The sequence below is a fragment of the Periplaneta americana genome, chromosome 7 (genome assembly GCF_040183065.1).
Source record: "Periplaneta americana isolate PAMFEO1 chromosome 7, P.americana_PAMFEO1_priV1, whole genome shotgun sequence".
Taxonomy (NCBI): Eukaryota; Metazoa; Arthropoda; class Insecta; order Blattodea; family Blattidae; genus Periplaneta; species Periplaneta americana.
The window spans coordinates 34,436,936-34,725,293 of NC_091123.1; the positions used below are offsets into that span (position 1 = coordinate 34,436,936).

General features: G+C 34.2%; 2 protein-coding genes and 2 long non-coding RNA genes across 11 annotated transcripts in view; all 4 read right to left on the minus strand.

Annotated features, from left to right (window-relative positions):
• Positions 1 to 16,627: 16,627 nt before the first annotated feature.
• Positions 16,628 to 91,059, minus strand: LOC138703052 (uncharacterized). Of its 4 annotated transcripts, none has more exons than XR_011332953.1 (14): positions 90,819 to 91,059; positions 89,779 to 90,017; positions 84,726 to 84,823; positions 80,826 to 80,972; positions 77,086 to 77,248; positions 40,104 to 40,245; positions 34,208 to 34,303; positions 33,888 to 33,983; positions 33,568 to 33,663; positions 33,248 to 33,343; positions 32,928 to 33,023; positions 32,666 to 32,761; positions 25,967 to 30,025; positions 16,628 to 25,936 (listed from the first exon to the last, which is right to left on the minus strand). It is a non-coding gene; the product is annotated as an uncharacterized lncRNA (long non-coding RNA). The 4 variants fall into 4 exon arrangements; XR_011332955.1 differs by having other exon boundaries at positions 16,628 to 24,128; positions 24,187 to 30,025; XR_011332952.1 differs by having other exon boundaries at positions 16,628 to 30,025.
• A 20,053-nt stretch (positions 91,060 to 111,112) lies between these two features.
• On the minus strand, positions 111,113 to 147,326 carry LOC138703053 (sphingomyelin synthase-related protein 1-like). Of its 5 annotated transcripts, none has more exons than XM_069830590.1 (6): positions 146,573 to 147,326; positions 146,314 to 146,491; positions 143,215 to 143,388; positions 135,364 to 135,689; positions 120,936 to 121,231; positions 111,113 to 117,929 (listed from the first exon to the last, which is right to left on the minus strand). In XM_069830590.1, exons 1-6 carry the CDS (start codon positions 146,620 to 146,622, stop codon positions 117,541 to 117,543), a joined length of 1,413 nt encoding a protein of 470 aa, XP_069686691.1. In that variant the 5' UTR covers positions 146,623 to 147,326; the 3' UTR covers positions 111,113 to 117,540. The 5 variants fall into 5 exon arrangements, with proteins under 5 accessions (XP_069686691.1, XP_069686690.1, XP_069686693.1 ...); XM_069830589.1 differs by having other exon boundaries at positions 146,314 to 146,524; positions 146,817 to 147,024; XM_069830592.1 differs by having other exon boundaries at positions 146,821 to 147,021.
• Positions 147,327 to 151,636: 4,310 nt separating this feature from the next.
• me31B (ATP-dependent RNA helicase me31b) lies at positions 151,637 to 187,097 on the minus strand. Its single transcript, XM_069830595.1, has 11 exons — positions 186,929 to 187,097; positions 172,941 to 173,192; positions 168,903 to 168,981; positions 166,457 to 166,691; positions 163,822 to 163,965; positions 161,666 to 161,760; positions 161,465 to 161,587; positions 160,935 to 161,063; positions 158,776 to 158,956; positions 155,590 to 155,801; positions 151,637 to 153,701 (listed from the first exon to the last, which is right to left on the minus strand). Exons 2-11 carry the CDS (start codon positions 173,015 to 173,017, stop codon positions 153,627 to 153,629), a joined length of 1,350 nt encoding a protein of 449 aa, XP_069686696.1. The 5' UTR covers positions 173,018 to 173,192; positions 186,929 to 187,097; the 3' UTR covers positions 151,637 to 153,626.
• Positions 187,098 to 196,988: 9,891 nt separating this feature from the next.
• Positions 196,989 to 288,358, minus strand: part of LOC138702691 (uncharacterized) — a 268,287-nt gene continuing 176,917 nt past the window's right edge. The window contains exons 3-5 of the long non-coding RNA XR_011332860.1: positions 273,927 to 274,019; positions 217,835 to 218,025; positions 196,989 to 198,968 (exon numbers count right to left, since the gene is read on the minus strand). This is a non-coding gene — a long non-coding RNA (uncharacterized lncRNA). The remainder of the gene's footprint in view (positions 198,969 to 217,834; positions 218,026 to 273,926; positions 274,020 to 288,358) is intronic.

Sequence of the window (288,358 nt, forward strand, 5' to 3'; positions counted from 1 at the left end):
CAGCAATGGGACGCCATTGCATGCAGTAAGTGATGTGACAGTTGTAGGATGCATATGGGTGGCATAGAAAAGCAGTTACGACATTTTGCAGTTTGCCAAACACATTGAGCAGGTTCCTTATAGGATTTTTTTTAATATTATTGGACATTGGACGTTGGACGTTTTGACTTTGTTGACGTGTAGTGACTTTGCATTTGCATGATGTATCTACTAACATAGTTGGATTGTAGTTGTTGCATGTGTTTGTAGATTAGTGAAGGCACAAGTGCAATATTTTGTATGAGAGAAGATTTTGAGGCTTGGAATTTTGTGTTGTACAACAGATTGTAGTTGTTCCATTGTGTTTATTGGTCTTTCCTATGTTACCTGCCTTGTCCAGATGTAAGTCCTCCTGGTATAGGTGGCAGCGGAGAGCTTTGGTGGATTCTGCATGGACTAAGTGGAAGTCTATGTGGAAGTCATCAAAGTTCTGTGCTGTTATTCTCAATCATATGATTTATCATTTGTTGCACATTAATATTTGCTAATAAATCTTACAGAAGAAAATGTTATAACGATATATTATATGTATATATGTGTGTATGTATGTATGTATGCATGCATGCATTATATTATATGTATGTATTATATTATATTATATGTGTGTGTATGTATGCATGCATTATATTATATGTATGTGTGTGTATTTATGTATGTATGTATGTATGTATTATATATATATGTGTGTATATATGTATGTATGTGTGCGTTGAAGCTTGTGTGGCTGTTCTGTGTACTCATTACACATTTAACTCATGAATTTAATGATTGTAATTTGTTGTAATGTTTATCACAGTGAACTATATTGGACATAGGTTTTAGATATTGTTATAACATTTGAATATCTGATGATCCCATATAGGCGAAAGCATTGATATATTTTATTTAGTAAGGTATATTAGCAAATATTAATGTGTAACAAATGGTAGGAAATCATATACCAGTGGGACTTTGATTGTATTCCTTGTGTTTGGCGATGGAGAGCTGTGGTGGAATCTTCATGGACTATTCGGAAGTCGATGTGGGTTCCATCACAGTTCTCTACTGTGGTCTACATCTGTGAGACCTAAAAATGTAGAAAGTTGTGCAGGTATAGGCTGCAGCGGAGAGGTCTGGTGGGTTGTACTTGGACTATGTGACAGTCCCTGTGCAATCCACTAGAGTTCTCCGCTGTTGTTTATACCGGTGGGACTTTGAAAATTTATCATGCCTTCCTATGGTGTAGGCGGCAGTGGAGACCTCTGGTGGGTTGTATATGGACCTATCCGAGAGTTGATATGCAATCCAGTAGAGTTGTTGCTGTTGTGTACATCTTCCCATGTTTTGTTCCTGATGTAGGCGGTAGTGGAGACCTCTGGTGGGTTGTGTACGAACTATCCGGAAGTTCGTATACAATCCATCAGAGTTGTCTGCTGTTGTCTACATCTTTCCTTGTGTTCTGCTGGCATAGGCGGCAGGGGAAACCCCTGGTGGAGGTTGCATGGACTATCCGGGATCCATGCAATCTCCACCAGGGTTTTCCTCTGTTGTGTATATCGGTGGATGTATGTAGAGAGTGTTTGAGGAGAAGTAGTGAATATTTTAGGGGTGATAGTATGGACTGTAGTGAGTAGAAAAGTAGATGTAAACATGTGTGTAATTTTGACTGGGTAGAAGGATAGAGCTCTATTTATCGATTGTCATGTTTGTTTTGAAGGTGAAGTTATGCTTTAGTTAACATAATTAATTTTTGAACTGTGATTGTGATTTGTTGGCCAAGTGTAGTGCACTGTTTAGACATGGCGCACGTATTTAAGAATTGTGATATGGTATATTTTGTGTAGGGGTATTGTAATGGAAATGGTGTTCTGTGTTAGCAGTTTATTGCTGTTTGTATGTCTATTTTGATTGTAAAAGTTGATTTGAGATAGGTCATGATTCGTGATTATTGAATCTGTAGGTTTGGTCTTTGGTGTGAATAATATATTTTTGATTTGAGTCTTATATTGACAATAATCTGTTTTATTTCTCGGGTATTGATGGGTTTGACCATTTTTCAAAATTGATTGGTGTTCTTGTTGTCTTATGCGGTATTTGTCTGTTCATAAGCATTTGTTAGAAGGCGATTGTTTTTGGTGCCAGGATTTTAATTTGTTACATTGGTAGTTGGCTTGTACATGAAAGTAATGTTGTTTTATCTAATTTGAAGAATTTATTGCTTTAAGTGATAGGTCAAATTTTGTGTATTACTTGTCATTGTTTTGGTAGTTGTACTTTATCTTTGAATTTTGCTGTTTTATTGAAGTTGTCAGTATTTATTGGTCTTGCTGGATGGATTTTAATTGCATTATTGCTGTTAGGAGTACAGGTTTGACAATTGACTGTATTGTCTTGTATTGATTTGAATTGTTTGGTGGCATATTGATGTAATATTAATCATTTACTTGTAAATGGTAGAAAATTGGAATTGTCTTGTTGATAGTAGTCTGTTATACAGTTTATAGCTACGTCTATTTTGACTTAGTACAGTATTTTACAGTATTGTATGTAGGAATTATTGAGTGTGTAGGTTTGGTCCTTGATGTGAATTGTTTATTTTTCAGTCTTGTATTGACAGTTAAGTAATCTGTTTTATTTCTTTGGTGTTGCTGGTTTAGAGCATATTTCTGCATTTATTGGTATTTGTTCATAAAGCTTTTGTTAGAAGGTGAATGACGGTTTTCAATATGTTTTTGGATGCAGTGATGGACCTGAGATATTGGCTTTTGGTGCCAGGATTGTAATTTATTATGTTGATACTTGGTTGGGGTAGAGAGTTTTCAAGAATTTGATAATGTTTATTGTTTGATTTTATTTGCTTGCTGTGTAATGCAAGTATTAGCCCCTTGTACATGGTTTTCTGTTGTTGGAATGTTATTTTCTATAATTGTTTTTCAATCATCTGAAAGTATTGTTAATTTTTGTAATTGCAATAAGTAATTGCTTAAAGTGATACATTTTGTGTATTACTTGTGATTACTTTGCTTGTTGCTGTATGTCTTTGAATTTTGGTCTTTTATTGAAGTAATGAAGCTTTTAGTTCCATTATTGCTGTTAGCAGTATAGGTTTCTCCCAATTGATTTGAATTGTTAGGTGACATAGGGTCATTTATTGACGTGATATTTATCATTTACTTGTTGTAAATGATATAAATTTGGAATTGTTTTCTCGACATTGTTCTGTTATGGAGTTTATTGGTGTTTGTAGTTTTGAGTTGTTATTTAATTGAGTAGTTTTTTTTGTCTGTATCTTGGTCTTGAGTGTGCATTCGTTTATTTTGTCTATTTGAATCTTCCAGTGACAGTAATAAGTTTTAGTCCTTCGGTATTGGTGGTTTTTGATCATATTTGTTGTCATGAGCGGTATTTGTCTGTTTATAAGCATTCCTTTTAATATGTTTTGGATGCAATGGTGGAAGTGAGCTATTAGTTTTTGGTGCCAGGATTATAATTTGTTACGTTGATAGTTGGTTGGATTAGGCAGTTTGTAATTATTTGATTGTTTCATCCTTATTGTCCATGTATTTGGTTGCTGTGTTAGTGCATGCGATGTGCAGTTTTGAGTTGTTGTTGTTGTTGAATTGTTTTGGAATGGATGAAATGATTGTTAATTTTTCCAAATGAAGGAATTTATTGGTTTAAGTAATAGATTTTGTGTATCAATTGTAATTGTTTTGCTAGTATTTAGGTATTGATTACTTGATAGTTGGGTTTTAGTTTGAGTATTGGTGTTTAGGGTACTGGTACAGGTTGCACAATTGAGTTTATTATCTTGTGTTGATTTGAATTGTTTGATGGCATAGGATCGTTTGTTGACGTAATATTGATTATTAACTTGTTGTAAATTGTATTAATTTGGAACTGTCTTGATGTCGGTCTGACTCTGTAATGGAGTTTGACTACATATTGCTTGTAGAGGTTGATTTCAGGTATACTGTTGTCATGAAGGCTGTGTTAAACATTTGGTCTTGTGTGTGAATTCTTTTATTTTTGACTTGAATACCAAGTGTGTTTATCTTTTTGAGTCTTCTATTGACAATGAGATGTTGTATTCCTCTGGTATTGATGGTTTTGACCATATTTGTGCAGTTATTGGGTATTGTTGTCCTCTGTTACAAGGTGCTTGATGATTTGAATACGTTTTTAGTGCACTGGTGCACTTGAAATATTGGTTTTTGGTGTTTGGATTGTAATTTGTTACTCTGATAGTTTTCTATTGATAATAATCTGTTTAATTGCTATGATTCTTTATCATATTTGTTCATTTATTGGTATTGTCGTCATGTGTGGTATTGGCTTCTTCATAAGCATTTCCTAGAAAGCGATTGATGATTTTAATACCTTTTGGATGTCGTTGGTTTTTGGTGTGAGGATTGTAATTTGTTACATTGATAGCTGGCTTGTGCATGTGAATTGCAATTTTGATAATAGTTTTTGTAGTCTTAATTTGTCTGATTTGAATAATTAATTGCTTTAAGTGATACATGATTTGGCTAGTTGGACTTTTTTTCTTTGAATTTTATAATTATATTGATATTCATTACTTGATGGATGGATTTTAGTTGCATTATAGCTATTAGGAGTATAGGTTGAACAGTTTACTTTATGGTCTTTGAATGGTTTGGTGACATAGGATGGTTTAAGAGGCTTGGAATACCTACATCTATTATTCTGATTGTAACTTTAGCTGCATTGAAAGGATGAATTGCTCCCCTATATTCAAAATGAAACAAAGTTGATTAGCATTGTTTACTTTTTTGTAACACTTGGCTCTCTAAAACTAGGTACTGTATGGTATATTTCCACCAATGACAAAATGTATTTGCAGCTATGTAGTTGTAGGAGTTTGATTGTCAAAACAAAATGAATGCTTGTAAACATGAATATGGTTAAGTACCGTACTCTTTGTCCCTTGTGGCAGCTCACGAATAGTGAGAAGATTTGTAAATTGGAAATTATTTAGTTGTTGTAAATGGTATAAATTTGTAATTGTCTTGTCGACAGTCCTGTGTTATGCAGTTTATACGTCTATTTTCCCTCAGTATTGTTTGCAGAGGTTGATATAGGCCCTAATTGGTGATTATGGAGTCTGAAGGATTGCTGATATTTTTCAGTCGTCTATTGTATTCCTTTGGTGTTGCATTTATTGGTATTGTTATTGCATATTCATTCCGTTATAGGGTTTTTTTGGTTCATTTTAGGTTTGGGATCGTGCGTCGTTGAAGTGTAGGGACTTTGCATGCGCATGAAGTACCATATAAGAAAATAACAGCACGATTGTAGTTGCATGTGTTTGTAGATTAGTGTAGGCCTGCTCTTCCCCACCTTACCTGTCTTATCCAGAGTCTGAGTCCTGCGGATATAGGTGGCAGCGGAGAGCTTTGGTGGATTCTGCATGGACTAAGCGGAAGTCGGTGTGGAAGTCATCAGAGTTGTCCGCTGTTTTCTATATCGGTGGGACTTTTGATTCTATTCCTCGTGTTCTGCCGATGTGAGCTACAGTGGAGAGCTGTGCTGGATTGTGCATGGACTACCCGGAGGTCCATGTGGGATCCATCAGAGTTCTGTGCTGTAGTGCACATCTGTGGAACTGAAGGGCCTAGGTGCAGCTTACAGGATAAAAATGTTTGAAATGTTGAACACGTGTTTCCTTGATTACTGTGTCTTGTACAATAATGGAAATGAGTATGTGTAAACACTGTTGTTCTGCTATGTGAAAGAAATATTTTGACAATAAAAAAAAAAAAACTTATTCATTGATCACAAATGAAATAAACAACATTCAAAATTTAAAGAATGAATGAATAAATAAATAAATGAATGAAGGAAGATATATTAAAGTAATGGGGAAAAAAAAAAAAATATTGAAATAATTGGAGAAATGTCAAAATAACTGAAGAAATACTGAAATAATTGAAGAGATATTGGAATAATTGAAAAATAATTGCAGAAATACTAAAATAATTTAGAGAAATAATTACGTAATTGAAGAAATACTGAAATAATAGAAGAAATACTTGAATAATAGAAGAAATACTTAAGTAATTGAAGAAATATGGAAACAATTGCAGAAATATTGAAATAATGGTAGAAATATAAAAATAATTTAAGAAATATTGAAATAATTGAAGAAATATTTATATAATTGGAGAAATATTAAAAGAATTGCAGAAATATTGAAATAATAGAAGAAATATTGAAAATAAGTGCAGAAGTTATTAAATAATGAAAGAAGTTTTGAAATAATTTGTAGAAATTTTAAATAATTTGTTGAATGTTAAAATAGTTTCTTGAATTTTTAAATGATTTCTAAAGTTCTTAAATTGATTTGTCAAGTTTCAAAATATTTTCTAAAGTTTAAAAATAAGTTTTGAAATAATTTGTGAAGCATTGAAATAATTTGTCAGGGTTTGAAATGATTTCTGAAGCTTTTATATAATATCTGAGCGTTGTAAATAATTTGTCAAGGTTTTAAATAATTTCTGAAGGTTTTAAATAATTTCTCAAGGTTTGAAATAATTTCTCAAGCTTTTAAACAATTTCTGAAACTTTTAAATAATTTCTGAAGCTTTTTAAAATAATTTCTCAAACTTTTATATAATTTCTCAAGGTTTAAAATAATTTCTCAAGCTTTTAAATAGTTTGTCAAGTTTTGAAATATTTTCTCAAGCTTTTAAATGATTTCTCAAGGTTTTAATTAATTTCTGAAGCTTTAAAATAATTATTCAAGCTTTTATATAACTTCTCAAGGTGTTAATTAATTTCTCATGGTTTTAAATAATTTGTCAAGGTTTTAATTAATTTCTGAAGCTTTTAAATAATTTCTCAAGGTTTAAAATAATTTCTCAAGCTTTTAAATAATTTCTGAAGGTTTTTAAGTAATTTCTCAAGGTTTTAATTAATTTCTCAAGGTTTTGAAATAGTTTCTCAAGTTTTAAAATAATTTCTCAAGCTTTGAAATAATTTCTCAAGCTTTTAAATAATTTGTCAAGGTTTTAATTAATTTCTCAAGGTTTTAAATAATTTCTGAAGCTTTTAAATATTTTCTCAAGGTTTTAATTAATTTCTCAAGCCTTTATATCATTTCTGAAGCTTTAAAATAATTGCTCAAGGTTTTAATTAATTTGTCAAGCTTTTAAATAATTTCTCAAGCTTTTAAATAATTTCTGAAGGTTTTTAATTAATTTGTCAAGGTTTTAATTAATTTGTCAAGGTTTTAAATAATTTCTCAAGTTTTTAAATAATTTGTCAAGTTTTAAAATATTTTCTCAAGGTTTTAATTAATTTCTCAAGGTTTTAATGAAATTGTCAAGGTTTTAAATAATTTCTCAAGCTTTGAAATAATTTCTCAAGGTTTTAAAATAATTTCTCAAGCTTTTAAATAATTTCTCAAGGTTTTGAAATAATTTCTCAAGTTTTGAAATAATTTCTCAAGGTTTGAAATAATTTTCAAGGTTTTAAATAATTTCTCAAGGATTTAAATAATTTGTCAAGGTTTTAATTAATTTCTGAAGGTTTTAAAATAATTTCTAAAGTTTTGAAATAATTTCTCAAGGTTTTTAAATAATTTCTCAAGCTTTTAAAAGATTTGTCAAGGTTTTAAATAATTTCTCAAGGTTTGAAATAGTTTCTGAAGCTTTTAAATATTTTCTCAGGGTTTTAATTAATTTCTCAAGCCTTTATATCATTTCTGAAGCTTTGAAATAATTGCTCCAGGTTTTAATTAATTTGTCAAGCTTCTAAATAATTTCTCAAGCTTTGAAATAATTTGTCAAGGTTTTTAAATAGTTTCTCAAGTTTAAAAATAATTTCTCAAAGTTTTAATTGATTTCTGAAAGTTGTAAATAATTTCTCAATGTTTAAAATAATTTGTCAAAGTTTTTAATTGATTTCTGAAGGTTTTAATTAATTTGTAAAGCTTTTAAATAATTTCTCAAGCTTTTAAATAATTTCTCAAGGTTTTAATAAATTTCTCAAGCTTTTAAATAATTTCTCAAGGTTTTAATAAATTTCTCAAGCTTTTAAATAATTTCTCGAGCCTTTAAGTAATTTCTCAAGCCTTTAAATAATTTCTCAAGGTTTTTAAATAATTTCTCAAGGTTTTAATTAATTTCTGAAGCTTGTAAATAATTTCCCAAGCTCTGAAATAATTTCTGAAGATTTTTAATTAATTTGTCAAGGTTTTAAATAATTTCTGAAGCTTTTAAATAATTTGTCAAGGTTTTTAAATAATTTCTCAAGTTTTTAAATATTTTCTCAAGGTTATAATGAAATTGTCAAGGTTTTAAATAATTTCTCAAGGTTTTAAAATAATTTCTCAAGTTTAAATATAATTTGTCAAGGTTTTAATTAATTGCTCAAGGATTTAAATAATTTCTGAAGCTTTTAAATAATTTGTCAAGGTATTAAATAATTTATCAAGTTTTAAAATAATTAGTCAAGTTTTAAAATAATGTGTCAAGGTTTTAATTAATTTGTGAACGTTTTAAATAATTTCTCAAGTTTTAATATAATTTGTCAAGGTTTTAAATAATTTCTCAAGGTTTTTAAATAATTTCTCAATTTTAAAATAAATTTGTCAAGTTTTTAATTAATTTCTCAAGGTTGTAAATAATTTCTCAAGCTTTTAAATAATTTCTCAAGGTTTTAATAAATTTGTCAAGGTGTTAATTAATTTGTCTAGGTTTTAATTAATTAATTTGTCAAGGTTTGAAATAATTTCTCAAGGTTTTAATTAATGTCTCAAGGTTTGAAATAATTTGTGAAGGTTTGAAATAATTACTCAAGGTTTGAAATAACTTGTCAAAGTTTTAAATAATTTCTCAAGCTTATATATAATTTTTCAAGGTTTGAAATAATTTCTGAGGTTTTGAAATAATTTGTCAAGTTTTAAAAAAATGTCTCAAGGTTTTTAAATAATTTCTCAGGGTTTTACATAATTTCTCAAGTTTTTAAAGAAGTTTTAAAATAACTTATGAGGTTTTTAAATAATTTGTCAAGTTTTTAAACAATTTCTAAAGTTTTTAAACAAATTGTCAAGTTTTTAAAGAAGTTTTTAAATAATTAGTAAGGTTTTTTAAACAATTTGTCAAGTTTTGAAACAATTTATAAAGTTTTTAAATAATTTCTGAAGTTTGCAAATAATTTCTCAAGCTTTTAAATAATTTCTCAAGGTTTTGAAATAATTTCTCAAGTTAAGAAATAATTTGTCAAGGTTTTAATTATTTTCACAAGGTTGTAAATAATTTGTCAAGGATTTAATGAATTTCTGAAGGTTTTAATTAATTTGTCAAGCTTTTAAATAATTTCTGAGGCCTTTAAAAAATTTCTGAAGGTTTTTAAATAATTTCTCAAGTTTGAAAATACTTTCTCAAGGTTTTAATTAATTTCTGGAGCTTGTAAATAATTTCCCAAGCTTTTAAATAATTTCTGAAGGTTTTTAATTAATTTGTCAAAGTTTTAATTAATTCCTCAAGGTTTTAATTAATTTCTCAAGGTTTTGAAATAATTTCTCAAGTTTTAAAATATTTTCTCAAGGATTTAATTAATTTATCAAGGTTTTAATGAAATTGTCAAGGTTTAGAATAATTTTTCAAGCTTGTAAATAATTTCTCAAGGTTTTTAAATAATTTCTAAAGCTTTGAAATAATTTCTCAAGATTTTAATTAATTTCTCAAGCTTTTAAATAATTTCTCAAGGTTTTTTAAATAATTTATCAAGCTTTAAAATAATTTCTCAAGGTTTTAATTAATTCCTCAAGGGTTTTAAATAATTTCTCAAGCTTTTAAATAAATTCTAAAGCTTTTAAATAATTTCTCAAGGTTTTTAAATAATTTGTCAAGTTTTAAAATAATTTGTCAAGCTTTTAAATAATATCTGAAGGTTTTTAAATAATTTGTCAAGTTTTAAAATAATGTCTGAAGATTTTAAATAATTTCTCTAGGTTTTTAAATAATTTGTCAAGTTTTAAAATAATTTCTCATGGTTTTAAATAATTTGTCAAGGTTTTAATTAATTTCTCAAGGTTTAAAATAATTGCTGAAGCTTGGAAATAATTTCTCAAGGTTTTTAAATAATTTCTCAAGTTTTTAAATAGTTTGTCAAGTTTTAAAATAATTTCTCAAGCTTTTAAATAATTTCTCAAGGTTTTTAAATAATTTATCAAGCTTTTAAATAATTTCTCAAGGTTATAATTAATTCCTCAAGGGTTTTAAATAATTTCTCAAGCTTTTAAATAATTTCTCAAGGTTTTTAAATAATTTGTCAAGTTTTAAAATAATTTGTCAAGCTTTTAAATAATTTCTTAATGTTTAAAATAATTTCTCATTTTTGTAAATAATTTCTCAAGTTTTTAAATTATTTGTCAAGCTTTAAAATAATTTCTGAAGGTTTTAATGAATTTGTCAAGGTTTTAAATAATTTCTGAAGCTTTGAAATAATTTCTCAATGTTTGAAATAATTTCTGAAGCTTTAAAAAAATTTCTCAAGGTTTTAAATAATTTCTGAAGGTTTTAAATAATTTCTCAAGGTTTTTAAATATTTTGTCAAGTTTTAAAATAATTTCTCAAGCTTTTAAATAATTTCTCAAGTTTTTAAATAATTTGTGAAGGTTTAAAATAATATCTGAAGGTTTTAAATAATTTCTCAAGCTTTAAAATTATTTCTCAAAGTTTTAATTAATTTCTCAAGCTTTTAAATAATTTCTCATGCTTTTAAATAATCTCTGAAGGTTTTAATTAATTTCTCAAGGTTTTAAATAATTTCTCAAGGTTTTAAATAATTTCTCAAGGTTTTAAATAATTTCTTAATGTTTTAAATAATGTCTCAAGGTTTGTAAATAATTTTTCAAGTTTTAAATAATTTCTGAAGCTTTTAAATAATTTCTCAATGTTTTTAAATAATTTCTCAAGGTTTTAATTAATTTCTCATGGTTTTAAATGGTTTGTCAAGGTTTTAATTAATTTCTCAAGCTTTTAAATAATTTCTCAAGGTTAAAAATAATTTCTGAAGCTTTGAAATAATTTCTCAAGGTTTTTAAATAATTTCTCAAGTTCTGAAATAATTTCTCAAGGTTTTTAAATAATTTCTCAAGTTCTGAAATAATTTCTCAAGGTTTTAAATAATTCCTCAAGGTTTAAATTAATTTCTCAAGGTTTTTAATAATTTCTAAAGTTTTAAAATGATTTCTCAAGCTTTTAAATAATTTCTCAAGGTTTTTAAATAATTTCTCAAGGTTGTTAAATAATTTCTCAAGGTTTTAAATAATTTCTCAAGCTTTTAAATAATTTCTCAAGGTTAAAAATAATTTCTCAAGCTTTCAAATAATTTCTCAAGGTTTTTAAATAATTTGTCAAGTTTTAAAATAATTTGTGAAGGTTTTAATTAATTTCTCATGGTTTGAAATAATTTCTCAAGCTTTGAAATAATTTGTCAAGCTTTTAAATAATTTCTCAAGCTTTGAAATAATTTGTCAAGCTTTTAAATAATTTGTCAAGCTTTTAAATAATTTCTCAAGGTTTAAAATAATTTCTCAAGCTTTTAAATAATTTCTGAAGTTTTAAAATAATTTCTCAAGGTTTTAATTAATTTGTCAAGCTTTTGAATAATTTCTCAAGCTTTGAAATAATTTCTCAATGTTTGTAATTAATTTCTCAAGGTTTTTAAATAATTTCTCAAGGTTTGAATTAATTTCTCATGGTTTTAAATAATTTCTCAGGCTTGTAGATAACTTCTCAACGTTTAAAATAATTTCTCAAGCTTTTAAATAATTTCTCAAAGTTTTTAAATAATTTCTAAAGTTTTAAAATAATTTCTCAAGGTTTTAATTAATTTATGAAGGTTTTAATTAATTTCTCAAGTTTTTAAATAATTTCTGAAGCTTTTAAAGAAGTTTTTAAATAATTTGTCAGGTTTTTGAATAATTTGTCAAGTTTTGAAACAAATTCTCAAGTTTTTAATAAAAAATGACGATTTAAAAAAGAAATTTTTTTTTTCATGAAGCAGAATGACAGTGTTTTACATTGAACAATTTTCATTATCGTGCAGGATGGAGGAATGGAGGAAATAGTGTTGAATATTTCGAAAATTTTACTGCTGTAATCTGTACCTGAGCCCTTAAAAAATTTTTGGAAGTCCTGCAGGTATAGGCGGCAGCTGAGAGCTCTGGTGGATTGTACTTGGACTAAGCAACAGTCCCCGTGCAATCCATCGGGGTTCTCAGCTGTGTTCTATACCTGTTGGACTTGAAAAAATTTTTTTTTTCCTATTTTCCTGGTGTAGGCAACAGTGGAGAACCCTGGTGGGCTGTATGTGGACTATCCGGAAGTCCACGTACAGTCCACCAGGGTTTTCTGCTGTTGTCTACATCTTCCTTCCCATGTTTGCAGGATGTAGGCAACAGCGGAGAGCTATGGTGGGTTGTATGCGGACTATCCGGAAGTTCGTGTACAGTCTATCAGTGTTCTCTGCTGTTGTCTACGTCTGTGCATGTATATACAGAGTGTTTGAGGAGGAATAGTAAATATTTTAGGGGGTGATAGTATGGGCTGCTCTGAGTAAAAAAGTTGATATAAACATGTGTTGAATTTAGATTGTGTACAGAGGTACAGCTGTTCGAATGTAATCCAAGGAGGTGTTAAGCAAAGGAAAATGATGACGTTCAATGCACTTTCTTTTCGTGTGTTGCTACTCTAGCTGCTATGGAATTATTTATCAATTATCATTTTTGTTTCGAAGCTCAAGTTACGAAGTAATGCTTTAATTTGCATAATTGAACATTTTCAACTGTGATTGTGATTTATTGGTCAATTCTACTGTATCGTTTAGGCATACCACATGTATTTACAAATGCTGTTTATGCCTGTATGGTATATTTTGTGTATGGGTTTCCATTACACAATATATTCCATATCGGCATACTCATCATTTGTAAATACGTGTGGCATGCTTGAACGATACTTTAGAATTGTCCAAACAATCACAATCACAGTTGAAAATATTCAATTATGTAAATTAAAGCATTACTTCATAGCTTGGCCTTCGAAACAAAAATGATAATTGATAAATAAGTTCATAGCAGTTGGAGTAGCAACACACGAAACGAAAGTGCATTGAACGTGATTATTTTCCTTTGCTTAACACCTTCTTGGGTTACATTCGAACAGCTGTATCTCTGTATCCAATCAAAATTGAACACATGTTTATATCAACTTTTTTACTCAGAGCAGTCCATACTATCACCTTCTAAAATATTTACTCTTTCTACTCAAATATTCTGTATATACAGAAAATTTCCCTTGCCAAATTATTAGGCGCACGTTTATTTTGCAACATAACACACATATTATTGAAATAACACAAGTGAAAACATTTTGAAAGCAAGATAAAGCTAATATTATTTAAAAAATAATTATTTTGAAAGGTTGTTTTGAAAACAACATAAATATTTTTGAAATAACATGCTTAAAAAGTTGTTTTTAAAATAATAGTTATGAGAAAATCGTTTTAAAGGTTGGAAATATTTTAAAATTAATATTTTTTGAAAAGAGTTTTTAAAATAATCGTTTAGAATTGATAGTTTTTGAAAAAACATACGTATTTTTGAAATGATATAAAAAAAAATATTTTTTAAATAATTTTTAGTCACATAATATTTTGAAAGTGTAGAAAAATATTGTTGAAAATAATTTGTATGAAAAAATATTTTTAAACTTTGAAAAATATTTTTCAAAGTTTAAAAGTATTTTTTTTTCATACAAATTATTTTAAAAAATATTTTTCTACACTTTCAAAATATAATTTGATAAAAATTATTAGAAAAAATATTTTTTTGAATATCATTTCAAAAATACGTATGTTTTTTCAAAAACTATCAATTCTAAACAATTATTTTAAAAACTCTTTTCAAAAAATATTAATTTTAAAATATTTCCAAGCTTTAAAACGATTTTCTCATAACTATTATTTTAAAAACAACTTTTTAAGCATGTTATTTCAAAAATATTTATGTTGTTTTCAAAACAACCTTTCAAAATAATTATTTTTTAAATAATATTAGCTTTATCTTGCTTTCAAAATGTTTTCACTTGTGTTATTTCAATAATATGTGTGTTATGTTGCAAAATAAACGTGCGTCTAGTAATTTGGCGAGGGAAATTTTTTTTTCACAAGTTTCTGGCGCTTGTGCTGTGCTGATGACGTCAGATGTCTAGGTCTCGTTTGTATGGGCAGAGGTGGCTCGCTCAAGTGGAGAGAAAAGGAACTAGAATAGTTCCTTTTCTCTCCATTTGGGCGAGCCACCTCTGCCTATATAAGCGGGACCTAGATATCTGACGTCATCAGTACAGCACAAGCGCTAGGACTTAATATATAAGAGAGTAGTCCAGGAGCTCCTGGACTACTCTCTTATATATTAAGTATTTTGGCGGGAAAAAGTTTTGAACGAAACCAGGTAACAGGATATGGACAAATTCAAATTTTTTAGTAGAAAAAACAAGACATAGAGGGTGCAACATATATATTTTATTCAAGGAAAAAACCAAAGAAATAAAGATACAAAAATATACACAATACAAAGAACTTATACAAAAATAAATACTAACAATATATACATAAAAAAAATATGTACAACAAATAACACATCAAACAACTTAGAAAAAAATATACACGCAAAATAAAGATACTTACACTCTACACATAGAAAAAAACAGGGAAACAATAAAGAAAACATACACACAATTAAACATTTTTATTACACCAACAATTTACATGATTTGTACATAAAACTAAGCTGAAAAAGAAAACATATACCTTTATTTATTTTGCGTGTATTTTGACTCACTCACGTAATAGACGCAATTTACGCCATTATTTCTCGATACAATGGTTACAAGCCCAGAATCTATTTTGCACAACACAAATGACATCCTACGCCATTATTACGACAAGTACTATTGAAAATCTATTTCTATTGCCCATTTACGCATCTAACATTGACAAAACTAGCAATTCACGAGCATTTCTACAATTAATCCTCGTCATAGCACGTTAAAACTGTTCAAACTAACGAAAAGAACCAATTAACCGTTTGTTTTAAACAATGAAACAGCTCTGTCTATTACGTGAGTAAACTAAAATTCTCGTAATAACTGCTATTGCAGCTCTCTCATTTCACACACAACAATAAATGATAACAATGTACGCTTTCCTCCTAAACAATGAATGTCACTAACATTTCAAAGCATTATTCAAAGCTACAGAAATGAACTCATTTTCTACTAAAGACAGCTCAATAAAACGGAACGAATTAATCTCACAAAGTATACACCCTAAGCTCAACAACACAAACGACGTCGATTTCAAAACATAACCCATGAAGAAAAGCAAACAAGATATCCGCCCTAATCACAACAGAAAAGACGCTTAATGAAAAATATAAACTCATCACAACAGAAACGACGCTGATTGAAAAATATAAACCCATCAACAAAACTGAGTGAAATCTAACAAAGTAAAACCAATTAATCTTAAAAAGTACACAACAGGTAAAACATTCACTGAAAAATAAATCCTCGTCAACAAAAACAATCAAAGGAAATGACGATAACAAGACTACAAATGCCTTAAAAAAGAATTTATCTCGAAAAGTACAACTAAATATACAAAGCAAACAGAAACTTGAGTAAAAGGAACTAAAATAAACGAAATACACAACAGAACCGACATCAAATGAAAAATATCAACCCATGGACAAAAGCAAACGCAAAACTAATTCACCTAACAAGGTAGGGACTCCAATACTCTAGGTATACACAACACACACAACGTCAAAGCAAAGAAAGAACAAAAATGAAGAGTAGACAGAGTAAAACGAATTAATGTCACAAAGTAGGCCCAGAAATACACTACATAACAGAAACGACGTCCATTGAAAAATATAAACCCAACAAAACCGACTAAAACCAATTAATCTGACCATAACTGCAAACATGTCTATTCAAACCTAATAACCCATGGACAAAAGCAAAAACAAAATGTAGCATCACAAATACACCAAATTATACACCCTGACCACATCTCTAAACATATTGATTCTAAAATATCGATCCACCAAAAAAAAAAAAAAGCCAACAGAAAACTGAGTAACACCAATTAATCTCTCAAACACAATATTATACACCCCAATAACAGAAACATCAATTCGAAAACATAGCCTCATCAAAAAAAAAAAAAAAAAAAAAACCAGAGCCACAAATAGAAACCCAGACCTAACCTCAACATAAACAACGTCAATTGGAAAATATAACCTAAAATAAATGATACTCAAAAAGTAGAGGTACAATAATCTCACAAAGTAGTGGCACAAGTACACTAATCTCAACACAAACGGCATCAATTTCAAAACATAACAAAGCAAAGAGAAAACTGACTAAACCGAATTTATCTAGAAAAGTACGCATAGAAATAAAGACACTCAATGAAAAATATAAACTCAAGAAATGGCAATAAAACGAATTCATCCCATAAAGTAGGACCACATAATACATACATACATACATACATACATACATACATACATACATAGACAAAAGCACAAAGAAAACTAAGTAAAACAAATTCATCACAAAACTGAGTGAAATCTAACAAAGTAGGCACAAAAGCCAACAGAAACCTAAGTAAAACGAATTAATCTCAACAACTACAAGCAGATACAAACCAATGGACAAAAGCAACAAGAAAACTGAGTACAACGAATTAATCTCAAACATCAACCCATCAACGAAAACAGACAGTAAACTCGGTACAGGCTGGTTCACAATAAACAGTGAAAGGAAATGCCTTAAAACAAATTAATCTCGAAAAGTCCCATTACCCCATATATCAATTTACGTTAGTCTCTTTCTGTATGAGATCATATCAACTAAACAATGGCTCATAAGTCTTATTGCAAGTAAGACTATACACACTGACTTTCTGCAGCATTTTCAACAGAATCCTCCTCCGAACTAAACACCTTTCAGATGGGAACACAAACTCTTCTCCACAGATAATGTAAAGGATAAGAAAACAAGTGGCAGACTGCTATCGACAATTGCCTGTGGTCTCACTGTAGTTATACACCCTGATCACAACGTCGATTGAAAAATATAAACTCATCAACAAAAGCCAACAAGAAACTGACTGAACTGAATTAATCTTAAAAAGTAGTGCCGCAAACACACAACATATACACCGTGACATCAACAGAACACAAGCTCAATGAAAAATATTAACAAAGTAGGGGCATAAATACACAAACCCGTGCACAAAAGCAAAAACAGAACTAAGTAAAACGAATTCATCTAAACAAGTAGCACAACTTAAAAGACATTGATTCAAAAATATCAACCCATCTAAAAAAAAGCCAACAGAAAACTGAGCAAAACTAATTAATCCAACAAATTAGGGACTCAAATACTCTAGCGGTCTTACTAATAAACCGTGTATAGTTTTTATACTAGACTTAAGTAGCGTTGAGACAGAAAAACCATGCATAAGCGATGGATGTATAAACAGTCTGTAACTATACAATGGGAATTGCTTTGCAGTAGTTATATACAGCACATGAAACCCCTTGTTTAAGTGTTGTATATAGAGAAAAAATGATCGCCTCTCTAACAGCTGTTCGTATCAACTGTCATTTTATGATGACCACAGAATAAATAGAATAATATTGCTTTAGCTTGTACTCTTTGACCAAAATATAGTGTTGTAATCGATCAGAGCCAGTTGTACTATCAATACTTTAACACAGCACACTAGAGAACCTCAGATATTCTATTATCTTTCATAACGATGTAATGACGAAACTATGACGTAGCTGTGTTAACAGTTAAACTGTTATATACAAGGTATGTAGTGGTTATTAGTAGGGAATTTACACACGACTTATAAACGAGCTACCCTTTGTATAAGACAGTTAAACGTCTGTATCTAGAGCTTTTATTAGTAAGACCGTAGGTATACACAACGTCAATTGAAAATATAAATCCATCAACAAAAGCATACAGAAAACTGACCACAACAAGTAGGAACCCCAATAACAACAGAAATATAAACTCATCAACAAAAGCAAAAATAAACTAAGTAAAACGAATTCATCTCAAAAAGTTGCGCCAGAAATGACACTCGTTGAAAAATATTAACCCTTCAACAAAACTCTGTAAAATCAAATAATCTAACAAAGTAGACAGAAATACCACCACAACACAAACGACATCAATTGTAAAATATAACTTCATCAACAAAAGCAAAAAGAAAAAATTTATTCAGTAAAACCAATTAACGTAACAATGCAGCACCAGAAATACACAACACAAAAGATGTTCATTCAAACATATAAACTCACCAACAAAAGCCTACAGGAGCCTCTACAAAACAATCTCATCTCAAAAAGTAGAACCACAACACACATGACATCAATTGAAAAAGCAAAGAGAAAAGCTACTAAAACGAATTCATCTAACAAAATACAGACAGAATTACACTACACTGTGGCCACAAAGTCCCATTAACCCATATGTAAACTTATTTCACTTTGTTTCTGTTTCAGACTGTATCAATTCAACAACGGCTGATATGTCTCAGCAACGTTATGAAACAACTCAAAGAGGAAACACTATTGCAGAGATGCGGACCGACTTTCTACAACATCTTCCTCTTTTCAGATGGCAACACAAACTCTTCTCCACAGGTGACGTAAAGCACACTTCTATGATAAATTCCCACTCACTTTCCTTGTTTATAATAGGGGTACTGGAACATTGTGACCTCTCTGTAGACATACATTCTCATCACACCACAAAAGACACTAAATGAAAACTATAAACTCATCGACAAAAGCCAACACTAAATGCAGTAGAACCACAAACACACAAGATATACACCCTCACCACAACACAAAACAAGTCGATTCAAAACTATTAACTCACCAACAAAAGCCAACACTAAATGCAGTAGAACCACAAACACACAAGATATACACCCTCACCACAACACAAAACAAGTCGATTCAAAAATATAAACACATCGACAACAGCCAACAGAACCCAATAAAACGAATTAATCTAACAAACTAAGACTAAAATGCACTAGATCACAACAGAAAAGACATTGGATCATCAACAAAAGCAGAAACAAAACTAAGTCATACCAATTACTCTCAAAAAGTATAAGCAGATATACACCCAGATCCCAACAGAAAGACTTGGATTCAGAAATACAAACCCATGGACAAAAGCAACAATAAAATGCAGTAAAACAAATTAATCTCTAAAAGCAGGGGCAGAAACAAACAATATGTTGTGTACATCAATTTCCGATGCCCGTGCGTCCTGCTTTAAATGGTTCAAACCTACCCGCGCGAACAACAGTCTCTGTTTTCTCTCTCTAAGAAAGCAGGCTGGCTCGCTTTTCCCTCTTATGAGGGAGAAAGCAAAGATCGCGCGGCGATGAGTCACATTGGCAGTAGACATGCCCCCAGGCACTGTGACGGCAACCCACGCTAACACCCCAAACAAAGAAGAGCTTAGTGACGTCAGCTCCGAGAGGGGTATATAAGAAGGCCCAGCGAGTCCCAGATGGAATGATACGCCTCATTTCTAACTACCTCCAAGGCCATACATTCAAAACCCGTGTAGGCACTAGTTTCTCCACCCCCCGTGAAATTCACGCAGGAGTCCCACAGGGTTCCATTATCGGGCCCATACTTTTCAATATATTCATTAATGACCTCCCGTTTTGCTATATCCACGGCAGAAGTAGTCATCTGTATATCTATGCAGACAACACTGCCCTCTTGGCGATGGGCAAAACCTATAGATTAGCGTCCCATAGATTGCAATCGATCTTAGATCACCTCCAGCCGTGGTTCCACGACTGGAGAATCAAGGTCAATGTAGACAAATGTCAGGCCACACTCTTTTCACTAAGAGCGAGGCTCAAAGACATACCACCACCACCACCACCCACACTTTTCGGACGAGAAATGCCGTGGATGAAACCAAATTAAATATTTTGGGATCATTATGGACTCTCATCTCACCTTCCGAGATCACATCCAATCCCTTCTTCGTAAGGCCAACGGGCTGATAGTTAGACACTATCCCATTCTGGCGGCCTTAACTCCTGACAACCTGAGGGTAGGACTTACCATGTATAAGACCCTCATTCGCTCTGTCATTACCTATGCCGCACCCGCATGGGGGTTTGCGGCAGTGTCCCATCTCCGTAAACTCCAAGTTATCCAAAACCAGGTGATTCGACTCATTACCCATCTCCCCCGAGTCGCCTCGAGAAGAAAGTTCCATGATGAACTAGAGTTGCCAACCATAGACGAGTTCATTGCTCGACTGGCTAGGAACCTGTATGCGGAAGCTCGTGCTAACCCCAACCCGCTCATATCTGGCCTCGGCCAGTATGATCCTAGGTTACGGCGTAGACACCAGACAGGTCCATTAGCTATACTATTGAGACAGGAGGACAGGGAGGTTGGCGTTACTCCCAGGTTTTGGTAGCCACAACTCAACTCCATGAGACTCTTTGGATAGTGCAACCACTTTAAAATGACCTTGTCTTAACTGGGCTAAACAAAATCCCTCCCCAACAATATCTACTTTTGTTGATCAATGGAACTATCATAGAGTCAATTGGCTAGTATAGATCCATCGATTCATAGAGTCATTCAAACTAAGAGCCAACTGGCTAGTCTCCGATATTGAGACAACTCATCCTGCCTAAGGGTTTTCCGTGGTTTTCCTCAAGGCGCTAAGACAAATGTTGGGATGAGTCCTAAAAGAAATGGGCCATGGACCTGCAATCATATCCCCATGAATCTCCCTAATTAACTCTAAATTAATTAACAATTACATCTCTCCCCCCTCTTCGCAATTGAGCCATCATATAGCCAAATGGCTGGTCTTGGAACTGACACAAATCAACAAGGCTCATGACAACAATCACCTCCTGCATAATAGCCAATTTGGCTCGTCTCTTATATGAGACAACTCATCCTGCCTAAGGTATTCCGTGGTTTTCCTCAGGCGTAAGACAAATGTCGGGATGAGCCCTATAAGAAATGGGCCACGGACCTATATGTCCTTCCCCATATATATTCCCTTTATTATAAACGAAGTATGCCCTAGTTCAGAACTTATATAAATTGTCTATTAAATATAGCAAGTCACTCAATTATTCGCAATTGAAAGGACAGGGACCTCTCAAATTGCAGATTTAGATTTCACGGCGCTTCTTCCGACAGCCTTCACATGCTTTGTCATCGAACAACAGATGACAGCATCTTGCCATCCTAACAGCAAACACCAGCCAGCTCTTCCTCTTCCCATTCCATGATCACTTGATCAATCTCAGTCTCCCTCCCGTATGTGGTACCTAAGAGGTTACATCCAATTTCGGCTTCCCCTTCAAATTTTTCTAGAGCTCCCTCAGGGGAGCAGCATAACCCGGAGTGAGACTAGTGGCCAACAGGCTTGGAGCTCACATATTTAAATTTTGTACAGCCCCCAATCCCTTGCAAGGACGCGTTTTGCGTAACTTTTAAATTTGTCCTCCCAATTCTCTTTCGATTTTCGACTATAGCGTCAGACTGGTCAGACGGGGGTTAGCTAGCAGCTACCCTCGTCCAGTGCTCATTCTTCTCGCTTAGGCCCAGAGGCTTGCTTTTTGTTCGGACGTGTCTACACACGGCCGGCACCCCAGGAACAGGGAGCCAGCCGCACCCCTGTCTCCTGTATTCTTTCCTACACCAGCCGAATCTTCCTCACTTCTTACGTACTTATTTTATTCTCGTCTCATCACCACCTCCAACCCACACACTTCTCTCCCCTGATCACCCTTATCTCTCACCATCCTGACTTCGACTCCCAGCTCTTATCCCGGCTTGTTCGATTAAACACAACCATCTCCTCAGCCCCCCCCCCCTCTAGAGTCGGTAAGTCGCGAGTGCGCTCTGTTGATCCGTCGATGATAGAGGTCACCCTTCCCCGCTCCTGAAGTCGGTAAGTCGCACAGTACACTGTGTTGATCCTCCGATGCCAGGAGCTTGTTCTCGAAGTCGGTAAGTCGCACAGCACACTGTGTTGATCCTTCAAACTAGACAACTAACCTTCTACCTCATTCCATCTCTCTCGTTATCCTGCCCCCCCCCCCCGCAACACACCTGAGAGCAAGCCGATTTTCCCCCAGGCACTCCCGTTACCCCTACCGTCCTCTCACTTAAGTCGCACTTTACTATCACCCATCATAACTCTCCCCGCATCGAAGCCTCAGGACGAATTTCTAAACTATCAATTTCTATCACGACTCCCCCATTACCCCTACCACAGAACTAGGAGGGAACCATAGTTACATTTTCACTGTTATTTCTGTAATAAACAATGTTACTTTAAAAACAGTCTTTCCTTTAACCTTCACGACAGTTTCGTATCATCACCCTACCCACCAGATACAGCCATCTTGTCACGTCACTCCCGTTTCCTCTCCCCACCTCGACAACACGTCAGAGAGTGAAACGACAAGGAGTCCAGCAAATATTATATACCCTGACCACAACACAAAAGACACTGCTTCACAAATATGAATCCATCGACAAAATCAAACAGAAAACTAATTAAAACGAGTTAATCTATAAAGTACAAACAGATATACACCCCAATCACAATAGAAAAGACACTGATTCACAAATAGAAACCCATCGACAAAAGCCAACAGAAAACTCAGTTACACAACTTAATCCCCAATCACAACACAAAAGATGTTCATTCAAAAATATATACTCGTCAACAAAAGCAAACACAAAACTGACCAAGTCCAATTAACTTGGGGAATTAACACACAATACATACACCCCAATCACAACAGAAACGATGCTCATTCAAAAATATTAACCCATCCACAAACATCAACAGAAAACTGAGTAAAATCAATTCATATATATATATATATATATATATATATATATAAAACTAGGCAGATAAACACACAAAATATACACCCCAATCGCAACAGATAAGACAATCATGGAAAAAGAACTCGTCTACAAAATCCAACAGAAAACAAATTCATCTTAAAAGGACCAGCAACACATACACCCCAATCAGAACAGAAACCTTGACAAAAACTAATTAATCACCAGCAGCAGAGTACAAGATATAAAAATCCACGTTGTGCCACTTTCATCTACATTTCTAGAATGAACATGACAACCCAAGCAGATGTACAACCAATTACACCTATAACTCCTATCTTCATCAATGTCAACAACGAGGAAAGACCATCAAAAATAGACATGCCATACAGAGAGTAAGCGTACATTACATATAATTTTAGGTACCTAATTGTTACAATTTATTGTTTTGTGTGTGTGTATCTAGCTTAACACAATAACAAATTACCACATTTACTCACATTATAGACGCACTTTACCCCATAATCTTTGGATAAAAAAATCCACAATGATATTATGCACAACCTAAATATATACAACATATCCCAGGCAATAATCACAGCTCATTTCCACATCAGGCATTCAAGTAATATTCAAAATCATTGATTCTGCAACTTCTCCAAATGTAACTACTTTCACCTTGCAATCTGCCAAGTAACTTGTATATTTACACCTAACGAGGATCATTATAAAGCAATTCTTTCTTTCTTTCTTCTTTTCATTTCAATGTGTAATTACAGTTAACGCTTTAACCACAGTTCTCATTATTATTATTATTTATTTTTCTATCCACTCCCATTATTCATCAGCCAGTTATATTTATTTATAATACATATTTCAATGTGAGATCCGAAAGCAATTTTCAAGCGTAACTATGTTCATATACAACTATTACAATAGTATTGTAGAAATCTTTCTTCATGTATATAATTTGTGCTTGCAACAAATAAAAATAAATAAACTTTCCAAACCAACCTAACATAAAAAATAAACTTTTCCTTTCACAATTTTCACAAATGCATCCAACAATACCACATGTAGCCACTGAAAATGTAGTGCATACATTATGCACCTACTTCCCTCCCCCCTTACATACTGCTGTCAAAAATTGGGCTGCATACATTATGCACTGGCGTCTATTACATGAGTATATATGGTAATATATGAATTCAGATACAGTGTATACAATAATATGAAAAATAATTATTAGCAGTGTCATTTTATTATAATCATCTCACAATCATCAACATTTCCCTAATTAACATTTCTTTCAATAATTATTCAATGTAACGGTACATTCTTCCCATTATCAAATAAACTCATAATCCCATTTCATTTAACTGCAAGGGGCAGACTATATTGCTTCTACATCAGTAGGAAAGGCAAATTCTCATTCTCTGCTTTCACTACTCCCGCAAATTATCCTCAACAGTGAAATATGTCAAAATGTACATGTAAACTTTATAAAAACAAACATTTCCACTTTTCATTTGGAACAAAGTCATTTTTAGTCACAAGTAACTATCAAACCAATGTTTCGTCCAAAATATCTGCATCTCGCCCTCCCCAAAAGTCTTTTTCCCTCCGGCCTCCCAAATAACACTCCATATGCACCCTTAATCAGGTGAAGAACACATGCGTGCAGTTCTGCGTTGTTTAACTTTCTCCATTCTCCTGTAACTTAATCCCTCTTAGCCCCAAATATTTTCCTAAGCACCTTATTCTCCAATACCCTTAACCTCTGCCCCCCCTCTCAAAGTGACAGCCCACATTTCACAACCATACAGAACTAGATGACAAAAACTTCTTACAGGCATTCCCATTATTGATTCTGCATTTAATGTCATCCCAAATTATCAAGTAATACTGTCAAACTAAAACAATTACGCCAAAATTCATACATATTTTCCACTCAATTTTAGCATTTATTAACTTTTCTACACATTTCGCGTATATCATTAATACCAACAAATCACACTGCTAATAATCATTTACAATCACAAAGACATACCAAGATTATACAAATGTATCACAAAATTCACTGTTTCTGCAACATACACACTCCATTGCATCAAACTCCTCACATTTCTTATGCAGATAATAAAATTCATTCCATGTCTCTCACAAACCATTTCATTTTCTACACTATGCCAGCTGATATTTTTAACTACACGCACAGTTACATTCTCGACAAAATCTGTAAAAAAGCAGCTGTGATACAAGCTTCCTACAAATGTCCCAACTATGAAATCCGTACCCCAGAATAGAACAGCCTCCACTAATGCACATTCCCACTTCCGGAGCACCTCAACATTAAAGCACAATCCTATGTACAGAGTAACTACACTGCATCTTCAGCACACCTTAACTCATTAAAACTCACAATGGAGCTTCATGCAATGTGCAATATCTGTCATTCTGCAATGCCGCATGGCCATGTACGTGAAATCAAGAAACCACTCAGGGATCGACTTCTTCATTATTAACTTTTTCTAACACCTCATTACAAAAATTAAGCCTGTCATTCTAATCTTGGGGCTGTAATTCTTCCTCATCTTTTTCTGTCATTCACAGAATCTGTTTCATTCAATCTATTAAAAAATAACCTTCATATTACTTTTTTCCTTTTATCTATAAGGTACCGGTACTACTGGCCTGTCACGAAATTTACGTCTGAATTTTCGCCTCATCCAAGCACACAACTTTCTGTTCTTTACATACATAACAATCCCTTCATGAATACCATATCATCTAAACAACTACAAGTTACAGATAATATGTTTCAATTATAGATGTCGTAGTCTTGATAGACACATAGTCCATTAATCACAAGCATGATGGCAAAGACACACTGTACGTGAAAACCTATTTACTACGCACCTATAACCCACTAACTAACAATTTCCACACCTATCATTACAAAACCCAATCAACATGCCACTGCTGAAAACTCATCTCAGGCAAGTATTCCCTTTCGTGTTATCTCTCATCACGTCATTTACACAAGTACAGTAGGACCTCTATTATCCGTGGTAATGAAATGGTTGGATGGTTAATTCAACATGGTAATCAATTGGTTGGACTGGACAGTTAATCGAAAAAATCGCATAATCCATACCATTTCATATTTTCATAAATGAAGTGCATATTACCCAATTTTGTAATTTCCTTCATGGGATTGTGTTTAACATGCTAGGTGGTGGATCACAATTCCTTGACATGTTTGTTTGCAGAAAACAAGAATAATAGAGAAGTCTCCTGCTATAAAAAGGTAAAGGTAAAGTACCCCCGTAACATGCCATGAAGGCACTTGGGGGGCATGGAGGTAGAGCCCCATGCTTTCCATGACCTCGGCACTAGAATGAGGTGGTGTGGTCGGCACCACGCTCTGACCACCTTTTACCCCTGGGAAAGACCCGGTACTCAATTTTATAGGAGGCTGAGTGAACCTCGGGGCCGTTCTGAAAGTTTGGCTACGAGAAAAAATCCTGTCACCAACTGGGATCGAACCCCGGACCTTCCAGTCCGTAGCCAGCTGCTCTACCAACTGAGCTACAAATGTTATCACACACAATTTCAATGCCAATCTCCTATTTTCATGCAAAATGAGCCCCCAATTTCTCCAACAGTAGAACAGGAACTGAATGGTGCACAGGTTTCCTATAAATTGTGCACAAGTTCTAGGGACCACTTCCTTCAAAGCTAATGTTATGTTTTATTTAACGATGCTCGCAACTGCAGAGGTTATATCAGTGTCACCGGATGTGCCGGAATTTTGTCCTGCAAGAGTTGTTTTACATGTCAGTAAATCTACTGTCATGAGCCTGTCGCATTTAAGCACACTTAAATGCCATCGACCTGGCCTGGGATCAAACCCGCAACCTTGGGCATAGAAGGCCAGTTCCTTGAAAGCAGATAGTCACTATTTTACAAGTAACTGTTCTTATAGCCAGCAGTAGTACTATGTAAGGGTAAAAAAAAACTTGTAATAATACAAGGTATAGTACTACATTCTTTTCCACAGCAAAGAAATAAAGAAAAGCAAGAGAAAGACAAAACCATTCATGGGGTCAGGATAATCAAACTTCTATTCTATTTCCTTTCATGTTCTCTCTCATCAAGTCACCAAAACGATACTTTCTCCAACATAATATCACAGTGCCAGTCTAACAAATTCGAAACACATCATATTCTCCCAATTGCTATGGATCAAACACCTTTTCCACCACGCCCTTATTGTGAACACTGCTACATTCACCAACACTTCATGACTCATTCTCTATATTTCAACTAATTCTCCCACTTTTTTATAAATCAAATCTACAGATACAGCAAACCTCACCGCAATCAGCTGGCATAAGTAGAAAATGCACCTATCTCAATATGTATCTATACTGTTTTTGCTGTAAGAAAAATCCTAAGCACAGTCGAAACAATCACACGACGCAGGAAAATATTGGAAACTATCACCTTGTATTATTTTTACATAAAACATTGAATTCTAGTTGTTAAATACAATGAAACATATAACTTCATCATATGTAAAAGAAAAGCTACTTTTATATTTTGTTATGTACTATGAAAGCAGATGAGGTAGTCTGTTCTTGTAACAAGCTGACGTCACTTGAGCTCGTAGTTCTTCACGTAAGCACATGGCACTCAAGTATAGCTTCTGCATCCTCGATGTGTGTGGTTATTTAACAGAAGAGTCGAAACCCTCTCAGAAGCACAAAAAAACAAATAGTCTTAAATGTATATAATAAGTTATGTGAGTTTTAATTACAGTAATTATTAAGTAAATGTTTCCTAAGCAAATGAATGCACAGTAGTGAGGTTAGGCCTACTTGACGAGTAACAGGAAATGTTTAACGTGAGTAGGCGGGAACATGTACTGAGAATCTATGGTGCCAAACAGCGACCAATGAAGCCTCACTTCAGTCACGTGCTATTCTTTGTATTAGGATTTTTCTTACAGCAAAAAGTTTATACTTTGTCTTTCCTATTCAACCTATAAGGTAAGAACACCAGTAGTCAACATGTACTGTTTTTTTTTTTTTTTTCAATCCTCCAACTCTAGTACTTTACTGTAAGAAAGAATTTTAAATTCCTATTCAATTTACGTATGTGTTATTCATATTCAAAAATAAAATTAACAATATCCTCTTGATATGCACCTATAGTTGACACATTCTTTATACCCTCAAAAAATTTTGTCACTGGGAGACACAATAAAACACCTTACATAAGTTATTAAGCTTTAATAGTATTATTATTATTTCACAACAACTTTAATTTTATACAAACATTTTAAAACATCAGTCTAATATACAGAAAGATCCATTCCCCCCCTTACAGTCTCCACATACCCAATTATTTGATTGAAATATATAGCTTCAAATTCTGTTTCACTTGCATTAACACGTCTCTTCAAACCCAGTCCTTTTATTACAAAAATACAGAGGTAACCAAATCTGGACGTATTTCTCTTCCCCCCCCCCCCACAACAAATTCACAAATTCCTCAATACTTTTCGTATTATCTTCCTTTTTTTCTACATATTCTAATGCTTATGGTGAGATAATTACAGCAGGAATTCTTTCTCTCTTTCTTCTTTGGGGCTTCTCTTTCAACACAGCAACACCAAAATAAAGTCCTTTTCAATAATGAAGACACAAAACCCTTGCTTGTGGGCACCATTTCAAGTGCTTTGTCTTTTGACAGTGAAGGAGGTTCTAACAGTTGAACTGGGTGTGGTGTTGTGAGCATAGGTGGTCGTGGGAATAGGTGGTTATGGTTAAAATGGCTGTAGTGTCGTGGGAATACGTGGTTCTGGTTCAACTGGCTGTGGTGTCATCAGTCTAGGTGCTTCTCTTTGAGATTGCAGCTCTAATACATTCATATCTATTGCTATGTTTTCTTGAAGCTTGAAGCTGTAGGGTCTTTACTTTCTTCCAGAGAATCCTCTATGGAACAGGCTGGAAAGTTTTCAATTTGTCCATCAAACCACACGTCATTTACCTCTTTATTGCTGGAAATATTGTTGAATTTTTTTAGGAGCCATGCTTCTTCAATATTGTCTTACTGGGTACTTGAGGTTCACAGCCCCTGTCAACTATAGGTTCTAAGATTTGTAGACAAAAAAAAATTACGATATTCATGCACACTCTGTGAAGCATGTTTAAACTAGCTGTTTCAAGTTCACATAGCTGTCAACCTTAGGGAAAAAAACAAATTCATTTCAAAAATTCGTGTCAACTACAGGTGTCCTGTCGACTATAGGTGCTCTTACATCTACAGGGTGAACCATAGGTAATGTCATTAAATTCAAGAGATTATTCTTTCAGTTGTTTAAAACAAAAAAATTCATATGAAACATCTCACAGCATATTTTGGAAAAGCTATTCAATCAATTCCCAATATGCTTAGTCAGTTTAACACAAGAGTGTATTATGACACTAAATGAAATGTGCAGAAATTTCATCCAAACCAATGGAACCTTTTATTCCGCAAAGCAATTTCAAACCCTGCTGCACTGTGACAACACTGTAAAGCTGCTTGCACAGATGAAGCTCGCGTATGCAATGAAAAAAGAAACATAAATATGGCTCGGATAATTTCATTTCTCATATGTCACTTTACCGAATACTACTTTAAAACTTTTGGTTCACCCTGTATATCTGTTCTAATGAACTGTGCATTATAATTATTTTTATTTCCAACCTTAAGCTGGGGACATTCCTCTTGAAATCCTTCACTCTTTCTGATGTCATCTTCAAATCCTTCACTCCTTCTGATGTCCTCTCCAAATCCTTCACTTCTTCTGATGTCCTCTTCAAATCCTTCACTCCTTTCCATGTCCTCTTGAACTCCTTCACTCCTGATGTCCTCTTCAAATCCTGCACTTCTTCTTAATCTTCCTCATGGGTCTCAGGAAAAGCTGCATCTTCCTCTGGCCGGCAGACAAAACATCTGGAGGACAAATTCACAACGATGTCAGCTCAATATTATCCAAAATTTCATTTCTTACCAATGTTTATTATTGTCACACTATTATTACTTATCCAACTTTCATTATTTAGTTTCATGTTGTTTTATGGTCTAGATATTAATGTAATAACTATGGAACCAATTGTATCCAATTAGAATTAGAGTCTGGCTGGGCGGAAGAGAAGGCCTACTGGCCTTAGCTCTGCCAGATTAAATAAATAAATTATTATTATCATTTCTTACTTTACAATTCCTGTATTTCCTCATTACTTGTACTAATACGTTAGGCTACACAGACAACCCACTCTTTCTCGAACATTCCCAGTTTTCACACAATTGCCCCAGTGTCCCAACAAAACTTCGGGACACTTGCATTTCCTGGATTTTAGTACAGACGCGAAATACAATATTTCCTCAATTATTTAATTTTATCATCACCGGCAGCACAAGAATTCAACACCATTGCAAAAATGTAATAAGACATCAACAGAGTATTTCACTAAACAGCAGTGCAATCAGGTCAAAATCACATTTCTACCTGCGCGACCACAGCATTCCTTATTGTTATTTCACCTAACAGGACTGCACTCATGTGGAAACAATTTTCAGAATATCTGGAAACTTCATTTGTTACCCCTCCCCCCTCTCTAATCTTAAAACGCTCTAGCAATAGGCGTATGTACACTTCAAAACAGGTTTCCGTTACAATTGTATGCAGGCACATAGATTTCAACTGTACCATAACACTATTCAAGTCAGCAGACACATTCTAAAATCTCACAATATCCATGACTGGTGAGGTGTCAACTTTCCTTTTATGATTTTAAATGAACTGTACCGTTTCTAACATTTCTTAAATACAATCCACAAGAAAATACTTATTTATTAACATAACCGTATCTCACTTGCCAAACAACCCTAAAATGCAGCGATGCAAAATATCTCTCAAAGTTCCACCACACTCTAAATGCGTTTTTAAACAGTTCTTTTAGTACGATAAATGACATTCAAACTTTACTAATTATTTCTTTCGCCTAAGCCAGGCATGTCAAAACCCTGCACATTGTGCACTGGTCTCTGTGCAATGTGCAGTTCCTAATCCCCTACCTGGAGGGAGTGAATCGGCTTGGAGTGGAACACGACAGGGCTGTACATTACCTCCAGTAGCAGAACAGCTTTGGTTTCAGTAACGCAGATCAGTACGGGTGTGCTCATTGAGCTGTGACTGTGAATGCGTTATGAATATAAAGTAAGGAGTCCACAGATACAACGAAGAAAAAAAATCACGAATCATATAATGTAACTGTTATGATGTTTTCCTCAGCCAACAGTAATTCTTTTAAAATGAAAGGCTTTTATCATATCATGTGGACCTAATAGTGATGTGAGAATTTAAATCAGATTAGTAAAGTTCTCAAAATATGATATTCGCCAGCTCTTATTTCTTAATTAGTACTCTCACGGCAAGACAAACATGACAATGATGATGTTTTGGAGTCTGTACTAACACAGTCATGAATGGTTAGACAACTTACAACTTTTATTTGATAAGCTGATAAGTGATGACAATATTCAGTGAAGAATACATATGAGGGTCTTGAGGTTGTAATTGAAGAAAGAAATCAACTATTTGTAAAGCGAAAAATTTTTCTCGAAAAATAATACATAATGGCGAATTTTCCATCTCACATTACTATATTATCTTAATATACTTACGTTAATAAATCTTTAAACCTGACATAAAAAATGTCCCCGCTTCACAGCTTGTGAAGTACTCTTTTAACTCGATTCAGTAATGCTCCCAACTTGCTGTCAACGTTTTCCAAATAAACTATATATAAATTTAAATTCAAGCTTAATTTATCCAATTTATTAATAATAATATGAATTTATATTAATATGCAGCAAGGAAAAATGATTCCAGTGTAAAAGCCTCACAATGTCCTATTGCATGTAATTCGGAGTAAAATATTTTCTTTAACATTTGTGCACCAATGGCCCCAATAATGCTTGAGGAACAATGAAACAGCATTACTTTGAAATAATCAGTACCTACTATGTAAAATGAAATACTGTGTTCGTTTTTTGTTTCGAAATTACTGCAATATTTATATTTTCTTCAAATAATGTATACAAATCGTGTAAATAAATGATTCTTTACAAACGACTGCTTTGTGAATTGTAACTGAGTAAGTATATTGTTTCTTGTGTTACAATTATTGTCAAATATAGACACTAACAATAATTGTGTTTTTTCCTTCTGCTAAGTATGTTTATAATGTCCAAATGTTAATTTAATTGAACACTAGAAGTGCAGAATAGATTCTTGTACATCCCTCCTGCTAAAAACTGGAAGGAGCAACACGTTAATGACGCAATCTGCACAGACCGGCGTTCGGCACACATACACTGCACTTTCAGTGTCTGATTTCTGACATGCCTGGCCTAAGCCATTTATTCAAATACCAAAATGACATTTCACCATTTCTTTACGTACAACCTAAAGATTCTGTTCTTTAAATTAATATTGTCTATAATCCACGAAACAATAATCCAGATCCAAGTTCTACTCAAAACTTTCAGAGCACGACATTTTAACACTATTTAGTAATTCATATTTACCAGTTCATGCATATTTCCTGACTGGTATTTGATCCACAGCTATCTCGCATCTCTTGTCCCAGATCCACCTCCAGTCCACAACTGCCTCAAAATATCCTGCAACACAACACATGACAATCACATTTCCTTACAAGTGCCTTACATTTTCCGCAACCTATAAAACAACAAGTGATAATACAACATGCAAATCTTCAAAAACCTAAATCCACAAAATTTAATTCTTAATTATATTCCGTGTCTGTATGAGTAATTCCATGTTTACCAGTTTATGCATGTTTTCTGACTGGTATTTGATCCACAGCTGTCTCCCATCTCCTGTCCCAGAGCTGCCTCCAACCCCCAACTGCCCCAAAATACCCTGCAACAGTACACATCACCATCAAATTTGTTTACAAGTACCTTACATTTTGCCCAACCTATTAAACAGCAAGATATGCAAACTGCACTGATTATACAACATGCAAATCTTCCGAAATCTCAATCCACAAAATTTATATTCTTAACTATATTCTGTGTCTCTATTATTACTACTCTAAATTTACTATATTTCAATATCGACACTAGTTAGTAATTCAGGTTTACCAGTTTATTCACCATTCCTGACTGCTATTTCATCCACAGTTGTCTCCCATCTCCTGTCCCAGAGCCGCCTCCAGTCCCCAACTGCCCCAAAATACCCTGCAACAGTACACATCACCATCAAATTTGTTTACAAGTACCTTACATTTTGCCCAACCTATAAAACAGCAAGATATGCAAACTACACTCATTATACAACATGCAAATCTTCCGAAATCTCAATCCACAAAATTTATATTCTTAACTATATTCTGTGTCTCTATTATTACTACTCTAAATTTACTATATTTCAATATCGACACTAGTTAGTAATTCAGGTTTACCAGTTTATTCACCATTCCTGACTGCTATTTCATCCACAGTTGTCTCCCATCTCCTGTCCCAGAGCCGCCTCCAGTCCCCAACTGCCCCAAAATACCCTGCAACAGTACACATCACCATCAAATTTGTTTACAAGTACCTTACATTTTGCCCAACCTATAAAACAGCAAGATATGCAAACTACACTCATTATACAACATGCAAATCTTCCGAAATCTCAATCCACAAAATTTATATTCTTAACTATATTCTGTGTCTCTATTATTACTACTCTAAATTTACTATATTTCAATATCGACACTAGTTAGTAATTCAGGTTTACCAGTTTATTCACCATTCCTGACTGCTATTTCATCCACAGTTGTCTCCCATCTCCTGTCCCAGAGCCGCCTCCAGTCCCCAACTGCCCCAAAATACCCTGCAACAGTACACATCACCATCAAATTTGTTTACAAGTACCTTACATTTTGCCCAACCTATAAAACAGCAAGATATGCAAACTACACTCATTATACAACATGCAAATCTTCCGAAATCTCAATCCACAAAATTTATATTCTTAACTATATTCTGTGTCTCTATTATTACTACTCTAAATTTACTATATTTCAATATCGACACTAGTTAGTAATTCAGGTTTACCAGTTTATTCACCATTCCTGACTGCTATTTCATCCACAGTTGTCTCCAATCTCCTGTCCCAGAGCCGCCTCCAATCCACAACTGCCCCAAAATACTCTGCAACAAGACACATGACAATCACATATGAATCATTCCACATCAGACCGGACACATTTTCGACCTCATAGTTTTAGAATTGTTTCAAAAATTTTTTTTTTATGCTTTCTCAGGGTAAAAATAAGAGACCCATATTTTTTTGTTGGCCCCAGTTCTGATTATTTTGAGATATATACAGCATCAAAATTATTGAAAAATTGCACGCATTGACATATATAAATATTCGTTTCTCCCATTACATCAGCAGTGACCAAAACTCGAACTGCAGTGATTACATGCAACAGACAGCCTATGAAGTAAGGAGACGGAAGTAAGGTACTTGGCATGAAAACTACAACCAGTGGTGGTTCCTGTACCAACAACTTGATCAATTCCGAGGATAAAAATCTCAAGCTTTGCTGTATCACTAATGTTATTGCTGTCACCAAGAGCTAGTGAATAATATGCGATTTTTCTTGTTTCTCTTTTTAACCTTCCTCTTGAATATAATGATGAATTCTCTAAATTTTTCTCTCGATACTTGGTTCACAAATTCACAGTTTTTCAAAATTAAAAACTTCTTATGGATAAGTTATTTAAGCTATTTTAATCATTACTCACTTGAAAAATTCTGTTCTATTAAAAGGCTTTAGAGCAACAGATATTTCAAACCTCATTAGGTAGCTGACTACCTCACATTTATTTATCTCATCTTTCTCTTCCTCGCTATGATTTAAGACATGTCAATTCCTGGCGTTTAACAGCTCATTGGCACATATCATTGAATCAGTTTTTCTACAATATTATTATTAAATGAATAACTAATAAATAGTTGCCCTCATCTAAATATTAAGAAGATTAAAGCTGAGATAAAACCTAATAATTTTAAGTTATCCTTCTAGGGAGAAGATCTAAAAATATCAATATTCATGCACGTACAGAAGAATTATAGAAACACATACTTAGTGGTCAGTAATAACAATAATAATAGTAATACATTATTCAGCATGGCAATTAATGTTTCTATATACTCCTAATTGAATCGTTGAGCAAAGTAAACATATTACATTTTGTCCGACAGAACACCAAAGAAGTTCTCCTTCTCACTCTTTACGAACCACCTCTTAGAGTAGAGCTTGTACAGCGACATGATACCGCCACTGCTTGCCTCCAGTACGTGAATGAAACACACAGCAATGTATAGGAAACTCCTCGTAACCGCTTTGGTCACCGCTGCATTACGTGTATCGTATGAAATCGAGGTTAGTCTCATTTGGAAGGTTAAATATATGGCTTTTAGCCTGTGTATATTCACTTTTCATTTTTATGTCTTCACTCTACTTTATGCCATAATTATTATATAAATCTTGATATTCGTAACGTTCGGATAATTAAAATACCATTTTTAAGTTATCACCATGTTTTCCATTTAATTATCCGTAAGTATGCCAAATTTCGTAGTGGGAACACAATAAATGACAGAGTAAAAAAATACTAAACAAATACGCAAGCAGAGCTCTGTTGCGCTAATCTTAATCCTTTGTAGCACCACGCTACCACACCGTTAAACTGCTGAAGCCTATAAACTGTCAATTGCTGCCTTTGTTATCACCACACTGGCGACTGCCAGTCATCTTTCTTTACGTCTGCAGAAGCTAAGCTGGGATATATAATACTTAAACTAGGTCCAAGGCAGAATGAATTCTCTTCAATTTGTTCCGAGATTTTCAAACATTCGGGCATTAATAACAAAGTACTATAGTATTACTGTGAGTGTATATGCCGTAGTTTCTCTTATTGTTTTTAGATGGTGCAATTACTGTGTAACCTAATCACAATGAGTAATGTAACACAATCTAGACATTATCAGTGTTTTATTCTTTCAAAATAAGCAACCACAGTCGTGGGTCTAAAAAAGGGAAATTAAGGTGCGTGACTTTGAACATAATTAAAAAATTGAACATGCAACCCATTAAGTTGTCACACAATCTTAGGATTTGTGAAAATTGTCGTAAGAAAATTTCGTAAATGTCAGATGTTGGTGAATCAAGTGCCATTCAAATCAGCAGTGTTGATATCTTAGCCGGTTCTAGTGTCCATAGCATTGAACAAGAAACAACAGGCAATTCGGAAACTGATAAAGTAGTGCGTCAAGTAATTCAGAGTTGTCAGTGACAGACATTGATAAGTTGAATGGAAGTTTGCTGTCAATGGGGGGAAACACCAATTCAGAAGAAGAAATTATCACAGAACAAGTATCCCCAACAGAAATATCAGAAAATAAAACAAACACTTAAGGAAAAGATTTTTCGCATTGACAAATAGTAGAAACAACACCAGATGAGAAGAGTAGCAGTGACATATTTAATAAGCTAGCAGAGTGTTTCAGGAACACTATTCACAGAAAACTTAAAATTCAGATTTTAACTATATTTGAGGACTGGCCATACAGTAAAATTAGGCAACACTTTGTGTGTGTGTGTGTGCGCGCGCTCATCATGAGAATGTAAAGTTATTAACTGATGGTGGAAACATTGCGAAATTGACAGCCAATCTAGAACTGCCACTGAGAAATTACAAAGATCTGATTTCACAAATTGTATGTAACCCTGCATCTACTGATTGTTATTTCAGAAAGTGTAAAAATTGTCCAACATCACACTTAATTCAATATTTACAGGAAGCATTTCAAACAGAAATGATAGATGTAGTCAATTACAAACAATGGGTAACTATTGACCAAACTAATTTAGAAATGTTGCACTCTTTAGTAGAAGAATTTTTAGATAAACTTTCCACCAAGTTAGAAGGGCTAGCTCTCACGCATTTATTGTTCAGCAGCAAGTTGCGTTTCTGGCAGAAAAGAAAGAAGCTCTCCAGGATGGTGAATGCCTTGTAATTTGTGACTTTTCCCAAAATTATGCCTGCATGATTCAAGACTCAGTGTTCATTGGAATAAAAATCAGGGGCCTGTTTCACAATGTTTACAATCTTTGTAAATTGTAAACTTCTGTTTCACAATCTTTGTTTGTAATGTTAAACTTTACAAAGGAAATCAAATCTTTACAAATTAAATTTTGATCACTTTACAAGTATTCTGTTTCACAATGAAGAGTAATTTTACAAACGTGTAAATTTTACAACAAATTATGAATAAATACAATAAAGAAATATTTAATAAATTAATTTTTGAGTAACTGGATAATATTAAGAATTAAACTAAAGCAGTTTTGATATTATTAAGGAGTTCTAATGACAGACGAAGATATTGAATTTAGGCCTAATCAAATGAAGACATATACGTAAAATTCTCCGGGCAAGACGTTCATATCATTGTATAAATTTAATAAAAGGTTTCGAATGAGTCCCGCGCTATACTTCAGAATACCGCGTAAGTATTTATATACGAAGATTGTATTTAATAAATACTCGCACTTAATAAACAAGTTCCCTGCACCAAAAATAAATAATTCAATAATGCAATAGCGACACTACTTACGCGGTATTCTGAAGTCGTTTCGCTGGAATCTCTCCTACAAGATATGGGACATCATATCCAACATCCAAAAGAGAAAAGTGATGCCCTAACCTCAAAGCGAGAACTGTATTGTTTTGCATTGGATGCATACTAGCTGTCAGTTCCGTGGGTTAGCAGATAAGCACAGAATTTCTAAGATATCAGTGTGCAAAAGTGCCCATAGGGTAATTGATGTTGTTAAAAGAGTTAAATTCGGGGCTGGTTTTTGATCACCAAAATGTTATTTACTATAGCACAGAATTTTTATGCTGCTGAGGATCACTAATGTTTGTGAGGTTATGGATGCAACATTAATAAATACTGATGGATCAACACAAAAAATTAACCTGATTTTGTCTTTAGACATCGTAATTATTTTATCAATTGCATATTTGTACGTGGACCAAATCTGTTATTTACTTATTTGACTGAATTTTGTGTTAACTTTGGTCATTTCAGTAATAGACGTATTGGTATACTCGATCAATCACATTACATGAAACTCCATTGTCGCCAATATATAAAAATCTAAATACTTTTAATTTTTTTTTTACGATACTTTATATTTTCTGTTGGTGAAATATGAATCAGCAAGCTTAGAACAATATATTTTAGAACAAAATATAAAATATATATCGATAGTAGTAAAAAATACAGCGACTTTAGCTCTGCTCCTTAGTGATTTTGTAAACTGTCGTTGGCGATATTGTGTAACTAATAATGCGTATTTGTAAATTTCTTTAGCTGATTTTGTAAAGTTCGTCAGACTTTACAAACTAATAAAATAGCATTGTGAAATACAATTTACAAGCATTTGTAATCTTTTACTTGTTATTTGTAAATTGTTAATTTGTAATTTGTAAGGATTGTGAAACGGGCCCCACGTCACACTCCATCCCTTTGTAGGTAATTTATTTTAAAGACAGAAGTGAATTAAAACTTAAAAATTTCGTACCAATTTCAGAGTGTCTTAAACACGAAACAAATGCTGTTCACTTTTTCGAATGACAATTAATACACTTTCTGAAAAACGAAATAGGAAATATAAAAAGAGTTATTTATTTTTGTGATGGGGCTAGTGCCCAATACAAAAACGAAAAAAAAATTGTAAATCTGTGTTTTCATGAAGAAGATTTTGGCGTAAGTTCTGAATGGCATTTTTTTGGAACTTGCCCTTGTGATGGGATTGGCAGCACCACTAAGAGACTAGCAGCAACAGCAAGTCTTCACCCACATCAGGACCCCATTACGACACCAAGAAAATTATTTTAGTGGGCTAAAAAGAATATTAGTGGAATTGATTTTATATTTTTCACCAATGATGAACATAAAAATGAATGTGACTTAGTGCAGTCTCGATATGAGAGGGCAAAAGCAGTAAGTGGCACAAGAACATTACATGCTTTCATACCAGTCTCAAAATGTGAAGCACTAGTTAAAGACTATTCTTTGTCCTGCGAAAGTAAACGTGTATTTATCTGAGTTGCTGAAAAGTATGTTTCAGTAATCCAACACGGTTGACTTGTTTTTGTGTGTTTTAACTTAGTTTTGCGGAATTTTAAGTTAATGTGCTTCAAAAGTGTTTACATATTTCGTAAGTCGACTTTATGGTGTATAACATACTGACACTGTGTGTACACACGTATCTATACATAGCGACGCGGTCTTGCAGTGGTACTCCTACTCAACAGCGTGCAACCAGCTGGGTAAGTTAATTTATTGCAAATTCATTTATGTATATCCCATTCTGAAATTTTGTACGCATATAGTTGAGAAACTAAGGAATACAGTGATATTTTTTTATATTTCGAAAAAAATTTCCGAACTTTAAAAAAAAGGCATTTTAAAAATATAATTTTCGAGAAAAAAAATACAACATAAATTTTTATGTAATCAAAGACCAGATGTGCTAAAAGTATATGTTAAGAGCTTTAATATGAGCCGAATTTGAATAAATTGCGTTAATTAGTAACAGAGAGATTACTGTTTATATATAACAGTGCGCGCACTCTTACATAAATTTTGAATTTAAATACTTTTCGAAAGAATCAAGTTTTATGAAAATAAAACTATACATATACTTTATTTTTGTTCTTTCAATCGAATAAAAAAGTTTGATAGAAATAAAAAACTTCAGTGTTAAATTTCCTTTCAATTTGTCCGGTTTGACGTGGAATGACTCGTATCTTTACAAGTGCCTTACATTTCCACAACCTATCAAACAGCAAAATATGCACTAATAATAGAACATGCACATCTTCTTACTGTGTTTAAATATCGACATTAGTTAGTAACCAAGTTTACCAGTTTATGCATGTATCCTGGCTGCAATTTGCTCCACAGTTGCCTCCCATCTCCTCTTACAGTGCCGCTTCAATACCATCTCCTCATCTTCTCTGTCACTCCACAGAATCAAACACCTACTCCCAAACTGCTCCAAAATGTCCTGAAACAAGACACAAGCAAAAGTCGTTTAAATCTTCGCTAACCTATGAAACACCAAGATACGGAAACTGCTTTGCTACTACTAAATCTTCATTCTTTTAAATATTGTCATTGCAATTTTTCATACATTGTCATTCATTATGTTCACCTACCACAATTATTACACAGCTATCATCTAGTCAAGTCCAAAGAAAAACCGTGCAAAACTCCCCAAACTCATTTTCTTCCCATAATCTAGCAAAGTGGAAAGAAAAACCCCCACACTGTTTCAGATCATATGAACTAATAATAATAATAATAATAATAATAAGAAATGCGCACAAGTGTGCAAGAGTTGATTTGTTATTATTCTTTGCTGTATTCGCTAATTGACTTGATTCTGTTCTTGCATTTTATTATGTGATATCTTTCGCAGAGCTGATCACAGAGTTCGCACACGCATTCCAGACTAGGTGAGTGGTAGTGTTGGGTCTTGCAGAGTTTGTGGTGGTAGCCGTGGGTTGCCAGACTTGTTATTGTATGTCATAGTTCTTGGTTGGGTCCTGCCCAAGTTCTGTCGATCATCGCATTCGTGCTATAGAAGTCAAGCCAAATCTCATCTCTTTTCCTCTAGCAGTCTGGTCAAATTCTCGGTAGATGGCAGTTTGTACCATAGGTCTTCTATTAAGAAATTTTCCCTCACCAACTCGTAGGCTATTCTCGATGGCGCGTGTTTTGAGATCCCGAGAGCTGCTTTTAAGAACCGCGCTTTGACGTTTTCCATAGTTCTGAGATCTCTTAGGCTTAGGTTGGTCAATATGATGTCAATGCCGTAGGTTATTATCGGGACAATTTTTGCCTCGAAGAGCCTAATAGCAGTGTCCAGGCTGAGCTGCCTTACATTCTTAATATCAAATATTGCCTTGATTGCTGAAGTTGCCCTTTCTTTCACATGGATCCAGAAGGACTTTGTCGTTGTTTGCAGTGTTACTCCCAAGTATTTAAACACGTTGGTGACTTTTAGTGGCTCATTTTTGTAGTAGAGCGTGTCGTTGTCCATCTTTCTACCTCCCCTCCTGAACGTCATTTGTACTGTTTTGTCTTTGTTGATCTGGAGCTGGTTTTCGTCTGCCCAGTTTACAATCCAGTTAAAGGTTTCTTGCACGTCTTCTTTCTTTGTCGAGCCTAGGGCCATGTCATCGGCGTATATCATATGAACTAGTAATACATCTTGTTATTGCAAGTTGTTGGGAGGCACGGAAAAAAAAAAAAAATCAAACAGGAGAGATTTAAGACAAGTGGCGGCAGACCTTCCAGCAGAGAACAATGCAGACTCATTGAGATCGCCAGACAAGTCGACGGCTGAACAAGCTGCGGAATTCGGTGTACCCCGGTCGACTTTGCAGAAGCGTATGTTTGAATCTTTCTTTTTGGACGGTGTTGTTAATCAACATCAGTACCTGGACATATTCAAGACCTGTTTTGTTCCCCTTTTATCCTAAATCATCTAATAAAAAAGGACAACATACAAAACTATACCAAATTTCTACGACTTTTTATAGACGATACATATGCACAAAGTTATCAACAGTTATATATTTATTAAAGAAATCTGTAACTTGCGTTTCTCAAAATTATTTCACATGTGCCTACTTTTCGTTCTTTCAGTTGGTAATCCAGTATACCTTAATCTTCTGGGGAAATGGTAGCAAAATTGGGAGTGTCTTCATTTTGCAAAACAAAGCCATTACAATTGTATGTCACACTGTCGACTACTTTTCTAACAATCACAGATATTAACAGTAATACGACCTAGTCCTTTACACTCGACATAATATAGACAATCATCGTACTCATTGGTAGCCAATATATATTATCATGAAATTATATAATAAGCTTCCCAGTCAATATTGCAAGTTTCAATAGTTCCAAAACTACATTTTATAACTGGCTTTTAATTAATCCTTTCTGCTTTCACATGAAATTGCCTATTGATATTTAATGGTCAGTACCACACAAAATATCTTAAATTCATTCCAATTAATTCCTGTTTTTACTTCCTCCTCATATTAACCCTACACTACTCATTATGACAATCATGCCAAAATTGAAATGATTCCAAGATTGACCCTCTTTCGTCACTCAAAACGGACAACATGGTGCACTATACACCTACATCATATCATTATATTATATTCATACAAAGGTTAAAAAAAAAAAAGGTAAAGATATCCCCGTAACATGCCATGAAGACACTTTGGGGGGGGGGGGGCATGGACGTCGAGCCCCATGCTTTCCATGACCTCGGCACTAGAATGAGGTAGTGTGGTCGGCACCACGCTCTGACCGCCTTTTACCCCCGGGAAAGACCCTGTACTCAATTTTATAGGAGGCTGAGTGAACCTCGGGGCCGTTCTGAAAGTTTGGCAACGAGAAAAAATTCTGTCACCATTTGGGATTGAACCCCGGACCTTCCAGTCCGTAGCCAGCTGCTCTAATATTATATTCATACGTACAGCATAAAACTATTCTCACCTGATTTCGTTAATTCCATAAGGAGTACTTATATCCATTTTCTATTCCTAAAAACACGGCACAATAAAATTACACATATCCGTAAGTCAGCCATATTCACTTTTATTATTCACCAGGATCGCCAACACAGATATCGGCAAAAAACACTACTTCAAAAGTTGCCAAATTCCTTATTAGTTATTAGCAATACAGAAACCTTCATTTTTTGCTTGACGATGTGTAAAAAGTTTCTAAATCCCTATTTCAGCAATATAAAAGAGAAAACAAGATCTCGGCCAAAGTCACTTTCAAATCATTACATTTAACGACAAAATAGCTCTATTGGCAACACTGCTAATCATCTCGGACTCTTCGAGACGCCGTCTCGCGAAGAAACGAACTATCATGGCGCCCAATATAAATTTAATACAATTTAAATTTAAAAACATTATCGGTATCATTACTCCATTACTATTATATTTTTTCCTGTATATTCTCCTCTATCTTCTCCTATATTGACTCTACTTTCTCCTACATTTCCTGATCTCTTCCAATCGAGTAGAAAATAGTGTAGAAAATGGGAGATAAAATAGAGCATACATTATTTTAGAGGATAAAATACAGACGACATAAAACAGAAAATAAAGACAAAGTAGGGGAGAAAATACATACAAAACAAAGGACAAAATAGGGCAAAAAATGAGAGACAATAGAGAAGAAAATACAATTGGAGCACAATATTGAGGAGAAAAGAGAGAAAATAGCAGAAATTACACCAGAAAATAGACAGTAAACAGGCAATAGAGTACAAAATAAAGACAATATAGAGCAGAAACTAGAAGGAAAATAGGACAGAAAATACAATAGAAAATAGAGGAGGCAACAGGAGACAAAAATAGGTTACAAAACACAGAAAATACAATAGAAAAAGAGAACAAAATACAGTTTACAAATAAGAGAAAATAGAGACAAATTAGACAAGAATATAGAGGAGAAAATACAGAGAAAATAGAACATAGAGCAGCAAATAGAGCACAATATAGAATGCAGAATACAGACAACAATACAGAGTACAAAATGGAGACAAATATCGGCAGAGAATAGACGACAGAACTGAGTACAAAATATAAGAGGAAACAGGGAGAAAATAGAGGACAAAGTACAGAAAAAAAAACAGTACACATTACACAAGTAAATACACATAATAGAGTAGAAAATAGAGCGAAAATTGAGCACAAAAATACACAAGCAAATACACACAAAATACATTAGCAATTAGGGAAGTAAATGAAGAGAAAACAGTGGAGAAAATTGAGTATTAAATACAGAATAAATAGAGAGAAAATTGGACTACAAAATAGACAACACAATACACAGAATATGGAACAGAAAATAGATTTCATTTTATTTTCTTGGGTTATTTTACGACACTGTATCAACATCTAGGTTATTTAGCATCTGAATGAAATGGTGATAATGCCGGTGAAATGAGTCCGGGGTCCAGAACCGAAAGTTATCCAGCATTTGCTCATATTGGGTTGAGGGAAAAACTGTCAATCATTACTATACACTACAACACTATTAGGACTATGGTACTCGTCTTTAAACATTAATGCAATCTCAATTATCACGCACAACTATTAAACAACACTATGTGTCCTATGATGAAATGAACAAGTTCTAAGCAACAGTACAACCCTATTGCACTTCTCCAAGTGTCTGTATCAAGTTAATTATTACTCAACAATATAACACCAGAGAACGCATGGCAATGCACAAAATTTTGTTATCAATTTCAAAAATATTTCACCAAGAGTTCAGTCCCTATTACTGTTCTATAAGTATTAGTGAAAAATAAATTCTTATGCAAAAGCACAAAACAAAAACTCTATCAGACGTCTATAACTCCTGCCATTAATTTAGCAATCATTACGGAACATTACTGTCCAAGTATCAGGACGAAAATAACACCCCAAAAGGGCAAGGAAGTGCTATGCTTCTAACTTTTCCCAATTTGTAAACAATTCTTCCAAAATTCAGTTGATAATGCAGTTCTACGAGTACTAGATTAAGTCAATTATTAACTAAAAGCGCTTGCACACGTAAAAGTCTTCATAAGGATTTGGGAATAATAGAGTTCCAATTGCAGCTGTCCAAGTGTCAGTATGAAATCATCAATTATAATTGAACAATATACACCACCAGAAGCATGGCAATGTAATACACAATTACCCAACATTTCAGTTGCTATTAGTCATCTATAACTGTCATTGTAAAGTCAAAAGTACAATCAATATAACAAGTTTTAAGGAGCAGTGCATCTAAATGTCAATTACTATTGAATATAACAACACTACAAGAAGCATGGGACTATATTACCGGTAAATCTAACTGTCACTTAAAAAATATTTAGCCAAGAGTTCGCTCGCTATTAGTGCTCTGTAAGTATTAGTGTAAAACCAATTATTATATAAAAGCACAAAACAAAAGCAAATGGGTAGACTCTCTATCACTTCACCAAGTATCAGTATCAAGTCGCAATTACCATATAAAAAAACGGTAATGCAGTTCTATGTCTAGCAGATTTATTTACTTATTATGTAAAAGCACAAAACAAAATTACTCTGACACTTGTACAAGTCCTAGTATGGATTTGAGAATAATTATACATCAGTAGAATCTCTATATCAGCTGTCCAAGTGCAAATATGAATCGTGAATTATTATTCAACGCTACTACACTACAAAAACAATGAAAATATAACTAATCTGATCTATAAGTAGTCAATTATTATTCAACACCACAACAAGCATGGCAATGTATCAAGTCTTAAAACAAAAACCACTTTCATACATATGTAAGACTTGTTATGAATTCAGAAATCATAATGCAGCTGTAAATTACCATTCATAACAACAACACCACAAGAAGCATGGGAGTACTATAATTCCAATTTTCAATTTCTAAATATTTATGCAACAGCTCTATGAGTTGAAGATTACGTCAATTATTATGTAAAAGCACAAAAAGACATTATGCAACAGTACAATCATCAGAGTCTTACAATCCCAATTATCAATCTGTAAATATTTATGCAAGAGCTCAGTTATTATGTAAAAGCACAAAACCAAACTACTCTGAAACTTCTACAAGTCCTCGCACAAATTTGGCAATAATTATGCAACAGTAGAGTTTCTACAGCAGCTGTACAAGTCCCAGTATCAAGTCAAAAATTATTATTCAACACTACAACATGAAAAAGAATGGAACAATAACAAATCTTGCTATGAATTTGGAAAATGTTTCGTTATTACTGCTCTAAAAGTAGTATACCACTAAACACAACTACCGGTACTATCAATATTATATTGTCAACAAGACCACAAGAAGCATGGAAATGTTATAAAACTAGTTATGAATTTCAAAAATATGTATGAAAAATTTCAGTCCCACACAAAGGAAAAGTTCTGTCAAATTTGTACAAGTCCTCACAATAATTTATACAACACTACATTCCCTACTGCAGCTCTCCATCTAACAGTATCAATTCGACAATTCCCATTAAAAACAACAAGACCTCAAGAACAACGGAAATGTTCAAGTGGTGAATTAATATTGAAAACAACAAGATCACAGGAAGCAAAGAAAGTGCTACAATTATAATTTTCAATTTCTAAGTATTTATGCAACAGCTCTATAAGTAGAATATTAAGTCATTTATTATGTAGACACAAACAAAAGTTCTAAAACACTTATATATTGGCAATTTTATGCCACTTATTATTGAAGACTACAACACCACACGAAGCTTGGTAGTTCAAATATTCTAATTTTCAGTTTATGCAATAGCTCTGTCGGTAATTCAACTCTAGTCCATTATTATGTAAAACCACTAAACAAAAGTACTCTGAGACTTGCAAATTCCTACAACGACTTTACAAGTTTTAAGAACAAGTAAAACCCTATTCGACAATATCAAGATAATAGATAAAGAAGACAACTTATACAGGAGACTGGTCAAAGAAGCCTTCCACATCAAACTACATCCCGACAACATTAACAAGGACGAGGGATTACAACTCAGCAACTCACGGGGAAGTCTATTCCAAGATCATACTTAGGAACGAGAAATCAGGTCTCCACATGTACACAGCGCGTCCCCCCCCCCCTTCATCCGGACATAGGGCACGGTATCAACGTCACTCTTTCGGACCTTATGAGGGCCAGTATTTAGGGCACGGTTTCAAGGTCACTCGGACCTTATGAGGGCCAGTATTTAATATGAATACTCCCCTTCATACAGACCTCAACCGGATTGGACAACGAAGGACCAATCAGATGCCAAAAGAACCTACGACCAATCAGTGAAAGTACTCCCCCCCATCGAGCCTACTATATGATATATATATATATATATATACACGAGCTCACAGACTATTTCCATCATATCCCCATGACCCCAGTAATTATTCTAAATTTAATTAATGATTACATTTATCCCTGCCTATACTCTCTTCGTAATTGAGTCAACATAAAGCCAAATGGCTGGTCTCTACTTTGAGACGATTCAACAAGGCTCAAGACATAATCAATCACCTCCCACCTAATAACCAAATTGGCTAATCTCTTATATGAGACAACTCATCCTGCCTAAGGTATTCCGTGGTTTTCCTCAGGCGTAAGAGACAAATGTCGGGATGAGTCCTAAAAGAAATGGGCCACGGACCTATATGCCCTTCCCCCTTTTCTAACAAACGACGTAATGCCCTAGTTCAGAACCTATAATTTGCAAATTAAATGTACGAGGTCACTCATTTAGTCGCAATGCAAAACGACAGGGAACCTTTCATTTTGCAGATTCAGAATTCACGGCGTTTCTTCTGACGGCCTTCACCTGCCATGGCATCGAACAACAGATGACAGAGTCTTCTCGACTCCACTTGCACTGCGAAATGGCAAAGCCCCTTTCAATGTGCAAGACAACACCTGCCATCCTAACGGCAAACAAGTCTTCTCGACTCTACCTGCACTGCGATATGACAGAGTTCATTTCAATGTGCAGATTTACACCAGCCATTTCCTCCTCGTCCTGTCCTGTGATCACTTTGATCACATTTCCGTCCCCTCGCATATGTGGTACCTAAGAGGTTACGTCCATTTTCGGTCTTTTCCCCTTCAAAATTTTCTAGACCTCCTTCAGTGGAGTAATGTAACCCAAAGTGAGACAAGTGGCCAACAGGCTTGGAGCTCACATATTTAGTTTCTTTCAGCCCCAAATCCCTTGCAAGGACGCGTTTTGCGTACCTTTTAAATTCTGTCCTCCCAATTCTCCTCTTTCAATTCAATTTAATATTTCCTTATCCAACTGCTCTGAAGATGATCACAACACAGCGGTCAAACACCAAGACAACGCAGTAGAAGCCCCAAAGCTTATCCACAGACCATGTACACCAGCCGCGGAAGCCTACGCGAACACAAAACCCTACTGTATTTGCCAAAATACCAGTACCAAGTTGACAATATTAGTAATTTGTTAAATTGTTCCACCGAAAATAATTTATAATATTAGTAAACTAATGGGAATTATGCAACATAAAATAATATTAAATTCTAACTCTTAATTTGTAAATGTTTTCCAGCAAAAATAACTAATAATTTTAGTAAACTGATCAGTATTATGCAACATATCAGATTAGGAAATTGTAACATGTAATGTGTAAAATTTTTCTAGTGAAAATCACTAATAATTAGTAAACTGATGGGTATTATGCAATAGAAAATATTAGTAATTTCTAACTTGTAATTTGTAAAACTTTTGCGGCGAAAATAACCAATAATATTAGTAAATTGTAAGTCGTAATTTGTCAAATTTGTCTATCGAAAATCACTATTAATATTACTAAACTGATGTGGGTATTATGCAACAGAAAATACTAGTAATTTGCAATATTCTTCCAGCTCAAATAACTCATAATATTAGTAAACTGATGGGTATTATGTAGGGGCGGCTTTTGGGGTAGTGCCAGTGTGCCATGGCACAGCCAATGAAATAAACAAAAAATTATATCCTAAAAAGCAGTTGTAATAGTTTATTTCTACACTTTTATTCGTATTTCATCTGAACAAGCGCGCACACAGATCGGGACGCACTCTTGCAGCATTTTTCCGAACTTTGGAGCCACTTCTGTGTGGCACTGCCTACGTCCGTATAACACTGTACAAAAGGCTACTGATTCTAGTTTATATACGTTTCTTATGGCAGACTTTGAGCCGAATTCAGTTTGACTCAGTAGTTAATATTCCGCCCACTAGAACACAGTAATGCAGAAATTTCGCTAGATGGCAGGGTTGTTGGAGAAGTTAGGAAGGGAACCATCAACTGCAGATTTGCACGAAAACACAAGTTAAAGTTCCGTCCCAAATGTTAATGTAATGTTGCCAATTCAAAACTAATGCACATAACTTGGATTTGAATGTGTAAAGTATTATCCGTTTAACTATATTGAATGCAGAGATAGTCATGGTTCTTTTTAGAAAGATAAATATTTTTTTCATATTGTGTAACACTGTTTGTTAATGTTGTGTAAGATTTGTTTTATTTTGCAGCAACTAAATATCGCTACACTGTTGCTATAGTATTGATGCTTTTGTTAACGATACATGAGATCTATGCAGGACATGAACAAGTGTTATTCAGGCCGCTGCCTTGAATTCATCGACCTGTTAAATAAAATGCAAACGTGTTCGTTTATTATCTATATCACTGTTTATCTCGTGTGTTTTTGCCAGTAATTTTATTACTTATAAAATTTATTTTATTTGACTAACAATACTGTGAAAGTTTTGCATTATCTGTATCTGTAAATTTCGTCATTAGTTTCGGAAATGTTATTGTAACTGTTACTAGATGCATTATTAACTATACACCTGGTAAAATAGCTGGTTTAATTAATGTGTTTTATTTAACATAATGTAAACATGAGCTGCGATTATCAGTTTCATTAGGATAATTTGCGTAAAACCATTTTTAATTTTTGGTACCACCACCACCACCAGAATGCCTTACCGGCCACCACTGGTATTATGCAACATAAGCATTTGTAAATTGTAACTCGTTAGTTACAAAAAGACCACAAGAGAAAAACGAGGTGTCATCCTTTTTTTTTTTTTGCAAAATTGCGATGTTGCGTTCCCCGAGGCCTAATTTATCGTTCAATAGAAAGTACATGTTGAAAATGAGGTTAGTCACGTGTAAAATTTACATTAAGGAAACAGTGTACAGGAAAAGAATGAGGTAATTCAATGCAATGGTTTCTGTATTGACATGTTATTAGTTATTGTGTACCTGCAACAATCAACTACTAGCATTGTTGGGACATTTCTGTTAACAGAATATCATTGTTGATAATGCTAAAATTATGTGGGACCCGTCAGGCTAATTTAGTTTTAAATATTAGTTCATCAGATTCAGAAGGCTAAATACCGACATACCTAACAAGAAAGAGTAAATCATACGGAAGAATTGAGAATGTAGACAAGAGTACAGTCACGAACCATCTAGAGATTGCAGGTGTAAATCAACCTTTGTAATCATAGGATGAACGAAGATCTTATCTTACAGGATTAATAATTATGGTCCCCATTAAAAAGAGGTGTCAAGATGAAACTAAATTACGTGACTTCTTTCCAATATAAAATTCACACAAAAAGGGATGATGTAACTGAAGAAATTCCAGTGTAATCAGCATAAGAAGTAATCACAGCAGATGATTAAATTAAAGTAATAAGATTACAAACACTATTATTACTTTTATAAACGAATCTCATTTTTATGTCTTCTTTCAATCTCAGATCTCCAACCTACTGTATTTACCCGAATATAAGCCGGACCAATGAAATAGTATATCTGCGGCTTAAAATCAGATACAAGAGGAGTTCATAAGCCGGATTAAGTGTAATCTGTCAAGAAGCTTTTCGTACTTACCAGAGCACCACAAGCAAGCAAAAAATTGCGGGAAAATAAAGATTTCTCTTCACTTCCCCTCTGTAGTAGTAGTAGTATCTTTATTTACAATTTCAAGACTTCCGCCGATAATTACTTACACCTCCACGTGAATTATTTACAAATTCTCTCCGTTATATTACTACACTGCTCAAAATAATTAGAGGAACACTTGTAATAAATTGAATAAGTAAGTGTTTTTTGAAGCTGTGATGTTGAAAATTGGACAATACAGTAGAACCTCTATTATCCGTGGTAATGAAGGGGGTGGGCTGAACGACTAATCGAAAAAATCGGATAATCCGTACCATAAAAGACTTTCATAAATTAAGTGTTGCATAATGCAGTTTCGTAATTTTCTCCGTGGTCATATGTTTTAACATATTAAGTAGTGGATCAGAAATTTTAAGTATAATAGCTCTGTTAGAAAGAGTGCGTGAAGAAAGAATAATGCTGAAGGTGATCAAGAAAAGAAAAAGGAATTGGCTGGTTCACTGACTGAGAAGAAACTGTCTACTGAAGGATTCACTGGAAGGAATGGTGAATGAGAGAAGATTTCGGGACAAAAGAAGATATCAAATAATAGACGGCATTAAGGTAATATATGAATCTTATGCGGAGACTAAGAGGAAGGCAGAAAATAGGAAAGACTGGAGAATGTTGGGTTTGCAGTGACAGAAAATTATGAATGAATGAATTGGTTTATAAGGGTCAAGAAAAACGTCCTATGATGGATTTATGTGCAAAGATAGGAAAAGTATAGGTCTCATATTATAGATTTCAGTAATTTTTACACTTTATCCGTGTTTTTTATTAAATCTCGCACAGTTGTAACTCCAATCTCGTATTCCGATGTGAGATGAACCACAGTTCTTCTTTTCCAAAACCACTCAATCATATACACTTCTCTTCGATACTTAGCATAACATGTATTCTTTTGGTACTTCTGGAAGACGTTTTGCAGAGAAATTAAACAGGTCACTCGAACAGTAGATCATGATGCGTAAGGACAAAGGCTTGCTCTATACAAAATATACGTACTAATGTATTGTGCAGTACTCAATATTTTTAGCAACAAAAACAGGAAAGAGTGACTGACGGATAATCGGGGTTCTACTGTATGTAAATTGGAACATTAATTTAATGTATGGATACAAATTTTAAAGATCCATGGCCTAAATACAGTAATGACCTGAAATAAGAAATATGGAGAAATCTTTGTTTACAGAAGGCACTGACAACTCCTAATTGGTAAATTTTCTGACGTTCCTATAGTGACCAATGCTGATTACTGCCTTGTTGATTAAAGTCTCTGACAAAATGAGGCATTTAAATGAGTTTGAAGTGTATCATACTCTACTTCTTTTACGACAAGGTCAATCACTGAGACAAGTGGCTAGAGAGCTTGTGGTTTCTGCTTCCGTGGTGTCTAGGTTACACAACAGGCACAGAAAGACAGGTCGGTATTGTACAAGACCTGGCCAGAGTCGTAAATGTAAAACAAGCCCCCACTACGACAGAGACATTGTCCTATCTGCTTTTCGACAGCGTACAAAAACTGTAAGAGACCTGCAGAATGACCTCTAAATGGCTTCCGGAATCCGGGTTTCAGACCAAAAGGTAAGGAATAGATTAAGGAAAGAGAATATTCGTCCAAAAATGCCTGTTAAAAACAGCGTTTGATAAATGAGCATGAGGCACAAAGACTTACGTTTGCTGAAAACCTTGAGGATTGGAACCTGAACCAGTGGCAATCTGTGCTCTTCTCGGACAAATCCAGGTATCATCTTACACGTTGTGATGGTCGTTTAAAGGTGTGGGGACGGCCAGGTGAAAGATTTTCTGCAAAAGCTGTACAGGAAATTGATAGAATCGGTGGAGGTTCCATAATGGCTTGGGCCGGAATTATGCACAACACTCGTACGGACCTGGTAATTGTTACCCAGTGACTAAATGCTGACGTTCTTGAAGAGCATCTAGTACGTGTTGCCATTGGAGTAGGTCCTGGATTTCTGTTTGTTCAGAATAATGCCAAGGCACATTCTGCAGCTGTCATCAGGGATTTCTTAAGGGAGAATGAAATGAAGGTAATGGAGTGTCCTGCAATCAGCCCAGATTTCAACCCTATTGAACACTTGTAAGATCTTCTGCATACGAAAGTCAGGAACCGACATCAAGCTCCACAAACCCAGCAGGAACTTTGAGATGCTCTAAAGGAGGAATGGGAGAGTGTTCCCCAAGAGGAAATACAGAATCTCATAGGAACCATGCCATGAAGGTGCCAAGCTGTCATCGAATGTTGTGGAGGCCATACACAATACTAGACCTTTACAACGGGTGTTTGATAAGTAAGGACAAGATTCAATTTCTTATATAGTGCAATGTTTTAAAAAGTTGTGTGTTGACATTATTCACTTGTTTTTATTGACATGGAGATAAATGTGGTCATAAATAACCATAAATAATGTACTTTATTAATTTCATGTCTGTACCTTTATCCAATGAAAAAATATTTGAATAATTCATAGTGTTCCTCTAATTGTTTTGAGCAGTGTATTTATATCAATGTTTGAAATGTAATCATCCCTATTAAAATTATTTCTTTCTTTTTTTGGAATAAAGATCTTGAGTCAATATAATCAGGATTTTCAGAACATGATGTGCCAGGAAGTGAAGGTAGGAAAAGGGGTGTAACATATGAAATGAAATAGACATGACCAACCAAATTTGTTGCGGTTAGAATGCATAAAATTTATTATTTTTTTTTCATAAACATACAAGACATTTTGTTACAATTAACTTCTACTATTTTATTGCAATACAGAAAAGATTTCATCATCCTAAGTTCACTATTAGCACAATAATATAATTAATATAATATAATATAATTAACATCACAGGAAAGTGTATAAAAAAAAAAAAAAACATATGTATACTTCAGTCTGTTGGAAATCAGAGATTATTTCATGAAAAAATATTTAAAGTCAGTTTATTTCATTTTCTTAAATGTCTACATTTATCATTAGTTATTATTCTGTTATGAACAAAATAATTTCAAATCATCCTCAGTAGAAATCGGAATCTGCAATGCTGTATCCTTATTGTCTTGTACAAATAAATGAGGCATTCAGAGCTAAAGTGAATCAAGTCCATGAGCCGTAGTTTTGAGATAACAGGACTCAAAGTTAACCTGCTCTAGTGGATTATCTAATTTCACTAGCAATAATTTTATTGCTCCATTCTCAAATTCTAGATTTATAAAATATAAACAATTGTGATCTTAATTGATGCAACGCTTTGATGACTTGATCCACTATGGCTCAGAACATCATAAACAAATAATCTGAGCCAAAAGTGACTAGTGTCACCTACTGGCGAATGCTTGGAAATTAAGACCTGATCTATTACTGCTCAAAGCCAGATCAACCATTTTATCAGTGGCGTAGTGTCAATGTAAGCTAAAAAGCGTAGCTTCCCCAGTTAATAATAATTTCATAATAAACCTGCAGTTTATGGAGAAAATTATTTATTAATTTTAATAGAATTTATATTTACGCATTACATATTGTGATGCGGTAGCTCAGGATGATTTGTGATGCAGCAGTAAACAAGAAGCCTGCACACACCAGCTTCCAAGCAGACTGGTTTCTTCTGTGTAATCCACCCCGCAGATTTTCCATCCCTTTCTAGCTAAACTACCCTAGTCGCAAGGCTCGCAAGAAGCTAGCTTTAACATTTAAAATAAGTAGTTTCCGAGTTATCCCTTTTCGTCAGTTGTCTTCAGTTGAAGTGTTAGTGTGCATTGTGGCTGATATAATAAATAATGAGCGAAATAACAGTACCTGACACTAATTTACTTGAATTTTTTTTAGGACAATTGTATTATCAAGACTGACTTACGAACAAAAGTGTGATTTAAAAAACAAATGACCGACTCCCTTGATGTCAATGAAGAACACAGCCAAAAGACAGACGCATACTTGCGTAATGATACTAATATTGTGATTTCTCTAAGTATGACAAGGAGTGAGCTAATGTTATACGTATACGTATCTATTTGTTAAGAGATATGTGAAATCATATTTTACTACGTATCATTTGAGGTCATGCCTTATTGGTGTTACGATGTTCCAATCAATCTTCGACTGCTGACTTGAAATTGACTACTATTTATTTTAAGACTGTATTTTTGTAATATGTCTTCTTATATTGCATGAAACACAACTTGAGTTAGCTTCCCCTGCTCAAAATTTCATGCTACGCCACTGCATTTTATTCAGCAAATGGTCAGATAATTGTTGAATTTTTTTACACAAACCATCTCTTAAAATGTACTCGAAATATGTTGAAAAAGTATAATGTAATATTTCAAGACTTAAATAGCAAAATCGAAACATATAGGTCTATAGTATACAGTTTCAGCTAACAAGAATTAATGATAAACATTTATATGCAAGTGGATTGAGACTGATGAGAGTAAGAACTGCAGGACGGACATTAAGTCATTCAGTAGCTGCAGAACATTTCTTGCTTGCCAACATTGGCAGTACATGCAGGAGATACAGCGCAACATGGACAAGACATTTGATTCACTGAATGGAAGTACAGTTTTCCAGAATAGGAAGACAGTATGTGTGGCTGTGAAAGATAAATGAATGTATGTATGTATGTATGTATGTATCTGATACCGTAAATGTACAAAGACTGGTAAATCTTAGAATTTACAACCCCAAAATATCTTATTAGATTCATACATTTTCAACTTTTACCAAGAAATGTTGGTAAATCTCAGAATATACTGATGCAAGCTGGTAAAAGCTAGATCGAAGAATCCTGCTCTGTTGTGCAGGTTCAGACATATTTGCAGGATCGATAAAGTGAAGGGGTTCCAAGAGGCTGCAAAAGAAGTTCTTGAAATGCAAGCGAAGAAAATGAAATTAGCCACTTGTAACAGAATTCCAAAACTTTCAGTCGGACAGAATTTGAGAATCAAAGTACCGGATGTAGACCGGGCAAAGATTGACGCAAAATCAATAATAGCAGTGGTCATAAATATTCAAGATGACGAGTTTTATCAACTTTGTACCAAAGCTGGCAAACTGAAGTCATTGCACACTAGGATCAATTTACATTGTACAAAGAAAATTTTATCAGCATCGAAGTAGGAAAAGAAGAAATTAGTGTACGGGAAGTGGTTGGCAAACTATCTTTCGTTGGAGAACAAGGGTTCAAAAAGTGTAATTGTTAAAAAAGATTCAACAAAAAAATGTTTGTGTAAATCATCTTCCATGTTGTGTAGGCTAATTCTAAATGTTATAACAGCCATCTTGTTGTAACAAGAATTAACATTTTTAATGTTTGTTTTACTTTATTTGTGGATCTGGACCGTTTGAGGGGATGTAAAGGCTTTGTTAATTTTTGTATGGAATACAATAACAGACAGTGGTTAAAAGTATAATATTTTTCACTATTTTTAATATGAAATATTGTTTATTATACTTACATTGGAATGTAAGAATATTTAAATAATTTCAATTTAAAATAAATACAAATTATTTCAGTCATTGCTGAGGCGATTTTTATTTGTGTTTTAAAATAATCATAAAACAACAATAAAAAGATGAATCGGAGATAGATATGTAAAAGTGCGAAGAACGGCAAATCTTAGTAAAAGTTTTTTATTAAATTAATACTATTTTACCACAACTGATAAGGTAAATCCTGAGATTTACCAACATCTCTTGGTAAAAATTCAAAATGTATATATATATATATATATATATATATATATATATATATATCTAATAAGATATTTCGAGGTTTTATCGCACTATAACAGTAAATGTTAGGTCATATCGGTAAATTCTAAGATTTACCAGTCTTCGTACATTTACAGTAACATATCCACCTGGAATGAAATGTTGAATTTTTAGTACTGTGAAATTTATAAATAGTGACAAACTATGCATGTACCATCCACATCTGGTTGGATTTAGGACTTAAATGGAGCAAAATTACTGTAGGAAGTCGTTAAAAATGTACACTGATATGCATAATTACAAATAAGGATGGTAGAACTAGCCAGATAACTCTTCCTGCAATGATATTCAGTACAGTAATCGGCCATTGCTGCTCAAAATAATGTTATGTTCTAGTAACAAATGAAATTGTGAAAGAGGTTAATAGCTGATGAGGGAATCTTTTAATTTCTCTGATGTTGACAATGAGCTCGTGAATGCAAATGCATTATAATAATATATTGCTGGTTATATTGCTAAGAAGACATGTGATGCTAAACAGTGTGTTAATTGTTGTGCAGCTCTTGCAGACAATGAAAAATACAAGAGGGCATAACGAAAGGGAGAAGTTCTATGTGGTGTTCATAGACTTCACAAAAGCGTTCGACTACATTGGCAGGGAACTCGTAAAGAAGAAACTGGACGAAACCCTAGGAAAAGACAACGTCTGGACCAAGTCCATAAAATCAATATTAAGATGGAATGAAATAAAAATTTCAGACAATCGCTCGATGTCAGAACCGATATTGCAAACGAAAGGGATTCTGCAAGGGGACCCACTAAGCCCTCTACTGTTCATCCTGGCAACAGAAGAACTATAAGAATAACGCAGAGAGAGGAAATAAGCTCATACACATATGCGGACGACATAGTAGTGGGGTCAAAAGATCTTACGAAATTAAGGAAACTATGAACGCCATGGTGGAATGGTGCACTAAGCACAAATTTGAGATAAATGTGGAAAAAACTGAAATGATGATATTCAGAAATGGCGGAAGAACACCGGAAGCAGCAGAAATATCCATTCAAAACAGGAAACTAAAGAGTGTCAGACTATAGATATCTAGGCATGACATTACAAACCAGTGCGAAATGCTACATAAAGCACATAACAGAAAGAGCCACACAAGCAATAAGAGCGATGCATGACGTAAAAAATATCAAATCTCTGAGCCTAGAAACAGCAATGGCACTGTTTAAAACCAAAATATTGCCAATACTAACATACGGCATTGAAATAATTGGAGAGCATCTAACAATGGCTAACCTAGAAACACTAGAAGGAGTAAAGGCAACCTACTTAAAGAAGGCGATGGGAGTCTCCAAGTACACACGCTCGAGTTTTGTATATTTACTCGCAAGGGAGACCTTCCTTACTGAAGATCTAAGGACAAACATGATGCTGCCCAAGACGAACGCTTCGGAACGACTATTGTCAACACTAAGAGAGAAAAGAGAAGCCACCCCAATAGAATTCTATGCCACAGGAGCCATGATAGACCGAGAATGGACGAAGGAAAACTTTGAACTCAGGCATGTAATAACAAGACTGGCAGTCCACGGATTCCATCACCTTATCTGCAAGACAAGAACATACCACAACCCGAGTGACTCGTGTGTGTACATTGTGCAGCAAGAAATGTGAATGCTATCATATTGAACTATGCGCCAAAAGAACAAAAATCAATAAGCGAGTACGTAAAAACAAAAGTAAATTAAATGCAATCTAAATGGCCATTTGGCTGCAATAAATATATTATTATAACATTTATGTTCAAGGAATATGAAAAAGTAACCAAAGATCATCAGTTGCCATTTATTTATACATCCGCCTGTCACAACAGGTGACCGTATAGGTCCGGAAAACAATTAAAAAATGCATTTATTAGAATGTGTAACATTGATGACCAAAATGTTTCATAATGGCTTACAAAATCTGCTGTCACAGAATGATGTAAGAAAGCAATTTAATGAGCTTCATTCATAATAGTGTTAATTTTGATTTTCTTTCATACTGTAAGTATGACTGCAAAAATTATTTTTTTTCTCACTATAATGTTAAATCAATGCAAGACTTAGAAAACTGAATGAACATTTATGTCTTCTAATGTACAAAAAAACATCTGCACCAATAACCTGGTAACAGAAAATAGCATAAATATAATATGAAATTATATTATATAAGACTCCAGTTTATTGATGCAGAACTTCTTTCATTTTCTTTTCTTCCTTTTTGTTGTCACCACTTGACAGTTTTTCATTCATTCTCCATAATCTTGCATGAAACAGCACTCTTGTGAACAATGAAACCAAATATCTTTTACAATCAGAATTACAAGTAACGTTAAGTTTTTAAAAGGAATTCTTGTTCAGTAGTATTTGTTGCTTATTAATAATTGTTAATTGTGAACTTACTGATGTGTTATGACATTTAATTCTACTGAAAAGTTTTATTTTATTATTAATTAATAGTGTTTAACATTATCAGTGAATCTTGCCATAACTTAAGACAATAGTGACAAGTGACTATCTCATATTGCAAACAATCACTTCTATTACATTGATTTGTCTAAATTAATTTAATATGTCTCAAAATAACATGTCCAACTCTGCAACTGATACAAATTCAACAAAATGTTAAATCATGAAACCACTATACCGACATCAAATGCATTTGCACCTTTAGCTGACTTGAACGAAAGAGACCAACAAGAGTCATCATATCACATTCAGATGGAAACATCTACACCAAAGAAACCACCACCAATTTATATTAGCAATATTCTGAATATTAATTCCATAATTAATGAGCTCAAAACGCTGGACTGTGGCGGTTTTCAACACATAACTGTTGAAAATAACAAAGTGAAGCTAAATATGGATCTCATAGATGGATACAGAAAGGTAATTGATTATTTAAAATCACATCAAGCTGAATTCCATACATATCAGATAAAATCTGAGAAAGCTTTTCGTGTAGTCATCAGGGGACTACATCACAGTTGTAATATAGAATTCATGATGTCAGAAGTTAAAGAATTGGGTTATGAACCTATACAGATGCTACTGGTTAGACATCCAATCACCAAATTACCGTTACCTTTATTTTTCCTAGATCTAAAACACAATCCTAAAAATCCTGAAATATACAGCTTAACCCGACTTTATAACGGAATAATAAAAGTGGAGCCGCCTAAACCAAGAAAAACTGTTCTACAATGTATGCGATGCCAACAATTTGGACACACAAGAAATTTCTGTAATCAGACTGCAAGATGTGTGAAATGTGAAGGTCTTCACACTACAGAGACATGTAATAAACCGAAAGACACTCCTCCCATTTGTACAAACTGTAAAGGGAATCATGCAGCCAACTACAGAGGTTGTCTTGAACATACAAGACTTCAAAGAGGAGCAACTAGGCATCAGACAATTCCATACAGATCTCAACCAGCACCAGGAACATCATCTTTAGATAAAACTTCAGCTTCCCCTCCAGAGCTGAAAAAGGTTCCTGGACAAGATGCTCCATTTTCAGATATACACAGGGAATTTTCCAACCGGCCGTTATATTAAAGTATTGCAGCATCTTCAGTTAACAAGCACGGTACTGTAAATAATACTGTAATTGCAAATAATGCATTATTCTCTGATACGAAGAAGTACGATATCTTGGACTCAATCCTAGACAGTCGCTTGACCTGGAATAAACATCTCACTTACACCCTACAGAGATTAAGATACAGACTTCATCGATTGAAAGCAATACTTTCCAGCTCTTGTCTTTCCCTTTCCAACAAAAGGTTAATGCTTCTCAAACCTATTTGACTCTATGGATGTTCATTATGGGGATCGGCTTCTATAAGTCAAATCAAGTGTATTCAAACATTCCAAAATCAGGCACTAAGGATAATCACTGGAGCACCATGGTACATGAGAAATGAAACACTTCATTCAGATCTAGATCTAGCCAAAATAGAGACTGTAATTCATTCTTCCTACACACGGTTATATGCAACATTGTCAACACATTCTAACAGCTTAATCAACCCGATTCCTCGGAACTTGCCCCCTGCATGGACTGATTGTTGCCTCAAGAGGAAAAGACACACTGATTTGTTGATGCTTTGAGGAACGTTAATGGACGTCACCCTCTCCACAAGTCTCATATTGTTGAAATGCAAAGTATTTAAGCATAATTGATAGTACCAATGTAAAAAAAAAAAAAAAAAAAAAAAAAAAAAAAAAAAAAAAAAATTACAAGTAGGTGCAAGGAAATCAAAACAAACTTCATCTTGAATGAGGCTAGTAAATCTCTGTACTACATCAAAGTTATTATCAAACTTATGTGTCATATCTTCAACACATTTAAGTAAATTCACAGAATACTTTCTGAACATATTTCGTGTACTTTTAATCAAGTGTGGAATGTCAAAAAATGCCACAATTTCCCTGTCATTTACTGTAAAGGAGGGCTGATCTGTAGTAACTCCCAATAAATCATACGCTTTTTGATTTTTAGAGCCCTGATCAAAAACAGTAGCTACTACTTTTAAACCAATGCCACTCAGCTTCTCTATTGCTTTGCCAATGAGTTCAACTAATGTATTGCAAGGGGTGCTTGAATGTGCTAAGAAATAGCCCAGAACTTGTTTGTAATTACTGCAAATACCTCAAGCCATCTACGATGTCTTCATTACTACTGTAGCACAAGTTTGCTTTTAAAGACATTTCATCCCACACAAGGCAACACAGTTTGTCAGTCTCAGTCATCTTACTGCAGGCATTCCTCAGTATGTCAAATAGTTTATCACTAAAACCAACATCAGTGATATACTTTTGCAATACTCTCAGCAATGTAGACATTGAAGGGAAATTTAATAACTTCCTAATCATCCCATAGGAACTTGGGCTCTGTAAATAAATGTTAAGAGCCTTTGTTTTCATTTCCGGTGAACGCTGATTTCCTCTGTACACACCGTGCATCTGAAGAGATGCAATTTCTTACCAGTTCACATAATGGCCCAGGAACCTTACTCTTTATACATGCAAGGGCAGTGTGTATCTTCGGTTCTTTCTGGAAAGTCTTGAGAACTCTTCCTCTCAGACGCAATTGTACTCAAAGACTGCGAATCTTTCTCCTCTTCAGTATTACTATCAATCTCCTCATGGTCTCCAGAGCTCGCAGTGGGTTTAGCAGCCTCTTCCCACTCCATGTGACTTGGCCCTGCAGAATCTGTATAAAACAAAACAACAGGAAATATATAATTATAAACTAACAGTAAGAGTACGCAGGCCTATAACACCACGAATAAAGGTCGCAGCTATGGGGTCTACTAAGTCCAATATGGGACTACATATCTTTTCCTATAAATAACAATTACAGAATCTCCAATTATGACAGAATTTATGAGTATAGTTCTGAAGCATTGAAACTGCGTATCGTTGGCTTACTTTAAAAATCTTGTAACTGCATTTCAGGAAATTGCACAAAAGAATTTGTTATTTTTATACCCCAGCTAACAATTGTTATGCATTTGTTATATACAAAATGTAGAAGCATGTTCATACTAACGAGATGTTATCAGCAGAACAGGGGTGAGAGTCCACACCTGTGGAGTAACGGTCAGCGCGTCTGCCCACGAAACCAGGTGGCCCAGGTTCGAATCCCGGTCAGGACAAGTTACCTGGTTGAGGTTTTTTCCGGGGTTTTCCCTCAACCCAATACGAGCAAATGCTGGGTAACTTTCGGTGCTGGACCCCGGACTCATTTCACCGGCATTATCACCTTCATTTCATTCAGACGCTAAATAACCTAGATGTTGATACAGCGTCGTAAAATAACCCAATAAAAAAAAAAACAGGGGCGGATGCAAGGGGGGGACTAAGGGGATATATCCCCTCCCGAAATTTTGAGAAAAATAAAAAACAAAAATAATATTAATTTTAATTCGTGAATGTACATAGAAATTAGAGAATTTTCCACGTAAATTCTCTTTGCTAAAGTGTTAAATTCCAAGAACTGCAGGAAGACAAACACAGCGTTCTTACTTCAAGACAGAGTCATGAAGAGTATTTTAGGCTTTTAATTTTCCTTCTCTTCTTGGACTATTTCATTAGTCAGCTCAAGGACAGGTTTTTAAATCATAAGGGAATACTAAAGTCCATACAAACTTTTCTGCCTACAAACATAGTGCTAGCATCAGATGAAGATTTAGAAACTGCTGTTGAGGCTTAGTAAATCAGTGGCCCAATGATGTTGATGCATCACCAGAGTCTTCCTTCAATGAATTGAAGATGTGGAGAAGAAATTTCCTCGATCAGAAAAATCTTCACCTAATATCTACTGACTTTATATCATCTTTGAACAGGTGCAATGAAATTATTTTTCCCTGCACTCACAAGGCGCTGAAACTTTTCTGCACGTTGCCTGTAACTACAGCAACACCAGAACGGTCGTTCTCAACATTGCGGTATTTGAAGACTTACTTGAGGAGCACGATGGGAGCAGACAGATTAAATGGACTGGCCTTGATGTATATACATAAAAATGTAGAAGTAAAAGCTCATGAAGTACTGGATGAAATGTCTAAGAAGCCTCGTCGCCTTCTTCTGCAAATGTCATTCTGTCATCATTTTTGTATTGCAGTCATTATAAATGTTAAAATTAAAAAAAAATATGATTTATTTAACAACGCTCGCAATTGCCGAGGTTACATCAGCGTCGCCGGTGTGCCGGAATTTTTTCCCTCAGGACTTCTTTTACATGTCAGTAAATCGACTAATATGAGGCCTGTCGCATTTTAACACACTTAAATGCCATCGAGCTGGGTTGGGATAGAATCCGCAATTTCGAGCACAGAAGGCTATACCAACTACGCTACTCAGGCCAACTTGTAAATGTTTGTGACTCGGAAACAAATTGTGAGTATATAAACTTAATTCTCATTACTCCATTTTTACTATCTCCTCAAATCCCTCCCCGAAAAAAAAAATCCTGCGTCCGCCCCTGCAGCAGAAGCATTTTAAAAATAGTTATACAAAGATTTCAACATTCCGGAAAATTTGGACTTGGTTTTAGAAGTAAGCCAATGATACCTAAAAAGTATACAATTAAATAAGTTATCTTGACTTGATGGAGATAACCTGAACTTTGCAAGGTATGACTTCTCTATTCAGATGTGTCTGGAGGGTACTTGTGAAATACTTATCTTCAAAGTGGTCCACACACATCCAAAAGTTGTTGTACAATTTCTTGGGCACGTTCACCATTAGGTCTTCTCTGCCAATTGCTTCTAGCCATGCCTTGCATCTGAAATCAAAAAACAGAATAAAATACCAATATAAATGATGAGCACAGGGACATCATTTCGTGGTACTTTGTAAAATCACTCAGATAAGCTCCAATGACCTTAAAGGTAAAATGCTAATTATTACTACATTTGTAACGCATTTTTGGACAAAAACACTCATAATTTACGATAATATTTTAATAGCAAAGCAGAAATACTTGCAAGCTCCAAATTATTATTTAGAGGAACAGAAATAATGTCATTTGCAATGTTTTCCCGCTTCGCTATTCATTTGTAAAAATACGATGTGAATTAAACAAATTTAAATGTAGGCCTAATAAAAAATTAATATTGTTAGCCCTTTCATATGCCGAAAATTTGCAGTAAAACGGTGTACTACCGTGGCTTACTGCATCTGTTCATCGGGTAAGTTATTGTTAATTTAGACGAATACATATTACATAAATTAAATATATATAATACATTTAAGTAATAAATTGGGGAGTGTAATGCTAGTATCCGGCAATTCGTGCATTCATCATGATGCCCGTTGCTAGGAAAATCTACAATACATTATATTAGTTTAAATGATAATATTAATACATTGTAAATGAAAACTCACATTTCATTATCTCATGTCTTCCTTCTTCCCTTTTGTGTCTTCCTCCACCTTCCTTGTCAGGACTCATAACTTAAACCAAAAGCACGCATGCTCATTTTCCATTTCTTGGAGTCTGAATTCACTGATGGAATGTTGGTAAGAAACGATGGTAGCACTCACAGTGTTCGGTAAAAGAGTTTAGCAGCGGTTAACAGAGAAAAGGATAGGGATGAACCCCTCTGTTATATTTTAAGTCCTCTTGATCAGATACCAGTAATATACAAGATTTCAACAAGTGTTCTATAGCAAACAATCTTCATGATATGAAGATGATATTCTTTGGGACAATGACAATTTTATTTTATTTTTTAATTCATTTTAGTAGATTTTTTTTATGACACTTCATCAACATCTCTCTGAATGAGATGAAGGTGATAATGCCGGTGGAATGAATCCAGAGTCCAGCACCAAGAGTTACCCAGCATTTGCCCATATTGCCTTGAGAGAAAACCCTGGAAAAAACCGTTACTCCAAAGATTTCGACGACAATGGCAATATTTCAAACTCACGAGAACAGGAAAATGCAAGTGAATGAGTCAATATGTGTGTACACATTTTGTTTCTCTGTTCTTTACTCAACTTTTAGTGACTTATAAAAATCCATTTAATACCAATTTCACTATCATATCAGTACATCATTGAAGGGTAAGTAGGGGGCTCAAATTTCCCTTTTTCCTAAAAATTAACCTAAAAATGTACGTACAGCTTATATTAGGGTAAATACAGTATTTCGAAACAGAAATACAATGATCTTCAACAACTCAAGAAATTTGTAGAACCTGAGGCTCAACGGTATTACTCTTCCCTTCCAAGGAAGACATACTGCAAGTACATCAGGTTGAAAAATAATATTTCCTTATCCAAATTTTGTATATGCGAAGACACAAACTAATATCTTCGAAATGTAATAACAATTTCTTAAATTCATTTTGTGTTTAGGCCTACTAGTAACTTTAGAAAATTTCATTAATGTTGCATTTATAGAACAGGGAACCAACATAAAAATGAAAGAATCAAGGATACTGACTTGTAGTACTAAGATATAACACAAAGTGAGGCACAAATATGTCCCCACTTTCAACTGCACATAAAATGGAAAATATTCAAGTCAAATATCAAACAGTAAAATAGATTTATTCCTTATGGTATGCTATTTTATTTTTCAGTTCAGTTCCACACACACTTTCAAATTCCACGTCAAGGATGTGTTCCCAGCTGCAAGACCATAACATTGTGGATTGCGTAATTTTGCAATACGGCCTCAATCGTTAATTATTATTAAACACTAGAACATTGCAAGTTCCCGTGTGGTGACCGGGATCAAAGAATTGTCCCACTGTATCCCTTGCATGTCGTAAAAGGCGACTAAATGGGAACCAAGTGCCTGGGGGTATAGCTGGGCCACCCAGTCCCTGGGGTTATAAATGAGGGACCTGGTCCTCCAGGTTGGGGGTTGGGCGTGGGGTTGACGGCCCCACACCGTAAAAAACATATTGTTACGGAATCTGAAGAAGTAATTGCCGGACGGACTTATTCAAGACGACATAGCAAACGACTAAAGGTAAATGATGTATAAAACTCTTATAAGGTCTGTACTATCTTATGCATCTGAGACTTGGCCATTGTCCAAGTCAGATGCAACATTATTATGTACATTTGAAAGAAAGATTCTTAGGCAAATCTTTCGACCAGTTAGAGAAAACGGAACATGGAGAAGATATAATTTCGAACTGTACAGATTATATAATGAGCCGGACATTGTTAAATTCATAAAAATAAGAAGATTGGATTGGGCCGGGCATGTTGTGAGAATGCAAGATGATAGAGTTGCAAAGAGAGTTTTTAAATTTATTCCGATGGAAAGAAGGAAGGTTGGGAGAGTGAGATTGAGATGGGAAGACTGTATGATGGATGACATCAAGACTTTGGGTGTTAGAAATTGGAGAAGTTTGGCATTGGATAGGGAGGAATGGCGAGAAGGCCAGGGCCCATGAAGGGCTGTCGTGCCATTGATGATGATGAGAACATTGCAAGAAGCATGTGAATGTAATAAATTTTACTTCACATTTGGAAAGTATTTATCAGTCACTATTACTACTCCAAGTCCTCGCATGAATTTAATAATCATTATGCAATTATTATTCAACACTACTAGACAACAAAAAACATGGAAATATAACAAATCTTAGTATGAATATGGAACATATTAATGCAACAGTTCAGTTGCTATTACTGCTCTGTAAGTATTTGTGTAAATTTAATTCTTATGCAGACGCAACAAAACAAACATACTGTGACAGTTGTTCAAGTCCTGGCAAGAATTTAGCAACTTCTATGCAACAGTACACTCCCTATTGCACCTGTATAAGTATTTGTACCAAATCATCATTCACTATACAAGATCACAAGAAATATGGGAGTGTTATAAATCTTTGTATGAAACTGCAGATGTATAATTATCAGTGTCAACTCAACTATTATGTAAAAGCACTAAACAAAAGTAGTGTGGGAGTTATATAAGTGTTGGAATGAACTTGACAATTTCTATGCAACAATATAATCCCAATTTCAGCTGTCTAAATATTACAATCAAAACATAATTTATATACAACAGCACAAGAGCAGGAGAATCTTACTATCAATTTGTATATATTTATGCAACACTTCAGTCGGTATTGCAGCTCTATAGGTATTACCATGGATAAATATATAATAGGATGCGAAACTGCGGTCAGCACCATCTGGCGGCGGAGGGCTGAAATAAGATGATCAGCGCCCAACGTCGTAGGTGGTGAACATTAGAACCATGTGTTGGGTACATTACCCAGAGTTCTCTATTTATCCCGTTGCTTACGAGATTATAATCTCGTAAGCAATGATTCACCATTCGAGATATTGTTCGAGGAGACAAGATGGCAGACAGAAACTTGCTAATAAGTGAACGTAAAGTGATACTACATGTGTGTATAAGCAGTGTATGTTAAACAGTGATGTTTATGAACGTTGTAAAAATAGTGTTGTTGAATGTATTCTAAAGTAATATAATAAATAACTGAACTATCTAAGTAGTTCTTGCAGACTTTTCCATTGCGCTGTACAATAAATACCTAAAGAATACAATCCCAATTATCTAACCTTTTGCTTTATTTTCTGTCTGGTTATATTTTAATTGGGTAATGTAAAATAGAGCGTCTCTTTTATCTTCCTGTTGGCTCCGGAAGTTGCTGTGAGGAATAAAAATGTAAATGTTTTATTTTAAATTGGGTTAGTTTTGAATATCGATGAGGGTAGGAGGAAATACTTTCTGCACAGTTTAACATTTTCGTCACCAGGTGCGCTGCTAAATGCATGGTGTAATTAGTTACTCTTTTTGCTACTTGGTGCGGTGTTAGATGTAATAACGCCCCTCCCCCCAACAGGTAGCAGCAACATCAATTTCTACAACAGCGCCTCTAATATGTGTTACGGGAAACTCTGTAAGTTTCGCATCCTATTATATATTGATCCATGGTATTACTGTTAAGTCAGTTACTGTGTACAAGCATAAATCAAAATTAGTATGGGAGCTATGTAAGTGCTGACATGAATTTAGCAATTTTTATGCATCGGTACAGTTTGTACTCCAGCTGTCTAAGTACAAGTAAGGAGTTATTACTTATTATACAAGAGCACAAAAGCATTGGAGTGTATTAAATTTCAGTATGCAGTCAATTATTATGTGAATACACAAAATAAATGTGGTATGAATGTTTTATAAGTCCTGGCATGAGCTTAGCAACTTATTAGCGACAGTACAGTTCCTATTCCACCTATCTCAAGTCGTCAATTATTATTCAACACCATAACACAAGAATTGTGGTAGTGGTATAAGTCTCATTATGAATTTGAAATACAATAAAAGTCCACAGCTCTAATAAAAAAACTTATTTCATTGGAATTGTTAACATTTTCTAATGCCTAAAGAGCTGCAATTTCAAACACTTCAACACGACTACCATTTATAGCATAGCACATGTCGAGCCTCTTTTCCATCTCTCTCCAGCTATTCTTCAGCTTATCAAGGCGGATTCTGAGCTTCAAATCATCGAGGTCAGCCACTGGTATTCTGTATACTTGATCCTTGACGAATCCTCACAGAAAAATGTCTCAGACCCTCTGCCAATCCAATGTTTGGAAAAATTGTCATTAAGAAACTTGCGTACCTCCAATGCAAAGTTAGGAGGAGCACCATCTTGTTGATAAATGGTTTCTCTAGCAAGCTGTGACACGACATACAACTCCAACATATCTAAATAGGTTGAACCAGTCACTGTAGGTTCAACAAAAAAGAAGGGACAATCTTTCGTTCAAAACACTCACAGCAAATTTTAGTCTCTTATCTTTATCACCGGGCTTCATATGCTGTAATTTTGTATGTTCAAAGACTGAGTCTTTTGTGTAGAACATTATGAACAGTATTGCGAGGAATCTGGAGTTGCAAACTTGTTTCTCGGATTGATTTTCTTGGGCTTATTGTAAAGGAGGTTCATAGAAGTTCAATACTCTTTTCTTAGTATGCTTACCACTGCTTGACAACAATGTACTTCAATTGTTTTTATTTCACGACAGAATTAAGTTGAAAATTGTAATGACAAAATTTTGTTATGATTCTATTGTAAAAGGACTGACCAAGTGAACAAAGCCCGTTATAAGACAAGTTCAAACAAGTCTCCATACTTGAGCTTAAGGGGAGTGGTGCTATATTTTGTTGTTCCAACACATTCGAACCCCTGACAGAAGTCGGCCAGATCTCCCTCTTCTTACAAGTCTTGGAGTCCAAGTTTGCTACAAGTCCCAACATTAGCTGTGACAGTTATGTAACTTCGTGAGTAGGGGAGACTGTTTTACCTTGAATCACTTTTCACATTTTTTTTTTCTTTCATTTTGAGAAATGAAAGTTTTTAAATGAATAAATGCTTGAAATAATTATTCAACATTCCTTTACAACTTCCTACATGTATTCTCCTGTTTTACAGATCTATTAAGGATAAAAATAAATAAAATGAAGGGATATTGTACCTTGCAACATTGGAACACAGTATGCCAAAATCAGGCCCTGCGACTAATAACTGGTGCAGCAAAATCAACCCCCAATCACGGCAATGCAAGCCCTAACCCAGAACCCTCCAATATATCTCACTCTAGAGGAGCAGGCACTAACAAATCATGAAAAAATGCTACGGTTAACAACAACAAAATGGGAAAAAAAGACTGTTACAACCAACCAAGTTGAAAACAAACAAGTTTCCTGTCCAAAGTCACGGAAATAAAAACAGAATTGAATCTCCCTAAATCTAAAGAAAACATTTTAAGCAGAGAAAACCCTCTAACCTTCCAACCAATTAACATTCAACTAGATTTAGAAGAACCAGTTACAAAATCTGAAACTTCCAAACCTGTACTAAAAGCGCTGGCATTAGAAGCTGTGAACAATAGATACCCACCAGAAGAATGGTTACATCTACACAGATGGGTCTACTATCGATAACAACTCAGGATCAGGAATTACATGTGCGTTATTCTCATTTTATCAACCAGCAGGATATCATACAACAAATTTTGATGCGGAAATAATGGCTATTCATATCTCACTCCAACACCTACTATACAGAATAGATAAATTTCAAAATGCTGTCATTCTCTCTGATTCTAAAGCAGCATTATATGCAATAAATTCATATAAAATGATGTCAATCCAAATTAAAGAATGCCACAAAATGATCCAACAACTTCAAAAACTACAGAAACGAATTCAATTGCAATGGATACCTGCACATTGTGGAATTGCTGGAAATGAAACTGCTGACTTTCTTGCCAAAAAAGGATCCAATTTAATTCAGAATACAAATACAAGCCTACCTTTTACATCCATCAAAAGACTAATTAAAAATAAATATAAAATCAAGCAAAACCAAGCACTATGTACCAAAGCCAAAGATAAAAAATGGTGCATTTTAATAAAAAAACCAGAAATTATTCCAGAAATGCCATGTAAATCTGCAGCAGCAAAATTCAGACTGCTTACAGAACACGATTATTTGGCCAAACACTTGAATAAAATAGGAATTTACACAAATCCAAATTGCCCTCTATGCAACAAAGAAGAAGAAATGACTGAAGATCATCTACAAACCTGATGGATCCACCACAGAGAAATATTGGAGAGCAAGAACGCTAATGGCTTCGTTGCCAAAGCCCGGCATTAGATAAAAACAACAACAACAACAACAACATTGGAACACTGGGAATATAGGTGGAAATATAGCTGTAAAAACTCACAATCATCATTTGCAGGCTTCTCTCATTGAGATTTTACTTCCTGGAGGAGCCATAACTGCTTCAACAGCTTTCTTCAAGGTATCAGGATCAATTGGGGTCCTCTTAACTCCGGACTTACTTCGTGGCATGATTTTAAAATAAAAGAACAACAAAAACCAATAGCATCATGTACTTCAGAACATGTTCCTTGGTACAAGATGTTTTGTGTTTCAAGGTACAAGAGGGTAAACAAATATGGCTGCCTAAACTACAGATGACAATAAATGATGGAAATTAATATAATATGTATTTACCCACCAGATGATAGGGAACACACCGTACTTCATTGATAGTTACAAATACAATTTGCTTTCATGTTAGAAAACATATAACAATGAACGAAATATTTACTTATGGTACCAAAAAATTGTTTCGTCCACAGAACTCACACTTTGTAATAAATCAAACCAGAACTACGACTAGAGCTACCTAGTGGCTTTCTCTACAATTCACTTCGGTTTGAGTCGGCTAGGTACCAGAGTAGCAGCAAAGTCAGAAACAAAAAAATGTTTCAAGATACACTATGCTTGTGATACAAAAGTCTCCCCTATGCCACTAACGAGGGTACCTAATCAAGTTATGTTCCCTCCAGCTGCCCAGCAACAGACCATTAATTTCATTTCACATATTTATGTGGGTGGAAAGCAAGTTCCAGCTCGATTCTCATGCGACACCCAGAGGCAGGTGTCCCGTAGGCAGATGTTACAGGTTCAAATAGGCATTAATTTTAATTCCCAAGAATGAGAACCACATTTCCATTAAGACTTGCTTACAGTAAAATTATTTAATGCTAGAAGGACCAACTGGTCATTTTTCATCCATTTTGCTACTTATTTATTTGTATCTCATCAGATTCGTTCTTGGGGACATTAATTGAATTTACTCCCTTCAGGTCCCCTGAAAATTTCAAGTCCCAAACATTATTTATGGGCATAACAAGTGCAGCTACCTAAAAGGACCAACGCAGGTCATTTTAACCAGTCTGCATTCTCTTATTTTCATGCAGCAGCAAATTACAAATATTGACGTTTTATGATCATCTTTCCCCCTCTAACATTCAACTCAATATATTGTCACCATGTGGCAAGTTTTCATTACTCTATCTCAAGAATCTTATTCGCCTTTACTGCAGTTTTTTTGCAAACATGGCAAAAAACTGTTTCAGTGATGAACAACTTCTGACGGTTGCAGAAACACCAATCAAAATATGATTGGCAATCAAGGAGGATTTGATTGGCCATCAGTTCTATTTCTGTTGCAGAAAGAACAATCAGTATTTGATCGGAGATCAGTCTTCCATCAGATTTGATCAACAGATTTTTGCTGGTTAAGTATTTATGTTATTCTCTTTATAGTGCAGTTACTCTAATTTATATAGTAAATAGTTATAGCGTAACAATATTGTTTTCGACATAATGGATTCTTCTGATGAAGAAATTTTAGAATGAAAAAAATATTATTAAGAAGAAGGCATTTCCATCATGAATTGTTTTTATGTATAATGACAGAGAATTTGAGCAAAGATTTAGGTTAAGTAAGGATTCGTGTGTTTTGTTGCTTTCAAAAATTGAAACAAATATATGCAGACAGACAGACAGACAGACAAATCGAAACCTTCCACTTTCTCCTATGAACTAAGTTCTAATAACGCTGATATTTTATGCTGCTGGAATTTTTCAGGCAGTTTTGGGTGATCTTGTTGGGGTCCACAAATCAACTATTTGCCAAGTAGTCAGGAATGTTATGTATGAAATTGCTTTATTTTCGCAGGATCTCATAAAACCTCCAATCTCAGACAGGGAATGATTTGAAATCCAGAGAGAATTTTCAGCCATGTCAGGATTTCCAAGAGTAATTGGTTGTATAGACTGCTCACATCCCCATCCAATCACATGGGTGAAATGATGCCAAACTTATCGAAATAGAAAAGGTTTATTTTCTGTGAATGTACAGGCAATATGTATCCCACACCATCATTGAAATTCTGGAATGTTGTAGCCCGTTGGCAGGGTTCTACACATAACATAATATTTTTAATGAGTAGGTTACGAGCTCAATTTGTAAACAGAGAGATGGGAAATGGAATTCTTTTGGGCTATGAAGACTATGCATATTCCAATTTCTTATCGACTCCCCTACAAATCCCACAACAGAAGCTCCCCTCACGTTTTTTTTTTTTGTGTTTGTTTGCTTCATTTTTTTCACTATATTGTAGTCTATATACAAATATAATTCGCCTGTTTCCTTTCTACAAGAGCAACAAAACAGCAAAGCATTCACTTGTTTTCCTAGTCACCGCCCACTTGATGCATTCGTTTCGTGACTTTTAAAGAGAATCAAATTGGCTGTGGTTGCTAAATAGCACTGTTGTCAAATGCATTTCTTTCTAAAATCAGCAATTAATAAATTGAAACAAGTTGATTGGAGATTCACGTTTGTGCAACGCAATGAACAATCCAATGAATCAGACATCAACTGATTGGCGATCAGAGACTGATTTGATTTGCGTTTCTGCAACCGGGCCTAAGAGTGATAAACAATTCTGCATTATTTACAAACATTGTCAGAAATAGATTTGGAGAGAGAATACCCAGTTACAGTGACCCAGTTTGTGACAAAGATGAGAACGAGACTGGTGACCCATTTCATTTCATTTCTTATATTCCATAGATCTTACATTAGCAATGAAGCTTTAAGATGTGCAACAAGAAAAAATTTAACAAGATTACAATTACAATTTTGCAATTTTCTACAAGTCTTTACAATTTTTTGGCGAGATATAATGAGATTAGGTGAGGCCCAAGGATTCGCCAAAAGATTACCGGTACTTGGCATTTGCCTTATGGTTGGGGAAAACATCAGAAAAAACCCAACCAGGTAATCAGACCAAACGAGGGTGAAATGAAGTGAGGCCGAGGACTTGTTATAGACAATCCGGCATCAGTCCTGCGGCTGGGGAAAACATTGGAAGAAACCAATCAGCAGGCCAGTGAGTCTGCCGACTAAGCTACATAGCCAATCAGATTATTTAATTTACAAACCTAAATGATTATTCATCAGTTGAGCTATAAAATACAATACATAGCAAGCAATATCTATCACTTCAAGCAATGGAGTAAAGAAATACTAGGCATTCGTCTAAATAATACAACCATCATATAAGGAACCAGGCAGAAGACGAGAGTCACACTATTTTCGGGCCTTACTATTGGTTTACCGCTCTTAGGCCCGGTTGCAGAAACGCAAATCAAATCAGTCCCTGATTGCCAATCAGTTGATGTCTGATTTATTTGCACAAACGTGAATCTCCAATCAACTTGTCTCAATTTAGTAATTGCTGATTTGAGAAAGAAATACATTTGACAACAGTGCTATTTAGCAACCATAGCCAATTTGATGCTCTTTAAAAGTCGCGAAACGAATGCATCAAGTAGGCGGTGACTAGGAAAACAAGTGAATGTTCAAGTGAATGTTTTGCTGTTTTGTTCCTTTTTGTAGAAAGGAAACAGGCGGATTCAATTTGTATATAGACTATAATATAGTGAAACAAAAATAAACGTGAGGGGGCTTCTGTTGTGGGATTTGCTAGGGGAGTCGACAAGAAATTGGAACATGCATAGCCTCCATAACCCAAAATAATTCCATTTCCCATCTCTCTGTTTACAAATGGAGCTTGTAACCTACTCATTAAAAATATTGTGTTGTCATGTGTAGAACCCTGCCAACTGGCTACAACATTCCAGAGTTTCAATGATGGTGTAGACTACATATTGCCTGTATATTCATAGAAAAGAAATCTTTTCTATTTCGATAAAGTTCGGCATCATTTCAACCAAGTGATTGGATGGGGATGTGAGCAGTCTATACAACCAATATTAGGCTACTCTTGGAAATCCTGACATGGCTGAAAATTCTCTCTGGATTTCAAATCGTTTCCTGTTTGAAGTTTGAGGATTTATGAGACCCTGCCATAACAAAGCAATTTCACACGTAACATTCCTAACTACTCGGCAAATAGTTGATTTGTGGACCCTAACAAGATAACCCAAGACCGCCTGAAAAATTCCAACAGCATAGAATCTCAGCATTATTAGAACTTGATTCATAGGAGAAAATGGAAGGTTTCGATTTGTCTGTCTGCATATATTTGTTTCAATTTTTGAAAGTAACAAAACACATGAATCCTTACTTAACCTAAATCTTTGCTCAAATTTTTTGTCATTATACACAAAAACAATTCATGTCTATCACGGAAATGCCTTCTTCTTAATAACATATTTTTCATTCTAAAATTTCTTCATCAGAAGAATCCATTATGTCGAAAACAATATTGTTACGCTGTAACTATTTACTATATAATTACAGTAATTGCATTATGAACAGAACAACATAAATAGCCTATTTGATCGATGATCAGTGACTTAACCAGCAAAAATCTGTTGATCAAATCTGATGGAAGACTGATCTCCGATCAAACACTGATTGTTCTTTCTGCAACAGAAATAGAACTGATGGCCAATCAAACCTTCCTTGATCGCCAATCATATTTTGATCGGTGTTTCTGCAACGGGGCCTTAGAGGCAGAATTCATTTCAACAGCTGTCTCTGTCTGTTTTCAGTATTCTTGGTCAATTTCTTACATATATTGCACTCAATCTATGGTAATAATAAATCTGTAGCCGAAATTTTTCTGGTAATTTTCGATTTTCCAAAAATAATTGGTCCTAACATATATAATTAACCACCCTGAAACCGAAAATCGCTTTTTTTAAATTTTTGTTTGTATGTCTGTCCGTCTATCTGGATGTTTGTTACCTTTTCACCCGATAATAGTTGAACCGATTTATATGAAAATTGGAATATAAATTAAGTTCGTTGTAACTTAGAATTTAGGCTATATGGCATTCAAAATATTTTTTTAAAGGGGGGGGGGTTATAAGGGGGCTTAAATTAAATAAATTGAAATATCTCCCTTATTATTAATTATCATGAAAAATATTACATAACAAAAGTTTCTTTAAAAATCATTTCCGATAAGTTTTATTCTATGCAAAATTTTGATAGGACTGATATTTAATGAGATAAATGAGTTTCAAAATTACAATAACAACGCCATCTAAGGCGGTGTAATGAAATAAAAAACAAATAACTTCGTCTATAAGGGGCCTTGGACAACAACAATTGAAAGCTATGAAACATAGCCTACAGAGAATGTTTCTGTGTTTGTATGAAGTAATATCGGAAGCTAAATTAACCGATTTGTATAATTAATTATTAATTCACCATTGGAAAGTGTAGTTTCTCTAGATGGACATAATGCTATAATGTTATTACAGTAAATTCTGATTGAATCGAGGACAGGTAAGATTAAAATAGTTTCTTATGCACAGAAAACTTGATAGGCTTTTCTGTACACTCGTTTCCTGTATTTCCTAAAATAATTTTTATGACCAAATAAATGGCCTCTGGATCAAAATGATCGCATTTTAATTTTTTTAATACAATTTAAATTAAGTAACATAATACACGATTTATCCTTCTATCAAACACGAATGTTCCCTGGATCAAATGTCCTATTTTAATTATGCAATTACTTTATATTTATTTCTAACGGGTGCAGCGGAGCACACGGGTACGGCTAGTTATAAATAAACCTTTGTTTGGTTTTCTCTACAAAGCAAACTGAAGGATTTCCAGCAAACTCAATACATCTTTTAACGGTGAAGTCTGAGGACATGCGACACTATGTTTACATTCAAAAGCCTGCGTGTGAGAAATATTGGAAAGCAAGAGACTTGATGGCTTTATTGCCAAGAACTCAGCATTGGTTAACAACAACATTCAAAAGCTTCAACAGAAGGAGATGGTGCTGCAGTCTTCAAACGTTGAAGAGTTCATTGTTCTGCTCAATTATACAATTACTGTATAAATCTGTAATTTACGTCTGTGGTACAACAATAAAATTACCTACTCATAATCAGGTTGGCAACACTGATCTAGAAATCGCGTATCTGTACATTACTATGGCAACTACTCAGCTACTGTCTCTCCTTGCTTGTTTGACAGTTGTTATAGTTACGTCTTCCATCATAGTACAAAGCACAGAGAAAGTTAACAAAAGGTAGAAAATATGAAAGCCGGAAAAATAAGTTGCAGTGTATCTAGGCCTGGATTGCAGGCAGGTCCTCGACAACTAAAATGATAGTCATACATTTAAAACTCAACATTTTACACTTACCTTGGCAGGAGACAGAATCTTGGCGAAGCTGAAACTGCTAACTCTGGGTGTCTCTGATCACCACCTATTCCCTTCCAAGGAGCTACTCCTCTTGCGACTTGGCCAGCTGATATATCATTTCTTGTCTCCAATTCCACTTCTTCTTCTAGAGTCAGTGAGACACCTGCAACAACATTGTCAAAGTAAGCCATACTTGTTAAATACAACAGTCGCAAATGTCAAACATAAACAAATGGATCGTTACTCAATGGCATCATGCATTAACTAAATTGCATAATTTTCTCTCTCGTCTTCTGCACAGTCCCAGTTTATTAACTTCAACTGCCCCCTGTATTACATTACAGCCAATACTTTACTTTTATATTACAAGTATATAAAAGAAAATATCAACCCCTTCCAGTAATTGACAACTGTCCTCCATTGGAATGCTTTACCTGCAGACTTACTAAAGGCTTTACCAACAACCAAAAATGTATTTAAAAATAGGCTTAAGGACTTTACTAATAGACGGTAATTATACATAGTATTTAAAGGGTGTAAATGATATTTTGTTATTGAAGTGTTGTATCAGTGAAGAATTATGTTGTGTAAGTGAAACGTGTTCCTGTCAGTGAAGCTTTATAGTTTATAGTGGCAGTGCAAAGTATTTGAACAGTGAAATGTTGTTGAAGTGTTAGTGAAATCAGAATAGAATCAGTGAAATGTGTCGTAGTTCCAGTGCAGTGAGTGAGTTGAAAGCGAAATGAGTGTAATGTTGAAAGGTACTTGTGCAGATATGAACATATCATACTCGTGGGTTTTAGTTTAGGTTTAAGATACAAATTAGATTTATTTAAATGTTATTTTAAGTAATCGTGCTTCATTTAATTTAGGATATTCCCTGTTGTTGTTATTATTATTATTATTATTATTATGATAAATTATTGTTAGTATTAATTATTAGTATTATGATTAATTGTATTTTTAATTAATAAGTTTATTTATAAGTGTAATTAGTTACCACTGCCTCCGGGTATATACCCATTGCAGTGTGAATAAATACATACATACATACATACATACATTTTCCAAAGACACTTCAAAATCTGTGCTTCATTGGCTGGTCATGATAATATCTTTGAAAAATATTGGAGTGCAAGAGGTCAAATGACTTTATTGTCAAACGGCTGGCATTAGAAAACAACAACAACATTTTCCAAAAACTGTTATTTGCCAGTTTGTAAACTCATAATTCAAAGCTATCATGCAAATGATAGGATAGGAAATTATATTTATTCAAGCCAATGCCAGTTCCGAAATCAGTAGAGCAATACTTTGTTACTTATCCACTTATTACCCATACCTGAACGCATAAATAATATGTAATTTATGTCACACAGTCTGAAATTAATAGGGTAATGGTCAGTCTGTGCAATGCAGATAACAAGTCAATAATTTTAAACTATACATCATTAATACACAATACCTACTACTCGATTGCATTGCATATTTTAATGCCACATGCATAGTAGAGCCAGTTGTGGGTTAAGGAAGATAATATTGTATTTATAACCTATTAATATAATGTGGCGCTTCCTAGATAACTCAAAATTATCTTCAAATTTACAAGTGAATTTCTACTAGAAAACCAGGAGATCACATACAGTGAAATGCCATCATCAAGGAATGCTCAAGTAACAAAATTAATTACTGCTTCTCGTCAATTTACTTTCATTCATATCCTGAAAAAGTCTTCACTTGTATAACAAACAAATTTCTATACCCTGTAAATTTTAATGCTAAATTTGTTGCTAATATGGCAACATTGACTTTGGCATTTGATTGATTGTGACTGACTTATTTGCACAGTGTTAGCACTGCTGCATTGTAACAGCAGCCACATGCATTGTTTGGAAAGCAGTTAGTGTTCCAGCTACATAGGTGTTTATTATGGATGAATACTGGGCCCAATAATTCCGTAACTTGCATATAAATCTAATCAATGCTAATTTAACGAAAATAATAATGGTGCCCCTACGAGTACTACTAGCATCAGGAACAATTCTTCTCAGCTTCTCAGCCACGTAAGTTGAATAGTTGCTTGTCAAGCTTTTGATGACTAGCTCTCCCATGTTCTTCAGGTTCAATTCTTCAAGACGATCGCAGAGCTAGTCATCAAAACTTGGAAGAAACTATCCAACTTAGCTAGCCGAGAACCAGAGAAAAATTATTTTATATCCAATGCCGGGAAAGCCTCCAATCCTACTAGTATCAGGTTTGCAAATTAAAAATTTGATATCAAATAAGCTGAAATCAGTCAAGAAATACCAGTCACTTACTACTGGGAATTAATTACGAGGCGCATCCAGAAAGTAAGTTTCCCTATTTAAAAAAAAAAAAAAAAAGAACACACACTTTCAGGAAAACATTTATTGGCAACAGGTACAGCAATGTTTCAGCTATTTTTCAACATAGCCACCATCAGAATTGAGACACACTTGTCGTATCGTGGGAACAACTTTTGTATCCCTCTGTCATAGAACTCTGCTGCCTGTGAATGAAACCAGCGTGTGGCAGACATCTTCAGCTCTTCGTCGTTGCCAATGACGCTCACCAGAGGACAGGAATTTCTTGAGGAGCAAGAAAACGTGAAAATCGCTGGGAGCAAGATCAGGACTGTAGGGTGGATGATCAAACAACTCCCACCCAAATTCCGTCAAAACAGCTGCTGTGCGCCAAGCCATATGTGGACGAGCATTGTCATGGAGGAGCACAACACCTGCAGTAAGCATTCCAAGCCTCTTGTTTTGAATGGCACGTCGCAATTTTCGCAGTGTTTCGCAGTAACAGTCAGCGTTCACTGTTTCACCTCTTGGAAGTCAATGAGCAGAATGCCCTTCCTGTCCCAGAACACCGTGCACATCACTTTCCGTACCGACAGCGTTTGTTTGAATTTCGTCCTGACCGGAGATCCAATACGCCGCCAATGCATTGACTGCTGCTTGGTTTCCGGGGTGAAGTGCGAAATCCAAGTCTCATTGCCCGTGACGATCCTGTCGAGGAACTCGTCGCCGTCCTCGTGATACCGTTGCAGAAATGTCAGTGCTGCTCCTAAACATTGCATTTTGTGTTCAGGTGTCAGGTTCTTCGGCACCCACCTGGCACACACTTTTTTGAACAGCAGGTGCTTAGTGACAATCTCAGGCAACAAGGATCGCGATATCTGCGGAAAATGGCTGCTCAGCTCCATAATCGTGAAGCAACGGTTCTCCATGATGCACTGCCTCACCAGGTCAACACGATCATCATTGATGAGGGAAGGTCGCCCACTGTACTCTTCATCATGGACACTTTGACGACCTTCGGAAAACTGCCTACACCAGCGACGCACCATCTGCTTACTCATGATGTTCAGCCCATAGACCTGACAGAGCTGCTGATGAATTTCAATTGGCACAATGCTTTGTGCATTAAAGAACTTTATCACCGACTGAACCTCGCAGGCGGCGGGAGAAGGAATAGGAGCTTCCATTTCAGACCACTGCTGCCATGCTACTGGCACCAGGCGGGACCTGTCCAGCTGGCATATGATTGATACGTCATAGATCTGTTATGCATGCGCAATTGACACAGCTAATTACGTTTACTTTCAAGGGGAAAAAATCGGGAAACTTACTTTCTGGATGCGCCTCGTATCTATGTCATAACAAATGACATAACTCAAAAGTATAAATTAGGCAAGTACTATATACAAAATTAACCTTTTACTATCAGGTATACACATCAAGTAGTTTCGGTTTCTGTATTCCCAGGTCTCCACCATGAGCAGCCTCTCCTCAATGCTTGTCTGTTCTTCTACATATCTTCTGTTTTTCTTTGGAATCATCAGCTTTGTTCACCCATCCAAACTGGAAGGAATATAACATCTCATTAAACAAAATGCACTGTGATTATGATGATACATAATTATGGCAGATGCAAAACAGACATGAATGGTTAATATGACTGCCTTCCAGTTACGCAAAAAACATCAAGTTTTAAAACCCATGTACAAAACTAATACTTATTATGATGTATTATATTTTTCAGTTTATTTTCTCTCGTATTCTGCCTGGTTCTTTAAATAACGGTTGTATTATTTAGACGAATGCCTAGTATTTCTTTCAGTCCTTTGCTTCAAGTGGTAGGTATTGCATCTTTAAGTGTCATTCTATCTTTGGGCTAGTGGTTATAGCTTTTCTCTATAATTATGCATTAAATTAGCAGTATGTAAATTGCACTTCTCCTTAATGATGATAATGATAATATTTATTGCCATCAATACACCACGGAAATTCACGCAATTGCGTATCTTTTTCATTTGGCATATGGAAAAAGTAATAATGGATCTTTGCCGATCACGGTTTTTACATTCAAATGAAGCTAACTTTATTTTTGCATAAATGCATGTTCCAAGAGTTTTCATTTTAAATGCACATTTATTTTTATTTTGCATTTTTTAAGTGCATATATTAACATATTTCCTTGTTTTATTTCATTTATTGTCTAATTTCAAAATTTCTCTCTGATAGAAATTAGAATAATTTCCAAGAAATATTAAAATTATGTGGGAAATAAAACGACAATTCGTTCATTACTGTTAAGGACATGAAATTGCTGTGACGGCAATGCTACTAGTGCTCTGATATCATAGAAAAAAATACTGCGACGATCAAATCTCTGGGAACAAACTGACCAGGAACTTGGAAAAGTGTGCCAATAACTGAACATTTCTTTGTACTGTACATAAATCATGCACTGTTAGTAAAGAGAAGAACCAGGGTCTTACTCCTAACTTGTTTTCAGGCTCTGGCTAAAAAAAGAATCAATTTCATAAAGATTTTTCCGAGGCTATTGTTGCATGATGACAATACTTTAAATTATTTTAATTCATATCATATTATTAAACCAAATAAACCTATAAAGTGTATTTTTACTGTTTATATATATATATATATATATATATATATATATATATATATATATTTCAATTTTTTGCGTGTATTTCAATACTTTTTACTACATACTTGCATGCATATTTTCAGGTTGTTTTGGTGCATGAAATCATCACTATACCAGTTATGGTCTACCTCCATACTTCTGTGCATGGGTTTGACCATAACTTTCTACAGTATTACCTTCGCCTACAATTAATTTGAAATCCCAACAATCCATTTGACTAAAAACACTACTAATTCTACTGTCCACACTTCACGAGATGATATCTGTGAGGGGGAATGGTCCTTGTGGGGTAAGAAATGAGGGTAAGGAAATGTACAATAACTTAGAGCGTCTGAAAGAGCGGGTAGATGAGGGTGGTGCCATTGACTGGCTGGGACAAAGTTCAGTGACACTCGACCTGAAAACGTTGGTTTTGCAAACTGTGCAAGCATTTTAGTTACTGTTGAGATTTTATTGTATGATATTGATGTTGTGAATACTGTGAATAACAAGTGTAGTTTATATTAAAACATTCTTAAGTCAGATTTTAATTTAAGTTAACTTCAAGATCGTGCCAGATTGGCGTTAATTAGGCAATTATCTTAAATTAGTAATTTAGTTAGACAATGAGTTACGAAGTTGTTTAGTCAGTGAAATATTTAGTTAAGTAGTTTTAAAGCGAAGTAGAGTTCTGTTTGATTTCAATATTGTCACATATCAGCTATCATAATGTTTACAAAGTATAAAAATGGAAAAACTGTACATAGCGAAGCACGACAAAGTATAGCGAATGTAATAAAGATATGTGATAAAGAAGCAAGGCAGAAGAGATTATTGTGTCCTTTGATGAATGCTACAGAAAGGGCTGCTAAATACGCAGGTATTTATTTATTTTTTGTAATTTAATACTAATACTAATTTCATTTACACTAACTGACTTAATAATATTCTCATAATGTCAACATTAAATTATTGAAAATTACAATAACTTCAGTTAACCACGGGCGTGACTTCGAGAAGGGAACAAATTTAAAACTTTAGTTATCTCAAAAGTATACATGAAGCTTTAATATTTCATTTAAATAACATGCAGCATTATACTCGTAAAAATTTTAATTTCCTTATATTAAAAAAATCTTAATAAATTAAATAATTAAATTAATAAATTAAATTGTTATTATTATTATTATTATTATTATTATTATTAATTACTATATTGTAAACCAAAAATATAATATTTACATTGACTGGTGTAGTATAACACTGTCACTGAATAATTGCTTTCCATATTAACTTAATTAAAGATATTAAATGTATAATATGTAGCCTGTATGAATTAATAATCCGGATACAAAGTTAATGTTTTACTGAGGGACAATGTTTTCACTGTAGTTGATAGCGAAAGTTTAGAGCACACAAACCGGTTCTGTCTCGATGTTTGGTTTGAGAGTGGGGGGAAAACCTTGCATTCCTTGCTCGGATCATCTCGTGAAATGTGGACAGTAATATTAACTTAACTCTAGTCCATTTCTCCTCCCAGATCACTCTCCACTCACGTTCCTTCTAGCATTATATTCTTACTAACATAATTTTATATATGATTAAGATCTTTCTACATCCCATCTCACTCTCCCTACTTAGTCTTTTGCATTTTATGTAATGAATCTGTACAATCCCCGCACCCACCAGGTCAAACGTAATAGACTCCCATTCAATGATGGAGATTCCTATCCCCGCCTCTTTAAATCACTCTAGTTCGTTCATATGTGCATTGCAAGATGTTCATTTTTTTTTGTAAGTTAAAAATTCACAACATATGTACCTTTTCCTCAGAAACTATGATAGCTAGAAAAATGAATTTCTTTACAGCTTATCTACAGTACTACATTGACTGCTATGCTATTGTTTCAGGTCATTTGGGTACCGGTAAACACTTTTTTGAGCATGAATATTAATGTAATTCCATTTTTCTTTAAACTAGTTGTTACAAACAAAATAATATAATACACGATCGAGGTACGGGATGCGATGCTGCATTCACCCGTGACCCACAACGGACGAGGTAACATCAAAATCGAAATCCAAACACAAGTTGGTTTTCGAAAAGAAAAATATCGACCACCCCTCTGCAAACGTTCTTCTCGCCGTAACTTCGTCGAATGTGCAGTGGGAAGAAAGCTGATTTCTGTAGCGAATAGAGCTCCTCGAACTCTAGCTGTAGTGCAAAGGGCAAAACCCCCTACCCCAGGCATACGAATGACAGAGCCTGGGGGGGGGGGGGGCAAAGAGTCAAAATCGACTGTTCTAATGAGACTTCTTTTTACATAAGGAGAACGAAGGTGCTGAGAACCCCGCCCTCTTTACTGTAAGAGGCCACTAGGGTCACTAGTAACCAAACCAATGCGTCGCCCACCTGGATTGCAATGAAAATTACAACGTCTCAGAAAAATGATTCCCTACATAAAAAGGGGCAAAAACGGCAAACTGAGATTTCAAATTTATACTCTGTAAAATATGACAGATAGCTCAAAGAAGAAATTGGCGTGAAGAAACGTGAAGGAGATTTTAAAAGTCTAAACATATCCTTATAAATTAAATTAGTGTCTGCTAAACTTACCACAATATATGTTATTATTAACGAACTTATTTTATAACAGGTTAATATGCAAATTGAAACTCACAGTCTGAACTATTTATAGCTGCCATCATATACACTGCCACACGTGCTGATGCAGCCACTGTTGCCAACACATTAATTGTATCCCCGTCAGTCCAACACCTGGAAATCCGTCAGAAACCGTCAAAATGAAAAAAAATAAATAAATAATAAGAACCATTCAATATATCTATTTACAAATAAAAAGCAAATTTTAAAACAACTTAATTACCAATCTTGATTAAAATATTAATTCGTTAACCTCTGACTTGATTACTATGAGAAAATCTGAAACAGAGGATTCTTTAACACGGTACGGCACAGTTCAATCCCCCCAAAATTAAACAAATAAAATGACAGCAGCTAAAAAAAAGTCAAAAGACTATATAAATCATAATTTCCGCCAGAAAATCTGTCACCCGTCAAAGCAATTCTTTTCCCGTCCGCTATGTTCAAATTCCGTCCTGTTGGCAACACTGGATGCAGCGCTCACGTATCATGTGTCGCTGGTCGCTACAAATGTAACATTCAGAGCAGCCAACAATAGACAAATAAAGTCCATATGATGGTTTCAAGGTCATTTCTGTATTCTTTAACATCTCTACTTTCATCCAACCAACAACCAAAATATTCCTAACAATCTTATCATCAGGTGTCTGAATACAGAACACAGCGGCCGATTGCATGTGGAGCAGAAACAAAACTTATTAGGGCGAAAAAGTGCCACTGACTGACTGCTGCAACTCAAACTCCATTGGACATTCCATACACAATCTGAATGTTGTTGGCAAGCCTTTCCTTGCTCGTGCGAGTCAAGTGCGGGAATTCTTAAAAATATGATACCAAAAATTAATGAGATAATTAATAAACATTGCAAAAATTACATCACACGTACAGGAAATAGCTATCCTATAACCGAACCTACCGTAACAGCCTTGCAGTGTTGTTTTGTAGTTAACCTGTTAACAGTGCGTCTTGTATTACTCTTTTGATGACTGCGAAACCAGATGGCCTGGGTTCGAATCCCGGTTGGGGCAAGTTACCTGGTTCAGGTTTTTTTCCGGAGTTTTCTCTCAACCCAATATGAGCAAATGCTAGGTAACTATTGGCGCTGGACTACAGACTCATTTTACATGCTTTATCACCTTAATTTAATTCAGACGCAAAATAACCTGAGATGTTAATACAGCGACGTAAAATAACCCATTAAAAACAAAACAAAAAAATTACTCCTTTCAAATAAGACTGCAGACGCTAAATAATCAGGCGTGTTGATACAGCGTCATAAAATAACCTATAAAAACTTACGACTGCATTCTGTTAGAAAGTAAAACATTTCAACATTAGAAATGTCGTAATACGATTCTCCCCGCGTTTTCCGAATGATTTATTTAAGCCTATTAGACATTCCTAAGAATATTCTATGTTTTAAATCGAACCTATCGTAACAGCCTTGCAGTGCTGTTTTGTAGTTAACCTGTTAACATTGCGTCTTATATTACTTTTCCGATGGCCGCGAAACCAGGTGGCTCAGGTTCGAATCCCGGTAGGGGCTAGTTACCTGGTTCAAGTTTTTTTTTTCCCGGATTTTTCCCTCAACCCAATATGAACAAATCCTGCGTAACTATTAGTGCTGGACTCCAGATTCATTCCACCGACATTATCACCTTCATTTCATTCAGACGGTAAATAACCTGAGATGTTGATACACCGTCGTAAAATATTTCGACATTACAAATGTCGTAATAGATTAATTTAGGCATATTAATTAAAATCTATTAGACATTCCATTTGAGCTTAGCTGCAGTGATCGACGGTAGTCGCGTAAGTTTTTTTGCGTGATGATGCGTAAACGGCAAAAACAATTCTCAACTACGTCACATTCGTATCTTTTTTTTTTTTTTTTAGTTTTACCGGCCGGAGGCCATTTTCCTAAAGATTACTGTTTTCTTTTCTTTTTTTCCTAAACTAACACAAACACTACACCCACGGCCGAGGCGGGACTCGAACCCACAACCCTTCGGACCAAGCCGTAGAGTCATTGCCACCCAGGGTCGGCATATCCAAGCCGATATTTGTGCTAAAACGGTCTAAGTTCATACCGTGGATAACTGGACCTGTTCCGAAATTTGTAATTATGAACCTATTTAAGTATCATTTGATAGATATAATAATAAGAAATCATAATTATTCAGTGAAAATATTATATAGAGTTATGATAATTTCTTATGATAATGTATTCATAACTACTCGCAAGCGCACCCGTGACGCAATACTGCCGTATATATACGGCCGCAGAACCCCCACCCCTCGTGAAATACAGATATTGTATGCAAGTGGTTGGCCTGTTCCACGTATCGATATTTGGTCCGCGGCATATTTCACCCCCTTCGTCCTTCTAACCCTAGTACACAATGAAAGACAGCAGGAGCAATGTTGCACCAGCAGTCCGAAGGCAGCAGGCGCTGACAAAGCACCAGCAGCCTGAAGACAGCTGCAGCAATCAAGCCTCAGCAGTCCGGAGTGTACAGGAAGTGGAAGGAATAACACGACGGGGTCCATTTTGCACTTTTCAAATTTCAGAATGATCAATCCTTTACAATCTACATATTACCTTTTCCAACAATTCTCACATGTTTATAAGGGGGGGGGGGAAGGGGAAAAGAAGAAGAAAAAAAAACCTGACTTGGGAACCTTCTGTTCCCTATTACCCATTGAATAGCATTTCGTATCTATTAACTGCAGTAGCCTACCCTTTACTGAACTCATTTTATAAGTACACAATAAGGTGAATCGACGAATTCTTAGTTCATTACTCTTGACGTAACAATTATTGAAATTACCATTTTTCAATCGACAAAATTTTTTACTTGTAAAAAAGAGGGGGGGGGGGGAATGAAGGAGATTTAGTATCTTCTATATATATAATTTGAACTGGTAATGGAAATTACGGGAAAATGGCTGAACGGATTTTAATAAATGGCCCCTCATTTTGAAGCTTGGAACCCAAAGTTTTTCGGAAAAATAGTAGTTTTCAGTGAAATGTCAATTTTCCTATATAATTTTCCTATTTTCCAAAATCCATCTGTTGTCAGTTTTGAGAACTAGCTAATTGCATTCAGGAGAAGCGAAGCGAGCATCAAGTCGGCCGTGTTGCATTTCAGAATAAAACAAAACACACACTACAGTAAACAATATTACTCGAAGGCCATCAGCTGCAAGAATGCTGACATATTTAGAGCTCAAATTAAATTGGTTATTAAAAACTTAACTTACTAAAAATAGTTTACAGGTTCGATTCTATGGTGTGTAATTTTCTGAGTACAGCTGTGTATTGGATATTAAAAACTACAAAACTCGAGGTGGTTTGATTACATTATTACTATTAGAAATGAAATATTATTGTAGTTAATGTCGTGATGTAACTATTTTTCATTAATTATACATATTAATGCTATATTGATGATATGAAAGTGAAACGTTTTGGGGTTATATAAGCAGATGTAGAGAATAACTTAAATTAGATTTTGATTTCTATATTTTATTGAGTGGCAGCTATATAGTATATGTTACGGAAAGCTATAAAACTTACGTAAGATAATAATATTATTAAAAATCAAATATTTTTATAGTTATTAATCAAGTGGGCTTGGGTCTTTTTCATATATTTAATGGCGGTGTGGTGTAGATATTTATATGTGTGGTTCTCTTCAGTATTGGCTCGGGAGAGAGTATCTTTTTCATTATTATGGAAGCAAATAACTTTCAGAATGTCTGGTATTCTTCATTGAAAATAAAACTGAAAAATGTTTATTTGATCGTCTAATGAACTTAGTTTGCAGCATTTGCTGCACAAGCCACTAATATTTGTATATTAGCTATTAGCCGAAAGTATAAAAAGTAGAAATGTAAAAAATAATGAGATCTGCTTCTAAATAAAAATTAAACTTCGCAAGACAGCGATATACGAGTAATATTGATAATCATTTGGTAACATCGATATATTTTCTGGAATAACAAATTATTTCCTCCATCCATAATTGACCTTAAGCTTTGCTTAACTGTACTGACATAGAGATATTCTTGTTATGACTAACATTAAATCGCAATTCTTCTTGCTTGTGATAACTATGGTCAGGTCCTCTGCTCTCGAAGTGCGCCTAGGTCCACGTCTACTGCGTCTGTCTCATCTGCTAAGTTTCAACCATAGTATAAAGTGGATTTTTTTTTTAACTTTAGTCGCTAAGAAGTTACAGGAAAATGTAAGAAAACGAAACAGTGCATAATCTTAATTTTATTCATATAAAGATCTTCATATTATGGTTACTTACTAGTGACTCAAATTTGATCATATGATAAAGTCATTTTAAAATTTTCGTTTCGAAATGAAAAATATAAATTGTGTCATTTTACAAAGCAAATACTGTATACATTAATTTGTAACACTTCTGCAACACTTATCGCTCGAAGATTTACACATAGCATAACATTTACAATCTGCAAATAATGGGAGTTGGGGCAAAAAAAATTGTAGCTTTATGGACGCCCTATGCATGCTTAGTCTGCTCTTGAAGGGACGATATCTTACAATGGTGAAAGCTTTGGATTAGAACAGGGTTAGGAGCATTTTACATTTCTTTCCAATTTCTTTGCTCTGTATTTCAATATAAATTAGATTTTAATAAGTCCGAAAACTTCTGAAGGGCAGTGTATATTGAACGACAGTTTATTTGTTTTAAACCTGATACTCATGCAGTCACGTTTCAAAGTCATTAGTACTTTTACTTATTATAACATAGAATTATTATTTGAGGCACTCACATATTTCTGCCATAGGAAATTTGCCATAACAATATAGAGGGTTTCTATTTTTATTTAATTATACGTAACAATGATTAAACTTTAAAACTGAAATACTGTAGCTGTTACAATAGTGGAAATACTTCCTTCCACCATCTGATAAACACGAGAGAGCTGACAACTTGTCATGATTAACTCTAATATTTGCAAGTGTTCAGCCTACATCAAGGACAGTACCGTAGTTATTTTCGACAGACAATGGTAAATCACGCACTCACCCTTCGCTGTGAGGTAGTCGATCATCTCTTCCTGCCCAAAGTCGTTGGATGCTGAGCAGCTGTAGGGTCCAGTATCCCCACGTGTTATGGACTCAAGGTGCAGTTCTGCTGTGACCCCGTGCAATGTCTGTGGCTGTAGTTGAGGAATCGGTGACACACCGATCATGCCAGTTGCAGTGGTTAAGTCACCAACACCAGTCCTTCTCCCACCATGCCGCACAGTGTGCAATTTTCCCAATCTAGATGGACAAAAATCAAATTTCGACTTTACGCATAGGTGAACAGGAATTCATGTTCTTTAACATTTGGAGAATGCTGCGAGAAATAGCTTTACTGTTTATCAACAGCAAGCTATATTTAGAAGGGTATGAACAACGAGTTCATTCTAAAGACATCTCACTTAGGTTCAGTCGTAGACAAAGAGGCTTACTATGTGGTTGAATAAGTGCCAATTGATAGTGAATTGTTGTGTTGTGAGACATGTCTGTTCAGATAGGTACGTTCTTACTAATGTAACTTCAATTTCAATTTTGCAAAGTATTTTTCTTCTTATAGTATTGTTTAAATATTAAAACTCAAAAATATGTTTTTCTTTAAGCTCTTCAAATATAATGTATTCCCCACAAACTTCAGTTTTATGTACGAGACATTGTAGATATGTTTATACCAGTTTTTATTTCTTATATGTCCTGTTTTTATTACTTTACAGATAGATCCAGTGTTGAGTGTATTAGAACTAACCTACAGCTTTGTCCATTAATATAAATTACCCAGATTATGTATCAGTATTTATTTATAACCTATTTAAGGGATAGCATTGCTTGAATAGCAATTCTACTTCTCTCCTCCTCTACCAGCAGTATTTACGTCGCCTGTCAGATATTATGGAACGAAATATAGATCATAGTTGATGTCAGTTAACCAATGTTATGTTACCTACGCAAAATGCTAAATAGTTTGTCATGAAGAATGACTTACAGTTGATTAATTTTATTACATAGCGACTGAACATTTGAACTTAAGATATTAAAAAATATTACCTGTTACACTGACATTCTTCAGATTTCTAGCCGAAGAGGTGGATGGAAAAAACGCCTAATCCAGGCTTCTTAGACCACAGCTGCTTCCAGATGTTCTGCGTACAAATCAACCTTGAATGATGAATAGTGTGTGATATTTTGATAATAACTTCTCAATAGAAACCACGGAAAAACTAGGTTTCAAAAAATTAATTAAATTCTCCGTCCTTTTTCTGGAATTCGTCTATACACGTGTGGAACTGTTTTGGGCAGTGTTGCCAACCAGATTCTTAAAAACTCACTATGACAGAGTGCAGAAACCGCTAAATGACTATATTGTCAATGTAAAACGAAATTATTTGCCTTTGTAAGTGCTAAAAATACCCGCTAAAACTCTATATCAGCAATATAAATTGCATAAATTTTATCTCCTAAAGTAACACAGAAAAACTCCAGATCTAGCGGGAAAACTGCTGAATTGGCAACGCTGGTCTTGGGTAAACATGGTAGTGCCATGGATAAATATATAATCGTCCATGGTAGTGCAGTTTACTTGTATGCATCAACACATTAACCATTAATGGCCGGTCATTTAGGTCTTCTATGTTCGTGAAACACGTCTATCCATCGTTCTTCAGAAGTTGCATTATATAGGCACTTACTACGATCAGCACTATTAACTTACTCCTCACTAATCCTAACTTCAAAATTATTATGATTACTTTCCCTTTTTAATGTATTATTCGAACTGAGACTAACTGAAGCACATGTGTTTACATTTGCACTATGATGTCCATTAACCTCACTATTAGATACAGATGGTTCAAACGCTGTATTCCGGGAAGGAATAAAATCAATATACTTTCCTAATAAAGCCACATGCTGGTTAAGAATATTAATTTTGTCTCCAAGTTCACTTGTAGTACGATCCTTTGCCAACAAAAAAATTGAACAATACGAACAGCTGAATAATTTCAAGGGGAAAATTGTTCTGGGGCCAGGTATCCATTCTGGAATCTTTGGCTGAACGCACCAACGCTGTAACCGACTGAGCTAATCAGGAACTTCACCTGACACTGTCTCAATTTTTCCCTTCATATCCACATAACTCGAGTGGGCTGACATGCCAGAAACCTACATCAAGTACACACAAGGTTTCTGGCATCTTGTAGCTCAGTTGGTTAGAGCGTTGGTGCGTTCAACCAAAGGCCTCGAGGTCGATACCCGGCCCTGAAACAATTTTTCCCTTGAAATTATTCAAGTCTGCTTCACAGGGAGCTTTATCTGAAAGCTAGATTTGCACAATACAAATAGCTACTTTATTAGGGTAATTGTTTACTAGGCCTACAGCATTATCATGTTAAGGTACAAAATAATGTACCGTACTTAAACCATTGGGTTGTAGCCGAGTCATATGTGTTGAATACAAAAAAAAATTGAGTGCCGACTTCATATTCAAGTCTGCTTCACAGGGAGCTTTATCTGGAAGCTAGATTTGCACAATACAAATAGCTATTTTATTAGGGTAATTGTTTACTAGGCCTACAGCATTACCATGTTAAGGTACAAAATAATATAGTTACACCATTGGGTTGTAGTAGAGTCATACGTATTGAATACGAAAAAAAATTGAGTGCCGACTTCAATTTCACACCGAAAATATGGGCCGAAAGTTGCTGCAAAAGTGCTGGCCAGGGGAAAGTGAAGTTGCTCAAACGAGAATTGCATTTCCTTAGTGATTCACAGAGAAAAGGCGAGTTTTCATAAGGTCGAATCAGTGATGGCCATGATGGGTTACCAATATGAAGTCGCCATCTCTTATAAAAAAAAAAAAAACAAGACCACAAGAAGCATGGGGAAGTAATAAATCTTTGATTTAATTTCAAAAGAAATTATCCTACAACTCAGTCGGTATTAGAGTGGTATAGGTTTTACTTAGTGTAATGCCCATTATTATGTAAAAGCACAAGCAGTACAGGGGTTGTTTAAGTCCTGGAATGGAGTTAACAATTCCTATGCAAGAGAACAGTCCCTATTGCAGTTGTCTAAGTGTCAGTATCAAGTCGTCAAATATTATTCATCACAATAAGACCTTAAGATTCAGTGAAGTAATAATTTTTAGTATGAATTAGTGTAAAGTCAATTATTAAGTAAAAGCTCAACAAGAAAACCATTGTCTAAATTGTACGAGTCCTGGCAAGAAGTTCCCAAATTCAGTGCAACAATCCTTCTCTATTGCAACCATCCAAAGATTACTATGAAGTCTTCAGTTATTATTCATAGCAAGAAGACCACAAGAAGAATAGGAATGTAGAAAACAAACCTACGAATTTCAAAAATATGTTTCTAACATGTGTGTCCGTATTGCAGCTGTATAAATAATAGTGTAAAGTCAATAAACATGTAAAAGTAAAAAAAACAAGACTATTGTGAGACATGCATAAGTCTTAGAACAAAGTTAGATACCTCTATGCAACACTACACTTCCTATAGCAGCTGTCTAAGTAACACTATGAAGTCGTCAATTAGTATTCAACAATAGCACATATGAAGGATACGAATGTAATTGAAGATTGGGATCCCAAAACGTGATCAGTCCATTCTCAGTACTGGGTCCAATATTATTTCTGCTATATATTAATGATTTACCAATAAATATATCCCACTCAGAAACAGTGTTCTTCGCGGATGATACAAATATGATTTTCAAAAGTAGAAATAAGAATATCCTACAGAATAACATAAATGAAGCTAATAATCAATTAAAAGAGTGGTTAATACATAACAGACTTAATCTAAACATCGACAAAACAGTTTTTATTAATTTTAATCGAAATAAAAAGCATAAAAACTTGCAAATATATATTGACAATCAGAATATAAAAACACAAAATTCTTGGGAGTATGGATTGACTCGAATTTGTCCTGGACTCAACACGTAAGCTTTCTCTCTGGAAAACTCTGCAAATTATGTTATGCTTTTAGAATTCTTACGAAAAGCATATCTCTTCCAACTTTGAAAGTAGTCTACTATGCCCATGTACATTCCATTCTTTCATATGGTGTAATGCTTAATATTATTTAAACTTCAAAAGAAAATAATAACAATAATAAAACAAGTTCCTATATGCACTCCAAGCAAAGACATTTTTCAAGAATTAAATATTTTACCACTCCCCTGCATCTACATCCTAGAATCTGTTTGCTTTATACATAAGAATCTTAACTATTTTAAAAGGAACTCTAAAACTCACAACCATAACACAAGAACTGCCAACAATTTGCATTTAAACTGTCATACTATTACCAAAAGTCTCAACAGTACTTCCAATACAGGTATCTTATTATATAACAAGATACCTGGGGATATTAAACATTCAAATTATGAAGGTTTCAAAACCAGGGTAAAAACTATTCTGCTCCAGTCCATGCCATTCAAAATCACGGATTTCTTGCATTAAAGCTATGAAGCAAAATACCTACCTTCATTACTGTTGCACATAATTTTTTCTCCAAACAATATTAATAATAATGTAGGACTATCTTGTTTTTACCTAATCTATGTTAATTTATTTATTTAATGTCTTGTAAACGGAAAATGTATTATATATCTTGTTATTTATTGTGTCTTTGGTAGTTTTACTATTCTTTGGAAAACTTAAGAATGTTCAAATTAAATTCATACTAGAAATCAATTAAATTCATACTAGAAATCTTATTTGTGTGTGTATGTGTGTGTGTCTGTGTGTGTATTTTTTGCGTTTGTATTTTGTGTTTGTATCTAATGACGAACCTATAATCTGTAATAGATTGTACAGGGAATGCATAAATACAATAGGCCTACAATACAATTCTTATGAAAGGAGTTTTCAATTGACATGCAGACAAGAATTGGCATTGTTTAGGGAGACAGCCAGGTAATTTCCTGAAGTAAAGAAACTGTAAAGTTAATCAGACTTAGATTAGTGTTAAAAGTGTATATAGAACAATAAAGAGAAAATAAGTTTAAAATATAATAGAAGACTTTAAAGAATTTATAAATGTGTATAGGCTAAGTCATACAAATAGCCAAATGGACAGAGCAACTTCTGAGATCACACTCTTCAATTTCTTTTAGAATTAATTTCAAAAGCACTTTTTCCAACAGATCAGTCTGTAGTAGTCGTACAGCTGCATCATTATTAGTTTGCAATCAATTATTATGCAAAAGCACAAGACGAGCACTGCAGCAAGTGTACAAGACCTGCAATGAATTAGGCTATCTCTATACAGCACTAGAACCCCTAATGCAGCTGTCTAGGAATAAGTATGGGTCATCAAGTACCGTATTATTCAACACAAGAAGACTACAAAAAACAATGGAAAGTAATATATTATCCTAGTGCCAATTGGACAAATAATTTTCCAACAGAACAGTTGGAATTACAATGGTGTGTATGTTTAAATTCAGCTGAAAATTTCTATACATTAATACATCCTACTGCAGTTGATTAAGTATCAGTATGGAGTCCACAATAAGATCACACAAAGCATCAGTTTGTAATAAATCTCAGTAGGATTTTGAAAAATATTTTTCCAACACTTCAGTCAGTATTGCAGCTGTGTGAGTTAGTGTCAAGACAGTAATTTTGTAAAAATACAACAAAAGTAAATGAAAGCAGTCTGAGAAATGTGTCAGTCCTGGCTTTACATTAGTAATTTATATTCAACAGTACTGCACTTAATGCAGGATTCTAAGTTCCAACATCAAAAACTCAATTAATATACAACACAAAAAGACCACGAGAAGGGAATGAAACAAATCATATTATGAGTTAGAAAAATATTTATCAAACATTTCAGTCTGTAAAACAGGAGGATACGTATTACTTTTAAGTATACGTTTATGTAAAAAAAAAAAAAAACAATAGTAGGCCCACTGTGCCAGTTGTACACATCCTTGCTTGGAGCTAGCCAACTCCAAACAATGGTACACTCCATAGTGAGCTTATGTAGGTATCAGTATGTAGTCGTGTATCATTATTGAAGACAACAAGATCACAAGAAGCATGGGAAAGTAATAAATTTTAGTGTAAATTGGGAAAATATTGTTCCTGCACTTAGGTCGGTAATGCAGCTGTGTATATGCTTAAATTCAGTCAGCAATTTCTATATATTACAGTTCTAATTGCAGTTGTTTAAGTATCAGTATGATATCGCCTATCATTATCGAAGACAACAAGACCACAAGAAGCATGGGAAAGGAATAAATTTTAATATGAATTTGAAAAACATTTTTCCAACGCTTCAGTCGGTATTGCAGCTCTATATGCTTAAATTCAGTTAGCAATTTCTTTACATTACAGTCCCAATTGCAGTTGTTTACGTATCAGTATCAAGTTGCCTATCATTATTGAAGACAACAAGACCACAAGAAACATGGAAAAGTAATACATTTTAGTGTAAATTTCAAAAATATTTAGTTAGTATTGCAGTTGTGTATATGATTAAATTCAGTCAGGAATTTCTATACATTACACTTCTAATTGCAGTTGTTTAAGTATCAGTATGATGTCGCCTGTCATTATTGAAGACAAGACCACAAGAAGCATGGGAAAAGAATAAATTTCAGTATAAATTAAAAAAATATTTGTGCAACACTTAGGTTGCTATTGCAGCAGTATATGTGCTGAAATACAGTTAGCAATATTTATATATTATAGTCCCTATTGCAGCTGTTTAAGTACCAGTATGATGTCACCTATCATTATTGGAGACAACAAGACCACAGGTAGCATAGGAAAGTAGTAAATTTTAGTGTAAATTTGAAAATATTTTTCCAACATCTTGGTCGGTATTGCAGCTGTGTGTTTGCTTAAATTCAGGTAGCAATTTATATACATTACAGTCCCAATAGCAGTTGTTTAAGAATCAGTGTTATGTCACCTATCATTGTTGAAGACTTGAAGACCACAAAGAAGCATGGTAGAGTAATAAATTTTAGTACAAATTTGAAAAACTTTTTTCCACCACCTCAGTCGGTATTGCAGCTGTGTATATGCTTAAATTCAGTTAGCAGTTCTTTACATTACAGTCCCTATTGCAGTTGTTTAAGTATCAGTGTGATGTTGCCTACCATTATTGAAGACAACAAGAAGCATGGGAAAGTAATAAATTTTAGTGTAAATTTGAAAAAAAAAAAAAAACAACAATTTGGCCCGTATTGCAGCTATGTTTTTCTTAAATTCAGTTAGTAATTGCTACAGATTACAGTCTCTATTGCAGTTGTTTGAGTATCAGTATCAAGTTGCCTATCATTATTGATGACAACAAGACCACAGGAAGCATAAGAGAGTAATAAATTTAAGTGTAAATTTGAAAATTAATTTTCCAACACTTAGGTTGCTATTGCACCAGTAGGCTATATGTGCTGAAATACAGTTAGCAATATCTATACATTACAATCCATATTGCAGTTGTTTAAGTACCAGTGTGATGTCACCTATCACTATTGAAGACAACAAGACCACAGGAAGCATGGGAAAGTAATAAATTTTAGTGTAAATTTTGAAAATATTTTTCCAACATTTTGGTCGATATTGCAGCTGTGTGTTTCCTTAAATTCAAGTAGCAAATTTCTATACATTACAGTCCCAATTGCAGTTATTTAAGTATCAGTGTGATGCCACCTATTATTGTTGAAGACATCAAGACTACAAAAAGCATGGCAGAGTAATAAATATTTATGTTAATTTGAAAATATTCTTCCAACAATGTGGTCGGAATTGCACATGTGTATTTGCTTCAATTCAGTTAGCAAAGGCTATCTATTACAGTCTCTATTGCAGTTGTCTAATTATCAGTGTGATGTTGCCTATCATTATTGAAGACAACAAGATCACAGGAAGCATGGGAAAGTAATAAATTTCAGTGTAAATTTGAAAATATTTTTCCAACGTTTTGGTCGGTATTGCAGCTGGTGTTTGCTTAAATTCAGGTAGCAATTCCTATTCATTACAATCCCTATTGCAGTTGTTTATGTATCACTATGATGTCGCCTATCATTATTGGAGAAAACAAAACCACAAGAAGCATGTGAAAGTAATGAATTTCAGTGTAAATTTCAAAAATATTTTTCAAAGAATTTGGTCGGTATTACAGCTGTGTATTTGCTTCAATTCAGTAATTTCTGTACATTACAGTTCCTATTCCAGTTGTTTCATTTTCAATATGAAGTTGCCTACCATTATTGTTGACAACAAGACCACAAGAAGCATAGGAGAGTAATAAATCATGGTGTATATTTGAAAAATATTTTTCCAACACTTCGGTCGGTATTGCAGCTGTGTATTTCTCAAAATTCAGTCAGCAATTTCTATACATTACACTTCTAATTGAAGTTGTTTAAATATCAGTATGATATCGCCTATCATTATTGAAGACAAGACCACAGGAAGCATGGGAAAAGAATAAATTTCAGTGTAAATTTAAAAAATATTTTTCCAACACTTAGGTTGCTATTGTAGCAATATGTGTGCTGAAATACAGTTAGCAATATCTATATATTACAGTCCCTATTGCAGTTCTTTAAGTATCAGTATGATGTCACCTATCAATATTGGAGACAACAAGACCACAGGAAGCATGGGAAAGTAATAAATGTTAGTGTAAATTTGAAAATATTTTTCCAACATTTTGGTAGATATTGCAGCTGTGTGTTTGCTTAAATGCAGGTAGCAATTTCTATACATTGCAGTTCCAATAGCAGTTGTTTAAATATCAGTGTGATGTCACCTATCATTGTTGAAGACATCAAGATCACAAGAAGCATGGGAGAGTAATAAATTTTAGTATAAATTTGGAAAACATTTTTCCACCACTTCAGTCAGTATTGCAGCTGTGTATATGCTTATATTCAGTTAGCAGTTCTTTACATTACAGTTATTTAAGTATCAGTGTGATGTCGCTTACCATTATTGAAGACAACAAGACCACAAGAAGCATGGGATAGTAATAAATTATAGTGTACATTTGAATAATATTTTTCCAACATTTAGGTCGGTATTGCAGCTGTGTATTTGCTCAAATTCAGTCAGAAATTTCTATAGATTACACTTCTAATTGCAGTTGTTTAAGTATCAGTGTGATGTCACCTATCATTGTTGAAGACATCAAGATCACAAGAAGCATGGAGAATAATAAATTTTAGTATAAATTTGAAAAACATTTTTCAACCACCTCAGTCGGTATTGCAGCTGTGTATATGCTTAAATTCAGTTAGCAATTTCTTTACATTACAGTCCCTATTGCAGTTGTTTAAGTATCTGTGTGATGTCGCCTATCATTATTGAAGACAACAAGACCACAAGAAGTATGGGATAGTAATAAATTATAGTGTACATTTGAATAATATTTTTCCAACATTTAGGTCGGTATTGCAGCTGTGTATTTGCTCAAATTCAGTCAGCAATTTCTATAGATTACACTTCTAATTGCAGTGGTTTAAGTATCAGTATGATGTCGCCTATCATTACTGAAGACAACAAGACCACAAGAAGTATGGGAAAGTAATACGTTTCAGTGTAAATTTGAAAAAAAAAAAAAAAAAAAAAAAAAAAAAAAAAAAAAAAAAAAAAAGTCCAACAATTTGGTCGGTATTGCAGCTATGTATTTGCTTAAATTCAGTTAGATTACAGTCTCTATTGCAGTTATTTCAGTATCAGGGTGAAGTTGCCTATCATTATCGATGACAACAAGACCACAATAAGCATGAGAGAGTAATAAATTTAAGTCAAATTTTGAAAAATATTTTTCCAATGTTTCGGTTGGTATTGCAGCTTCTATTTTCTTAAATTCTGTTAGCAATTTCTATACATTACAGCCCCTATTGCAGTTGTTTATGTATCAATATTATGACACCTATCATTATTGAACACAACAAGACCACAAGAAGCATGGGAGAGTAATAAATTTAAATCTAAATTTAAAAAAATATTTCTCCAACACTTAATTTCAGTATCAGTATGAAGTTGCCTATCATTATTGATGACAACAAGACCACAAGAAGCATGGGAGAGTAATAAATTATAGTGTACGTTTGAAAAATATTTTTCCAACACTTAGGTCGGTATTGCAGCTGTATATTTGCCCAAATTCAGTTCGCAATTTCTATACATTAAAGTTTCAGTATCAGTATGAATTCTCCTATCATTATTGAAGACAAGACCACAAGAAGAATGGAAGAGTAAGAAATTGTAGTGTACATTTGAAAAATATTTTTCCATCACTTTGGTCCGTATTGCAGCTGTGTATTTGCCCAAATTCAGTTCGCAATTCCTATACATTAAAGTCCCTTTGCAGTTGTTTACGTACCATTATGAAGTCATCTATGATTATTGAAGACAACAAGACAAGAAGAAGCATGGGAAAGGAAGAAATTTTGATGTAAATTTGAAAAATATTTTTCCAACACTTTGGTCGGTATTACAGTTGTGTATCTGCTTAAATTCAGGTAGCAATTTGTATACATTACTATCCCTATGACAGTTGTTTACGTATCAATATGAAGTCGCCTATTATTATTGGAGACAACAAGACCACAAGGAGCATGGGGAAGTAATAAAGTTCAGTGTAGATTTGAAAACTATTTTTCCAACATTTTGGCCGATATTGCAGCTGTATATTTGCTTAAATACTGTTACCGATTTCTATACATTACAGATCCTATTGTAACTTTCTAAGTATCAGTATGAATTCGCCTATCACTATTGTAGGCACCAATACCACAAGAAGCATGGGAAGTAATAACTTTTAGTGTAAATTTGAAAAATATTTTTCCAACACTTTGGTCGGTATTGCAGCTGTGTATTTGCTTAAATTTCATGGGTACTGTGTCAAAATCTTTTGAAATGAGTGAAATTGAATGGAATGGGAATTTTATTTTTGAAATTACTTATTTACATACTATGGCGAATATTGGTGGTGATAGCCTAGGCCTATAATATGTAAACATTGCTCAACTATGCTCAAGCTGACACTCACAACCATCAAAATCCACATCAAATTTTAATTAATATTTCATTGTTATATTTATTTTCTGCAAATTCATGTGTCATTTCCTAATGCAAATGCATTAAATACAGTTCAAAGACATGTCCACGGACACAACATACACTCACTTTTTATGGCCTACAGCTATCATGTGCATCAATGGAATGTGTATATTCTAGCAATGTCCGCTTATATGATTTTTACATTCCATATCTAGGCCATCTAGATTCGAACCTGAAATATGAAACGTTTGTGATAACATTTTGATTGTTCAATAAAAAATGCTTTTAGAAGTTAACATAACGTTTGTTCCAGCATGGTTCAGAATCGATTCTGAACTGCCTGCTTATGTGCAGTAGCTCAATGTGCGTTCCAACAAGACTTGAACTGGTTCTGAATTCCTAGTTCTCTGGTCCAACGTGCTTTGAAACTCGTTTGAAACGAGTGAAATTGGTTCTCGATTAAGAGCAGGAATTGGGAATTCTCAACTGCTGACGCATGTGCAGGTGGCTTAATCTGAGGTTGAAGTTAAAATGCTTCGAGACTTGACTGACTCTTGAGAAACATGATTATGATATAAGCCTAAGATGTATGTGCAGAGATCACTTGTGTGTGCCCTAACTGTAACCTGCAGAATTTTTTTCAGAATTTTTCCTCATGTAAGTGAATTTTTTTTTTTTTTTGACATATGTTTCAGGACTCAGGAAATAATAAAAAGAAAAAAATAGTCGATCATAAGTAATTTCTTTCTCCTTCATTCAAATAAATTACATTAACATTTCAATGCGTGAAGACACACAAAATAACTTACAGCATAAAAACTCGAGCTGTAATAGCTAATACAACGTTTATGGGTTTAAGCTTTAACAAGCAGGTGTGTTCAATACAGGCACAAAGATGTCTAGGAGGCAATTTATACTACAACAACAAATTTCCTTGGTAATGTAAATAAAATTGATATAAACTTATTCACTCGTGGCATAATGAAGAACTGAATAAAATAATCTCATGTTTTTCACCGTATTTCGAATTTAGTAACATCTCGTAAGCTAAGTAATGCGTCAAATCTGAAAAATTGTGCCCGTTTTTAATTTGAATTTATTGACACTCGAAGGGTTAAATTTACTCCCAAGCGAAAGCTCGTTTTTTCTTCCAGAAGACCAGATAAAAGGGTTTGATTATTAAATACGAAAACAAGAAGTAATTAGCAGGGGCGCATTTTGCGGGCTACCGGGGCTACCGGCGGTAGCCCAAGGAAATTACAAAAGAAAAAGTTTATAATATAACATAATGTAATGATTTTGTATTATTAGTTTTACCATAGTAATTAAAATTAAAGTAATTGTTAGATATATTTTGTGTAATAATAGGGTCAGCGGTAGCCCAAACCCTTTAACCAGTATACGCCACTGGTAATTAGGGTAAACTGTTGAAGTCGGCTATGTTTTATAGTAATAAACTGTGATGCAAAGTGAAACTAACGACGTATGCAACAGAATTAACTATCACAGAGAAATTCTGGAGCACCGCATGTTGTCATACCGTAACAGTGGAGAGAAAAAGAACACGAGAAAATAATCACCCTATATAGCTTCTGACATTGCTTGTAAAAGTGGCGGCTCTTGTGATATGAGGACTGTAAGTATGTAATTCTGTAACAGCCAATTTAAAATATAGCAGAGAAAATAAAGTAATTTCTATTTAACGATCTGCTCAAACACAGATGCTATTCAGAGATCTTAAGTTGGAGCAATGGTAGAGTGAATATGACAGTTAAATCGCAGTATGAACAAGACAAATCTTCACAATTTCCTACGATTTTTGATGTAGAATACGTATTTCTTCGCAACGAGTACGGACACCCGTTCTGGGATCCGTGGTGAAATAAAAAAATTGCGGAATTTCAAATGCTTACTGTAACAACACATAAGCCATTGACGAATGTTAACTCTGGGATCCGTGGTGAAATAAAAAAAAACTGCAGAATTTCAAATGCTTAGTGTAACAACACATAAGCCATAGACGAATGTTAACTATGGGATCCGCGGTGAAATAAAAAAAAATTGCAGAATTTCAAATGCTTACTGTAACAACACGTAAGCCATAGACGAATGTTAACTCTGGGATCCGCGGTGAAATAAAAAAAATTGTAGAATTTCAAATGCTTACTGTAACAACACGTAAGCCATAGACGAATGCTAACGCTGGGATCCGCGGTGAAATAAAAAAATTGCAGAATTTCAAATGCTTACTGTAACAACACACAAGCCATAGACGAATGCTAACGCTGGGATCCGCGGTGAAATAAAAAAATTGCAGAATTTCAAATGCTTACTGTAACAACACGTAAGCCATAGACGAATGCTAACGCTGGGATCCGCGGTGAAATAAAAAAAAATTGCAGAATTTCAAATGCGTACTGTAACAACACGTAAGCCATAGACGAATGCTAACGCTGGGATCCGCGGTGAAATAAAAAAAAATTGCAGAATTTCAAATGCTTACTGTAACAACACGTAAGCCATAGACGAATACTAACGCTGGAATCCGCGGTGAAATAAAAAATTGCAGAATTTCAAATGCTTACTGTAACAACACGTAAGCCATAGACGAATACCAACGCTGGAATCCGCGGTGAAATAAAAAATTGCAGAATTTCAAATGCTTACTGTAACAACACGTAAGCCATAGACGAATGCTAACGCTATTAGTAGTTAGACAATTAAATAATACTGTACAACGTGTGTGACCACATTCAGTGACACAGCTACGAGCATGAGGGCGCCGAATTTGCGTATAAAATTAGCCGTGTCGCGCGGTCTCACTCGGTAATATTTCGGTATTGAGAACAGCTGCAACCACTTGTTTCATTTTTAATCTCGAGTTTTGCAATAAAGTGATAATAAGTGATAGCTCTCTTGTCCACAACCTTCTTTATCATCAATAGATGTTGTCACTGTTACAATCGATATATACCGCCAATTATATTTCATATTGTATTAACAAAACTGTATCAATTTTATTATAGATATAACACTTTATTATAAATACAGATACAGAACTGACAATTGAATACAATGTCTTCTGTGTATCTCTTTTCTATTGTTTCCTAAGCGAAGTCTTTGTAACACGATATTTCAAATCGATAGCGACTTCGACTCGACATTTCTTTTGCAGACTAGTGTAGTGTACATGCGTACTTACGCGATATTCTTAAGTATAGTGATTATTATTATTATTATTATTATTATTATTATTATTATTTTCAGAAGTTTGCGAACAATTTTCCAAACAGTGCTGTATGGCATTTGCTTAACACATTAGCACTGCTGACTGAAGACGGGTTTCATCTAGTTAGTTTTGGCTGTCATGAAGAACCTCTGAAACACGAATATCACTAATTCTTGATCTTCATGAATTCATTTTGTCATGAACTGAACCAGTTTCTTCAGATTGCTTAAGTAATACACGATAAGAAAGCATGGTACAAGAATCGTCTCTCAGATGCATCCACCCCTCCCGAAATCTTATTCCGCCTGTGAAGTTTCTATTTGCATTCACAATAGACTAATATTGCACTAAACCAATTATTTTTTAAAGGTTTAAAACCATTTTCTGAAACATGGAAAATATGTGTAATAAACAAGCCCAAATGGTGAACAAACATTTATTTTTTAAAGCTTAATTATTATATATTCGTAACAATGGAAACATTTGTTTTAGCACGGAATAACTAAATCCCGTTCTTCACACATTCTATAGCCGCTTAATATTCATCTTGATTGCTGAATTCGTTTAGAAATTATGAAAGACAGTTAAATTAAAACGGGTCACCATCAAAGACGTGGTCACCATACGTATATCTCCCGGCGGGCAAGTTGGTACGAGAAATCAATCGTCGCACGTCCGCTGTTTACGGTAAACATAGCATGTCATCGCGTGTACTGGAAGGACACAAGAGATTCCGAGAGAGACGCGTGTCACTGCAAGACGATGCTCGCCCAGGACAGGTTCATCGTGCCATCACTCCTGCTGAGGTTGACGCTCTTATACGGAAAAATCGACGGATCACTGTGGAAGAACTTCGTCGTTTGGTTGGAGTAAGTCACGGTTCCGTACACGTCATTGCAACGAAGCATCTGCATTATCGAAAAATCTGCGCGCAATGGGTTCCACACCAGTTGACGGAGAAACAAAGAACAAACAGAATCGCTGCTTCACGATACCACCACAATCTAGTATATACAGTCGCGAAGCTCAATACGTAGTAAATATGCAAACATTAGATAGTTGCTCACCACTAGGATCGCTAATATCGCCTCATTACAGGCAATGCAAAATATTACCGTCACAGTCTATTGTTTCTAGCACCCTCAAAACTCAAACTTAGTGACTGTATATAGTAGACTGTGATACCACGAGGAAAAGTAGGCCTATGCATTTCTGTCCCGTATTGTCACTGGGGACGAATCGTGGTGTCACCATTTTGAACCGGAGAGCAAACGGCAGAGCCAACAATGGAAACATATGAATAGTCTTCAAAGCAATACACACTAGTTCCGGTAAAGTTATGTTGACATTCTTCTTCGATTCTAAGAGTCCTCTGCTTGTTGAATTTCACGAGCATGGGGCCACAATCAATGTACAGTGTTATGAAGAAACTTTGCACAAACTGAGACGCGCCATTAAGTCAAAACGCCCTGGAATGCTATCGAACGGCGTTATTCTTCTTCATGATAATGCCCGCCCACATACTGCCAACTCCGCGAGAAATACGATTCAGAGATTTGGTTGGGAAATGCTTCAACATCCCCCCACTCCTCCTACAGCTCAGATCTCTCCCCATGCAATTTTCACATTTTTTTTTGTTGAGAGTTTAAGAAAGACATTCGTGGACTCTGTTTTGCATCGGATAAAGACATGTGTGACTGAGTAAAGAACTTATTCGGTAGACGGTCCACAAGTTTCTTCAAGAATATTTTTTACGTATAAACAGATTTGGAGATTATTTTTGAGGTAATAAATGTTCTATTATGCTTTTTGGCATCTGACCCATTTTCATTTGACTGCCCCTCATATTTGAAAAACTCTCCGGAGCCGAAGGCGAATGCTGCATGATTTCTTACAAATTACATCTTGTCCATGAATTAAGTGGTCATACTTTACATCCCACAGAATAGCCTACAGCGGAGAATGAACTTCCTGTTAGAATAGAGCAGAATATTGTTTACAAACTCAATGTGGACATATGGACATTGGTTTTCAAACGATTTTTAAATTAAATTGAACACCATAAAATGTTTTTTTTACGATAGGCGTAAAATTGCATTTTACCCACTGTTATCACTGCGTAAAGTGAGCCTTTACAACATTAGTGCGTAAAAAAGTAACTAATGACTTTATACACTTACTTACTGGCTTTTAAGGAACCCAGAGGTTCATTGCCGCCCTCACATAAGCCCGCCATTGGTCCCTATCCTGAGCAAGATTAATCCAGTCTCTACCATCATATCCCACCTCCCTCAAATCCATTTTAATATTATCTTCCCACCTACGTCTCGGCCTCCCCAAAGGTCTTTTTCCCTCCGGCCTCCCAACTAACACTCTATATGCATTTCTGGATTCGCCCATACGTGCTACATGTCCTGCCCATCTCAAACGTCTGGATTTTATGTTCCTAATTATGTCAGGTGAAGAATACAATCTGGCAAAGAAAATTTAATATTCAATGTACAAATTTCATTTAATAAGGAATTAGTGCATTATCTCGATCTTTCATGATGAAAATATTATATGTAACACAAATAAGTAACAAATTTAACATCCATATTTACATTTTAGGACTCATTGCAAGAAGATATAGCATTTAACTTTTCCTAGCCGCTTTGCTAATTATTTGCCCGGTTTAGACGTCCATGAAATCGTGATAATGAATAAAACAGGCTGTCATTCCATGGATAGTTATTTCTTAACGATTCTGAGTTTAGACAGCCGTGAAATCGTGAACTTGAAATATCGGTATTTATTTTATGTAAATTTGTACTATTGTAGAATAAAACATAGTATGATACACATTCGTAAAGTTATCTTTCTGTTCCTCGCCATGCAGAACACCGTCAGTTTAATTATAACCACCTGATATTATCCGTCATGAAGACAAAGCAGAGAAGTTACCTAAATGGCACGACAGCGGCAGGCAAAGTTCGATTCTTTTTTATTCTCGTAATGCATTGTTGTTGTTAATAATAATAATAATAATAATAATAATAATAATAATAATAATAATTTGAAGTGAGCCGTATATGAATTGTGAAAAATTAGTTGTGCCAGAGTAACTGCTGAAACCGCTGATTATTGCATGTTGAGGAATTTGCTATTCATTGGGTTCATTGGCAAGCACAAATACTTCTTTTACCACGTCGCTTTCTTCTGTTTTTATTCTTTTTATCATTCATTTTCTAAATGAAATGCCACTTCATACATTGAAGCATAACATTTTACGTATTTTTGTAACTTTTCATTGAAAGCAAAATTTTCAAGCTTTCAATAATAATAATAATAATAATAATAATAATAATAATAATAATAATAATAATAATACTTTCTTTCAAATGGCTTTTTAGAAGATCTGGAGGTTCATTGCCGCCATCACGTAAGCTCGCCATCAGTCCCTATCCTGAGCAAGATTAATCCAGTCTCTATACCATAATATCCCACCTCCCTCAAATCCATTTTAATATTACTCTCCAATCTACTTCTCGGCCTTCCCAAGGATCTTTTTCACTCCAGCCTCCCAACTAACACTCTATATGCATTTCTAGATTCGCCTATATGTGCTAATGCCCTGCCCATCTCAAACGTCTGGATTTAATGTTCCTAATTATGTCAAGTGAAGAATACAATGCGTGTAACTTTCTCCATTATCCTTTAACTTCATCCCTCTTAGCTCCAAATATCTTCCTCAGCACCTTATTCTCTGTTAATAATAATAATAATAATAATAATAATAATAATAATAATAATAATAATAATAACGCTCGGGATAGGATAATCTGTTTCAACTTCAGAAACTGATATATCATTTTGTTTTATTATTTACTTAAAAACAAATGTATGAGTTCTTGTTTAAAAGAAAAATTAAATGTGCATGTTGCTTTTAGCTTTTACTCTGTCTAAAGTATGAAAAAAGGACTTATCTAGCAATGAACATTTTGGTTTATAATATAATATTTTTTTTTTATTCGTCAGAGATACAACGAATATTCACTACTAGTAAATCAATAGTTCTTACAAGAAAATTCAAGGAACTCGAACTTGAATAGAGAAGACACAAAAAATTATTCGTACAGAGAGAGAGTGTGAGACAGAGAAATAATGTTTTGAAACACAGAAATTGTCTTTGAGGACACATTTATCTATAACTGTGCATAAAAAAAAAAAAAAAAAGAATTGGAAAATGTTTAATTGTATGTAGTTTTATTGCAGCCTGTAACGAAGGTACACAGGCGATAATCTCTTTTTGATTAATGGAATAAATCAGATGTCTCACCTTCCTATTAAATGGAATAATTATCAGAATAGACCGGGCATTTTAAGCCTGTCATAGTGTCTCGCTTAAAAGAGAGCAATGTTACAAAGGAAGAAAACCCAATGTCGATTTAATGTTATTCCAAGCTAACAATTCTGGTTACTCCCTTGCCAACGCAAATGATAGAGTCAAATGGCCATATGATTTCCATCATGCTTCATCAATCTGGAGTTGGTATGTGATGCAAATCAAACGAGGTCAATCCCAACCAGTGTTGCCAACTCAAAATTCCATTTACCGCTGCACAAGCTTAAAAAAACCGCTAAGCTATAGTTTAAAAACTCAAGACTTTTCTTAACACATCACTTCCAAATTTGAAATATAAACAGTGCTACAGCTGCAAACAAATTTTATGGGGTACTGTTGAAATGTCCTTGGTCAGACTAGACTCTGTATGGACTCCTACTGCACTTCTTTCCCAAGCTTACTTCTTCATCATGCAGTCGCCTCTACAGAGCTCCTTCCAGATCGCAGCCACAATTGCTTGTAAGACAAGAAATTAAACGCTGACATTGGTGGCCCAACACTTTTTAGGAACAAAAGCCTAAGAACTCTTTTACTGCAAGAGTATTCATTCCTTTTCTTACTGCAGATATCGTTCATTACAGTTATGCTCATTCACATTCTTTAGTTGAAATTGGAATAGAATCTATAATACGTAACTTGATTCAAGATTCAAAAACGCATGAAAAGTAACAATATTTTCCTTCTCTAGCAAACTGCTAACATTACGTCTGAGCCAGTTTTAAAATTAGTGAATCAGTGCAGAGAATTCTTGAGGCGCCACATCATAAAATTTGTATTATGTGAAGGCATCTACGCAAGTTTTGAAATTAGCGAAACAGTGTAGCAGATTTCTTGAGGCGCCTTGCCATAAAGTTAGTGTTAATTACTTATAGGACTTATAGAAATACCATGGCAGTACGCAAGCTTGAAATTAACAAATCACAACTACTTCTAAAGTGCCTGACCACGGTTTTCGATGAAACAATGAATGGACAAGTGTTTAAGCAAGGGATATGATATGTCAGCCGCTACTTTTATGGCATATATCAAAATCAAAACGTTTTTCAAATAGCTAACATCCTACATTTCGAAGTTCAAAGTCTAGTAAAGATTATTTAAACGTAATTAATATATTTTCGAATCTATATTTTTTTCCGGTACAGTAACCAGTTTTTATTTTAGACCGCATGGCATACCAGCCCAAATACAGCACTGAATACAAACTATACAATATAGTTTTAGGAACTGGAGAATTTTATATAAATATAGACTAAATTATTGAAAGTTTGTATTACTTTGTAGGCTCAGATGCTTAACAATGCATAAACAAATGTTCATTACAAGTTTCAGCTGCACTTTCAACATCTGTGGAATGGTAGGGATAATAGGATGATTGACATGAATAAATTAATACTAGATAGCACTATCTCACGGAAGCCTTCTTGCTAGTATTGCTCTTACACCATACTCTTTAGTATTCTCAAACTTGTAACAATAAAAAATATTATAAAAAGAAACAAAAAAAAAAAAAAAAAACAACAAAACCTACACATTAAATTATTCAAACCTACAATAAAATAAATATGGCTGGTTGTTACTGGTGACCATTAATAATAATTTACCCCCTAGCTACCCAACATAAGGCTACTAAATTATCATTCTTCTACCAACATAAAGGTCACTGCGTATATTTTCTCTATTCAAAGCTGCATTTTGATTTCTGCACAATGGGCAATAATTGTCCTTAATTAGTTTCATCAGTGATTGAAAATGAGCTACATCTATTTCTCTTGGTTTCATGACAAGACATTTGTATCAATTTAGGTCTTCATATTGTTCTTTTAACTTTCTGTTGAATTTTTAATGTTTCTGTTCACATAATAGTATTTTTAATGAATATTCAATTATAAATCATTCGTTTATGTTCTTCCTTATGAAAATGCAAGGCCAAACAATGCACTAAAAGAACTACGCGAAATTTTGATAGTTTGTCTTGTCACACTGATCATAGTCCTGATTTTAATTTCACCTGTTTAGTCCAGGAGAGATTGATTTCGAGGACAGCTCTTATCCAATACTGATGCTGTCATTTTTTACTGACAGAAAAGTGACTTTTAAAAAATTCTTTTACTTGGCTATTTAATGATGCTGTATCAACTGTGGGGTTATTTAGCATCGATGAAATTGGTGATAGCAAGATGATATTTGAGACGAGATGAGGCCGAGGATTCGCCATAATTACCTGACATTCGCCTTGTGGTTGGGGAAAACCTAGGAAAAAACCCAACCAGATGATCAACGCAAGTAGGAATCGAAAACCCGTGCCCGAGCACAACTCCAGATTGGCAGGTAAAGAAAAATGACTTATTCAGAATAACAGAACAGAGATACAGAATTATAACATTTAACTTTCATTTTTGTTGCTCAAGCAGTATATTCGAGGAAAAAATAAGAGCCATTACTTTCAGAATGACCCTCATAATTCCACAATATATTATGTATTGCATAAAATTAACAGCATTGTTGACAGGTACAGACTGGATTATTTGTTGTTATTTTCTTAGATCATGTAACAATAAAAACCAAGAAACATGGCTTCAGAGGAATAGACTATCTTAGGTACATAAAATTAAGGATTTTTTTTTCTTCTGTTGCAAAGTATGAAGAAAACTATCACAGATAACAACAAAAATTATTGTTCTGTATATTTATTTACAAGGCGTGACAAGGCTTCATTTCAGTAACCAAAATAGGAAATCTCTGCATAATAATTCTGGGAAAGAAAAACAATCTGCACAAAAAATCCTTCACACAATTTCTTCAAGAATACACTTCTAATATAAATAAAGAGGGCTACTAACCACTGACTGATGCATTGTTGCATATATCACCAATGTTTATGATTTCGGATGTCACTCTAAAATACACTTTTTACACACTCATTTACATTTCAACTCAAAGCAACTGGTGTTAGCAAAGAACAAGCTCAGAGATCATATAAAAGTACAATAAATTATGCAGCGCAATAAGTGTACTCTTGCTGTCATCAGTGATAACGATTGATCAACAAAATATTGTAATGATCGTAAGAGGAAAATGAACTATTAAGACTTTCAATGCTAGAATAATTCAGTTATTTACAATTTAATTTTATCTCGCAATAGTAAGAACAACAGACCAGACAAACTTAACATTTAGAGGAATAAAATAATAATGAAAAAATAATTACTATAGTCCCGTCGCTCTAATTTCCGGCAGCCAATCGCGTTGCAGGTCGCCTACATTTAAACATGTGCGTCTTGTGATTCGCTGATTCATTTCTTAAGGCTCGATAAATACTTAATATAATTGCCCGCCATTTTAGCTCTTTTTTTTGGCGTTCGCAGAAAACACACAAAGATGTTATTTGCCGCTCAATTATTTGCTGAATTACATTGCGTTTGATTTATTATCATAGGAGCTACGACATGATAATGTTTAACAGTGCGGCAAATAGATTCCTCGTATGGTAGCTCGGCAATGTGAGAACAAAAATGGCGAACGATACTACCTACCTAGACTTCATAGAGCCTTTACTTTCTAAGACGTAAGCAAAGGAGCGGAGTCACGCCGGAAATAACAGCGTCGGGAATATAATAGTACCCGTACTTGTAGTGATAGTGATAGAGGCAATGATTATTATTATTATTATTATTATTATTATTATTAAATCATTTAATTTCGTTTTTATGTTTATTAAATTTAATATATGCTTTTATTAATCATAATATTGAAGAATATATTTATTTATATTGAAATTCTACTTTATTTTACATATTGTATATGTTATCTGTTAGCTGCTTTTCCCTGCTATCAATTGAAATTTCTGCAAGCGGGAATCATTCGCAATGCCTGTAAGATTATTTCACGGCCATTTCTTAAATCAAGAAACTGGTTAAGTTTATAAAATTATTACACATTAGAAACAGACACAAGCAATGATAACAATAAATACGCTATAAGTATCTCACCATTATTTTCATAATCAGCATATGTAACCCAACACAGCCAAAAAAACATACAACTTACTTGCATTAGTATAGCTTTATTCAGTTTTCCAAGGGCAATGATTATATTCTGCATGAACAGATAATGAAATAAATAAATATAGGCCTATATGATAATTGGTAAGAAGGTCAAGAAAGGGAAGTGAGCCAGTAGAGGTAAGGGATAGAGTAGTGAACTCTGTTTAGGCCTTGAATTCCTGGTGCACTGGGCAGTAATCAGCTCCCTGTCCATTCCAATAAATTTTGCAGAGTTTCACAACCTTTTTCTCCAGAAAAAAGTGCTGATTACAAGTAAATGAAAATGGCAAGCTCCCCTGGTAGAGGGGCAGAGAAGGCCTGACGGCCTTATCTCTACCAGAGTTAAATAAATAAATACTAATACTAAAAGATATATCTGATTTTAGAATTTCTAAGAGGTTAATAATTGTGTAACTTTTATGCCAAACTTATGCACAGTATTTTTCTCTGAAAATTTCATATCTGTATGTAAAAGAATACATTATATATTATTTTAGTTCCTTAAAACTTTCTGACTTAGGAGAAGAGGAATTTAAACGAACCCTGGTAGATCCGAAGTATGCTGATACATTTCTAAACTGTGGCAAGTGATGCCTTCTTTATTAAAAGGAAATTTTTCTGTTAAATTAAGTTCATATCTATTTACTAATGTAATGTTCATAGGCAACTTTCATAATAATAAGTTTGTTGTTATTATTATTATTATTATTATTATTATTATTATTAACGCCAATATGTATCCCAATGTGTTGTTTTTTTATTATTAATCTATTTTTTGTGTACATTTTATTCAATTGTCGGTTTCTGGTTTAATTATGTAAATCCTACTTCATTTTAATCTAATACTAATATGTATACTAATGTGTTTATTTTTATTTTTACTGTGTACATTTTTTTTATTGAATTATCGGCTTCTGTTTTTATGTGATTCGTATTTGATTCTAACAACATTAATATGTATTCCACTATGTTTATTTTTGTTTCATGAGGTAAATTTTTATGTAACTACCTCTTTTGATCTCATTATGTATCTAAATTGTATCAGTATGTAATTACTTAATTCCGATCCAGTTTTATGTTCAACTATGTAAGCAAGTTTTAATCCTGGTTGAGTGTAAGAGAAGGCCTTATGGCCTTAACTCTGCCAGGTTAAATAAAGCCATTATTATTATTATTATTATTATTATTATTATTATTATTATTAAAATATAATGCTTAATGTACGCAAACTTAATATTATAAATAAAGCTGTGGTATTTATTCTACAAGTTTTGATAAAAGACTTATACTTTAAACCTCCATCATGTAAGAACATTTTAACAGAAATAATGACGATGAAGATAATGTTGATAATGAACCACAGGCCAAAAATCTGAGTTAAAGAAAACAGTACGTTTATAAAAATTAAGCAATAAAAGAACTAAACAGAAATACTGAATACAGGAACGTATGCAGCTTCACCAATGTTTCACATACTGAGTCAATTTTAATATCATAGTATAGTGGGACAACAAATTTAAATTTAATTAATGATGGTAGAAATTCCTGCGTATAAAACAGTACAAATTCAGTAATTAACACTATTACTCTGCTTGCTCTGTTTTCACAACTTTATTTTATATCACAGTTGATCTCAAGTACTTCATTTTTTTGTGTAAAATTAACTTGCTAAAATACCAGTACATTAAATTTAAAAAGAACTGTAAGATAACTATAATGGCAATGTACAGCTTAAGACAGAAAACTTACCACTGTCTTATACTTGAAAAAATTGTCTAACTCCAACTTCGGTTCACTTCATTTCCAGCAGAGTTTACATGTGACTATTTCTGTGGGAAAATGGGTCTAAGCTCTTAGAGCAGTGGTGTTCAATCTTTTTTGCTAGCATAACCTCAAAATAACTTTTTTTTTATCTTCGTACAGCAAACTGCATAACAATTATAAAGAAATAACATAAGACTATGACTGATATTGTATGCAAAATTGTCAGTTGAATGTTTTAAGTCTTTTGGAATTCCTTTAAAAATTTTGAAAATTATTTTTGTAGACGTAATGAAATATTCTGTTCAGATTTTACGTAATCACTTGTACACCTAAATTTCTTTATATTCTACCTGATTACTAATAATTATTCAATAAACGTACTTTCCCAAGGGTAGCTTCCATTTGAAAATAATAATCATTACACAAATGTTTATTTTTATTTGTTTAGTATGCTGTGTCTTTTGGCAACCCTTACTGAAGGGCAGCTACCCTTGTGGGATTTATATACTAAGCACGGAAAACCAAGAGTTGATATTGTAAAAGAAAATAATGTACTGCAATAATTATCAACAAATACAATAAAATAAATGTCAGCATTTTTACATAAGTAGTAACATAGATTGAATACCACTTATAGTAATGCGTTGCTCTTAACTTTTTTTTAAGGTACTGTACCACTCAATGAGGCAGCTCACAGAGACATTGCGAAATGCTAGCTAGACTTGGAAATTAAAAACTTTCAAGATAGTACTGGTAATGACTACCCTCATTTTATTGACTTATTTTTTTCATATTAAGATTTACTCTTCTTTTATGATAGTTAATTATTTTTCAGTCATTTATTTTTGAAATATAACAATCATAGCAACAATTAACATACTGTAACTTGCAAAAAACACGAAATTTTGTCCTAATTTCGTCATATTTTGTCCCATGACGCAGACGATTTAATACTTCAATCTGTAGATTTCATGAAAAGAATAGACACCATGCATTTATAAAAAGAATGTAGTAGTTCAGTACTTTTCAAATACATAGCTAATATTAATGTTGTTGTTGTCTAATGCCTTGCATCTGGCAATGAAGCCATTAGCAGTCGGGCTTTCCAATACTTTTGAACTGTAGTTTCTTCTGATCTTAATGCTTCACAGGTCTTCAAGTGATCTTCATTCATTTCTGCTGGATCATTACACAGGACACATATTGGTGAAGCTGAGATACCTATTCTGTAGAGATGACTTGCTAGACAGTCATGATTTGTCAATAGTCTGAAGGCTGCAACTGCTGTTTTCCTTGGTCTCTGGGGGATTATATCTGGGTTGGAAAGCAGTGTAATCCATTTTTTGTCTTTAGCATTTGATTCTATTTCTTGTAGGTATGAATGAGAAAATTTTGTGGTGATCAAGCGTTTTATTGAGGAATATGAGAAATTAAATTTAGACTTTTGTTTTATTGTTGTGCCTTTCTTTGCAAGTGTGTCTGCGGGTTCATTCCCCATGACTCCACAGTATGCTGGAATCCATTGGAGATGGACAATCTTATTAACTTTTTGGAGTTGTGTTAACATTTTGTAGCATTCTCTTATTTTTGTTGACTTCTTTGTAGCATTTGAACATATTCCCTGAATTGCAGCTTTAGAATCTGAATTATTAAGGTTCATTTTAAAAACTAATTAAAATAGGGTCATATTTTCAATTTTTTAATAAAGAAACGAAAAAAGAGATACAGAAACTCGAATACTTCAGGCATTTGTTTTATACTGACTATTATATCGGTCTTCTAACTACTTGCGCCTTGAGAACAGATGTAGAATTGTTGTCACAAGCACATGTAAAACTACTTCTTGTTAGAGGTGTACCAGTGAGGTATGAAGCAGGTTGCTAGTGTGAATCACGCTTGTCTACCCAAAGTATTCCGATAAGAAGGTAGAATTTGTTCGATCACGAAGTTTTTCTGTCCTAAGCTGTACATATAGACATACGACATGAATGAACATGCAATTTTCTTCAGAAAAAAACAAAATAAAACAAACGGAGTATGTATTATCCTTGTATTTCTCATAATGTTACTCAAAGAGCACATTATATCAAAATGTGAAAGAGTGTGAATTTAACATTGATAAAAGCATAAGAAGCAATCACTTTTCTACTGAGAACACTCAAGAGTCTTCTAAACTCACATGAACTCTTTCTTTCAGAACATACTTCAATGCAACATGGATCTTATTCCTTCTATAAATTAAGGCTGGAGCTGACCTATGGTTTAACTGACAACTTTATCTCCAATGCTTTTCATTCACAACTCTTAACTTTGAACAGTCCGGCACATAATCATGGTGCATAACTATACATCAATGCTTTTAGATAAGCAGAATCAGTGCCAACTGACTCTGAAATCAAAATAGGTGATTGTCACAATCAATTAAATCAAGATATTTCTGCTACCCATATTCTTTTTTTCTAATCTGGAGAAAAAAAATCAAGTAGTGCAAATATTGATGACTGACAACTGTTAAAACCAGAACCATTTACATTACAAATGCTGAAAATAAAATATCTCATTTTAACTGATTAGACAATTTCAGACTGACCAAATTCAGCTATTTTCTTTATTGTTACTATTATATTAAAAGCAAGATTTTCTTATTTCTAAGTCCACATATAGGCCTACTTTTCACTATATTGAAATATTTTTACATCAGTGAATGATGTTTTATGTAAAAAAAATGATTTGATCATATATCAAAAAACAAATTGGATTTTATACCCAAATCTGAATAGGACCCTTTAAGTAAAATAAATAAACAAATAAATACGAATATAAATACATACAGGATAGAGAACAATGAATATTAAAAGTGGTAAGATATCACTTCACAAGCCTTAAAATCATTTTTGTGAAGGGCGATTTTCAGTGTATTTAACATTATCGTATAAAACAAACGATTTATTTACACAGATTTGATATGATATTACCAATTCCGGTAAATGCCATATACTTCAATTTACTTTGGGACAGAGCAGAGTTAGGAAATAAGTGCAACGACAATTGAGCTGTTCTCACACCTTTAAGTTCATTATGTGCCAATTTTGAGTCACACATATTTCCTTAATGTATTTTCTGAGTGTCTATAAACGTCATGTCACAGAAATTTACCCAAAATCTGTGCAATAAGACACAGAGTATACAGAAATAATGTTGTTCATTGTACTGCTGAAACATTTCTTGCACACCATTCACTCCACAGGCCGAAAGGAGCACCTTCTAGTGCTTTCTCAGCTTAAATCATACACTATTTATTTTTAGAATCACTGTGCCGCAATCTTGAATGTGATTCTTGAACTGTTAAGGACACTAGCCTCCCGAGTCGGTCTTTTAGCCAAAGACACAGTTTCCGAAGAGGGATGAGCGGTGACTCATATTCGTTAGGAACAATACCATCAACCGATGACTCAAAAAAACTGAACAGCGGAAACCATATTCGGGTTCTATTTGAATCTCTCTGCATAAGAGCCTGATTATTAGCAAGTGTGTGGTAATACAGAAACAGACGTGACGTGATGTAAAATGCCACAAAAACATCAATTGAGTAGTGCTCATGTGCTGACAGAATAAAGAATATTCCGAACATGTTGAGAAGCCATGTGAATGTATGTACAAAGTACAGATGTCGAGGTGTATCTGCAAGAAAAACAACAATACCAATCTTGTAAGTAGGTACACAGAGACAGAACAAACAGAATATTCGCACAAAGGGTATAAAAAATTAGAAATACAGTAGAACCGTTGAATAATTGAAACAACTATTTTGACTAAGGACAAGCTGACAAGAAAATATAAGTGACAACATGTGAAAAATTTCGTTCCTTAAAATTTTTAGACAAGCTCGCTAAGTGACTGCCAACTGATGACAAATTTGGCAAGAGGTAGATCACAATATAGCACTGCTTCATAAAATTAGAGAAAAAAAAAAGATGATTTTTGGTGTATTTCCAACAAAAATTACAAAATATGAAGCTACTAAAAAATGGAAGATAAACCAAACTAAGTTAGTTTTAATACAGGGTGGACCTAATTTCACTTGTATGTGACTGGTGAACGGTTGAAGATAGAACCTTATGGTAACGTTTATATGAAAGGAAAACTCAACAAGTTTCGAATCCTGTCAGTAAATGGTGCGCAGACATGGTTTCTTTTCGTAGATTGTATCGATTGTCAAAATGGCGACACCACAGATGAAAGCGCAAACTGTGTTGTGGTATGTGGAGTTTAAATCAAGTGTTAGAGTTCAAAGGGAGTATTGGCGAGTGATTAACCATGATGCTCCAACTGCTAAAAGCATTAAGAAGTGGCACAATACATTTTTAGCTACAGGATCAGTGTTGAAGAAGCAGTGTGGTAGTAGAACATCCGACGAAATGGTTGCAAATGTTCAAGCCGCATATGAGCAAAGCCCGCGGAAGTCATTAAGAAGAGTTCGCGGGAACTTCAAGTATCAAAATCAACATTGCAATGAATTGTCCACAAATGTCTCAAACTGTACGCATACAAAGTGCAGTTAATGCAACGTCTGGAGCCGGATGACAAACTCAAACAAGTGGAATTCGCCAATACGAAGCTAGACCGTCTTGGCACTGAACCTGAATTTATGTCCAAGATTTTTTTGGACGAAGCCACGTTCCATGTGTCAGGTAAAGTAAACCGGCATAATGTGCGGATCTGGGGATCACAGAATCCTCACGCTATACAAGAGCACGTTCATGATAGTCCCAAGTTAAATGTGTGGTGCAGTTTGTCACAGCTACAGGTCACTGGACCGTTTTTCTTCGCCGAGAAAATTGTGTGTGATACCACATATCTTGACATGCTGGAGCAGTTCTTCTTTCTGCAGCCTAACATCCTTTTCCAGCAAGATGGTGCTCCTCCACACTGGTTCAATGATGTTCATACGACTTTAGACGTGTTCCCTGGCCGTTGGAATGGTAGGGGAAGACCGATCGCTTGGCCCCCAAGATCTCCAGATTCAACACCGCTCGATTTCTTTCTCTGGGGCTACGTCAAAGATAAAGTGCACACCACCCCAGTCAGAGACCTTCGGGAGTGCATCACAGAGGCTATTGAGAGCATTCCAGAAGACATACTCCAATGTGCTTGGCCTCAATATCGTCACAGTTACAGTTGCAGCTCACGTAGAGATATGATAATGTCCATATCGAAACTTGTTGAGTTTTCCTTTCATATAAATGTTACTGTAGGTTTCTATCTTCAACTGTTTACTAGTCACATACAATTGAAATTAGGTACATTTGAGTGGTCCACCCTGTATTATCCATAGACTATAATTAAAAGGCTAAATATATTTTCTTGAGTCTACTTGACTGATGGATTACTGTACATACAGCTGAAGCAATAGTATCTACAGTATAAACAAACGAGATTTGCATATGTATGCATATTCAAGTACATACAGACATATGAAGCATTAAGAGTCAATGAGTAACATGAATATGTAACATGAAAATTAACCATGGATAATTAGTTAACAATGGGAATTATTTTGTAAAGCATTGTGTTGGTGTTTCGGTCTTCTTTGCATTGTCTTCATGGTTACAGTCAATACATCTTACTTGTCAGCTATGTTTTATTGCAGTTCCAAATGAACTTCGTTAAAGGCACAGAAATGAAACAACTAAAAATGAATATTATTACATTAAACATTATTCTTCTATTTTTGACATTATTTATTATATTTAATTACTGACTTATCTGAAAATCAAACCATGAATTGTAAATTAATGACTAATAGCCAACAACAGTCATAATAGTCAACAATGGATGGTAGGGGTATCAATATATATTCTCCCAGAGACACTGAGATCATTAAACTCAATTTCAAGTTTATGCTAGCTTTCAGAGAGAAATTATAACTCATTAAAGGTTTATATGGCTCGCTCTGCACTACCATCACCACAACCATTACTAGAGTCGATGGCAATTCGGAAGGCGGTTGTCTGCTAGCGTTTGCATCGAGAGAGACAGATATAGAGAGCAACACAGCGTACAATATTGCCACATCGTACTTCACGAGCACATGCAATACAAATAGTGCAGGAGAGAATTTAAATTATCAAAAGACAATAATGACCTTAGCCATTGATTACTGTAAGCATGACACCAACCAAACCCTCTTTCCTTCACTAACAATATTCTTTGCACGGTTCTCAATCCCATACCACATGCTTCTGCAGTCGTTTCTTGCATGTTGGCAACGTTGCTGCCAGCATCAAGATGGCCGGCAGCATTCTGCTCGTTAACGTTTTTAAAATAATTATACACCTTAAACACTATTTTCCGCGCCTGCTTGTGTAATACTTGTGTTTTTACAGTCTTTTCTTCCATTTATTTAACTTACATACACACAGTAAAAGTTAGTTTCACTTATTCAACGTATTGAAACACTCACACGTGAACAAACGAACTCGGGAAGTGCTTGTTATAGACTGATTCTGATTGGTTCTACTGTACAAGCTTGTGATGTCACATACCAGAAATCCTACGGCGCATATAGAAGCTAACCGCCTTCCGAAATGCCGTCTAGTCTAGTATTATTAATATTACTACTACCACTTATCCATTATCACAACTATCACTACTATTACTATTACTAAACATATGCAAACTACTTACATTCTGTGATGAAGAAATTGAGCATGGTGAGGGCAACAGTATGCCCACTGAACATGTAGTCGCCACATGTTCTCACTCCCTGAATAGACATTCCAGCTCCTCTCCAGATGACATAGGCATGTTGTATTTTTGCCCACAGCTCCCCATGCTTCTTCCATTCATCTGAATCCTTACCCACTCGTGGGTTGCACTGGAGGTGTGTCCCAGGCACAGAGAGCGAAGTTATGAGCATCGTAACACAGCGAAGCAAGAAAACTGTTCCCGACAATGCAAAGAAACGGCGCAGAAGAATGAACCTAGCATGAATTGTGAAATGTTAGCTAATTCAATCATTTTACAAGCACCAAAACTAATTTTAAATGTTAATGCATGTTAGCAATAATTCGTAGAAAAACGAAGAAGGACCTGAAAGAAGAAATACTACCTAAGCCATTTTATCTCAAGAGTTGGCAAAGCACTTCACTGAAGAGTATTACAGAATTTTCTAAAACTTAAATTTGCAAGATAATGTACAGTAGAACTTGGTTATAGCGACCTCGTTTTGTGTGACACCTCACCTATAATGTCAAATATTCTGTGGTCCCAACTAATTCCCCATAAGACATATGCTTTTCTACTTTGCTTAATACGACAAACGTATATGCGTCTACCTCGCATATAACGTCATTTTCAACCCAGTTTGGAATATAATTTTCTAAGAACCAAAGTATTTTAAGAAATATTTTGCTGAAATTTGTCAAATTCTTTACTGTTCCCTTCTATCATAGATCTCTGGAATGCAGGAAGATTCCCCATCCCATTGTAATCTGCCCGAATTCATGCGGTATTAACGGTACCTGCATGCGGTCAGTTTCGACAGGAAGTTTTCACTAAGTGCACGCATTTTAATGCAGTGTGGCCACTAAAAAAAGTGAGTGACACTTTAGAAGCCATTAGAATTGTGAACATTTCTATGAAGCTAGAGGAGGGAGTATGAAGCTAGGGGAGGGAGCAGGGAATTGCAACTGAAATAATGAACATAGAAAGTAATTTAGAAAGTGTATGTTGGGCAAGTAGGAGACAACAGAGTAAAATGACTGATTACTTCACTCCTCAGTAAAGAAGTTTGGTGAGTAATGAACAAACTGTTTTAATGCAGAATACTGTATTTATAATTGTACGTGTATTTTATTGTTCATGGTATGCTTGAAAGTGAATACATAAATCTAAAATAAGCCTAATTATGTTTATTATTTTTCATTTTCCACCTCACTAGACTGATAATATGAATCTCGGTTACTACGACACTCGTTTATGACAACATAATTTTTAAGGTCCCTTGGATGTCGTTATAACCAAGTTCTACTGTATATGGTCTGTTCATTTTATTCGTTATGAGATAAGAGTAATATCCCAAAGAACTGTATATTAAACAAATCTGGTTCAGAGGCAATCAAATTAAAACCAAACAAAACCTCCCTTTTATGAGCCGACCTTTAAATTAATTATTATTTCATTGTGTGATAGGTCCCTATTTAGAGAAAAAACTTTCTACAAAGAACACTGAGGTAAAAAAGGAATGTCTAGAAATGAATTATTACTTCATCTTTACTCTCATTTTTAATATATCTATGTATATCTGTAAGGAAATTTTCTAGAGACGATATCACCTTTCATTTTAAATGTCTGAAGCACTGACAGCAACATAAAGTAATGAAAATGTTCACGTTAATTATTTATAATAGTGTCCAATACAATTTCCTTAATTCAGTTCTCAGATGTATTTACAAAATGGGGTAGATTTTAGAACACACTGGAAATTATATACCAAAAATATATGCAATTTGTGTGAAGATAACTGTACATCGAAAGCTTTCAAACAGGTATGTGATCATGAGCTGTTCAGAAATGAACTTATCTTTCCTTAGAACAGTTAGTGAGAATAGCAAAGTTGCTATATATCAATGATTGGCATTTCTTGACTCGCAAATCAATCCTTTAATACACAAACAGGACAGAAGTGTAAGACATGATTTCCCTCCCCTTAGCCATCACTTGTTCATTCAATGTTTAGCAGTTTCTGTATACTCGCTTCCTATCTTTCCCTTTGCTGTGTATTGAGAGCTGCATTTTATATGACATTATCTTTGTCGATCACTGTTATATATAATTTTGTGTATGTTATATATCTTTCGTTCATACAATACTCCTCTATACAGTAACAGATACTAAGTGTAGTGATCTATAACCTATAATAATTATAAGTCTTTTCAAACTGTATCTCATCTAAATTACAGAAGTCCAAGGCAACCATACAGAAGACAAGGAGAAAAGAAAGATATGAGTAGCAGGAAGAGGAGCAAAGGAAGAAAAGATAAACAGGAAGAGAACAGCATGAAAAAAAGAAATAAAAAGGGAAGAGATAAAGAAACGGGAAAGAAGATGAAAGAAAATATGTTGTTGTTCTCTAATGCCAGGCATTTGACAATAAAGTCATTTGACCTCTTGCACTCCAATATTTTTCAAAGATATTATCATGGTCAGCCACTGAAGCACAGATTTTGAGGTGTTCTGAATCCATTTCTTGAATGAAATACATATAAAATGGTAGTAAAGAGGTCTCTATGAGTAAAATGAGGGAAAAGAAAGAAAATGGAAGAGAAGTAGATGAAGAAAATTAAAGAAAAGATGAGAAAAAGGGAAAAGAGCATGAAAAGGAAAAGGGAAATGGGAGAGAAAAAGACGAGGAAAATGAAATGAACAATATAACGAAGTTAGAAGAAAGAAAAAAGACGAGAACAAGAGAATGAGATGAATGAAAAAATAAAGACAAGGTGAGGAAAAAAAAAGTAAAAGAAAAGGATGGAAAAAGGAGAAGAATAGGAATGGATGCCATTCTGTATAATGATATACTCACAGAGATGAAAAGTACATGGTAACACATCTGGGGTTTTAAGTTCGTTGTATATTAACATGAAGTCAGTATGATAATAGAAATGTAAAACAATGACAGACTTTGATTTGTGTAAGGAATGTTAACATACTACACAAAAGTATGGATATCATTCTAGTTACATAGGTTTATATATATAGGTAGCTTTTCTATCTACTGTAATATTATATATTCTTATTAATTTACTATATATATATATATATATATATATATATATATATATATATACATCAACCAATGCTTAATCATAAGCAAAGCTATGAACGTATAATTTATCACTGTATGAGTAGGGAATATTTTAAAAAATATATGGTCAATTTAAGACAACAGCACTGTAATTTAATCATAATGTTGCATAAATTATAAAGAATGATGCAGGATGTTTAGCCACAAGAATGAAAATTTTAAAACGAAAATATACTTTGTCCAAATTATGAAATCTTGTCTCAGTAATCGTAATTAACATGGATACAATAAAGCAAGAGCATGTATTAAGTGAATCTCCAATGAAAATCGTTTTGCTTGCTATCTTGTTATGTCAACAGCAGATTCTTTTTTCTGTGTTGCATGTGGAGTATCTGGAATCAGTCCTAATTTTGTAGTTTTTTTTTGTTTCATCTATCTTCAATTACATTCATTTTCTGTTTTTTTTTTGTTAATAAGTTATTTTCCGACACTTTATCAACTGCTATGGATTATCTAGCATCTGAGTGAGATGAAGGTGATAATGCCAGCGAAATGAGTACACGGTGCCACGCCAAAAGTTACCTCGCATTTGTTCTTATTGGGTTGAGGGAAAACCCTGGAAAAAAACCTCTACCAGGTAACTTGTCCCAACAAGGATTTGAACCCGGGCCTGCTCGTTTCACAGTCAGACAGGCTAATCGTTACTCCACAGTGATGGACTTGTTTTCTATTACTGTGTCATGTTTTACTTTGAATGCTGCTACTTAACATCTGTTTTTCACTTGATTTACAATTAATTCTTTTTTTCTTTTATGGTACCATTGCTTCTTTCTCCCCTCATTATTTTTTATTTCTCTTCTTCCTTCCCCCCCTCTTCCCTCGTTATCTTTCATTCTATTTTCTTCTTACTCTTTAATTTCCTCTTCTCTTTTCCATTGGTCTGTTTACCTACATACCTAATTACCTAATCTCTCTCTTTCTCTCTCTTGTTTTCCTTTCCTTTTTATCTTTCTTTTTATCTTTAACTGTAATTTAATTCTATTTACACTGGCAATACTGTATAATAAAACAGCGGACATTTCTGCCCTCACATAAGCCTGCCATCGGTCCTTATCCAAGCCCTGCCCATTTCAAACATCTGGATTTAATATTCCTAATTATGTTAGGTGAAGAATACAATGCATGCAGTTTTGTGTTGTGTAACTTTCTCCATTCTCCTGTAACATCATCCCTCTTAGCCCCAAATATTTTTCTAAGCATCTTATTCTCGAACATCATTAACCTCTGTTCCTCTCTCAAAATGAGAGTCCAAGTTTCATAATCATACATAACAACCGGCAATATAACTGTTTTATAAATTCTTTTACCTATTTTGTGAGCAGACTAGATGACAAAAGCTTCTCAACTGAATAATAGCAGGCATTTCTCACATTTATTTTGTGTTTAATTTCCTCTCGAGTGTCATTTAAATTTGTTAATGTTGCTCCAATGTACTTGAATTTTTCCATCTTTTCAAAGGATAAATTTCTAATTTTTATATTCCATTTTGTACAATGTTCTGCTCACGAGACATAATCATATACTTTGTTTTTTCGGAGTTTACTTCCAAATCTTACTTATAAATTCTCTTGCTTTCCCTAATTGTTTGTGGATTTTCTCCTAACATATTCACGTCATCCACATAAACAAGTACCTGATGTAACCCATTCAATTCATCAGTATATATTACTGCAATTTATTGAATTATTCTGTATTACTTTCTAAAACATTATTTTGTTTTTTTATTTTTCAGCACTAAGTTCACTGTATACATTTTGTGCAATACTTCCCTTCTATTCTACAAAACTTCAATGGGTGAGGTCATCACAACACTCCCCTATCCATACAGGGTGAAAGTAGAATAACACTTTAGATTGAAAGAGACGACAGAATACACTTAAGTGAATAGAAAACCTATAAGTTTTGTGAATAAATGCACGGTTAATTAGAAAATTAAGTTGGAAGTTTCAACAGTCTGGCAACATCGCCACTAATACACTGCTCTTTCTTCTCGTAATATAGATGTAAGAGTTCAACGAACTCGGGTCTGTGTCTTAGGTGAAGCTCTCCCTCTCTGACTACAACATTAGGGGAGTGTCGGGTAATATCGGACAGTGAGTTTCTTTCATCTACCACATGATGATAGTACCTGATTGACATGGTTACGTTTCTGTGATGTAGCATACAGAAACGTAACCATGTCATTCAGGTACTACCATATGGTGGTAGATGAAAGAAACGCACTGTCCAATATTACCCGATGTCCGATACTACCCGACTCTTCCCTACAATCTGATTGTATCATTCAGTAGCTGAAATTAGTGTTCTTTAAATTAAATTTACACGAAAACAGTTCTTGCTATGGAAATACGCCAGAGAAATAAATGATTCTTTATTAGATTTTCTATCGATATGGACAAAAATCACAATCCTACTCGCAATGATTACCGAATAAGAGGATGTTAAAAATTTGGGAAGAAACATTTTTTCTGAGAAAACTATGAACTTTACACCAATATGGTATTACACTTTTTTGTTACATACAAAATGAGATATTCGCTCTGAAAATCTGCAGGATTATTTAATTTCCATCCTGTATATTGCAGGTTGCAAAAGGAAATCTCCTTCGACCTTTCCAACTACAAGGAATGCCAAAAACACCTGTAATCAGGGCTAATATGGTACTGTTGTATCATATGTTATGGTTTACCACACTACTGTATATACATTACAATTATCATAAATTAGTGAGTTATCAAGAGTGTGCATCAAATGTGAAGCTAAGCTACTGCAGTAAATGGGAAGAACAGCCACAACTCCACAATGAAGAGAATGATCATACGAGTCAGGTCAGTGACAGTCAATAACCTGATTCAATGTAAAAGAAACTATTTGCAAGTACTAAAAGTGACAAAAAAATTAATGACAATTTTGCATCGAAAATGATAAACAAGTTGGAAAATTAATTGTACTGCTACAGGTTTTTAGGTTTTCACAGTGAATGTTTGGAATAGCCAGACATAACGAGACCAAAAGAGAAGATAACTCTTCTAGTCGTAACTAATTGTTGTGATGATGGAAACTAAATACAGTCCCAAAAAGTTGAAAATGTTAAGCTGCAGGACATGAAAGAATAACAAAAAGTATAGTTATGTCTGAAAGTTAAATGTTGTTGTTGTTGTTTTCTAATGCCAGGCATTTGACAATAAAGTCATTTGACCTCATGCACTCCAATATTTTTCAAAGATACTGTCATGGTTAGCCACTGACGCACAGATTTTGAGATGTTCTGAATCCATTTATTGATTTAAAGTTAAATGTTGTTGTTTTCTAATGCCAGGCGTTTGACAATAAAATCATTTGACCTCTTGCGCTCCAATATTTTTCAAAGATATTATCATGGTCAGCCACTGAAGCACAGATTTTGAGGTGTTCCGAATCCATTTCTTGGTTTGAGTTGCACAATGGGCAGTTAGGGGACTGATATATTCCAATTCTATGCAGGTGTCTGGCCAAACAATCATGGCCTGTTGCCAATCTAAATGCAGCTACAGACGATTTTCGTCGTGGTAAATTGGGAATTAACTGTGGATTATGATGCAGAGAGTTCCATTTTTTCCCTTGAGATTGTGTTATCAAATTTTGTTTAGTTATTTTATTTATTTATTTTTTCTTTTGTTTTCTTTTCTCTGTTTATTATTCCCAACTATCATGTATTTATTTATTACAATAAAGTTTACTTCAATTAAAAAAAAAATTGTTTGTTGAAGTCTAAAGTTAAATGTAATAACGTCTGTTTACGTTTCCATAGCAACTCCTAGCCCTTCTTGCATCTCTAGCTCAGAAATAGCGAACTTTGAATCATTTGAGACCAGATCCAACTGTGAAAATCAATTACATAAATCAAACTGAAAAGTTAAATGATATAATGCGTAATCATCCTGAAAATGTTAAATGTAGATATAGTAGACATAAGAAGCAACCTGATTATAGTGCATTCCATTCATCCAGCTTTAGACATTAACCAAAGGTTTCGAAAAAGTTTTTACTTCTGAAAAATGGTACTTGGTATGCACCTATACACTAGGCTAACAAGTATTTTTATACATCTTGATTACACAAATAATATTTTTGTTACGTTTGCAAAAACTTCATATTTACATGTAAAATAAATTTCTGAAGTATTTTTTCCTTACTATTTAAGGGTATATGTATGTGAACGACCACAAATATTCTCAGAAAATGCAGGCTCTAAATTTCTAAAATTTTATAAGGAAATGAACTCACAATTGAACAAAAATTACAAGGTACCACAGCAAGACTTATTAGAATTTAAATATCTGATAAAGGTATAAAAAAGGTAACTAATAATATTTTTAAGAATTCACTTTTTACTTTAAATCAAATTCTCCAAAATTTGAAAATTTTCACACATATTATTTCATAACTCCGCAATCATTACAGATAGAATTCTGAAATTTTGTACAGTAATTTAACATGCATTTACGCAAAAGGTAGACTACAATAATGCCCATTTGTTTGAAAATACAAAAAATTAGGTCACAAAACATTATGTAAATTTTAATATATTTTATATAGAATAAATAAAGAATTAACTGTATTAAAATAAACAACTCTACATGTCTGAGAGTAGTCTACTTTTCAGAAATAGGCCTAAGTGTTTATTACATGAAGGAAAAATATTAAAGATGTCAGACAGACCATAACAGTATTATGGTTACCAAATGATGTAACTACAGAATTTTTTTTTTTCATACTTCGATAAAAGTTTGATCATAAAACTGGTTTGAAAAATATTATTAGTAAACTTTTTTATACTTTATCAGATATTTAAGTTTTAATAAGTCTTGCTGTGGTACTTTGTAATTTTTGCCCAATTGTGAGTTCATTTTCTTATAAAATTTTAGAAATTTAGATCCTGCATTTTCTGATAATACTTGTGGTCGTTCACGTACATATACCCTTAAAACACTCAGGTATGCAAGAATAAGTACGAACTGTTAATAAAACTGTTGCTTATTTGCTTTCTACTTCGTTATGAATAATAGAAGAAAGAGACAAAGAAAGAAAGAAAGAAATCAAGAACAAAAATGAAAAGTTATCAACATCAGACAACAAAGAAAAAATTATATAAGAAGGTAACTTTGAATAAGGATTAATAGTATAAAGTACGACTGAACCCAGATTATTCCACATGCATGCACAGCTTGACACTGATATAACAAGAAAGAAAGAAAAGCACCTGCTGTTTGAGAACTGTATGCCACGTCTTTTAGCTTTCACTTACAGTGTTGCCACATCCTGTCTACTTCAATCACGGTTTCTGCAGAAGCAAGGCTTCTTTCAACATCTAGACAAAGAATACTTTTGTATTAAAATAAATAGTGTTAGTATTAATCTTAGTATGTAGGCTTTCACGGCCGGTGTCTATGAAATTAAGGTTTTCTTGGCTGAGATGCTGTGGTCTACTAGTGTTGTTTCTACCGGACATTTCGCCTTTTTTTTTTTTTTTATTTTTTTATTTTATTGGGTTATTTTACAATGCTGTATCAACATCTAGGTTATTTAGCGTCTGAATAAAATGAAGGTGATAATGCCGGTGAAATGAGTCTGGGGTCCAGCACCAAAAGTTACCCAGCATTTGCTCGTATTGGGTTGAGGAAAAACCCCGGAAAAAACCTCAACCAGGTAACTTGCCCCAACTGGGATTCGAACCCGGGCCACCTGGTTTCGCAGCCAGACGCGCTGTCTGTTACTCCACAGGTGTTCATTCATTCATTTATTTTATTCCTTAGATCTTACATGAGCAATGAAGCTTTAAGATGTGGAACAAGTCAAAATTTTACAATATTACAATTACAATTTTTACAAATTATTATAGTTTTACAATTTAGTAATTTTCTACAATTTTTACAATTTTGTGCAATTTTTTACAATATTTTGGCGAGCTGTAGTGAGATGAGGTGAGGTCCGAGGATTCGCCAAAATATTACCCGGCATTTGCCTTTTGGTTGGGGAAAACCTCGGAAAAACCCAACCAGGTAATCAACTCAAAGGGGGGTAATCAAATCAAAGGGGTTGATGCCAAGGACTCGCCATAGACCATCCAGCTTCAGTCCCACGGCTGTGGAAAACTTCGGAAGAAACCAAAGACCAAAGGGGGATCCAACCCAACTTCGTCTGCTACTGTGGCAAACATCATCAGTGGTGAGGTATCCTTGGACGAAGTGTTCTTCTTGGTATACCTGTGGCAACTGAAGGAGAACACATTGCCCTAGTATACCTCAGAACTCATGTCTGCAGCAGTAGCAGACGAAACGTCTGGTAGAAACAACACCAGAAGACCAAGGCATGCCAGCCTGGAAAATTTTCATCACAGTGTTAATATTGTGATTTTTCTTAAATAAGAAATACAAAATATTTACGTTGTAATAACCTACATTTGAAGTTTACTTATCCTATTTATACAAGATGAGGCATGGGATATTACCTATTTTTAAGTTGGTATCAAAGGTTAACCACAACAATATACATGACTTATCATTATTGTTGCATTGGTACATGCTTTGGATTTAATATGCAACATGACTAATTGGAGTTTACAACGTCGTGTGTTTGCAGTTGATAGTTACACAAAACATGAGAATGTGGTGGATGTGCAGCGATCATTTCGAAGATGATCTGGAAATAACCGAGGCACAGGACCAGATCCAACTCGTAAAACAATTCCCTCATGGGTGAATAAGTGGAGGGAATTAGGTTCAGTACACAATGTTAAGAGAACTGGACCAATGAAAACTGTATGCATTACAGCAAAGTTCAACTTGTTCAGCACGAAGACACAAACTCACTCTAAACTTATCGAATCACAGCCTATGCTGCACACTACATCTTGACATTTCGTTTCATTCCTACAAATGCAACTTGTTCAACAACTAAATGCTAACGACAAATTAAATCGCTTACATTTTTTTCGACAAATGCAGAAATTAATACAACAAGATCCGTTGCTACTGATGTCTGATAAGGCTAATTTCCATGTTTCTGGGTTGAAAATGATAATCCAAAAGTGACAGCTCACTTGTAATATGCATAAATAAATATTTTGTTCTTTTGAAAGAAAATTATTTCACTTTTAAAACAGGTAGTGATAGGCATTTGCATATAAGATTGGGCTCTCTCAGTAATATCTTGTCATCGAGAGTGGCTACAGACCTGTGTGATCACTCATTTGATTTATAATCACAAGTTCTGGAATATTAAAGTGATAATAGACATGTATGATACACTATGAGTGAACAATAGAGAAAAATGTGTTGTGAGCTGGGACTAATTTCGAATGTCACTTGACATGAAGAGAAAATATATTGCATGCCCTTCGTTAATTACTTCTCTTATTATGAAATAAATAACACTTGCTGTTTTAATGTACCTGACCACATATGTAAAAAGTGCATCTAAGTGATCTTCAAAGAAATGTCGACCAATCATGCTCATATGAACCTTGGTCATTAACGACAAAATGGACAGGTAACCATTTCATCTGTGAATTTCCTCACAGTTCACAATCATGTTAGTAGAACTAAGATGTCATTTTGTTTGTTTGTTATTTAAGAAAACCTAAATTTGGCAACAGAGAGGGTTAAATTTTGAAGTGTAATTTCTAAAATAAAGTACTTCAACAAAGAATAATCTCCAACCATGCTACATTGAACAATGGGCAATTAAAACTAATAAAGATTAGAAATGAATATCACTTATATGAATCTGAATTATCATGGGAAGGAGGTGAGGCCGCAATGAGTTATGGAGAAATCTGAGGTTCCATTAGTAACAAAACAAGTGAATGTATCTACTTAATTGGCAATTTTGCATTGTAAAATAATAATAATTCGTCTTACTATCAGAGAATTAAACCGAGTTGCCTATTCCACTCGCATACCATCTTTTTTCTAGGTCTTTCTTCTTTTCCCATGTGTCTGGTAAATTAGAACTGAAGAGTTTTTTTTTAAGAAAAGAACCATAGTCCAAAAAATGGAAATTTAAGATATTAAGCATGTGGTGAGCATATTGTAGCAGCCATTACTTGTTAATGGAAAAAAGACACAATAGTCCTATGTTATAGGAGTAGAAATTTTCAGTGGTTTTCATAAAACAACAATAGTCCAAAGACTTTTTTTTTTGGGAAAACAGCTATTGTCCAGGACAATGGTAGCATTTACAAATATCCCATTCATATCATCTTGAAACATTTATCCATACAATTTAAACTGTAGTTGATTGGCAGTACTGCTTCTTATGTATGAGGCAAAAGCCACCTCAGAGAAAAATACTTTGGTACAAGAATGTTGTATTAGCTATGAAGTCATCTTTAGGTGCAGAAGTAACGTAAGCAAAGAAAGAAGAAACAGGATATAATAAAGAAAAAGAAGATTAATGGAGAGGTACACTTCAGCCACAACAGAGTATTTTTTTTCTTAAAATAACTATTGTACACAGTTATCTAAGCAAAGAAAGAAGAAACAGGATATAATAAAGAAAAAGAAGATTAATGGAGAGGTACACTTCAGCCACAACAGAGTATTTTTTTCTTAAAATAACTATTGTCCACAGTTATCTACATTTACACATGTATTTCTATGAGGCAATTTAAATTATAAACATGCTTCAGTTTTCCCCAAGTTTCTACAACACCTTAAAAAAATGGCGTGATGAATTTCATACTTGAAATGTCAATAACACCCATGCCAGATAGTTTTTTGTTTCTCCTGAAAATTTATGTTTTTGGACTATGGTTGTTTTTCCAAAAAACCCTCAATTTGTTTTGGTAATCTTGAATTTTTCATTCTATTAGCATGTTCAAACCATTTTGTTCTGCAATTTAATAGATTAAACATATTAATAGAATGGAAAATTCAAGATTACTGAAACTGAAATAGTTGTCATAGCACCTTTGACACCAAAACCTGCCAAATGCGTTATACAGAGAGAAATGAGCTGTGGCAGAGATGTAAACTGTGCAGTGGACATTGCATGTGTGTCAGCACAAGACTCACATAATGTATCCATTGGCGACATCCATGCTATTACAGATAATTTCAACGAAGTCACTAAAATTCTTCACTTCAACCATGTTAATTTGAATTAAGGTAATGTGCTACTGAAAATAGTCGAATTTTGACAAATTTTATATATATATATATATATATATATATATATATATATATATATATATTTTTTTTTATTTTTGCTCTAAAAAATGTAGTTTATGAAAATTTTATGTCAATATTTTAACTACAAGTAGCCTATACTTTTATATAATTTGTAGAAGTTGTGTTAATGTACGAGTTATGTGTAACCAAAACTTTAAATTTAATCTAAAAAATCAATCAATCTTCTTAATGTATCCAGCTGTTTGCTGACAACATAAAGTCCACTATAGTCTATTCAGTTGTTTTTCACGAGAAATGAGAGGTATTTTGATCAGTATTCATTACAGATGCCTGTTGCTAGTTGCCAGAGTTGGGGTGTAGTCAATATATACTGCAGGGCTGTGTCTTCTGCAACTGGTACTGATAATTTTAATTTACTTCCTTTGTAGTTTATGGATGGACAGTATAGAAGAATGTGTTCCAGATCTTCATCATGTTTATTACACCACAGACAAGTAGGATTATCAGAAATGTGAAATCGGTGTAGGTACAATTGAGTGACAATGTGACCTGTTCTGGCTCTTGTTAAAAATGTTTGAACATGTCTGGGCAAGTTTTTGTATATTTCCAGGTCATTTGGTTTCTTTTGTACAGACTATAAAATTTTTCCTTTGCCAGAAGAGAATTAGTCTAAAAAATAAAAGTTCTATGTTTTCAACGACAAGTATTCATTTTATTTCTCAGTGGTTAAAACTAAAATGATGAAACTTGGGATACTTATTCATTAATATCTCTGTTGTGAAATGAAATATTTGATTGGCTGTATTCAGCATAGTTTTACTGCTAGAGAATTATACGTAAAGCAGTATAATTTTTTTATTAATGTTTGAACATTGAAGAAATAATTTTTTTTTACAAATGAACAAATTACAATAGGGCATTACTAATGTTCCATTGCGCAATATGCAATGTTATCTTTAAGAAAAAATTAGATTAAAAAAAGAGTTGTTGCTGTTTTCTAATGCCAGGCATCAACTGATCAAATTAGAATAGGGCATTACTAATGTTTCATTTGCACAATATGCAGTGTTATCTTTAAGAAAAAAATTAGATTAAAAAAAAAGAGTTGTTGCTGTTTTCTAATGCCAGGCATTTGACAAAGTCATTTGACCTCTTGCACTCCAATATTTTTCAAAGATATTATCATGGTCAGCCACTGAAGCACAGATTAAAAAAAAAAAAAAAAAAAAAAAAAGTAAATTTTTTTTTATAGAAATATGATTTTCACTAAGAAAATAAAAACAGAAACAAAATAAGTTTAATTTTTTTTAAGTGCTTATGAGAAAAGATTCAAATTTACAATATATGATTATGATACTGATATGTATATTCAGTAAAAATTTCAACATTCTAGCTCGTCCACTGCTGTGGAGTAACAGTTAACATGTCTCACCATGAAACGAGTAGGCCCAGGTTCAAATCCTGGTTGGGGTTTTTTCCTGGGTTTTCTTTCAATCAATTGAAGCAGAATTGCTGGGTAACTTTCGACTTTGGACTTTGGACACATTTCACCATCATTAATTCACATATCATCATCATCATCCATATTATAGTCCAGGTTAAGTTCACAATGTGGCGTGCTATACTCGTATAAGTACATAACCATTTGACTACCCAATCATTCACAGAATAAGAGTGATAAGCAAATAAGCCTCAGGTTGTAGTGGAAGCCTTTGGGCTCCTCTGTACAAGAGAAAAAAACTCTCTAGCTCAAACATTGTGGATTTTAGAAATTTCAGTAGCACATCGCCTTAAGTTACCGAAACTTTTTACCTGAAAAGATGCAGGAACCTATACATACAATCTAATGTTAATTTCACCATTGTTTTACACTGTCATATCAGTTTTCTTATTGGCAATAATGACAGCACATTTTGCAGATGAAAAACCATCTTCAAATCAATAACCAAACTTATATTTTGAAAATAATCTGTAATTAACTGCCAGTTTAACTTCGTGATCTTACTGACATAACCAATTAAATTAGCGAATATTAAAAACACTTAAAACAAACTGAAATCACACGTAAGAAACAAACCTGTGCTTGTGGAACATAAGAACTATAAGCCAAATGAACAGGAGCACGGTTCCTGTAAGTTCACACATGTGGAATGCCCAAGGTATATGAGGGACATTGTCCAGAAAAATATCTGGCAATGGTGGGTATTTCTTCATATCAGGAACACGATCGTGCACGATCACCATCACAAATGCAGTTATCCATGTTACAACGAATAGATAACCGAGACTTATGAGAGCTTTCCAAATTTCTGGTCTCAGTTTAGATGCACGGCCATCTTCAGACAAAGGAGGGGTATAGTGATGGTGGTCTGTATCCATATAAAGTAGTGAATCCACACTTCCCTGCAAAATAACAGTATCATATTATTCCCTAGCAGAAAGAGTTGTTTTAACGAATATGAAAATATGAAGGTGTAATATCAGAAACACGAACAGTAAATGACATAAAAATACGAAGTTTTAGAACCGATAAATGAATCACAAAAATCTGCCATGTACGAAATTTACATGTTAAAAACTCATTTTTTTAATTGTCAAATCAGATGTAGGCAATAAAATAATAAGAAAGCACTAACAAAAGTTTATAAATGGTTTCGAAAAAAATATCAGAATAGTACATTATGCAACGAGCCTATAATGGTAGTAATTAAGACGCGAGTACTATGTTTATGAAACGAGCGCGAGTTTCATAATTTTCATATGAGCGTCTTAATTACCATTATAGTCAAGTTTCATACGACTTTTTATGCTCGACCATATTTCTAACTTGAAATTATTCATAAGTATTCATGTTATTCTTATCTGACCGAAGAGCGGAACTGACCTTGTGCAATGCCTCGTAAATTGTGAGATGTGCGCAGACGCGAAAGTATTGATTTTTTCCGAGAAACAAATGTCTCGCGCTAGTTGTCTTTCGATTGCATATCCCAGAATAATCGATACTTGCGCTTTCATATTGCTACAATGGTATTTTCTGATTGGTGGAACACCTGAACTTTAATGAGGTCCATTAAAGGGCTGCTACAGGTGTATAATTACTACATTTCGGCATGGTCGAGCATAAAAGTACATTTAAGGAGGCAAGTCATAAGAATTGGATGTAATAATTAAGATGAGTTCACAACAAAGTTAATAAACACTGCTCATCAACAATGTTTTAGCAACAGTGTTATCTTTTAACATTTTTAGCATTATTTACTTTAACTCCATCACTAACTTTCAATTCTCACCAAAATAAAATGTTGGAGAAATTTACAATATGGATCTAAGGTTTATTATTCTCTGCAACATGATGTGCACAGAAAAAGTATGCCAAAAAAATTTGACAAAGAAAGATTTCCCAAATGTTTAACAGTAGAAAAAGCAGGTTTTCTTAATTCTTTACGAATTTCTCCTGCTGATTTTGAATTGAGGGGCGTTTTCACAGAACTCGTTATCTACAAAATCTTGTTTTCCCCCCCCCCCCCCAAGAGAGCTCTTTTCTAAAGTACACAACTGTAGATACCGAGTTTTGAAAAATCTCTTTTATTTCAAGATCAATTTACTGATATATTTACCAACATTAGCTTAATTCCGATAGCACCATTGGATTCTCCTGACCCAAAAACATAAGGATAAGCTAAAACCTCAAAATCGAAAAAAATGAAAACTGTATCTGCAATGACAGAAGAGTTTTGCTGTTCCCTTAGTTCACACACGCCTCTTTCAACACAGTGATTCTACACACATAGTGGTGGCTTTTTGCTATGTTCTATTCTCTGTTTTTAAGTGATATTACAGTTGTAACTTCGGTTTTTAACGTCATATACCAATCAAAATTGGCGAAAACGTTTGTTTTTAAATCTGTTTAAATGTTGTTATAACATGTTTTATTGTGTTTTATGTTAAGTATTGACTGAATAGAACTCATTTTTCAATTAACATTGAACTTAACGGAACCAATATGCCTTTGAAAAAAATGTAGGTAACGAGTTTTGTGAGAACGCCCCTCAATTTCTAATAAATATAACTGGACTTCAATCAGTACTGAATTTTCGGTCCTCCGCTTCTTTGGATGAACCAAGAATCTCTTTTTATGTGGACGGTAATGAAACATAGCTTTTGGGATTCGATGTGGATGCATATGTTGTACACGATTTTTCTATTAGAGGTAATAATTGTCTATAATATGTAAACCTGGCAGTAACTGAAATTTCTAAACGACATTTTTATTTATTATATGTTCATAGCAAATATACCCGGCTGTTGCTCTCAAAAATTTAATTTCATTGTCCGAAATTCAACTTGCATCTTTATTTCTCATTGTCCATGCCTCACTTCCGTAACATAGAGATCTCACTATTTTTTTTATAGAAGTATGTTCTTGTGTGACGTTGTATTAGAGAATGTTTTAATATTCTGGTAATTGTTTTTATCGTATTTATAAATTTTATAAGATATTTAGTTCATTAAAAAATTGTCATTTATGTAGGGTACTATGATATTTGTAAAATCATTTACAGTTTCAATTAAATTATTTTTACGCAAATTTTACATCAAACAGGATATTTTCCACAAAATACTATAATTTTTGTCTTTGTCCGTATTTATCTCTATATCATAATTTTCACCAACAGTTTAAATTTTGTATTACATACTGAAGATCACCTTCAATAGACGCTACAAGCGGGTAAGATTACAAGTGAGGGATGTTGAGAGAAAACAGGGAATGCCACAAAACATTATTATCGAGAAAAACGAGTTTTTAATACCTGAACATTTCTGGTTTTTAACCAGTGTATCAAATGTTTAATGTTACTTTATAAGGACATTTCCACTTTTAAACTTTTTGAGATTCAACAGTTCTGAAGTCTCAGTTGCCATCTATAGAACACGCTGTATACTATTAAATTGCTAAAAATGTGTTGTTTTCTAATGCCAGGCATTTGACAATAAAGTCATTTGACCTCTTGCACACCAATATTTTTCAAAGATATTGTCATGGTTAGCCACTGACGCACAGATTTTGAGATGTTCTGAATCCATTTCTTGATTTGAGTTGCACAGTGGACAGTTAGGAGACTGATATATTCCAATTCTATGCAGATGCTTGGCCAAACAGTCATGGCCTGTTGCCAATCTAAATGCAGCTACAGACAATTTGCGTGGTAAATCGGGAATCAACTGTGGATTATATTGCTAAAAATGTACATTCCTTGTTTTCTCTCGATACCCTTCAAGAGATGTATGTTCTTCTCTTATACATATTTGTTTCCATGCTTATGAAGACACATTTAAATTGCTGTTAAAGTTGTATGTAAGCATTTTCACTGGTGTTTCTGCTCTATTATTTTATATGACTCAGAATTCCTTCCCGATTGCTCCATTCCATGATAAAATAAATATACAATAATAACCTTTGTACTTTATTAACTTACTCATACTTGAAGTCACATGGCTGCACTAAATAACAGTTGATAAGAATAGTCAATGACTGATAATTATCGATAAAAATTAGATTTCGTGCAATGTACATACGTAGTTGGAAAAGATGATTAATATTGCAAAAGTTAATTAACACTTGATTTAGCTAATGAACATGAAAAATATTCACAAGTAGACTTATTAATAAAGTTCATAAACACTGAAAATCAATACTTTTCTGCGTGAATGCATCAGTAGCAAAGTTAATAAGCATTTTCTGTCCACAACAGAAGTGTTAAAGTTATGTGCATATAAGTAAGAAAAAATTAATTATAACAAGTGCAGAATTTATTAATTTCTGCAACGTGGTAGGTTAAAATAACATTTAAAGGAGAACACAACACATATATCGAATGTTAGTGGAGTGCTGGATAATTTTAAATCAAATGATGCAACATTAATCTCTCGATGACAATTAAAAGTCGAGTTATTCGCAATTTAAGATTTCCCGCATCACGTCAGTAAGCCAGGCACTGACCTTGCAGTCTGCTTGAGTTATGTTATTTAAAACGCCAGTTAAATGGCCAGTTAGAAACCACGTTACTTCAATACAAATTTCGTTGTTTATGTCTTCACTAATATTGTCTTCAAAGTCACTATCACTTTCGGAATTTTCACTCGGTTCATAACTTGCATCATTACTATTGTCAAAAGTTTCGTCGATACACAATTTCCTAAATATTTCACTTCCCATTTCGCACTGAACTTCTTTATCCAGATTAAATGTTTCTTCTGGGTCTTGTGATGAAATTTCCTCACTAACTATCACGTCACAAGCAGATGTACAAGGTGTTAAAAAGTGTGGAAACAATCTTCTTCCTCTCTTTCGTCTCGTATTGTAAATTTCGTGGATTTTTTTTTTTTATTTTATTTATTTAATCTGACAGGATTAAGGCCATAAGGCCTTCTCTTCCATCCCACCAGACAGCACATATAAATACAAAAAAGAAATACAGACGCTGGTAAAAATAATACAAATTAAATTAAAGCTCTATAGAGGGTCAACAGAGCTCTCATCGAGCTAATACAAGAAAAAAAAAAGAAAGAAAAACAAGAGATAGCAATGATGATAGTGATAACTAATAATAATAATAATAATAATAATAATAATAATAATAATAATAATAATAATAATAAATACATTACATATTAATTGTCTATTTTACAACAGTATAGTCACAATATTTACTATATGTCATGGGTTAAGCCGAAGTTGCGCAACCTGACAGGTGTTCAAAAAGCAATTTTATGAACTAGAATGTGATTTTTTAAATTTAAATTTGAATTTTGATATTGTCCGATCTTCAACTTAGAAATATATTCACATCTCTTATAGTTGGTATTACTCAGATTTAAGGTTATGTCCTTTTCTTTTATCGGGCATTAATTTAAATTTCATAACCTCAGATTCATCATAATCAGGCAGTAAAAAATGGTCAGAGCAAATATCTGCATTAGATGTCTGGACGAAGTGTTTTCTCTTGCAAAATTGCACCTGCTTTGGAGAGCAATCTCTTTTAGGAAAGGAGTAGAAGAATTTTCTCTCTTTCCTGTCCTTGCCTTTATATCCAAAACTGTTGGAACATCCATAAACCGCACATTGAGGCATTTTAACGACTGCACAGAATGAGGAAGAAACTCACTGTGGCACGTGCCTTACTGCTACAGTTACGTGACGGCTTGGCAAAGTGACGTCATACTATTTCTAAGAATCATTCTCCTGTGAAAACGGTGGTGCACTGGAAGTAAAAATTATTGCACTGTTGCTTTGAAGAACGAGTACACTCATTTTGTGTTGTGTTCTCCTTTAAGAAAAGATATGACAAAGAGAATATACTACAAAGATGGACAGAAATGAGAGTATTGGCCCCAATCTAACATGAAGTTTTTTTGTATTAAAATAGCTGCGTGAAAATCATACTCATATTGTAAAAGTAGCGTTACCCCTTTAATGTAATCCCAAAATGAAAAACCCTTCCTAGAGAGCAATTAACTTCTGGTGTTATATTTCGTCACTGCCACAACAATGATGATGATAATAATGATGATAATAATAATAATAATAATAATAATAATAATAATAATAATAATAATGGTAATAGTCACTGCCATTATCTTCATTGTCAATGTAATCCAGCATCATCATTGTAAGTCAGTCACATAGTATAATAATAATAATAATAATAATAATAATAATAATAATAATAATAATAATAATAATAATATCATCATCATCATTTCTGTCGTTACTGTCAGTACTAAATACAGATGATGATAATATCTTCATTGAAAAATACATCAAACACCGAAGCTCAGTCACAGACAAAATTGTTAGGACTTGTATTGGATTCTAAACCAGCATGGGATGAACATATTAATTTGTTAAGTATTAGGCTGTGAAGCTGTAGTCGGGTGGTCCAGCGATAGTAAGATATTTTTTCTCCTATATAAGTTATAGTATAGCTTCATTTTAGATATTTCTATATTTCTTTGAGATGTTTAACCTACGCGACGGGGATCAGCGAAGCGCGTAATAGGCTCTTTATTCACTCAGTCTGACAGGCGCCTAACGCATTTAAAACCAGTAGACGCGAGGTAGGTTACTGAACTTTAGTATAGCATAAAGGGGTTTTTCCTGTCTAGGAACGCGCTTGTAGCGTTGTTTGAAGCTTGCAAACAATAGTAGCGTCTGGTGAGCGCGTCACCTTAGTGAGTATTTAAAAGGACGGCGTACCGAGACGCGTCCCCAGACGATTGCCGGCCTGTGAGCCGAGCTTGTATTTTCTCAGAAGATTGCCGACCCGTGAGCCGTACGTGTATTTCCTCAGAATATTACTGGCCAGTGAGCCGATCGTGTGTTTGGTCAGAAGACTGCCGGCCAGTGGCGTGTTTACTCACTTATACAGTCTACGGCCTGTGAGCCGATCGCGTGAGTACTAATAATATTACCGGCACTTGTTCCGATCGTGTATATCTTATCATTCTCAGTTTTCCAGCCGATCGGAGTGATAAAGTGTAGATTTCGCACTTTTTAGCTTTGTGATTTACTCAAAAAGTGACAGCAGCGATTTTAAACTGGCGTTAGACGAGACGCCGAAATCACACGGAAGACAACAGCCAGTATTCCGTCGCTTGGACTCAAGCAAGGGACGTGAGCTGAATAAATATACTTAGTGGAACTTTACTCCTTGGTTTCTTTTCGTGAGAATGACTAACATCACATTATATCCTACGCCCACAAAACCACAAGGTCCCTGAGAAGAGATCTCCTCTACCGGGGGACAAGATCTTCCAGCATCCGTCCAACTGAGCAAATCGACTTCTCCTCTGCCGGCGACGCGACAGAGAGGGGGGCAACCATCGCAATTGGTGCAACCAACACGTGCCACCAGGTAAAACCGTCGCAGCTGTCAAGAGTAATTTACGTATTAAGACATTTAAAACCTTCAATACTAAAATTCTACCTCATAAATTCTTATTGCGCCTTTTTCAATAGTATATTATCCTATGGTATTTATATTTGGAGAAATAGGAGTCGCAGATAAAAAAAAAAAAAAAACGCATTTTAACAGGGTCTGCATATGACGCTCACTGTAGACCACTATTTATTCAAGAAAAAATTTTAACCGTCATAAATTTATATATATTCCAATGTCTAAAGAAAATAATTAAGAAAAACCTTAATATTTATCGCCCTAAAACAGAAGTTCATCACTATAATACAAGGTACAATTAATGTCTTTCAGAACCTAGAGTTAGATTAAGTAAGCCCAAAAATATGGTTTAATCCTATTGCTATAACAATGTTTAATAAGTTACCACAAGAGGCACACGATGCAAGTTACATACAATTTAAATCAGTTTTGTATAACTGGTTAATCAGCTATCCATTCTATAGTATTAGTGAATTTTTTGACTCCACTGTAAATGTTTTCTAAATTTATAAGCTGCATTGCTCTGTATATTACGATTATTATTAACATTGGTCATTGTTATATTTAATTCCAGTATTATTATTTCATTTGTATTGTTGTATTCATTCTGTTTTTATATTTTATGTCAAATATTACTTTATATCTCTTGTATTTTAGTATAGTTTAAGTCTATTGCAACAAACTGTTGTTAATGGCAATCAATAAACGACTGATTGATAGAACGATGAAGAAATAGTCAAATGAAAGAGAAAACAAACCCAGTCATACTTTAATACAAATCTCACAGGTATGACATCAGTACCTTTGATGTGAATTGGATTTAGATTAATTATCACCAGGATAATAATAATTTCCTAAGCTTATATAACAATATTGTAAATCTTGTAATGTCTTATATGCATTAATCACAGAAGAGAACAATGGCAGAAATGTATTAGACAATAAATAATATTAATTTCGTTAAAACCAACCTCATTCCTTTGTGATCCATAATACTGCATCATTACAGAGTTTGAACCTAATAAAGAGGTGTTTGATAAGTGCAACATGGAGACTGGGTCATAACCAAGAGTAATCAAGGCTTGCTGGTTCTCTAACTGTAAGCGGCGGAGACTTAAACTAAGTCGTTTAACATCTCCAAGAACCTGAAATAAACACACAAAAGTTTCAACAAGACTGTTCAAAAAGTAAAAATATTAATATATTTGCATCAGAAGAATTAATATGTTAATATTCGCAAACATAATAGGTCTAATTACCTTTTAGCTTTCCTATTAGGCTATATAAAGCATGGGACATACTACGGTATTATACAAATGGTGTATTAAAATTCAGTCCCTATAGCAGCAATCATCTTTTAGGGTTTCCTGATTCATTACAAGTTGTTATATATCCCAGCTTCCTTATCATATCACACAGGCTAACACCGAAGTTTTAAAATACAAGAAATAGTGAGAATCTTGATCATGCTGTGCACCAGCTTGTATAATCTCGTAAGCAACGATAGACATAGACAGATTATACTGATTTATAAAAACTTGTACAATTGTGAAGAAAAGTTTTAATATACAGTATAATGTCATCTGTTGCTCTTCCCTCAACATTGCAATGAAGGAAACAAGTGGCAGGTAACAAATACCTGGACGCAAAAAAAAACTTACGGTAAGTCATTCTACATTTTAATAACGAAATGAAACAATATTTCAAAACATAATGTCATTCACACATAAATTAAATCACATTCAAAATTTGCAAGAATTCGCAACATGATCAAATAAATATGCTGACAATAAGTTATCCGTGTACCATTATATGATAATTTAAACAATTTTACTCACCATATGGGAATGGCAATTATATGTAATCATTTTAACTGATGTAAATACGAATGTGTATATACTGCATTAGGATTTCTCATAAAAAAATACAAGTGTATATACAGCAGTTATATACTAAAACAAGTAAGTGAATAAACATGTAAATAATAATCTGTTTGTATGATATTTATTTACCAAGTGAATGCGTAAACCTAACATGAACATAATAAGGTATAATGATATTGAAAATCATGGACTTGACACAATTAAATTAATATAAATAGAACACTGAACATGATATACATTATTCCGAAACGCGTTTCTTCATAAAGAGAACAAGTTGTTAACTGTATAGACAGTCAATAAAGAAAGCCATTTCTTTAACATTTCTTTCACGAAAATATTTCATAGCAAGTCGAACATTTAATGGATTCAATGATATTGAAGACATAAAACATGCATAAGTCTGCATCAGTATGTGACAATGTGGACTCTTGTAAGGGCTAAAATAATTATATATTTGTATGCATGCCTTTGCTTGCAGGATGACTGATACGATAAGTTGGTCCCTATAGCATCCACACAGGAAGGGAGAGAATGCTCCAGATCTTGGAAAGCCAACCGTAGGAGTACAGCTATTGGGCTACTCAAGGGATTTTTAGTATTTTTACACCTCCTTTTGAGGACCTTGTAGCCAATTTTTGGTACTCGGTCTTTCATTTCTGCATTTTTCTTTGTACAAAAATTGAATAAAATCTAAAATATGACAGGTTTTTTAAGGTTCCCTTGTAAGTAAGCATATTGGAAATAAATGAATAGCTTTCCTAAAGCTATGAAATGTTTTATACAAAACAAATTTTATCTCGGAAAGCAAGCAAGCAAGCAAGCAAGCAAGCAAGCAAGCAAAATTTAATTAGTCCTAAATTTTATGTATGAAATATCTCACATTACCTCCCTGCAATTATTAATGACGTTACTTTCGGTTCACTCTGTATAAGTCTTATTTGTGTGTTAATATGTCATATTCTTGCAAAGTTGATAGAAAACTATAGAAAAATTGAACCGCTATGTATATGCTTTCAGAATATTAAACAAAACAACCTCTAATGTAGTTCTCAGATCTATGTATTTTGGCTATGTACATTCCCAGATTCAGTATGGCATACCATTATGGGGCGCAACAAGCAAAATTACGGAAATTTTTAAGTTACAGAAGAAAATTATAAAAATTATGAAACAAGCACCTATAAGGTCGCAAAGTAAAGACATTTTTAGGGAACTCAAAATTCTGCCAGTACCTTGTATATACATTCTAGAAACAGTGTCTTTCATTCATAAAAACAAAGCAAAATTCAAATTGAATTCAGACTACCACATGTATCAAACAAGAACATCAAGTCATATCCATCTGTCCACCCATAGAATAACCACAAGTCTTAAAAGTATTTTACATAGAGGCTTAAATATGTATAATAAAATTCCAAGCTCCATAATAAGTAGTAAACAAAAGAAGTTTAAAAGCATGGTCAACACGTTGCTGCTGCATCACATGCCATATACTGTAGAGGAATTTATGTCTTTAGACCTTGCAGAAAGTGCCTACTAATGTGTAATTGTATCATGTCAGCAGATGTCCTGCAATAACAAAGCTACAAATTCATAAATATGCCCATAGTATAATCAGAAACTAGATTAAGACTTAGAAATAAGATTGACGAAGCCATGATTTGTAAAGATCTTTATGGTGAATAAATTACTATTACTATTACATTTCATATATGACAATGCGGGGGACTTACCCCCTCTCCCCCGTTATATCTTCGCCATACACCATAATCCTTCTAGCCTATATTATGCCTAAACCAGAGAACATGGATTTACTATATACGCTCCTAACACACATAGATACAAGTATCAGTGTTAACAGTAATGCCTAGGAGATGTAAGAGTAGTCAAACAGTGGATTATGTGAACAGCTGGCGACTTAATGTAGTCATCACTCAGGTACTGTGCACTTAAGCTGCAACGCCATTTGGTCCAGAGAAAGTAGGCCTACTAGTCTTTTACGAAAATACTCATTCCTGCCACTTCGTAGCAACGCCGTATTATATTTTCCCTGAACCAAAAATACAATAGGCCTATGGCGTTCCTACGAAGTGGGAGTGCTGTCTTGAATATATCATATGTACTGGCATTGCTCAAGAACTAACAAAATTAAATTCTAAAATAAATAAATTTGATAAATATAACAACCTGTATATTGAGAGGTGGTGACCGAAAATCGGATTCAGTTAAAAGAAGCAGTGCTTTCCCATCAATATGATGCTCTTCACACAGCAATTTTATATAAGGTTCGTGACCATTTCCTCGAAGCCAAATGGCAACATCATCCACTGTCCAATCCAGCACTGATGTAGTTGCCATTGTAGAACTGTCAAAAAGAAAAACTTCATCTGTCAAAATCCTGAAAGTACAGCAACACTATTAATACCCTAAGTGCAAGTAGACGAACCTCTTGGGTGGATGAATGTATATAACCTTACTCAAATGTTCAAGAGACATTGATAGAAATCCATTCTACATTCTTAAATTCTACATTTCCGAGATAAAAAAAACACATTATGACCTTCAACAGGCTCACAAATAAATCATTGCCCCCGGAAGCATGTTGTAACAGTAAATTAAGAAATAGGTCACAAGTTCCACATAATATAATGTCATCACTGGTCTATGACAACTAATTACTGGATTTTTACCGACACAGTTCAGTATCATCTTCCTTCCGACAATACATAATTTTGCCTCAAACTCTTTCAACTATAAATATCCAATCTAAATCACTTTATCGCACTTCTCGCACCATTATCACGTTTAGATCATGTTTCAGATCATACAACCCAAACTTCCGGAAAATATTTCAATTATCTGCTCCTTTCCATTACGCCTCTTAGAATCCAAAATAACAATATCCTTGGATAGACATGGCTGCCATCTGTGGTGCATTCTTCGAACTATAGTCGTTGCACAGTACTTTGCTGCTCATCCTGGTTATGACGGGAGTACTGCATCATAAATGAAGTACCTCTCAGATCACCCGAACTATTTCGATACTGTATCCAAAAAGTTAATGAATTTGAAAAAAAAAAAATAATAATACACAGTACTGTGGTCGACGCATAACATTTATATCACAGATGTAGAAAGCTTGGCTAGAAAATGGTTTTGCCACCAGTCGTCATCTTAAGAATATATATCCCGACTTACGAAACGTTATAATAATGAGAACCCAGTTGTATGAAGTAATGGATGCTTTTTTTTTTTTAACTAATTTCGGCACCGCAGCCTGAGGTTTATTGTGCCTAGACCCACAACTCTGCTGAACACACGCACACACTGCAGGACTCCCCAGTTTACTGGATCAAGGTACCCGGGGCCACTGCGACACACCACATACACTGGGATGATAGGCACACAACCAGTCCTCGTGAAGAGGTCCGAATCAAATCCCCGACTTCACGACCAGGAATCGAACCCGGACCACCTTGATCAGGAGTCCAGTACGCTACCTCAAGACAAAGGAGGTGGACGAATGGATGCCATCATTTTTAATTTTATTGCTTTTATTTATTATTGCAGTATCAATGAGATTTTCTGTTACATTAAACTTTCAACAGTCCTGAACTTCATACTCAGCCTAAAATTTCCTTGCACTATACAGACTGGAATAAGACTTTCTATGATGATGATGATGATGATGATCTTGCTACATTACGCTTATTTTTACTGTAATCATGATCCACGCTCCATCATATTAGTGCTGAGACCCACTATGTGCAGTAATTTGTCTATTCATATAATGCCTATGATTTCATGCCAAAGTTGCGATCACCGTATACAGAAGAGGAAAACAAAGTAGAAGAAAAATACTAAAATAATGAAGAAATTTATAAAATCTGCATAATACTGTGCAAGTCACACAATCATAAATTACCTACCACTGAGCATAAAACATTGGTATTCCTCTGCTTTTATACTTAGAATGCTCAGATTCTTATACAATTAAACAACACGTCTGATGAAAATTAATTTTGTAACTAATTTTGCCGCATTCTCCAGAATTAATTAGTTTTGCACCAGTCAGGGGCAAATGCAAGGGTTGGGGGAGTTACCAGGTTTGAACTTTTAGAGCAGATGTTAATCGGCTATTTTATCAAATTTCTTTTTGTGACAGATCCTCCCAAATCGCATTTCTAAAAGATCAGTCTCTAATTTGCCTGGCAGAAGATTCTCGATTGACAGCCTGTTTGGTGCAGTCTACAATCAAAACAAGAACTTTTGCGAGTCTTTCCAAAGCCTCCAAAATATTTCAGATAATCCTGCATGGTTATTTCTCTCCACTTTCAGAACCACAGCAGAAAATGGTTGAGGCGCTTCATTTTGCTGTTATTTACATTACATACAGGAAACATACAAGTATTTCAAATAATTCCTTTGATAGTACTCTTGATGTTCAAAATATCCCACCATCTTTGTTAAAAATATAGTTTCCTCATATCCTTGCACAGTTTTGAGAGCAGCTATAGTTGTTTAATGAAAAACACTATCTACATTCTGTCTTTCAAATATCAGATACAATGCTTTAACCTAGAGCTTATGTTTTTCGAATGACACAGTACATTTAGTTTTTATGAAATGGCCTGAGATGTTCAAAAGATGCTTTTCTTATAATACTGTCACTATTAAAGTATGGGTACAAAAAAATTTAGTTCATCTTTCAAATTTAGACAATCGTTCCCGATATTTTAAAAAACATGAACAAAATCATGTTATAAAAATGAGCAAATTTTAAAACTTCGGAATTTTCACACTTTCTGTGTTAGAGAGAAGACTGAACATGTTTTGATTTACTCTAATATTGTCAGTTACAATAGTGAGTGTAAAGTCAGTGTGTTGTACAAAATCAACAATCTCAAATGTAACCTCCTTTAACTGCTGTCATTATTTTCACTGGAAGCAACTTTACTATAGTCCCATCGCTCTAATTTCTGGCAGCCAATCATGTTGCAGGTCGGCTACATTTAAATGTATACGTCTTGTGATTCGCTGAAGAAGACGTTATTCATTTCTTAAGGCTCGATAAATACTTAATATAATAGCCTGCCATTTTGGCTCTTTCGTTGGTGTTCGCAGAAAGCACACGAGGACATTTGCCACTCAATTATTTGCTGAATTACAGTGCATTTGATTTATTATCACAGGAGCTACGACATGATAATTTTTAACAGTGTGGCAAATAGATTTCCTCGTATGGTAGCTCGGCAACGAAAGAACAAAAATGGCGAATGATACTACCTACCTAGACTTTATAGAGCCTTCACTTCTTAAGACGTAAGCAAAGAGGAGTCATGCCGGGAATAACAGCGTTGTGACTATATATGCTTGATATATCCAAAGCAAGACCTAATCATGAAACTCTGCACACTTCAGTGAACAGCACATGACTCTAGCTAAGATGATCCAGTGGACAACAAATCACTCCAGCTAAGCCGAACCAGGGAGATCACATCACAGATTGAAGAATCTGCTCCAAATATTATGAAAATTTGCTTTGAAAAATGTGGTGTAATGCAAGTAGACATGTTACCGTCAAAGTCACTTTCTTAGAAATGCAGTGTCTGTTTAATTCTCTTACCATTAAGTGGTATATCCACAGCTGTATTAAGAGTTCCACTTACGGTTAAAATCAAAGCTTGAACACAAGACAATTTAATTCTCCCAATAAATTAAAGTTTACTTCTGGATTTCATAATCAGTGAGAGAGATTTTTAACAACGTGATTGGGTAGTAGTTTCTTAGTTTTACAATGTAAGAGTTATGTTTCTCTTGTACTTCATGAAATGCAAAAGGTTTACAGAGAATTTTCGTGTATCAAATTTCATTTTTGTGGAATGGATTACACTGCATACTGTTACTGTTGATTTACTTAAACTATGCTGTTGATCCAAATCTGCTTGCAAAACACAATGTTCAATGTCACTTATAATATTCGCATCTTCCAAAGAAAACACTTTATGCTTCGACATTTTTATACAGTACATTCACTGTCGACCACTAGAAACAAACTGATCAGATAGAAATGACAAATGCTGTTATTGTGAGACTGCGTACTCAGCATTGGAATTTCCCAGGTCACTAATGGAAACTGGGAGGGGGTTGGAGTTTGAAAGCCATCAGAATCTTACCTTCATTTATGCTCTAGACATAATGTCCATCTCTTTTTAATGAAAGAAGGCAATTTCATTTTCTGTTGTTTCGATGTTATCCGTCATAATGGAAATGTTTCCGAGAACAAAGGCAACCCTTTGACGGAGGATTAGAAATAAAAGTAGAGTAGTGTGCCTGAGAACAGACTGGCAACCCTTAGACAATGGAGTGAGGCAAGGTCGTCACACGTTGCCCTGGATTTACAGTACAGCTCATTGTCTAGGAATTACTAATCCTACCTCTGTCTTTTGACTAAAGGAGTAAGAAACTTAGAATGTGGTTTCAACACATTCTTTCAATTTTATACAAAAAAGTCTGACTTCAAATAAGAATCTGTCAGTATAAAACTCTTGTAAGTTTCATTTTTAAGGTTCACTATAACCAAAGCAAGGCTTCACTATAAACAGAAATATTAATATACTTTTTAATGTATGCGGGTTTAGGTTCACTATATCCAGAATTGACTGTAAATGTACCGGTAATGCTGTGAATAAAAGTACAAGTCAATATGTGAAGAGCATGATTTATTTATTTCTGCCAAATTGAATCAAATTATTGCTTTAATGAAGTTTATAAATTGCTTAATTTTAAACCTGAATTGTTACGATTTGTATATATAAATGTGAGTGTGTGTATGTATATGCATATACATACACACACATACATTGGAATAGGCCCAAATTCCTTACAACATTTGAATCATTCAATATACATCAGAAACTGTCAATTCACACAACGTAAAAATCTTTAAAAACAAAGTACTGAATTACTTAATACTTTAAATGTACGTAAAAAACTGCCATGAAAATTTATAAACAATATCTGAAGAAAAAATTTATATTGACAATTTACATTATTGTCTGAATTGACAATTACATAGTCAAAATGCATTTCATGCTTTGTGATTGGCAACATGGATTAAGTTGTTAGGTACATTTTTATAGGTCAATTGTGCACTACAATAGCATTTTTTTTTGTTTCATGTATACCTTTCAGATTTTGCGTACCATAATTCGTCATCAACAGAAAATTAACCAATATTTTACAATTCATTGTTTTATGAAAAGTACATGTTTCGTTTTAAAATAAAATTACCAATAATGAAAATTACTTTTAAAATTCTAGTGCCCTTTCACATTTTTGCCGAAAATTTTTTGAAGTTAATTTCAAAAAAGTGTGTGCCAAAAATATACGGGTATCAATTTACTGTATCGAAAAAGGTTTATGTCAACAAATGGGTGTGTTTCAAAATGACCCCGTGTCCCCCGCCCAACTCCCACCAAGGTGGCCCTATGTTAGTATGGAAAAAAAAAAAAAAAAAAAAAAAAAAGACTAATAAAATAAATAGGTCATAAAAGTTGTAGAAAGAATAGAAACAAACATCACTGCAAATCTGTTGAGGAGGGCCACGTCCTCAACGGATACATAGTTATACTTTTGGAAGAGTGGAGACATTGGTTAGGATGCTGTACAAACCACACATGTAGCAGAGTATTCTAGCCAACACCTCCAATTTGTGAAATGTAATTGTGCAGTAAGTAAAGAAATGTATATAAACCTATGCTTCAGCAAATGCAGTTGAAAAATTAACAACAATTACTGGGATTCATATGGAAGAAATATTAGTACTTAAAGAAGTGGAAGAAATGCATTTGCTTAGCATACTTCCTGGTGCATAGAAAGTTCCAAGCACAGGGAAAAAATGCAGCTTTCTCAACCAGTACTGGCTTCAAAGCCCATCGTCTGGTTGGACTATGAAGGCTACTTCTTGTACAAAAAGTTGCTGCGTTCCTGCCTCCACACTTTGGATCTCCTTCTCAGCAGGTACTTTTATTTACCCACGCTGATAAAACAGCGCAATTGTTTAAACAAGTCATTTCGTACATTCTTTCGTAAGGAGATACCATAATTAGCACCTCCCTCTTTGCTTTGGCAGTCTTTTGGAGTGGAAAACTCAATCCTTTTCTTCTTCTGGCTCTATTTCACGATAAAAATGAGAGAAAAAAATAATACTTCCATCATTTCTGAAAAGTTATCTTGCATATCATCACGACATATTCCATTATCCTATTATGTCAGTCACTTTTCACACGCCCATTTCACTTAAACTGTTTCAAGTTCTTGCTTCCTCCACAAAGAAATTAACTTATAAATATAATAACTATGGCGAAAAAATTGTCTACTTGCGCCAGTCGTTTTCTTCTTTTGCACCACATGCAGTCGTTTTCTTCTTTCATACCACATGACAATCATTTCATTTATTTCACTCCGGACTATTTACAAGTTTTGAACTTTTACAAAGTCTTTAAGAACGTTATTTTCACCTCCGATTTAAACTTAAAGTACAAATCTATTTACACGACACAGTTTGTAAGAGATCCTTAATATCGTTTACGTAGTTATCCTCTACACGAAATATTGCTTACACGGCAACGTTTGATCATTTTAACTTCTTGTAATTATTTTACGATGGACAGATTATCCAAACATATGAAACATTATCTGCATGGAAAAGGTCAAATGAAAGCTTTTGATACATGAATTTTATTACCGACATAAATAGTAACTTCAATATAATAAAAAAAAAAAATTAACTTTTATCCGATTTTCATTGTAAAGAGGAACCACTCCATCTGATACTCACGGAGATCCAAAGGTGTTGTTATTAAGATGGTAAATGTAAGTATCAGATGAAGTCTTTCCAGAAATAAACAAGTTGTGTTATGTTAAATAAAATTCATGTAACAGTGAACTTTCACTGGCCATCTTGGCTTTTATAAAAATAAATTTACAAAACTAGTCACTCTCCACTGCCCCAGCAACGAATCCTCATGTTCAGCAGAGCATTACTATCTTGTTACTTTTAGCCATTGTGAGCAATAAACCGACATTATTTCATTTCATACACTAGTACATGTGCAGACTGAAATAACGATCCATTACTGGAGCTGTGCAAATAACAGTCTAGGAATTCCACCAAATCAAGCCACAGGGTGAAGATGGCAACATTCACTATATAAACTGTATAAAAATCTAGACAACAAAAGTCTTCTTTTTCTTCTTTGAATAATCTTCCGCAAAAATGGAAAATTCTCAACAAAAAAATCTTGGCTTGGCATTTTCATTAAAGAAGGATCTTCCAATTTTTCGTTTCATTGATAATTCATGGCTTGAATGGTAAATGGTATAGTTTATGCACTTATACACATTATGTACAATCTTGGAAAGAAAGAGGAAACTGTTTTGTCATTTTGATGTTCCATAAATTAAGAGAATGTGTCTCTGGCGTCAATGTTTGAAGTCTATTTGCTCACATTTGCTTCTTCAATTCCCTGAGTATCTTCAGGCTTGGCAACATACAGCGAAGGATCAATCACCTGTAACAAAAAATGACGGCATTAATTCATTTGCAGTTACTCAATTCTTGGACAATCTGGCACTGCTAACTGTAAAATTTTTATATCCATGTTTCTTATTAATAGTTCTTTCAAATGTTGTACGAAAATTTTGAAATGCAGAAATTTATATTTAGGCCTTAAAGGGGATTATTCCTGTGTTCGTCCATGGTCTGGAATTTAGGTTAAGTTTAGATTTAAGACCTCTCCTGGCACTACAATATCATAATCATCCTATCACATCATCGGGGTAATGTAACTCCGCCTTCCAGGCGCCCCAACCTCAGAAGTGGGTTACAATTAAGCCACGGCCAGGAGAGAAGACCAGAAATGTCGAAAAGACAACCTGGTGGCATTGGATAAAAAAAAAAATATTTAGGCTGTGTCTCAAAGCTCAAGTCCATACTACACACTAGTGACTAGCAACTAGGTGACTTGTAAACAACACACTAGGGAGCTTTGGAAATGTATGCTTGAAACATGGCCTTCTTCATAGTCTATTTTTCTAAAAACCATTACATCATGGTGCAGCACTGAATTAAGAAGGCAGTGTCCTAATGCAGTTTCATGACGAATTATGTGGAAAAGATGAGGACTTAATATATTAAGTTACAATAATGTTTAAAACATTGTACAGAAGGTACTAAGAATGTCAGTGTTCAAAGTTAACGTGTTATTCTACATTATATTTGGATTCGGAACACCTCAAAATCTGTGCTTCAGTGGCTAGTCATGATAATATCTTTGAAAAATATTGGAGTGCAAGAGGTCAAATGACTTTATTGTCAAATGCCTGGCATTAGAAAACAACAACATTATATTTACATTATTTCACTTCCAAAGCATTTTCAGATGTCATAACCCCAATTGCTGATGAGGTATCCATGTTTGTTTAGTGAACAAGTCAACAATCGAGCAAGCATTTTTGTTTACTAGCTACTATGGACTTGATTGCTATGCACTATGTAGCTTTGGATCACAACTTCTGACGTCACATCTGGCTATTTAGTCAACAATCTAGTTCACTTCAGCTGAAAATGTAGCTTTGAGACACGGCCTTATAACTAAATTATATTTTTTTTAGTAGACACTTTATCAACATCTTAGGTTATTTAGCGTCTGAATCAGATGAAAGTGATAATGCTGGTGAAATAAGTCTGGGGTCCAGTACCGAAAGTTATCGAGCATTTGCTCATATTGGGTTGAGGGAAAACCCCGGAAAAAACCTCAACCAGATAATTTGCCCTGACCGGGAATCGAACCTGGGCCAGCTGGTTTCACAGTCAGACTTGCTAACCATTACTCCGGGTGTGGACAATTAAATTACATGACTGGAATTTCACATGAACCTGTAACTGAACTACAGTTGGCAGTATTGGATAAATCATGTGGCTAGAATGACCAACAGTAGATTCCCGAAGGCCATTCTGAAATACTACCATGTTGGGAGAAGATCCCTCACCTGACCTTTGAAGAGATGGATAGAAAATACATGACTGTAACAGGTCTTGTGGTCTAACAGGGAAAGGATGGCAATGATGATTACATTTAATGTAACTTTTAAGATGGTAAAATTTCCCTATGAAGCATTTAAGCGCAAATCAAATTACAACTACTACAGTCTTTCATGTAAAAACTGGAGGCAAAGCAAAAATCAGTGCATGTCTCAAGTGTGACATGAAATTTCAATTATATGCAGATCTAATCTAATGCAAGTAAAACGGAACAATTTAGTCTACATGAATTCTTAAGTTTAAAACAGTCTTGATTATTTAAAGATACAAAGTATCTTCAAATACATCAAATTATCAGTTCATAGATTAAAATTTCGAATTCCCTTGGAAGTTGACTGCTTTTTACGTTTACTCACCTTTGGAATAGGTTTTATCTCTGTGCCAAGTTCTTGTTCGATGCGATGCAGGGCAAAACGGTCTTCATATGTTATCAAATTTATAGCAATACCAAGGTGACCAAACCTCCCTGAACGGCCAATACGATGTAAATATGTCTCTGCCATTTTGGGAAAGTCGAAGTTGATCACTACATTTACTGCTTGGACATCAATCCCTCGAGTGAACAAATCTGGAAAAAAGAAAAAATTGCAATATCTTACTTGTCCATAACCAGATCTTCCAAGTTGTCAACCCCCATCTTCAGGCATTTTTCCGCGATCTCATCCTTCCATCTACTCCTTGCCTGAAATCTGCATTCAGGGTAGGATTCTTCTGTGTATTGTAAATCTACAGTACATACATTTTACTTTTCCTCGCTCACGGATGTAGAGTTGAAGAGACGGTGCACAGCACAAATGCCCACACTGGGTGCTTGGTCAAGTGAGTTCTGGGTCGAGCGCAGAGTGTTATCCAGCATATACTCTTAATGAGTTTAGGAAAAACCTCAACTAGGCAACTTGTCCGAACCAGGATTCGATCCTCGATCCACTAGTTTTGCAGTCAGACATGCTTACTACTACTACTACAAAGTAGTTAGGCTCCCTGATCGTGAAACTAGTGAGCATAGGCTCCAATTCTGATTGGGACAAGTTATATGGTTGGGGTTTTCCCGAGATTTTCCCTTAACCACTTAATGGAGAATCACTGGGTAGTTTTCGGAGTTCGACCTCTGACTCATCTCGCCTTCATTAAGTTCAACTCCATGTATAATCTTTTAATAGTTTCAGATTCACCAGGAGATTGTGACAGGTGTGATTCCAGGATTCACAGATGTCGTCTGTCTGAAGAGGTTTCCATAGAGATTTATATAGTGGACTACAGCAAGTCAAGGAGTGTAGCTCCCTCAGATAGATGGCATCTTGGCATGTCGCGAAATCTGCAGTGCTATACTTTTTTTTTTTTTTTTGAAAGATGGGACATGACAGTTAAGGGGCCGAGCTTGGAAATATAGTGCTATGTTGCCAATATGAACTACCATACTGTCAGCTGATGGAAGCCAGCAATTGACGTTAAGATGGCTAACGTTAAAACATTCATTGACAATTGACGTGAAGATACGAAAACAATACAAAAATCGACAGAGAATCAAACACGAAACATACCAATGCTGACATTATGTGCACAATAAATGTCGCCAAGAGAGCTATTGAGCACCCACCAGGTAGGAACAGTAAGTTTGGCAACTCAACTGTTGTTACCATAGCAACAGGCCTACCACGCTATGTGACATTCAGTTGTTTTTTCCCCGATCGCAACGCTCCTGTCATGTCCTATCTTTAAAAAAAAAAAGCAAGTATAGGGTCTCTGGGTTAAAGGATGCAGCAGAACATAAGAATGTGAATTGCAAATAGGCTAGTTGCCAATGATCTGAGGGGGGCAGCATATTAACAGGAAAAGAGGAGTATTTCTACGTGTGCGCGGATTTTGTCAGAACTGGATGCCATAGCTGAATTGATAAGCTGGCATCAAGCAGTGAATTACGTGCTTGAATAGCAGTCAAAAGGACTTCAATAAATCATCCCAATATAAGGAGGTTACACTAAGTCTAAGGCTGCGATGTTTGCCTATGGGCCCTCTTCTGGAAAGGGGGGAGGGGGAAAGAACTCCAAAGCAATGGATAGTCATGATATAAAAACACTGAACTTCAGTCTATCGCCAAAGATTAGAATGTAACACAACCCTTACAGGACAGAGACACTCAGTGTAGTGGAGAGATGACTTGTACAATGAACCTTTACTACTAATGTCTAATGGTTTAGAAAGAAGGAAAACTATAAGAATATGTTGCTGAGAATGATTCGAGATTTTCACAGTGATAATATGGCTCAATTATTTTGGGTATCTGCACTGTAGAGATGTCCAACTTTTTGGAGGCTCCATCAGAGAAGGCACTGAAAGGGAAGGAAAGCTATCTGTTGAATCAGCTACCTTGAGCTTTTCTACAGCCAAAACATTGAATGCATCTTCATCTAGGACGCAGTGCAAAATTCAAAAACCTTGCACCACTAGGTAAGTGAGAAATTAAGATTCCACCTCCTCCTTCCAACTCTAAATATTCTTAACAAACACGAAGTCGGACATAATGATGATAGTTTCGAAAATTTGTTAACATTCACGCTGTACATGTTTTTATGGTTGATAAATCTTACTTACAAATGGCTTTTAAGGAACCCGAAGGTTCATTGCCGCCCTCACATAAGCCCGCCATCGGTCCCTATCATGTGCAAGGTTAATCCAGTCTCTATCATCATATCCCACCTCCCTCAAATCCATTTTAATATCCTCCCATCTACGTCTTGGTCTCCCAACTAACATTCTATATGCATTTCGGGATTCGCCCATACGTGCTACATGCCCTGCCCATCTCAAACATCTGGATTTAATGTTCCTAATTATGCCAGGTGAAGAATACAATGCGTGCAGCTCTGCGTTGCGTAACTTCCTCCATTCTCCTGTAACTTCATCCCTCTTAGCCCCAAATATTTTCCTAAGAACCTTATTCTCAAACACCCTTAATCTCTGTTCCTCTCTCAGAGTGAGAGTCCAAGTTTCATAACCATACAGAACAACTGGTAATATAACTGTTTTATAAATTCTAACTTTCAGATTTTTTAACAGCAGACTAGATGATAAAAGCTTCTCAACCGAATAATAACACGCATTTCCAAAATTTATTCTGCGTTTAATTTCCTCCCGAGTGTCATTTATATTTGTTACTGTTGCTCCAAGATATTTGAATTTTTCCACCTCTTCGAAGGATAAATCTCCAATTGGGTTGATAAAACTATCTCACCAAAACATACGAGTTCACAGAAGATAAGCCGAAATTAATAAGTATCCAAATTGGAGCCAGTAGAACATAAAAACTATACACGAAGCACCAGCAGTAGTAACATGTAAAACAGCAGGAGCATAAAAAACTCATTATTCATTGTAAACAATTATTGTAATAAAAGTTTAATCCAGCTACAACGTAAATCTTCTAGAGGATTCACTGAAAGGTGAAATTTGACCATGTATCTCACAATTTTCATCAGGAAGTAAGTCATAATATGAACTAAAAAATTCAATCTATGCTACTTAAATTATTTTCATCATCATACCTGAACACACTAGATTTCTGCAAAGTCCAGCTCTGAAGTCATGGAACACCCTGTTGCGATGAGCTTGCGCCATTTTGGCATGTATGTAGTAACAGCAATACCCCAATTCTGTTATTTTCTTTGCTAGCAGTTCTACCCTTTGAGTTGAATTACAAAATATTATACTTTGGTTGATTTGCAACTGAAACAAAGAATGTATTCTTAGCTGAATGAAATTCCTGAAGTATGATGCTATGTTTCTACTTGTAAACACTTTACCAAACATAATGTATATGAAGTTCAGTGGTAACTAGAGGTCCGTGAAATTTGCAACACACCATAATGTATAAATGTTCACATTTTGTCAATTTTTTTTGCACAACTTCTTTATACTTCCTCCTACACCCCAAAAAAACAAATTTCATACAAGAATTTTTTTTAAAACTGACTGTTTTCCACCTTTTCAGTAGAGGCTTCTAAAGCCATTACTGTGGTGATGTGTGTTCTCTAAAGTTGAAACAATGACAAGTCTGGATAAAGATCTTTAAATTATGTAATACACCTACTATTTTGGGGCCAATAGTTTTCTCATTCAACAGACGCAAAATATAGGTTTTCTTTCGTCTAAATGTCCATGTTGCTCAGCCAAGACTAAACCCCGTGTTCTGGGTCTATGTTAAGGATAAAACCACTACATACTTTCCATGTGACATAGTTCATACGTCTCTTCTTCAAGGTTACAATATTTTGTCCGAGTGCATGTAATTTAACTTACCATAATTAACTGCAACTGAGTCTTAACATTACACTAGCGACACTGCTTAAGCACGAATAGCTCTTATTGTGCTTGGCAGATAAAAAGCTGCAACCTTCATGAACTGGCACATGGAAAGTATACCGGCTACCACGGCTATCTCAAATACACATATGAAATATGTTACAGTATTTACTCACGTAATAGATGCACTTTTTTTTCCATAACCTTAATTTAAAAATCCAGGATGTGTATTATATAAGAGAAAAAAAATTTAGGGGAAAAAATCATAACCACCTGACATCTCACGTGATTATCACAGCTGGTTTCAACATTGGATATTCAAGTAATATTGCACAATAGCGTACATCTCAGCCAAGTACAGGCTAAAGTGTATTGAGGAAGTGATACAGTATATTATGGCAGATAATAAATGACGTATTTATGAATTCAGAGTAACATCTTTTTCAGTTCTAAAAGTCTTAATTGTTGAACAATAGTTTGCGGAACTGGTTTTTATGGCAGAAATTATCAGTAGGTGCATTAATATAAACATATTTTAATTTTCTCTGCAAAATATAAACACGTGTAATTTTAAACACTATATTGACTGTAAACGCATGTTAATGATTTCTGCTATATCAAATACATGTACTTACTGTCAGATAATCAGATACATGAGTAATATTAAAAATTATCGATTTTAAGTCTTTGGGAGCATCGACATACCGAATGCTTATAAGCAGTAAGCATAACATACGAAATGAATAAAAAATGTAGCCCAGTATAACTTAAAATTGAACACAAATAAAGCAAAAAAAAAAACTAGGTATACTTTATGAAAATAACACTATCACTCCTTACATATTCATTATCGGTACTGATTTCATCCTCTACTGCACAATCACTTCAGTCATAGTCATATTGTATATTACCACAGGTAGCAATTGAAAATGTAATGTGTACATTATATGGGGATTTTTTTTTTACCTACTTACTACTGTTGAAAATTGGTCGTCCTCTCATACTACCTCAATTGAAGATATAGGGCAAACATTTTTTTATTTAGCTAAGAAATTCACAACAGATTAAAAACTGCGTGTATGAACAAAGGACTGACCTAGTACATGGTAAATTTTTACTATGGAATTAATTTACAGATTTGAAAACACAACTTTGACAACTGTAATTGTCATGTATATACACTGCATTCAAGTAAAAAATTTCCTTTCGTTATATCACTTTACAAGTACAGATTTATTTAAAATTTTACACATCAGAAACTGAAACAAGTACTTGGAAGTCGTAGAAAAGTGAACAAAATCATTTCTTCTGATTGAACAAATACATTTTAGTTAAACTAATACTTTACGTATTAAATGAACCAGTTTAGTTTCTTAGATGGAATGATAATTATTGGACTTACTTTCGAGAAGAGAGTATTCAAACAATGCACCTTTTGCCTTTCTTGTACAAAGGCATAATATTGTGTCACTCCTTTTAAGGTCAACTCTTCCATGAGGTTGATTTCGTATGGTTCCCGTAAATGTTTCTCCTATATAAAAAAAATACAATGTGGACATTCATTAAGATCAATGCAATACACTGCCCAAAATTGACATCAAGAATATTTACAAGAAAACTCTCATATCTTCATATTCACGCTCTTAACTTAATCTAATATGTTACTTTTTTCCACATATGAAACTCAAAACTCACTGAACTTTAGACTTTACGGTCTTACTAGTAAACCGTGTATAATTTTTATACAAGACTCTTGCAGAGTTACTCTGTATAGAAATAAAGAGCCCTGCTGATATACATCGAAACTGATGCTAGATTAGTACTATTTTAAAGCACATATTCTGTTCTCTCAACTCTTGAATTTTCTTAGTTTATCCTGCATCACACTAACAGACTAAAGTTCTAAATGAAAGATGATTTTTGTTTACTTACCATAAACTGTTTAACTGTGAGTGGAAATGTCGCTGAAAACAGCAATATTTGTCTTTCTTCGGGTAACCGTGAGATAACATGATCCAACATGCCTTTAAAGTCTTGTGATAGTAATTTGTCAGCCTATGGAATAAAAATACATGCTTTAAATACACAATTGTAAAAATAGAAAATCGTCATAAGAATGTAATTAATATTTACCTCATCCAGGACTAGTATTTTGCAGTTTTCCATATTTGCAACGTTTTTGTCCATAAGGTCGAGAATTCGACCTGGTGTAGCTATGATTACTTGAACTGGAAAAAAATAAAATTAAGTATGTATCAATGCACTATCTTTCTGTACCAAAGGCAGATTTAAGATACATTTCCATATGTTCCAGAGCCAGTGTGCACCATTTCAACTTATTCTTAATGGTTTAAAAAAAGGTAATATTTTTAGCCCAAACATTCTTCAACCAAATCTTATGAATGTTGAAATGCAAGTAAATGTTATCTCCAAAGCTGGAAATTTACGTAGAATTTTCGAATTCTTTCGAAATATTTATATTTTTTAACTCATATCACAACATTCTTGAAGGTAGGAAATTTCAAAGAATGTCTGAGAACATATTCTCATCCATTAAAAAATTTCCTTTATTAGTTTATTTGAATAAGTCACCTGAAAATTTATTCGCAGAAGTTAACTTGTGGAATTTTGGTTAAGTCTGTTTAACATGTGACTTTAATTAGAACTCAATTTATTACATATCTGGCATATCATCTATACTAATAAGAAATCTGTAAGCGAAATTTTTCTGGTAATTTTCGATTTTCCAAAAATAATTGGTGTTAACATGTATAATTAATCATCCTGAAACCGAAAATCTCTTTTTTGAAATTTTTGTATGTTTGTATGTATGTATGTATGTATGTATGTATGTATGTATGTATGTATGTATGTATGTCACCTTTTCACCCTATAATGGCTGAACGGATTTCAATGAAAATTGGAACATAAATTAAGTTTGTTGTAACTTAGATTTTAGGCTATATGGTATTCAAAATACTTTATTTGAAAGGGATGTTATAAGGGGGCCTGAATTAAATCGAAATATCTCGCTTATTACTGATTTTTGTGATAAATGTTACATAACAAAAGTTTCTTTAAACATTATTTCCGATAAGTTTTATTCCAGGCAAAATTTTGATAGGACTGATATTTAAGGATATACAAGAGTTTTAAAATAACAATACAATACATTTTCAACGCCGCTTCAGATTATAGCGTCGTTGTTCCGTAATTCCTATGTGCAAAATATAAAATTTTTCAATAGGAAGAAAAAACAGATTTATTCATTCTATGGCAGTGGTACATAGGAGATCGTGAATTCTTACATTTTCGAAAGAAAGAAATATAATTACATATAGGAGATTGTATTATTTGCTGTATAACTATTTAAGTTATTTAATAGAGCAAAAATCTGAAAATCAGTATGTCACAAAGGAGTTATTGCAGGAATGACATCGATGGCTATAATGAAATTAAAACAAATGACTCAGTCTATTTAAGGCGGCCTTGACGTTTATCAATATTAATATACAGAGAATATTAAATTTGTCTGTTTGTATGAAGTAATCTCAGAAGCTAATTTGGATAATTCCTTCACTATTTGAAATTTGTAGTTCCTCTAGATGGATGTAATACTACATATAAGGAATGAGGTAAGATGAAAATAGATCTTTACGCATAGAAAACTTATCTTCGTACACAATCCACTATTAGTTTGGAGTGATTTAATAAAGATGCATTCAAGACTAATTTAGAAAAATGTTAAACGGATTATTGTTGCATCAAAAACGGACGTTCTCTGAACCAAGTGGCCATATTTTAATTATTTGCATGTAATAACAAATAAACATGTTAAAGGAATTATCATTGCACCAAATGAGTGGTCTATGGACCAAAATGATCGCATTTTAATTACTTAAATACAATTTAAATTAAGTAACATATTAAACTATTTATCCTTCTATCAAACACGAATGTTCCCTGGGGCAGATATCCTATTTTAATTATGTAATTACTTTATATTTATTTCTAACAAGTGCAGCGGAGCACATGGGTATGGCTAGTTATATAATAAGTCATAAAATACAGGCGATAGGAAAAAACAAAAATACAATTACAATTTTATAACAAATGAATACATAATGTAGAGTTACTAATGAAAATTACAACTTGTTCGTACAAAATCTTTCGTCTCAATACAATTTACAAATATTTTCTTGCCTTTGGGAATCTGAGAACCCTACAACTTGGCACACTGTTTATAACATGTATTACAATACACTTTAAATATAAGTGAATTAACATACCTTTCTCATAAATCCTCATAATATCATCTCTGAGATTAGTTCCGCCAGTCGTTACCATAACTTTAATATTCATGTGTTTCGAAAGTTCTATGCAGATCTGACTAGTCTGAAGTGCCAGTTCTCGTGTCGGCACAATCACAAGAGCTGCAACAATACACTATGTCAGGCTTACAAAAACACAGTTGACAAGGACAGTGAAATTAAACACATTTTAATCAGAGTTGGAATTTTCATTTATATGTGTAAATGTTGGGGAATCCAACATGAAACTCATCATTTTTGTTTTGAGGGTAAGAGAAGGACCTTATATTCGATGAAAGTAAGTAGAGAAGCAAGGCATTAAATTAACTGCAATGTTACAAATAACTTACTGTCACAGTGGCTCAGTGTTAATGAACTGGGCTTATAAACTAGGGGGACCAGATTCATATCCTGGTTGATCCAACCTGAATTTGTAACTTTTGTTGGGCAAGCCCATGGTCCAGGCAACACACGTGTTTTCCCCAAGCACTCTGATTCTCCTGTGACATTTTAACAGTTAATCATTCATTTCCAGTGTAATGTAGACCCACCACCTGTGGTGCACTCTGGACAGTTTCTAATGAACTATGTGGTCTACACCTCTTGGTATTAGCAACATGTGTTAATGTGTTAAAATCGATGTGTTAAATTGGAAAAATCATATTAAAGAAATTACCCCCAAACTAAATTCAGCTTGTTTTGCTATTAGATCTATGCAAAAGACAGTAAATATCAATACTTTAAAAACAATATACTTTGCATACTTCCACTCGGTAATGAGTTTTGGAATAATATTCTGGGGAAATTCCACAGATAGTAACAATATATTTCTATTACAAAAAAAGAGTAATTAGAATAATAGTAGGTGCCAAATCTAGGGAATCGTGTAGGACTATTTTAAAAAAACTACAAATAATGGCCATGGCTTGTCAGTATATCTTTTCATTAATAATCTTCCTCGTATGTAATCGTGAAAACTTTGTAACTAATTCAACAGTTCATAGCATAAATACACGTAAAAAAAATGACTTTCATACTCCATCGGCAAGTCTATCATGCTATCAAAAAGGAGTGCGTTATATGGTAGTAAAAATTTTTAATAGTCTCCCTATCGATATAAAAAATGAAACTCAAAACATAAAATTATTTAGGGCCAAATTAAAGAAGTACCTAATTTCTCACGCCTTCTATTCTGTAGGTGAATTCATGACATTCAATAACACTTCATGAAATTGATACTAAAACTTCGTGTTGTACTAGTAGACTATATTGTAAATCTCATCTGTATATATTTCATCTAGACTGCGACTATAAATTAAGAATTTATAATAATATTAAGTTTTTTGACATGTTCCATATTCTAGCTGTAAGCATGTATGAATACCACGGAATGTTAATAAATACAATACAATCTATAAGCCACATGTGTAGAGTTGGATCAAATAACAGCGACTTAAGGGACTTTCATTGCAAACTGACTTGCAAGGATAGTTTCTCTTCCTGACTTGCGTTGTGGGCAACAATGTTATTCAATACACAAGTTGAAATTATATATTTTTTTAAGGCTATGTCATTTCCTTAATAATTTTATTTGTTATTGTACAGAAATACATTTTGAAGTACTATACTTAGAACCTGTAAATGAAAATACATCCCATCTTTGTAATAACCATGCTCTGAAAAAATTTAACTCTATCATAACCAAAGCAGAAGTCAGCCCTTTACATTTAGATTAAAGAGTTCGTATTTAATACATAACTAATATGCAAAGCTCGTAGTTAAAAGTGTAACTACTTTACTATGTACCTCAAACGCCTGGCATTAGAAAACAACAACTACTTTACTTTGTATGAGAAAGCCATATTACTTTATTATTATTATTGTGTCACCTTACTACATTTTTGCATCCAGGTAAAATTTGTCGGAAATCTCTCACTCATGTCAGAATTTTGACTGCACTCATATCAGTGACACTAAAAACTTAGCGTATCGGAGTTCTTCCAATTGCCTTCTTCATTTCCAGTATCATAATGACAGATCTGTAGTCGTTAAATTTTTGCAGTTCTTGAGGTGCATTATATCCATTATAGTATTATCTTCTTTACAAAGTAAACAATTAGAAGTAGGAAAAATATTTATTTTATGTAGATGGGCAGCCAAACAATCATGTCCCACATGTAATCTAAAAAATGTAACAGTTTTTATTCGTGGACATTCTGGAATTAAATTTTTATTGTTTAATAAAATATTCCATTGCTTATTTATACTCTTTTATATTAATTTTTCATGTATTTCTTGTTGAATGATTTACTTAACTATTAGTTTTGAGGACTGAAATGATAAACATGAATTTGAAATTTCTTGGACCACTGTCGAAATTAGCAGTGCAGTAATATTTGCTAAAGGTGCTGGACTGGTTCGAGATTAAGTAAAGGGAAACACATCAGGCCAAAGTCTACAAGTTAAGGCACTGTGTTCACATAGAATGCATTTTATCAGAAATCATGAATATTGCATTGATAAACCTGCTATCACCACAATTATCAAAACTTATATACAATGAATAGATAAATCTTCCTATTTCAACAAAAGTACAAATAAATAAGGCACTCACCTTGAATACATTCTTTCTTGGGATCTACTTGTTCAAGTACGGGAATGGAGTATGCCCCGGTCTTGCCGGTTCCATTTTTGGCACGTGCTAGAATATCCTTCCCAGAGAGTGCTATGGGAATACTAGCTTCTTGAATGGGAGAGGGTTTTTCCCAACCCTTTTCAAAAATTCCCATCAACAACTCTCTTTTTAAACAGAATTCTTCGAATTCATTTCCTCTGGTATCTGTTACATCCTTTAATATAAGGACAAAACCAAATTTTAAAAACATAACATATAAGATATACTGTAATCTAAAAAACTGTATAGTACTGCTATCAATGTACAGATCCAGAAATACAATTTGGCCATCTGAATTTTTTAAGTTCCAGTTACAACATACTGTGCATGGTCAGTAAGCATGTTTCTGGGTCTCTACAATCAACTTGTAAACTAACGGTCTTACTAATAAAAACTCTATATACAGATGTTGAACTGTCTTGTACTTATACAATGAGTAGCTCGTTTATAAGTCGTGTGTAAATTCGTTACTAATAATCACTACATACATCGTGTATAACAGTATAACTGTTACACAGCTACGTCATAGTTTCGTCATTACTTCGTTATGAAAGGTAATAGAATACCTGAGGTTCTCTATTGCATCCGGTAGAGCACTCTAGTGTAGTGTGTTAAATATCGATAGCACAACTGGCTCTAATCGATTACCACACTACATTTTGGTCAAAGAGTACAAGCTACAGCAATATTATTCTAATAATTCTATGATCTTTGGTTTGTTGTTCTGTGGTTACAAGGTAACCATCATAAAATGACAGCCGATACGAACAGCTGTTAGAGGGGCGGCCATTTTTTCACTATATACAACGCTTAAACAAGGGGTTTCGTGTATATAACTACTGCAAAGCAATTCCCATTGTATAGTTACAACACAGTCTACTATATACAGTCGCGAAGCTTGAGGTGGTTTTTTGCAAATCTCGTGATAAAGCGCTCCAAGCTGTTAGCAACTAGAAACAATAGACTGTCCATGGTCGACTTTGGACTGTGTCTTATTTCTATCGAGTGCTAGCTCGTTGCGTATTTCACATTGATGCTTGTGAAATGTTCGTTATTGGTTATAATGAAAATGTTAATGGCTAAAATATAATAATTGGAATAATAATAACGGACAAGGAAGAGACGTTTGTAGTGTTATAAATTGCAGCAACAGTAAGAGAAAGAGGCCAGAGTTATCCTTTTTCCGATTTCCGAAAGATTCAGAAAGGTTCCTGGGTTTCCACAAGAATGCTGTGCAGAAACAAAACTGTTAATTTAAAGTTCTTTGTGACTGTTAGAATACATTATATCCTTAAATTTCACAATGAAATGTTTCAGTCTAACCGAAAGGACATTAGATACCAGTTAAAGTTCTGTCACTTAGGCTGCTAAATTTCCAGAGAAATAAAGGTTAGGTCTACTTTTTTTTTTTTTTTTTTTTTTTTCAGAGGATATATTTTTAATTGTAGCTATTAATTTTGTTATTTTTATGTGTTATTTTACTAAAGACGTAGAAAAATTAAGTTTGTTTTAATGAAATTTATTGATCACGTTTTATTTTCAATTCTGGTGGGATTATTATTGCTTAGGCCTACTTTTTTCTTCAAAGGATATGTTTTTAATTATAGCTGTTAATTTTGTTGTTATTTTTATTTGTTGCTTTACTAGAGACGTAGAAAAAGTCTGTTACAATAAAATTTATTAATCACGTTTTATTTCCAATTCTGGTGCAATTATTATTGCTTAACCTCATCCCACTTTGTTAACTATGCAAGCGTACACTACAAGTACCGGTACACGTAAGTTACTCCATTAATTCATATTTCCATTATTATTGTTGTAAAGAGAAATGCAAATTAATATTTATTGGTTTCATAGTTAATTATCGCTATAATCTTGAATGAGTGAAGCTATTATAGTAAATTGCAGTTCGTTTTGCACAAACAAAAATAATATTAACCTATTTCTTGCAGGTATCTTCGAGTTTATGTTGGAATTTAATATACTTCATTAAAATAATTAATTAACTTTATGCATTTAATATTTCAATAATGGAAGGAAGGTGTTAATTTTTCCAAAAGAACACGACAACGAAAGTGTAACATATTTTGTCGGCTGCTAGGAGAGAGATCTGCGATGAGGCGATAGTAGCGATCCTAGTGGTAGGCAACTACCCATGTTTGCATTTTTACTACATATTGAGCTTCGCGACTGTATATAGTAGACTGTGGTTACAGCCTGTTTATACGTCCATAGCTTATTCACGGTTTATTAGTAAGACTGTAACTTTATAAATAAGAGAACTTGAGTATCAGAAGCAATTTGTAACACCCTCCCACCTTACTCATCTTATCATTCTTATTCTATCAGTAAATAAAAGCCAATTTCAAACAAACTTTTTACTTACTGTTGTTTGTATTCTTCTGTCTTTCGGTGGTATTTTTAATTTCGCTTTCCACCCTATATCATCTATTTTATCGACTTCACTGTAAAAAAAAAATCATTATTAACAATAATAAATGGTATATCTTGATTACACAACTTTTAACACTATATCACTTCGGAATATATATTATATGTCTTTCTCGTGTTAAATTCTATCGTAACTGATTAACAGGCCGAAACATGTTAACCAGGTACGATAGAATTTAACACGTGAAAGACATAATACATATTCCAAAATAAATGGTACTAGATACAAGCTACTGTTCACCCAGTATCTCACTAAAAAAACTGAATAGGTGTATATGGTAGTTTGCAGCAGTTTGGGATGAATTTACCATAGTGGAAACAAGCATTCTATGCCATCATTAGTCAGTGTGTCAAACCATTATGATCATTAGAATGAGTATTTTCTGAATTTTTACTAGTGGGTAGTAAAGTCACAATTTTGAACCAAATCATGTAGCACTTTGAACACAACTACATTCTAAGCAGGGATGGAGAGCCATTGGACGAACACTATAGCTTGTAAAGGTCTATTCATACTGTAATTTCCACTATGCATAGCTAAATCAATGGTACACAAATTAAAAATGTGTACTGAAATTCTAAGTTTCAATTCTCATCTAATGCTATACAGGAACTGTTCGAATATTATATGATTAAATTCAATGGCATATATTTAGTATAACTCCGTTTGATTTTTCAGGAACGATTAATTATACAAAACAAATGTCATTCAGTTATGTTTTAGATCTGCTAGCCCAGTAATACATGCGATATTTTTTGGCTTGAAATTAAAAAAATACCTTCTCTTCCATTTCACTCTAGTAACATGCCCAAGACTGCTTTTAACTGGGAAAAACACACAATCTGTGTTCATATTATAATAATCCGTGGCATCACAGCCCTTGAAGGGCCCAGACCGACCAGTCAGCTGCTGGCCTCACATTCACATGCCAAATCAGAAGTGGATGATCATCCAACCAGAATGGAGGTATTGTGTGGTTACCACGATGATCCCCCCTCCCCCCAGCCATTATAGCCAGCTTTCGAAACCGAATTTCACTACCTATCGTAGCTCCCCAAGTGCATCACGATGCTGAGTGGGCCCTGGTCCCCTACAATAGCCGAAAATTCATGAGAAAATTTCTTCCCCTATGAGGACTGGAACCAGCGTGCATTCTGTAATGTGAGTCCTAGGCAGGATGCCTTAGACCACATGCCACAGCATGGGACTGTGTTCATATTAATAAATGAAAATCCATTCTTGCAGAAACATAATGCATCCTCAAATCAAGTAATACCAAAGTAGTACAGAACAAAATATTTTCTATAATATTTGAACCAGTATTCTTAAACCCATATCTACATGAAATTAGAACACGCATTTATCCTTCCACACATTTTCATTAATGAACAGTATATTACAATTTATTACTACTGACTTAAAATTGCTACAATTTTTAGAAGCCAAATTTACTGCCCATGCAGGAATTTACATATCCTAATTCTTTTTATATGTAATTCTCTGATACCAGGATGAACATATATATTTTGAACTCTCTCTCAGACACACGAATGCAATATGAATAAGGTAAGTAACCAGAGTTTTAATGGGATAATGTCCACGTTTTGGCTACCCCCACAAATATGAAAGTGCAGTTGAAGCATGTTTTAGAACACTTTCAGTCCAATTTTTTCATTTCAATTATTTCTATCCATAGCAAATACATATCCTGTAGCACTATTATGTTAAACTTCAAATAATATTGTGCATAAACTGATGGAAGTAGTTTTTATTTAATTTTTATTTGGATTTAGCTTCATCTTTTTTATTTTCGTTATTAATATGATAACTTAAGACAGTTGGAAAAAGCACTAGTTTGTAGAAATATTGCAGTGTACAAACTAAGATATAGAACAAAAGGCGACTTTTTAAATGTTGTGCATTACTTTTGTAATATGCACTTTTAACTGGGGTTCTCAGAAACATCAGAAAAAAAATTAAGGGACACTTGTTAAATAAAAAAATTGAGGTTTAGTTTATATTTTCCATCACATCTATCCACGTTGTCTTATAGGCCTAACAAATTAAAACAATGCAATTAAATCAAATTAATTACCATTATTGAAAATAAAGTACTTAAAAAAAATAAATTGAAAATAAATTGCACTCTTAAAATAATACTGTCTTAACTACCAGAAGTTAGTTTTGAATAAATGCAAGATAAACATTTCAAAGTCGTATGAAATATCAGGATTGCCAAGTATCAGTGAGTCCTGCAGACTTTGCACTTGAACTGAGGTATACAACAGTTCTATGTGTACTGCTTGATAGAGGATTAAATAAAGATTACAGAACTGACAGGTTCACCTGAGAAGACACTTATAAATCAGAGTTACTCATACAATACTTTTCTGAGAAATTAATTCCTTGTAACAAGTTTGTTCTAAAGCATAAAGTCATGAAATGCAACACAATCCTCAATGGAAAATGAATCGACAATAAGAATTAATTTTACTGTATTTATATGCAAATTGTTTTTCTCATCTGTCCACAGTGAGTTCATGCAGGAGAACAATCTTACAACATTTGCATTTGTATCTGGGATATACTTGTACATCATGAAATTTAAATTCAGGAACATTTCGTTAACACTTTCGGACAGATCCATCCAGACTTTATAACTAAAGGCTGGTTTACAATAAACAGGGAACGAGAACCAGAATGAAAACGAGAAGCAGAGGACATGAATATGAAAATTTTTGATTCACAATAAACTGAGAACGTAGACTATGCATATCGATATGTATGTCAATAACGATATGTAAAGTCGATATTACACATTCTGACGTTATTTGTGTATAATTGACCAATGGCGTTCTCTCATGAGTACAAAGCAGCCAACATAAACACAGGTTAACAAACTTCGAAATTTCAACTGAAACATTTCATTAGGTACGGTACTATAAATATGCCCATGCATCTTTATTATCACAACCTATTTTAAGTCTACCATAACGTAAAATAATTAGAGAAGAAACATTTGTAATAGAACAAAAATGAACACAACAGTAGTTATTGAATTGAAGCATGAATATGTAGTGTGTAATACAAACAATACAGTAATATGATTCGCTTCCGATCGGTGTTGAAAGATCACAGCTATTGAAAGACACATCATCATCTTTATACGAGGCGCGCCGTTTATCGTAAACGTGAGGATTTTCCTCAACACTCAATATTAGAATCTCATCAAATAAAACTTGCTCCATGATACATAGCACAGAACAAAATAATGCATAGGTTATGTCATGGTCTTCTTGCCACAAAATATACGACAAAATAGCTTTTAGATGGCAATAGAATGAATCTAGTGGGCTGTGATCGGAAACGTGAACGCCAAAGTTGAAACTTGGCCAACTCTCCGTTCCCGATCCCGGGCTCCAGCAAGCTTTTCATTAATTGTGAATGCTCACATTTAAATGTACACATTTTAACAATCTTATCGTTTTCGTTCCGATTCTCGTTTCCAGTTTATTGTGAACCAGCCTTAAGTGTCTTTATTTAAGAATTTCCTTCAATTCACTACTACTATCTTCTTTGGAATTAAGAAAATTTTTCACTTATTATAATCCTATCACATAAGTGATGTTCAACAATGCTAGATCTGGTAGCAGTTTGGTTCACAGCATGAACATATTCAGTGTCACCTTGCAATGTTGCCAATGTAGCCAATTTCAATGTCACCAACAGTGCTGGAGACTGATACTTTTAACAAATTTGCAATTGATATTCCTAGTTTTTTTTTTCAGTCAATTTTTAAATACGAGACAAAAACATGTTTCAAAAACCTCTTTCAGAACAATGGGGCATATTAGCAGAAGAAAAAAAAGATGTTCCTGTATTTTACAGGACACATGAGAATCCTAATCTACTATTGATCAAAGCTTTAACAGAATCTAAAAGTGAAAGAAAACGTGCAACACTTGTACTTACTCTTTCTGATTGTTGATGTTATTCAGTCCCGGGATACTTGCCACATGATTTGAATTAATGTGTGTTTCTGTCATCATGATGACTTGCGTAAAGGCCAAATATGGCCAAATCCTATATCTATATTAGGTTGATTCAATGGACCACGTTTCAACTTCCACCACTTATTCAAAAAGGGCACTGTAATAACCACGGAGGGTTTTCAGCACTTAAGCACGACGTGAAATTTGCTAAACTTGTTTAACAAGTTATTTTCTGGAAAAGAACAGAACATTTAATTACTTCAAAACTTTACATTCAAAGCAATACACTAGTCGATTTATTTCTTAAAGATACTGCATAACAAAATATAGAAGCATACAAACTTTTCTGGTCGTATTTTACTAGCTTATATGGTCAACATTAGCATAATGTACTCATGGTATTTATCTTTCGTTGTGAATGCCTAAATTTTTCACTGAACCGAGTTCAGAAAAATTAAATTAATGTTTTCTTTCCCCTAGGACTCTCATTAAACTATTTACAGATCTGAAAAATAATACACCAAGATTCAAAATTATTGTAACACTTGCATATCATTATTATTAATTATGAATTATACAATAACTCCGTGTATATAATTTGCTTAAGAAACGTCTTTATTGGCACATTACAAAAGCTCAATGTGAGAACTTTTGTTGCAGGGCATATATTAACACAAAAGTTAGTTAAATTCTTCCCACACTCTCTCCAACATCTCACTGTTTATGAATGCAATTGCAGCGATGATCTGATTTCTTACTTCAAGGTCTAGGGATAGAAGTGGCACGAACCATATCCTCCACAAACTCCCAAAAAAAAGAAATCACATGGTGTCACGTCTGATGACCCAAGAAGCCAAGGACGATAGGTAAGATCAGTGCCAGTATCACATCCAAACAAATGATGTGGTAGATTGATAATTCGAAAATGTCTTCGAAAGAACCTTCGTATCATTGTTACTGAATTTGTTTTTGTAAGCTACAAAATGCAAAAAGTTGGAGTTGCCACTTTTCAACAATATCTTCTGTGGCAACAGAAATAGTTTTCCAAAACTCATAACTTGAAACTTTGAAAGTTTTACTATGAAATGACATACCATGTTAATTTTTCCATTAATACTTCATAATATTAAAGTGTTACAATTATTTTGAAACACTGTGTATACATCAAATTCTGGAAGTATGAGAGAAGGTCGAAGTTCATATAAATATGTAAACAATGACATGATTGCTAAGAACTAATTAAACTTTTTACTCTATGTATATACTAATCCAATTTAATCTAACTTAGGACAAGTAATATTCGTATAGCAAAAATAATGTTAAATTACAAGGTATTTTTCCCAGATATTCTACACCAAAAAGGTTACAATCTTATTCACAATATTATAACCTATGAAGTTTACATTTCTTACAGTGCCTAACGGCATGCACTGCATTGCAGAAATACTGGACCAAATCGGATGTACAGCTGTCCGGGAAGCCAGAAGACTAATGACAAGACACGCAAACCATCCATTTCATTAGTTGATCAAAGTCTTGAGCATTAGATTAATAATAACTTTCTACAAACCATTAAAAGCAAAGTTTTTGGGGAACAAGTGGTGTGAATATTCAATGATGAACAAAATTTTATATTTACTAGGTCAATTTTGAACACTTTGTTTAAACTCTGCAACTCAGCCTCAAACATAAATCTAATACCAGCCACCACGAATTCTTCCTTGGGAAGAGGGGTTGCAAGGATAACCTACATCTCCACAGTTGGAACTAGAGCATGCATTGACATCAAAATGTTTCAAGGACATTTTCACGTTCTCAATGAAACACTAAAATGTTTCAAACTGTTCTCCTGCAAAGATAATCCGTTAAATTTTTACTTAATAAAAAAATCAAACTTGCCATATCCTCTTAAGTTAGAACAGAACATACTTGTAACATATATATGTATTTATAGGAAGTGAGAATAGTGACAAAGGATTAGATGTAAGCAGAATAGTGAGAAAGTGAAAGTGAGAGCAATTAGGAATGAGTGATAATAGTGAGAAAGGGTTAAGAGAAGTGTACAAGTGACAGCATAAAATTAGTACTAACATTTGAACGTTGGAACATTAAATGAATATAAGAGAAAGATATGAGAAAAGGTCAAAGAACAAATAGGACAAATAATTCAATATGATAATTTATAGAGAAAAATTGAAATTGAGATTTTAGTGAATAGTAGTTAGAGGGAAAAGGGGGTGTGAAAGGAGTATGTAGTATTAGATATATTAGGATTAATGAACAAATAGAGAATAGCAAATGAAATGTAGGAGAAATTGACTGCAAATAATGTGTTATTGTAATAATATGTTAATGGTGGCACAGGATACAGAAATGTGAGGTACACCATTACATGTAAAGAAGTGCTGTGACGAAATATATCATATCATACTTGTAATATTCTATTTCGTACATTACAAAAATAACACAAAAATACAATTCCTCCACAAAAAGTGAAGGTAATCAATGGTATTTGACGGATGAACACAGTAAAACATAAAGGAGTTAATTTCGACGCAATAAACAAGTCATATTTCACTGTAAGACTGGCACATGCTTTGTACAAAATATAAAGTTATGCACATAATGCCACAAATATTAGTCACCAATAAGGAACAACGCAATCAAATTCAAAGCTAAAAACTCAGACAAATTAAGTAGCCTTAAATCAAATACTATCACTAACACGCAGTGAAACTTGCATCCTAAGAAAGCAAGACAGTGACAATTCGAAACAATAGACGAGATAAGAGAAATGCCGGACATAACCTTAAAAGAAGAAAAATATATTCTCAGAAGTACAAAGTATACTACAGATAATATCAAATAGACAAAGAACTGATATTAACGTGTAAAAGACAAAAAAAAAATTGAACGACATTTTATCTTGCACCTACAAAGCTGTAGTAGACTAAATATAGCATGATGATAACAAAGATGGAGAGGACAAATATAGGTGCAACAGGAACCAGAGAATCAGAAATGCAATGCCACTCTTATCTTCAAATGATATTATCCCATTTCCACTTAATGTTGTTGAAGTCTTACAAACAACTATTTCATTAAACAAGTTACAATTTTCTTGGTCATGAATTCACTTTTTTTTTTTTTTTCTTCACATTCAGCAATTTATTGATAAAGTTCCAAAACAAATATGTTTTCTGCCTTTTCGTATTTTAGTGTAAATTCAAATAATGATGCACAAATATTGTTCATGTCCAGATGTCAAAACAATTGGGCACAGAGACATTAGTGTAGGTTTAAGAAAGTCAGAGGTTGTGGAAAAGTGCATGTTATACACTTAAAAAGGATTTTGGTGTTCTGTGTTTCTTGTAGAAATTTGCATTGTATTGACCAAGACGCTTGATGAATGGATTTTCACTTGAATTTGCACTGTTATAAAACTTCTTAACTTGTTCACGTAATGAGCCTTTCAGAAATGTCATGTCCAAATCAAAGTGTATTTGTGCATTTGTTGTGTACCAGTCTGAATTATGTATTATTCGGAGCACTTTATTTTGAACAATTTGAAGAGGTTGAAAGACTGTTTTTGGAATATAACACCAAGCTGGGGCAACGTAAGTTAGGATTGGTAAAATCAGCATTTTGTAGAGCATAACTTTTCTTCTTAGACTGAGAACAGGAGATTTGAACAGGGGGTAAAGATGAGATATTCTAAGAGAGCTCTTAGTTGTTACAGATTTTATGTGGTTGTGCCATAACAACTTGTTATCAAGAGTAATACCAAGATATTTTACATGGTCACTGTATTGAATTTCTTGATTGCATATTTTTATTTTGTCGCAAGGTCTTTTTAAACACTTGGACAAAATTATTGACTGACATTTTTCAGGATTTAAAGAAATACGCCATTCTTTAAGCCATTCTTCTAATAGAAGTACATGGTTTTGAACTGCATAAAAGTACGTGAATATACATAGTACAGATTTTAGTAATTACTCGTACATGGCCATGATATTAAAAATTGCATTGTGATTATATCCAAAAATACACGGTAAAGTACATGGTCATGATACTAGTAAATACATAGTTTGTCAAATGATATCAAATATAGACTACACAATACAGGTTCCAGTAAGTATAGACCCAGAAACAAAATTTGGGCCACCTGAATTTTCCAAGTTCAGTTATAACTAAACTGCGAATTTATGCCTATATGCCTATTTTAATCCTTAATCTGAAGATGCAAGCTTTTAAGTTACATATCCATTTTAAGGCATTGTGAGTATTATCTGCGAATTCTATAGTGCCTATAATTGCCTATTTCACTAGTAAATGCCTATTTGCTTATAAATGCCTAAAAGTTTCCTAAATATCAGTATTATATATTATATTTGAATTTATTGACTATTCTATCGATATTTTTTAATCTGTAATTTGTTTCTTTTTTTTATCCAGCAGCAAATATTATCCTGGCAAACCCAAAGCTAACATCTGATCTTGCTTTCATCAAAGCAAACTTTGGAAATCTGCCTGTTTACATAACGAAACTGGAAACGAGGAGTATTCCACTCCACAGTGCTGTGCAAGTTATGAAGAAAGTAGAAACTATTCTTAAAGAAATAGGCCTACCAAGCAGTGTGGGAGAAACAATGAGGAATAAGTATTTGAAAATTGTGAAAAGAAATCCTGGTAGGGAGCAAGTGTTACTGCTGATTGGAAATGACATTGACATTACTGCGTTCTCACTGGTTTAGTCCCCAGCTGAGATTGAATCCCTGAAGTATTACCCCATCACTTCATGTTAAGTGGAGAGGAGTTTCTCCCAATTTAAGAACATTCTTACAGACAACAGGCATCAGTTCTCATTACAACATTTGGAGCAATATTTATTCACTGCCATAATGACATTACCATAGAAATTAGTGTATAATGCTACACTATGGCCGTGTTAGCCATTAAGAATTAGAAATTGTCAATGCCTTTTTAAATGCCTATTTTGCCTGCCTATTTCAACCGTTTTAGTACCTAAAAATCCGCAGCTTAGTTATAACATACTGCTCATGCGCAGTAAGCTGGCCCAAATTGTGTTTCTGGGTCTATACAGTCACATAATATTACCATGGATGAATATAACAAAATGCGAAATTGCGATCAACACCATCTACCTTCATCCGGCTGAAGCAACAAGATCACAGCCCAGTGTTGGTGTTTTTTTTTTTAGTTGGTTATTTAACGACTTTGTATCGACTAACTTACAAGATTATTTAGCGTCGATTAGATTGGTGATAGTGAGATGGTCTTTGGCAAGAAGAGGCCGAGGATTCACCACAGATTACCTGGCATTCACCTTATGGTTGGGGAAAATCTCGAAAAAAAACCCAACCAGGTATTCAGCCCAAGTGGGGATCGAACCCGCGCCCTAGCATAACTTCAGACTGGCAGGCAAGCGCCTTAACCAACAACCACGCCGATGGCTTTCTAGGTGGTTAACATTAGAATTACGTGATGGGCAGATTCTCCAGAATTCTTCACTTATCCATTAGGGTTATACGAAAACAAGATGGAAGCCAAAAAAAAAAAAAAAAAAACCGAGGCAAATGTTCTACACATGACTAAGTGGTTGTATATGCCAGTGTTTCTCAACTGCCAGGCTGTGGCCTGGTATCTGGCCTTGGCATCAATTATGCCGACCAAGAGATATTCTCCTGGAATTTGTCATTTTACTTTTCCAAGCATGGATACCATCCCATTGTGGAATCCTGGGAAACGAGAATGCGGATGCTTTAGCAAAGAAGGGCAGCACTGCTGCTTACAGATCTGTTACTAAATCTACGTATTACTCTGTGAAAAGATTTATTAAATCTACATACTTAGACTTCAACAAACAAAATTTCATAACACAATCCCAAGGGAAAAAATGGAACACTCTGCATCATAATCCACAGTTAATTCCCGATTTACCACGAAAATCGTCTGTAGCTGCATTTAGATTGGCAACAGGCCATGATTGTTTGGCCAAGCACCCGCATAGAATTGGAATATATAAGTCCCCTAACTGCCCACTGTGCAACTCAAACCAAGAAACGGATTCGGAACACCTCAAAATCTGTGCTTCAGTGGCTGGCCATGATAATATCTTTGAAAATTATTGGAGTGCAAGAGGTCAAATGACTTTATTGTCAAACACCTGGCATTAGAAAACAACAACAACTTTTCCAAGCATTTTTCACGAATAAATATTTTGTAGTGGAAATATTCTTGGGAGAATAATTTTCGTTACTGTGCTCAAAAGCATAGATTCAAGTCGTTTCTAAACTCTAAATTATGAAATCTAACTAAACATCTGTGTAGCAAATGTCAGTGACCAAGCCTGCAAGCTGATCACAACAATGAGCAGCAAATCCTCTGTTATCAGAACTGCTACCTTTTCGACATAGTATCACAAAATATCCTGATTTAGTCAACAAACCCATTGAATTCTTCATGCGTAAAAGAGATTCCCTTAAAATAGAAAATAAAATTATTCAGCCATAATCAGACTATATTAAAGAAGCAGGGGATTTCAATTCACAGGATTCATTCTCAGATATTATTGCAGCCCACTTGAACAGGTTACTGTTTGTTGAACACAAAGACATAGTCCTTTATCATGAAGAAATCCTTCAACCTATTGAATTATCATCTGATAAACAATTGAAACGTATCCTACTTTTAAATCTATTAGTAAATTCGAAATTATTCTGGATAAGAATAAAAAATGAACATCCAGATTTATATGAAATAGGAATCTGATTTCTTCTTTATTTTCCCCACCACATCTGAGCAACTGCATTTTCTGCCATGACAAAACAAAGGAACAGTCTGCAACTTTCTGTCTCCATTTGACTATCATTTCAATTCATCCCAGAATTAACAAGCTAACAGACAGAAAAGAGCAATAAAAGGCTCACTAAAACCTTAAAAATTCTCAGGTGTAAAACAAAATGAAATGAAGCACTGGAAGTTAACTTTTTCAATAACTTATAATTATTGTGTTAATGTGCTGCATTTTTGAATACATAAAATTAATTATGTGTTGGAACTAGAGTTATAATTGAGATATTCATACATTTTTAGACATAAGATCACATACACTGCATATAAAACATTTGGCATGTGTATGTGTGAAAAGTGTTTTGCTGATATGTTGACATGGTTCTGCTGCTCCCCTGCTCAGCTGACTTCTGTGGTGAGTTACAGTGCATTAACATTATCCACATTTTTTTTTCAACCCAAGAATACATTATTAAAATCAATTTGATAATACAATGATCAAGGTCATACATTTTGGTAATCACAAAGAGATAATGTCAATGAAAATTAGCATAAATTAATTATGTTGGCTTCAGAAAACTACAACATGCTTCAAAATTTCGTAATTCAGGGACTGATAATTATTTAAATTATAATAATCTTTAAGCCTTAAGATTAAGCAATACTTAATTATTAATAGGGTAAAAGGTAAAGGTATCCCTGTAACATGCCATGAAGGCACTTGGGGGGGGGGGGGGCATGGAGGTAGAGCCCCATGCTTTTCATGACCTCGGCACTAGAATGAGGTGGTGTGGTCGGCACCACGCTCTGACCACCTTTTACCCCCAGGAAAGACCCGGTACTCAATTTTATAGGAGGCTGAGTGAACCTCAGGGCTTTTCTGAAAGTTTGGCAACGATAAAAAATCCTGTCACAACCTGGGATCGAACCCCGGACCTCCCAGTCCATAGCCAGCTGCTCTACCAGCTGAGCTACCCGGCCGCCAATAGGGTACTCAAATGTATGAACTTTAAAAAAAATGGAAAAGATATTTACGAGTAAATTTGTTGGGACCAGGCCTAGCTAAAACCTTAAAAATTCTCAGGTGTAAAAGAATTTACTGGGCCGTGGTCTTTCGAAGGTTGAGAACCACTGGGATGTGCAGTGTATGTTGAACAGTGATGTTTGTAGATCTTATTAAAATGGTGTTGTTGAATGTATTGTAAAATAGTATATAATTTAGTAATATAATAATTTCAATTTTATCTAACCAGTTTCACACTTTTCCAATGCTAAATACCCAAAGAATACAACCTCAATTATCCAAACTTTCGTTTTCTTTTCTGTCCCTTTTTGGTTGTATTTTAATAAAAGTTGCAAGTAGAAGGTAGTGTAAAATAATGTCCCTTTCATCTTATTGTTGGTTTCAATATTAACTTTCAGTGAAAGATGCAAGAAATAAAAATTTTAATTATTTTAATTTTTGTTTCAAAAGGGAGGGGGGGGGGGCAATGTTTTATGCACGTAATTATAGATTGACAACTCGAACTGAAACCCCGACCGAGTTACTACGTGAGCTCTGGCTGTCTTGGGGAGGAGCAAGTGAGAAAGCACGGAGGGAAGGGAGAGAGCACTATGCACTAAGTTTGCAGGTCCACTCACAGTTTGTCAAACCTGCTAACAAAAACATTAAAAGCAGGGTTGAGAAAAACCCAGGTATTTAAAAAAAAGACCCAACCCAGTGGATTTTACTGGGTTTTTATGGGTTTTTCTCTAATGGGTATTAAATAGCTCAATTTCGTGACTAAGTGATTCAGAACACCAACATATTCTAAGAACTACTTCATGAGCAAAAACTGGTAAATTAAATAAGCAAAGATTGGTAAATTATTATTAAATATTCTTAAGTTGGCAGCCTGCTCTTCCACTATCTTGCTAATATGTTAGATCCAAGATTCAGAGGGGCAAGAATAACTGCAGATCAAGAGGAAAGTGCAGAAAATTGGCTCACAGAGATTCATCCAGAGTGGGTGACAAGTGTTATGTCTTTTAGGATTGCTGATTCTGATTATTTTCCTGCTACTATGTTTTCTGACGCAGTTGTACAACAGTTCAGTCCAAAAAATGGTGGAAAATAATGGAATTGAAAACAACAAAAAAGGGGAACTTGGCAACAGGATTTATGAGCTTTGTGAAAAGTTTAATTTCTTGCCCTGCCAGCACTGCATCCATTGAGATCTTCACCACCTATGGGCTTGTTTGGTCAAAGTTAAGAAATAAGTTAGGAGAGGAAAAAGCTGAGAAATTAGTGAAGATCTACAGATTTCTGCATGTTAAGAAGGACTGAATTGTGATGTAGTTAATATTAATACCATTCTACAATAAAACACCGTGTTGATGAAAGTAATTTTTTCTTTATAATGAAACATTACCTAATTAATAACTTCTGCTGACAAATTGTTACAGTAAATAAATATGATGCACCTTTTTGTAATATTTTATATGTTGATTAAATTACGAGAAATAAATATATGGGTTTTGTATCGGATTTTTTATTGAAGGGGGAAAAAACCCCATATGGTTTTTTTGGGTCGGGTTAAATTACAACAACCCTGATTAAAAGGTTGACTAGTTGCCTGCAATGCTAGCACAATGGAACCTTCCTAGCTGACAGTCGAGGCAAAAATGAAGAATCCATTATTGTGGTAATACTGGAGAGTGGTTCTTCTATTGGTCGCGATGCCCACACACCACCCTCTCAGATATTTACGTGGTGATTGGTGACTGAATGACGAGGACCGAGGGAGAGAGAAGAAAGAAAGAGATTCCAGAAGTTGGCGTGTTTTACGGGGTTTCACTTGAAGTTGTCAAACTATAGAAGCATGGAATAATGACTCATTCCTTCCACCACTTGGTACGCTGATATACACATAAAGTAATTAGTTATTCCGGGCAAAAACAGGTGGCAGAAATACGATGAAAGAGTAATGAAATGGAGAAAAATTCTCTCCGGCGCCGGGATTTGAACCCGGATTTTCAGCTCTATGTGCTGACGCTTCATCCACTAAGCCACACCGGATTCCACCCCAGCGTCGGACAGAATCGTCTCAGTTTTAAGTTCCAACTCTTGGGTTCCCTCTAGTGGCCGCCCTCTGCACTACGTCATAGATAGGCTTATCTATGAACCTAGGACCGAAGTCTTTCATCGTATGATGACGCAGAACATCTGCATGGAAATATCATATGTACTTCGGTACATTAAAATAATGTATATAGGTGGCAGAAAGTTGAATTTCTACATTAGTGCCTCTAGCGTTTGAAATGAGGAAGTCCATAACTTTCGCATCCTATTATTCATCCGTGATATTACACTTCAATGATACCTATATTGTACAAATACCTGTTAAGTACACGATAATACAAAAATGTAGGCTATACTGCAGGCCAGTGGCGATATACAGAAAGTTTAACAACCAGTTCTCTAATATGAACCTACTTAAACATATACGGTATATGTCCATGGTAATTGCAAATACTTACTTACTGGCTTTTAAGGAACCCATAGGTTCATTGCCGCCCTCACATAAGCCCGCCATTGATCCCTATCCTGAGCAAGATTAATCCAGTCTCTACCATCATATCGTACCTCCCTCAAATCCATTTTAATATTATCTTCCCATCTACGTCTCGGCCTCCTCAAAGGTATTTTTTCCCTTCGGCCTCCCAACTAACACTCTATATGCATTTCTGGATTCGCCCATACGTGCTACATGTCCTGCCCATCTCAAACATCTGGATTTTATGTTCCTAATTATGTCAGGTGAAGTATACAATGCATGCAGCTCTGCGTTGTGTAACTTTCTCCATTCTCCTGCAACTTCATCCCTTTTAGCCCCAAATATTTTCCTAAGAACCTTATTCTCAAACACCCTTAATCTCTGTTCCTCTCTCAAAGTGAGAGTCCAAGTTTCACAACCATACTGAACAACCGGTAATATAACTGTTTTATAAATTCTAACTTTCAGACTGTTTGACAGAAGACTAGATGACAAAAGCTTCTCAACCGAATAATAACACGCATTTCTCATATTTATTCTGCGTTTAATTTCCTCCCAAGTGTCATTTAGATTTGTTACTGTTGCTCCAAGATATTTGAATTTTTCCACCTCTTTGAAGGATAAATCTCCAATTTTTATAATTCCATTTCGTACAATATTCTGGTCACGAGACATAATCATATACTTAGTCTTAATTGCAAATATTATCTAAAAATAATTTAACAACCAGTTCGTTCAAATCAGTGCGAACTGGCCGAATATTACCACTGCTGCACGCCCAATATGAAATTACTACACTCCCTAAACCTAAATATTACACAGAAATTGGTGAAACTAGCGCGGTCAGTTCCGGTGATTTCGAAAGTGAAAGTCTGCCATTACACCACCTTATTACAGACCAGTACGAACACCATAAAACAAAATAATCACCAGTCTTAGCTCAACACTTGAAAATCCTACACAAATTTATATACCTATGGAAGGCATAAAAGCCTAAAATAACCTCACCTAACCTTTCACAGATTTGTATAGGCAAGGCATAGCGTGAGTGTAAAAATACGGAATTAAAATTTGAGGTAAGTCTTGATGGGAGTCCACCTGTATGTAGGCAACAATTTCGCACGACTGCAAACAAGTAGCATAACATTATATACACGGGTTCTTCTTTAATGCACATGCGCAGTGTTTTAAGCAAAACTTATGCAATAAGGATGCTTCATATTTTATTTCTATATCTGTACACTAGCGTGGAACTTTCGTAATGTCACCAAAATTAACTTAGCATGACTAAGGAGAGAGCTCTGAACATTTTGTGTATAAGTGGGATACCAGAAATTAATTCAGCACTAGTTTAGCACGAATGTTCAAAGAGATTGTGGATGTCTGCATATATTTGCTGCAATTTAATGGCATTACACAAGAGATGAACTCTTGAACTGAATTATGATTCACTAAAGCTTACTTCAGAATGTAAAATATAAAAGTCAGTACGTTTAGAAGTCCTGTAGATTGTATGCACATGGAAATATGGATCCCTGCACAGTTGTAAACGGCTAAACTAATTTAGATAGGCCTAAGATCTGCCTATTAAAACAAGTAATAATTCACAAAGTTTTTGTTGTAGAAGAATCTACTATTATTACCAAAAGATCACATTTATCATCTATTATTAATTTTATACTATTGACTGAGGAAGAAAGGCCAACAGAGACCTAGGTGTGATAAAATTGTTAGGGCCTCTGTAGTTTTACAGTTTAAGTGACAAAGTTACATTCTGTTCCGTATGTAGTGAGACATTTCTGGGAGGAACTGCAGAAAAAAGTCTGAATACTGCTTTAAAAACTGTCTTCACAAAATATTTAACATATGCTGTACATGATTAACAGTCTCTTACAGCACATTCAATTTTTATTAAAACACCAGCCAGGTCATCGCCCAGTAATAAAGGTCCAGGGCAAGTACATTACCAAATGTGTGTGTGTGTGTATTTATTTCAATTATGATTGACATATTGTCAGCCTCTTTACATTCATAGTGCTTATGTACTTATTGTCTAGTTTTGTTGGAAAATATGGTGACGGGTGATCCCAAATGAAGAAAATCGTTGAAGATCATTAGGTCTACATATTATTAAGAACTGAATCCATCCAGTAATTTAGCTGGGACAAAAGGATAGAGGTGGTTTAGACACTGCAAATAGAAGAACACAACCAAAACGATGAGTTAAGGTTGGTAGCAAGAAAGCGCAAGAAGTATGTTGGCACACCTTCAGATATAGCATACTTATGTGGGACAAATAATGCAATTGAGGCCAAACTTTAAATAGAAGAGCACAACCAAAACTAGTATCTCTATAGGATACTAGAGCAGACTAAATAAATATTTAACAGGGGTTGTAAATTACCAATAGGTTAGCTTTGAGATCACATTCGTACCTAACCTACTGCCAACACATGTTTCTGAATAACAGTGTTCTCCAGCACTTCACATTATAGCCTAGATTTTGTTTTCCAAACTAGAAGTAAGCTTCATGTACATTCAAGATCAACAAAAACACAGACATAATGCGACGTCTAAACATTACCTCAGACGAATTTAAGATTCTACAGCTAAGTAGACCTAGACAACAGAATTTTAATAGGTCTATAACAGTTCACCTAAAAGTAACGTCAAAAAGTGAATCTGCTTTCGTCTACATTATTAGATTCATAATAGAACTACACAAGGCAGCTACGAAAAATGAAGAAACGTAAAATTTAAATAAAAGTGAAGTAAAAAGTATGTTGCCTGACCTAGTTTCTTCTGCAACATTGAAGTAAGAAAGTAAAAGTTTCACATTGACGTTAGCTATAGCTAAGCTTCCTATAGGCCTATAATGATGCATCAACCTAGACGTTTAATTCAAATTAACTTAAGACCTCAAACGTATCATATTATATTAATCTGACTGCCTAACTAGTCCCAGATATGGAAATATGCACATGTTCATTGGTTCAAAGATAAGAAAGCGATAATAAAACACTTGCAGTATGTACCTATTTTAGGTAAAGGCACGTCGACACTTCAAATATGAAATGTAGAATGAATATACAACACTTTGCTTTTATACAAAAATTACCTTAAGTTCTAAAATTTATCCATATCTTAACACTACTTGAAAATGAATTTCATACATACATAATCTGTATTTACGTAGATATTTGTGCATTTCGTAACTAGTTTTTCAACCTCTAACCTTTATATAAAGGTTTTTAAATGCGTTATCATTCACAAAACAAACTTGGAAACAACTGTCCCATTTTCAATTATGTGACCTCCAAGCACAATATTTCAATAAATACTTTATTTAGCCTCACTAATATTGATAATTAGTGCTGGTTCAATACCAACGTCATTTTCAGAGTACCTCTCACACGAACATAAATGAAATTATTTCATATATAATCGAATTTTACAGCAGTCGCAACATGCCAGAGGACAAAATACCTTTCAGTCTCAAGGATGAAAACGGATTTATATTTAAGAAAGTATAAATGCAAAGATGGCGACCTACGTCAAATTTATGTAGTCGGGAAAGCAAGTGACAATTATCGCTTTATATAAAATGTAACTTTACCTGGACAAGTGGTGTAGAACTGATACGAGTATTGAGATTGCATGTAATGTAATACAACACTCTGCAACTGAACACCGACGTTTATAACATATGTTTGTTACCTGACTTAAGAGAGAACTCTCTTTTTCAGTGCCAACGACAAAAGTATTTTTCACACCATCTGAGTTGCAGGGGGAGAAGTTACAAGTTCGCGGCAAAGAAATCGTAAATGTGGATCGTACAAACATTACGCAGTAATTTGTAACGTGTATAAAATAACAAATTCAATTCTAATATATATATCTAAATACTTAATAAAATATTCTTAGCACATTTAAGAGCAACAACAGGGATAGAAAAGAAACAATTATTATATGAAGGTCGTATAATTCTCGGAATTGATATGATCTTCAATTTTGCAACATCTATGTATTCATCTCCCATTACTTAGTGTATTTCGAGAAATGGCAAAACAATACCATAATGTAGTACCACAGAGGTATTAATTAAGCAGTCGTCCTTAATTAATTAGCGTATAGTTTCGTTAACATTTTTCTATGTAAAATACCATGTGATATTTTCCCTCACCTTTGCAGTAGAGCCAACATAAATATAGTTAATCTTTGACAGACACAGCATAGTCTGACACCATTTGAACAATAATATTCCCTAGTAGGTATAATACTTCGACTACGGCTCATAGATGGCAGTTGACATTGTAGAAAAAAATCTATGTGTATATCGAAGACAAACCTGGTAGCTGTAGCGGTAACCTTTGAAGAGCGCCATTTCGTTTAATAGAAACACACCGACAAGATAGGACATCACATCCCTCAAATGTGTAGCAGGTCCCGCACTCCGCAGTTCGCGTCCTTCAATGCGCCAGTCATTTGCACGCCAACGATAATACGTTACGCGGAAGCGTATAATAAAAAGATATAAAAACCGAGATACCTTAAATGTACGCAAGCACGCTGTACTGGAACACACTTCGTACATAAACAAAGATAAAATCTAATTGCAAATGAAGTACATGAATACATGCCTTGTGCATGCAAGGTTTCATCCTCTTCGTTTTCGTTGCCGACATTACAATAAACAACAAAATACATACGAAGATTTTGAAATGTGAACTTCCTACAGCGATCACTTAAACAGTTTTTGTATTGTGAGAACGTTCGTTCGAAATCACAGGATATTAATGGTGCATGTAAATAATACAACTGCTGTTCTGATATTTGTTGTTTGTTTTTTTAATTTGTTTACTATGTTATGTATCACTTTTAGCCCACTATGTTTTTTTTTATCAAAAACACTGCGTAACTTCTGTTTTACTCGTTCGGTTATTGGTCTCGGACTTGCTCGATTAATTTTATTAAATATCTCATCAATAATATTTATTAATGGAGAAAAATTCGTTCCAGCACCGGTAAACGAACCCAGGACCCTCAACTTGGCGCGCTGAGTGCTCTTACCATCTGAGCTATGCCGAGATCCGATCCACAATGCCGGCCGGACTTTCCTCCTTTGTATCGTTAATGGCCTACTACCTGCGTTTTAGAGACACACACATATACTATACATTCAGGAGGGCATATCTTATTGACTTTACGGTCATTTCAACAACAGTTTTAGATAATTGTTAACACGGACATATTTATATTCAATAGAGGACGGCGAGGTCCTCTAATGAGAATACATAAATAATATTTATGGTTTTTGATATTTTTAATTTAGATTCTTCAAGCTCTTTAATAGCTTTTCACATACCCCCAAAATTGTCCTTTATAAAATTTAAACTTTCAAATAATTGTTTCGAAATTAGGGACTGAGCTACCTTTATATAAGAAGCTCGGTTTTATCTAAAGCGATAATAATTTTTGTAATGATATCGTAATATGTGGCATAGTATAGCACAACACTTAACCAAGAATCCCATTTTGTCAGTACTGGGCTTGGGGGGAGGGGGATTGTAGGTGCTATTTCTCTAAGTGTCAATGTCCTGGAAGGGGCTTTTCGGAATATTTTGTTTGCGTTTGCTATGAAATTGTCAACCTCGGGGTATGACATGCAAATAACGCCCGCCACTCTATGCAGTGCATGAGCTAGGTAAGTTACGTGGACCATGTTTGTATAGCGAATTTTTAGTGTTTTGGCTGCATCAGTAACAAAGAGAAACACGTTTTCATATCCTATACCATTGGACCATAAAAGGAACATAGATGTTTCAAAAAGCCTATCAGTTGTCGCATGGTCAACCTTTTGCATATTTATTTCTCTGATGTCAACGAAAATTTTTGTCCTACACTATCTGGTGACAGAATACTCACAATAACATTACCTGCGTATCTGCCATCAACATCAGTGTTTTCATAGATCGAAACTGATATTTCTCGAGAAATATACCACTCACCATATGTCAGACGAGTCCTCACTTCGTAAACAATATTTACTGCGCTGTTACGATGACTATTACACTTTTACTACGTCACACTACTTTCGACCAATAAAACGGTACGAAAGGACGTCTTTCAACCAATCATGGCCGCTTATCGCACAATTTTATCGCGTCCCTAGCATTTGTTTAATTTTACCGCGTCCCTAGCATTTGTTTATTTTTATCACTACCCTACCATTTGTTTCTTTGTTTGCCAACATTTCAAACTGCACTGGTCTGGACGTCAAAAAACAGAAAATTACAAACAACTCCAGTCGATGCACATCACTTTCAAATATGACTCGCATTTTGGCATTCAAGAACAAGAATTAATAAAGATCACTGGTCATATATGAAGAGCACCATTCGGAAATCCTGAATGAGTTGAGGGATACACCATGTACACCAACGAGTTCACTTCTTTTACGCACACGTCCAATATAACATCAACTGAACCAGCAACCACTAAAGCATTCAAATTTGAAAATTGTACTTTCAATAACTGTTTCTTTTAAAATTATCCATGTTTATTTGTTATTTCATCATCGGTAATTAAAACGTTTCTTGTTTATTTCATCATCCCTAATTAAAACTTTTCTAACACTTATTTATATTATTTAGGTTATGTTTGTTATAGCTTCTGCTATATATTACGGATAGTCACGTAACAGAGATTGTTTAATACTAAGATTTATTGAAAATCATCTGTCAAGTGACGTTGATTACTGGGATCCGGATGATTGAAATGGAACGCAAATGTTTTAATAAAAATGAAACTGAATCAATAAAGCCTTCTTGACTAGTAACAGTCCACAGAGTTCAATGATGATTCCAAAGTTGGCACAAACACTACTGCCATCTAGCGTAATGTTGAGATGGTACAACAATACATTTGAAGACAGTTGTATTTTCGTAAGCCAATTAATATTTTATTGTACACTTTGTTACTTCTAATCTTTTCTTCTAATCGTGTAATAGTCAATTAAATCCCACTCGAGTTTTGATTTTCTCTAGATAAATCAAAACCTCTAGTGAGATTACTGTTGATAAAATAAATAAAATTAGGGAGTCGGAAACAAAGTCTTTCCTATCACTGCATTCTATAATATATATTTTACATTTCCCAATTGGAGCGTTGAATAGGAGCTTTTTATGAATTCTTAACAATCTTCAACTTTTGCTATTTAAAGTTCCAAAGCTCTCAGGCGTTATTAAAAAGTGTGAATTACAGTTTTTGTAAATTATTCGGTAATATTATTGTATGGGTATTTATCTATTTTTTGTTGATGATTTTTGAACTGAATTTATTGTTTAATAGTGATATTTCTAGTCTAGTGATCTATAATTTTTATTTTTAATAAATAAATAAATAAATAAATAAATAAATAAATAAATAAATAAATAAATAAATAAATAAATAAATAAAATTAAACAAATAAATAAATAAATGAATAAGTAAATAAATAAATAAATACATTTTTTGTGAACATATTTACTTTAGAATCATAAAAAATTAAATAAAGAGGTAAATTTCGCAAGAATTGGTTTACTACTATATCGTGGAGATGCACACATACACAGGAAAAAAGATTATCGTGGCGCATTCATTTTTCCGACTATTTTCTGACCCTTCCTCTCCAGAGATTAAGATACAGACTTCATCGATTGAAAGCAATACTTTCCGGCTCTTGTCTTTCCCTTTCAAACAAAAGGTTAATATATGTAATGCTTCTCAAACCTATTTGGCTCTATGGATGTTCATTATGGGGATCGGCTTCTATAAGTCAAATCAAGCGTATTCAAAAATTCCAAAATCGGGCACTAAGGATAATCACTGGAGCACCATGGTACATGAGAAATGAAACACTTCATTCAGATCTAGATCTAGCCAAAATAGAGACTGTAATTCATTCTTCCTACACACGGTTATATGCAACATTGTCAACACATTCTAACAGCTTAATCAACCAGATTCCTCGGAACTTGCCCCCTGCACGGACTGATCGTCGCCTCAAGAGGAAAAGACACACTGATTTGTTGATGCTTTGAGGAACGTTAATGGACGTCACCCTCTCCACAAGTCTCATATTGTTGAAATGTTAATTATTTAAGCACAATTGATAGTACCAATGTACAAAAATTGTCAAATAAATTATAAAAAAAAAACATTTTCTGATGAAACTATGTTAAGACATCAAAATATTCTTTACAATATGAAGCACAGCTAAATTGAAGCTACTTACCATGCGGCTGAAGTTTGAGAGATTTATAAATGTTGGTACTTATAAATACGCTAAATGCTAAGGATGAATTTTTTTTAACTTAAAATCATGAAAAATAACTTTAATGAAATGACATATCAGTTCTTTTTTATTTACATATTTATTCATATATTTTATACAAAATACATTTCAACTCTGGCATTTTATAACGAAAGACATATCTATAAGAATGCAATCAGCACCAACTAGATATCTGGAACCTCTAGAAAATTTACATACACTTGAATGAAATAAATAATTTATAGTAAAATAAAATAGTTTCACCCCCGTTAAACGTCGTCGTCATCTAGTCACATATCACTTGCCACTACATAAGTAACTATTGCCACTATGGATTACGCTCGAAGGTGGGAAGTAAACAAGTTTTAGGTTATGTATCCCACAAACTATTTTACTCATTTTTTATGTAGAACGCTAAAGTCTAAGAACGTCTCATATAAACCAATCACAACTGTGGTTCTTGGAAGTATTTATTGCTACGTAATTACAGCACTGTTTTTTAAGTTGGTTATTTAACGACGCTGTACCAACTACTAGGTTATTTAGCGTCGATGAGATTGGTGATAGCGAAATGGTATTTGGCGAGATGAGGCCATAGATTACCTGGCATTCACCTTACGATTGGGGAAAACCTCGGAAAAACCCAACTAGGTATTCAGCCCAAACGGGGTACAGCTCTGTATTATGGTATTGAAGATGGTCTTGGATTTGTTTAACATTTATTTATCAAATCGTTTTCAAAATGTATATTATGGTAAATATTCAAAATATAGTTGCAATTGATAGAGGAATTCCTCAAGGATCGGTATTGGGCCCTCTTTTACATTTAATTATGGCTAATGATTTGCCTTCTAAATCTCCATAGTAAATGTATAGTTTTTGCAGATGATATAGCACTGTATTCTTCCAGTAAAATTTAGAATGATTTCATCTAATTTATGACTATTTCCTGTAGAGACAAATGAATGGTTTAAGGCTAATGAATTCAGTCTTAACATTAATAAAGTCTGTCTGGGTGGCGGGTTCGATCCCAGCCCAGGTCGATGACGTTTAAGCTTGCTTAATGCCACAGGCTCATACCAGTAGATTTAGTAGCATGCAAAAGAACTCCTGCGGGACAAAATTCCGGCACATCGGCGAAGCTCATATAATCTCGACAGTTGCGAGCGTCGTTAAATAAAACATAATTTACAATTTATAACATTAATAAAACTCAGCAAATATTGTTTACTTTGAGACAGACGGCACTTGGTGAGGCTCAATGCCATGTTAAATTACTTGGTATAACTCCGGATTCCAAATTAATCTGGGAACCTCTTGCAAATTATGTATCAGACTATCTAGAGTGATTTATTCGTTAAGATGCTTAAAAATCTTGGTGTCCAAAGAATTTCTTAAGAATGCTTATTATGCATTTTTAATAGCATACTGGTGGGCCTGCAAGGTATTTATGTTTGGGAAATAGTCGTAATATACTGTAAGTGGAGTTCTTATATTGCAAAAGATTATTCGTATACTCAGTGGTTCAAACTTTGAAACATATTGTAAGCCTTTATTTATTGGTAAAGGCATATTTAGCCTAATAAATCTAAGATTAGACTGAATAAACCCAAAAAGTGATTTAAGGGGACACTATAATAATAATAATAATAATAATAATAATAATAATAATAATAATAATAATAATAATAATAATAATAATAATAATAATAATAATGTTTTATTTTCGCTGGCAGAGTTAAGGCCATAAGGGCTTCTCTTCCACTCAATCAACCTTAATTAATACAATACATATTTAAATTACGAATATTTACACTACACTTAAAAGGTTCTCCAGCAATGTTCTTCAGTTAACAACTAGTGGACTACATATTTATTTAAATTTAGATAAACCTATAAGGTAAAGTAGTAACTTAATTTATGAGCTAATTTAATTCAATCAATTATAATTAATTTGAGGTTTGAGATAGCTAGTAAAATGATGAAAATTAATTTAATATAAGCTTCAACTATGGTAAAATAATGAAAAAAAATTAATGAAATCCACTTTTTTTTATGTTCATAATTATATTTGAACCTCCTAATTACATAATATGGTTTCATTTCTTTATCTGAGCCCTTCAAACTGTGTCACGTAACTTTTATATATTGTAATAGAGAGAGAGAGAGAGAGAGAGAGAGAGAGAAAAAGAAATTACAAAAAATTACAAAACGCTTCCTGTGGCTATACAGACAAACCCCGTTATAATCCAAAACCTTTACCGTTTTAAAGTACCATCTCACCATCTCGTATAATTAAATGTGGCCAAATACACGTTGCGTGTGTTGAGACATTTTTTTAAAATTCTGTTTTATCGATTTTAAAATTTTAAGTAGTTTCTTGAATACAAAAAGCTCCTTGCACAACAGTTATTATAAGATTGGTCTGAAACTTCTCAAAGAGGTCAATTAAATGCTGATTAATGAAATATAATTATAATATGTAGGAAATATTAATATTAAGTTCTTTCGGGCATATTCATATTGCACTTAGTTTAAAATATGCTGTAATAGTAAATTCATTAAATTTAAACATTTATTGTGACTGGTATACTAGATCATATATATTATAAATATACTGTAATAGTAAACTCATTAAATTTAAACATTCATTGTGACTGGTATAATGGATCATATACATATATATATATATATATATATATGATCTAGGCTGGTATATATTTAGACCGAGCTCAAAAAGCTAATTAATGTTTGTTCCCATGACTATTTTCAAGCTTTTGACCAAACATGATCTAAAAATTTTGAAAATTTTATCGCAAGGAGTATTTAGAGACGCCAATATAAAATATATTAAAAATATATAACTTCAAAACTATTAGCCTTAATGACATCAAATTTTGTACAGATGATGTATTATTGTAGGCATGTTTATGTAGTTTAAAATTAATAAATTATGGATGAAAATTTGTAGAAGTTTTAAAAGTCACTTAAATTTCCCCTTAATACGTTTGCTATTGACTTGTTCAATAAACTCCCGAGTCCCACTCTACTATGGTCCGTCCCAGGAATCTGTAGAGTGACTTGGCGCATGTGGGGGCGGAGTCTATCTGTGCCGAAGGGTATTGCGGGCAGCATCAGTTCCAGGCCGCTAAGGGATAAGATTCTCATGGTAGAGATTCAGATAGAAATGATCCCCTCCCTGCAAGCGATTGGTATAGTAGCCTCGTTTAATTATTAGGCAGCGGCATTCCTTTCAAGATTTGTAGGTTTTTATTGCATGCACCGATAATAAAATGAAAATGCGACGTTGTCACGTCTTGTTTGTTGCTGCTATATATTAATATAACATGGAGTATTGGAGCGGCCTTCAAAAGACTTGACGACAATGGACAGCGCGACATAATTAAAATTATTGAAACTACAAAGCTTCCGTCCATACACTCCGCGTGGAGTATTGGAGCGGCCTTCAAAAGACTTGACGACAATGGACAGCGCGACATAATTAAAATTATTGAAACTACAAAGCTTCCGTCCTCTTTGACACCGCTAGCCTACTAATTGAACGTGGCCACTATAGTTTCGTTCAACCAATGCCTCCCCTCAGAGCGGTCATTGGTCCTAGTCCTCCTACATATCATTTGCGCACAGGTCTTATTTCGTCTTTCTACTCCACAGATTTCTGGGACGGATCATAGCTGCGTTTCTTGCTATGAGTTTATCTGATTTTGTACTTGCTTGGCTGACTTTCTGATTTTCTTTTGTTTACTGACTGCCTGACTATGTTCGGTTGGCTGACTGCCTGCAATTCTACGTGCCTGGTTGACTGAAAGCTTGAATGGCTGTGTGGTTGCAGATCTATGTAATTGCCTAATTTTTTGCATGAAAATTTTGTTAGTTTGGTTGGCTGATGCCATGCATTGTGGGTCCCTATCATACGAAATGGCATGTCCTGACGTTGCAGATAGAGGAGACGGCCTCCAAATATGGAGGGTAGCTACGAATATATTGAATAAGCAGTTACGGACTGCCGATAAGGGGTGGTCCTCCAGCTTGGGGGTAGAGCGAAGGGCTAGCAACCCATCACCGTAAAAAACAGCTTGTTACGAAACCCCAACATAAGCCTCGGAATGGAACTGATTGTATGGCACGACCATAGCAAAGGAATAAGGTTGTGAAATTTAGTACACAAGTCCACAAGGTCGTCTGTGATGATGCTTGGCCTCCCACTGCGCTCCTCGTCATGCACATTTTGGCGTCTGCTGAAAATTGTCTACATAAGCAACGCACCATCTGCTTGCTCATGACATTAGGCTCATAGATCTGGCACATCTAACGATAAATTTTAATCGGCGCTATGCCCTGTGCGTTCAAAAACTTTATGACTGATCGCATTTCACACGCGGCGGGAGCTGGAATAGGAGCGTCCATCTTCAACCAATGCAACGAAGCTACTGAGAGCACTCAGGAAGTTCCGCTAGCGCATGCGCCGTGCCAGGACATTAGTCTATCACGTACACGCAGTCGGTTCGCGCAACATATGGTTTGCTAGCTGTGGGACGAGCAGGAAAGTTACTTTATGGACGCGCCTCGTACATGGAATGTAACGAGGCTATATAGAACAGAAAGGGCAAAAAAACTAGCTCTATATATATATATATATATATATATATATATATATATATATAATAGACATGTCACAAGTAGGCGATTACTTATTGTACTATGGGGAAGGAAACAACAATCAACAATAATATTTGAATAATTTCAAGGGAAAAATTGTTCCGGGGCCGGGTATCGAACCCGGGTATCGAACCCGGGACCTCTGGTTGAACGTACCAGCGCTCTACCACTGAGCTACCCGGGAACTCCACCCGAAACCGTCTCAACTTTTCCCTTTATATCCACACAACTCGCGTGGGCTGACGAAACGCCAGAGACCCACAACGAGTGCACACAATTTCTGTGTGACTTGGAATTGTGGTTTTCTGTTAACGTACACAGTAACGTATATATTATGCAAATCTGGTTGACCTCTGGTTGAGTTCCCGGGTTCGATACCCGGCCCCGGAACAATTTTTCCCTTGAAATTATTCAAATCTGCTTTACAGGGAGCTTCGCCTGAAAGACTAGATTTGCATAATATATACGTTACTGTGTACGTTAACAGAAAACCACAATTCCAAGTCACACAGAGGTTGTGTGCACTCGTTGTGGGTCTCTGGCGTTTCGTCAGCCCACGCGAGTTGTGTGGATATAAATGGAAAAGTTGAGACGGTGTCGGGTGGAGTTCCCGGGTAGCTCAGTGGTAGAGCGTTGGTACGTTCAACCAGAGGTCCCGGGTTCGATACCCGGCCAGGGAACAATTTTTCCCTTGAAATTATTCAAATCTGCTTTGCAGGGAGCTTCACCTGAAAGACTAGATTTGCATAACAATAATATTAGGAACAGGATTCTTTATTCATCCACAAACTTTTAGGGAAAACACGGGAATTTTACTTGAAGCAAGTGAAGAGATAGTTTTGGAACTAAATCCTGAAAATACAAGTATATGATTATATCTCGTGACCAGAACATAGTACGAAATGGAAATATATCCTTTGAAGAGGTGGACAAATTCAAATATTTTGGAGCAACAATAACAAATATAAATGATACTCGGGAGGAAATTAAACGCAGAATAAATAAGGGAAATGCCTGTTATTATTCGTTTGAGAAGCTTTGGTCATCCAGTGTGCTGTAAAAAAAAGCTGAAAGTTAGAATTTATAAAACAGTTATATTATCGACTGTTCTGTATGGTTGTGAAACTTGGACTCTCACTTTGAGAGAGGAATAGAGGTTAAGGGTGTTTGAGAATAAGGTTCTTAGGAAAATATATGGGGCTAAGAGGGATGAAGTTACAGGAGAATGGAGAAAGTTACACAACATAGAACTGCACGCAGTGTATTCTTCACCTGACATAATTAGGAACATTAAATCCAGACGTTTGAGATGAGCAGGGAATGTAGCACGTATGGACGAATCCAGAAATGCATACAGAGTGTTAAGGTATGGTCACACGTCGCTACGGTTGCTGCGTAACTTTTGTACTGCAGCTGCAAAAGTTGCGTGTCGTGTTCACACGTAAGCCAAAAGTAGCGCGCTGTACGCTACTTTTCGAGATGCGCAACCCGAGTGCTGCAAAAGTTGCAACTGGAGGTTGCGAGTCTGTTCACACACAAGGCGCTACTTTTGCAGCCGCAGTCATGCTGCAGGTTTCCATCTCCGTGTTGACTTCTCAATATACATTTTGTGGTTATGTTCGCATTATTAAGAAACTCATGCAAAAGCTTACTTATCTATTATTTGCTTTTCTGTCCTAACTAGTATTCAGAAATTGGCATTATTTTTTACTATAAAGCTTTTAAAAACGCCTATATACTTAAATGATAACCAACAGCATATTCACGTAATCAATGTTGGCAACCCTCCTGTTTGAAACTACGCTACAGAAAATTAAAGAAGTGAATTATATCGTCAGCAAATATGCTCAGACTGTGTTGTGCATTTAATAACTGTTAAAAATAATTTATTTTCATCACATCTAACATTAAAATACATCCAAACAATAAAAGTATCATTGGCACATTTGGGTGGCAACACTGGTCGCAACCGCAGCAAAAGTTTCAACAAAACCGATATCAAAAATGCTGCGCCTGCAACCCTGAGAACCCTGTTCACACGTCGCTACTTTTAAGCTGCGCGCAGCATGGAAAAGTAGCGGGCAGCAGGTTCGGCAGCCGCTACTTTTCGGGTTGCACCGTTGTTCACACGTCGCAGTACGAGAGTTGCGCAGTTTTTTGTACTGCATCGCTGCAAAAGTAGCGACGTGTGACCGTACCTTTAGTTGGGAGACCTGAGGAAATAAGACCTTTGGGGAGACCGAGACGTAGATGGGAGGATAAAATTAAAATGGATTTGAGTGAGGCGGGATTAATCTTGCTCAGGATAGGGACCGATGTCGGGCTTAAGTGAGGACGGGAATGATCCTCCAGGTTCTCTAAGAAGCCGTTTGTAATAAGTAAGTTTGCTTGACTGATGAGTTGCCTGCTGGCAATCTGGCTGGTCGACTAACTGCTTGGCTGTATGACTGCTTGGTGAGCTCGGCGGCTGCCTTGTAGGCTGATTGCCTGCGAGCAGGTTGTGTTATTGATTGGCTGTCTAATTCGGCGATCGACTGGTTGCTTGGTCTCTTGACAGATTAGGTGATTGGTTTCCAGTGCCTTAGGTACAGTGGGTTAAAACCAAGACTTCTGGGAATTTGCTAATCTGGTAGAGATGAAATCAATTTCTGATGTGGGACATCTGTAAGAAAAAATCAGAAGCCATGATATTAGAACCACAAAGGAACACTATGACTGACACATGGAGAGTCCACTGCAAGAATGATTGATGTCATTTGGAATACATTTTTCAGGAGAAGCAATTGAAAGTTTGAAATGCTTAGTGCTCAAAGTTTAACTGTGATTTTCCGATCATTACTGGACAATGACTATCAGTGTTAATGCCATATAACTCTCTATGTATATTCTATATGTCTTAAGCTATACATTGACAGTCTTGGTTCATTTTCGATAAGAAAGTGACATCCATCATTCTTGAAGTGGACTCTTCACATATGTTCTCACAACACAACACAACACAGAAAGAGGCACAGGCAATTGCAACTTTTTAAAAAGTTCGCTCCAAATTAAGTCTCTTTAAAGGCCCCCAAACACGCAGAGACTTATCGGAGACTTCTCTACACAGACTTAGATCCGGGAGCTATGTCTGAATTGAATGTTTGCCCATATACTCTCAGACTTACCCTCTGGACTTACAGTTCACCAAGAAGTCGTAAGAGGTCATTGAAATCAATGATTATTTCCGCTCCGAGAAATGCGATCATTCTAGAAATATTATTTCGTCATGGTTTTTTGTTCTTTTGATCGCCATTCCTTAGCGCCTTGCATGTCGTATTCGTCGGTTCAGAAAAACCAAGGCTTTAAAGTGAAACCACTTCTTTTGTACGTACTATGCATAGGAACCATGTCGTCAAGACATCAAATAAAGTACCGTTAATTAACGTTCTGTTTATTAGAATGACTCACTGTGAATAGGTCCTTTAAGGGGAGAGGATGGTATTTTTTTTTTGTGAAAAATGAGTAAATTAAAAACAAATTCTTTAAAATACTCTGTGATATGTGTGGAATGCATAGCATAACATTTTTGTAGGTATTTGTGCCCTTATCGGATGTTGAGTCGCCATTTTTAAACTTCCTGCGTTATGGATTTTTAAATCACTCGCCCACTTTTATTGTTGTTTCTGGTAAATTAAATTTTCATTTTTTTTTCTTTAAAATACTCTTTGATATGTGTGAAAGACATTGCATAACATTTTGTGGGTATTTGTGCCCTTATTGGATGTTGAGAAGCCATTTTTAAACTTTCTGCGTTATGGATTTTTAAATCGGTTTCCAGTAACTTCATTTTTTTTTGCTACATTGCCAGACAAAAATGGATATAATTTCTGAACTATTAAAGATACATGCATGAAATTTAGAACACACATTCTTTAGATTAGATTATTAGGAAACTTTTCTCTGTAACAGAATTTTGTTAATTGATTTCATTTTTAAAATACGTCCGTTTGTTTGCAAGAAAGGAAATCAGAAAAAATGTTATTAAATTTTTAATTGTTTATTTTACAAACGTAGGGACTAATATCAAAATTCTGTTACAGACAGTTTGTAGAACATGCTTTCGCAAATACATTGCAAAAAACTGTTTGAATCTAACTTCAAAGACGGTTTAGATATATCGGTTTTAGTACAATTCTGCATTGGGTATATATTTTTTTCAAATTTGGGCCCCAAATAATTTTTTTTCAAAATATTTATATTTCGTTGAGTTGCTACAGATATGAGCTCTCTACATACAAAAAATTAACATTTTACACCAAATAGGAAAAAAGTTAAAAAAATACCATCTTCTCCCCTTAATTGAAATATTGAATAATAAATACATGGTGTCATTTAAAGAAACAATATTAGTACTCGTATTTCATTAACAGATAACGCTACAAAGTTGCCTCCCCATCAAAATTATTTCCCCCGATCAGTCGTACAACTTCTGTATGAAATAATTTTTAATTTGGTGCTTACGTACAGAGTTATTCTGGGTGGTCAAAATAAATGGGACATTCTGTATAAGACATCACGTACTACTGCAGGAATGTCTAAGAGAAAGTACCGAGAATAACTCTATTGTGTTAAGGTAATTAAGTGTGTGATCAGCTTCACTAAATAGGGATCAATTTAAAATTTTTACTGTTGATATGCTTTTTGGAATCTTATTTCACTCCGGTATGCTACATCGACTCATACCGGTCCAATCTGACCACTGTCAAGAACAACATGATTGTTGTTTGGGTTAAGTATCGAGATTATACAGAAAACTGTACGTTTTAAACCTGATTTTCGCCCAGTAGACCATTAGCCAGCGCGATTATCTAGTTCTGGAAATATGATTATTCTGTTCGGGATCAGATTTGTATACACTACAACTATAATCACGATTAAGTCGTTAATCGTAATTAAAGGGTTTATTAGTATATCGTTAAGCCTTGGTTTTCCTGAACCGACGCAGACGTGCGAGACCCGCCTCGCACAAATCCGGACAACACGAGAGATAGTGAGTGGTTTCTATAACTGCTAGATGCGAGGTCTGCGCACCTTGCAACTATAGAAACCACTCACTATCTTTCGTATAGTCCTGATTTGTGCGAGGCGGGCCTCGCACCTTGCACGTAGCATGCGTGGGTTCAGGCTTTAGTGTGCTAGCGTCTCTCACAATTCGTGCTCTAGAGCCGTCTGTAAGGTAGAGAAATCTGGTGGCAACAGCTGAAACTTTTACTGTACTGTACTGTATACTTTGATTCGGTTGATATTTCAGTTACCTGCAATACAATTTATTACCGTAGTAGCATTATAAAAGACATATCGCTATTTCAAAGACTGGTAATAGAGTAAATTTACATCTGTAAGTGACAAATGATGGAAGCATGTAGTGACGGTAAATAAACAAGTACATGTATATGCTTCTGTAACTGGAGTATCCGTACCAGATTAGAGGAATAGCAGACATATCAATGGATACTAAAATGTTTAATTTGCAAGTAATGAAAAAATCAAGAAAGGAATAGGTTATAATATATCAAGATGATGCAAATTTTCCATTACATGTTTTACACGTTTCCTAACAACCCAGTTTTACCATGTTAACAAAGATATGCCTACCTATCTTCGATTTATCTTCCTGAACTTTAATTCGAAAAACACACACAATTGAAACTGTTTGCCGTTCACCGCGAAAAAAATAAAAAAAGTTCGCTTTCCTCTTGTTCATGAGAGAAATATTTTCATATTTCTAATATATCACATACATATTATAATTTAATTTAATGTCATTGAACTCATTGCTACGCTCCCTCCGCACGCTAAGGGACATCTAATAAAAATTCATTCATAGTGTTTTGCCCAAGGGCAGGCATTTCATTCGAAATACTACTACTACTACTACTACTACTACTACTACTACTACTACTACTACTACTACTACTACTACTGCTACTGCTACTACTACCACTACCACTACCACTACTACTGCTACTACTACTACTACTACTACTACTACTACTACCACCAATTATTATTATTATTATTATTATTATTATTATTATTATAGGCTAATAAAAATAATAATGTACACAAATTTTAATGCCTAGTGTTCAACAAATTGGTTAGAAATGTATGTGTTCATGTCAGCCGTTCATTACTGCACTCTATCGGCAGCGCGCTCGCTTACACGACAGATGGGCAACATGACAACACTGCTCCCCCTTCTCTATAAGCTGTCAAGTCGGAAGTAGTTTTGGTCAAGATATACTACTACTACTACTACTACTACTACTACTACTACTACTACTACTACTACTACTACTACTACTACTAATGAAAATAGGCCTAATAATAATGACAATCATTTATTCATCTTAATAAGAAGCCAAAGCCTCAATTACAATAGTCAGTAATGATACTTGCTTATAATATAAAATGAAACAAAAAAAAAATTCTTTCATAGTGTTTTGTCCAAGGGCAGGTATTTCATTCGAAATGCTACTGCTACTGCTGCTGCTGCTACTACTACTACTACTACTAATAATAATAATAATAATAGGCCTAATAATAATAATGATAATAATTTATTTATCTATAACAAGAAGCCAAAGCCCCAATTACAATAGACAGTAATAATAGTTGCTTATAAAATGAAAAACGGAATAATAATAATAATAATAATAATAATAATAATAATAATAATAATAATAATATCATTCATACTGTTCAGGGGAGACAAGCCGGGCCTTGACGCGGCAACTATGCAAGGCGTATGCGGTAGACGTGCCGTGTGAGATGTGGGTAGGCGATTGCGTCGTATGTGATAAACTCTGTATAATGTATATATCTTACTTACTTACTGGCTTTTAAGGAACCGGAGGTTCATTGCCGCCTTCACATAAGCCAGGCATTGGTCCCTATCCTGAGCAAGATTAAGCCATTCTCTATCATCATATCCCATCTCCCTCAAACCCATTTTAATATTATCTTCCCATCTACGTCTCGACCTCCCTAAAGGTCTTTTTCCCTCCAGCCTCCCAACTAATATTCTATATTCATTTCTGGATTCGCCCATACGTGCTACATGCCCTGCTCATCTCAAACGTCTCGATTTAATATTCCTAATTATGTCAGGTGAAGAATACAATGCGTGCAGTTCTGTGTTGTGTAACTTTCTCCATTCTCCTCTAACTTCATCCCTCTTAGCAGCAAATACACTGTGTCCGGGACAAAATTTACCAATAAGAAAGTTTAATAACTCGCGTTAATAATGGAGATAGGAAAATGAAATTTGCGGCAAATGAAAGACGGACATTTTAAGTTTTATGTGTGATGTTGGCAACATTTGGTCATTGTTGTTGACATGGCTGTAATTAAAATGGCGTTCACAGTGCAACAAAAAGTTCAATGCTGCTACCGGCTTGCCGAATTCAAGTATCCGAAGATAGTGGAGAGAAGATTTAGACAACAGTGGCCTGAGAAGCAACCACCAGATAGGCACACAATAACAACTTGGCATAGAAAGCATACAAGATTCAATTGGTTCAAAAGTTGAAACCAAACGACTTGCCTGCACGATATGATTTCGCTAGTGACATGTTGTTGAAAATTTATATTGAAAATGGATATATGCAGAAGGTCGTGTTTAGTGATGAGTCCACCTTCCACGTCTGTGGGATCGTCAACAGGCATAATTGGGGATACATAAAAGACATTGTGTACAAGACTGTAGTGGCAGATTTGGAGGATCTGCGTCGGAGAATTGTCGCTGCTTGTGCAACTGTCACTCCAGAGATGTTACGAAACACATGGCAAGAACTTGAATATCGCCTGGACATCTGTCGTGCTACAAGAGGTGCACACATAGAAGTTTATTAGTGGTCATTCGAAACTTTGGAAGTCCCTTTGTCAATTCCCGCAAACAGCATTTTCATCCATCAATTATTTGGTGAATTATTAAACTTTCTTATTGGTAAATTTTGTCCCGGACACCCTGTATTTTCCTAAGCACCTTATTCTCAAACACCCTTAACCTGTGTTCCTCTCTCAAAGTGAGAGTCCAAGTTTCACAACCATAAAGAACAACCGGTAATATAACTGTTTTATAAATTCTAACTTTCAGATTTTTTGACAGCAGACTGGATGATAAAAGCTTCTCAACCGAATAATAACAGGCATTTCCCATATTTATTCTGTGTTTAATTTCCTCCCGAGTATCATTTATATTTGTTACTGTTGCTCCAAGCTATTTGAACTTCTCCACCTCTTCAAAAGATAAATTTCCAATTTTTATATTTCCGTTTCGTACAATATTCCCGACACGAGTCATAATCATATACTTTGCCTTTTCAGGATTTACTTCCAAACCTATCTCTTTACTTGCTTCCAGTAAAATTCCCGTGTTTTCCCTAATCGTTTGTGGATTTTCTCCTAACATATTCACGTCATCCGCATAGACATGCAGCTGATGTAACCCGTTCAATTCCAAAGCCTTTCTGTTATAATGTATATACCTTAATTGTCTTTATTCAAAAAACACGTTCTTCTGCTCTCTCTGTAGGCAAACACTGTATATACAAACAGACACATATTAAACAGAATCGGTTAGTGGGGTTACTTGTACAGTGGAGTCCTGCATGCATATTCTGGAAGCCCGGAGTTATATTTCCCACATGCTTTCTGTGTCGCCATGGCATTTCTCGTATCGTGAATAAAATTCTGCCACTCAAAAGCCGTTGCCAGCGGTAATCCCTGACTTTCGTGTCACGACACTCACAATCATCTCACCATCGGTCGAGGAGGTAACAGTGATACGGAGATTGCGCCTGTGCAATTCTTCTCACGCGCCTCTTCAGAGACCTGGATTAATCCTCTGTGAAATGTATGACCGCACAGCTCACGAAAATTGTAGAGATTGACGAAAGCAAGTTCAGGCGCTATCACAGATAATATTACACTGCTCCTTTATCCATGCCTACTAGCCTTCACTCACTCTTTTAGTCTTTCAAATGTTGCCACTACTGTTACTCCTATTGCGACGGATTCCACCGGAAGATTTTTACAACACATAGGCCCAATTGTATAAAACTCCCTGACTAAAGATCAACTTTGATCGTAAATCGAAAAGTGAACCGAGTTCAGACACTTCTTCTATTGCATAAAACTTTTCTGCGATCAAATTACCTTGGATCAAATGAAATCTAAGTTCACGTGAAAAGGATCTGGCAACATCGCATAAACAGATGAAATACGTGATGCGCGGACCATGTTATACAGGTTTGTTCAGTGTTGCCAATCTAGCGACTTTAACTCTTTTTCAACAACAATTTCTTTTAACTTTTATATTGCTTAAATAGAGATTTAGTGACCTTTTTAGCACCCCAACAGTGACAAAATTTAATCTTTCTTTGTTGATAATGAGAAATCTAGCGACTTTACAACTACTTTTTGGCAACTTTCCGTATACTCTGTTGGAGACACTAGTTTTTTGTGCAATGTAAATAATGGCGGACAATAAGAAGAAGGTTGACTGTTCTCCGAGTTGTTATCATGTTATGGTGTTTGATACTGCTAAACATAATAAAGCTTTATAAAACGATAATTTTCGTTTAGTAATGCAGTAAATTGAAAATTTATGAATGTACCTATCATATCCATTAATTATTAATGGTTGTTATAAACATAATATAATTATAGGTTATGTTATTTGATACTGCTGAACACGATAGAGCCTTATAAAATATAAGATTGTTTGTGTATTAAGGCAAGAAATTGAAAGAAATATATATAAATATACCTATCATATCTATTGATATTAATAATAATGGATATTTTATTTGCACAATCTGTCACTCGTATATTTCCAACAGAAAAGAAATAACTGAACTTGGATCATCTAACTTAATCGGAGAAATTACTTCAGTCAAAGTTGACTTTAGCTTGAGACAAATTAATCTCAAATTAGACTTTATACAACACAAAATTCCAAGTTCAGCTGAAACAAGGATCAATTTAACCTCTGATCTAAGATTAAATGGTTTATACAATCGGGCCATAAGAAGATAGAAGATTGTGAACCGTTCAAAATGCATTAGATAACATTTATGTAGTGGTGGACATCTGCGATTTAGTCAATGAAGAAAAGTGCCTCCTTCAAAAGTTATTGGTTATAAAAGAGGTCAAGTCCACCGCTGTAGAGTAACGGTTAGCATGCCTAACAGTAAAACAAGGGATCCGGATTAAAATCCTGGTTGGAACAAATTACCTAGTTGATGTTTTTTTTTCGGGGTTTTCCCTCAACCCATTAAGAGCAAATGTTGGGTAACTTTCGACGCTGGAATATAAACCCATTTCGCCGGAATTATCACCTTCATCTCATTCAGACACTATATAACAACAGTTGATGAAGAGTCGTAAAATGAACCAATAAAAATGGGGGCAGGTTCATTTGGCGAATTTTTTTTCAAAATTTTCATGAAAAATAAATAAAATATTGTACTTATGGTTAAACATGTGAGTATAACATCGTGAAAATTTTGTGATAGACCTACATATTTCTTTCACCATATCATACACTCATAAACAATATTAATTACTAATAATCTTATAAACAATATCGTATTTCCAAAAGTCACGGTGAAATAAAGCCATTAATAATAATAATAATAATAATAATAATAATAATAATAATAATAATAATAATAATAATACTTACTTACTTACAAATGGCTTTTAAGGAACCCGAAGGTTCATTGTCGACCTCACATAAGCCCGCCATCGGTCCCTATCCTGTGCAAGATTAATCCAGTCTCTATCATCATATCCCACCTCCCTCAAATCCATTTTAATTTTATCCTCCCATCTACATCTCGACCTCCCTAAAGATCTTTTTCCATCCTGTCTCCCAACTAACACTCTATACGCATTTCTGGATTCGCCCATACGTGCTACATGCCCTGCCCATCTCAAACGTCTGGATTTAATGTTCCTAATTATGTCAGGTGAAGAATACAATGCGTGCAGTTCTGCGTTGTGTAACTTTCTCCATTCTCCTGTAACTTCATCCCGCTTAGCCCCAAATATTTTCCTAAGCACCTTATTCTCAAACACCCTTAACCTATGTTCCTCTCTCAGAGTGAGAGTCCAAGTTTCACAACCATACAGAACAACCGGTAATATAACTGTTTTATAAATTCTAACTTTCAGATTTTTTGACAGCAGACTAGATGATAAAAGCTTCTCAACCGAGTAATAACACGCATTTCCCATATTTATTTTGCGTTTAATTTCCTCACGAGTGTCATTTATATTTGTTACTGTTGCTCCAAGATATTGTTGCTCCCTACAATAATAATAATAATAATAATAATAATAATAATAATAATAATAATAATAATAATAATAATAATAATAATAATACTAATAATAGGCATAATAATAATAATAATAATAATAATAATAATAATAATAATAATAATAATAATATAATAGAGAAAAAATGGGAGTATAAGGGTACAGTACATCAGTTATTCATAGATTTCAAAAAGGCATATGACTCGGTTAAGAGGGAAGTATTATATGATATTCTTATTGAATTTGGTATTCCCAAGAAACTAGTTCGATTAATTAAAATGTGTCTCAGTGAAACATACAGCAGAGTCCGTATAGGTCAGTTTCTGTATGATGCTTTTCCAATTCACTGTGGGCTAAAGCAGGGAGATGCACTATCACCTTTACTTTTTAACTTCGCTTTAGAATATACCATTAGGAAAGTTCAGGACAACAGGTAGGGTTTGGAATTGAACGGGTTACATCAGCTTATTGTCTATGCGGATGACGTGAATATTAGGAGAAAATCCACAAACGATTAGGGAAAACACGGAAATTTTACTTGAAGCAAGTAAAGCGATCGGTTTGGAAGTAAATCCCGAAAAGAAAAAGCATATGATTATGTCTCGTGACCAGAATATTGTACGAAATGGAAATATAAAAATTGGAGATTTATCTTTCGAAGGGGGGGAAAAATTCAAATATCTTTGACAACAGTAACAAATATAAATGACACTCGGGAGGAAATTAAACGCAGAATAAATATGGGAAATGCGTGTTATTATTCGGTTGAGAAGCTTTTATCATCTAGTCTGCTGTCAAAAAATCTGAAAGTTAGAATTTATAAAACAGTTATATTACCGGTTTTTTTGTATGGTTGTGAAACTTGGACTCTCACTCTGAGAGAGGAACATAGGTTAAGAGTTTTTGAGAATAAAGTTCTTAGGAAAATATTTGGGGCTAAGAGGGATGAAGTTACAGGAGAATGGAGAAAGTTACACAACACAGAACTGCACGCATTGTATTCTTCACCTGACATAATTAGGAACATAAAATCCAGACGTTTGAGATGGGCAGGGCATGTAGCACGTATGGGCGAATCCAGAAATGCATATAGAGTGTTAGTTAGGAGATAGGATGGAAAAAACCTTTAGGGAGGCCGAGACGTAGATGGGAGGATAGTATTAAAATGGATTTGAGGGAGGTGGGATATGATGATAGAGACTGGATTAATCTTGCACAGGATAGGGACCGACGGCGGGCTTATGTGAGGGAGGTAATGAACCTTCGGGTTCCTTAAAAGACATTTGTAAGTAAGTAAGTAATCATAATAATAATAATTCCTCAAACCCTCCCAAGTTCAAAAACACACGAGGCTAAAAGTCTATAAAACACTAGCTAGACTAGTTCTGAATTAACGGCAATGAGACATGGACAATCGGAAAAGCTGATGAGAAAAGGCTAACAGCAGCTGAAATGAGGTTTATGAGACGGACGGCGGAATGCTCATTGCTCGAACACCGTAAAAATGAAGATATCATACTTAAAGAACTAAAAATAGATCCTACAGTTCATTTTGTTCAACAATATAGATTTCAATGGAAGAAAAATGTCGAAAGGATGGATCCTACTAGATGGGCTGGACAAATTCTTGCCTATGTACTAAGAGGAAGGAGAAATTTGGGAAGACCACGAAAACGCTGGCATGAGACTGTAACGGATCCAACAGCCCTAATATGTGAAGGACATGATGATGATGATGATGATGATGATAATAATAATAATAATAATAATACTTACTTACTTACAAATGGCTTTTAAGGAACCCGAAGGTTCATTGCCGCCCTCACATAAGCCCGCCATCGGTCCCTATCCTGTGCAAGATTAATCCAGTCTCTATCATCACACCCCACCTCCCTCAAATCCATTTTAATATTATCCTCCCATCTACGTCTCGGCCTCCCCAAAGGTCTTTTTCCATCCTATCTCCTAACTAACACTCTATATGCATTTCTGGATTCGCCCATACGTGCTACATGCCCTGCCCATCTCAAACGTCTGGATTTTATGTTCCTAATTATGTTAGGTGAAGAATACAACGCGTGCAGTTCTGTGTTGTGTAACTTTCTCCATTCTCCTGTAACTTCATCCCTCTTAGCCCCAAATATTTTCCTAAGAACCTTATTCTCAAACACCCTTAACCTATGTCCCTCTCTCAGAGTGAGTGTCCAAGTTTCGCAACCATACAGAACAGCCGGTAATGTAACTGTTTTATAAATTCTAACTTTCAGATTTTTTGACAGCAGACTAGATGATAAAAGCTTCTCAACCGAATAATAACAGGCATTTCCCATATTTATTCTGCGTTTAATTTCCTCCCGAGTGTCATTTATATTTGTTACTGTTGTCAAAGATATTTGCATTTTTCCACCTCTTCGAAGGATAAATCTCCAATTTTTATATTTCCATTTCGTACAATATTCCGGTCACGAGTCGTAATCATATACTTTGTCTTTTCGGGATTTACTTCCAAACCGATCGCTTTACTTGCTTCAAGTAAAATTTCCGTGTTTTCCCTAATCGTTTGTGTATTTTCTCGTAACATATTCACGTCATCTGCATAGACAATAAGCTGATGTAACCCGTTCAATTCCAAACCCTACCTGTTATCCTGAACTTTCCTAATGGCATATTCTAGAGCGAAGTTAAAAAGTGAAGGTGATAGTGCATCTCCCTGCTTTAGCCCACAGTGAATTGGAAAAGCATCAGATAGAAACTGACCTATACGGACTCTGCTGTATGTTTCACTGAGACACATTTTAATTAATCGAACTAGTTTCTTGGGAATACCAAATTCAATAAGAATATCATATAATACTTCCCTCTTAACCGAGTCATATGCCTTTTTGAAATCTATGAATAACTGATGTACTGTACCCTTATACTCCCATTTTTTCTCCATTATCTGTCGAATACAAAAAATCTGATCAATAGTCGATCTATTACGCCGAAAACCGCACTGATGATCCCCAATAATTTCATCTATGTACGGAGTTAATCTTCTCAAAAGAATATTGGACAAAATTTTGTACGACGTCAACAAAAGTAATATTCCTAGAAAGTTACCACAGTTGGTTTTGTCCCCCTTTTTAAAAATAGGTACAATTATGGACTCCTTCCATTGTTCTGGTACAATTTCCTTTTCCCAAATAGCAAGTACAAGTTTATAAATTTCGCTATATGATGCACTTCCACCCTCTTGTATTAATTCTGCTGGAATTTGATCGATACCTGGAGACTTGTACTTTTTCAGATTTTCTATCTCAATTTCGACTTCTGAAAGCGTGGGTTCGGGTATGAATGGCTCAGCAGTTTGTATTTCAATTTCGTCCCGATCATTTCTATTAATAATAATAATAATAATAATAATAATAATAATAATAATAATAATAATAATATAGGAAGAAAGATACAGACGATAAACTTGCGAATTCTAAATGAGGCAGTGGAGCAAGTGGACAGTTTCAATTACTTGGAGTGTACTTACAAGCAGTAACAGGAGCTGCTGCCAGAAAGTCAAAAGGAGGATAGCAATGGCTAAGGAAGCTTTTAATACAAAATGGAGCATCTTCTGCGGACCTCTGGAAAAAAAAAAACTAAGGAAGAGACTAGTGAAGTACTTTGTGTGGAGAGTGGCATTGTATGGGGCAGAAACATGGACATTACGACGAAGAGAAGAGAAGCGACTAGAAGCATTTGAAATGTGGATATGGAGAAGAATGGAACGTGTGAAGTGGACAGACAGAATAAGAAATGAAGCTGTGTTGGAAAGAGTGGGTGAAGAAAGAATGATGCTGAAAATGATCAGGAAGAGGAAAAGGAATTGGTTGGGTCACTGGCTGAGAAGAAACTTCCTACTGAAGGATGCACTGGAAGGAATAGTGGACGAGAGAAGAGTTCGGGGCAGAAGAAGATAGATGATAGAGGACATTAAGATATATGGATCATATCGTCGCCTGAATGCAAGAACTAGGTAACTTGATTTTTCATATTTTGTGACATTGCCTATTTACTTATTTATTGCACTAAGGAAAATGTCTCGTTTTCTTGTACCTATTTGTTATATTGGAAAATAGATGTCGCTGGTATCGTTCGATCAGTTATCTAGTTCTTGCATTATATTTTGTGCGATTTTTGCTATGCTATAAAAGAGGTAACTAAAAAACGCAAATTTCGAGTTACCTAGTTCTTGCATTCACGTTACGATATGAGGAGACAAAGAGGAAGGCAGAAAATAGGAAAGGTAGGAGAATGCTGTGTTTGCAGTGAAAGACCTGTCCTTGGACAGAACAATATGAATGAATGTTTTCAGTATTGATGTTATTTATATTTGCTATGTATTTTAATACTGGTTGAGTTGAAGACAAGGCCTTATGGCCTTAACCTTGCCGGTACCAGTAAAGTTAATGAAATAAATGAACAAATAATTTAAATTGTAGGAAAGATAAACGTAGTATCAATCTGCAAGACTAGAATGCATTTTAAACAGTCTACGAGGTCTAGTTTTAAATCATGAATAGAATGTTTATTTATTTATTTTATTTTAGTAGGTTATTTTACGATGCTTTATCAACATGTTAGGTTATTTAGCGTCTGAATGAGATGAAGGTGATAATGCCGGTGAAATGAGTCCAGGGTCCAGCACCGATAGTTACCCAGCATTTGCTCATATTGGGTTGAGGGAAAACCCCGGACAAAACCTCAACCAGGTAACTTGCCCCAACCAGGAATCGAACCCGGGCCACCTAGTTTTGCGGCCAGACGAGCTAACCGTTACTCTACAAGTGTGGACTGAATAGAATGTTAACTGCAGCACAAACAATATGCTAGTGTTCCCTGATAGGATCTGTGCCACGCGCCAAATATGATGTCACGCCATATAGTCTATGAATAACTAACCTTATCTTCGTATGCAGAATACGGTCCCTACTTAGTAGCATATCACTTCTGTTTTTATTTTATACCCACATTTTGTTAGCTAATATTTGGGACTTGTGAAACTTTTGTTTCAAGTTCACCTGTAGAATCTCAGTCGTCTGATGACGTAATCATAATAGGTATCCTTGCTGTACTATCTCGACCTTAAATTACAATAAGGTTGACCATCATTCTTTCTGAAGCGTTACGTAAGCAAGCATTGTCTTTAATAAATAGAACATGAATGAAAGCGCTTATTGCAAACTGCCAAGCGTCCAGGGGCCTGTTTCACAATGTTTACAATCTTTGTAAATTGTAAACTTTGCTTGTAAATTGTAAACTTATGTTTCACTATCTTTGTTTGTAATGTTGAACTTTACAAAGGAAATCAAATCTTTATAAATTAAATTTTGCTCACTTTACAAGTGCTCTGTTTCACAATGAAGAGTAATTTTACAAACGTGTGAATTTTACTTGTAAAATTAGCACATTTTCTACAATACCTCGGAGATGTGTAAAGTTTGATATTGCAACAAATTATGAATAAATACAATAAAGAAATACTTATTAAATTAATTTTTGAGTAACTGGATAATATTAAGAATTAAACTAAAGCAGTTTTGATGTTATTAAGGAGTTCTAATGACTCAGACGAAGATATTGAATTTAGGCCTAATCAAACGAAGACTTATACGTAAAATTCTCCGGGAAAGAATTAATATCACGTTCGTATCATTGTATAAGTTTAATGAAAGGTTTCGAATGAGTCCCGCGCTATACTTCAGAATAACGCGTAAGTATTTATATACGAAGACTGTATTTAATAAAAACTCGCACTTAATAAAGAAGTTCCCTGCACCAAAAATAAATAATTCAATAATGCAATAGCGACACTACTTACGCGGTATTCTGAAGTTGTTTCGACTACCGTTTCGCTGGAATCTCTCCTACAAGATATGGGACATCATATCCAACACACAAAAGAGAAAAATGATGCCCTAACCTCAAAGCGAGAACTGTATTGTTTTGTATTGGATGCATACTAGCTGTCAGTTCCGTGGGTTAGCAGATAAGCACGGAATTTCTAATATATCAGCGTGCAAAAGTGCCCACAGGGTAGTTGATGTTGTTAAAAGAGTTAAATTCGGGGCAGGTTATTTACTATAGCACAGAATTTTTATGCTGCTGATGGGATCACTAATGTTTGTGAGGTTAGGGATGCAACAATAAATTTTGATGGATCAACACAAAAAATAACCTGATTTTGTGTTTAGACATCGTAATTATTTTATCAATTGCATATTTGTACGTGGACCAAATCTGTTATTTACTTATTTGACTGAATTTTGTTCTAACTTTGGTCATTTAAGTAATAGACGTATTGGTATACTCGAACAATCACTTCACATGAAATTCCATTGTCGCCAATATATAAAAATCTAAATACTTTTAATTTTTTTTAACAATAGGCCTACTTTATATTTTCTGTTGGTGAAATATGAATCAGCAAGCTTAGAATAATCTATTTTAGTACAAAATATAAATATATGTATCGATAGTAGTAAAAATACAGCGACTTTAGCTCTGTTCCTTAGCGATTTTTGTAAACTGTCGTTGGCGATGTTGTGTAACTAATAATGCGTATTTGTAAATTTCTTTAGCTGATTTTGTAAAGTTCGTCAGACTTTACAAACTAATAAAATAGCATTGTGAAACATAATTTACAAGAATTTGTAATCTTTTACTTGTTACAGTATAACCTCTATTATCCGTGGTAATGAAGGGGGTGGACTGAACGGTTAATCGAAAAAATCGGATAATCCGTATCATAAAAGATTTAGATAAATTAAGTGCATTAATAGTACTTTGACCTATAGTTTCATAATTTCCTTCGTGGTCTTGTGTTTGACATGTTATGTAGTGAATCAGGGGTTCACTAAAAGTTCGGTTGTTAACTATGAGTTTTTAAGGGCCACGGGTTGATAGTTGATGATTGTCTGCGGAAAGATAGGAATACTTGAAGTCTCATGTTGTAGATTTACATACTTTATGCATTTTATCCTCGTCTTTTTTTATTAAATCGCGTACAGTTTCTCCTCTCCCAAACCTCTCGATTATTTGTAATTTGTTACGCTAATTAACACAACACTTTTTTTTTGGCAACTGTGGAAGACATTTTGCATAAAAGTTATACAATGAGACTAATCGAATTGTAATGATAAGGAAAGAATGATATACGGATTTGTGGAAGTTCTTGGGGTAATATCTTTGAAAGAGGTAGTGACTATTTATAAGTAGACTAATGCCCACGTGCATCAACGTCGGTTAGTGTAACCACTAGTTAAAATTGTCACCTAACCCCTGGTTAAGCATTTTTACGGTGGATCGACCTCGGTTACGACTTAAATAGAAGGTTAACCACAGTAATCTCTAACCGGCCATATTCGAGCGGTTAAAGGAGATAACCAGTGATTAGTAGAGCAAGTAAAGCAAAATGGCGGCCAGAGCCACAGATGTTTATTTCGAAGACGATTATTATTGTACAGTACTTGAATTACTTGGATAGAGCGTGAGTGTGAAGTTTCTTTAGTGGAAAGAGAGAATTCTTACGAGGAATTAGGTGACAGAAAATTTCAGGAGGGATGTCGTTTATCAAAATCTACAAATGGCTCACTTGAAATAACAAAAAAAAAAAAACAGTCATATTTCTTCTATTGATCGGCTGCTTATATTACGGTTCTATATAACTTATTTTCTATATTTTAAGAGGGAATACTTGAATATCTCTTTCTCTATGTCACTGGCTGAACAAAGAGAGGTTATGGATGGATCTTAGGATAATGAACAGTAACCTGGTGTAAATGAGGTCCTGGATCATACACATATTCCTACTAATCTTCTCCATCCTTTTCATTTATTGGATATTCCTTCTTTTTTATATAATACATGTAAATATAGTAAGTAAGTCTATGATACTTTAACCTCATATTGGAATATAATCATTTTTGCATTCAATTTTCTATTTTGTACGATTTTAACCTAACAGCACTGAAAAACAAAGAAATGCAACTCGCAAATATAACAGCGCCCAAAGGCAAACAAATGCAACGCGAAAATGTAGGCTACGTTCATTTCGATGTAGAACGGAGTGAGCACAGTCGTTTTTAGACGTTGACTATTATCTTTGCAGCGGTATGGATGCTTTCCTTTTGTCATTTTGTAGAAACAGTGTACCATCATAGACTTTACTCTGGTTAAATGAGGTGTCATTTAACCATGTTTAAGTAATCGGTGATTATGAATGGTGCACAGAAATTACATTTTAACCACCGTTACTGTTTAACCGTCGTTTCGTAATCTATGATTACTGTGTTTTTAACCGATGTTGATGCACTTCGCCATAACTATTTCTGTTGCCGACAGTAAAGCATTCCTACTAAGTCTACATACTGTGGTACTTGTAAGGGTAAAAGCTTGTAATAACCCTCTGTAGAAAAACTACGTAGAAACATAAACTACAGTAGGCCTACTTCATAATTTTTTCTGCAGGAGAATAAGAAAAAAAGCTAGAAAAAAAGGCGGATAATCCAACAATCGGTTAATAGGGTGACGGATAATCGGGTTCTACTGTATTTGTAAATTGTTAATTTGTAATTTGTAAGGATTATGAAACGGGCCGCAGGCAGGGAGTAGCAATTCCAACCGCCGTGTTTGGTTGCCTCCCTTCAAACTGGGGCATATATTCTCTTATTTTTATTTCCTTTCCTTTGCCATTTTATTTCCTCCATTTTACAGATTCATCAACATTTCCCCATTTTTACAAATTCTTATTTTTTACACTAGTTTTGTGTTGTTTTGTTAGTATATTCTTTTCCAAATGATGAGTACATGAAAGGGCATGTTCAGTCAAAGACACTGGCCATAGAATGTTCTCTCCTTTGTGCGCAGTTCATTCTTCCTTTCCCCCGGTATATCAGAAACTAATATTGCTTTTTGAAATGTATCACGAGTGCCTTTTGTAACAGATGTATAAAAGAGAAGAAAGATAATGCAACATAAACATCAAGACGCTCTCTCTCGCCGCTTCCTCGTACTAAGTACAGGAAACAATTTAGCTTCTATGCATAACTGGCATACGTGTAGGTATTTCAAATTGTAACTGTACTTATTACAGAAAATAAATAATAGTATTCATAATAAAACACATTTCGCTCATGCTATGACCTTTCAATGTTCTTTATTGTGTTGCTGTAAAAGTTCGTGGCATTTTTTTCGCTGTGACAAAAGCTTTCGAGATGAATAGAAGACAGAAATTAATTGGTAATATATTCTTCTACATCATCTACGACTCTCTAGGGTAGTTATTCGTTTCCGTGTCTGAAGAACTCTGTCGGTTTGGAGTAAAAGAAGTCGTGAACCCAAGATTGTAAAGCATCTTCGTTATTAGAGGAGTTCCCTTGAAAATTATTGTTGGATAGAGAACGGAAAAGGTGGAAATAGAGGGCGCAAGATAGTGAGAATATTGGGAACCAAGTTAGCTGCTTTCGACACGTTAGCGGAGTGCGGGCGTGCATTGTCGTGTTAAAACAAAATTTTATTTCCTGTCGTTTTTCTTCAATTGTGGCTGCAAGGAGTCTTAGTTATTGTCAATAAATGTCAACACTTTCGGTTACATTCGAGGGAAATAATTCGTAGTACATCAGTGGTCGTCAGCACTCGCTGAAATGGGTAAAGGGTAAGCGGAGCCGTCCCATGTGTCCCGTCATGCAGCAGGAAGAGGTAGAGAGCATACCGCTAGCAGCTACGAATGCACCATAGTGCAGTGCGTTTTCTGCGGGTAAGAGACGCTAGTCCCAGGGTGATCTGTGCTGATGACCGCTGTAGTACATGATGCCTTCTTCATCACACCAGACGCATAAAATCATCACTGGATGGCACTAACTTTTTTACGGGGTATTGTATGTTGAAACGACAGAACCATTTTCTTGCAGTTATTTCTCTGATGGCATTCTCCCCGTACAAGGCACAAATGTTTCGAGCCGTCTCCGCTGAGTTTGCTCCTCTATTAAACTCAAACAAAAGACTATATCGGATTGTCCTTTTTTTTTATAATCCGAAAGGTATGGATGGCGAAGGGTTTAGGAAAAATACTACTAAAGTGAAAATAAATATAATTACACATTTCTTTCATAATGCGTTTGTACTTACATTGAATTGTTCTTCACAGCAGTAATGTACTATACTGGCTATACTGGAAAGAGGAGATGCTGGTCACTAGAACACTTGTGCAGAAATCTGACTGAGAAATCTTCCCACGAAGAAAATGAGGCGTTGCAGAGCTCGGCTGGAGAAGCAAGGAGCTGATTTCGGATAGTTCCTCTAACATAAGCAAATCTTTGCTGGAATACAAAAAAACAGTAACTTAGAATGAAAGCAATTCGGAAATAATAATAATAATAATAATAATAATAATAATAATAATAATAATAATAATAATAATAATGATTTATTTTAGCTGGCAGAGTTAAGGCCGTAAGGCTTTCTCTTTCACTCAACCAGCAAAAAGTAAAAACGATTAGGGAAAACACGGGAATTTTACTGGAAGTAAGTAAAGAGATAGGTTTGGAACTAAATCCCGAAAAGACAAAGTATATGATTATGTCTCGTGACCAGAATATTGTACGAAATGGAAATATAAAAATTGGAAATTTATCTTTTGAAGAGGTGGAGAAGTTCAAATATCTGGGAGCAACAGTAACAAATATAAATGATACTCGGGAGGAAATTAAACACAGAATAAATATGGGAAATGCCTGTTATTATTCGGTTGAGAAACTTTTATCATCCAGTTTGCTGTCGAAAAATCTGAAAGTTAGAATTTATAAAACAGTTATATTACCGGTTGTTCTGCATGGTTGTGAAACTTGGACTCTCACTTTGAGAGAAGAACAGAGATTAAGGGTGTTTGAGAATAAGGTGCTTAGGAAAATATTTGGGGCTAAGAGGGATGAAGTTACAGGAGAATGGAGAAAGTTACACAACACAGAACTGCATGCATTGTATTCTTCACCTGACATAATTAGGAACATTAAATCCAGACGTTTGAGATGGGCAGGGCATGTAGCACGTATGGGCGAATCCAGAAAAATGCATATAGAGTGTTAGTTGGGAGGCCGAAGGGAAAAAGACCTTTAGGGAGGCCGAGACGTAGATGGGAAGATAATATTAAAATGTATTTGAGGGAGGTGGGATATGATGATAGAGAATGGATTAATTTTGCTCAGGATAGGGACCAATGGCAGGCTTATGTGAGGGCGGCAATGACCTCCGGGTTCCTTAAAAGCCAGTAAGTAAGTAAGTAAGTAAGTAAGTAAGTAAGTAAGTAAGTAAGTAAGTAAGTAAGTAAGCAAAAAGTATACATACATATGTATGAACTTACAAAGAATTCAACAATTTATTTAGATAAGAGTTACTGTATACAAGAATTATTTACGAATTAAAACAACAAAATACTATGAACTATTAATTAAACACTGAAATACAGACTATGTAGCAGAATTAAGCTAAAATACATAGAATGTTAACATACCGTCGCGAGGGGTGACTTTGTGCCATGAGGGTGACTTTGTGCCATTCGCGAAAAACGTATGGAAGTATTCTTTAAGACCGTGACAAGGTTTTAAAGTCTACTTCCTTACGTTTAGTAGTCTTTAAAACCATGTGACGGTTTTAAAGACTACTTCCTCACGTTTTTTTATGTAATGCGCGAATGGCACAAAGTCACCCTCATGGCACAAAGTCACCCCGCTCGACGGTATTTCAAATAATGTTAGATAATAGGAAGAGATTATTATGAGACAATTTTGAAAATACAGCGCTATCAGGCTGCATGTCTAAAGGAAGGAGTAACAATGTAGTCAGTGATAGTTTAAGTCAGTATGATTGAAGTGAAATGCTAAGAATGTTATCTTTTAAGGTGTTTTTAAAAGTGTTTATTGTCTTGCAGCCCCTGATACTTTGTGACAGGGAATTCCATTGTCGCGAAGTGGATACTGTAAAAGATGATGAATAACGAGGTGTTCTATGAAGAGGTATACTTAAAACGCCACAGATAAGTGATCTGGTATTTACGTCGTGGTTAGAGTATAGATAAGAGAAACGAGACGAAAGGTAATTTGGAAATAAGACTATATTAACGATTTAAAACTAATTTTCAGGGTCTGAAACGACCCCTCAAGTGAATTATGAATATTATGAAACAATCTGTTCATAGTGTTAATACAGCATTAATATTTCCTATTGTATCGAATTTTCTGGCGGTAAGCAATAAATATATGAAAACTTTATGGACATACATCAGTTCTGCAGAACTTAAGGCTGGTTCACAATAAACCGGGAACGAGAACCAGAATGAAAACGAGAAGCAGAGGACGTGAATATGAACATTTTTTATTCACAATAAACCGAGAACGTAGACGACTATGCATATCGATATGCATGTCAATAATGATATGTAAAGTCGATATTACGCATTCTGATGTTATTTGTGTATAATTGACCAATGGCGTTCTCTCATGAGTACAAGGCAGTCAACATAAACACAGGTTAACCAACTTCGAAATTTCAACTGAAACATTTCATTAGGTACGGTACTATACATATACCCATGCATCTTTATTATCACAACCTATTTTAAGTCTACCACAACGTAAAATAATTAGAGAATAAACATTTGTAATAGAACAAAAATGAACACAACAGTAGTTATTGAATTGAAGAATGAATATGTAGTGTGTAATACAACCAATACAGTAATAAAATCTGATTCACTTACGATCGGTGTTCAAAGATGCAGCTATTGAAAGCCACGTATTCTCCTTCATTTTCTCATTTTTATACGAGGCGCGCCGCTTATCGTAAACGTAAGGATTTTCCTCAACACTCAATATTAGAATCTCATCAAATAAAACTTGCTCCATGATACACAGCACAGAACAAAATAATGCATAGGTTATGTCACGGTCTTCTTGCTACAAAATATACGACGACAAAATACCTTTTAGATGGCAAGAGAATGAATCTAGTGGGCTGTGATCGGAAACGTGAACGCCAAAGTTGAAACTTGGCCAACTCTCCGTTCCCGATTCTGGGCTCCGGCAAGCTTTTCGTTAATTGTGAATGCTCACATTTAAATGTACACATTTTAAAAATTTTACCGTTTTCGTTTTCGTTCCGATTCTCGTTTCCGGTTTATTGTGAACCAGCCTTTTGAGTTTTGATTAAAAAATGCCAATCCACTTTCATGTGAGCCTGTTTGAAGAGATTTGTGAGATATACAGTCTGTACTCTGACTGCTGTGGAAGAGTAGTTTATGGTGCATCTCTGTAGAATTTGGAGAGTTTTTTTTTCTTTTTGCAAGAGTGTGTAATCTCATTACCACGGACTCTGTAATGGAATGGTAACCGCTAGAGTTAACACGCAGAAATTCATTAGCCCGCTATGAATATCTGTCAGAATTTCAGTAATTCTGAATGAGGATAATGAAGTATTGGACTGTTTTTATCAATTATCGACTTTATGTTAATTTAATTATTGTAATCATCGAAGCAAAGAATCCTTGCTTGGTGGACTACAACGCTGCATACATTTACATTTTAACTCAAAAAGCGAGCTGAATATTCAGTGCTGTTTGGAAATACACCAAGATGAGTAATTAGCTTCGAATATAATGTCACGCTGCCGTTCCATGATAAATGATGTCCATTTTAAATAGACTATGGAAAATTTTCGACAACATATCAAACCCTCTACATTTAAAGTATAATACTTGAACAAGTTGAAGAAATCTATCTTCACACCGTGTGTTTTTCTGGGTGTAGGACATAGGATTTAACATTGTCATAAAAAACCTAGGTATAAAAACAAAGAAAAATACCTTAACGAGCGGGCTATGGTTAGAAATGAGCAGGCTTTAACAATTTGTGAAACAAGAGAACATCAGGTTTTGACTTCCTTACTTACAAATGGCTTTAGAGAACCTGGAGGTTCATTGCCGCTATCACATAAGCCCGCCATCGATCCCTATCCTGAGCAAGATTAATCCAGTCCCTACCATCATATCCCACCTCCCTCAAATCCATTTTAATATTATCCTCCCATATACATCTCGGCCTCCCCAAAGATCTTTTTTCTTCCTGTCTCTCATCTAACACTCTATAAGCATTTATGGATTCACCCATACGCGCTATATCCCCTGCCCATCCCAAAGGTCTGGATTTAATGCTCCTAATTATGCCAGGTGAAGAACACAATGCGTGCATTTCTGCGTTGTGTAACTTTCTCCATTCTCCTGTAACTTCATTCCTCTTAGCCCCAAATATTTTTCTAAGAACCTTATTCTCAAATATCCTTAGTCTCTGTTCCTCTCTCAAAGTGAGAGTCCATGTTTCACAACCATATAGAACAACCGGTACTGTAACTGTTTTATAAATTCTAACTTTCAGTTTTTATGACAGAAGCTTCTCAACCGAATAATAGCAAGCATTTCCCATATTTATTCTGCGTTTAATTTCCTCTCGAGTGTTATTTATATTTGTTACTGCTGTTTCAAGATATTTGAATTTTTCTACTTTTCAAATGATAAATTTTCAATTGTTATATTTCCATTTGGTAGTAATCATAAATGATATTCCATTGTTTCACAAATAATGGAGACCTCTTCGGAAAAAGGATGTAACCAGATTTTTTAAATTTACAGACATAGGTGGAAAAAGTAATTACCCTATATGGAAATATAAAAATTGGAGATTTATCCTTCGAAGAGGTGGAAAAATTCAAATATCTTGGAGCAACAGTAACAAATATAAATTACACTCAGGAGGAAATTAAACGCAGAATAAATATGGGAAATGCCTCTTATTATTCGGTTGAGAAGCTTTTGTCATCTAGTCTGATGTCAAAAAATCTCAAAGTTAGAATTTATAAAACAGTTATATTACCGGTTGTTCTATATGGTTGTGAAGCTTGGACTCTCACTTTGAGAGAGGAACAGAGATTAAGGGTGTTTGAGAATAAGGTTTTTAGGAAAATATTTGGGGCTAAGAGGGATGAAGTTACAGGAGAATGGAGAAAGTTACACAACGCAGAGCTGCACGCATTATATTCTTCACCTGACATAATTAGGAACATTAAATCCAGACGCTTGAGATGGGCAGGGCATGTAGCACGTATGGGCGAATCCAGAAATGCATATAGAGTGTTGGTTGGGAGGCCGGCGGGAAAAAGACCTTTGGGGAGGCCGAGACGTAGATGGGATGATAATATTAAAATGGATTTGAGGGAGGTGGGATATGATGGTAGAGACTGGATTAATCTTGCTCAGGATAGGGATTAATGGCGGGCTTTTGTGAGGGCGGCAATGAACCTCTGGGTTCCTTAAATGCCAATAAGTAAGTAAGTAAGTAAATAAATCATTGTATTCAATGGCTGAATGAGTTCAATCCTTGTTTAGTCAAATGATGAGACAGTAAATATAGGCCTAATGAAATATCCCTCTGAAATTATTTTCCTTCCTCCTCAAAGATGAATTACAGTTTTGTTGGCTACATCCTTATTTCGGTGAGATCTTATTTGTCAAAGCCTGCTATTTCTAAACAAAGGCCAACTGATATATTGATTTGTTCGTCATTATTTTTATACATAGGTTTCTTATGACAATGTTAAATTCCTATGTCCTATATCCAGAAAAAAACACACAGTATGTTTTACAAGCTCACCGTTCCGTTACTTTCAATCAAGTACAACATTGAAAAAAATCAAAATTAAAGGTCACTTCTTTGGAGTGGGAAGCACCATTCCAAAAACCTTTTCAAAGTGGAGGGAAAAATACAAGATGAAGAGAGAAATTCAAGTTCTCATCGTCACCACCATAATACAATTTTCCATAGCGATATTTCCCCAACAACTTTATGGTGTACACTCTAGTTAAATTGTACTAGGTCTCCTTTTCGATATGTCTTAATTTATTTTGCTTGGAACCTGTTTATATTTTTATTTAAATTTTATTGCGATCTATTCTGTGTCGCAAGGCAAACCTACAATGTTGGGTCAGACTAACAAACTAATATAAAAATAACATACCTACATGCTTGGATGGTGCTATAATTTTGCTTTATGCCATAAAAGCAATAACGTATTTGCTATGACGTAATACCGGAACGCTTGCTATCTTGGTTATCGTTCCTACGCGCGACGTAACAAAAAATGACGTAACGTATCATTTATTTCCAATCTTTAACAATTTTGTATCACTTTAGTAACATAATATAAAACAGTTCTGTGGTTCAGAGAAACTATATTAACAAAATAAAGGAATGTATCAAATATGAATGAGTTCTCGCCCACCTTATTATATTTTGCTCGACTAGTATGACTAGTTAGTTTGTTTTTATACCATTAAGTACGAGAAAAATTCGTACCGGCACCGGGAATCGAACCCAGGACCTCTCAGCTGTGCGCGCTGAGTGCTCTCTAACCAACTGAGCTATGCCGGGACCCGATTCACGACGCCGGCCGAACTCCTCTCGTAGTATCGTGTTACGGCCTTACTGCCTGCACTTGAGACGATACACGTCATGTATGTACAGGAGCGCATAAAGTCATGTAATATGCGCTCCTGTACATACATGACGTGTATCGTCTCAAGTGCAGGCAGTAAGGCCGTAACACGATACTACGAGAGGAGTTCGGCCGGCGTCGTGAATCGGGTCCCGGCATAGCTCAGTTGGTTAGAGAGCACTCAGCGCGCACAGCTGAGAGATCCTGGGTTCGATTCCCGGTGCCGGTACGAATTTTTCTCGTACTTAATGGTATAAAAATAAAGGAACGTTTGTAAGATAACCTGCAAGGTCATCCATTACTCTTTACTCAATGCCAATGGCAGGTGCGACTAATCGATACGAATATATGAAGATAATTTGTCAGTTATAGATCCCTAATTGAATTTATTTTCTACAATTTATAATGCTAAGATGCCATAAAGTGTTGTATCCAAATCGTGAATAATTTTATTATGACACTTGTTGCATAAATAATTATTTCCTTAAAATATTCGTGCAATAATGTCGCAATACAAACCCTGTAACTGATTAAGTAAATACATACATAAATGGTACATAAATTGAAGAGTGCATAATTATAGATAGATAGATAGATAGATAGATAGATAGATAGATAGATAGATAGATAGATAGATAGATAGATAGATAGATAGATAGATAGATAGATAGATAGATAGATAGATAGATAGATAGATAGATAGATAGATAGATAGATAGATAGATAGATAGATAGATAGATAGATAGATAGATAGATAGATAGATAGATAGATAGATAGATAGATAGATAGATAGATAGATAGATAATTAGATATAGATAGATAGATAGATAGATAGATAGATAGATAGATAGATAGATAGATAGATAGATAGATAGATAGATAGATAGATAGATAGATAGATAGATAGATAGATAGATAGATAGATAGATAGATAGATAGATAGATAGATAGATAGATAGATAGATAGATAGATAGATAGATAGATAGATAGATAGATAGATAGATAGATAGATAGATAGATAGATAGATAGATAGATAGATAGATAGACAAATAAATGACTATATAAGTAAGTAAATACACGACTAAATAAATATATATATATATAAATAGATAAAATAAATAAGCATATAAACATTGTAGTTCGGAATTTTTCCATCAAAGCTCGTACTTCTCTCTCTGTCTTTAGTCGAACAAGAACGTAATAAGTGCATTTATTCACTGCAGTAGCTACTACTGTAGTAGCTAAATATAGGCAACTGGTTAAGTAAATGAATGGATAAATTCATAAATAAATCGGTGTGTAAGTAAACGGTTGAACAAATAATTGTATAAGTAAATAAAGATTAAATAAATATTATGCGATAGTAAATAATAGTAGTAAATAAAGTGTTTTACCCATTAAGTTAGAGTTTAAAAATGCAATGGCAAAATATTTAACTTAGCTTTCAATGCCTTGTGGTGCGCAAATTGTATAATGGATTAGTCTCTGTATTTAGAGAGTTGCCATACGCAAACATAAATTGCAATAGAGCGAAAGAGAGATTTCTAGAATCTGAAAGTCAATAAAACTTTATTAATACTAGGTATCCAGTGATATTTGGAATGAGTCCAATGCATCAGTATGTTGGTAATTGATAGCGTTAAAAGCATATCGTCACGCAGAGAGGAAATTGGTTGCAGTTTTTAAAAGAAATAAAAAAATCACAAGTGCAGATTTGCAGAAGCGACTGGGCACCGGCTATTTCTGTTCAGAGAAGACTTTTGAATGCCTAACTCAAAACACGATTTGCCTCCCAGAAGCCTCTGCTAATGAAGAGCAAAACAGGGACCTTTCGAATTGGAGCAAGGGTAAGAGGGATACTTGTTTCTGTTGAGTACAGATTTCAAATGTTCAGCAGCCATGCCAGAAGGATGCATCGAAGCAGCATGCTGGGAGAAGTAGCTGTCAGGATGTACAGAGCCAAGAGAACAAGAGTCACATACTTTCCCATTTTTTAACTTTTCGCCAACAGCCCAGTTTCTTTATCATAGTGCGAATGAAATTTCCACTTACTGTAATTATGGTTTATTTCTTGAAGAATTATTGAAGGCACACCTAAATGAAATCAAGTAGGAGAGAGTGGGGTTTTCGTACGCAATAGATAATAATTAGGGACCGGATTTTTATGTAATTACATATTATATTCCTTTCGACCTAACCGTATATAAAAAACAAATCTTTGCGAATATTGTAATTACCATTAATATATTAAAATTTGATACTACATATTTCTACATATTTGCCTCACATTACATATTATGGCTTGGTATTACATAAATCTACATATTTAGGGGTTTTATTCATTTTTACTTCTCTAAAAGAAAAAAAAATTGCTGGGGAAGTTTACAATTTGAAATACACAGATTTAAAAAGCCTTTTCACCTACGCAAGAAAGGACATATTTCGGGACGAAACATTACATTCTTAGTTCCAGGAAGTAAAAGAGGCACTCAGCCCACTATAAATATGAGTGAACAAAAGGCAACCTTTCTCATACAACTACCTTGTATTGTAAAAATCACTCAAAAAGTAGCGTTGCCTTCATGCGGTGAAGTGGGACGAGGACGACATGATTTGTCTCCAACTATAATTGTTCTGCACACGTCTTAACAAGCGTTCCCATGCAATTTGCAACCTTACCCACCCTCTTCCTAATCCTTCCAGGGAAAACCCTTGTCATGAGCCGCAATAAAGTAGCCGACTTTTGAAAAGAAGCTGAAGTAAAGGAACAAACTGGAAAGATGATGAAAGATTAAAATAAATAGTTTTTCAGGTTATTGCTTGACCTCTTTACTTTAAATTTAGTAAACCTATACGGAAATGGGATTTTCCGAGCAATTATTAAGTATGGTTCTCGGCTGGAATAATCCTACCCTTCTGAATGAGACAGGAATGTCACTTTTGAAACAATAGTTTGTAAATGCCTATAGTTTGAGATTTTAGTAGGTACTTTGTTTCTTACAGGGAGCAGCTAAAATGCATGTGTCCCACATCTCCTCTTATTTTCTCCTAATACAGTACAGCGAAACAGTGCTTGCAGTACTGTTGTGTCATTGATTTCACTCAGTTCTCTAGTTTTAGTAAATTACAATATAAAGTGCAAGTGAGTTTATCTACTGCTTTTAACTAACTAAATTGGCCCCTGTATCTTCAACCCTAACGACAAAAATAAAATCATGGATTGCGATGGACGAAGCTTTCCATACAGATGGAAAAATAGTCATGTTTCAAGCGTGCGGTAAAAAATTGAGTGCTCTATGAAATCAAACTGGAGAGTCTTACTATCCTATATCTGCCAGATATTGATATTAAATATTTTCATGATTTTACATATTTTGGTACATATTTAGCTTATTTTTCTTACATAAATATGTACATATTTCACACCTTGATATTACATAAAAATCCGGTCCCTAATAATAATACGCAACTAAGTTTTAGAATATGGCAGCACTCTATGGCCGTGTTCGATGAGGTAGTCTAGCGACAACATCGGTAACGTCAATCTGTAGTCCGAGTCAGCTTATTTAATACCATAAGGGTGAAACCTAACCATTTTCCCCCCATTACGACATAAGCTAGTGGATTATGGTGATTTTCTAGTTTGCAGGTTGAATTTTGTTTTTGCCAACTTCGTTTCGAATTTCGGTACTGAGAAATACTACAACTGGTAGTGATTTTATAACTGTTATGTTGGCAGCAGTGACACAAGTTGTCAGTAGTTTAATTCTGAAAATTCAAATTGTTCTAGATTTCTGAGCCCGTTACTGGAAGCTAGTGAAATCTGAACACACTAATAATTAATTAATATCAGTATTAATATTAATACATAATAGTTATTGTATGCGTTGCTTTGTGTTGTGGTTACAATTTCAAGATTAGAGTCAGGTAGACTAAGTGTAAATAAATACAACATATTTCGTGTGATACAGGCCCTTGAGTAATCGATAGAAATACCATTTCACATTTTAATTAATTTCTTTCGTGTTTAGACTTTTATTACAGTAATGGAGTAAATAAATAATCTAAAACATACATTTCAAAGTGGCATTCGTTTTCGGTATTCATATTAATCATTTCGCGTGATCAAACAAAATACATTTTAGGTTAGGTCTCGTGATTCGTAAACTGTTTAATCAAAGCAATGAATTTCATGGTATCAGAAAAAATACACTTTAATATTACATCATACACTAATCTGCTAAGTACTAACATAATGTGCGAGAGGTCCAGAAGAAAAATATACTCTTTCACAAATTACACGTTTTTTATTTTTTTTGGAAATGCAAATGCAAATGACTTTCTGGAAATGTAGCCAATTTAAAAATTGGGAACTTTAGCCTTGGGAAATTGCAGTTTGGGAAAAATATCTTTGGGTAAAAGACAAAGGGAAAAATTGTCATTGGGAATTACAGATTGGGATAATTTAACAGTGGGAATATTAGATGGGGAAAATTGTCCTCGGTACAAATGTTTTGGAAGAAATAGTCATTGGGATAATGCATAACTGGAACTATCAGATTGGGAAAAATGGTTGTATTTCATAATACTCCGTCTGCGTTCCAACATTCAATCAGAAAAAATCATTGTAACAGAAAGTGTCTGTTTTGTGGGGAATTCGGTGAAGACAATGAACTCTGGTATCGTTGTTCTGTGTTCAGGATGGTTTCACTCAGATTGCAATGCTGCTGAAACTCCTCAAAATTTCATTTATTGTCAATCCACATGAAAGAAAATTTAGTGTTAGCTTTCTATAATTTTTGCATACATGTGCTGTTGATAATTAATGATGTTGATTCTATACCTATTAATACATATTCCAATTGCATTTGTATCTGCATACTAATATCCCAACTTCCTGCGACCCGTTTCCTACTTGGTAGGTTAATGATACACATTAAAACTTTTCATATAGAGTAAAAGTTGATAATATTGTGATACGAGTAATATTGTGATAGTTCTTTTTGCGAATTTATTACAATTTTACTGAGCGAGAGAAAGACCGGTTTTGTGCAGAAACTTGTGCACGAACAGTCCCTTAATACGTTGACGCAAAAAACCGGTCTTCCTCTCGCTCAGTATAATTGTAATGCATTTTCAAAAAGAGCTAGCACTATATTACTCGTATTACAATATTACCAACCTTTACCCTATCATCAAAAGAAAATAATGTTGTTTAGAAATACATTTCGTAACTTGTAAATATTATTAGAAACTAACTGTTTTATTATGTTCAAAAGTTTCAGTGTCACATTTAAATTATTTTGGAATTTATAACGATAGGAAGTTAGGTGCGTGAAATTACCCCACTCTCCCCTACTATGCACCAAATAACAAGATTAACTTTCGTTTTCTGTGTTACGCACAAACGTCATCCCTTATGACATAAAAAATTAGATTTTGTTTCTACATTTACGAAAGTCCTTCTTTTTATTCGAGTGTACTTACATTAAATGATTTCATCCAAGTACAGCTTTTGAATAGCAGTTCAAGAAAATAAACTGTGTTAATATAATTCGTAATGTGATGATGTGATTTATTGCTGCAGAACGGTAAGACGTGTAATGAGAAAATATATGTGACGTCCACGACTCTCTCTTTTTCTTTCTACGAGAATAGAATAGTAAATATTATTAAAATGGATTTGAGGAAGGTGGGATATGCTTATAGAGAATGGATTAATCTTGCTCAGGACAGGGACCAATGGCGGGCTTATGTGAGGGCGGCAATGAACCTCCGGGTTCCTTAAAAGCCAGTAAGTAAGTAAGTAAGTAAGTAAGTAAGTAAGTAAGTAAGTAAGTAAGTAAGTAAGTAAGTAAGTAAGTAAGTAAGTAAGTAAGTAAGTAAGTAAGTAAGTAAGTAAGTAAGTAAGTAAGTAAGTAAGTAAGTAAGTAAGTAAGTAAATGGAGTAAATATTCTAAAGCATACATTTCAAAGTGGCATTCGTTTTCGGAATTCATACTAATCATTTCATGTGATCAAACAAAATACATTTTTAGGTTAGGTCTCGTGATACGTAAACTGTTTAATCAAAGCAATGGATTTCATGGTTTCAGACAAAATACATTTTAATATTAGATTATACACTAAGTTAGGTGCGTGTAATTACCCCCCTTTCCTTTCTATGCACCAAATGACAAGATTAACTTTCGTTTTCTGTATTACACACAAACGTCATCCCTTATGACATAAAAAATTAGATTTTGTTTCTACATTTACGAAAGTCCATCTTTTTATTCGAGTGTACTTACATTAAATGATTTCATCCAAGTACAGCTTTTGAATAGCAGTTCAAGAAAATAAACTGTGTTAATATAATTCGTAATGTGATGATGTGATTTATTGCTGCAGAACGGTAAGACGTGTAATGAGAAAATATATGTGACGTCCACGACTGTCTCTTTTTCTTTCTACGAGAATAGAAACTCTGTTTCAGACAACTGCAGCATTTGCACATCTGGTACTGGAGGAAGAGAAATCATCCTACATTTCGATTGGAAGTTTTCATCTTTTGCTGTTTGATTTTGCTATTCTCACGTTTCGGTTCATTAATCAAATTGTGCTTCCATTATGTAATTTACATTTCAAGAATTTGTTTATTAAAATAACCCCCTTTACACGTGATAGACTAACATTCCTCCCATCCGCACGTTCACTTACTTAAAATAAATTACGAAAATAAATCAATCCACTCAATAACCAATTTGTCGGCTACTCAAAAACTTACTGAAAGTTAAGAGGCAATTCTATAAATCTCCAGTTTTAAGAGAAAAAAGACAAGACTTCTGTCAATTTGATCAGAGCTTGTCAATATCATGCTGACAGTTGTTTTCAGCTTGTGGGCCGTGATCCATGTTTATTTTAAGTTATAGGCCCTTCGAGCTATTGCGACCTGGTCACCATCTTTGCTTTTGTTGTATTAATTCTCTTCTGTCTTTAGGTTGGTAGCGCAGTAATGAATTTGAGATCCTTGAGGCGTCAATCCTAAGTATGCATTGTTTATGCTCCCCATCTGGACACAGGCAGGAAAGAGATATTTTTTTTGTTGAAAACATTTTGATTCCTCATGTATTTTACCTCTGAACGATCGCAACTTTGATTTTGTGTTTGCATTTTTTTAAGCGCAACAGTATTAGTAAAATATATAGTCTATATAGTCCAGACCTGAAAAGATGTCGTGAAGCGTAGAACTTTTTCAAATTTTTCCGGGTTTTACCTGGATGAGTTAAGGATGGTTAAGAACATCTAAAAATACAATAAGGAACTAACATTTATTGGTACATATACTTTGTTACGGTACTGTGAACTTTACCATGTTGGCAATACCGAAAAGTAGAAATGCATATTTATTTATCATTGTTGGCTAAAGAGGAATATGGTGCGCTTTCTCACTTTAATAAGTACAGTAAAACTTCGTTAATCCGGAATAATTGGCGGGATAAGTTGACCGGTTTAACAAAAGTCCGGATTAACTGAAATAACCTAAAATAACAGTAGAAAGTGCATGAAACTCCGTTTATGGCAACAAAACACGTTTATTATGGTGTATTTAAAGAGCATAGGGCTAAATACACTATACAGTACAGTAAAATGCAAAGAAGTATACTTTAAACCTTTGTTTGTGTAATCGATAATAATATTTGTTTGTATAGTTTAATTATTTTAATGCAAATTTGATGATTTTTTAAAATTTTAATACTACAGGTGTAATATTTTAATTCCATAGTTCTTATGTATAAAAGTAAGTCTTGGAACAAATTTCTTTAATTTTTCGAAACTCATATATTTTTTTTTTTTGCCTGTCCAGATTAAGCGAAGTTCAGCTTATCGGGGTCCGGATTAACGAGGTTTTACTGTCCTTCGGTGCATTACCCATGGAGTATGTGTTGAAGAAAATATCTACTCCGAAAAAGAGAATGGATGACAAGAAGTGTTACCAATTACATTTGAAGTCTGAGACAATATTACATCTAACCTCATTTGGAGGAATAATTGAAGTACTAGGCCTACTTCGTACATATCTCTTCGGATAACTGGCAATGGAAAGAAATCAGAAATCGCTTTAATATTGACCTTAATTTACTACTAGTGACTATTCAAAAGAAGTACAGAAATGAAGCTCTACACAGGAACTAAGTATGAATTTCAAACACTAAGACTGGATGAATTCTGGGTAAATTTTCTCCGTAATTACTCAAAAGAAACCCAGAAAGTTGTGAAAGTGCTTTATCAACAACAAATTAACAAAATTATCGACGAAATTTTGTACGAATTGTTCTAAGGTCCATTAAAAGATGTTCTGAAACCGGAACAGATTGGTGAAAAGCTTATCATGGAAACAGCATAAGACGATATTGTTGATGATGATAGTGATAGCGATAAATTTATTGATATTAGTTCACATAAGTACAAACGTAATAATTTAAAAAAATTATCTATATACAAAAGTAGTTATAGATAATAAATATACAGTTTCCTAAAGTAATTAATTTATCGCAAATCTCAATAATTTATTGGTTCAAACTTGCACTTACGTCTGGTTTTAGTGCATGTTTAAACCAATCGTGATAACCATTAAAACTTTAAAACTTATTTATCTGCTCCTCTTCATAATTTACTACCATAAACATTTTAAAATTTTTTTTACACCTAAATTTATTCTATAACTTTCGTATTTATGTTTACTTATAGGTTCACTTATGTATGTTAACTAATTATTCCGTGTCATCATACTGCATCCAGGTTAGCAGTTGTTGACATATAGCCAACACACTACAATAGCTGAATCAGTATTTTTCAGTGAGTACAATAGATCAGTCTAAATTCCTGCTACATGCTTGACAGCAAGTTATTCGCTTATTTATACATCTTGCAGCATATGTAAACACACTTGACATATTAATTATGTAAATCAATATCAATTACAGTTACAAAATTCTTTTCCATGCTCACATTTTCGTTTAATTCTATTCTACTTTTTATTAAATTTATTTTATGTGTAATCTTAATTTAAAGTCTTAATATACAAATTAATTTGATGTTGTATGACTTGAAGCTTTCCCGGGTTGTTGTTGTTGTTGATGATGATGATGTGATGATGATGATTACGATTTCTCAAGATATGTACCCAATAATAATGTATATGATGAGAAATGAAGAGAGAACAGATTTGAATCAGTGATAGATTAGTGTACTTTCGTGTCTAAAATAAGCGTTCGTACCGGCGGAAAGAGCAACTATGTAGAGTCCCTAAATTTATCTCTCTTCAGCCGTAATTAAAACCTGAGCAGCGAGATACACACGTCATCATATTTGGATGGAAGAAAGGCGATACTCGCCAATTGAAAGTGGTACGATATATGGCAATGTGCCACTATTACACAACTTTATGCAGAGAGAGTAACCTTTCCGTTTAAAACCTGGATCATTATAGGATCCTGCTTCCATCTGCCAATAACATTATTTATTCTTTTGTAATCTGACATCACGTACGTAATTCCATCTCAGCGACATCCATTCGGCCATGAATCATTAGTCGGCAGCGTTCGTTCAGATTTTCGATATGGAAAATACATCAATAAATTCACTTTATCGCACTTTCCGTCCCAACAAAGTCTGGTTTTAGGTTCGAATTTTAATGGATTTCATGTAGGGTCAAGTAGGGCTAATATGATACAGTAAAGAAAGTCGGACTAATTTGATATACAGTCTGATCCGTTTGGGCATGGATAATATTAATTTATTATTATAAAGCTATTATTATAGTAGGAAAAATTTCTTGCTGGTTATATTATGATTAAAAGATGGGAGCTTCCATATATATGACAATCAACTATGCATAATCTGAAAGGATAAATGAAAATCGTAGATGATTAAAATGGCTACTACAAACCAACAGCGGGCACAATGTGTTGTATTGTAGGAGATAAACATTATTATACACAATACACCATCTGTGCGTTTTTTCTATGAAGAGTGAGGAGAAACGTATTTTTGTACGAAGTACAACCACAAAGCAACATAACTTATTTATGAGAACCAGTTATATTGACCACATTATATTATTAAGAGGCACATTATATTATTATTATTATTATTATTATTATTATTATTATTATTATTATTATTATTATTATTATTATTATTATTATTATTATATAAAGAAAAATGTGAGTGAAAATGAATACGGACTTAAAGTGTTTCCTGAAAGGCATTAAGGATTTTGTTCTTAAATGTATATTATATCACTATAAGTCCGGTTGATATGTTTGATAATGATCAATAATATGAAATCATAAGATGTTTTTCTGTTTGTAATAGGAGTGGTGCGGGCTAAAACTCAAAGTGTTGGAAAACAATATTCCACGAAAGTAGCATGGGAAATTTTCGAAAAATTTACACACGAAAGTTTCCCAAAATTTCGTTCATTTGCAGCTCGTTTAATGTCAGGGAAGATGGTTCTTATAGTAATAATAATAATAATAATAATAATAATAATAATAATAATAATGATTTATTTTAGCTGGCAGAGTTAAGGCCGTAAGGCCTTCTCTTCCACTCAACCAGCAAAAAGTGCATATACATATGCATGAACTTACAAAGAATTCAACAATTTGATTTAGATGAGAGTTACATGTATACAAGAGTTATTTACGAATTAAACAACAAAATACTATGAACTATTAATTAAACACTGAAATAAACCGTGAAGCAGAATTAAGCTAAAGTAAAGGGTGCGTCAGAAAGAACGGATGGATTTCAAACTATCGATACGCAACGAGGAGAGAGATATAGTGAGGGGGACCACGACTGTTGGGTCAGCCATAGAATGCAGTTTCAGTTGAGAACATGGTGTTGGTCTGGTGTACAACGTGCTTTCATCGTAGAGACATTTTTGAAAAATGAAGAGTCTGTGATCGCCACTCAGGACTCATTTCGACATCGGATGTCACGCTAGGATTCCAACTCGGAATACAATTTTGCGGTGGGAGGCTTCATTTCGTATCACAGGTTCAACATTAAAGAAGAAATCACCTGGACGAAATTCTATTGCACTGAGATTGTCCGAGGCTACGGTAAGATCTCGCGCCTTGCGACTTCTTTCTTTGGGACCATTTGAAGGCGTAAGTTTGTAAACATCGATCACATACACTGGACGAACTGAAGACAGCGATTCGTGAAGAAATCGTGGCAATTGCACCAGCTATGACTGTGAAAGTGATGGCGAACATCAGAAAACGCCTCGATGCCTGTATTGAAAGCCAAGGACATCATATGGATAATGTTGTTTTACATAAATAAACTGCATGTATTGGTGAATATGTTGATAACAATACATTTTTGATTTCATGAATCTTTACAATTTTCTTGCCATGTGAAATCCATCCGTTCTTTCTGACGCACCCTGTACATAGAATGTTAATATATTTCATATAATGTTAGATAATAGAAAGAGATTATTATGAGACAATTTTGAAAATACAGCACTATCAGGATGATGTCTAAAGAGAGAAGTAACAATGTAGTCAGTGATAGTTTAAATCAGTATGATTGGATGAAATGCTAATAAGGTTATCTTTTAAGCTGTTCTTAAAGGTGTTTATTGTCTTGCAGCCCCTAATACTTTGTGACAAGGAATTCCATTGACGCGAGGTGGATACTGTAAAAGATGATGAATAGCAAGATGTTCTATGAAGAGGTATACTTAGCGTGCCACAGATAAGTGATCTGGTATTTACGTCGTGGTTAGAGTATAGATAAGAGAAACGAGACGAAAGGTAATTTGGTGTTAAGGTGTACAGAATTCGAAAGAGTAAAGACAAAGAGTGTAAAGTTCTGCGTTCTTTAAGTCGGAGCCACGAAAGACTTGCGAAGGACGGTGATATGTTATCATATCGTCGGATGTTGCACACGTATCTGACGTACATATTCTGAGCTCGCTGTAACTTGACTGACAGTTCAGAAATTAGGTCACTTAACAAAACGTCACAATAATCGAAGTGCGGCATTACTAGGGTTTGTACTAGGGTAAGTTTTAGTTGCTGGGGCAAGAAGTTTCTCAAGCGTCTCAAACAGTGAATGGAGGAACAGACTTTTTTCTATCGTTTCTTTAACTTGAAAATTCCAACTTAGATTATTATAAAAAAAGAAGCCAAGATTTTTTTACAACAGATGAATATAGTGTATAAGAAATAAAAAAAAAATCGCCTCAAATCACACTGCCATAGATTTGGTTGTAATGGTTGTAGATTTTTCAAATTTTTTATGCTGAATAAAGGAGCTTTTGGATATTGAGTTAACCTAGAATGTTTGTTATTTACTGCATTGTAAATCGTGATTGATTGATGATGGTAATGGTAAAAAGGTCTGGCAAGGGAAAACACCACACAGAATAACACGCAACAAAAAATACCGATAAGTGAAACAGAAAATTCAAATCTCTACAAGTTATGATAGAGTAAAAAAACTTTCGTAGTAGTGAATTTTAGCATGGAAAATATTGGAGAAAAGAGAGTCTGGAAGAAGGCGACAACGCTGGCAGGTTACGTACCAGAGGCTGGCTGGCGGTATGACATTTCAATTATCACATATTCATGGAAAGCCACAGCTCCCGGAGGCCGAACAGTGATGGCATAAATATTCCCTTCTGGGGTGACACAGAAAGATATATTTCATCGACAGAGATGTAGCTTCTTTGTACGTGAGGCATATACCCAATAAATCTGCCCAGCTATATCTTTATTCCTCCCGCGAGGCGTTCTATACACCGTGAAGAAACCATTGATTTCTGCAACTCGTGCTTTGAGTTAAGTTCATAACATATAGCTGATTGTAAATATGTAATTAACTACTGAGTATGTATGTATGTATGTATGTATGTATGTATGTATGTATGTATGTATGTATGTATGTATGTATGTATGTATGTATGTATGTATGTATGTATGTATGTATGTATGTATGTATGTATGTATGTATGTATGTATGTATGTATGTGTGTGTATGTATGTATGTATTCATTCTGGTGTAGTTAAGGCCATCAGGCCTTCTCTTCCACACCACCAGAAATACAAATACAATAATAGAAATAAAAAGGAAAAAAAAAACACTATGAACAAAGTAAAGCCACACAAAAATATACACAGGTTGCAGTCACACAAACTTTAAATGAGTGATTAAGTATCATAATTAATAGTATCCTAACTAATTAACTAACATAAACAAGAAACTTGCAATTTTATTCTAGAGTAAAAAAAAAAACACACAAATAAAGACTTCGAGCAATACCTAAAAAGCATTAAATAAGACAAAATTTTCCAATTTAATTTTGAATTGTGATAAAGTCCGGCAGTCCCTGACGCCATTAGGTAACGAATTCCAGAGGTGAGGTATTTCTACAGTATGTGTGTGTGCGTGCGTGCGTGTGTATGTGTGCATGTATTTATTATAATTTATTTAATCTCGCAAAGTTAAGACCATCAGGCCTTCTCTACCACACCTTAGAATATAAATAGGCATATACAAAAAAGCCAATGGCGAGAGAACTAAATAAGAAATAGAAATAACATTTAAAAAAAGCACAAATGAAAAAAGAGGAGGAAAAAAAAATATACAAGTAGAAAGACAAGACCACAACGGGCACAAAAAGTACTAATGCAATATATTGACTGACTAACATATTACTGATTAAAGAAAATGACTAAATATCTACCATTAAGTAACTGATTGTACAGATATCAAGAGAAACAAAACAGTAACAATTTCGAAACATTTGCAATACTTTAGTATACTCAGTTTACTGTACTGTACTCTACGCAGTAAGAAGACGCTTAATACGTTTGTTTTTGAATACAGTTAAATTCCGACAGTTTCTGATGTCACTGGGTTGGATAATCCAAAAGTGCGATAGCGAGATTGTGTATGTGATGATTAATGCGATGGTATCTTATGTGTTGGTAATGTGTTTGTGCGTATGTATATATGCATGCATGTCTATTTTGAGGGTGAGATAATTATTTTTTTTCTTTAAGTGTTATTTAACGACGCTGTGTCAACTACTAGGTTATTTAGCGTCGATGGAATTAGCGATAGCGAGATGATACATGGGAAGATGAGGCCGAGGATTCTCCATAGGATTCGAGTCACAGTTGGGAAAAACCTCGGAAAAAATCTCAACTTGGTAGCGCATACATTATGTCCAGACATTCCCCCCCCCTCTTCCTACAGAGCAGCGCAGGAGGTCGGATGAGTCTACTTACGAATTATAGGGGAATTGGTTAATCTTTGCCTTGTACTTGGTAGACATACGCCCGACCTTCCCTTCTACTCCTACCCCTACACAAAAACTTCGTTCCCGTATTGCACATCGCAGGGTGTCTTGACAAAATGCATGCAGCCTAGGAGGGAATCGAGTCTATGCCCGAGTTAGGCAGGTGGCCAAAACATTTTACAGTTTTACTATTTTGAAAACAGTTTTCCACTAGAAAAATTCTCTGCCTGATACTGTAAACTAAAGAATTATAATGACAGACACTACAGTACGATCAAATCATTTGACTTTTCCTTCATTTTAAATTTAGAGTTAGCTCTTACAACTTGAATGATGAAGGAATATGTGGAACGTGGAGTGTTTCAAATAATAAGCCCCGCTCCTTTGAGAGGTCTCTGCGCAACAAACGAACTACCGTATGAATAGTATAGTAACTCAATTCCCAACTGTTTCCAACTTCTCTAATTGTTGCATGCGTTACGTGAGCAGGTGTTTTAAAAGAGAAGCATCAGGTTAATGCTCAGTTCTTTTTAAAGTCAAGGGGTGTGGAGTAGTTTGCCTCACGAGTAGTTATGTCGGGTACAGATCCAAAACGAAAAAAAACAAAATGGTATTCCATATTTGTAACAATTACCCTCTTGGTACAATGTAGTAGATAGTCTTCTTTAATGCAAATAACATATCCAATTTTTGGGAAAATAAAAATGTTCGTACTTTTGTATTCAGAATTATAGCAAACCTATTTATAGAAATTACAGGATATTCAGAAAGTCACGCAACCTTATGGGGAAAGATTTTTTAGAGTAAGTGCTGGACGTGACCACCGTTCTGCACCTCACACAAGTGGAATTGTTTAATCATGTTCTGCAATGTTTGGTGTGAGATTTCATGAATAAAGTTCTGAATATTCGCTTGAAATTCCGGAATACTGTGTAAATAAGTAACATGGGCGGCATCCTTGAGGAGCCCCACAAGAAAAGTTCTGCTTAATTCAGTTCTCTTTAGCACCTGGGAAATAAAATAAAACATTGAAGGGTTCAGAGCCATACAAACGGAGAAAGTAAGGGTTAAAGTTAAGTAAATACCATAATTTAATGAAGATTGACATATCATTTAATTTCAACGTGCATACTCTATCTTACTTGTTATACGTTTCGTTTAATTATGGTAATCATTTAATTTTAACTCTTGTTTTCTCCGTTTTTAATAAATGGCACTTGGCCCACTATGGTCCTGAACCCTTCAATTAAAGAGCAAATAAAAGACAATTACGTGAGATTCTTCAGACGGTTGACTGACTTTTGGAACATCCTGTATAATATAAAGTGTTCCTATCATAATTATAAGTGCCTGATACATAATTCATGCCTTGCTAAGGATAAACATGTTCATTTCTAGTTTTGAAGTTAAAAACCAATTAAAGTAATACGTTTGTAATTTATGTCAACACATAGTTTGTACAGACACAGTGGTTTATCTATAAAAGAGAGCCATTAATATATAGGACTGTCCTATACATGGCTGAAAGCAATGGATTAATATTTAATTAAGTTTTTTAATAATTGACGTGTGTAGGTCTACTGTAATTACATTAAAATGTGTGTGACAACGTGAAATATAAAACATATAGATAAAACACAATTTTAAACAGACAAAAATGAAAGATAAATAACCAAGTATCCGACGAAAAGGATTATCCTTTTAAATTATCATTAATAAATAATTACAAATAAAAATATATTTTAAATTTACGTGAAATATCCGTGAGGAATTTTAAGTTGGAAGGGAGAAAATAATCTCTAAATTCAGCGATGTGCCAGCCATAGATATAGCTATGCAGTGGTAAGTCGAAGACAAGTCGTAGGACCGTTAACGTCTACGATTTCAATAATACAATAAGAAAGCTTAAGAAAATCTATGACACGGGATCCAAAGAAGCCATGCTAAAGATTTTATCACATTCAAATGACATTCATTTCGATACAGGTTATCATTTCGATACACATTGCTAATTTCAATAAATACTATCGATTTCGATAATGTTAAATGCTTTAATCAAACTGCAAAAGTGTATGTAAACTCAATTAAATAGAAACAACTACGAAACTACACATTTTCTGTTTTATTGATATACATAATGTTATGAACAGTACAATTTTGGAACACAATTTCTCATAAACGTTAAAACTTACGAAAAGGAACTGTCATTTCATTTATTTATTTTCATACCTACAGGAATTGCAAATAAGAATCATTTGAATTCTTTTGTTTCCCACTGTCTCAAACATCACTGTTTTGTTTCCCACTACCTAAAACCATATTCATACTTCCATCACAGTCTAGTATATACAGTCACGAAGCTTGAGTTGTGAAGTTGCTAGGAACAATAGACTGTGCCGGTACTATTTTGCGTTGTCTGTAATGAGGCGATATTAGCGATCCTAGTGGTTAGTAACTATCTATGGATGCATATTTACTACGTATTGAGCTTCGTGACTGTTTATACTAGACTATAGGCCTACTGTCAATATAAAGAAGTATGGAACTAAACATTAATTTTAATTTTTAATGAATTAATTAATTTTTGTCTAACCTTACTACACGTCGTAGAAAAACAGTCGTATGTAACTCTCATATATTGGCTATTATGACACTAGTGCAGTTTTCGACGCGAGCAGAGCATGCGTCCAAACTGATTCCGGCATTCGTGTCTCAATAGCTATCATTTATGACAGTTGCATAAATAACTATTGCTACACTAGTGTGATAAAGCGAAGCACACGTTAAAATACATAGATGAAAAGTAATTTATTTTTATTGTACACATTAACTGCAAATCTTTTTTTTAATGTGCTGCAATATCGATATGAGAGAAACCACTTTCTTCATCTGTAGGGCACAGTTGGGTAGTATCGGACATCGGGTAATATCGGACAGTGCGTTTCTTTCATATACCAGAGATGGTAGTACCTGAATGACGTGGTTACGTAACTGTATGCGACATCACAGAAACGTAACCATGTCATTCAGGTACTATCATCTGGTTGTAGATGAAAGAAACTCACTGTCCGATATTACCCGATGTCCGATACTACCCAACTCTCCCCTATCACTATTCTTAAAATGAAGCAATAATTATGACAGATAATGAAAAATATTTGCTTCCACTAATTTATTTATAGTGACTCAGTTGCCATAACTAACACAAATTCAAATGTTTCAATAATCGCATTACAAACAAAATCCTGTCGCGATTCTCCGTAGAAAAATTGTCAATTCTAACACAGTCTAATATCAAATAGGCCTAGTCACGAAGCTTGAGGTGATTTTTTGCATTTTTCGCGATACAGCGCTCCAAGCGATTAGCAACTGAGAGTCCTAAGAACAATAGACTGTTCCGGTACCATTTCGCATTGTCTGTGATGAGGCGATATTAGCGATCCTAGTGGCTAGCAACTAAAGTTCAACTGTAATTGGATGCATATTCCCTACGTATTGAGCTTCGTGACTGTATGTATTAGACTGTGGTATCATTGTATTTAGATTAATATTGGATGTGGATGTTGTGTTAGAGGAGAGAAGGAATCCTTTTGGGGAGTTAATTGACAAAATATTTCAGGAGAGATTTCGTTTATCGAAACCAACACTCAATAGGTAAGGGATCACTTGGAATATCCCTCAAACCGAAACAATCCTCTTTCAATGCTTACAACACAACGATTCAATGCAACTGGTGCTTTCAATATTTTAATAGGGGATCCGACACAGATGCACAGAATTGCAGCTCGAATCATTCTTGACGCGAGCAATCTAACAGCATCGTTTAGCCCCAGGTTTATCTCTTTTCGTTCGTCGCAGGCTGAGTCAAGAGAGGATGTGAATGGATTCTACAATTTTACACAGTTTCCTGGTTATAATTGGTCCTCTAAGTTGTACACACTTCTCCTTAAGTCTTTTGATGATCTTTTTCCTTAATACATATTTCATCTTTTTTGTTTTATATTACATGTTTATATTCAGTAATTAAATTTGTCAGTACGTCACACACGATATGGAAAAAGGTATAAATATAATCTTTTTCGACTTTTTACTTTTAATTTTGTAAGATTTTAACCTAAAAGGCATCGAAAGACAAAGAAATGCAGCTCAAAACATACTTGGTTACTTACTTACTTACTTACTTACAAGTGGTTTTAAGGAACCCGATACGTGCTACACGCCCTGCCCATCTCAAACGTCTGAATTTAATGTTCCTACTTACGTCAGGTGAAGAATACAATGCGTGCACCTACGTTGTGTAACCTTCTCCATTCTCCTGTAACTTCATCCCTCTTAGCCCCAAATATTTTCCTAAGAACCTTATTCTCAAACACACTTAATCTCTGTTCCTCTCTCAAAGTGAAAGTTCAAGTTTCACAACCATACAGAACAACCGGTAATATAACTGCTTTATAAATTCTAACTTTCAGAATTTTTGACAGCAGACTAGATGACAAAAGCTTCTCAACCGAATAATAACACGCATTTCCCATATTTATTCTGCGTTCAATTTCCTCCCGATTGTCATTTATATTTGTTACTGTTGCTCCAAGATATTTGAATTTTTCCACCTCTTCGAAAGATAAACTCCAATTTTTATGTTTCCATTTCGTACAATATTCAGGTCACGAGACATAATCATATACTTTGTCTTTTCAGGATTTACTTCCAAACCTATCTCTTTACTTGCTTCAAGTAAAATTTCTGTGTTTTCCCTAATCGTTCGTGGATTTTCTCCTAACATATTCACGTCACCCGCATAGACAAGAAGCTGATGTAACCGTTTCAGTTTATGATATAACATCGAAAACAAACAAATGCGACACGAACAAATTAAATAGTTAAAATAAAGCCATAAAGCATTTACATTTTTATTCCTCAAGTATCTTCCACTGGAAATTCGTGTTGGAGTCAACAGGAAGATGAAAGAGACGGTCTACTTTACACTATCTTCTAATATAACTAATTGAAATACAAGCAAAAAGGGACAAAAGAGAAAACAAAAGGTTACATATTTGACTAAAATTGTATTCTTTGGGTATTTAGTGTACAGTGTACTGGAAAATTCTGCAAGAACTACTTAGATAGTTGAAATTATTACATTACTATCTATTACATTACAATACAACACTATTTTTACAAGGTCCATAAACTTAACTGTTAACATATACTGCTTATACACATATAACACTTAAATCCACTTCTTTGCAAATTTCTGGATTCCATCTTGTCTTCTCAACCAACGGATAAGTCGAGAACTTTGGGGGACCTACCCATCACGCAGTCCTAACGTTCACCTCCTACAACATCGGGAGCTGGTCTTGTTACTTCGTCCGTAAAATGTAAGATGGTGCTGACCGCAGTTTCGCATCCTATTATATTCATCCATGGAGATGTTTTCCAGGAAACACTTGAAAAACCCAAGCCATTCAGTCCAACAGCATTCCGGGATTCCCAAGGGCAAGTGAAGTCTTAAAGTTCCCCTTTGAAATCATCGCTTGAAAATAAGAACAGTGAAATACCAGCAAATATCAAACTACAAAATGTAGGACAATTCAAGTATGCTCCCATTGAATCACGTAACGTGGAGCGATTATTTTCATCGTACAAAACAATTTTACCATCAGAAGGTTTAATCTTTTGCTAGATAATATAGAAAAGTTACTTGTGTTGTACTGTAACCAGTGTTAAGTCCAACTAATGTAAGAAGTTATTTTCTTTTATCTCTTTAGTGTAAAGAGCTACAGTTCTTGCGTTCAGGTAGGGTTCGATGATGCTGAAAATATGTTTAATTATGTAGATTTATTGTATTTTGTTTAGTAACATACCAAGTATATGCAAAACTATTAATCTCTAAAGGCTAATTTTGTAAATAACGTCGTAAACCTCCTCCAAATGGTTAAGAAGGAAGATATTTTATAATTGAAATGAAATATTTATTTTATATTTTCGTAATTTTTTCCGAAATAAATGTCATATTTTGGAAAAATTTTCTTTGTATTGTGCCGTCTCCGGTTATAAACATCCTCTTATGTATGAATATTGTAGACCGTTTGCAAATATGTAAAGAAATGAATACGTTTCATACAAACAAAATATTTTACTCAATAAATGTACTTACTTACTTACTGGCGTTTAAGGAACCCGGAGGTTCATTGCCGCCCTCACATAAGCCCGCCAACGGTCCCTATCCTGAGCAAGATTAATCCATTCTCTATCATCATATCCCACCTCCCTTAAATCCATTTTAATATTATCTTCCCATCTACGTCTCGACCTTCCCAAAGGTCTTTTTCCTTCCGGCCTCCCAACTAACACACTATATGCATTTCTGGATTCCCCCATACGTGCTACATGCCCTGCCCATCTCAAACGTCTCGATTTTATGTTCCTAATTATGTCAGGTGAAGAATACAATGCGTGCAGTTCTGTGTTGTGTAATTTTCTCCATTCTCCTGTAATTTCATCCCTCTTAGCCCCAAATATTTTCCTAAGCACCTTATTCTCAAACACCCTTAACCTATGTTCCTCTCTCAAAGTGAGAGTCCAAGTTTCACAACCATAAAGAACAACTGGTAATATAACTGTTTTATAAATTCTAACTTTCAGATTTTTTGACAGCAGACTGGATGATGAAAGCTTCTCAACGGAATAATAACACGCATTTACCATATTTATTCTGTGTTTAATTTCCTCCCGAGTATCATTTATATTTGTTACTGTTGCTCCAAGATATTTGAACTTCTCCACCTCTTCGAAAGATAAATTTCCAATTTTTATCTTTCCATTTCGTACAATATTCTGGTCACGAGACATAATCACATACTTTGTCTTTTCAGGATTTACTTCCAAACTTATCTCTTTACTTGCTTCCAGTAAAATCTCCGTGTTTCCCTAACCGTTTGTGGATTTTCTCCTAACATATTCACGTCATCCGCATATACAAGGAACCGATGTAACCCGTTCAATTCCAAACCCTCTCTGTTATCCTGGACTTTCCTAATGGCATACTCTAGAGCAAAGTTAAAAAGTAAAGGTGATAGTGCATCTCATTGCTTTAGCCCACAGTGAATTGGAAATGCATCTGACAGAAACTGACCTATACGAACTCTGCTGTACGTTTCACTGAGACACATTTTAATTAATCGAACTAGTTTCTTGGGAATACCAAATTCAATAAGAATATCATATAAGACTTCTCTCTTAACCGAGTCATATGCCTTTTTGAAAGCTATGAATAACTGATGCACTCTATCCTTATACTCCCATTTTTTCTCCATTATATGTCGAATACAAAATATCTAGTCAATAGTCGATCTATTACGCCTAAAACCACACTGATGATCCCCAATAATACTCAATAAATGTAGCCTATATTTATGTGTTTTACGGGAAACTGGAACACTACTTATATTTATTAATTTCTCGATGGTTTTTCTAATGTACAAATGCATATATACAAACTTAAAACAATGTATATGCAAAATTCATGAAGTGCACTGGAGATATCTGCATAGCAACGTATGCATTTTCACGGATTATGAAGCGCTATCTGTAAGTTGTGTTCTTCCATGACAATTCTCACTATTTCATGAGCTAGAGATCCCCGCTTGAATCCCTTTCACGCAAACGATCCATAGTTTTAATGGCATATATCTCTGTGTGTATGTGTTTTACAGGAAACCGTATTAAATTTTTGCTGAAATTGAATCATTTTATGTAAATCAGGTTGTCTGTGGACAGATAACATCGTACCACTGCAAAGCACATAGGGATAAATGCAGTTTACGAACATGGGATAGATGTAGCATACGTGTCAAATAGGCGTAAGTTATGGCCCGATATACAATACCAACGACATCAAAGTAAAGCGAATGAATAAGAAGGCAGCTGACAATTTATTATCCAACAGTGACGTAATTTATTGTTTCCTTTTCATATTCATAGCAGAAATAAATGGAAAATTTCAACTGTATATTTACGCTTTTCAGCGTTAAATGAATCTTCAAATGTTTAATTATTTAAAGTAAATTATATTTATTTTCTCCATTTTTACTGCACATAAATAAAGTATGGCAATCATAAATATACAATGAAATGCAAATGGTGCGATATGTTGCTCTTCCATTTTTACAGATGGACATGGATCTCTCTCTTTCTCTCTCGCCATCCCTTTTATCTCTTTCTCTAACCGGTATAAAAAAACAGTATTTAAAATTCTTTAAATAAAAACATTCGTTTATCATACCGATAAACAATAGTAAACTATGTGTTACATATATGCATTTTAATATACCGAGTGGCCGAAATGTCTCGATCCATTTTGTTGAAACCATGGTCCAACGTTAATGATTACGCATATTATTTGTCAGAAGCCTATGTACAATATTCAGTACAGTTCAATTTGCCCCCCTTTTATTTCGAAGCACTGCTCCGAGCGTTGCAATATCGCTCTAAAAGCCTTACGAAGCTTGCGTGATGTAATAGCTGCTGCTGGTTCGAAAATGCGTTGCCGTAAATAGGGAAGGTCACGAGTCTTTGTCTTGTACACCCCAAGCAAAAAAAAAAAAATTCAGTGAGGGTTAAGTCTGGTGAACGTGGCGCCCATAGTCTTGGCTCAGCTCTGCCGATCCATTGACCAGGAAAGATTTCATTCTGATAGTCACACACAACCCTAGCGAAGTGGGGTGGAGCACAATCTTGCTGAAAGACAACAGAGAGTAAAACACCATCATGAGTAAGCTGTGGTTCTAGGAATTGTTGAAGCATGTTCAAGTATGTGACTCCAATGACTGTGGATTCTTGAAACATGATGTATGGACCAGTAATTCTGGATGTATCCCTTTGCCATTCGTAAGTAGCATTAGGCTGCTCGTCGGCCCATATTCCACAGTTATGCTTAATCACACGACCACAAGTATGAAATTCAGCCTCGTCACTTAAAAATGATATTGTTCAATAGATTGTCATTAGCAACAGCCTCAAGTAGATCATGGTACATAACCTGACTGGCAGAATAGCCTTCTTGTTATAAATGATGTAGCACTTGCAGTTGGTGCGCACGTTTGTGGGGTGTAAACTGCAGAAATGTCCAGACTGTTGCCCTGGGAATGTCCAGTTCATTACTGAGGCGGCGAGTCGACGAGCCTGGACTGAAGAAATGGAACATCATTTGCAGAGGTCTGTGGTCTGCCGGAACGCTTTTCATCAAGAAAACTTACAGTTCTTTTGAATTTATTCATTAACATCCGAATATTGACTCTAGTAGGTGCTGGTTTGTAAAATTTTCGTTCACACTCCTGACGCAATTGTTCATAATTTAATAACCGTAATCGCGCGGGAACAACTGTTATTCGTTCTTCAATAGTAAGCATACTTCTAGATTAAACTGAAATAAAAATAAAATATTGCCGATTTAATGAAAATGGATCGAGACTTTTGGACCACTCTGTATAGTGTCGCTCAAAATAGAAACTCTCTCTCATCAATACGTAATATTCACCTCTCTGCGCCGCAAAAACAGGTGTGTAAAAATTGGAAACCTGTAATCTTGCAAAAAAAAGCTACAGGATATATAGCCTATTTTTAAGAATAACGTTGATCTACGAGTCTGCATTACCACAAAATTGTACGTCACGTTGGCGTGGAATATCGTTAAATTCGAATTACTGAGTAATAATAATAATAATAATAATAATAATAATAATAATAATAATAACAATAATAATAATAATTTATTTATTTAATCTGGGAGAGCTAAGGCCAGTAGGCCTTCTCTTCCGCCCAGCCAGACTCTAATTCTAATTGAATACAATTGCTTACATAGTTATTACCTTCATATCTAGACCATATGTCTTAAATGTTTGTGTTGTATCGGAGGTGGCCCTGGCATAGAGCTGATCCCTCACCCGGGGAGGCCCTCCATGTCCTTGTGTGGTCAAAAAAGTATGTATGTGATCCATAGCTTAATTCCTCTCCCGACAGGTCGCGGCCCTGTAAGGCCCGGGTGGCGTGGGTCGTGTAAATGAACCTAGAAGGGAGAGGTTAAGCTGAGAGAAAGAAAGAAAGAATCTAGACCATAAAACAACATGAAAGTAAATAATGAAAGTTGGATAACTAATGTTAGTGTGACAATAATAAACATTGGTAAGAAATAGTTATAATAATAATAATAATAATAATAATAATAATAATAATAATAATAAATAATAATAATAATAGTAATAATAATAATGAGGTAATTTAGATATTTATCTGTGATATATATAACCATTAAACACTGAGAAACCTGAAACAGCTATTATTGTTAACAGTACAAGTAAAAGATATACAATAGATAGGCCTACTTATTACCCGACAAAGGCATGTAGAATCCCGAAGATGATGTCGCTACCAGTGGAAACTGAATTTGAAACAGTACAGTCTACAGAGCCAACTGAAGCACGAAGCACTATTCACAATGCTTGCAGATGTCTTGAAATGAGGAAAAACTTACTGATGGCAGTGGTGTTGTTGTTGTTGATGATGATGATGATGATGATAAAGATGATGATAATAATAAAGCAAGGAAATGCACTATTACCTTTACTTTTTTACTTTGCTCTAGAATATGCCATTACGAAGGTCCAAGAAAACAAAGAGGGTTTGGAATTGAACGGGTTACATCAGCTGCTTGTTTATGTGGTTGACGTGAATATCTTAAGAGAAAAGTCAGAAACTATTAGGGAAAACACTGGAATTATACTTGAAGCAAGTAAAGAGATAGGTTTGGAAGTAAATTCCGAAAAGACAAAGTCTGAGCACGAGTCTTACTCATTCAGAAATGGGCTAGTTTATCTTACATTGTATTAACTTGTATTCATTTCAAACTTACTAGCAATAAAATAAATAAATAAATAAATAAATAAATAAATAAATAAATAAATAAATAAATAAATAAATAAATAAATAAATAAATAAATAAATAAATAAATAAATAAATGAATGAATGAATGAATAAATAAATAAATAAATAAATAAATAAATATGGTTATTTCTCGTGACGAGAAATATTTATTTACTTACTTACTGACTTATTTATTTATTTATTTATTTATTTATTTATTTATTTATTTATTTATTTATTTATTTATTCATTCATTCGAATGGCAGGTACATAGATAACTTATCTCTGATCTAAACACAACCTCAAGATTAAAACAATATAACTTCATAAAACTTAAAATTAATTATAATATTTTAAGTTGAATCAGTTATGGAAATATAAAAATTATAAATTTATTCTTTGAAAGGGAGGAAAAATTCAAGTACCTTGGAACAACAGTAGCAAATATAAATTACACTCGAGAGGAAATTAATGCAGAAAAAATATGAGAAATGGCTGTTACTATTCGGTTGAGAAGATTTTATCATCCAGTCTGCTCTCGAGAAAGCTGAAAGTCAGGATTTATAAAACAGTTATAGCCTATTACCGATTGTTCTGTATGGTTTTCAAACTTGGACTCTCACTTTGAGAGGGGAACAGAGGTTAAGAGTGTTCGAGAATAAGGTGTTTAGGAAAATATTTGGGACTAAGAGGAATGAAGTCACAGGAGAATGGAGAAAGTTACACAACGCAAAACTGCATACATTATATTCTTCACCTAAAATAATAAGGAACATTAAATCCATACGTTTGAGATGGGCAGAGCATGTAAAACGTATGGGTGAATCTAGAAATGCAGACAGAGTGTTAGTTGGAAGATATGAGAGGAAAAGACCTTTGGAGAGATCAAGGCGTAGATGGAAGGATAATATTAAAATGTATTTGAGGGAGATGGGATTTGATGGTAGGGACTGGATTAATCTTGCTCAGGATAGGGACCGATGGTTTATGTGAGGACGGCAATGAACCCCTGGGTTCCTTAAGAGCCATGCAAGTTAGTAAGTAAGTAAGTAAGTAAGTATGTAAGTGAGTGAGTGCGTGAGTAAGTTAATAATAACTGTGCAGTTAATAACAGTACATATCTCCAATAAATGATTTCTTAGCATCGCCACAGATACACTTGATTGTACTTGTCACTATCTCTGTCACTAGAGAGTTCTTGAAATGTACGTATATTTTCCCCGCCATTCATAAAATATTTTGATATGATACCTCTTGCACAAAAGAGGAGATCTATAACTGAAACTTGATTAATATATTTCAGTATTATTTGTATTTATGCTGGTAATAATGCACAGTTTGACTCGTAGACATTTTGTTTTTCAGCATTAACTTCCCATGATTGTATGAGAAGATTCGAAGAGAACGGCAGTTACGTAGACCTTCGGCTTCCCCCCCCCCTACTACCAATAATGCATAACACAATGTCAATACGGCGGTTGCTGTCGTCTGCTTACAACGAACTTTACTGTTGATTTTCGAGTTCGTCACTTTTTTCCTGGCTATTATATGCTTATTTAAGTTGTGTTACCTCTCGCTAAGTGGTTTTATATTTTATTTTATCCGTCTTAGTATTTATTTTATTATTGTAAATATTTTTGTTTTATTACTATTATTATTATTATTATTATTATTATTATTATTATTATTATTATTATTATTATTATTACTGAATTAATTTGTATTGCTATCTTTGTATCACCTCCGTCACAGTTATTCTATCATTATTATTATTATTATTATTATTATTATTATTATTATTGTTGTTGTTGTTACTACTATTTACATTATCAACATTATTATTGATCTCTGTAAAATTTCTGTAGACTACTGGACTGTACCCGAGCACAAGCAAATGCTCATTTCGGGTATCAATTCATATGTATCATTTCAAATGTAAATTGTGAATAAATTAGAATTAGAATTAATTAAAATTAGAATTAAAAGTAAGTAAATACATAAATACAAATAAATAAAATAATGCTCGGCTCCAAGCAGGCTCATCTGACGTTCTCGCGTTCATGGGTTCGGGAACCGAGTGTGACGGTGTCTAATACTTCATGAAATACTCGTAACATTTATAATAAGTATAATTACATAACATTACACGCAATCAGAATAAATCCCATTTCACCTCTTACTGAAAACGTACTATATGTTAGAATTACTTGTAATGTGTTCCTTTTTAATTGAAACTGATATACAATTTTTGGTAACCGTTACGATACTTGGTTTTCTGCTAGTATGCTCTGCGGAGACTGTATATATCTTCCCCTTGCGTTTCATTTCCTGACCTACGGGTCTCCTGCTTCCGAATATATTCCTCCGCATGTTCCTGTATTTTATGTGTTTTTTAAATAGAAAGTGAACATAACCTATACCAGGGCAATATTAATCTGCAGGCAACAGACGTGGCACTCGCCCATAAACCAAGCATTTTACAGTCTTATAATTTCAAAGCTAAGTGCAACAGACGCTAAGTTTAATGAATTTTTAACGTTAAAGAAGGACTAGCTCTGCAAATATTTTAATGCGTCAAGATTGTTTGTTTTTTTTAAGAAAATCATATTTCTGTAAATTAAGAGATAATTCACTGATTGATAAGCTTATTTCGTGTAAAATTTGTCTAAGGACATGTTATGAGTGGTTTACAGGTTATTTAGAGTTGTCCAAGGATACAACACATGGAGGCGACCTATTTTGTAGCCCAAACTCTCACATAGAAACTGGAGGATAAATTTAAATTTCAATCTGTAAAGCAGCTACAAAAACTAGGAGCAGTTATTCTTTTCCAATGGATTATATGATATTGTGAAATAACTGGCAACGAGCATGCTGAGCTTGAAAAAAGAAATATAATAATAATAATAATAATAATAATAATAATAATAATAATAATAATAATAATAATAACTGCCTCCAATTGGAGGTAGCCCAGAAGGACTCAGTATACTCTCCTACATGAATTTTACAATATTAAATGTTTACATAAATTTTGTAGAAAGAAGATTAAAATAAACATATATGAATTATAAAGTGAAGAAAAAAAAATTAAACAGAGTGAATATGATGACTCAGAATTTGGCAAGAGCGTTTCAAAACTGAAGTTATGATGTCAGTGGTAGTTCAAAAGTCTTCCTGAAGCTTTCAAAGAACTTGGGTATCACACCACGAGCTCCAATAAGAAGACCAGTCACCTCAATGTCATCAAGCTGGTATTTTGCTTTGAAGTAATCAAATGTTGGCAGATAAGTGTTGATCTTTTCTTTATTGACATCCTCCGACTATTTTGAAATCAGCTAACCAGTAACATTGGAAGTAGCAAAATTCAAAGAACAATGAAAGCAAAATTAGACGGATGGACGCATCAGAACCGAATACTCAATAAATGAATTAACGAACAGAGAAACAAAGTAACAGAGGAACAAACAAAGAAACAGAGCAACAAACAAAGAAACAGAGAAACAATCAAAGAAGGAGAAACAAACAAAGACGCAGAGAAACAAAGAAAAAACAAAGAAAAGTATAAAAGAAAGAAAGACACAAACAAGGAAGGAAAGAAAGAAACAGAAAATAAACAAAGAAACAGATAAACAAAGAAAGAAAGAAACAAATAAAAAAAGAAATAAATAAAATAAACAAACAAACAAGCAGAGAATCAAAGAAAGAAAGACAGACACAAACAAACAAAGAATGAAACAGAGAAAGAAAAGACGAAGACAAGATGAAAAAACAACAAAGAAACAAACAACCAAATAAAGAAACAAAGGAAGTCAGAAAGAAACAAAAACAGAAAAGAAGAAAGAATGAAACAAACAAAGAAACAAAGGAAGAAAAGGAGGAAAGAAAGAAATACAGACAGAAACAAACAAAGAAACGGAGAAAGAGACAAAGAAAGAAACAAACATAGAAAGAAATAATACATTTATAAATAAAAAATAATTAAATAGATAGATAGATAGATAGATAGATAGATAGATAGATAGATAGATAGATAGATAGATAGATAGATAGATAGGTAGGTAGGTAGGTAGGTAGGTAGGTAGGTAGGTAGGTAGGTAGGTAGGTAGGTAGGTAGGTAGGTAGGTAGGTAGGTAGGTAGGTAGGTAGGTAGGTAGGTAGGTAGGTAGGTAGGTAGATAGATAGATAGATAGATAGATAGATAGATAGATAGATAGATAGATAGATAGATAGATAGATAGATAGATAGATAGATAGATAGATAGATAGATAGATAGATAGATAGATAGATAGATAGATAGATAGATAGATAGATAGATAGATAGATAGATAGATAGATAGATAGATAGATAGATATATAGATAGATAGATAGATAGATAGATAGATAGATAGATAGATAGATAGATAGATAGATAGATAGATAGATAGATAGATAGATAGATAGATAGATAGATAGATAGATAGATAGATAGATAGATAGATAGATAGATAGATAGATAGATAGATAGATAGATAGATAGATAGATAGATAGATAGATAAATAAATAAATAAATGATGACTACACCAGTAAATGAAAATACATAAATAGGTAAATAAATAATTTCGGAATATGTATAAACCAGGTACGATAGAATTTAACACAAGAAAGTCATATAATACATATTCCTAAGTGATACAGTGTTAAAAGTTGTGTAATCAAGATGTATAAATAAATAAATTAAAATATATGCTATTTTGTAATGATATCCCTCATAATAATAAAATATTACATACATCTGGACTCATGGTTTTAAAATTATTTACCGTGAAATTATAAAATATCGAGTCACCATAGTACATCCATAGCAAAATTCAATAACTCAAACCGAAACTGATTTATATTTCCTTCTTCATATTGAAATTAGCAAGCTACATCCTATGCAAGCCTATCCAGGTACTTGCTCTTAAGTGCCACTTGAACCGAAAATGTAACTTTACTATTATACTATAGCTTACCTCAAATCTATCCATTAACAGTACATTTCTGTCATGTTACACGTAATACAGAGTTAGTTTGTATTTGTGTACGTATCTTTATTACATACTTTCAATGTCCCAGCAGTTGGGGCTATTCAGAAGGTGAGAAAAAGGGTCAGCATTTACAAGACTTATCTTCGCAGTGCCATTGCCTTTTTACAGGCGTCTTCACTTTCACGTCATCTGACCTGTCCTGCATTTTGTGTGACAGTCTTAATTCCAAACATCAAGTGGAATGTCTTGTTTCAAATCTACGAATGCTCTGCAACTTCTGGACTGGACGTGTTAAACCTCTATTGTGAGATACTGCTAATTTCTCCGTCACTCCATTCTGCTTATCATTCAGAGCTTATTTTTTATTTTGCACATGAAATCAAAAAATATACGAGAAAATACGTAAAACTGTATGTTATTTTTATGTAAGGTGGGTGCTCCTGTTATGGCCATGTTCCTGATATGGCCACCCGCTATTGTGTTGTGTTAACCAAAAAATCTGCTAAATTGCAGCAGCATCCAGTGAAAGGACATCCTGGTATGTCACTTGATCGTTTTCCATCCAGTCAGGTTGAGCAATATGGCGTCAGTTGCCTGTTTTGCGGTTTTCATGTGACCTCTTCTTATTTTTCTCTGGTAAGTCTCCTTTGTTTTATGCATGTTTTTCAAATACTTGCTCATGAAAACCATCGTACTCCATTCAGTTTTTAATGTTCTGTTGATTGGTGTTGTCGTTGATGGCGTATCTTTTACGAGTTGTTCATAATCAAACGATTTTCGTGAAAGCTTACCTGCTCCTGATATGGCCATATTAAATGCACCATGGCCATATCAAGTTCATTTAACTTTTATTTTTTCACCTGACAAATTTACATGCCTCATAGCTGGGATTACGCAACAATTTTGTATTTTAAGAAAAACAACTTAATTTTTTAGGGAAAAACCTGTTTCGACTACACTTTTGAATTATAGAAAAGATTATTAAGTGTCATGTTTATTCATTTTACATCAAAATTATTTAATTTTAGCACAACTGCGCTATCAAACTGAAAACAATCACAATTTGTGGAACATGGAACAAGGGTGGCCATATCATGTGCACGTGTTCCTGATATGGCCAGTAGGTAGACTTTTGGAATTTGGGACTTTTTGGACAATTAAAGCTATTTTTATGGGGAAAGGAAATTGTTTTAAGAAAGCCCATTAGACTGAGAACGAGTAAGAAAAAAGTGGTTTACATTTTTTTTCAAAATGGCGGCTAGAAAAATTCTCAAACCTTAGCATGGCCATATCAGGGACATCTACCTTAGTCAAAACTTAAAACTTCCGACTTTATAACACCTTCACTTTGGATCAATGGCGTCAAGCTCAAATACTTCCACAAACGAAGTGGTGCGATGTAGAAAGAAAGGGAGAAGATATCGTAACACGACTATACATAGAATCAGACCAAACTGAGTGGTTAGAGATAAAGATGCACTGCGTAAAATTTTGTTCTTTCCCATACCTCTCACGCTAAGGGAACGGACTTATCATTGAAACATTTCGGGTTCCATCTTCGGTAAGGGTTGGAGTGATACTTGTGATGGACAAAATAGGAGAATGAGACAGTTTCCCATTTTCAATAACAGTAGGCTACATATTTCATTCTACTATCTCTCTTAAATTCACCCTGATCTTCTTTATTTCATAAAATGTTTTTGAATTTCAATTTACTCCTCTTAATTTCATAAACACATTTTCTAAATTTCAATTGATTCCACTTCATTTTATAAAAAAAATAATGTTCTCCTCTTTATTTCTTCAACATTTATCAAAATTTCAATTTACACCTCTTTATTTCACAAAATTTCAATTTAGCCATATTTATTTCATAAATATTTCTCTAGTTTTCAATAAAAAGTATAAAAAACACTTTATCTCTCTCATCTTCTAATAAAAATTATCTGAATTTCAATTTACTTCTCTTCATTTCATAAAAGATTCTCTAAATTTTAATTTAAAACCCTTCATTTCATACAAATTTCTCTAAATTTCAACTTGTTCCTCTTCATATAAAAATGTCACTTTATCCCTCATAAATTCTTAAAAACGTCCCTAAACTTCAATTTACTCTACAGTAAATTTAATACAAATTGCTCTATATTTCAATATACTCTTCATTTCACAAAAATTCCTCTATTATTTAATAAAAATTTCTCTAAATTTCAATATACTCCTCTTCATTTCAGAAAAAATTCTCTAAATTCTAATTTCTTTTTTTCTATTTCATAAAATGTATCTAAATTTCAATTAATTCCTGTTCATTTTATAAAACTTACTCGAATCTTTAATCTACTTTTCTTCATTTAAGGAAAAATTCTGTGTCTCTAAATTTCAATTTACTTCTCTTCATTTTCTAAAACTTCTCCAAATTTAAATTTACCTCTTTCTGTGTAATAAAATTTCTCTATTATCAATTGAATCCTCGTAATTTCATAAACACTTCTCTAAATTTCAATTTGCTTCTATTTATTGCCTGAAAATCTCTTTAAATATAAATTTATTCCTTTCAATGTAATAACAACTTTCTAATTTTCCATTTACTCCTCTTCATTTCACAACCATTTCTCCAAATTTCAATTTAATCTTCTTTATTTCCCAAAAATTTTTCTAATTTTAAATTCATTCCTTTCCATGTAATACCATTTCTCTACATTTCGATATACTTGTCTCAATATCATAAACATTAGTCTGAATTTCAATTTACTTCTCTTCATTCCATAGACCTTTCTCTAAATTTCAATTTACTACTCTTCATTTCATAAAAAGTCTCCTAATTTCAATTTACTCCTTTCCATGTAGTAAAATTTGTCGATTTTAATTATTCACAACTCTGCATTTCATAGACATTTCTCTAAATTTCAATTTACTCCTCTTCATTACATGAATATTCCTCTACATTTAAATTTACTGTTCTTCATTCCATAAAAACTTTCCCTATTTATTCACGATTCTGGATTACGTAAAAAATTCTCTCAATTTCAATTGACTCCTCCTTATTTCCTAAAAATATCTAAAATGCAATTTACTCCTTTCCATGTAATAAAATTTCACTAAATTTCAATTGACTCTTGATTTCATAAACGTTTCTATAAATTTCACTTTACTTCTCCTCATTTCCAAAAAGGTTCCCTAATTTCAATTTACTCCTTTCCATGCAATAACATTTCACTAAATTTCAATTGACTCTTGATTTCATAAAAGTTTCTAAAAATTTCAGTTTACTTCTCCTCATTTCTAAAATGTTTCCCTAATTTCTATTTACTCCTTTCCATGTAATAAAATTTCACTAAATTTCAATTGACTCTTGATTTCATAAAAGTTTCTATAAATTTCAGTTTACTTCTCCTCATTTCTAAAAAGTTTCCCTAATTTCAATTTACTCCTTTCCATGTAATAAAATTTCACTAAATTTCAATTGACTCTTGATTTCATAAAAGTTTCTATAAATTTCAGTTTACTTCTCCTCATTTCTAAACAGTTTCCCTAATTTCAATTTACTCCTTTCCATGTAATAAAATTTCACTAAATTTCAATTGACTCTTGATTTCATAAACGTTTCTATAAATTTCACTTTACTTCTCCTCATTTCCAAAAAGGTTCCCTAATTTCAATTTACTCCTTTCCATGTAATAAAATTTCACTAAATTTCAACTGACTCTTGATTTCATAAACGTTTCTATAAATTCCAGTTTACTTCTCCTCATTTCTAAAAAGTTTCCCTAATTTCAATTTACTCCTTTCCATGTAATAAAATTTCACTAAATTTCAATTGACTCTTGATTTCATAAACGTTTCTAAAAATTTCAGTTTACTTCTCCTCAGTTCTAAAAAGTTTCCCTAATTTCTATTTACTCCTTTCCATGTAATAAAATTTCACTAAATTTCAATCGACTCTTGATTTCATATAAGTTTCTATAAATTTCAGTTTACTTCTCCTCATTTCTAAAAAGTTTCCCTAATTTCAATTTACTCCTTTCGATGTAATAAAATTTCACTAAATTTCAATTGACTCTTGATTTCATAAACGTTTCTATAAATTTCAGTTTACTTCTCCTCATTTCTAAAAAGTTTCCCTAATTTCAATTTACTCCTTTCCATGTAATAAAATTTCACTAAATTTCAATTGACTCTTGATTTCATAAACGTTTCTATAAATTTCAGTTTACGTCTCCTCATTTCTAAAAAGTTTCCCTAATTTCAATTTACTCCTTTCCATGTAATAAAATTTCACTAAATTTCAATTAACTCTTGATTTCAAAAAAGTTTCTATAAATTTCAGTTTACTTCTCCTCATTTCTAAAAAGTTTCCCTAATTTCAATTTACTCCTTTCCATGTAATAAAATTTCACTAAATTTCAATTGACTCTTGATTTCATAAACGTTTCTAAAAATTTCAGTTTACTTCTCCTCAGTTCTAAAAAGTTTCCCTAATTTCTATTTACTCCTTTCCATGTAATAAAATTTCACTAAATTTCAATCGACTCTTGATTTCATATAAGTTTCTATAAATTTCAGTTTACTTCTCCTCATTTCTAAAAAGTTTCCCTAATTTCAATTTACTCCTTTCCATGCAATAACATTTCACTAAATTTCAATTGACTCTTGATTTCATAAACGTTTCTATAAATTTCAGTTTACTTCTCCTCATTTCTAAAAAGTTTCCCTAATTTCAATTTACTCCTTTCGATGTAATAAAATTTCACTAAATTTCAATTGACTCTTGATTTCATAAACGTTTCTATAAATTTCAGTTTACGTCTCCTCATTTCTAAAAAGTTTCCCTAATTTCAATTTACTCCTTTCCATGTAATAAAATTTCACTAAATTTCAATTAACTCTTGATTTCAAAAAAGTTTCTATAAATTTCAGTTTACTTCTCCTCATTTCTAAAAAGTTTCCCTAATTTCAATTTACTCCTTTCCATGTAATAAAATTTCACTAAATTTCAATTAACCCTTGATTTCAAAAAAGTTTCTATAAATTTCAGTTTACTTCTCCTCATTTCTAAAAAGTTTCCCTAATTTCAATTTACTCCTTTCCATGTAATAAAATTTCACTAAATTTCAATTAACACTTGATTTCATAAACGTTTCTATAAATTTCAGTTTACTTCTCCTCATTTCTAAAAAGTTTCCCTAATTTGAATTTACTCCTTTCCATGTAATAAAATTTCACTAAATTTGAATTGACTCTTGATTTCATAAAAATTTCTATAAATTTCAGTTTACTTCTCCTCACTTCACAAAAATTTCCCGAATTTCAATTCACTTCCTTCCATGTAGTAAAGTTGCTCTAAATTTAACCCTTTAAGCGCAGCTAAACTCATATTGGATATTCTATCTCTCAATTCATAAAAATTTTCCTAATTTCATTTTCCAGTTTTGCTTGTAGCAAAATTTCTCCAATTTTCATTCACTCCTCTGCATTTCATAAAAATTTCTCTGTCTATCAATTTACTCCTTCTCATTTCATAAAGATTTCTCTAAATTTTAATTTATTTCTCTTCATTTTACAAAAATTTTCCTAATTTCAATTTACTCCTTTCCATGTAGTAAAATTTCTCGAATTTTAATTCACGCCTCTGAATTTCATAAACATTTCTCTAAATTTCAATTTAATCCTCTTCATTTCATAAAAGTTTTCCCAAATTTCAATTTACTCTTCTGAATTTCATGAACAAAAATTTAAATGTAGCATTTTTATCACTTCTTGGTAATCTCATAAATATTCTGACCCTGACTAAACTTAATACTTTTGAATAACAGTTCAAGAAAAATATGAACAGCGATATAATTCGTAACATGATCAAGGAACTGAATTGTTAAGAAACACGGAAATGGTTTTATGAGAAAGACTGTATCAAATTTGTTCGTAAATTTTAATTATATGGAAAGTCACTTCTATCAAAGAATGTAACATTTTTTCCGACACCCTGTATATTACGCTACTAGTCCGTTCTCTCCTGTTCGGAAACACAGACAGGCACATACAGAGTCCACTGACACATGCGTTCTGGTAGCAAGTATTTGAAATTCAAACGGCATAGCTAAACCAAGAATCACATGTTATCTCAGGTTAGCCATCGCTAGTATAGAAAGGGTCATATGTCAAACCGACCTCATGCACATTATCATGCAGTCCATGTCGCGTTAACCCTATCCTCCACTACCCCCCTCATCTCTTTCTCTCCTGGTTCCATCATCCCACCATATCTTCCTCCTCCTCGTCTGTACTCCAACTCTTTCTTGATTTTATCAGAATTTTTTTTTTTACTTAGCGATCTTCAGTGCAAAGTATAGCCGTTCTATTTTTGTGATATCAAAGGTTTATTTTCTGCACCTTTCAGTCATATGAATGCCATTTGAGGAAAGTCCAGTCTAAGAGACAAATTTTCGGTATTATTATTATTATTACTATTATTATTATTATTATTATTATTATTTTCATGTGCAATATATTTATACCCATGTTTGGTCTAATTAGATCTATAACTTATTCTTTTTCTACTCCTATGTGTCTATTAATTTTATACTATACATTGGTTAGATCCAAGCTTGAATATGCGTCTGTTGTATGGAACTCCATTACTTCCACTGACTCGGCTAAATTGGAGAATATTCAAAGAAAATTTATTTCCTTGTGTTCTTATAGATTTTTACCAAATTCCGATGACTATAAATATGAGATTAACTGTAAATATTTTAACGGCTGCAGTTTATTTGCCAGACGTCAAGATCTTGATTATTTATTTTTTTGTAAAGTCATTAAGGGTGATATTGATTGTGAATCATTCATAAGCAATATCAGTCTTCGTATTCCTGCTAAGGGTTTAAGATTTCATAACATTTTTTATAATAGAAATTCAAAATCTCTCTCTTCGGTCTGCAGATGTATAAAATATGCTGATTTGCATGGATTAAGCTTGGATCCATTTAATGTGTAGTATACACATTTTGAGTTTATCATGATATATCCTTACTTGTTATTATTGTCAGATATTGCTATTTATTTTGTTGCATTTGATCAAAGATTAATGATGACTATTATATTGATTGTATTCCATCTCACTGCCATTTCTCTCATTTATTCTCATCATCATTTCTTCTGTTTTGTTTTGTATCTTGTGCTAAACTACAATTGGTCTTGTGCTGTTGTTTTGCACGTTAAATAAATAAATAAATAAATAAATAAATAAATAAATAAATAAATAAATAAATAAATAAATAAATAAATAAATAAATAAATAAATAAATAAATAAATAAACAAGTAAATAAGTAAATTAATAAATAAGTAAGTAAGTAAGTTAAGTAAGTAAAGTAAGTAAAATAAGTTAAGTAAGTAAGTAAGTAAGTTAAGTAAGTAAGTAAGAAATAAGTAAGTAAATAAATAAATAAATAAATAAATAAATAAATAAATAAGTAAATAAGTAAATAAGAAAATAAATAAATAAGTAATTAAGTAAGTAAGTAAATAAATAAATAACTAGATAATAAATAAATAAATAAATAAATAAATAAATAAATAATTAAATAAGTAAATAAGTAAATAACTAAACAAATAAATAAATAAACAAGTAAATAAGTAAATAAGTAAGTAAGTAAGTAGGTAAGTAAGTAAGTAAATAAGTAAATAAATAAATAAGTAAATAAATAAGTAAATAAATAAATAAATATTATTATTTTCCTATTGTAACGAGGAGGGACCTGAAGGCTTACACTGTAGCCTGAGGCTTATTGTGCTTACCACTCCTATTCTGTGAATGATTGGGTAGCCGAATGGCAGCGCTCTTGTACAAGTACAGCACGCTGCACCGTGAACTGAACCCGGGCTATGGTATGGACGATGATGATGATGATGATGATGATGATGATATGTGAATTAATAATAGCGAAATGAGTCCGAGGTCCAACGCCGAAAGTTACTCAGCATTTCTCCTTCAATTGGTTGAGGGAAAACCCCAGAAAAACCCCAACCAGGTAATTTCTACCAATCTGGATTCTAATCCGGATCCGCTCGTTTCACTGTCAGACGCGCTAACCGTTACTCCGCAGCAGTGGACATTTTATTATTATTATTATTATTATTATCATTATTATTATTATTATTATTATTATTATTATTATTATTATTATTATTATTATTATTCAGTAATAAAATGTGTATCAGTATATAATGAAGCATATTGACAAAAATATCCTCCTTTATGTCCATGAACGACTGAAAAGAATGAAACTATCTGTTTAAAACTGTAGAACAAAATTTTCTCAAACTTCTGATATATAACCACAGTCTAGTATATACAGTCACGAAGCTCAATACGTAGTAAATATGCATCCATAGATAGTTGCTAACCACTAGGATCGCTTACTATTGCCTCATTACAGACAATGCGAAATAGTACCTGCACAGTCTATTGTTCCTAGTACCCTCAAAAACTCAAACTTCGTGATTGTACTGTATATACTAGACTGTGATATAACCATGTTTTTCTCCTCTCTAGGTATGGGGAAAAGTAACTTGGGAATTGATAGTTCTACTTGTATTCTCTTGTTCTCTTTGTCTTCCGCTTGTTCTCTTTATACAGGATGATTCACGAGGATTTATCGTCCTTTACGGAGCTTATTTCCGAAGACATTCTGTGCAAAAACTGTCATATAAACATGTATCCTATTCTCAATATTTTCAAAGTTACACTAATTTGAAGTTGTTAAAAAATTCCTTTTCTCCCTCAGTTTTAAGGGTACAAGAATGTTACAAATAGAGAATGAACTATTCAGAAATATAATTTCTTTAAGTTAGTATTTTGAAGCTAAAAATGTGTTATTAATTCTTTAGTTGCTTTGTACAGATTTTTTTTTTCAATTTTTAACTAAAAATTACATTATTCTTTACACTTATCACAAAAATTTGTTACATATCACACGACTTCTAGCAACTTAATTCTTTACAGTAGAATTTTATAACCTAATGTACAGTCTTAAATAGTTTACAAGAATGACGTGATTTGTAACAATTCTTTTGATAAATGCGTGAGAAAAATGAAATATTGTAGTTACGAGGAGGATCCAGGAAATAACGACCGTTTTGTTGTAATAATTAAAATATATATATTTATTTGAAAAAACAAAGTCTGTTACATAACAGAAGCTTCCTTTACTTCTCTACATAATCACCACCTACATTTAAACATTTGTCGTATCTGTTCACTAGCTTTAGAATTCCCGTGTTATACTCCTCTGCCGCCAGTTCATTAAGCCAGGTGTTCACTGTCTTCTTCAACTCTTCATCACTTCCAAAACGCGTACCACCCAGAAAGTCTTTCAGCTTAGTGAAAAGGTGAAAATCGCTAGCAGCAAGGTCTGGACTATAGGGCGGATGATCAAAGATTTCCCAACCGAATTGATCCAGCAATTCTCGAGTTGAAGCAGCAGTGTGCGGGCGGGCACAGATTTTGTGGTAGCCAAGATGTTGCGACACAATTTCACCAAGCAAAGAACGAGAAATGTCAGGAAAGGCAATATGCAATTCGTCGAATAATGTGCGCCTGTCTTGCAAGATTCTGTCGTTCACTTTAGTCTTCAGGTCTTCTGTGATGAGTGATGGGCGTCCGGGTCGAGTTTCATCGTGGACATTTGTTCGCCCATTGTCGAACATTTCGCACCATTTTCTCACATTTCTTTCATTCATTACAGTATCACCATACACTTCTTTCAATTGCCGGTAAATTTCTGCAGGTTTCAAATGTCGGGCATTCAAAAATCGAATCACACTCCTCACCTCACAGTTGGCGGAATTATCGATCACGTTGTTCATTTTGAAGTAACACAAAATGCACAATGGCGACTTGTTGCAACCAGTACTCACAAGATTATGAGAACACATGTTAAGGAAGCCAGTTGACCTTGAAACAAGGAAGGGGCGTCAGCTGCGCGGCGGGTATGCGCAAACGGTCGTTATTTCCTGGATCCCCCTCGTAAATATTGAAAGAAATTTCTGTACGAAGCTCCTATAGAATTAACAACACATTTTAGCTTCAGAATACTGGCCAATTGAAGAAATTATTCTTCTGAATATTTCATTATCTAATTGTAATATTCTTTTACCCTTAAAACTAAAGAAATATCTCCCATACTAGTTTCTTCCTTAGTTCTGAGATTTCCATATGGTATGCTATTTTTATTTCTTAATGTACCGCATAATATTACAATATAAGCAGAGTTGTAGAAAAAGGGCTGCAACAAGGAAGTAAAGCGTTTCCGGAAGAATGTTCATAGACTATTTTTTCATCCTCTATATGATGGGAATATGCCCCTTAAGTTTTGACATATATTTCAGTGACACTCTGTATAGATATTCAGTCACTAGAGTAAAGAAACGTCATATCCCTGAAAAATCTTCTTATTTAAGGGTAAATTTCCATGATGAAGACGAGAATCGAACCCGGGATATCATAATTGATAATCAAGAATAACGATCGCTAGACCATGAAGCTGTAGATTACAGAATCTGGTTATTATATTGTCATTTTTAATGGAATTGATAGATACCATCGCCTGTTATACAGGGCGTTTCCTAGGTAGTGTTAAAAACTTTCAGGGATGATGGCGAAGGGCACATGTATCAATTTGAGGTAAGGAACCCTGGTCCGGAAATGACAGAGTCGAAAGTTACAAGCAAAAATAGTTGTGTGGAAATGAAATAATTTTATTCCTCTGTACACCTTATTTATGTGTATTTATCTCTACATCTTACACATACTGTATTCATCTGACGTTGTTTACGTTGTATACTTACAGTATTCCATTCAGTGCGCTGTCTGAGGGGTGGAGACACGAAACTACACTAAAGCAATGCAGATAGCGTAATGTGTAACGGACATGGTCGGTCCTGATATGCACGTCTGTAGACAGCAGTGTATGTGTACAAGTTGCAGTGTCCAGTCAATCAGTCCTAGTGAAATGGAGGAGTACACGAGAGCGGAATAAGCAGACCTGATTTTCGAATACGGATGAGCCAATGGGAACAGTAGACAAGCTCACAGATTGTATCGGTCCGAGTACCCACGTAGGAGACATCCGGCCCATACTATCTTTCCAAGACTATTCCAAAGGTTAAGGGAAGGAGGACACGTAGTGCCAAATTACAATTTCATTTCTACACAACTATTTTTGCTTATAACTTTCGACTCAGTCATTTCCGGACCGGGGTTCCTTATCTCAAATTGATACATATGTCCTTCGCCATCACCCCTGAAAGTTTGTAATACCACCTCGGAAACACCCTGTATAAACAAGTAGCAGAAACTTAGTGTATGTAAGGTTGTTATTGTATTCTATGAATTCTGTTAGAAAAAACTTTCGTATTCTATACCGTATTATACCTATGGTAATCTACAGCAGCTTTAAAACATGTATAATGAGAAATTAGGTGTCATCTTCGTGATACTCATTGATTTATTTGATATAAACTGTACTTTTTAAAGAATTTTGCAGAAAGACAAAACAGCGTCGCACAACGTATCGACTTATTTCAGCCGTGATTCTCCAGGAAGAGTTCATACTGTTTCTGTATATAGCTAACCCCCTTCTTTAATCTCGCATTTTATGAATTCCACCTGAAGGAGGGATATCAAGTTCTCCGAGTTACTCAAATTTTTACTTCTTTTCTTGTGTTATTTTCGCCTGAATATTATAAATAACTTCAAAAGTGGAGGGTTATTCATCTTGCATAATACGCCTCGTGTAATTTCATTCCTGTGCATGATAAGTCTCTGTCGAGAGTTCAAGAAATTGCGCTGTCTTATCTCAATAGCGGCGCTGCGTGTTGCATACTCGCAAGTTTCTGCAAGCAACTCCTACGCTGGAGTTATTTAATACGAACGTGATTAATAATTGAGTAACTCCAGGATAAAGCAAACCTTAGTGCAGTCATTCCAGGATGGTTTGCGTCAAATTTATCGTAAGAAGTGAGGCGTGCTAAAATGTTTTATATAAAAGACTTGGAATACAATTGAATGGCATGGAAAATGATACTCATGTGGTGTACCGCAAGGGTCAATTTTGGGACTTGTTCTTTTTTTATTTATGTTAATGACATAAAATCCGTTTACATTCGACTGCCATTCTTTTTTTTTGCAGATGACAATAATATATTTTTATTACTCGCCCCAATGAAAAATTGTTTGAAAAGTTTGAGGCTGATATTATTATGGTACTCTTAAAAATTGGTTAAGTGCAAATAAGATTTCTTTGAAATTGAATAAAACTGCGCAGTATATTTTCAGTAAACCCACTTTTAACTTTATTATTTCAAAATAATTAAAGTTTAATAATCCTGTAATATAAATAGTTGCATCAGTTAAATTTTTAAGTTTCATCGTTGAACATTTCACATAGAATGGACATATTTTAGTTATATATTACAAAATTGCTGCAATTTCTTACAGACTTAAAAGATTTTTACCCGTATCTTGTCTCTTGAATATATGGATGAACAGTAAGCAATGCCATTGATTTCAGGTGTTTATTCTTTGAGATATTTCAAACACAAAACGTTAAAAGGAGTTTTGCTCGTTTTTGTTTCTTTTTCGAGATAAAAATTGCTTTATATGAAAAATTTCATAGCGTATTTTGGGAAAGCCATTGATTTAATTACCAATGTGTTCAGTCACTTTAAGAGAGCAATGTATTATGATAATAAATTATTGAATAATTTTAGTTTTTTTCCCTTTAAATGTGCAGAAATTTGATCCGAACAAATGTAACATTTTGAAATTCCTTTGCAGAACGAAAAGTTACATTTGTTCGGCTCAAATTTCTGCACAATTAATTGCTTTTAACTTTTTTGTTTGAAATATCTCCAAGAATAACCCCCTGAAATTAATTACATTACTTAGGTTAATTCTGTATATTATGATTTCAGCCATTCTAATTTAATGTATGAGTCATTTAATTGAGGACATAACAAGAAAACTGCATTGAGACCTTTGCAAATTATTCAAACTAGAACTTTAAGATATCTACCTGTATCAAATTTCCATTATTTCACTCCAGTTAAATATCTGGCCTATGCAAATTTTCTTTTATTTTACCAATAATTGAGTTAATTGTCAAATTAAGTGCTGCTATTTTCATGTATAAAATTATTGGCAATTTAATACGTAGCAATGTTATATTTCAAATTAATAAGGAGGTAGGCCTATTACTCGACCGAGGCGAGTGAAGCCGCGGGCGTAATGTGAACTATCGCGATGCGGTATTACGAAAGCAGGAGCAGTAGCGCCACAGCTCCGGGTTGCAAGACTCCAATGGCCTTGATCGAGTAATAGATACTTCTTTTACAATACAAATAGGACATACGTAAAATATAAAATAAACAAATAAACATACAAAACATACGTAAAATTTAAAATATACAAATAAAAAATAAAGAGTAGCAAGTAATAGTAATATTATTTTAAATAAATTATCTTCAATATTTTAATAAGACAAATGTTATATTTATTATACGAAATGATGAAATCTAGATATCATATTTTACAGGTAATTCATTGAATTTAGAACACATTTTTACTACAATGGCTTACACTAGATTTACTATTGTACTATGCTTCTACCTTACAGTACTACTGGATTTATGTTAAGTTTTTGTTTAATGTAATCAATGATAAACTGCACTGTGTTGAATGTTGTATCGTACTGCATTATTTTCAAGTCCTCGTTACGATGCACTGTACCATTTTGTATTGATTATGTATTGCATTACAATGTACTGATTTGTATTGCAGTAAAAAAAAAATATGTTGAATATCTTGTATTTGAATGTGCCGAGAGGAATATACTATTTTATTACCGGTAATCTCACTACAGATTTTGATTTATCTAGAGAAAATCAAAACTCAAGTGGTATTCAATTGACTATTACACGATTAGAGGAAAGCATATAAAGATTAGAAGAAATAAAGTACTCTAATACAATGAAATAGGTGTTAATTGACTTAAGAGTTCGTGGCAGAAGAAGATATCAGATGATAGACGACATTAAGATATATGGATAATATGTATAGAGAAAGAGCAAGGCAGAAAATAGGAAAAACTGGAGAATGCTGAGTTTGCAGTGAAAGACCTGCCCTTGGGCAGAATACTATGAATGAATGAATTGACTTATTAAAATTCTATTTCACTAATGTTAGCTTCACCAAAACATTTGAACGGAGCCGCCATTTTCAGTAAACTATCTATGCGGGAAACAAATGACGATCGCAAAGCATGTTTTATAATATCGTAAAGAATTTGCAGTTTGAAATGTTGGCAAACAAAGAAACAAATGCTAGGGAAGTGATAAAATTGTAGCGATACACAATCATGATTGGTTGAAACACGTTCTTCCGTACCGTTTTATTGGTAAAAAATAATATGACATAGTAAAAGTCATAATAAATTACCTTAAAATTTGAGGTTTATAATTTCAACAACATTTAACTATTATAAACCGACAGAGTTAGCAAAAATGAAAAACTATAAAATTTGAAGCAGATTGGACAACTGATTACTGCAAAATTTTCTGTTTTTGTGTTTTGTCGAAACACTTCACACTCTTCATTCCTAAACACAGAAAATCCTTCTACTCTTCATCTTTCACCGTCTCTGCAGCTCATCTCTGGAACTCTCTACCACAACATGTCAGAGACTGTCGGACATTGACTAGTTTCAAAAATAAATTAAAATTGCACTTTTTCAATTCAGATTCCTTTCAGTTATAAGACCTTTTCTCTGCGATAGTTTTGTAAAAATATAGGCTATATATTTCTTTCCTTCCTTTCCCCCTTTTTTTTCTCTTTATCAGCCGATGAATTTATTATCATAGTATTTTTATTGTGAATTTTATTTAATACTCGTATTTCTTTTCTTTTTTATTATTATTTTATTACATTCCATTTTCTTATATTCTATATTACGTTTTCCATATTAACCATTTGTACTAAATGAGTTGCTTTTACTATATTCCAATGTATTTTACTTTCTTTTTTCTATTATTGTATTATTTTCATGTTGTTTAGTGTCGATTTTCTTATGCTATTATTATTATTATTATTATTATTATTTTTTTTTTGTAATATGTTAGTATTCTCTTCTTTAAATTTTTGTTAAATTTTCACTGCTTTAGATAGATAGATGAATTTAATGTCATTCAGCGATTTACAGCCATAGACAACGTCAGAGTATATATATATATATATATATATATATATATATATATATATAATACATGGCTACTACGATATGAATAAATGTAAAAATAAAATAAAAAATAAATATACAATCACCAGATAATCACAAAACCAGGTTAAAAGTCTTAAAAGAAATAGCACAAAATCAGGTTAAAATGTACAGATTTGTCAATTACATGACCTTAAAATAGTATCTAAAACGTAATATTGCTAAAATCATTGACACTGTAGATTGGATTTGCCATCAATGTCCTCCTCACCATCCTTCTGAAAGTAAAATATGACGTGTTTCTTATATGAAATGGTGAAGAGTTATAAAGTTTCTAAGATGTGGAAATAAAACTATTGCTTGTAGTACTATATTTGTACTTGGTGAAGTATATATCAAGTCTGGAACGGGTAGAATAATTATGAATGGATGAACATGTAGGAAGATTATGCACATTACGCTTAACATACAGAAGGCAATCGAGAATAAACATTGACGGCAACGTAAGTATTCCTAGTTGTACAAAAAGTGGTTTACAATGAGTTCTAGAAGAGACACCACAAATAATTCTCACTGCTCTCTTTTGAAGAATAAACAACTTAGAAACCGAAGTATGGTATACTTTGTGACCTGATTGAGTGTAAGAGAAGGCCCTATGGCCTCAACTCTGCCAGTATAAATGAATTATTATTTTCTTCTAAAATGCGATTGCTAGCACATATTGTTAATGGGAATTATCTGGTTAATTTCCAATAAAAATCAGCTGGTACTCCTGAAAAATCTCATTTTATTAAATTAGACTAAAATGAAATATTAAAGATTTTCAAGTTTCAGATTCATGAAACCCTTTAATTTTGTTAAAAAGAGTAACACAACATTTCCTAATCTTTTTTTAGTAACATTGCTAAGAAATGAATATATTACGTCAAACCTTTTTACTAGAGTTAGGATTCCATTAACAACATTTCCAAGATATTGTTTTCATTTTCGCCAGGAATTATGGGGCATAAAAGTCGGATTCAAATAAATGCCCTCTGTATATGAAAAGTCCTGTGCTGGTATGTTGGCACTTAGCGACTTCTGACAGTGGGTTTTGCAATATTACGTTTTGCTCTCTTTCCATTAACAACACCTTAAAGTGTCTGCCACTATAAAATACAGTTACGGGGAATCTGCATATTATTTTTTTGAAACCCAATGCAGCACTGAGGACTCCAGCCCGGGCTACACAGCTGCTTCTCATAATCCTGCTACGCTAGGTACTGCAATATCGTCTTCCCAGTGATTTAACGGTTTCGTCTTGAGAACGTTTTAGAAATGGGAGAAATATTTCTCACTCGGGTGCAGAAGGGACTAATGGACTCGTCCTTGTCAGTATTAGTCTGGGCAAGAGTGGAGTATATGAAGATTCTAAGGTTTGTTTCAGTAGTGATTTGCGATTTCAAGTACATACAGGGTGTAAGACAGACTCTCATCATTTTATAAAGTACGAATTACTGAGCGATAATTTTCTTGAATAAGTTCTCGATGTTTTTTGAATGGACTATTTAGATGATGCATTAATTACGACGTTATCTAAACTCCATTTCAGTTTGGTTGATAGGCCTTTCCCCTCTACTCACACTCTCTACCATCAGTGAAGGGGAAGATGCTTCTGTCCATTTCACAAACATGCCACTATTTGACTTTCAACACAGTGACAGATTTCATTATTTAACATTTGTACCAGTAATCTTTATTTCGGAAGTCTACACTAGGCGTTCGTATTTAATTTTAATATCTGTTAAAATCAACTGGCACATTAAAAAGCTACTGGCAGCAGAAGATAAATGTTTTGTTCACCGCTAGTTGCTACTCTACGGCATACAGAATGGAACAGTCTGCACTGTGTCGTTCCCCTCTAAATGCATACTAGAAGCTAACATTCCTTCATTTAATTAATTATTAGTTGAAAATATTGTATGAACGGCACTAAAATATACCCAAACATGTAATCGTCAAAATCTGTATGACTGTATTTTATTATTTAGTTAGTACTTTATTTAATATTCTATTTTCTCATTTGCCCAGTTTGGGGGGTGCCGGTATAAGAGGTAACAGCTACCATCTCTGTCGCTGACGGACTAGGTGCAAGTCGAAGGGGATAGAAATGCCTTCGCATCCTCTCAACTTGTATGAAATGTCGTTTAGTCATAATAGTTATTTATGCAACAACCGGATAATCTTGATGATTATGGCATGAGTGAATATTTGTCGCACGAACGATAGTGAGTGCGGTAATTTTCACAAGTGTCATAATAAGATTATCCACGAGTTGGATACATCACTTTATGGCATCTTAGCATTATAAATTGTAGGAAATAAATTATGAAAGAAATTCGGGACCCATAGCTGACAGAGCCTTCATATGTTCTTATCGATTAGTTGCCCCTGGCATTGACATTAAGTAAAGAAGAATGGATGACCTTGTAGGTTATGTTACAAATGTTCCTTTATTTTGTTAATATACGAGCCGCGTCCATAAAGTAACTTTCCCACTCGTCCCACAGCTAGCAAAACATATGTTGCGCGAAGCGACTGCGTGTAGGTGAAGAGTAATGTCCTGGCATGACGCATGCGCTAGCGGAATTTCCCGAGTGTTCTCAGTAGCTTCGTTGCATTGCTTGAAGATGGACGTTCCTATTCCAGCTCCCGCCACGTGAAGTGCGCCAGTGATAAAGTTTTTGAATGCACAGGGCATAGAGCCGATTGAATTTGATCGTCAGCTGTGCCAGGTCTATGGGCAAGCAGATGGTGCGTTGCTGCACAAGGTCGTCTGTGATGATGGTTGTCCGCCCACTTCGTTCCTCGTCATGCACATTTTGGCGTCCTGCTGAAAATTGTCTACAGCAGCAACGCACCATCTGCTTGCCCATAGACCTGGCACGGCTGACGATCAATTTCAATCGGCGCTGTGCCCTGTGCAATCAAAAAATTTATCACTGACCACACTTCACGCGGCGAGAGCTGGAATAGAAACGTCCATCTTCAACCAATGCAACGAAGCTATTGAGAGCACTCGGGAAGTTCCGTTAGCGCATGCGCCATGCCAGGATATTACTCTATCACGTACACGCAGTCGCTTAGCTCAACATATGGTTTGCTAGCTGTGGGACGAGTGGGAAAGTTACTTTATGGACGCGCCTCGTAGTTTCTCTGAATCACAGAACTGTTTTGTGTGATATTACAAAAGAGATAAAAAAATTGTTAAAGATTGGAAATAAATGATAAGTTACCTTCTGTCCTGCATTTCCCTTCTTGTTACGTTGCGCATAGAAGCGGTAAGCAAAATAGCAAGCGTTCTAGTATTACGTCATAGCGAATACGTCATTCCTTTTATTGGCACGCGTGCTATACTAAGCCGATTACGCACGATATTTGATGTAGTAATAACCTGTTTATAGTACTAGGATGGTATAAATACATATTATTTGGCGAGATTATTCCGAAAATTTGTCTAAGATTACTTGAAATTCACCTTATAGCAGGAAAAATCTAGTTTACTTTCAACATTAAAGAGGTTGTCACCAAAACTACCCATTTCAACTTACTCTTCTCTTCAACACAAGTAATAAAAATATGGTTTCAGGGTAAGGTGCACGAGCTTCAATGATATTGATGTGAATGATTTGCCCAGAAAACTATTTTCATTATTATTTTACGTGTATTGTATGTTGTACCTGTTCTGTTATCTTTATTGCAGTTATATCATTGTGTTTTGTGCACTTTACTAGTAAAAAGGGATTTATTACTTAATATTTTATTATATCAGTTCAGTCTTATAAATTTATTACATTCAAAACTTAAGTTTTTCATTTCCTTACGCTGTCAATGTAGGTTAAGTCATTGTTATTAAATGTTTATTTGAAGACGACGGTAGGTAAAAGTCTAGAATCCGGCTAACGATGTAAGCTATTGTTTCCCGAAAGCCACAGCGTGCATGCAGCGCTTACGAGAACAAACATGTAAAAGTTTCATTAGTATATGGCTATGTATGCCATCCATTACATCTACTCCCTCCCCAATTCTTTTTTATATTCCCTTTCTCTCCTTCGTTTCTTATTTTTTGTTTCTGTCAACTGTCAATTGTCACATCACAAACACACTTATTATTTAACTGTAAATGTACTTACCATTGGAGCCAGTAAGATTCGAACCAGCGACACAACTCGTACATCGAACAGCAACAGTTCAATACTTCAACCACAGAACCATGGAGACAGCTACTGAAAAAAATAAATAGAGTGAAATCTCTCTTTTGATGTGTTTTACTTGAAGTCACAGCTGAAGTAAAATGGTAAAAGAAATGCATAGGTGAGGGGGTAAAAAGGTGAGGAGTGCAACCTACAAAGTAGGACTTGTTTTACACAGCACGTACGGTCAGAAGACCCGTGCATAGGATTTAAGAGAAAATTCTGATAATATAACATCTGTATGTATAATATTATTCAATAAATCCATCTATTACTATTACTATAGTCCCGTCGCTCTAATTTCCGGCAGCCAATCGCGTTGCAGGTCGGCTACATTTAAACGTGTGCGTCTTGTGATTCGCTGATTCATTTCTTAAGGCTCGATAAATACTTAATATAATCGTCCGGCAATTTAGCTCTTTCGTTGGCATTCGCAGAAAGCACACGAAGACGTTATTTTCCGCTCAATTATTTGCTGAATTATATTGCGTTTGATTTATTATCATAGGAGCTACGACATGATAATGTTTAACGGTGTGGCAAATAGATTCCTCGTATGGTATCTCGACAATGTAAGAACAAAAATGGCGAACGATACTACCTACTTAGACTTTATAGAGCCTTCATTTTCTAAGACGTAAGCAAAGAGGCGGAGTCACGCCGGAAATAACAGCGTCGGGACTATAAAAAAAAAAGAAATGCGAAGATGTGATATACAGGTAATTTTAAAACTAGCTCAAGCGAAACAAATAACAAAAATCACATATTGAAACTAAAATTAAACTAAGGCGATCTAACAGAACCAAAATAAATAAATAAATAAATAAATAAATAAATAAATAAATAAATAAATAAATAAATAAATAAATAAATAAATAAATAAATAAATAAATAAATAAATAAATAAATAAATAAATAAATAAATAAATAAATAAATTCGGCTTGTATACCCTATACCTTTACTATGCTGCAAATCTTTACATAGATCTACAGTACGATTATTTAGTCCTGACAGTAGCAGGCGACGTGCGTCTGGGTCAGGCGAGTCCATTTAGTTACGCCAAGGGGTGTATGGGTTAGTCATTCGCTTGCCTTCGAAGCGATCGGATGTCATGCGTGTGGTAGAGCGGTATGTTTCCAGTACAGTTAAGGTGTATTACATTCCTTTACCGACTGCTCGCCCTTATTTCTACTCCGGAGCTCTCCCCACTACTCCTATTACTTCCCGTCTTTCGCGTCACCGAGCTGTCATGACTAAATAATCGGTCTATACGTATAGATGCGATCACCTGTCAATAATGAGAGCGAGGCAAATAAGGGAAATACAAGGAGAACAAGGCGAATACACGTAGAACCAGAGGAAGACAAGGAGGAGAAGGGAAAGACAGGTAGAACATAAGAAATATAAGAAGGGAAAGGGGAATGACAAGGATAAAAGGAGAAATACAAGGGGAACAATAAACACAAAGATAACAAGAAGAATAAGGGAACTACAAGGGCAACAAGGAGAAGAGAAGGAGAAAAAGGGGGAATACGGGGAGACTAAGGGAAACACAAGAAGATCAAGAAGAATACAAGGAGAGTAAAGCGCCACCCGTTCTGTGTTATTTTCCTTTTTCTTCATCAATTTCCAATATGTAGGGACCGTATTTTTTTGTGAAATAACGTGAGTGATTTCGGTGTTAAACGTGCCACTAATTCCGTAGGTATTTCGTGAAATAAATAGTCAATTATAGTACATTATGCAACGAGACTATAATGATAGTAATTAAGACGCGAGGATGTTTATGAAACGAGCGCAAGCGAGTTTCATAATTTTCATACAAGCGTCTTAATTACCATTATAGGTAAGTTTCATACGACTTTTTATGCTCGACCATATTTCTAACTTGAAATTATTCATAAGTATTCATATTATTCTTATCTGACTGGAGAGCGAAGTCATCTTGTGCAATATCCCGTAAATTGTGAGATGTGCACAGACGCGAAAGTATTGATTTTTTCCGAGAAACGAATGTCATTGACCTTGATATAATCTAGAGAGTAAAATAAACATTAACCTTGATATAACCTTCAAATTGGTTCAGACATTGAAAAACGAGATGACAAATTGAATTTATTTGAATATTATTTACAATTAACGCTAATTATTATAGTAACAGTATTGGATTTCCAGCACCCGTGACGTTTCGCTAGTTGTCTTTCGATTGCATATCCGAGAATAATCGATACTTGCGCTTTCATATTGCTTTCTAATTGGTGGAAAACCTGAACTTTAATGAATAGGTGTACTTTAATGAGGTCCATTAAAGGGCTGCTACCAGGTGTATAATTACTACGTTTCGGCATTGTCGAGCATAAAATACATTATGTTATGGGTAATACAAAACTTTTTGATGGAGAGGAGCAAAATTCTCTCCGGCATGCCGGATTCCAGTTCCGATGCCGGATTGAATCCTCTCAGTTTAAGTTCCACCTCTTAGTTTCCCTTTAGAATTCGGTGTGGCTTAATGGATAAAGCGTCAGCACGTAGAGCTGAAAACCCGGGTTCGAATCCCGGTGACGGAGAGAAGCCTTAAAAGCCAGTAAGTAAGTAAGTAAGTAAGTAAGTAAGTAAGTAAGTAAGTAAGTAAGTAATTAAGTAAGTACAGTGTGTTGAACTGGAACATGTACGGAGAAAATATCTACCACCCCCGATGCTAAGTCAGAATAGGAGTTCGCTTGCATGTCTTGACCTCATGGGGAATAGAGAATGGGAACAAAATACTGGATTGTTCCTCTTGAAGACGAGAACGACTAGAACTTCAGTTCTTGAAGTTTGTGACGCGAACTGAGGAAGGGATAATAGTATCTGCCCAACTGACCACTTTTATGTCTTTTAGGTTAGGATATATTATACTCGTATAATGTGTTTATTGTGCCATTTCCATGTTAATGTGTGTGTTCTTTTAGAGAGTAGTTGGATATAATCATAGGTGGGGGGAACCTACAAAGTAGGACTTGTTTTACACAGCACGTACGGTCAGAAGACCCGTGCATTGGATTTTAGAGAAAATTATGATAATATAAAATATGTATGTATAATATTACTCAATAAATCTATCTATCTATCTATCTATCTATCTATCTATCTATCTATCTATCTATCTATCTATCTATCTATCTATCTATCTATCTATCTATCTATCTATCTATCTATCTATCTATCTATCTATCTATCTATCTATCTATCTATCTATCTATCTATCTATCTATCTATCTATCTATCTATCTATCTATCTATCTATCTATCTATCTATCTATCTATCTATCTATCTATCTATCTATCTATCTATCTATCTATCTATCTATCTATCTATCTATCTATCTATCTATCTATCTATCTATCTATCTATCTATCTATCTATCTATCTATCTATCTATCTATCTATCTATCTATCTATCTATCTATCTATCTATCTATCTATCTATCTATCTATCTATCTATCTATCTATCTATCTATCTATCTATCTATCTATCTATCTATCTATCTATCTATCTATCTATCTATCTATCTATCTATCTATCTATCTATCTATCTATCTATCTATCTATCTATCTATCTATCTATCTATCTATCTATCTATCTATCTATCTATCTATCTATCTATCTATCTATCTATCTATCTATCTATCTATCTATCTATCTATCTATCTATCTATCTATCTATCTATCTATCTATCTATCTATCTATCTATCTATCTATCTATCTATCTATCTATCTATCTATCTATCTATCTATCTATCTATCTATCTATCTATCTATCTATCTATCTATCTATCTATCTATCTATCTATCTATCTATCTATCTATCTATCTATCTATCTATCTATCTATCTATCTATCTATCTATCTATCTATCTATCTATCTATCTATCTATCTATCTATCTATCTATCTATCTATCTATCTATCTATCTATCTATCTATCTATCTATCTATCTATCTATCTATCTATCTATCTATCTATCTATCTATCTATCTATCTATCTATCTATCTATCTATCTATCTATCTATCTATCTATCTATCTATCTATCTATCTATCTATCTATCTATCTATCTATCTATCTATCTATCTATCTATCTATCTATCTATCTATCTATCTATCTATCTATCTATCTATCTATCTATCTATCTATCTATCTATCTATCTATCTATCTATCTATCTATCTATCTATCTATCTATCTATCTATCTATCTATCTATCTATCTATCTATCTATCTATCTATCTATCTATCTATCTATCTATCTATCTATCTATCTATCTATCTATCTATCTATCTATCTATCTATCTATCTATCTATCTATCTATCTATCTATCTATCTATCTATCTATCTATCTATCTATCTATCTATCTATCTATCTATCTATCTATCTATCTATCTATCTATCTATCTATCTATCTATCTATCTATCTATCTATCTATCTATCTATCTATCTATCTATCTATCTATCTATCTATCTATCTATCTATCTATCTATCTATCTATCTATCTATCTATCTATCTATCTATCTATCTATCTATCTATCTATCTATCTATCTATCTATCTATCTATCTATCTATCTATCTATCTATCTATCTATCTATCTATCTATCTATCTATCTATCTATCTATCTATCTATCTATCTATCTATCTATCTATCTATCTATCTATCTATCTATCTATCTATCTATCTATCTATCTATCTATCTATCTATCTATCTATCTATCTATCTATCTATCTATCTATCTATCTATCTATCTATCTATCTATCTATCTATCTATCTATCTATCTATCTATCTATCTATCTATCTATCTATCTATCTATCTATCTATCTATCTATCTATCTATCTATCTATCTATCTATCTATCTATCTATCTATCTATCTATCTATCTATCTATCTATCTATCTATCTATCTATCTATCTATCTATCTATCTATCTATCTATCTATCTATCTATCTATCTATCTATCTATCTATCTATCTATCTATCTATCTATCTATCTATCTATCTATCTATCTATCTATCTATCTATCTATCTATCTATCTATCTATCTATCTATCTATCTATCTATCTATCTATCTATCTATCTATCTATCTATCTATCTATCTATCTATCTATCTATCTATCTATCTATCTATCTATCTATCTATCTATCTATCTATCTATCTATCTATCTATCTATCTATCTATCTATCTATCTATCTATCTATCTATCTATCTATCTATCTATCTATCTATCTATCTATCTATCTATCTATCTATCTATCTATCTATCTATCTATCTATCTATCTATCTATCTATCTATCTATCTATCTATCTATCTATCTAAAGAAGAAGTAAGTAAGCAAGGAAGTAATACAGTATAATAACACGAGTAACATGTATTGATGTGGGTGAGATATGTAGTGCAGTAGCACACTCGAATTCAAGCACACGTAAGAGTGGTATATACATGCATTTAATCATAGTAGCGTGCGACCATTGCTCGCTGCGCGACCCACACAATGCACACACGGACTACATACACAACAACTACCAATTTTAGCTCTAACGAGTTTCGGACATATTGCATGGCGATTACGTTGTAATCTGCATATCAATAGTTTGCCCAGCATACATCCTTTGGCGTTTGATATCATAACATCCCCCCCCAACCCTTCCCTTTCCACCACTCTACCAACCTCCGAAACCCCCTCCCACTCTTATATAATGTCAACCTACCAAATCCACACAAACACATACTTGTTCCCAGTGTTTGTGTTAGAATATGTGATCAAAGAGGATCGCGCATAAAAGATGTTCACTTTAATAGAAATCGTTGTTTTTTAACGAACTCTCCTGCGTACAGGGAAGAGTTACTGCACCTACATTTCAGTTATATTTGTGTCCATTTCAGAATTTTTCAAATAGTGTGCAATGGTTTAAGACAGGCCTGCAGAACCCGTAAGTAGGGGAAATATGACGTCAGCCTCACTCCACTTCTATTAGGGATGATCAACTTCCGCGTAGAGTTGTTTACATTCTTTTCCCGTGCAAGATCCATCAGTGGCGGCACTGTAATTTTCAAAGGATTGTAATAAATTCATTGTATTTATAATGCGTTATCTCATTTCAAGGTTTATAATTATGCCATATTTCCTGTTGATAGGTTCTTTGAGATTTCTTTGCACCTAGTCTGCTTTAGATTTTCGAAAACTTTCCTCTTATCATCACCTACGGAAACATAAATTTATAGTATTTAAGTAATGAACCTTGAAAGTCACTATTAATTTCAATTCAAAATGAACACAACGAGTGACTTCCTTAATTTAACAGTATATAAATAAATACTCAATATATTGTTCGTAATAATCAACTTACCCGAAAGTTTGTGTATTCCATAATTCTTAATATGGACTTTGTTGAAATGTGGTTTAATATTGAAATGAGTAGAAATAAATTGCATGGGACACAGTAAACAAACAATTCTTTTGTCTTCAACAACAAAATAATCATATTCCCATTTCCTTTGGAAGTAGTATTTCTTCACGGGTTTAGATTCTGCCATGTTCCAGTTCTCTTTAAACTGCAGTACGCGTATTGTGTATTTATTTATTTTATTTATTTACATATTTATTTATTTGGCTGGAGAGCGTTACAATGTTGAATGACAGCATTGACATCCGGTCATATAGCTATCACTCATTTATCAACGTACAATTTATTTATCCTCCTTTTACTAGTAAAACAAATTAAGACCAGTAATGCAAGTTTCATAAAAACAGGAATTAGAACTTTATTAATGCACGAAAAATCATAATAAATTCTTCAAATAAAGTAATTTGCTTGTTGTCTGTATGCAACATTTCGGACTTATTTTATTTTAGTAGAACACAGAACACGGAAAGACACGTCGGGGACTGTACTTAACTTATTTTACACAAAAAGTGGACTTAATCGGCTTTACTAGTAATAGGACGATATATACATAGGTAGACCTTCTTACATTATATGCACACATACTTTTTAAAATTTATTTTACATGTCTTTAACTTATTTATTTCCCTCATTCATTTTGCCCCTACTTTCTAAAGGTATGTTCCTAAGGATTTTATTATCTGTTCATTTGTAATTCTTGATAGCATATTGTATACCTGTCGCCGCGAGAATGAATGCTGATGCAACCGAGAGTAACTAGAACGCCATGACCGCACTGGTAGAAAGGGTAAGTGGGGTAGAAGGGCTTGTAAGGAGTCGCTCTGAGAAGCTACAGTTCTGCAGGTATGGTTTAAGAACTTACAACAAGATCTCTGAAAACGGCCAACCGAACTCGCCGATCAGTCCTCGGCTGTGAAGAAAGCAGCCGAAAAATGATTCGCTTGAGCTCATGCAGTCAAGCATTTATAACCGGTCGGTTGAAACGTTTACTCTTTCGGTCGCGAGCTCTCGAGCTTCTTGCACTACAATTACATCACCTTTTAATGCCTGATACCCAAAACAGCCTACCTAAGAAGGTTACCATTTTGTTTTTATTTCAGATAACACGAAAATTAGGAAGTATTTGAACATTTAAAGAAGGAAACATAATTTTTAAATATCACAATTTTTAAACGAAATAACGCTTTACATTATCAATAATGTTATTCAGCATCCATCTTTTCGAACTCATATCAGTAACGAAAATGTTTAATGTAGCTTAGTACATATGTGATTGCATAAAAATAACAGAAATTTTGCGATGCGTGTCAAATTTTTTTCAAAAGCAGACATAAACTATTTCAGTCACGGTATTTAATAAAAATAAACCAAATCTACATATTCATTTTGCTTAACATTTTTACAACAATGTATATTAAGAGATGTTTAATCGCAGACAATGATTGACGTTGGACCTACTTGTACGCAGATTCCATTATTCCGCATTCAACGACCAAATCACGAAATGTCAAGGATGGAGCAGACAAAATTCATGCTGAAGTTACTCAAAAATTAAAAGAATCGCCATTTGGTTTAAATTTTTTTTCCAGTTCTGTGTCATTACCATAGGCGGAGTAACGGAGGGGCATGAGGGGGGCAGTGCCCCCCCCCCCCAAATTTATCTGAACTCTTTTTTTCTATTAACATTATGAAATATTGAATTCAAAAGATCTTTTTAGCTTTTGTTTATGATTTAAATTTCTGTGCTTAAATTGACGAATTAATGTTTTCAGATCATGTGTCTGGACTATAATATTTATTTTAAATTTCTGAATATATAAGAATATCTATAGCTCATTTGAGGAATGGAAACACTGTAATGTTTCTTTTGTAACAGCCTATACTCATGTGTTAGATGTCTGCAGGTGTTCAGGCCGCCACTTGGAGAAATATGAATAACATACTGCACAACAATGCAGAAAAAAGAAAAGTGATCCCGGTATAATATGTAAACTTAAAGACGAGATTAAATAAAATAATTAGAATTTACATTTAATATGATATCTTCAGGAAGGTAAACTTCATATAAAAAAGTATCTGTTAGCACTGTTACGTAGTTTTATTGATGTATGTATGTATTTCTGTACGAGAGAGAAAAAGAGGGAGACTGTTTTAAGTTATGTCATACCCTATTATAATTTGTAATCAAACCCTATACAACTCGGTCCGAAACATCGCGGATGTGGATGTAACACTGTAAGAAAAAATGCCCTCGAAAATACCTTTATTAAATGACCATATCCCGATATACTGTACCACGGTCAAGCTATAACGGAGGAAGGAGGTAAATGATGTCCCCCATAACCCTGTTACATGGGGATTCTATGGTTTTGTTTTGCTCTCCGTCCCCGAAGAAAACGGTTCTCTCTCCGCCTATGGTCATTACTAATATAACGCTGTTACAAAACATTATAAGTCAACTGTTCTGTTCAACTAGAGCAGTGATGTCAAAGCAAGCGCATTTTTCTGACCTTGACGTCGTGTGCGGGCGTCAAGCGCTAGGTATGGAAGGAGAAATAAGCAGCCTGTTCGATTAAGAAAACAGTAGTGCACAAAATTCAAATGGAACGTGAAATTTTATGTCGTTATTTTTGTATGGCTTCTTTCTGTTTGATATTAAAACAAAAGTACTAACATCAATTTCTTAACATTGCACTTGTTTTAAATGTTAATAATATAATAAAGAGTTAATAAGGAATATTCACATAAATTCCATAGCAGTACAACTATACTATACTAAATGGATGAAACACTTCATTCATAAAGAAAGTGATATCCCCAAAAAAAGAGATTGAGTATGACATGATAAGTTGGAATTGATATTGATGGTATCTTTAGTCTTATAAAAGTAATCAATGAACTAATCAAAACAATATTACAGTACAAAGCAAAGTTACTTAGATAGGTCCTACTTCATATGTTTTTAGTGTAACTAATATTCCATAACAAAACTCTTATCGCATTATGCTTTTAAGGTGAACTTGGTGAGCAACTTCCTATCATCAGAATATAAAATTATTTTCTCGAAACCTGCTAAAGCTATAGAGCTGATATGTTTACAACACATATGGGCACATACGTATCTTTTGCTTATAATGTAACATAGTTCCTTTGTTAATTCATTTCCTTACAAACATTTTCCATGCGAATATTTAAAAAAATTGCAATACACTATCTTTAGTAGTATGTATTTACGGTATATTAGATTTACGAAAACAGTTTCAGTACCTATAAGGTTACTAAATAAATAGGGCTATAACTAAAAATTTCACTTTTCTACAAAGAAAAGGTTGAGAAAATATTCCTTTTGAATAATAAAAAAGAAGAAATTTTGAAAAGCGAACATTAAAATTAAAACTTACATTCTCATGATGTACTTATACTTCTCAGACAAATCTAAAAACTAACATGGATACAGTTTTAATAAATTCTCTTTCCTTTATCTATAGAATCAGTGCTGTCCATCCCTGTATATAGCTCGAACAAGCGGTATATCCTCTTTCGTCTGTCTCTTTCCTTTCCGCTGTTAAGCGCTCAGGCTCTCCTGAGCTCTAAAGCGAGCGCTTGCGCCTATGGGCATCAATTGACATGATTGAACTAGAGGGTAAAGACTAATACATTTTTTATACATTTTTAGTGCTGCTTATACTTTATATTTATACAGGGTGATTCAGACCACCCGTAACAGTAATTTATTTCGGAAACTAGTGCATTAAAATTTTCGAGACAAAAATATTTATTACTAAAGCATATGTGAACTTTCACTTGAGCTTGATTTCATCAATCAACCTTAACAGGGAGTAGGGTCAGTGGCGTATTACTTTAAAATTTCAAATGGGAGTCGTGTCAAATATGGTACCATTTGATAGAGCTCTTCAAAACAAACAACTTTCATAGGAAACGTTTTCATTAATTCCTACTCTTTCAATGAGAAAACGTACGAAAAGACAATGGGTGATTCAGACCACCCGGAAGTCACTTATTTCGGAAACTAGTAAGTATCGATAGTACAACTGATCCTAATCGATTACCACTCTATATTTTGATCAGAGAGATAATTATTCTAATTATTCTGTGCTCTTTGTTTTGTTCTTCTGTGGTTACAAGGCAACCATCATTATAAAATGACAATCGATACGAACAGCTGTTAAAAGACGACCATTTTTCTTCTCTATCTATCTATCTATCTATCTATCTATCTATCTATCTATCTATCTATCTATCTATCTATCTATCTATCTATCTATCTATCTATCTATCTATCTATCTATCTATCTATCTATCTATCTATCTATCTATCTATCTATCTATCTATCTATCTATCTATCTATCTATCTATCTATCTATCTATCTATCTATCTATCTATCTATCTATCTATCTATCTATCTATCTATCTATCTATCTATCTATCTATCTATCTATCTATCTATCTATCTATCTATCTATCTATCTATCTATCTATCTATCTATCTATCTATCTATCTATCTATCTATCTATCTATCTATCTATCTATCTATCTATCTATCTATCTATCTATCTATCTATCTATCTATCTATCTATCTATCTATCTATCTATCTATCTATCTATCTAAAACAAAGCTACAAAGCAGTTCCCATGTTATAGTTACAGGCTGTTTATACATCCATCGCTTATGCATGGTTTATTAGTAAGGTTTTTCTGTCCCAACTCTGTATAAGTCGCGTATAAAAACTATAAGTTACACGGTTTATTAGTAAAACCGTTATTTTCTATATCATAAGACTTAGAAAATTCGTTACTCAACACATTTTACCCTCAGGGCGAGTGTTAACTTGAAACATTTGAAGTGTAGTTCATGCAGTAGCGTAGGTTCAGTTGTAACCGACCGCTACGCAACAAGACAGTTTGATGATGGTCGATTGCTATCAGACTAGACATCAGAGGAAACTGTGGTTCGTTAGTAATGAACGACAGCTACTGTAAGAGATAGTTCATTATTAGAGTGTTAGACCGTCAATAGAACATCTGTCACTCTGCAAATTGACTCCTGTCATTTGCATATTGATTGTATCCTTTTTCTCATTTTTACTACAAACTCTAGAAAGTTCTTTTGATATTTTGTTATGTTTGATTAAAAGAAGGAACACAAAAGACTTTTAATGAACAATAACAAAATGCGTCGCAGCTGAAATTACGTCACTGGGAACAATATATACACGGCACTTTTTTTTTAATGTTCGGACTGTCTGACGTTATTACGGAAACAATTTTGCGGCGTCATCCAGAGTAGCAGAACTTAAAAGTGTGATTACTTTCGGGTTGTCATAAATATTTAACACACACTATTACGCTGGAACCTTATTGTTGCTGAGCACTGACAATTCATCACTTAATATTGATCGATAATTTCTACTAAAAATACGCGGAAGAAGAAGAAAAGAAAGACAGAAAGACGGATAGAGAGCAGGCAGGGACAGGAGAGAAATATAATTTTGTAGCACATTTATTAGATTATTTTAGATAGTTTATATTAAGTTAAATTTGGATAAGATAGATTAAGTAAGATAAATTACATTAGATAGATGGGATTGAATTATAAATGAGATAGATTAAACAGAGAAGAGAGATTAGATATGCAAGAGAAATTGATTAGATAGATAGATAGATAGATAGATAGATAGATAGATAGATAGATAGATAGATAGATAGATAGGTAGGTAGGTAGGTAGGTAGGTAGGTAGGTAGGTAGGTAGGTAGGTAGGTAGGTAGGTAGGTAGGTAGATAGATAGAGAGATAGATAGATAGATAGATAGATAGATAGATAGATAGATAGATAGATAGATAGATAGATAGATAGATAGATAGATAGATAGATAGATAGATAGATAGATAGATAGATAGATAGATAGATAGATAGATAGATAGATAGATAGATAGATAGATAGATAGGTAGGAGGTAGGAGGTAGGTAGACAGACAGACAGACAGACAGACAGACAGACAGACAGGTAGGTAGGTAGGTAGATGGATGGATGGATGGATGGATGGATGGATGGATGGATGGATGGATGGATGGATGGATGGATGGATGGATGGATGGATGGATGGATGGATGGATAGATAGATAGATAGATAGATAGATAGATAGATAGATAGATAGATAGATAGATAGATAGATAGATAGATAGATAGATAGATAGATAGATAGATAGATAGATAGATAGATAGATAGATAGTGGTGGGGTGTGTTCATGATTGTGTAGAAAAGGGTGTGTGTTTTGAAATTGAGTTGAGTGTTCAGGATGAGCGGAGGTGTGTTTTTGTATGTTTGTAAATTTCATATTTTTCTAGAGTGTCAATTTTTTTACTTTTTGGCGGATGTGTAGTATTTTCAAGTCAGTGTCTATGTTGCTTTAGTTGTGATGAGCTCTGTGTAGGTTGAATTGTTGTGTAGTTTGTTATGGCTATACTATGTTCCTCATAACGTGTTTGAAATTCACACACCCTCTTCGACACAATCATGAACACACCACACCACAACAGGAAACCAGAAGATAGCGCAGGACCTTCATCAGGCTTTGGAAAATGAAGAATATCACTTCAAAACTACTCAGCCAAGTAAAATTCCTCATATTAACACAGTAAAGAAGTTACAAAGTTATCAGTAATCCTTCTGTACAACGCATAAAGAAATTTGTATCAACTGTCAACTGAATGGTACACCAGTGCCATAAGTTAATACTTATAAATACATAGGTATATAATTATTTAAGTAACAAACTGAGTTGGGAGGAACAAGTCACTGATATTACACTGAAAGCCTGGAAAGCACTACATTTCTCTATGCGTGTTCTTAACAAAGCTAACCCAAGGTCAAAAGAATTAATGTACAAAACCTTGTTCGTCCAATAATGAAATACGGAGCGGTAGGTTGGGATCAAGACTTAAGGCGGGAATTTCTGAAATCAAAGCGACGAAAAGCCAGACTGAGCGCATTGTTTAAGGCACAAATGGGACAAAAATGGACCGACATCAATACTAGATTAGTGACACCATCATACTTCGGCAGGACTGATCATATTATGAAGTTTAAATGCAGAAAACAAAGAACAGACGTGGCAAAATTTTCCTTTGTTTGCACAATAGTAGATTGGAACAGCTTACCTGCGGCAATCTTTCAGGGTGGTCCTCTCAAAATCAATACATTTAAGGAATGATTGAAAAGATTAGGCTGAGATTTTAATTGTAAGTGCAGTGTAATTATCTAAGTTGTGTCATGTAATTAAGTTGAAATGTAATTCAGGGACTTCTAATTACTTATGTTGACAATAGTTGGGTTTCATAGAAATACTGTAAGTTAGGTAGCTATACTTTTGTTCGTAGTAGGCGTTATGTATAGCATAGTCCTTATTTATAGTCCTAGATTTATTGAATTTATTTATTTATAGTTAGAATTAATTTAACGTTTATTTTATCAATGTTATTTTATTGCTGTAATATTGTAATTTTATTGCACAGGAACATCATTTTATTATTACTAACATTTTTAATATTAACCTGGCTATATCTTTAGAGAACCGGAAAACCCGTTCGCTACCCCCTTCCACAACTGGAGTTCGATGATACTGGCGTAAAACACAAACACATCACTTTACTAGGTATAGGAGGGAAGAAAAGTACTTCATCCATTTACGTAAACTAGGAAATATCGCGATTTTGAGTTCGATAATTTTCATTAGGATTTTTATTTAATCAAAATGCAGTACTGTATTAAGAATGAGTGTTTTTATTCACGAACTGAGCTATCCATGCGAACGTGTTCATTATGTAGTGTATATTATACTATCTACAGCACATTAGCGTACAATATAGAGAATAATGAAGTTCA

What these genes read in the sequence shown, in the direction of transcription:
- me31B (XM_069830595.1), bottom strand. Translation starts at nt 173,017, where the DNA reads ATGATGACAGAAACACACATTAATTCAAATCATGTGGCAAGTATCCCG. An exon ending in ACAGAAGAATACAAACAACA is followed by an intron (nt 166,692 to 168,902) that starts GTAAGTAAAAAG and finishes CTTATATTAAAG; the next exon opens with GATGTAACAGATACCAGAGG. An exon ending in CAGAAATCTAGTGTGTTCAG is followed by an intron (nt 155,802 to 158,775) that starts GTATGATGATGA and finishes TCTTTTTTCCAG; the next exon opens with ATTTGTTCACTCGAGGGATT.
- LOC138703053 (XM_069830589.1), bottom strand. Translation starts at nt 146,854, where the DNA reads ATGTATTGTCGGAAGGAAGATGATACTGAACTGTGTCG. An exon ending in GATGATACTGAACTGTGTCG is followed by an intron (nt 146,525 to 146,816) that starts GTAAAAATCCAG and finishes CTGTACTTTCAG; the next exon opens with GATTTTGACAGATGAAGTTT. An exon ending in CAATTTCTTCATCACAGAAT is followed by an intron (nt 117,930 to 120,935) that starts GTAAGTAGTTTG and finishes TTTTTCTTGCAG; the next exon opens with ATACACCTCGACATCTGTAC.